This window comes from Homo sapiens, chromosome 13, assembly GCF_000001405.40.
Source record: "Homo sapiens chromosome 13, GRCh38.p14 Primary Assembly".
Classification (NCBI taxonomy): domain Eukaryota; kingdom Metazoa; phylum Chordata; class Mammalia; order Primates; family Hominidae; genus Homo; species Homo sapiens.
Genome location: NC_000013.11, coordinates 77,772,039 through 78,060,396, shown reverse-complemented (window position 1 = coordinate 78,060,396; position 288,358 = coordinate 77,772,039). Strand labels below are relative to the sequence as shown.

The 288,358-nt window shown below is 37.4% G+C and overlaps 1 protein-coding gene, 4 long non-coding RNA genes and 1 pseudogene across 8 annotated transcripts in view, besides 15 other annotated features; 3 read left to right on the top strand and 3 right to left on the bottom strand.

Annotated features, from left to right (window-relative positions):
• The window catches only part of OBI1-AS1 (OBI1 antisense RNA 1), a 562,471-nt gene extending 556,929 nt beyond the window's left edge, over nt 1-5,542 (bottom strand). Inside the window, exon 1 of the long non-coding RNA NR_047001.1 lies at nt 5,333-5,542. This is a non-coding gene — a long non-coding RNA (OBI1 antisense RNA 1). The remainder of the gene's footprint in view (nt 1-5,332) is intronic.
• A 1,259-nt stretch (nt 5,543-6,801) lies between these two features.
• Nucleotides 6,802-47,514, bottom strand: LINC00446 (long intergenic non-protein coding RNA 446). The gene is made up of 6 exons (NR_047028.1): nt 47,450-47,514; nt 46,634-46,722; nt 30,317-30,475; nt 28,413-28,534; nt 23,147-23,201; nt 6,802-6,919 (listed from the first exon to the last, which is right to left on the bottom strand). It is a non-coding gene; the product is annotated as a long intergenic non-protein coding RNA 446 (long non-coding RNA).
• An 18,109-nt stretch (nt 47,515-65,623) lies between these two features.
• Nucleotides 65,624-80,631, top strand: LINC01069 (long intergenic non-protein coding RNA 1069). Its single transcript, NR_108076.1, has 3 exons — nt 65,624-65,782; nt 70,789-71,025; nt 78,413-80,631. It is a non-coding gene; the product is annotated as a long intergenic non-protein coding RNA 1069 (long non-coding RNA).
• Nucleotides 84,323-84,784: an enhancer, noted in NCBI's record as "LTR-EBR". NCBI's record gives its function as "increases activity of native promoter in a reporter construct" and the evidence as "EXISTENCE:reporter gene assay evidence [ECO:0000049][PMID:11054415]".
• Nucleotides 84,323-84,784: a promoter, noted in NCBI's record as "LTR-EBR". NCBI's record gives its function as "promoter in placental JEG-3 cells" and the evidence as "EXISTENCE:reporter gene assay evidence [ECO:0000049][PMID:11054415]".
• Nucleotides 84,323-84,784: a mobile genetic element, named in NCBI's record as "EDNRB upstream promoter region".
• Nucleotides 84,433-84,444: a transcriptional cis regulatory region, noted in NCBI's record as "LPE (LTR placental enhancer 1)". NCBI's record gives its function as "important for promoter activity" and the evidence as "EXISTENCE:reporter gene assay evidence [ECO:0000049][PMID:12805445]".
• Nucleotides 84,870-164,910, top strand: EDNRB (endothelin receptor type B). Of its 4 annotated transcripts, none has more exons than NM_000115.5 (8): nt 84,870-85,050; nt 141,773-142,306; nt 156,790-156,902; nt 157,037-157,241; nt 159,190-159,339; nt 159,743-159,876; nt 160,430-160,538; nt 162,063-164,910. In NM_000115.5, the coding sequence occupies exons 2-8, from the start codon at nt 141,824-141,826 to the stop codon at nt 162,195-162,197; spliced, it is 1,329 nt and encodes a 442-aa protein (NP_000106.1). In that variant the 5' UTR covers nt 84,870-85,050; nt 141,773-141,823; the 3' UTR covers nt 162,198-164,910. The 4 variants fall into 4 exon arrangements, with proteins under 4 accessions (NP_000106.1, NP_001188326.1, NP_003982.1 ...); NM_001201397.2 differs by lacking the exon at nt 84,870-85,050 and adding an exon at nt 140,715-141,000; NM_003991.4 differs by lacking the exon at nt 84,870-85,050 and having other exon boundaries at nt 141,566-142,306; nt 163,839-164,910.
• Nucleotides 112,625-112,900, top strand: RN7SL810P (RNA, 7SL, cytoplasmic 810, pseudogene; annotated as a pseudogene).
• Nucleotides 140,565-141,637: a promoter, noted in NCBI's record as "-187 to -1259 relative to translation start codon; described in PMID:11054415". NCBI's record gives its function as "promoter induced by Jun and Cebpb in non-pigmented ciliary epithelial (HNPE) cells" and the evidence as "EXISTENCE:reporter gene assay evidence [ECO:0000049][PMID:11054415, PMID:24265756]".
• Nucleotides 141,200-141,209: a transcriptional cis regulatory region, noted in NCBI's record as "-615 to -624". NCBI's record gives its function as "responds to Jun to promote expression" and the evidence as "EXISTENCE:reporter gene assay evidence [ECO:0000049][PMID:24265756]".
• Nucleotides 141,461-141,575: a promoter, noted in NCBI's record as "-102 to -12 fragment". NCBI's record gives its function as "basal promoter in epidermal melanocytes" and the evidence as "EXISTENCE:reporter gene assay evidence [ECO:0000049][PMID:16623715]".
• Nucleotides 141,489-141,524: a protein binding site, noted in NCBI's record as "CA1". NCBI's record gives its function as "promotes gene expression" and the evidence as "EXISTENCE:protein binding evidence [ECO:0000024][PMID:16623715]".
• Nucleotides 141,507-141,551: a protein binding site, noted in NCBI's record as "GC1/CA2". NCBI's record gives its function as "synergizes with Sp1 to promote gene expression" and the evidence as "EXISTENCE:protein binding evidence [ECO:0000024][PMID:16623715]".
• Nucleotides 141,507-141,551: a protein binding site, noted in NCBI's record as "GC1/CA2". NCBI's record gives its function as "synergizes with Sox10 to promote gene expression" and the evidence as "EXISTENCE:protein binding evidence [ECO:0000024][PMID:16623715]".
• EDNRB-AS1 (EDNRB antisense RNA 1) lies at nt 151,955-241,460 on the bottom strand. Its single transcript, NR_103853.1, has 7 exons — nt 241,387-241,460; nt 231,982-232,154; nt 231,295-231,369; nt 229,794-229,844; nt 226,970-227,032; nt 225,407-226,664; nt 151,955-152,705 (listed from the first exon to the last, which is right to left on the bottom strand). It is a non-coding gene; the product is annotated as an EDNRB antisense RNA 1 (long non-coding RNA).
• Nucleotides 206,006-206,515: an enhancer, noted in NCBI's record as "OCT4-NANOG hESC enhancer chr13:78428017-78428526 (GRCh37/hg19 assembly coordinates)". NCBI's record gives its function as "activates a minimal SCP1, AML or CMV promoter by ChIP-STARR-seq in naive and primed H9 embryonic stem cells {active_cell/tissue: H9 hESC(naive and primed)}" and the evidence as "EXISTENCE:reporter gene assay evidence [ECO:0000049][PMID:30033119]".
• Nucleotides 206,516-207,025: an enhancer, noted in NCBI's record as "OCT4-NANOG hESC enhancer chr13:78427507-78428016 (GRCh37/hg19 assembly coordinates)". NCBI's record gives its function as "activates a minimal SCP1, AML or CMV promoter by ChIP-STARR-seq in naive and primed H9 embryonic stem cells {active_cell/tissue: H9 hESC(naive and primed)}" and the evidence as "EXISTENCE:reporter gene assay evidence [ECO:0000049][PMID:30033119]".
• Nucleotides 208,233-208,865: an enhancer, noted in NCBI's record as "H3K27ac-H3K4me1 hESC enhancer chr13:78425667-78426299 (GRCh37/hg19 assembly coordinates)". NCBI's record gives its function as "activates a minimal SCP1, AML or CMV promoter by ChIP-STARR-seq in naive H9 embryonic stem cells {active_cell/tissue: H9 hESC(naive)}" and the evidence as "EXISTENCE:reporter gene assay evidence [ECO:0000049][PMID:30033119]".
• Nucleotides 226,818-228,404: an enhancer, noted in NCBI's record as "VISTA enhancer hs1394". NCBI's record gives its function as "enhancer in: hindbrain (rhombencephalon)[6/9] | forebrain[4/9]" and the evidence as "EXISTENCE:transgenic organism evidence [ECO:0001131][PMID:17130149]".
• Nucleotides 275,498-276,070: an enhancer, noted in NCBI's record as "NANOG hESC enhancer chr13:78358462-78359034 (GRCh37/hg19 assembly coordinates)". NCBI's record gives its function as "activates a minimal SCP1, AML or CMV promoter by ChIP-STARR-seq in naive H9 embryonic stem cells {active_cell/tissue: H9 hESC(naive)}" and the evidence as "EXISTENCE:reporter gene assay evidence [ECO:0000049][PMID:30033119]".

Below are 288,358 nucleotides of genomic sequence, written 5' to 3'. Positions count from 1 at the left end.
AGCCCTGGTAATATGAAAAGCAAGTTTCTTCAACACCCCCCAAAAAATCACACTAGTTCACCAGCAATGGATCCAAACCAAGAAGAAATCCCTGATTTACCTGAAAAAAAAAAATTCAGGACGTTAGTTATTAAGCTAATCAGGGAGGGACCAGAGAAAGGTGAAGCCTAGTGCAAGGAAATCCAAAATACGATACAAGAAGTGAAGGAAGAAATATGCAAGGAAATAGATAGTTTAAAGAAAAAACAATAAAAAATTCAGGAAACTTTGGACACACTTTTAGAAATGCAAAATGCTCTGGAAATTCTCAGCAATAGAATTGAACAAGTGGAAGAAATTCTGACCTCGAAGACAAGGTCTTTGAATTAACCCAATCCAACAAACACAAAGAAAAAAGAATAAGAAAATATGAACAAATCCTCCAAGAGTCTGGGATTATGCTAAATGACAAAACCTAAAAATAATTGGTATTCTTGAGGAAGAAGAGAATTCTATGAGCTTAAAAAACATATTTGGGGGAAAAATGGAGGAAAACCTCTCCAGCCTTCCTAGATGTTACGGGGGACTTTGTGCTTATAGCTCCCAAGACAGTGGAGGGCCGCTCCCAAGATGGAGTGGGCCGCTCCCAAGAGGGCGGCAAGCCTTTTGTTCTCTGACCTGGGGTTCTTGGCCTCACAGATTCCAAAAAATAGAACCTTGGGCCATGCGGTGAGTGTTATAGCTCTATTAGAAGCCGTGGGTCACGGAAGAGAACTGTGGAACCCAGTGACTAGTGTTCAGCTCGATTAGAATGAACAAAGGCACTTAGCCTGTAGGAACAATGGCTAGCCTTTAGCCCAATCGGGAGCAGTAATGGGCTCCTTGATGAATCAGGAGCGCAGCCGACACCCTGCTGGATAGGGAGGGGTGGAAGTCAGCAGCGGGTCTGCGATGGCGGCAAACAGCAGTGGTGCATGGCGAGCGAAAGCTCAGCTCACCAGAAGAGTGTGCAGTTGCAAGATTTAATAGAGTGAAAAACAGAGCTTCCATACAATGGGAGTGGACCCAAAGGGGGTTGCCACTCCCTGCTCGAATGCCTAGGTTTATATCCTGATCATTATCCCTCACCCTGTGCTCTCAGGTGATAGATGATTTGATTATTTTTTACCTCCTGTTTTTAGCCTAATTGGTATTTTCGTGAGCCCTCTTTACTACCTGATTGGTCTGGTGTGAGCTGAGTTACAAGCTCTGTGTTTAAAGGTAGGTGCAGTCACCTTCCCCAGCTAGGCTTAGGAATTCTTAGTCAGCCTAGGAAATCCAGCTAGTCCTGTCTCTCATAGAGACCGAGACATCCAAATATAAGAAGCACAAAGAACACCCGAGAAATTCATTGCAAAAAGATCTTCGCCTAGGCATATTGAGTTCTTTCCCTTAAAATGAGAACACAAGGGCATTACCCACCATGAGGCCTCATATGATATTCCCCATTCTGAGCCCAGAACACCCAGAACTTTGGAAATTGGCTATTGCCATGGTTGGCCTGCAAGTATGGGAAGAGGAAATTTTCTGTCTGTTGTCCCCACTACTGCCCCTCACATCCGTGATTCTGAACCCCATGATAAATCCTCTTTGAACTCTCCTCCTCTTTTAGATGCTGATCCTCCTTTATGGGACTCTGATTGGCCTTATGATAATTCTTCTTCACCCAGGTATGCGCCTCCACCTCTTCGGCATTCCTGAGCACCTCGGATTGCTTCTTTACAGTAGAGAACATCGGGCGTTGCCACTGCCGCTTCTCTCCCTCAGTATCGATGTAGATTGAAACATTCCGCTTTGTTTACCTCCAACCTGACTATTCCTATACAGAGTTGTGTTAAGCCTTCTTACATGCTGTTAGTGGGAAATATCAAAATTTGGATGAACAATCAAACTGTCCAATGCATTAATTGTCATTTATACACTTGTGTTAACTCCCATTTTGACTTCAGGAAAAGTGTAATGTTGTGTGAGCTTGAGAAGTGAGAAGGAATCTGGATACTGGTAACTTTACCCAGACCTTGGGAATCTTCACCCTCAGTACATTTAATTAATGAAGTGTTACAACGAATTCTCAAAAGATCTAAGAGATTCGTTTTCACTTTAATCGCTGTGATCATGGGCCTAATTACAGTCACTGCACTGGCCACCACCGCCGGCGTGGCATTACACCAACCTATTCAAAGGGCTGATTTTGTTAATGATTGGCAAGCTAATTCCACCCAAATGTAGAATTCTCAACAGGGCATTGATCAAAAATTAGCTAATCAAATTAATGATTTAAGACAGTCTGTTATTTGGCTTGGAGATCAGCTAATAAGTCTCAAACATCGCATGCAAATGCAGTGCGATTGGAATACTTCTGATTTCTGTATCACACCATATTCCTACAAGAAGACTGATCATTCATGGGAAATGGTCAAAGGACACCTGCTGGGTAGGGAACATAATTTATCCTTGGACATAACTAAATTAAAGAAACAAATTTTTGAAGCCTCTCAAGCTCATTTATCCATTGTGCCTGGAACTGAGGCACTAGATCAGGTGGCAGAAAGTCTTTCTGGACCAAACCCCACGACTTGGATTAAGTCTGTTGGGGGCTCCACTGTAGTAAATTTTGGAATTATGTTTCTCTGTTTAATCAGCTTGTTTTTAGTGTGCTGGACCAGTCAAAGAATCCTGCGTCAAAACCGAGAGAATGAATAAGCCTTCATTGCCATGGCACATTTATATGAAAAGAAAGGGAAAGATGTTGCAGGAAGTCAGGGACCCCAAGTGGAGGGATGGCTGGAGCCGTGGCAGAGGAACATAAATTGTGAAGATTTCATGGACATTTATCAGTTCCCAAATAATACTTTTATAATTTCTTATGCCTGTCTTTACTTTAATCTTTTAATCCTGTTATCTTCATAAACTGAGGATGTATGTCACCTGAGGACCACTGTGATAATTATGTTAACTGTACAAATTGTTTGTAAAACGTGTGTTTGAACAATATGAAATCAGTGCACCTTGAAAATGAACAGAATAACAGTGATTTTTAGGGAAAAAGGGAAGATAAACATAAGGCCTGACTGCCTGCAGGGTCGGGCAAAAAAAGCCATACTTTTCTTCTTGCAGAGAGCCTATAAATGGACATGCAAGTAGGGAAGATGTTGCTAAATTCTTTTCCTAGCAAGGAATAATAATATTAATACCCTGGGGAAGGAATGCATTCCTGGGGGGAGGTCTATAAATGGCCACTCTGGGAATGTCTGCCTGATGTGGTTGAGATAAGGACTGAGATATGCCCTGGTCTCCTGCAGTACCCTCAGGCTTACTAGGGTGGATAAAAACTCCGCCCTGGTAAATCTGTGGTCAGACCAGTTCTCTGCTCTCGCACCTTGTTTTCTGTTGTTTAAAATGTTTATCAAGACAATACATGCACTGCTGAACATAGACCCTTATCAGTAATTCTGCTTTTGCCCTTTGCCTTGTGATCTTTGTTGGACCCTTATCAGTAGTTCTGCTTTTGCCCTTTGTCCTGTTCCCTCCGAAGCATGTGATCTTTGTTCTGCCTTTTGCCCTTTGAAGCATGTGATCTTTGTACCTACTGTCTGTTATTACACCCTCTCCCCTTTTGAAACCCTTAAGAAAAAACTTGCTGGTTTGAAACCCTTAATACAAAACTCAGGTGGGCATCATGGTCCTACCAATATGTGATGTCACCCCCAGCAGCCCAGCTGTAAAATTCCTCTCTTTATACTGTCTCTCTTTTTATTTCTCAGCTGGCCGACACTTATGGAAAATAGAAAAAACCTACGTTGAAATATTGGGGGCAGGTTCCCCCAATACCCATTTCTTCATTGTACAGTAAAATCCAACATGATACTTCCTTCTGGAACAGACATTGAAGTTTTGCTCTAATCTGTGGAAATTGTCCAAATGGCATACAGCAAATGAGGAAACATCTATTTAAGAAAATCTACTAAAATTCAGAACAATGAGAGTCTGTAACATTTGAGCCACCTTCTACACTCTCCCTCTTTACCCTAAGCTCAGCCTAACAGAAACTTCAATCCAAGTTGTCAAAAAGATGAGTTCCTTCTCTTTACAATTTCTGATCAAGAGTTGCCATATTTTATTGGGAGGGGGAAACCACTAACATTTTTCATCCTCTCCAACTCCATGAAGAGGATATATTCCAGGTGCATGTTGCCAAAGGGTTGGTGGCTATCTTCCTCCCACCAGCTCTCAGTCAGGATGGAGTGTCTACTCTGTGCATGGCTGGCAAGAAGATTGGGGTTCTGATTTTCCTGACATGAACTCAATCTTTGGGCAGCACCCCACGCCAGGAGAGTCAAGACAAAAAGTCTGGAGGACCAGAGGCTAACTCCTCTAGCCAGTGCCTGGAGTAGGGTTGAGACATCTTAACCAAATGAAAGGGGAATCCATAGGAAAAGGGACATCTGAATGCCCCCCAAAGGAATTGATTTTATTTTAAACAGAATATGGTGAAGTTCAAGTATAAGGGTACTAACAGTGGATCTCTCGGCAGAAACTCTACAAGCTAGAAGAGAGTGGGAGCCAATATTCAACATTCTTAAAGAAAAGAATTTTCAACCCAGAATTTCATATCCAGCGAAAACAAATAGCTCTTCTTAAGTGACAGCAAAAAGTTTAACCATAGGCCAGCTAGTTCACCAGACAGAAAAAGAGAAAGAAGTACATAAGAAGTGCCCTCCTGGGATCTCCATAAACCTCAAAAACTGTCTTTAAAAACTACTACTGCAGCTGGGTATGGTGGCTCATACCTGTAATCCCAGCACTTTGGGAGGCCAGGGCAGGTGGATCACCTGAGGTCAAGAATTAGAGACCAGCCTGGCCAACATGGTGAAACCCCATCTCTACTAAGAATACAAAAATTAGCCTAGCTGGTGATGGACACTTGTAATTCCAGCTACTCAGGAGGCTGAGGCAAGGGAATCGCTTGAACCCAGGAGGCAAAGGTTGCAGTGAGCCAAGATCACGCCACCACACTCCAGCCTGGGTGACAGAGCAGGACTCTATCTCAAAAAACCAAAACAAAAACCAAAAGAAAACAAAACAAGAAATAAAACTAATACTACATGGGTTTAATCAGATAATGCTACAGAGCAATTTATGAACAACTCCAGATACGCTGCCTTAAAAGCTGTAACACTCACCACGAAAGTCTGCAGCTTCACTCCTAAGCCAGCAAGACCACAAACCCACCAGAAAGAAGAAATTCCAAACACATCCAAACATCAGAAAGAACAAACTCCAGACGCGCCACCTTAAAAGCTGTAATACTCACCGCAAAAGTCCGCAACTTCATTCTTAAAGTCAGTAAGACCAAGAACCCACCAATTCCAGACACATTTTGGTATGCTTCAGGGCATTGTCCAAAACAATAGAGCAATCAGCTGATAATTTGGATGTGATATCAAATGAGCCAGGCAGCTTAACAGAGAGATCAGGAAAGGAGAAAGAGAGCCCTGCTAAAACTGTTGTCCCAAGTAACTATGAATGTCCAAAGCTGTGCCTTACTTAGGAGAGACACTGCAGGGAAATAGACTTCATTAAAATAGACTGGCCATGTCACCAATCAATAAACAAGCAAATGATAATGAAAACAGCCCACCTAACAGGGAAGGGGAATCATTAGTCCTTGCTTAGGAGTAGGCAAGGTGGGATGATTTGGGGGTACAGAGGATTTTTTTGGAGTAATGCAAATATTAGAAAATTGGTTGTGGTGATGATTACACAAGTCTGTAAATATATTAAAAGCAATGGAAAAATTGTATGGTATGTGAATTATATTTCAAGGAAGATGTTTTAAAAATACCTGAAATTACTATTTAAGCATAGAAACCAACAGTTCATCCTCAAACGCTCTGAAATGTATTTAGACTGCCAAGTGAAAGAAGTTTTTCAGCCAAAGCAGAAATTGTAAACTTGCCTAGGTTTATTCAAATAGTTTGGCAGGGAACCTGTGGGAATTGAGCTCTGGGCTGATGGTCAGCCAGCACTTCCAGTGACCAGCAGTGACGGAGGGTGGCACATCATTTATCATGTTTGTTACTGGCTAAAATAAATACTGCTGCCTCTGGGCCATGCACTGGACATGTAAAATCTTCCCAAGTCTGCAGTGCTATGAACTCTGCAGACCTACGTATGTTATCAAAAATATCACACTGACCTTATGTCTGTGAGCATCAGACTAGTAAGGAAAGTGAAAGATTTTAGAAAAGGGAATCTAATTAGAAACATCCCTTTATCCTCATATCGTTCTATTTGTTTAAAAAGTTTACCATTTTCAGGTGATGCTCCATTTTTTATTGCAATTTTTGAGTGTGTTAACAAGAATGTTTTCTGAACTCATCATTGGTTGGCTTCTTCTAAATGGAAACCTCTTGTCTGAACATTTATGTGTCTAAGACCAAATAGTGTTCATTCTAACTTGAATGGGAGGTGTTCGCTGTCAATTCCTGTAACTTATTTAGCCTTGACTGAGGAAAGCTATTCTTCTGCAATAATGATGTTCTGTGACTTTCAGTATAGCACGGGGGGAATATTTAGGGGGAAAAAATGACCTGCTTAAATAGTCAAATCAGTGGCAATTATTGAGATAACAGTCATTCAATCATCTAACGTCATTAATACAACATATGCTAGAGATGGTGCTAGGTCTTGAGGCTGTAGAAGTGAAATAGTAACACCTTTTGCCCACCCATTCCAAGGGTCTTGCCTGACACTCCTACAACAAAAGACAGGTTACAAGAGAAAAGCATAACAAATTTATTTAACAAAGTTTTACGTGACACAGGAGACTTCAGAAATGAAAGCCCAAAGATCCAGGGAAAACTTGACAGTTTTTTGCTTGCACTCAATGCAGGATCAGCTGTATAGAAATACGATTGGACAAAAAGGGTGTGTTGTAATGGTGATAAACTGAAGGAGCCCAGTAAGGCCTGTTTTTTCAGATTCTTCCGGGCCTCTCTATGCAGCATTCCTTCTTCCAGGTATAGGGTATGACACCTGTCACATAAGGACCCTCAAGGGAAAAGGGAGAAGACCAGAGAGTAAAGTTTATAGGTTTTATGGCCTGCTTTCAAGGAGAATAGTTTTAGTTTCTATGACCCACTTTTGGTAGAGAAATGGGGAAAGGAGAATAGGAGAAGGTCAGAGAGAAATTCTTGCTTCTGAGGCCCTTCCAATTTCCTTCCATTGAAAGTACTCAGCAGACCATGGTGTTATATTTTGGGATGACATGTTCTAAGCCCCAACCAGGGCCATGGCAGTGCCTAAGATATAGCACACACACTCAAGGAAAGCCCCAGTCAGTGGCATTGCCTTAAGGTGAACTCAAACTGCCGACCTGAAGGGATGTCTGTGATGCAAATTATTATTTCCATGTCTATTCAGTTTGCTTTTCTTTCTCTCAGTTAAAGGGAAAGAATATCCCAAGTCTTTGTATTCAGAGGAATGTTCATCCTCATTCTCTGAATATCCATCCAGAGGGGCTAGAGAAGTGAAGTGAGAAATTATAGGTGTTTACACAATCATGACAAATAGAAGACACTTGGATGCAACACTACCAACATCCCTTGCTGTCTTTTACCCTAAATTACTTGTGAAATTGAAATATAGTTACAAAAGCATCTTCCTCATTTCAAACAAAAATTGTAAAATGTATAAGTTACAATTAAGAGGTTATAATTCTTAAAAGAATTCCAAAAAGCAAAAGCTTCCAAGTAAGTGTGAATCACATCAGAAAAGTTGAGAAAATAATTTTTAAAAAGTAGAATGAGGGAGGCAATCCTGGATCTTATTGACAGGGCAATGAAAGTAATAGCACATGGACTTTTCATTACATTGTTTCTTAAGCTGGTATTATGTGAAATATAATAAAATGATTGGTATCACCCTAGAGACATCTGAACCATCAAAAACTGGAGAGCAAGAAAAAAATGACTAATGGAGAATCTCCATGCTGTTGCTGTAGTTTAAACTGACAGAAAGCTCCCCCTCTCCCTTTCACTCATTGTGGACTCACCCTTAGGACTAGCTCTGGTGATGGTCTCCAGGCTCAACTGACGTCACTTCAGGTCTTTTTGGAGTCTGTCTCTTTCTCTATTTTCTGCCCAGTCAGATACCACTGTAGCCTAGTGCACTTCATTTTAAATGAACTTAGGAAAATGTTTCTGAACATCTTTTAAAAAAAAGTACTGTTTTTCTATCTTTTTAATCCATGTAATACTTTCACTTGATTTTTTGGAAAAATTTACATGGTGCTGAAAAGCATATGTAACTCAACCCAAATCAATAGAAGCAAAGGTTTCTGTTTTCGTAGTTGCCTCTACATTTCCATAGTACTTGCTTATGTAGCTATTTCTTGATTGGTTAGTTTCAGACATCATGTATTGACTTACCTTTAGATGAGAAAAGGACTTACCCTCCTTGCACTATATCCTGCCTTCCCATTTTAGATATATCATCATATCTCATTAAACAGTTAAGCCTTACATTAATAAGTCTATGTAAATACAATAATTGATTAAACAGTCAGAAAGTTACTATGATTCTATTTGCTTTTGTGCTTCAGACTTTTTCTTGCTCTTGCCATATATATTAATCAAATACTGTTAGTTCTAAATCGTCCATCTACCATATCAAGTGCTCTTTTATTCTGTGGATCTTCCTTTCTGTCTACCTTCCTGCTCCAAACCAAACTGGCAAATCTCTAAACCTGTCTGTGTGTGACAGATACTTAATATATTATTGGGAAACTTCATGGCAGTATATAGAGATATTCCTCATTCCTTTATTTTACTTTTTAATTTTTTTCAGTTAACAATGGAGTCTCGTCCTGTCTCCCAGGTTGGAGTGCAGTGGCATGATCATAGCTCACTGTAACCTTGAACTCCTGGGTTCCAGCAATCCTCCCACCTCAGCCACCCAAGTAGCTAGATCTAGAGGTGCATGCAACCATGCCCATTTTTTTCATTTTAATACTTTTTTTATTGTAGACATAGAGCCTCACTTTGTTGCCCAGGCTGGTCTTGAACTCCTATCCTCAAGTGATCCTCCCACATCAGCCTTCTAAAATGCTCAGATTAGTGACATGAGCCATGGCACCTGGCCCCTCATTCCTTTTTATAGCCGCATGGTATTTCATTGCTTGGGTCCACTATATTTTATTCCAGCAGTCCCCTACATATAGAATTTTTTCTCTTTAGCTTTTTGCTTTTGAAATAGTGTTGTATCAAACAGCTTTGAGCATAAGCCTTTTATTTTTTATTGATTCCTAGAATTGGTATTACTTGGTCAGAGAATAAATTTATATGCAATTATTCTAGATATTGCTAAATTTCCTTCCATTGGGTTTTATATTTTTGCGCTCTCTTCAGTTATAAATATAATTGCATGTTCACTCATAATCTCTCAAACAGAGTACTTGTCAAATTTAGGGAAATCTTTCAAATTGATAAATCAGAAATTGGATCATAATTTTGAGTGCAGTGGCGCAATCTCGGCTCACTGCAACCTCCTCCACCTCCCTGGTTCCAGCAATTCCCCTGCCTCAGCCTCCCGAGTAGCTGGGCTTACAGGCACATGCCCGCAGGCCCGGCTAATTTTTAGTAGAGACAGGGTTTCACCATGTTGGCTAGACTGGAATAATCATGTTCTTAATCTGTATTTTGCTTATTGTGAGTGAGACTAAGCATTTTTTTCACATTATTCACAAATATTTAAACTTATCAATTCACTCTGCTCATATTCTATAGCTCATTTTAGAATTACAGAAAATCATTTTATTTTAATCTATTATTATTTTAATGACAAACTAGCTTAGAATCAGGTCATTTTCTATAGGATTACTGGCCTCTTCTGTATTTTAGAAGCTATTTATATAAAAAGACATTGACTTTTTATCTATGATATAAGTAAACACATATCTGGTCTTGTTATAAATTTTGCAAGAAATATTCCCCTGTGAAATAAAGTGATGGTTATTAGAATAGAAGTTATATAACATATACTGCTGAATTAAGGACTTAATCCATCAATTCCAACCTTATTCGATCCTTTTACTTTTTTAAAACATGATAGATTTTGAATTTTGTCAAATGCCTTTTCTGTGTCTATATAAGCAGATATAAGCATGAGGTGTTTTATCTTAACTCTAATGTGTTAGATTTCATTAATGGGACTTCCTGATATTTAACGACTCTTCAATTCCTAGAATAAAGCTTACTTGGTCATAATGTATAGAGTTTTTAAATAAATCTATTTGCTAGTAATTGATCTAAGATTTTAATGCAGATATTTATAAATGGGATCGGTCTGCAGTTTTCTTTTTTCATTGAATCTGTCAGGTTATAGAAGAAAATATTTTGCTGATTTTATAAAAATAAAAGTTTAACCTCTTTTCCCCTGGACTGGAAAGACTTAAGGTGCATTGAGATTATATGATGTTTAACGTGCACTTTAGAGAATGAAGTAAGAAGTTTGTGAAGCCATCAAAGTCTAAAGCTTTTATTGTGATGGAGCTTGTTAGCTGCTTCCCCTTTTCTTCTATGGCAATTGCTGTCTTTAGATATTCTCTCTACTGGGGCCAATTTGAGTAAGCAGTATTTTTATACAAAATTTTCTTGAAAACTGGCATAAGACAGGGATGCCCTCTCTCACCACTCCTATTCAACATAGTGTTGGAAGTTCTGGCCAGGGCAATCAGGAAAGAGAAAGAAATAAAGGGTATTCAATTAGGAAAAGAGAAAGTCAAATTGTCCCTGTTTGCAGATGACATAATTGTATATTTAGAAAACCCCATCATCTCAGCCCAAAATCTTCTTAAGCTGATAAGAAACTTCAGCAAAGTCTCAGGATACAAAATCAATGTGCAAAAATCACAAGCATTCCTATACACCAATAACAGACAAACAGAGAGCCAAATCATGAGTGAACTCCCATTCACAATTGCTTCAAAGAGAATAAAATACCTAGGAATCCAACTTACAAGGGATGTGAGGACCTCTTCAAGGAGAACTACAAACCACTGCTCAACGAAAGAAAAGAGGACACAAACAAATGGAAGAACATTCCATGTTCATGGATAGGAAGAATCAATATTGTGAAAATGGCCATAGTGCCCAAGGTAATTTATAGATTCAACACCATCCCCATCAACTTACCAATGACTTTCTTCACAGAATTGGAAAAAACTACTTTAAAGTTCAAATGGAACCAAAAAAGAGCCCGCATTGCCAAGAAAATCCTAAGCCAAAAGAACAAAGCTGGAAGCATCACGCTACCTGACTTCAAACTACACTACAAGTCTACAGTAACCAAAACAACGTGGTACTGGTACCAAAACAGACATGTAGACCAATGGAACAGAATAGAGCCCTCAGAAATGATACCACACATCTACAACCATCTGATCTTTGACAAACCTGACAAAAACAAGAAATGGGGAAAGGATTCCTTGTTTAATAAATGGTGCTGGGAAAACTGGCTAACCATATGTAGAAAGCTGAAACTGGATCTCTTCCTTACACCTTACACAAAAATTAATTCAAGATGGATTCAAGACTTAAATGTTAAACCTAAAACCATAAAAACCCTAGAAGAAAACCTAGGCAATACCATTCAGGCCATAGGCATGGGTAAGGACTTCATGACTAAAACACCAAAAGCAATGGCAACAAAAGCCAAAATTGACAAATGGGATCTAATTAAACTAAAGAGCTTCTGCACAGCAAAAGAAACTACCATCAGAGTGAATAGGCAAAGTACAGAATGGGTGAAAATTTTTACAATCTACCCATCTGACAAAGGGCTAATATCCAGAATCTACAAAGAACTTAAACAAATTTACAAGAAAAAATCAAACAAACCCATTAAAAAGTGGGTGAAGGATATGAACAGACACTTCTCAAAATAAGACATTTATGCAGCCAATAGACACATGAAAAATTGCTCATCATCACTGGCCATCAGAGAAATGCAAATCAAAACCACAATGAGATATCATCTCACACCAGTTAGAATGGCGATCAATAAAAAGTCAGGAAACAACTGGTGCTGGAGAGGATATGGAGAAATAGGAACACTTTTACACTGTTGGTGGGACTGTAAACTAGTTCAACCATTGTGGAAGACAGTGTGGCAATTCCTCAAGGATCTAGAACTAGAAATGCCATTTGACCCAGCCATCCCGTTACTGGGTATATACCCAAACGATTATAAATCATGCTGCTATAAAGACACATACAAACATATGTTTATTGCAGCACTATCCACAATAGCAAAGACTTGGAACCAACCCAAATGTCCATCAATGATAGATTGGATTAAGAAAATGTGGCACATATACACTGTGGAATATTATGCAGCCATTAAAAAGGATGAGTTCATGTCCTTTGTAGGGACATGGATGAAGCTAGAAACCATCATTCTGAGCCAACTATCACAAGGACAGAAAACCAAACACTGCATGTTCTCACTTATAGGTGGGAATTGAACAATGAGAACACCTGGACACAGGGTGGGGAACATCACACACCAGGGCCTGTCCTGGGGTTGGGGGAGGGGGGAGGGATAGCATTAGGAGATATACCTAATGTAAATGATGAGTTAATGGGTGCAGCACACCAACATGGCTCATGTATACATACATGACAAACCTGCACGTTGTGCACATGTACCCTAGAACTTAAAGGATAATAATAATAAAAAATATATGTATCTATTTTATCTATGTTTTAAAATTTAAGTTGCCTACAGGTTTTTTAGTTTTTTTGTTTTTAATAAAAATCCTACTGTATACAACATTAAACATGGACACACATCTTACTCTCAATATTTCAATAGTACCACCTGGGCTATGATAATCTCATCATAGCTACTATTAAACAATATATTAGTTTTATATTCTTAACTTGAATGTATTGTACTTTAAGTTGTACTCTTTTATATTTAGCTAAATTTACTTATAGACTTTCTACTAATTGGCAATTTGCCAGCTTACAGGTGGACATGTGTGCTACTTCTGTATATTTTTATTGCAAAGAAATCCTGTAGAAGACCTGCTAGAAAGGTCTCCCTTCTTTTCCAGTGAAGCGTACTTTGGCAGATGAAGCAAGAGAAGATTTAGGTAGTCAAGCAAAATTTAACATCTCTCTCTTCTATAGTTACACTGAAACATTTTCCAGACCTTGACAAGTCTTTGCGACAACGCCCTCATTCTTATACCATTTCCTCCTTTATGGTTCCCTAAGCCCTCATCTCTTTTTATCTCTTCTACCTGAAAATCACTTCTCTGACCTCCCTTTATCTACTAAGAAAATATTTTTAATATTTCTTCTCTCTTTCTCTCTCTCTTCCCCTCTCCTCTATATGCCTCATTTTGAAACATTTGTTCTTCCAAAGACACCATATTTATTAAAGTTACATTTTTTCACTCATGCTATCAGTGTTCCATGATTGCATATCAAAGCAAAGAATCCTTTAAGATTCTTAGCTATCCTTTAGGATCGCTTACAACACTTAATACATTTCTCTTTCATTTGCTGATATTTTTAAAAATGGTTCTTTATCCCTACTATATTTTGGGGATTCCCAGGTCTAGAGATTCTATTCTGGGGATGCACAATAATAAAATACTTCTTTTCCAAGTAGTCCCAACAAGAAGAACGTAGAAACTTGAAGAAGTTGAGTTTCAGTGTACATGGAAATAGTGTGTTTCATTATGCAAATAGATTTCCCCTGAACTGGCCTGCATTAAGAAAGAGCATCTGCTAATTATACCAGGGGGCAAGACTACAAAGGCCAATTTACATTCTATGTGTGGTGTCCTTGATTTGTTTCTGAGAACCAAAACAATATAAAGGGTTACAGATGGTTTAATTATTGACAGTCACTCCCTTACTTTCTCCCTGAGGGTGTCAGGGTCTGAGGCTCTGCTCACCTCACAGCAGTGGCTCAGCCACCCTGGCGAAGGCTTCCAGGATCCCCTTAGCATAGGCTCAAAGGTGGGGGTCTTTCTGGTAGCCTCTGAATGACACTATGCTCAATATAATGATAAATAAAATGAAACAAACTAGTGGACTCCTTCTATTTAATTGCTTCCTCCTTGTCTGCTGTTCGCCTTTGTCTATGTTGAAGTAACTGCTTCCTCTCACTAAAGTACATTCTTGGTGAGATCATTTTTCTTGTATCTTATCCAAAGTTCTGTTTTGCATGTGTGTGTGTATGTGTGTGTGTGTGAGACTTATCCACAGACCTGATTAAAATCCAATTATCAAGGGACAGTGCAACACAACGGGTTGCATCCTGGAGCAGCAGCTGTGAGACCTGCACTCTCCTTCCAAATTTGGCTCTTATTGGTGGAGTGGCCTTGAACAACCCCTTTTGCTCAGTTCCCATATGCGAAAAATAGGGTAACAATGAATATTTCACAGGAATTTTATAATTAATAGTATATATGAAAACATTCATTAAAAACTAAAAAACCATATATGAAGAGAAAAATGCAATTACTGTATGCTTTGTAGCACTTATTTATTTAAAGCTTATATCTGCCAGTCCTCTTACAGCTAATTTTAAGTCTATTTTTAAGTACATTAAAACTTTGAATATTAACAACAACTCTTTAAATAGGTACTGTTATCCTCATTTTACAGATGAAGAAACTGAGGTTCAGAGAGGTTAAGTACCTTGCTGAAGGTCACACAAGCAGAGTGGTTTGTCTATGGAGGCTAGGTTTTTGATCATGACATTGTACTCCTTTGTGTACAGTATCTTGGGCATAAGAGGCCCCCCAAAAGGAGAAAGAGGTAGTTAATTAAGCATAGTAAGTTATATATAGTAAAAGATATTTAAAAGTTTTTAATACTGTGCTTTGACATATTCAGCATCCTTGGCCTATTAAAATAAGCCCACCAACTTTCTAATTAACAGAGCCCAAACTGTAATTGTTATTTCATGTTTATTTTCAAAGCTACTTGTGAATGGCAGCATCTGTGAGCTTTTGGTGGACGCTTCTGTAGGTGCCTTCCAAGTAGTCATTCAAGTAGGACAAACAAAAATTTCATGCAAATATTCATGAATACTGACAGTTTTTAAAAATCTGTACTATTAGAAAGTGATTTTATTTGTTATCTAAGAGTTAACCTATGTCTAACAAAAATGTTTATTTTTTGAGTCACCAAATTTATTTGAAAACCTTTCCCATTCAGGTAGGAGAACACTGATTTTCATCTCATTTCAATTTAAACACTGTAATTCCTTCTCACCACACCCTTCAAGAAAAGTCTATTAGTTATTTTTCCTTCCACATTTTTGGTTGCGGTTGGTACAGGTGAATATACATAAAATGGACCTATTGATTTCAAGGCAAATATCATCAATTACAGCCACTTAAGACTAGGACATCCTCACCTCTGCTTGGTTTTTACTGGTGGTGACCCACATAGCCTGTGACTTGACATGGTCTATTTTAACCTTCTCAAGAACCTATTTCCAATGCCCTAAGTTGTAAATTTGTCTCTTATTTTATTTCATAGAATGGTCCTGAAGCACTGAACTTGTCAATGCAGGATTTTTGCATTTTTGTATTAATCAGTATGTAAAATGGAAGGGCAGCTTATAGGACACAAAGTACATAGGCTGTTTTGGGGACATTTGGATCTAGGAGCACCTGGTGGCATCAGACAGGGGAAAAGAGTAAGGAATTGGTCTGGCTATAATCTCCAACTTCTTCTCTCCCCAGAATTTTTGAGATATATGATTGATGTTTTCCTATATCATATGAAAAGCATTATACAAAAGTAGCTTTGAGAGTTGACAAAACTAAGCTATGTGGAAAGGACTCACAATTTCTTCAGAAATTGTGGAGCAGCCATGGTGTTTAGGAGATCTGAAATCCCAGGCTTCCTTCTTCTTCTTCTTTTATGCCTTGGTCTCACAATTCTCTCTTTAACATTACACGTCCAGTGCTACGGATGTTTTGAGACTGTCCTCATTTTTTTTTTTCTTTTTATAAGCATCTCAAGATTGGACTCATTGAATAAGATGAAAGTCTTCTAATCTAACTTAGTCTCAGTTTTGGTAAATTTTTTCTTCCTTACTTTATCCCCATGAATTACTTCTACCAATGATTTTGTTGGTAAAAATTTCTTACAACGACAGCTGTTTAACAACTTGAATTCTTGTTTGAAGAAAAGTTGGTTCACATGCTACATAAAATGTTAACTGTCAACTTCAGAAAAACAGGAGATATTTTTAAATAGTATATATGAAATTGTTCTGGGTGGAAGATGTTTGTTTTTGCCAAGTGCAATAAGAATTTATCAAATATTTTACCATTCAAGCCCCTTTGAAGATTATCTGAATCATGACCCTTCCATTTCCATTACAAGCATGTCGTCAAACATGATATTCTCATAACATCAAGAGCAAAATGGCAACTTCTCATGTTGTACTTATTGCGGTTGTATCCCATATATTCCTGTATATCTTTGTATACTATAAAAGCACAATAAACCTTACAATATATAAAACCCCAATAACTCTGAGACTAATGTATTATAATAATCATTTTCTGACAATAATGAACATTTTTCCCTAAGAAAAGAACATTCTGTACATTATCCAGGGTGGGGCATAGGAAATGAGTCTCAAGGTTATCTCTGGTTCCTGGACATCTATAATTCCTTTTCTGACAAGTTCATTTGTAACATACAATACACATTGATAAGTTATCAGTCATGTGAAAATTTGAAGGAAGAAAAAAAGTACCCATTGAATGAAAGTTCATTAATCTTTTATAACAAGGTTTCAAAGTATATTCAAAGTATATTTTGGTTCTGCTCGCTGAATGTTACATTGAGGACATCTGATCTTTGGCAGACAATGAGGTATCAAGCCCAGGTTTCCAAAAAATAAAATTAAATAAAATGTCATTAAATTCAGCAAACAAATATTTGGAATCGACAAGGTATATGTAACAAAGTTTGTATTTCAAAAAGTAACTTAGCTGTCTTACTTTCATTATACAGAGAAAATTGCACCAAATTCTTATTTCATTCCCCATCCAAGGGCCACTGAACCACTTGCCTAAGTAAGAGTAGCATGAGCATCACTACTAGCAACTGTGATATCCAGAATACTAAACTAGCTTAATGAAATATATCTGCCATTTCCACTTTATCAATAAATGAACAGTATCCAGTTCCTGTGTTATAAATTCACACCCATTTCCCATCAGAATTTTAATTGAAGCAAAATACAGGAAATCAGAAAGATAAAACCACTCTCAAAGACAAAATATCCATGTTCTTGATCAGAAATAGAAACGAAACACAAAGTAGATGGGGCTAGCTGGTTCCAGAAATGGAAGCAAGTAGAGCCTACTGGCAGTTTGGTTTCCAGTGCATGATAAAAACTGAAAGTGCCCCACTGGAGATAGGACTAAGTAAGAATTCACAACCTGAAATGAGGTGCTTCAGTGGGGCTCTCCCTGCCATGATGGAAGCTCAGAACAGTGGTGCTCACCACGTATGTGAATCAATGGTTAGAACTATTATACAATTGCATCACTAGGGGGACAAGAGGAAGTAGATAATGCCAAGAAATGAGGCGAAGACTACACCACCCAATAGCTTGGCATCTGGATTGCACTATTTACAATATTGATGTGAGATAGAGGCCCCCTAGCCACACTACAGACCATGACAGGCTTTCAGTCAAGATGGATCTGGAAACTGATATTCCAAAATTCATGAAGAATACCAATTTAGGAACAGCAGCCATGAGATAAATTCAGTCTAGATAAAATATGAAAATATGATAGAGAAATATGAAAATCAATTTGAAGCATATATGTTAAGGATCTTCAAAGAGATATAAAAAGTACAAGACCACTGGGGGGAAAAAAAGAAAATATAAAATAGCAAAAAAGAAAAGAAAAAAATAGTGAAGTAAAAATCTAACAAATAATACAGTAAATGAAATAAAAAACTAAAACAGAAAACCTCTCAATTGGTTTTAGTAATTGAGACAGCTAGTGAACATAGGAAAATCCTGAGGCATTCTGCCAGAATATTGCAGAAGGATAAAGAGACTAAAAATATTAAAAACTGGTTAATGGAGATGGAAAAGAGTTTGAGAAGACTCAACACATGCTAATTGGCACTCCAAAAAACAAAAAGAAAGAAAGAAAATAGAAAGAATGGCAGAAAAATGATATTTAGAAAGTGAATAGATAAGAACTTTTAGATTTGAAGAAAGATAAACTTAGACCATGAACATCAAGTACCAAGAGGGTTAAATAAAAATAAGCCTGTGTTTAAATAAACCACGTCAAAAAATAAAGGTTATTAAGGGTAAAGAGAAAAATCGTGTGAAGAGACACAGACATCATATTCAGAGACGCATGGAGATAAGGGTGCAGAATAGGAGGAAGGTTTAATGTAGTACCTTGTCTTGTTTAAGAATCAGCAGGAGGCTGGGTGCAGTGGCTCATGTCTGTAATCCCAGCATTTTGGGACACCGAGGCCGGCAGATCACCTGAGGTCAGGAGTTTGAGACCAGCCTGGCCAACATGGTGAAACCCTGTCTCTACTAAAAATATAAAAATTAGCCAGACTTGGTGGCGTGCACCTGTAGTCCCAGCTACTCGGGAGGCTGAGGCTGGAGAATCACTTGAACCCGGGAGGTGGAGGTTGCAGTGGGCTGAGATTACCCCACTGGACTCCAGCCTGGGTGACAGAGTCAGACTCTGTCAAAATAAATAAATAAATAAATAAATAAATAAATAAATAAATCAGCTGGAGATATAGAATAACTTCTGAGTTATAGAAAGTTAGAGTCAAATATGTATGTGATAATAAAATATAAATACAATGTATGGTTTCCAAACTAGTAGAGGGAATAAAGGAGAAAAATATTACCAATTCAATAGAAAGCAAGAAAGAAAGGAAAAATCAAATAAACCATCAAAATTAAGCAAATCAGAAACAAAGAGAAAACAGAAACATTAGTAGGTAGAATTCCAAACAAATGAGTAAGCACAATAAAACTTGGTGGATTAAATTTTCTGATTAAAAGGCAGATTATTGGATGAGACTGTTAAAAAGTAAATACATTTCTAAAATGAAATGACTCAAAAAGTTTAAAAAGAAGAGAAGGAAAACAACACGCCACATAAATAACAAGAAACAAAAATCGAATGATCAATATTAATGTTGGAGACAGAATCTAAGATATTTCTAACAGTGGAATACCATTTGTCTACATCCAAGTATAGAGACTGATTTCATGGTGTTTGCTTCGCCACCAATTCATAAGTACGGCTTTGAAATGAACAGTTAATTTCACAAGAAGTAAGGTTCAACTTTGTGTGTGTGTGTGTGTTTCAGGGGGCTTCTGAAAAAGGAAGGAGCAAAGGATGCTTATGATGACAAGCATATTTTAAAATATAACATTCAAAGCATTTTAAAATTTGACACAAAATGTACTTCATCTGAGCATTGGTTAGCTTTCTTCTCCTGGTGCCATCAAGCTTTTAAAAATAATACTGACTCAAGCTATCTATAGTTGTATTGTGTTTTCAATTAATTTCAGTAAAAGCTCTTGTTCTCCATCTACGCCTGTACCCATTCTCTGTGACAAGGGATGTTTGCAATCTGACTAAAGAGGATTATGTATTCCCACCCCCTAGACTTTGGTTTCTGTCTTGTGACTTGACTTGCGATGGAGTGTTATTGGGTGTCACATGACCAACAACATGAAAAGTGCTTGCATTATTGAGCTAGCTCTCATTCGCCTTTGCCATTGCCACAAGAAAAATATGCTTGTTTGGGCAAAAGAATTCAGCCATCCTAGCCACATAAAACCTACATCAACTCACCTCCAGCTGAACCCTAGACAAAAGACCAAACCCCCTTGAGATCAACAGAGCCATACAGCTGAGCCCATCAGTGAGCCCACAAATCTACGAGATTAATTATGGCTGTCTTAAGTCCCTGGCATTTGTGAGTAGCTGGTTATACAGCACTGTGATAGCAATAGCTAACTGACACACACTGCACTATATTCAACAATCTTTTATTCTACCAAAGATTTTCACTGACAAGTGCTAATTAGAGGCTTAGTATTTGGCTTCAACCATGACCTAATAGCCAAACAGAATTTTTAAAAATCAAAAACTGAATCACAGAACATAGAGTATATAATAACTACATTAAAAAAATGACACTTTAAATTTTCTCTTTCCATAGCATGTAACTCAAGAAACTAGAAAAAGAAGAACGAAGTAAACCTCAAAAAACTAGAAGGAAGGAAATTATAAAGAGTAAAAATCAAAAAAATAGAAAACAAAAAAGCAATTAAAATGTTAATGAAAACTAAAAGTCGCTTGTTTCAATAAAGTGATAAAATAAATACATCTAGCATCACCTATTGAGAAAAAAGAAATTAATTAAAAACACAGTAAAAATGGAGGAATATAAATGCAGAGACAGTAAAGAATAATAAATAACTGTAATGGGTGTAAAAATAATTGGTGAGCTAAGCATTTATGAAATAATATTTTCCACCTTCTCACCTTGACATATACACCCTCCCTAAGTAATCTTCCTTATCCACATAATTTCAATGACTGTATACATTCTAAAAGTTATAAAATATTTACTTCCAGAACATACTTCTAAGATTCAGAGCTACAATTCCGATTACTACTTATTGGACAACTAAAATTGGATGTAAAACAGGATATCAAAACCAACGTATTTTTCCATCTCTACTCTCCTTTCCCCTAATTATTTCTTGAATTTTTCAATCTGGGTTTCTGTCTGGGTTAATGCAATGACCACCTGTTTACACACCAATAGATAAAACCTTAATTAACTCCTCTCACCCTGACTTCATCAATTTGGTAATTTGGTTCTTTGGATTCTTTAATTAGCTTTTACCAAAAAAAATTCTCAATATTTAATAAACAATAGTGTGCAAAATATGTACTGACAATATGAAAAATGTTTTTGACGACAACCTATAATATCCTTATGTTTTATTTAGATAGTGTGTATTTAATATAGTTTTTGTTCTTTAAAAAGACATTTTGCTTTCAAAGAAGTGAATGGTATATTAAAAATGAAACAAAATTAAATCTATGCCTCACTGACCTAAGCTTAAATATTTGCAATGATCCCTTCATAGAGTATTCATAATGCTAAATATTCTTTCCATGTTGCCAAGATAAAGCAATTGAAAAATACTTTAAACCACTTTAAACAAATTTGGAGGAGCAGTGCATTTAGGTGGAAAAAATTGCCTGTTGTTCATTTATTAACATATTTTTCCATTCAAAGTCAGTGAATATTATATCCTAGGTATTGACTTAATGGAGATTACATCTTAGTGCTATGAGACAAACAAATATACAAATACATGTATACTATATCTGTTGGGGATATTGCAATGAAGGAAAATGAAACAGGGTAAGAGAGAAAGAGTTTTGTGGAAGAAGTGGTATACGTAGGGTGGTTTAGGAGGCCTTTCTGATCGAGCGATATTTTAAGCAAAGGCTCGAAGAAAATGAGGCAGCCAGCCATCTGGATAACTGAAGGAAAAGTGTCCCAATCATGAGGGCAGCAATTGCAAAGACCTTGAGTGCTTGGCATGTTTGAGGAAAAGGAAAGCAGTCAATATGGCCAGGAAGAGTAAGTGATGGGGGAGGGGGATGGAAAATGACGTTGGGTAGATAACAGGGGACAGGGGGATTGAAACAGCTGGATCAGTCATGAAAGACCCGACAGAACATGGTTAGAGCATTGCCTTTTTTACTGAGTTAGATGGGACTCTATTGATAATCCAGATACAATTATTTAGGGCATACTATAGTGAATTATCAGAAAGAAACCATATCATGAAATATTTGAACACTCTTGGGTATGTATTTAGTATTTTAGATGTAAATGTACCGGTATGTTTATTGACTATAAAAACCAGAAAAAAAGTCCTTCTACCATACAAATGTAGCTTTCTTTACAACAAACCGGTATTTTTCTTTTAATTATCACAAGACAGTGTTGAACAAAGGTTTTGATTTAAAATAATCAGCCTATTAAACCCACCAAATATTTCTTTCCTGAAAAAAACACATAAAGATATGACAAAGATAAAAGCTGAACAAAAAGCATGAATATTATATTTATGAAAAGAAAATTTGAGCAATATAGTGTGTCTGTATATTATCTCCTGTTGGACAAGCTCATAGAAATTTTATCCACGCAGCTGGCCGTTGTGATCTGCCTTGATTGTATAATAAGCCTTCGGCTAACCAGACAGCAAATAAGCTGAATTACTCACAATGTAGCCCCAGAGAATGGGCGAGGAGACTTGCACACAAATTGTATCATAATGTAGTAATCATACTTTTTAATTAAAAATATAAAATATTTCTCAGTATATTTTTCAGACAGTTCAAATGCTGATGGATCCAATTCAAAACAAGGTATTTGGACACTATACTCTTAAATAATTCTTAAGTTTATTTGTTTCTCATCAACCACTGTTCTACCTACTCTATTTCAATAGTCCCTTTGCCCATCCCCTATCCTCTGCACTACAGTAGAATGTACTCAGGCAGTGACATGTAGAAGTTAAGAGAGGGGGCTTCATTTAAACGGCCTGGTTTAAAATCCCAACACGCCATCACTTAATAGATGAATGATGTTGGACACATTCCTTAACTCCTTTATTTGTAAAATGTGAATAATAGTAGTATTTCATTCACAGTGTGTTTTTGAAGATTAACTATGATAATACATATAACAAGCATTCAACTGATAACTTGAGGATGATCATGATTGCCAAAACAATTTTTAAAATATAAATTCAGTCCAGCCATCTTTTGCTTAAAAAAAAAAAAATCCTTCAACGGCTTTCCATAACCAAGAGACAAATAACAAATCCCATGGCAGGTAGAGTCCCTCATGATTGACAGGTATCTTCCCTTTGAGCCCCTTCCCTCATTGTTCTCCCTATTAAGCACATGTCAGCCACACTGAATTACTATACTTGTACCCCATCACTCCATACATACTACGTTCGTACATACCATTCATTTTATTTGGAATGTCCTCTCTTCACTCTGCTTCTTCTGCCTGGAAAAACTAACATTACAAATTTAACTTAAACATACTTTCTCATTGAGGAGAGTTCCCTGAATTATTGGAATCCCTCCCTCTCTCTCTAGAGGACTCTATGTTTCTCATATCCACATTCTCATTGTTTGGTAGACTGCCAGACATATACTACACTCCTGATTATTGTCTATGGAATGAATTTAGGCTTCAAACATCAGTGAAATTTTTTTCCTAAAGAGAAATTTCTGTTATGAACAGCTATTAGATCTCAGAAAAATTTTAAAGATGTGTTGAGTTTCACTAACACCTCTGCTATCTAAACTGATAGAAATGATAAAACAATAACAACACAGATATGTTTTCTAAGAATGTTGAGAAATAATTTGCATAATAGGCATGTTTAAACACTATTGCTCAAGCTGAAGTTGACTAAAAATTCTTGAACATTGCTATTGTTTTGATGAGAATCATAAAAATAAAGCATAAATTGATTAAATGACAGAATAATAGACAATTAAATGATATAGCTATTCTATTCTTTTTTAAAATATTAGTTTTAGCAGCTATTTAAACTTTAAAGAACAAGCTTGATATATTGTTCCGTAGAAAGCACCAATTTATAGTCTCCAGAGATATTATGAAACTAAAAGTAGCATAAATCTTTAAAAATAGTATTTTTTTTTTTCTCTATAAAGAGTAGTGGGATTTGGGAGTCATCAGTTTTTGGGGGTTTTTTAAAGATATTATAAAGGAATTTGAAGAAAATAAATTCCACTTTAACTCTTTTTTTTTGGTAAATTTTAAAGTTTCCTAAAAGGATGCATGTTTTGAATAACTTCCTTAAAATTTTTAATATGCCAGCTTGATCTAGTCACATTAAAACTTTGGGCATATGATGACTGCAATTTTTAGATCCCTTAACTATGCAAAGGCTAAATAACAGGGTTCAATAGAAAAATAATGTCTAGTGTTTAAGTTATGGAATGCAAAAATATTAAGAATTTTTTGACCACACATAGGACAGGATAATGGGATTCTTGATCCTCAAAGCACACAAAATCATCCCACTATGAATGTCACTGCATGGAAAGACAATACACAAGCTCTTTGTCTCCATGACCTGCCTGAAAATGAGTTTACCCAGCCAAGGCTGTAATTATAGAGCAATTAACTTTCCTTCTTCAGGCCACTTAAAGTTTGAGAGGTGGGCTACTGATGTGGGAGCTAGCTCGTGGCACTGGCAGCTCCCTTTGCCCTCCTTAAATCTCGGGAAAAGTGAAGCGAGTGGTGTCCTGGCAGAGTGAACCTCAATCCCAACCTCATCCCTCAAACTTCCTCTGCACTTGCAATGCACATTGCTTTGTGTAAACTAGGGCAATGGGGAACCGGGATTCACTAAAATAGGAATTGCACCTTCTAGTCAATGAGAATGAGCATATCCTATTCAACATATTGAGAAATATCAGAGCTGTATGAAGATGCTTGTTGTTTAAGCAGACAAACAGGAAACTATGGTACTAAGTGTTCTTACAAGTTCTGGTTAATGCCTGTTCTCCATCTGAGATATGCCAATTATGTTGTGCCTGTGTTGACACTTCTGTTCTCTATGTGGTTTATATATGGGTCTTAAATTGAGTTAATTGTAGCCTGGTTAGTGATATTAGCCATACATATGTACATACACACATTATAATGGTTGGGAAAAAAAAGAACATCTTTGATGTTTGTAAATGATAATATTGAGCATAAAGAGGCTGTCTTTATTGAATGGGAAGCCAACCACAACAACCATCTACGCATAAACATCTGCCTAAGTACACAGTTTACAGAACAAAATCTATTCATAGTCCACACATAAACAAGATTTCTTCCTAAACAATTTTGTCAATATTTCTTGGTACTCACATCTGTAACCAACGAAATTCTCTATATGCTCAAACTGTCCTGTGAGTGTTCCCTTCACTTTCCTTATCTGAGGGAAACCTGTCTCTCCCCTGAAATTCTTTCCCTGGCAGCTCTCTCAAATGGAGCATTTTTTCCTCCCACAGTCACCTCGTCTTAAATCTGGTGATGAGGAGACGTTATTACTGATAATTACCATTTCCAAATGCTTACCTTCCTTACTCCCTAAAAAAGCCTCATTTTTGAAGCTCTTTCTATCCTAAGATTTGCCTCTGTGCATTTCCCTGGGCTATTCCTGTCATTTGTTAAAAGTTTCTTTTAGCAGAGTACTGTCACTCTATCCTATGTGATTGTCATCGTTCTTAGCAATTTCAGTATCTATGTGGACTGTTCTTCCAACATCTTGGCCTCTCAGTTCCTTGACTTCTCTACTCCAATGATCTTGCCCTCTATCCCACATTAGCTACCCACTCTCAGGCTAATATCCTAAATATTGATGTTTCCAATAACTGTACCCCTTCTATTATCTCAGGTGTAATCATCCTACTTTTTGACTAATTGTAATGCTTCCTATTTTCTAGCTCACTGTCTCTAGTACTCAAATTCCAATAATTCTTTGGCTATACTGGAATTTTCTACTTTGTCTTTGACCCTAATTCCATTCAAAATTTTTCTTTCCTGCTTTCAGCTTATATTCCTTCAACTCTGCTTATAACTTCCTATTATATATCCTCAGTCACTTGCTGCTTTGCTCTTAGACATACTCTCCTCACCAAACTCCAAACTTAGTTAGATCCAACTCTTTGCCTACTCCATGTATAACAATGCCCTAAACATTACTGGAAAAAAATACTCAACCATGCTGATCTTAATTTATATTCATTTCTTTTATTTATAGTATTTTTATTCCATCTTATTTCTTACTCTCCAATTTTGACATTCTATAATTATTTTTCTTGCTGTTGATGTTTTTTCATAAAGCCTATGATGACATAAATGAGCCCTCATGTTAACCAATATGTTTATATTAATAAAATCATACAGCACATTTTCTTTTTTGTCTGGCTTCCCCTACTTGGCATAATTATTTTAGATTCACTCATACTGTACCATGTATCAATTGTTTATTCATTTTGTTGGTGAGTAGTATTTTATTTTAACATAATTTGCTCCTCCATTCACCTGTTGATGGATATTTGGATTGTTTCCAATTTTTAAATATTTTAAATAAAGCTACTATGCACATTTATCTACAAGTTTTTTTGGGGCTCAGGCGATCCTTCTGCCTTGGCCTCCCAAAGTTCTGGGATTACAGGTGTGAGCCATGGCACCCAGCCAGATCACATCTTCTTATCACTAAGTAACTTGAAACCCATGAGTGGTAATTACTCAGTAAGATATGGATATACTGCAGTTTGTTTATCTATTCACGTATTGCAGGATATCTTGCTTCCTTCCAAGCTTTGGCAATTATGAATAAAGCTTCTGTAAATATTTATGTGCATATTTTTGTATGAATATAAGTTTTCAACTTATTTGGCTAAATACCTAGAAATGTGATTGCTGGATCTTACACTAAGACTATATTTAGTTTTGTAAGAAACCGACAAGCTGTCTTCCAAGGTGGCTGTACCATTTTGTATTCCCGCCAGCAATGAATGACAGTTTCTCTTGTGCCACATCTTCATCAGCATTTGATGTTAGCAGTGTTTGGATTTTCACCATTATAATATGCATGTAGTGGTGTTGCATCATTGTTTTACTTTGCAATTCCTTAATGACATAATATTCATCATATCTTAATAGCTTCTTTGCCATCGGTATATCTTCTTTGGCGAGGTGTCTATTCAGATTTTTTTTTGCCAATTTTTCAACTTATATAGTTTTTTAAAATTATTATTGAATTTTAGTAGTTATGTGTATGTTTTGAATACAAATCCTAATTTTTTATTGAGTTGATGCTTTATCTGTAGGGATACTGTGAGGTCTGGGGGAACATGTATCATCATTGACTAGAATTGGGCTTGCTTCTGTTATATTCCATGGAGGCAGAACAGATCCCTGATAACTTCAATTTCTTAACTAGATGTCATCTGGACATCTCTGTTGTAGTAAATTCAAATTCTATAGCTGAATGAGAGAAGATTGTAACTGCAAGTTCTTGGGAGGAACCTATTTTCCCATCCTTAGCTGGGGCTGAAACTGACAAAGGCCCCCAATGTATTAGACAGGGCCCACCGGAGAGACAGAACCAACAACAACAGCAAGAACACCACCAAATACATGTATACATATATATACACATATTTTTTTCCTTTTTTTTTTTTTTTTTTTTGAGACAAAATCTTGCTCTATCACCCAGGCCAGGCAGTGATATGATCTCGGCTCACTGCAACCTCCGCCTCCTAGGTTCAAGCGATTCTCCTGCCTCAGTCGCTCAAGTAGCTGGGATTACAGGCACCCACCACCATGCCCAGCTAAATTTTGTATTTTTAGTAGAGATGGGGTTTCACTATGGTTTCCAGACCAGTTCCAGGCTGGTCTGGAACTCCTGACCTCAGGTGATCCACCTGCCTTGGCCTCCCAAAGTGCTGGGATTACAGGCGTGAGCCACCGCGCCTGGCCTAAGTCTGATTTCTCTTATACTTTCACAGTCCTTACATAGTGTAGGCATTCAATAAAGGTTGTTTGAATTTTAAAAAGTCTAATATTGAATGACGAAATAAACGAATGATGAGGCTGACCCTTAATATAGCTAAGCCAAATAGATCTTTATAATAAAGTTTACTTTTAAGTTAAAAGCTTGCATTTTCACTAGTAATTGAAAATACAGCCTTCAAATACAGCTGGGCATTTCTATTTGGGGAATAGCTTGAGAAGCTCAGGAACAATGTTATATATTAATTCTCTGGGAATGCTTGGTATACAACCACCATACAGGTGTTTCCTGTTGAGACTCCAAGTTCCCATGCAAGAACTTAGAGGACAGCTGAGAACAAAACTTAGCCTGCTTAATTATATCTGCCCAGTGTGCTGCATAAAAAAGTCATTGACCAAAAATAACATGTTTAAGTAATGTTCAAGTTGAGATACAGACCAGCAGCAGTCAGGAAATTCAAAATTAAATCTGATCTCCACCCTTCACTTGCCTCATTGTGCCCAGGCAGCACCAAGGTCAGAAATTAATTGGAGAAACTGGAAAACACACAGCCTGCAATATTTCAGCACAGTAAGGTCAAGGGGAAAATTTAGTTAAAACCTTATTACAGTAGTTTACAGAAACATATTACTGTGAATGTGAAATTAGAGTCTTGGCTTGATGGATGTGTCACCTACCAGGGTAATTTGTTGGGAATAATTTGAAAATGTAAGTGAACATAATTAAGCTTCTGTTTTATGGTAGTCTGGTCATTTGTCTCCAGGTGCACTTGTCTCTGTAGATTTGACACTGCAGATGCCTAGAATATAATGAGACATGTTTCATTCACTCAGTTTTAAGTTAGTATTTGGGCATCTGTGGATTAAAAGAGGACCTTAGAGTTGACCATAAAGTTGCAGTTAACATTTTCACGCATAATTTTTTTTCTGTAGAATCCTAAGTATAAGATAAAATCTCAAGGGTAATATTACCTTGAAAACCAGTGGAATACTACAATACTACAGTGAAGCCCTTAGTCAGTCTTCCCTAAAATGAAGGAAGCCACACCCACCTGGAATTATAAATGACTACCTGATTATTCAGTATGTGGAGAAAAGTATTCTCTGAATTTTAGACCATCCTATAGGTATATTAATACTTTTCTTTTAGAAGTCTTTGTAATTCTGGCCAAATTTATCAATGTCTTCCTATTTATTTGAGACACTGCTGCTTAGTGTTAATTGCACTATTTTTTTTAAATACAGAAAACAACATATCTCTTCTTTAAGAAGCTTAAGGAAAAGAGTAAAAGGGAAACAGCTGTAGAAAATCAGAGAGTATCAGAATTTGATTTCTTTCATACAATGCTTAATCATCTATGATATATTAATTGAAGATTGTTATTTGATTTATACTAGAGACTCCAATTATGCCTACAAAGGTTGAAAGTGAAGATAAATATATGGTTAACTCAGAATAGCTGTTTCCTAAATCATCGTTATTTTTCTTTTCATTATAAAATTTAAACTAGAATAAATTATTTTGAGTTCAAATCACCTTTGTTTTTAATTATTCAAAATAAACATTTTCCCAAAAATAGATTTATATAACTTTTTTAAAGGCATATTAATTGATATTCATATTTGTAATGTGTCTTTCAAAGTGAGATTGAACATTTCTAGTACCTTGTGCTCCAATTAACAACTCTTCATGGATGTTGCAACTGCCTATATTACTTGGTATGGAAAAGATAAAATTAACCAGAAAAAAGTACCATAAATTAAATATTCCTTTAAAAGTCAGATTAAGAAAATATATTTCATTGCTCTACAATATTTTTTAAAATACAGATAAATCTAAACTTGTTTCAGAATTAGATCTGTTGTTTAATTTCTATATCACATGTATGAGTTTGACTTCCAGGGTTGCTGTGTTTATTCTTTTCTCAAGAGATCTGGGAGAAGGGCTCATTATGAGGTTGTGCCATGTTGCTAGGCAGACGGGTTCAGCATTCAGATATTCTAGCTGTTCTAGCGACTTTTCAGTTCTCTGACTTTCTCATTAAATTTTTGTCTACTCTCTTCTATACTTCTAAATAGCAGACACACACATAATGATAAATGTGTTATGGGAATGACTAGTTCCCTCACTACCAGGGAGTTACATAAGAACAATTCTGTATTCACCATTTTCAGGCACAAAAGAAGAATAAAAGCCTACCCCAATGTGACCTGCTGCACAAAATACCTTTTGTTATCAACTTAAGTGCTCTTCTGAATCCTCAAACCACCCACTGACAGATTTTCTTTTTCCCACATACATAATTTATAAGTCATCTAATTAATTTTTCATAAGTTAAACAACTGTTAATATTAGTTCCTGGACTTCACGAATGGCAAAAATTAATTTTTTCCCTAAATGCATTTGCAGCGTCTTCTACACTTTCTCCAATGCTATACAGAGCGTTGAATATTTGGAACTTTAAGTTGAGGAGTGGTTTTAGAATTCAGTCTCTGGGCAGACAAAAGCTTCCACACTGTGAGCAAGTCTTAGCGGAAGATTGCTTAAGGGAAAATCCTATACCACATGATATATCACTGACCTTTCTCCTCTGTCCTTGTTACACAGAGAACTGAACCCCTTCTCTGTCTCCATTTATGGAGTATTTGACAATGACTGATAGTTTTGTGTTTTCCATAGCTGCCATTGCATTAAAATGCAGTTGCTGTTACACGAAGTCTCGGAGGGCCACAGAGTAAATCTGAAGGGAGCAGGGAAAAAATAGCACAAAACCTTCATGTGTCAGAATACATCAAAACCCACCATCTCAAATTATGAGTAACTCCTAAGTTTCTGGTACATAGCAGGAATGAGGAACAAGCATTGACTGTAGAAAATAGAACTATTTGAAATACAAACTTGGGATGGTCTCCTGGCTCCTGGGTTGAAGGGGAGAGATTAGATGTTAGACCACATTGAGAGGCTTTGATGGCTTTTTGCTTCTCATTTGGGTCTGAGATAGGACTAAAATCCTCAATTTGAGATCACACGAGGGGCTAGTAACCTGACCTCAAAAGTTAAGTAGAAACCCACTCAAAAAGTGATTAGAAAGTAAAAGAAGCCCTCACCTCCTGCCTCTCCTCTCTAAAGTCACTAAATCCAATGGACACCCTTATGTGTCTCTTGAATCTGCTTCTTTCACACCCATGGCCACTACCCTAGTTTGGCCACCATAATCTCTTCCCTGGATTCGTTCCAACACTGGTAACCTGACAGCCCATCTCTTCTTTCCCGACTCTGTTACACAAGTAAACATCCTGCAGCACAATACTGTGTCTCTATCCTGCTTAAAACCCTTTATTAGCTTTCCAGTGCTCCTAAGATGAAGCTCAAAGCTCTTCAAATGACTTATAAGGCTGTGTGAACTAACATCCTGTTCACACCTTGTTCCAGCGGTGAGAAGGTCTACACAAACCTACCTCCAACAGCCTAGGATGCTGAGACACTGAAGAAAAGGGCTGACAGATACAGTTTCTTAGAAAGAAATATTTAATAGGGACATGTGAACAGAAGCCATGTCTGCATCTCAGTTGACCATGAGACAAGATGGTGGATCCTCTCACTGTTACCTCATATGCTCAGGGCTTATAAACCATAGGGAAGGAATGTGTAGGACAATTGAACTGGACCCCTCAATGAAAGGCAAGAATGCTATGTGAATCTGCCAAAGGTCAGGATGTATGGTCAAGGTTGTTTTGACCTCAGGGCAGAATTTACAGTGACAGTAGATGAAGTAGAAATCTGAGAGGCATTCTCAGAATCAAGGTTAATCAGAAGTCAACATGGCAGATTTGCATCCAAGATGGAATTGCTTTAGTCTTCATGCATTGTAGCTTGGATGTTCCACGTTGAAACATCCTAGAAAACTCCTTCCTTGACTCTGCACGTGGCCACCTTTTCATCAGCACCTGGGCTTTAATACAAACGTAGTTTCTGACCTCTCAGTCTGGGTTACTTGCTTCTTCCATTACATGCTTCCTTATCATTGTTTTTGCTCTCTATAGTGGGCTACATCATACTGCATTATAATTGCTACTTTAGTTGTTACTTGCCTGTTTTACCCTCTACATCACAAAGAATTTAGTTTTCAAACCATGTGAAAGCAATACCTCCCCTTCCAGACAAGGCTATAATGAATCAGGACATAAAACTCAAAGGCAAATTAAGTAACAGTAAAACATTGTTATTATCGGCTTTTATCCATTGACATTCTTATATAAGAAAATATATTTGAATTTATCAGACTATCCCACTTCAATTTTTCTGATTCTTAAACTTCTTTCACATTAATATGTAGTCTTATGAGTTCTCTGAAAAGTTTCTTATATCATTTCATATTTCTGAGTGGTATATGGTAAAGAAGTGGCCTTTAGTAAAGAAAACACAAACTATTTTGTTTTATATTCATTCATTAATAAAGATTAATTACAGGGCTTATTTTATAACTTTTGGACCTTTCAATACAGTTAAAGAAAATTCTTGACTTTTTCCATTTAAGCAATGCATGCTTATTGATTTTTTAAAAATTAATTAAGAAGGAAGCATTACTTGTTCACTACAAATTTTTGTTGAATTTTTTATTATATTATTTTTGTTTGGGGGACCAAATATTTATTAAAGAAGATTGAAATTTATGTGTTATGACATCAACAACAGATAAATTATGGAAGCAGAAATTCTTTACTAGAGCTAAAATAATTATCTGGTTATGTTTTTTAATGATAAAAGAATACATACAAGCAATGGTCTACACACTGCAACTAAAGATCTGCTTCATTTTTTCAAAATAAAAAGCAAAACTGAATATGACTTTCATTACACTTTCTGTTTATAACACGGGTTTAATATACTAGTGACATCTTGATGCCTGATAAGAGGATTTTAATCAGATGTATGAAATGTCCAGATTATAAAGATTATAAGCAATTGTTCAGAATGATTACATTTTATACTTTACACACACACACACACACACACACACGCACATCTCTTAGTTTAACACAATCAAATTTACTTGACCCTTTGTTATTGTCCAATGTATGTGTTCCTGGTCAGCCTACCATCTTCCATGGGGTTATTTTGGAACTCAGGCTAGAGCCTAAGAATCCTCTGCCTATGGCTAGCAGATGAAGAAAAGAAACTAGAGAACATACACTGCCTATAAGTGAGAACAAGGTACACAGCCACACTTGACTGTAAGGGTTGTTGGGAAATGCAGTCCTGGCCTAGGCAGCTGCCTCTCAGTGAAAGGTTTGAAAGGGGACGCACAAATATTTGGTAGATAGTTGCCATCTCTACTGCAAAGAGAGAAAGAGAGAGAGAGAAAGAGACAGAGAGAGAGGGGTAGAGAGAGAGAGACCACGAGCATATTTTTTTTATAATGTGTAGTTAAAGGATGTGACTTTACCAGTAACAAGTTTGTGTCACTTCTTGATGATCTGATAGTGCACTGCAAAGAATTTAGTTTTCAAAAAATCCTCCAGAAAGGGATGTTGAAAGTACTTAAACTCCCCACTCAAATGTGTTACACACCAAATTCTAACATATTAGAGACACCCAGTGGGTGAACATGCACTGCCAAATCTGCTTCTTTTGGAACATTCATTCCATAAAATTTATCCAATTACTATATAGTATATATTCCTTATCAAAATGATGTCATTGATTAGAATGTTCCTAGTTCTACACTGGCTTTTTAAAAAATAATTTAAAACCACACACATTCACTGACTTAAAACAGTGCTGCAAGAACTTTACCACAACCCAGGTGCACTATGATCAATTAAATACTAATTATAACCCAGGCAGGTATATCTTCTCAGCTCACACTTGTATTTGTGCATTAGGAGGAGGACACCAATATCTCATAACTGCATGATATTGTACTTATTTTGTGTTAATTGTAGATTTGGGATTTTTTTGTAATAATGAATTTGAGCAAATATTAGATATTATTCATTATATAACATTCCAGCTTAAGTCTTCAATGATTCTGTACTGATACAGACAACAAATTTACATGCTCTGTGTCAGTTAGTCATGTAGCTTCCCGGTGTGTGCTGTCTTATTACAGGGGAAGAGAAACAGTAGGAACTAGGGCTGAAGATGCTTGTTTTCACACAGAAGAAAAGATCTCGTTTAACTCTCAAGACAAGACAGTTCCACCTCTTGTCTTTACATGGATGAATAACTGAAAGCCAGGTTTTTGCATCATTATCTTTGTATACCTCCTAGCAGCCGGTCACAGTGTCTGGCATGTCATAGGCACATTAGTTTTCTAACAATGAGTTACAACTTACCACAGCGTATTGGCTCACACCACTACCCATTCATTATCTCATAGTTCTGTAGGTCAGAAGGAGGGAGAGATTTAACTGGGTTCTCTGCTTAGAGACTCACATGACCAAAATTAAGGTATCAGGCAAGCTGTCCTGTTATCTGGAAGCTCTGGAGAACAACACACTTCCAAACGCATTCAAGGTGTTCGACAAATTCAGTCCCTTGTGCTTGTAGGACTGACATCCCCATTTCCTTGCTGGCCTGTTTTCTTTGCCATGTGCCTCCCTCCATCTTCAAGCCAGCAATAGTGCATCAAATCCTCACATTTGGAATCTCTCTGACTTCCTCCTCTGCCACCAGGAGAAAACTCTCTGCTTTCAAAGAACTCATGTGATTAGGTTAGGCACACCCAGTAATCTCTTATTTTAATGTCAACAGACCAGTAACCTTACGTCTGCAAAATGCCTTTTGCCACATAGCATAACTTAATCACAGGAGTAACACCACGTGACAAGGGCCATGGGAGCCATGATAGAATTCCACTTAGCACAGTAGAGGTAGGGTTTGTAACTCCGCCCACTGTAGTGCTTTCTAGTGGATATCACCTTGAGGACAAGGGAGAAATTCTTCCTGATGCCCAAGGTACAGGGGTATGCCTTATGTAGATTAGCACTACTTGTCCGAAAGCAAGCATAGTGTTTCTCCTCTGTATCATACAGGGAAACTCCTACTCTTGGATTTATACTGTTGTACCTGGAGAAGCTTCCTGGGACAAGTTGACCTTTCTGTTCAATTCCTAGCATGGTTCTACTTAGGGATCAATTGGTCAAAATTCCTTATAAGTATTCAAAACTTCTTTTCTTCTCTTTCTAAACACCTCCTTCTAGGTAATCTCAACCTGACCCCCAGTTTTAAATACAAGTATATACTGTGACTATACTATATAGTTCTGATTCCTTTTCTGAATTCTATTCCACCTTCTTAAGATGTCCACCTGGATATTTATAAGGTATATAATCCTTCACTCTTATTTTCCACATACCCTAAAGCTGCTCTCAGCCTTCTCCAAACCAGTAATTGGCAATGCCATCAACCTAACTTTTTAAGCCAAAAGCATGAGTCATTCTCAATTTCTGTCTTTCTCTTCCTCTCATCAGAATTCCATCAGCAAGTCTTATCTATGCTATCTCTAAAATATGTTTCAAAACCATATTTCTACTTCTCAATAATAGAATTACATTATCACTATTTTGCAACTGCTAATTTAGAGATCTGAGTGATGATTATCAACAATTGTTAACATCCCAAAAAGAGACACTCAGATATTGTGTACCTCCTGATGGAAGGACATTTGGCAAAGAAAAGAAAAAAAAAATAAACCTGAAGCCAATTAAACGTTTAGCTCTAACTTGTTACAGAAGACACAGGGGATAGAGGAACACATGAAATGACACCCTTATGATGCAATTAGGTAAGTCCAAATTGACAAACACTCTTAATGAAGCCACACAAATTCTTTAATGAATAAGTTACAAGGAAAAGAAAATAACAAGAGAGACATAAATGTCACATCAACCAAATGCAATATATGAACATAAGGACCTTGACTCAAATAAATCATTAAAAAGTCATAAGACAAAGAAATTTGAACACTGACAGGATATTTGATAACACTAGGGGAGGGGGAATAGCAGATGAAGAGAGGATAGAACAATTCATATCTTACTAGCATAAATAAAAGATAAATATTTAAGGTGAGGTGCATTCCAATTACCGTGATTTGACCTTTAGACATAATATGAATGTATCAAAATATCACATTTACCCTTAAAATATGTACATCTATTATGTATCAATAAAAAAACATACATACATAAAATTAGACACATTAGCAGTAAAGTTGTACTTGATAAAAGTTGTTATGATTAAAATCTAACAGAAGGACTGAAAAAAAGGTAAGGATTATTGTCCATGTTTAGGCATAAATTAGTATTGTATTCAAAATATAAATCCTTGTCTATTAAACATTTATATTGTAATATTTATGGATGAAATGATATAACATTTTATATTTGCTGCAAAATAATCTGGAAAAGTTGGTGAGCTATATAAGAAACAAAACTGGCAACGAGTTGATAATGGTCAAATGTGGGTGATGGGTGTGTCAGAGTTTATTTTACGATTTTTTTCTAAATTTGTATGCATTTGACATTTTCTTTAATAAAAAGGTCTTTAAGACATTCACTTCTTGCCAGTTCCACTATTGCTGCCTCATCAGTGCCACCATCCTCTCTTACCTGTGAGGCATATGAGAGCGCCCCTCTGGGTACTCCCTTTACCCATGGTAGCCTCCTTTAATCCATCCTCTTCATAACAGTCAGAGTGATCATTTAAAACTCAAATCAGCCAGGTGTGGTGGCTCACGCCTGTAATCCCAGCATTTTGGGAGGCCAAGGTGGGTGGATCACCTGAGGTCAGGAGTTCGAGACCAGCCTGGCCAACATGGTGAAACTCTGTCTCTACTAAGAATACTAAAATTAGCTGGGCATGGTGGCGTGTGCTTGTAATCCCAGCTACCTAGGAGACTAAGGCAGGAGAATCGCTCGAACTCAGGAGGTGGAGGTTGCAGTGAGCCAAGATTGCACCACTGCACTCCAGCCTGGGCAACAAGAGAGAAACTCCGTCAAAAACAACAACAACAACAAACTTAAATCATATCCCATCTTCTTCACCTTGTCTCCTTTAATGACCTTCCCCACACTTCTCATTCAACTGAAATAAAATCTAAACCCCTGACCCACAAGGTCCTTTGTAATCTGGACCCTGAACGTCTCTTCAGACTCATCCTACGTGTCTCTTCCTGATACTCTTGCCACCCGGAGATTCTTTCTGTCTCTCAAACATGCAAGCTATTCCCTTCTCAGGGCCTTTGTCCAAGCAATTCCCTCTAGCTGAAAGACTCTTCCCTGAGCCCTCTGAAGGGCCTGCTTCTTCCTGTTCTGGTTTCAGGGAGGCCTTTCCTGGTACTGCTAAGAAAAATGAGCCATTCTGTCATTGTCCATCACACAAGTCTGTTTCTTTGCTATTCTTTTATCACTGATATTTAGGTAGCCAGTTTGTTCATCTATTTTTACCCACTAAAATATAAGTCTTATTTGCACAAAAAAGAGGGCCTTTTTCTATGATGTCCCCTGTACCTAGAGCTGCCACTCAACAAATATTATTTGAATAAATCAATGAATTAATTTATACAAGATCTAAGTTTCTGTTTCAGTTCTACATTTGTGTGAGTCTTGTTTTAGTTAGTATGTGACCAGGAAGACTATACAGAAGAGTTCAGCTCTCCTCTTGTAGGCCTGTGACTTTGGGAATTAGCTTCTCCACGCCTCTGCCTATTTCTCTGTAAAAGGAGACTTCTACTAGATTATGAACGTTAAATCAAATTTTATTCTTCATCTACCTATATTCCAAGTACCCCTTTCTATTGTCAATAGTACTTAACACATTTTAAATTACATGTGTATTTATATTTATTTAAGTTATATACATTATATAATTAATATCTACCTCATCCTAGCTGTGAGAGCAAGGACCATATTTGTTTTCACTTGCTGTTGTATCCTAGTCAGTATCACAGTAATTGGCACATTCTAAGCTCAGTACTCATATATAGAATAAGGGAATAAGTGAGTAAGTGTTTACCTATACTACGCCCACTATATAACAATTCCTCAATAAAGAGTACTTTTGTTATAATGGAAATGGTGGCAGTTCTCTTAGCATTCACCCAAAGGATCAGGTGAATTAGGCCATACAACCAGATCTTTGAAATGGTCATGAATCTCAAATGCCCTTGTTGCAGGCAAAGAATTGGATGATAGGTTTCCCACACACCCACTGTAATCTCTGGTGCCAACACTCTTGGTTTGACAGCTGAATTCTCACTTCCTTCGTCTCTGAGCCTGCCATGATCATCTAAGTCAGCTGGCCTGTGTGGCTCACTGCTTTCACTTCCTGTTTGCTTACTCATTATTAAACCATTTCCTGACTTCTATGTTTTACCTCAGCCTGGGAACCTAAAAATGACTTTTCTTTGATTATTACCTGGCTTTCTAGGGCTTAAAATCCTGCCCTAAACTCTTAAGTGCACTACAGCTTTCTGACAAGAATAAAATAATGAAATAGAGTAGTAGAAACGAATACAATCCTCTTCTTTTATAGAATAAAATAGTAAGGAATGCTTCCTGGTACCTAACATATTTGGTTAGATTACAATATCACATTGCTATATTTCATAAAAGCATTTTATTTATACTGCCTATTAAGTGCATTGGCATCAAAATGTATTTTTTATTGTACCTAACTGGATTTGTGTTTAAACTTTTTTTGCCCCCATCCACCTTAGATTGGCCCTTACTAAATATATTTTTTTAAATGAACCAATTTTCTCAAGCCCATTTTGTATTTTGTTTCTGATTTCTAGAATATTGGCACTGTCACTTAGCATATTTTCTCTCAATTATAATTTCTATTACTTTCATTCATTGAAATGACTATGAGTTTGACCAGTATGTCTGTCTAAATTTGGAGAAGATCAATTATGTTAAATATATCAAATATTTGAAAATGGGATTAAAGAATCTTTCAATAACAGTAAAATGTTCTCTCTCTTGAAATAGATCTGAATTTGCCTACTATCAGAGACTTAAATGTAGAATAGACAAAACATAAGAAAAATTATTTAAGGAATATTTATTTATTACCTACAAGGACTAGGTTAACTGATACAGGATATGCTTTTTTAGTTTTACTTTGTGATTTTATGATTCTTATTTATAGTGTCTCTAGGACTTTCTATCTGGATACAATTCATTTAATTGCATCCAAGTTATTATCCTATTTAACACACAGGAGTTTTCATACTAATGTAGCATACTGATTTAACATTCCTTTTAAATACCATTTCATAATCTTAACTTTATTTCTAGAAAGTTGATAAAATATCTTAAAGCTGGGTTATGTACATGTCCCACTCAAAATTTATATAGAAGGCACAAGAAATAGCTTCATTCACTGCAGAACAATTTTGACATCTTTGATAAGAAAGCAAGAAGCCAAACTGCACGCTGGGATCATCTATCTTGAAAACAGTCCATGTTTTCACCCAGAGTCATCTGCAAAGACGCACAGACAGCTGCAGACCCGTCCTGCCCAGAGACGAGCCTTCCACAGAATCCTGATGAGGCTGCTGCCTGTAGTCCGTGGGGTAATGGCTGACCTCTGACCCTGCCTGACAGCCAGCACTTTTGTCATCTTTCTGTGCAACAAGTCAAATTAGGCTATAATTGCTGCACAGACAATGGGCTGTAATTACACATTCACGTCCCAGAGTCTGGTAGGAGGGAGATGATTGCGGCTGGAAGTGGACAAGGAGAAGTCAAAAAGTCAAAAGACAAACCACTTTTTGATACTTTTCTCCAAAGTGTGGCTATACTGTGGACTCCTCAAAGAGGAGAAAGAATCAAACGACACCGGAGAGCAACCACTCTCATTCAAAATACCATAAAGACATTAATTTCATGGACTTTAGTAGGTGTGATACACCAAAGGTTATGTGACTAATAAATAAAAGCAAGGACAACTATGGTTCCCACGACTATGGTTCTCTGCAACAACTACTTTGTTTTTGCTATTCAATTTTTTAATTCTGGGAGTTATTCATTAGGGTGAGCCAAAGTTATTTTTAAAAAAATTTAAGCCCAATTTTTAAATATGCAAAACATTTACAGTAGCAAATTAAGTAGACTGAACAGCTTAAAAACACCCATAAAAGCAGATCTGCCTTTGCTGCCTTTGAGACCATCTGCAAAATTATTGGCACCTTTCACCATCCCTATCCAAAGTTGTGGATCTACCAGGAAAGTTATAGTTTTCTCAGGAATGAGATAACTTGTATTTGTTTCTGACATTTCTTTTCTGACATTTGCTTTTCCAGCATCTTCTTTTTTTTTTTTTTTTTTTTTTTTGAGACGGAGTCTTGCTCTGTCGCCCAGGCCGGACTGCGGACTGCAGTGGCGCAATCTCGGCTCACTGCAAGCTCCGCTTCCCGGGTTCACGCCATTCTCCTGCCTCAGCCTCCCGAGTAGCTGGGACTACAGGCGCCCGCCACCGCGCCCGGCTAATTTTTTGTATTTTTAGTAGAGACGGGGTTTCACCTTGTTAGCCAGGATGGTCTCGATCTCCTGACCTCATGATCCACCCGCCTCGGCCTCCCAAAGTGCTGGGATTACAGGCGTGAGCCACCGCGCCCGGCCTCCAGCATCTTCTTGAATGCCTTTAGAGCTAAACACTTGCCTCCTAATGAGGCAGCCCATGACATCTTGAAAGAGCGCTGTCTGTTAAAAATATCTTCCTCATGTTAAAAAAAATATGCTCTGGCTTAGTTATCATTCATTCACCCTAACCTTATATCTTGTATACCAGTCCTTGGTCACATTCCACTTGGAAAATCATTTAATATTTAAAGATAGCTATAATGCTACCCCACCCTCACCCCAGCAAACATTCTTTGTTTGTTTTCTCTATGACATGACTTCAACTCTTAGCAATCTAATATGAATATATATCCATATGCTTTAAGGCACCTAGAACTTAAAACAATATTCCAGAGGTGATCTGATCAATGCAAAGAGTCTGGCACTGTTTGCATCATTATTCTATTGTTCTGTTAATAAGCCTGTGATTACAGAGTTTCTCTGAGCACCCACGCCAAAGTGTTGTCTCTCTTGAAGCTTACCATAAGCCAAAGCCTCAGAGTGTTTGATCTATATGCTAAACCAAATGTATATCTTCTCTCACCTGTTTTTACTTTGCTTTGTTGGACCTAAGGGCCAGTTCTTACATTTATCTTCATTAAATTTCATATTGTTCACATCAACCTAATAATACCAACTTTCATTATCATCCTAGATCCTGATTCTACCATTCAAAGTATAAGTACCAATCAAATGTTATTAGTAGAATAAATTAAGCAAAACTGTCAGTAATACAAATGATCTATACTTTTGTACCAGTAACTTAAATAAAAATTATAGGATTATACAGTAAGTCATTGGGACTGCCTTCCATATTTCATTCAAGGAAACAGTTAACTGAAGTAATCAGAGCCAAAGTCAACACTAGACATCTTCTGCTAACATGATATTAATCCAGTGTTGGGGCATATGGCCTTGTAGTCAAACATTTTTTTTTTCACATTTCAAGAAGTAAAGTTCAATACTATCTTCCCACCCTGACCTTGTCTACCTCCCACCCTGACCTTGTCTACCTCCCACCCCTTCCTCGTGGCCACTGTTTCCTCCCCAAATTGCAGAAAAATCAGGAAAACATTATAGCATGATTGAATAAAGATGAAGATCAAAGTAAAGCCAGATGAATTGTCATGACCATGATTTATTCAACCAGGAAAAATGGCAGTGGGGGCAGTAATGTTGCAGAACCTTCAATTCTGGTTGTTACTGACTGAATACTCTATGGAAGATAATGACCTCTCACTCTAGGAAAAAGAAAAACCAGCCGGGCACAGTGGCTCACGCCTGTAATCCCTGTACTTTGGGAGGCCAGGGCAGGTGGATCACGAGGTCAGGAGTTCAAGAGCAGCCTAGCCAAGATGGTAAAATCCCGTCTCTACTAAAAGTACAAAAATTAGCCAGGCGTGGTGGCTGGTGCCTATAATCCCAGCTATTTGGGAGGCTGAGGCAGGAAAATCACTTGAATCCGGGAGGCAGAGGTTTCAGTGAGCCGAGATCATGCCACTGCACTCTAGCCTGGGTGACAGAGCAAGACTCCGTCTCAAAAAAAAAAAAAAAAATTACCAACCATAAAATGTCCAGGACAAGATGGATTCACAGCTGAATTCTATCAGACATTCAAAGAAGGATTGGTAACAATCCTATTGACACTATTCCACAAGATAGAGAAAGAGGGTATCCTCCCTAAATCATTATATGAAGCCAGTATAACCTTAATACCAAAACCAGGAAAGGACATAACAAAAAAAACAAAAAGAAAACTACAGACCAATATCCCTGGTGAATATAGAAGCAAAAATCCTTGACAAAATACTAGCTAACTGAATCCAACAGCATATCAAAAAGATAATCCACCATGATCAAGTGAGTTTCATAGCAGGGATGCAAGGATGGTTTAACATATACAAGTCAATAAATGTGATACACCACATAAAAAGAATTAAAAACAAAAATCACCTGATCATCTCAACAAATGCAGAAAAAAATCTAGCATCCTTTTATGATTAAAATCCTCAGCAAAAATGATAAACAAGGGACAAACCTCAGTGTAATAAAAGTCATCTATGACAAATCCACAGCCAGCATAACACTGAATAGGGAAAAGGTAAAAGCATTCCCTTTCAGAATTGGAACAATACAAGGATGCTCACTCTCACCACATCTATTCAACATAGTACTGGAAGTCCTTGTCAGAGCCATCAGGCAAGAGAAAGAAATAAAGGGCATCCAAATCAGTAAAGAGGATGTCAAATTGACTGTTTGCATATGATATGTTTGTATATCTAGAAAACCCTAAAGACTCCTCCAGAAAGCTCCTAAAACTGATAAATGAATTCAACAAAATTTCAGGATGCAAGATTAATGTATACAAATCAGTAGCTCTGCTATACACCAACACAAACCAAGCTGAGAATCAAATCAATAATTCAATTCTTTCTACAATAGCTGCAAAAAAATAAAATAAAATACTTAGGAATATACCTAACCAAGGAGGTGAAAGACCTCTACAAGGAACACTACAAAACACTGCTGAAAGAAATCATAGATGACACAAACAAATAGAAAAACATTCCATGCGCATGGATGGGTAGACTCAATATTGTGAAAATGACCATACTGCCAAAAAGGAATCTACAAATTCAATGCAATTCACATCAAAATACCACCAGCATTCTTCACAGAACTAGAAAAAACAATCCTAAAATGTATGTGGGACCAAGAAAGAGCCTGCATAGCCAAAGTAAGACTAAGTAAAAAGAACAAATCTGGAGGCATCACATTAACTGGCTTCAAAATATACTATAAGACCATCATCATCAAAACAGCATGGTACTGATATAAAAACTGGCACATAGACCAACAGAATATAATAGCGAACCCAGAAGTAAAGCCAAATATGTACAGTGAACTGATCTTCAACAAAGAAAACAAAAACATAAAAGTGGGGAAAGGATACCATATTCAACAAATGATGCTGGGATAATTGGCAAGCCACAAACTGAATCCTTATCTCTCACTTTATACAAAAATCAACCAAGATGGATCAAGGACTTAAATCTAAGACATGAAACTATAAAAATTCTAGAAGATAACATTGGAAAAACCCTTCTAGACATTGGCTTAGGCAAAGGCTTCATGACCAAGAACCCAAAAGCAAATGCAACAAAAACAAAGATAAACAGGTGGGACTTAATTAAACTAAAGAGCTTCTGAACAAAAAAAGGAAAAGTTAGCCAGCAGAGTAAAAGACGACCCACAGAGTGGGAGAAAGTCTTCACCATTTACGCATCTGACAAAGGACAAATATCTACAAGGAAGTCAAGCAAATTAACAAGAAAAAAACAATCCCATCAAAAAGTGGGCTAAGGACATGAATAGACAATTCTCAAAAGAAGATATACAAATAGCCAACAAACATATGAAAAAATGCTCAGCATCACTAATGATCAGGGAAATGCAAATCAAAACCACAATGTGATACCACCACCTTACTCCTGCAAGAATGGCCATAATCAAAAAATCAAAAAATGATAGATGTTGGTGTGGATGAGATGAAAAGGGAACACTTCTACACTGCTGGTGGGAATGTAAACTAGAACTGGTACAACCACTATGCAAAACAGTGTGGAGATTCCTTAAAGATCTAAAAATAGAACTGCCATTTGATTCAGCAATCCCACTGCTGGGTTTCTACCCATAGGAAAAGAAGTCATTATACGAAAAAGATACTTGCACACACATGTTTATAGCAGCAAAATTTGAAATTGCAAAAACATGAAACCAGCCCAAATGCCCATCAATCAATGAGTGGATAAAAAAATCGTGATATATATATATATATATATATATATATATATATATATATATATATATATATATATGCACACACACACACACACACTGGAATACTACTCAGCTGAATTAATGGCATTTGCAGCAACCTGGATGGAACTGGAGACTCTTATTCTAAGTGAAGTAACTCAGGAATAGAAAACTAAACATCACATGTTCTCACTCATAAGTGGGAGCTAAGCTATGAGGAAGTAAAGGCATAAGAATGATGCAATGGACTCAGGGGAATGCAAGGGACTTTGGGGACTCAGGGGAAAAGTGGGAGGGAGGTGAGGGATAAAAGACTACAAATCGGGTTCAGTGTATACTGCTTGGGTGATGGGTGCACCAAAATCTCGCAAATCATCACTAAAGAACTTACTCGTGTAACCAAATAACACCTGTTCCCAAAAACCTATGGAAATTTTTTAAAAAATTAAGGCCTTAAAGTCAGTACAGTCTGACTTTTCTTTACACATTTTTTCAGTGTAAAATATGTGTCTAATATCAAAATATGGAAATAACATGAAAAAATGGGAAAAAGAAAAATGCGTTATCTAACATCACTACTTGTTAATAACTATGGTTAATGTTTTTATGATATCTTTTCAATCTTTTTTCCTACCTAGTCTTTAGAAGAAGAAAAAAACTAACTTGGGGATCTTATGTAAAGCGTTCCATATCCTGCTTTCAAGTGTTACAGTGTTACACTTCTTTCACTTACCATAATGTCATGTGTTTTTCATGATATTTGTAAGCATTATTTTTAATGGCTATGTTATTCTTTAAGTGCAAAGACAAGAAATCCCTTTACTGGTTGATATGGTTTGGCTCTGTGTACCCACCCAAATCTTATCTTGAACTGTACTCTCATAATTTCCACATGTTGTGGGAGGGACCCTATGGGAGATAATCGAATCATGGGGGTGGTTCCCCCATATTGTTTTCATGGCAGTGAATAAGTCTCAGGAGATCTTATGGTTTTATCAGGAATTTCTGCTTTTGCATCTTCCTTCTTCTCTCTTTGCCTGCTGCCAACTATGTAAAGTGGGACTTGCTCCTTCTTGCCTTGCACCATGATAGTGAGGCTTCTTTGTAAGTCCAATTAAACCTTTTTCTTTTGTAAATTGCCCAGTCTGTCTTTATCAGCAGTGTGAAAACGGACTAATACACTGTTCCTCTATACTTTTACTTACAGTTTGTTTCCAATTGTTTGTTATAAATTATAGTATGGTGAACATATTGAGACACAATTTGTTCTCATTATTTCCTAATGATATATTCTCAAAAGTGGAATTACTGGGCCACAGTGATATATTAAGCAGCATAGCAAGGTTAACAGACAATTTAATTAAAACTCCAGATATATGACTTCTAATTCCAGCATTTTTTTTTTCTAAATTACTTTGTAACATTGGTTAAATGGGTTCATTGCTCTGGTCTTCAGTTTCTTCAGTTTCCTCACCTACAATATAAGAAGGCTAGACTAAATTATTCGTGTTTTAGGGTGTCTACCTTTGTTATCTATGAGTGCATAACAAATTAGCCACAAAATGTTGTGGCTAAACCAACAATTATTCTGTTATTTCTGAGGATTCTGTGGGTTGACTGTGTCTCAGCTGTATCTTCTCCTGCTGGTCTTGCTCATAGCTCCTTACACAATTGCAGTCAGATGGGAGCTCCATATTCAATATCCAAGATGGAATGTCCAAGATGGATGCACTCATGTACCTAGCACCTTGGCAGGGATAGCTGGGATCAGCTGGGATCCTAGGAAATCTGGGCTTCCCTTTCTCTCTCCCTACAGCCTCGGGGTGTCCCCTCTTCATATGACCTCTCTGTATAGTATTTCCATGTTGTCTCTCCATGTGGTCTCTCCTTCAGGGCAACAGAACTTCTTATGTGGAAGCTCAGGCTCTCAGAAGTTCAGATATATCATCACTTCTGCCACCTTCTCTTGAAACAGCAAGTCACAGGATCAGCCCAGCTTCAATATGAGAGGGACAATGCAAAAGCATGGATACTAGAGGCCATCTTTGGCAAATAGCTATCACATAGTATCTGACTGCAATAGGGTCCTTAGAACTCTAGGATTTTAATGATTTGAAAATGTGCAATCCATATGTGGCAAGTGCTATGATGGTCTATGTATCACATTAGGGACAGTGTAGTGAATCTCTCTTATCAAGGATGTTTATTTTACTAGAACACTCAATTTATCAGCTCTTCCGGGAAAGAAGTGAAAGTATTCACAGAAAGAATACTGGAAGCATTCTTTCACTTTTGGGAAAAAAAATAGAGAAGATTTACTCTACTTGTGTTAAAATAATTGCACTATCCTCTTTGTGCTGACAATCTCTACATTTACATGTTAGCTGTCTGCTGCACAGAAGGTATACATCAATTGAACCGCCAACACCCTACCCCAAGAAGAGTACCTGGTGGAAGATCCAACAGTATCTGGGAGTAATGGAGTTTTCTCGCATGGAGTTCAGAAGATGGTAATTCTGACTGGGTTTTACTGACACTCCACATGATTGGGGAAACCAAAACAAGATTAACCAGAAATGAGCCTTCGGAGTGATGAAAAATTAATCTCTTCTGCCCACCCTCACCTAATAAAAGATTCTGTTCCTTTCAATAGATTGATTTTATTATGCAATAGCTGAGTATATACACTAAGCCCCATAGAACTGAGATTTCCAGGCTGTGATAAAACCAAATAACCATTGTTACAGACAGATAACAAAGCCAGACTCAATAACATTTTATTAATCCTCAATGCCAAATTATAAATGCTTGAGAAAAATATCCTTTTTCTCTCATACTATGGGAAAATGGCAGCTTTTTATTAAGTCTATCTCTTAAAAGTTAAACATTTGCTCTTTTTGCTGCCTAGCAGTGAGAACTGAAGCTTCCAGAGTGTTTTATTTATTTATATGGCATTTGCCTTGACATTGCCCAAGTAATAATACATAGTAACAGGGACAGATGAGAGTTCTGTATCATCCCTTCCCTCAAGGCAAACCAGGCACAAATAGACCTCTAATGAAAAAATCCACACAGCAGAACAATAAGTAACAGGGAATAAAATGAGAAAAACAGTTTCTAAGCACAGCCTTTGAAAATTACAGAAGAGAAAAATCTACTCAAAGTGGAGTAAGGCCTCTTCAGCTTTCACACTATACGGTGGGTTTTAGTTTCATTACTTGATTCTTTAGCACTAACCAGTTTACCTCTAAATCTAATATCACCTTTTTTGGCTTCAAGGAATAGCAATGACTTCAATGGTGCTTTATTCATAAAATGGTACTTGCTCCTAAGTAGCAGCTGAAATAGAGAATTTTTTGTATAAATTTAGAGGGTACAAATGCCATTTTGATTCATGGGTATATTGCACAGTAATGAAGTCTGGACTTTTAGTGTAACCGTCATCCAAAGAGTGTATGTTGTAATTTCTCATCCTTCATCCCCCTTTCTCATCCTTCACCCCCCCAACACACACACAATTCCAAGTCTCCATTGTCTATTTTTACACACTGTGTATGCATGCATACACATGACTTAGTTCCCATGCATAACTGAGAATATGTGGAACTTGACTGGTTTTGAGTTGAAATATAGAGATTTTTAAACAAAATATAAATGTGATTACCCCAGATGTGCTTATTTCCTGCAAAGCAACTACCAAGTTATTCAACAAATACCCCGTGATTGCCAACTATGTGCCAGACACCATGCTAGATCCTAGGAATACATGAGAGAACAAGATATTGTTTTTGCCCTCAGGAAATGTTAGTCCAGAAGAAGCAATAGACCACTAAGCAGGCTGGAGCCCGGGAAAGTGATATCCAGCCAGTCTAGAGCTTCAGGGAAGGATACCCAGAACTAATAGCTTCTGAGATAGGAAAGATTCAGGAAAATTGGTCAAGGAAAGAGGAGTGAGGTGAGTGACCTGTAGGTGGCTGTATGGGTACTGGCCTTCAGGGAGGAAGTTTCAGGCAAAGGAACATGAAGTATAAAGGTGCTAAGAGCCAAAGATAGCTCTGGGGGACCTCTAGACTTCTTAGATTCAGAAGCTAACACCTACCAGCGTGTACTTCAAAATATTCCATTCTATTTTATGACTGAGAACAGAAATCACACATCCTTAAGGAGCCCTAAATGTTTCACCAATGGGTACATGCCATTAGTGTTTGTATCCTTATGTAAGTAAATCATGTTTCACCAGCTTGTCTCCTCACTGAGGACCTCTTGTTTTCCGCAAAGTCCACTCCCTTGACCTTGTGCCATTATTTCTGTAGATCATCAGAGGGAATTAAAACTGTCCTCATATATCACTGGTTCTCGACCAGGGATGTTTTGCTTCCCAGGGGACATTGGGTTATGCTGATGATAAAACATTTCTGGGTAGAAGCCGGGGATGCTGCTAAATATTCTTTAGTATGTAGGACAACTACTACCTCAAAGGAGTATCTGGCCCAAAATGTCAATAGACAAGTGCTGTGGGCCATCAAAAGTACTTCTGGAATGTTAGCCAAGTCTAAATGCAGGACCTCTTATCTGGTATTCCATCCATTGGGCTGTTTGGAGCTACTCCCCAGACCCTGGGGCTACAGGCCTCCCATCATCTGCTCTTGAGTTAGTGTCACTGATAGCTTATGCCATGTTGGGTTTCTTGCCTCTGATTCCTCCACGTGTCCTTAGCCTTTGCCTCCAGAGGAGTTGCTTGCCCAGTATCTGCAGTTCCCACAGGTAATATGGCTTAAGTGGGCTTCATGAAGACATACAATAATAATTAGGCTTTCCAGGGCGTGTATTCTTTACCATATTTTGTTCTAAGTGCTTTAAAGGCACAATTTCCTTTATCCCTAAAGCAAAACAATAATTTTTATTTATTTTACAAACAAAGCTGTCAACACTGATAGAAGTTAAGTAGTTTTCCCATCTTACACTGCTAATTTTAAAAACCTGAGGTTTTTACCTATCAAACCAGCTCTGTTTGACTCTTAACCTGTGCTCTCAATCAGTTCACTAAACTGCATGAATCCCAGACAGGTGTCCATCCTCCATGATTGGCTTTGGCTTAGCCAAAGTCCGTAAATAGACTCTTCTCACATTCCCTAAGGCTCATTCTAAAAGAGACCCAGCTTAACTAAATACTAGCAAATAATACAGTTTGTGGAAAAACGAAAATTTTTTTCACTGTGATATATGATTAATTTCCTTTAAACTGTATTTGCTTTTTCTGCAAGGCCCATTTTTAACCAAGTTTCTGTCCTCCTTAACTGCACTGATCTGTCCAGTACACACAATCTCTATAATCTCTTTTATTGTCCTAAGCAATTTAGCTTTGACTCTCAGCTTTGTTCTATTGTCCTGAGCAATTCAGCTTTGACTTTCAGCTTGCAAACCTCAAGTGAAAAAAATAAAGAAAATCAGAAGTAAGATGTTTCTTTCCACCTTAAAAAGCATACCATCCATTGTTTCTTAAGAGTGTTGAGGGTTTCTGTCTCAGACCTCATCAAAGTCTTCATTCAAAAAATTTTTTTTCTTTATAGTATTTAGGGAATAGGGAAAAGAGGGAGGTTCCATTGTTAATTTTTAAAAAATTCTTTTTATAATTTTTGCATATGTAATTTATCCGACCTCTGAATTAGCTTTTAAGATTTGCTCCACTGAGTGTAAGTTCCTTAAGGAATAATGGTAATCATATAAGTCACTACTCATGATGTTCTAGACACTGAACTAATTCATTTATGTAAGACAAAGGTCAGCGAACTACAGACCACAGGCCATATGTGATTCATTGCCTGTTTGTGTATGGCCCACAAGCCAAGATGACTTTTACATTTTTAAATACATAATACTTTAAACTAAAAAGTGTTTAAAAACAAATGAAAGTTTAGAAAGCATATTCTGAAAAGGATCAGCTATTATAATGATATGAAGATATGTGCCATACACTGTAATTTTCTATTTTTATAAATTTTAAAACAAGTTATATCTTGATGTGAGCTTGATAAGGATCTCTCCTCCTCTCTACTGCTTTTTTTTCCCAAATAGCTGTGAATTCCAACTTCTTTTTATGAAGTACAATTTAAAATGTCAAGCCATGTAACGTAATTAATAAAATTGACTTTCTTTGTATTCTCTAGACATTTGTTTAAAGAAGAAGAGTAAAGCAAGATAATTATCAGGGTAGAAGTGGAGTTGCTACTACATGGCCAAGAAAAGTGTGAATGTGCTGCAGTGATTGGTTGATCCCAAGGGCAACACATTCAGCCAGACTGAAAAAAAGCAGGAAAGGAAAAGAAAGAAGACAAGGGATTTTTTTTTGTCCTACTGAGTCTCTGTATGTTCTTTCTGGCTGCCTGTACCCCTTCTCAATGGCATATTATCTAGATCTTTTCCTTAATGCTTCAGTTCTATTTCTCTGCCTATGTAAAGTTTCTCTCTCACACACATTTTGGGACCTCAAGTTCTACTCTGACCAATAAAATTTTGCAAATGTAATTATTATAGGTCATTCTTGGAAATATAACACTATCTAAAGGAACCCATCTCTTATGGTGGAAATCTGGTACATGGTAGGCAATGAGAAAGCTTTTCCTAGGAAAGGGGTGCTGCTCAGATCACCCCTGAGGGCTTAATTGGTCATCTGTGCTGTTGAAGATGGAGCTGACTACATCACCTGGGTTACTGAGACTATAAAACAATAGGAGAGGGGAAAAAAGGAGAAGAAGAGAAATCTCCTTTTTGCTTACTACCTATAAAACATTTCTTTTGCCTCTAGTGGGAGGTGTGTGAAAAAAGGATATACTTCATATATACAATAATTGGGGATGGGCTGGAGTAGGAGAGGTTCCAATTATTATATGGCATATATTAAGTTTATTTTATTGTGAATAATTTTGCTTGTGAGGCACTAAAAAAGGGAGGGAGAAAATCACATCTATTATCTCTTTGCAGTTATAGTATAATAATAATGGTCATATAATTGGTAACTTAGCAATATATTACAGTGTTATCTTCAATTTGCCTTTCTAATTTATTTAATATGACCAGATTTTAAAAAAACAAAATCCATAACCCAACACATGCTCTTTCAAGGATTCTGCTTATGGAAAAATACAGAACCCTAATATATTTGTAGAACTTTCTAATACCCTGCCTCATCTATGTTAAATATAGATTTTTTTAAAAAAAGAATATAAATCTGAAAGTGTGCTTATGACTAGTAATGTTTTAGGATAAAAAATTTATTTAAAAGTCATTAAACTTTAAATGCTTTATTCTTGTAAACTCTTTATGTACTCAACATTTTCTCTTGAAAAGAAATGTGTGAAATAAGGACAGAATTCTTTTTAAAAACTGCTGACATGAACTGTGTCATGAAATACATGCCTTCAGAAAGCTCACTGCTTTAACTCATCAGAGAAAAACTAAGCTTTCACATAATTTCCATTTAATGTTATATTAATTGCATTTCCTTAAGTTATAAAAATATGTAGGATGCTGTAAAATATATCACATGCTCAATATGGCTCTGGAGGGATATTGCTTTAAGCCAAAGAAGCAACCCAGGGTGAAGCTACAGGACTAGCAACAATTGGCTACAGTTGAGGGATCCAGTCCTCAAAAAGTCAATACCAGGAAGACAATCATCAGCCATAGGGAGGTATTTACAAATGAGAGTCCCAGCCTGTGTGGTGGGATTTAGGCATGAGCCTCTAGGACATTTTAGTTGGAGATGAGCCTGACAACAGCAGGGGTGATCCTACAGGGAGAGATGGAAAATAGGACCCTGTGAAGTACTAACAAGTCTGAAGTCTAATTTCCATAAACAGAAATGAAGTTTCCCAGAATAAGGCTAAAACCTAGTTTCCAGTGCTGGGTCAAACACTGATATTGGATTACAACACGAGTGCCTGAGTTCCACAAGTGTAGATCAGATTCTGAAATTCTTTCTCAACAAGGCTAAGATAGGTCTTAGAAGCTTGGATGGAGTTGAGACTGCAAGGGACAATTAGGTAGTCCCAGCTGTGGGAAAAGGCAGATGCAATGTTCAAAGCTGCACAATCTCTGACAGCAGAAAATCAAATGCACATGTAATTATATTTCTTACTGGGGAATGGAAAAGATGGTATTGCATGGGAAACTTTTAAGGATGGGTGGAATTGAGATACACAAAGAAAAGAGGGAAGGGGCATTCCAGGTGGAATGACTAACATAAGCAATGAGATAAGGAGTTGTTGTCGAGAAATGACAAACTTTATTATGTGGTTGAGCGAAGGGTGATCAGAAATAGGATGGGCCCCTGTGGTGATAAGTGAGGGTTTGAGGAAGCTGCATTTGAGAAATTACAGGTTAATAAGGGGTGAAAGGAGGAATACATGGAAGCAGAATGGGCCCAAATAATGACATGCTTTGGATGACAGCTTCAGGAACTTAGGGTTTATCTAAAGGCACCAGTTGGCATTCAATATTTAGGGAGGGAATTAATTGAACTTAACTCTCTTTTGGGAGGGTAACTTTGGAGACAGTGTGATGCATTTGCATTCTAGTGGTAGCAAAACATAAGTCTCAAACTAGGAGAGAGCAGTAGCAGTACCACAAATCATTTGAAGAACTGTAGCTTCAGTAAAAAATGCATAATTAAGACAACTCAAAACAGTTAAAATTCAAGAAGAAAAACATCTGTTCCCAAATTCTATCACTTGATAAGACGTTCCAGAATTTCCCAGATGCTCCCAGACCCACCACCAAGATTCTGATTAGCAGCTCCTGGACGGGAGCTGGGAATCTCCATTTCGAACAATGATTTAGGAACAATAGCTGCATACAATGCTTAGTGTCCACCAGGTCAAGTGGATAGAAAAGACATAGGTGGCAATTGATTGACCTGGAAAAGTTCACACTGTTGTGTTCTATTTGTGATCACTCTTCAAATGTGTACTATTTACATACTTTTTTCTACATATTTTAAGTTTCAATCAAAGTTTATTAAAATACAGAAATTGAATAGAGTGTTTGAATAACAAAATGAGAATTTAAATTAGTACTTACTTTAGTTTTTATGTTCTAATTTAATATTTAATTCTGTTAATCAATAGAAACATAATGCGATGGCTAGTTTTCAACTTGACTGTGCTACGAGATGCCCAGATAGCTGGCAAAACAGCATTTCCAGCTGTAACTGTGAGGGTAATCACAATATGGGCAGGCATCACTAAATCTTTTGAGGGCCTGAGTAAAACAAAAAGTGGAGAAAGGGCAAATTTACTCTGTCTGAGCTAAGACATTTATCTTCTCCTGCTGTATGACATCAGCACTCCTGGTTATTGGACTTAGTACAGGTTTACACCACCATTGCCTCCCTTCTCCTCACCACCCATTCTCAGACCTTCAGAATATGACTGAATCACATGAGTGGCTTTCCTGGTTCTACAGCTTGCAGACAGCAGTCTGTGAGACCGCCCAGCTTTCATAACCACATTACCCAATTCTTATAATAAGTCGCCTCTTCTACATATATTTATATGTATTCTAATGATTCTGTTTTTCTTGAGAACTCTAACATACATACCTATGTGGAAAATTTGGATCTTCCAAATATTTAGAATTCACCATTTTTTGAGTATGATTTCGATATTGTCAAACATTATATTTATTAAGTTCACAATAAAACCATCAAGAAACTGCTTCTTTTTAAATTTTTTTTATATTACTTTAAGTTCGGGCATACATGTAGAGAAGGTGCAGATTTGTTACATAGGTACACATGTGCCATGGTGGTTGCTGCACCTATCAACCCATCATCTAGATTTTAAGCCCCACATGCATTAACTATTTGTCCTAATACTCTCCCTCCCCTTGCCCCCCAACCCCCTACAGGCCCCAGTGTGTGATGTTCCCTTCCCTGTGTCCATATGTTCTCACTGTTCAACTCCCACTTATGAGTGAGAACATGTGGTGTTTGGTTTTCTGCTCCTGTGTTAGTTTGCTGAGAATGATGGTTTCCAGCTTTATCCATGTCCCTGCAAAAGACACAAACTCATTCTTTTTTATGGCTGCATAGTATTCCTTGGTGTATATGTGCCACATTTTCTTCATCCAGTCTATCATTGATGGGCATTTGGGTTGTTTCCATGTCTTTGCTATTGTGAATAGTGCTGCAGTAAAGATGTGTGTGTGCATGTGTCTTTATAGTAGAATGATTTATAATCCTTGTTTTTAGGATAACTAGTTAATGTATCTTCTAAGTGTAAGGTGATGGCAATTCTTTAAAAGAAGAATTGATAGGACTTGGTGACAAATCATAGTACAAATTGATTATGGAAAAGAGAACAAAAAGATTTCTTGGCAGGTACATAAACATGGTGTCTATTTTAAATACTTTTGAAGTATTGATCCTCGTCTCACATGTAATAAGAGATGCCTCGCAAATATCTGTTGAACTGAAACGTCCATTAAGAAATTGTAGGACCAAAAGTTGGGAGAAAGAGACAGACAGCTTTGACCTATATTTTTAAGGATAATAACAATAAAAATGCAAGTTAATGTCATAAGAATTGATAAGCCTTCTGAGAGAGAGAGAGTAGCTTCAGAGAAGACAGTCTGCCTCACAAGATAGCACAATTCTCCTGAGTTTAAAACTCCTATGTGGGCCAGGCATGGTGGCTTCATGCCTGTAATCCCAGCACTTTGGGAGGCCAAGGTGGGTGGATCACCTGAGTTCAGGAGTTCAAGACCAGGCTGGCCAACATGGTGAAACCCCGTCTCTACCCAAAATGCAAAATTAGCTAGGCACGGTGGCAGGTGCCTGTAATCCTAACTAATTGGGAGGCTGAGGCAGGATAATCGCTTAAACCCGGGAGGCAGAGGTTGCAGTGAGCCGAGATTGCACCACTGCACTCCAGCCTGGGTGATAGAGTGAGACCCCATCTCAAAACAAAACAAAACAAAACAAAAAATCCCATAAAACTCCTGTGTGTTCCAGAGACCCCTATTAAAATGCAGAGCATCTAATGAGCTAACAGGGGTTTAAACAGTACCAGCCAACACCTCAGAGAGACTTTGCTTTTTACTGAAATAGGCCACCTAACAATGTCAAGGCAGAGAAAGAAGCTTTTGGGCAGTAAGTGTGTGAATGATGAAAGGAAGCTGCATTTGAATTGGTGAACTCAGTAAAACAAATGACCCTCCCCAATATGCACAGACACCACTAAATCTTTTGAGGGCCTCAGTAGAACGAACAGTGGAGAAATGGCAAATTTACAGTCTCTGTCTGAGCTGGGACATTTATCTTCTCCTGCTCTATGACATCAACACTACTGGTTCTTCGACTTGGTACAGGTTTACACCACCATTGCCTCCCTTCTCCTCACCCCCTAGTCTCAGACCTTCAGAATATGACTGAATTACATGATTGGCTTTCCTGGTTCTACAGCGTACAGACAGAAGTCTGTGGGACCTCCCAGCTTTCATAACCACATTACCCAATTCTTACAATAAGTCATCTCTTCTACATATATTTATATGTATTCTAATGATTCTGTTTTTCTTGAGAACTCTGATTAATAGACATACCTATGTGGAAAATTGGGTCTTACAAATATTTAGAATTCACTGTTTTTTGAGTATCATTTGAATATGGTCAAACATTATATTTATTAAGTTCACAATAAAACCATCAAGGAACTGCTTCTTTTTAAAATTTTTTATATTACTTTAAGTTCTGGGATACATGTGGAGAAGGTGCAGGTTTGTTACATAGGTACACATGTGCCATGGTGGTTGCTGCACCTATCAACCAATCATCTGGATTTTAAGCCCCGCATGCATTAGGTATTTGTCCTAATGCTCGCCCTCCCCTAGCACTCCACCCCTCAACAGGCCCCAGTGTGTGATGTTCCCCTCCCTGTGTCCATGTGTTCTCATTGTTCAACTCCCACTTATGAGTGAGAACATGCAGTTTTTGGTTTTCTATTCCTGTGTTAGTTTGCTGAGAATGATGGTTTCCAGCTTCATCCATGTCCCTGCAAAAGACATGAACTCATTACTTTTTATGGCTACATAGTATTCCATGGTGTATATGTTCCACATTTTCTTCATCCAGTCTATCATTGATAGGCATTAGGGTTGGTTCCAAATCTTTGCTATTGTAAATAGTACTGCAATAAACATATGTGTGCATGTGTCTTCATAGTAGAATGATTTATAATCCTTTGGGTATATAATCAGTAATGGGATTGCTGGGTCAAATGGTATTTCTGGTTCTAGATCCTTGAGGAATCGCCACACTGTCTTCCACAATGGTTGAACTAATTTACACTCCCAGCAACAATGTAAAAGCATTCCTATTTCTCCACATCCTCGCCAGCATCTGTTGTTTCCTGACTTTATAATGATCGCCATTCTAACTGGCATGAGATGGTATCTCATTGTGGTTTTGATTTGCATTTCTCTAATGACCAGTGATGATGAGCTTTTTTTCACGTGTTTGTTGGCCACATAAATGTCTTGTTTGAGAAGTGTCTGTTCATATGTTTCACCCACTTTTTGATGGAGTTGTTTGTTTTCTTCTTGTAAATTTGCTTAAGTTCCTTGTAGATTCTGCATGTTAGCCCTTTGTCAGATGGGTAGATTGCAAAAATTTTCTCCCATTCTGTAGGTTGCCTGTTCTCTATGATGATAGTTTATTTTGCTGTGCAGAAGCTCTTTAGTTTAATTAGATCCCATTTGTCAATTTTGGCTTTTGTTGCCATTGCTTTTGGTGTCTTAGTCATGAAGTCTTTGCCCATGCCTATTCCTGAATGGTATTGCCTAGGTTTTCTTCTAGCATTTTTATGGTTTTAGGTTTTACGTTTTAGTCTTTAATCTATCTTGAGTTAATTTTTGCATAAGGTGTAAGGAAGGGGGCCAGTTTCTGTTTTCTGCATACGGCTAGCCAGTTTTCACAGCACCATTTATTAGATAAGGAATCCTTTTCTCATTGCTTGTTTTTATCAGTTTTGTCAAACATCAGATGGTTGTAGACATGTGGTGTTATTTGTGAGGCCTCCGTTTTGTTCCATTGGTCTATATATCTGTTTTGGTGCCAGTACCATGCTGTTTTGGTTACTGTAGCCTTGTAGTATAGTTTGAAGTCAGGTAGCAGGATGACTCCAGCTTCATTCTTTTTGCTTAGGATTGTATTTGCTATATGGGCTCTTTTTTGATTCCACATAAAATTGAAAGTTTTTTCTAATTCTATGAAGAAAGTCAATGATAGCTTGATGGGAATAGCATTGAATCTATGAATTACTTTGGGCAATATGGCCATTTTGATGATATTGATTCTTCCTATCCATGAGTATGAAATGTTTTTCCATTTGTTTGTGTCCTCTCTTATTTCCTTGAGCAGTGGTTTGTAGTTCTCCTTAAATAGGTCCTTCACATCCCTTGTAAGTTGTATTCCTAGGTATTTTATTCTTTTTGTAGCAATTGTGAATGGGAGTTCATTCATAATTTGGATCTCTGCTTGTCTATTATTGGTGTCTAGGAATGCTTGTGATTTTTGCACATTATTTTGTATCCTGAGATTTTGCTGAAGTTGCTTATCAGCTTAAGGAGTTTTGGGGCTGAGATAATGGTGTTTTCTAAATATACAATTATGTCATTTGCAAACAGAGACAATTTGACTTCCTCTCTTCCTGTTTGAATACCCTTTATTTCTTTCTCTTGCCTGATTGCCCTGGCCAGAACTTCTAATACAATGTTGAATAGGAGTGGTGAGAAAGGGCATCCTTGTCTTCTGCTGGTTTTCAAAGGGAATGCTTCCAGCTTTTGCCCATTCAGTGATATTGGCTATGGGTTTGTCATAAATAGCTCTTATTATTTTGAGATATGTTCCATCAATACCTAGTTTATTGAGAGTTTTTAGCATGAAGGGGTGTTGAATTTTTCTGCATCTACTGAGATAATCATGTAGTTTTTGTCATTGGTTCTGTTTATGTGATGGATTACATTTATTGATTTGTGTATGTAGAATGAGCCCTGCATTCCAGGGATGAAACTGAATTGACCATGGTGGATAAACTTTTTGATGTGCTGCTTCAAAAAGTTCAGTTTGCCAGTATTTTATTGAGGATTTTCACATCGATGTTCTTAAGGGATATTGGACTGAAATTTTCTTTTTTGTTGTGTCTCTGCCAGGTTTTGGAATCAGGTTGATTATGGCCTCATAAAATGAGTTAGGGAGGAGTCCCTCTTTTTCTATTGTTTGGAATAGTTTCAGAAGGAATGGTAGCAGCTCCTCGTTGTTCAGGTATGAATTGTCTGGTCCTGGGCATTTTTTTGGTTGGTAGGCTGTTGATTACTGCCTCAATTTCAGACCTTGTTATTGGTCTATTCGGGTATTCGACTTCTTCCTGGTTTAGTCTTGGAAGGGTGTATGTGTCCAGGAATGTATCCATTTCTTCTAGATTTTCCAGTTGATTTGCATAGAGGTGTTTATATTATTCTTTGATGGCAATTTGTATTTCTCTGGGATCAGTGGTAATCTCCCCTTTATCATTTATCATTTTTTGTGTCTTTTTGATTCTTCTCTCTCTTCTTATTACTCTAGCTAGCAGTTTATCTATTTTGTTAATCTTTTCAAAAAACCAGCTCCTGGATTCACTGAACTTTTGAAGCATTTTTCATGTCTCTATCTCCTTCAGTTCTGCTCTGATCTTAGTTATTTCTTGTCTTCTGCTAGCTTTTGAATTTGTTTGCTCTTGCTTCTCTATTTCAATTGTGATGTTAGGGTGTCAATTTCAGATCTTTCCCACTTTGTGATGTGAACACCTAGTGCTATAAATTTCCCACTTAACATTGCTTTAACTGTGTCCCAGAGATTCTGGTACATTTTCTCCTTGTTCTCATTCGTTTTCAAATAACTTATTTCTGTCTGTCTTATATCATTATTTACCCAGCAGTCATTCAGGAGCAGGTTGTTCAGTTTCCATGTATTTGTGCAGTTTTGAGTGAGTTTCTTAATCCTAAGTTCTAATTTGATTTCACTGTGGTCTGAGAGACTGTTATGATTTCCGTTCTTTTGCATTTGCTCGGAAGTGTTTTACATCGAATTATGTGGTCAATTTTAGAATAAGTGCTATGTGGTGCTGAGAATAATAAATATTGTGTTGTTTTGGGGTGGAGAGTTCTGTAGATGTCTATCGGGTCTGCTTGGTCCAGAGCTGAGTTCAAGTCCTGAATGTCCTTGTTAATTTTCTGTCTGCTTGGTCTAATATTGACAGTGGGGTATTAAAGTCTCCCACTATTATTGTGTGGGGGTCGAAGTCTCTTTATAGGTCTCTAAGAACTTGTTTTATGAATCTGGGTGCTCCTGTATTGATTGCATATATATTTAGGATACTTAGCTCTTCTCGTTTCATTGATGCCTTTACCATTACATAATCTCCTACATTGTCTTTTTTGATCTTTGTTGCTTTAAAGTCTGTTTTATCAAAGAGTAGGATTGCAACCCCTGCTTTTTTTTTTTTTTTTTTTTTTTTTTTTGCTTTTCATTTGCTTGGTAAATATTCCTCCATCCCTTTATTTTGAGCCTTTTTGTGTCTTTGCACGTGATATGGGTCTCCTGAATACAGCACACTGATGGGTCTTGACTTTATCCAATTTGCCATTCTGCATCTTTTAATTGAGGCATTTAGCCTGTTTACATTTAAGGTTGATATTGTTACGTGTGAATTTGATCCTGTCATCATGATGCTAGCTGGTTATTTTGCACATTGGTTGTTGCAGTGAGAAACTGCTACTTTAACATCACGAACAAGAAAATATGATGTCTTCTTTCACCACAATGCAAAATAAAACTAAAAACTAATTAAATGTATAATTTTATATATTTTCATGATTAAAACTGAAAAGAAGTTAATAAGTATTTAATGCAAGAAGTCACAAAAGAAAAAAGGGATAGTAAGGCAAAGTAGGGGAAGATAATTATCAACAAGTTTGGAAACAGGAAGAAAAGAAGATTTATGTGAATAAAATAGTGCTTTTTGTCTTTGTAGTTATCTATCACTCCAGTATACAAAAATGGCTTGGCAGAGTTTAATCAAATTAAAAAGTATGTATTACATGGCACTTACAAAATTAAATGTATATGTGTCATATTAAGCATGTCATGAGTTAGGCATTCATTCCCCAGAACACTTGTAATAGAGGAAGGTACAAGAGGCCCACAAATTTGCAAAATGGGGAAGATATGCCATGAAAATTAATTTGCATTGGGAAGAGACAGCAGATAGTGGATCACATGCAAGTCATGAAATAGAAATCACATTAACTCATGACATTTTACTTGACAATGAGTTGCTTCTCAAATAGGTGATGTAAGTTGTATGCTTTAGGTGACAAATAGTTAGAATTTATGCTTGTTAATGGTTTTCCTAAGCAGTTAAGTAATTCTCATACAACATAACCCCAATTTTAAGGAAAAACAATCAAATCTGCACATGCACAGAGCAATATATATATATGTTTATATAAATATATTGTTCTATATATGTAACAAGAATTCTGTAGTGCTTTATTATGTATATGTTTATATATAATTATATGGGACATCAGCACTCCTTGTTCTTGGATTTAGTAATATATAAAATATATATATAAAATAATTTTTATATATGTATATTATATATATGTAAGCACATATATAAAAAATTATAAATATAAATTAAATATATTAAAAATATAAAATAATTGTAAACATATATAAAATAATTATGTACAAACATATACATAATAAAGTATTTGTATCTAATATATAAAAACCTTTAACACGTCAATGAGAAGAAACAACATAATCAAAAATCGTCAAAATTAAAAAGATCATGAATAACAAGATTTGGTGAGGTTATAAAACATGAGGAAGTCTCACACACTGTTGGTGGGAACAGTCTGGTTGTTTCTTATGGAGTTATAGCTACACTTAAAACACTGAGGAATCAACCTGCCTAGGTACACAAGATAAATGTAAAGATACAGCCACACAAAAACTTGTACCTGAATGTTCATAACATATTTATTAGCCAAAAACTAGAGGCAAGTTGACCTTTCTTCAAATAATTAATAGATAAACAACAAGGATGAATTTCCAAAATATTATGCCAAGTGAAAAAGCCCAGACACGAATTCATTTATCTGAAATTGAAGCCAATAAGTGCTCTGCTGACTGAATGCATGTCAGGGTTTTCCAGAGGCTGGGAAGGGCTAAAAGGAATTGACTGCAGAGGGATACAAGGACACTTTTTTGTGGCGATAGAAATGCTCTAATCTGGATGATGGTGGTAGTTACATGACAGCACATTTGTCAAAACCCCTCAAATTTACACTTAAAATAGATAACATTTCTTCTATATACATTATTCCACAATTAAACTGATTATTTTAAAGTCTGCTTAGATGGATAATCTCCATAACAATGGATATTTCCTAAATGCCAAATAGCTAAATGAATTATGAGTTATCTTTTAGTCACTGAAATTTTATCCGCCCAAACTGAGAATTCTTTTTGAAGACTTTTAATTGGAAAGGTTAAACAGACAAAATAATTCTCATACAACATAATCCCAATTTTAAGGAGACACAATCAAATCTGTACATGCACAGAGCAATATCTAGAAGAAAATATGAAAGCAGCATTAACAGTTATTTCTCAATGTGATAGTATTAGTGATGATTTTATTTTCTTCATTTGCTTTCCTATGTCTTTCTAACTTTACATAATATAGTTGTATTACTATTTTAAACAGAAATAAATGAACAAATTTTTAAAAAAATTTTTAAGAAACTCTAGCTTACAGAATGAAAATAAAATGTCTTAGAATGGCATCCAATGCCCTCTCACCTCTAGCTCTGGCCTCAGTCTCCCCCCTACCCCCACAGAAATTATACCCTTTCCCTGCCATCTGAATTCTGTCTAGGCTTCCAAGTCTTTGTATGTGCTATTTGCTCTTTGGGAAAATGCTTGTTCTCACACCTCATCCATCTCAAACCTTCTTGTTGTCCTTTAAGAATCAACTCAAGTACTCCCTCTGTTCTCATTTGGAACAGTTTTCTACCTCCAAATATTAGTATATGCTATCATGCTATGCCTATGATACAGGATCACAGATTTCCTTTTCGGTATTGGGTAGGATTGACTAGGGGGTAATAAATAACTCCTAAATTTCATGTGACTTGCCACAACAAAGCTTTTCTTCTTTCACGTTTCCATGTCCCACATGAATTTGCAAGAGGCTTTGTTGCACGTGGTCTCTCAGAACCTCAGGCTGTTGGAAGTTCCATCATCTTGTAGCTGCTCCCAGTGGCAAAGAGCAACCAAAGAACTACATGTAAGTGTTTCACTGCTTCATCCCAGAGAAGGCACAATATCAATATTGCCCACATTTCATGACCATATCATATCATATTAGCCTCCCTACTGGTAAGGAAGCTGGGAAATTTGAGGGAATATGAGCTTTACTGTCTCTACCACACTTCCACCACTTGATGAGTTCTCAAAAGATGAGGACTGTGCTATGCTCACTCAGCTTTGTATCTCCTGCACTGAATATAAGGCTTGGCTTTTAGCAGATGCTTGAGAACACGTTGGTGAATGAATGTATAAATGAAAGTATATTGTGTAACTTAAAAATAAACAAAAAGATATGTTCCTGAATGAGAGAAGCTGAAATTTAGTAAGAAATAGTAAACATTGGGAAAAAAGTGCATAACTAAGCATTGATCTATACTCCAACTTCAACAGATGGAGATCTACAGACTTAATGGTATGCCTCAAAGTGATTGAGTAGAATTTAGACCAAATAAAAAAGGAAAAATTTGAGGAAGGAGAATGTAAATTGGTAAAGGGTAAAAGGTAACCATGACCATAAGAAGTCTGTGGGAATTTCAGGCAACTGACTGTGGTATACTGAACCCAAAAGATGCCCATATCCTAATTCCACAACCTGTGAATTTTACCTTATATAGCAAAATAGACTTTATAGATGTGCTTAAGGATCATGAGATGGGTAAAGTAGCCTGGGTTATCCAGATGATCCTAATAATGTAATCACAAGAATCCTTTAAAAGGGAACAGGAGATCAGAGTGAGTAGTAGATGTGATGACAAAAGCTTAAGATTGGAGTATGGTGAGGAAGGGGCCACTAGCTGAGGAATGCAGGCAGCCCCTAGAAGCTAGAAAAGGCAAGGAAATGGGTTTCCCCTGAGCCTCCAGAAGAAACAGACACCTTGATGTTAGCCCAGTGAGACTGATTTTGAACTTCTGACTTTCAAAACTGTAAGAAAATACATTTGCATTGTTTTAAGCCATTAAGTTTGTGGTAATTTGTTATAGCAGCCACAGAAAATGCACTCACTCATCAATCTCCCTAGAAAATACAAAGTTTGTCCAAAAAAATAGAAATAAAATCCTACAGGTAAGATTAAGAAAGACTGGTAAAGACAAAAAACATTGAACCAATTAGAACACAAAGAAAAAACTAACATTATGGCATGCAAGTTGGCAGTAGGCACAGTCTTTGGTACTTCTATCAACGTTTTCTCCATCTAGTCCTTACATCAGGCTGCATGGAGGTTCATGTCTCCATTTCACAAATGAGAATGTAGTGGTTCTGAGAGTCTAAATAAGTAACCTAATGTTCACATGACTAATACGTGGAGGATTCAAGATTTGAACTATGTCTCATTCACGTCAAGATGAGGTAGAAAACAAGAATACTATTCCTAACAGTGTGATATAAATATTTACTATGTAAAATGATTTCCAACGCACCATTTTGACTGATCATTACAATAATCCTGCAAGAAAGGCAGGGCAGGTATTGTTCGTTATATTTTGTGGATAAATAAACCGATGCATTGTTCAAAGTCACAGAGCTATATAGTGGCAGAGCTCAGTGCTACTGAGGTGAAGTGAGGAGGTGAAGGGAAGGGAATCAGTTTGCACTTGCCATAGGGATCACATGGGAGCTGGAAGATTCTTGTATTTTTGTTTGTTTTTATTTATTATACTTTAAGTTCTGGGACACATGTGCCATGGTGGTTTGCTGCACCTATCAACCCATCATCTAGGTTTTAAGCCGCTCATGCATTAGGTATTTGTCCTAATACTCTCCCTCCCCTTGCTCCCCACTCCCTACAGGCCCCAGTGTGTGATGTTCCCGTCCCTGCGTCCAAGGGTTCTTATTGTTCAACTACCACTTATGAGTGAGAACATGTGGTGTTTGGTTTTCTGCTCCTGTGTTAGTTTGCTGAGAGTGATGGTTTCCAGCTTCATCCACGTCCCTGCAAAAGACATGAAGTCATTCTTTTTTATGGCTGCATAGTATTCCATGGTGTATATGTGCCACATTTTGTTTATCCAGTCTATCATTGATGAGCATTTGGGTTGGTTCCATGTCTTTGCTATAGTGAATAGTGCTGCAATAAAGATGTGTGTGTGCATGTGTCTTTATAGTAGAATGACTTATAATCCTTGTTTTTAAGATAACTAGTTAATGTATCTTCTAAGTGTAAGGTGATGGCAATTCTTTAAAAGAAGAATTGATAGGACTTGGTGACAAATCATAGTACAAATTGATTATGGAAAAGAGAACAAAAATATTTCTTCACAGGTACATAAACTTGGTGTCTATTTTAAATACATGTAAAGTATTGATCCTCGTCTCACATGTAATAAGAGATGCCTCACAAATATCTGTTGAACTGAAATGTCCATTAAGAAATTGCAGTACCAAAACTTGGGAGAAAGAGACAGATAGCTTTGACCTATATTTTTAAGGATAATAAAAATAAAAATGAAAGTTAATGTCATAAGAATCGATGAGCTTTCTGAGAGAGAGAGAGTAGCTACAGAGAAGACAGTCTGCCTAACATGACAGCACAATTCTCCTGGGTTTAAAACTCCTGTGTGCCTGGGTGTGTTGGCTCACGCTTGTAATCCCAGCACTTTGGGGGGCCAAGGTGGGCAGATCACCTGAGTTCAGGAGTTCAAGACCAGCCTGGCCAACATGGTGAAACCCCGTCTCTACCCGAAATACAAAATTAGCCAGGCATGGTGGCAGATGCCTGTAATCCCAGCTACTTGGGAGGCTAAGGCAGGAGAATCGCTTGAACCCAGGAGGCAGAGGTCGCAGTGAGCCGAGACTGCACCACTGCACTCCAGCCTGGGTGACAGAGTGAGACTCCGTCTCAAAAAAAAACAAAAAAAACAAAAAAACAAAACAAAAAAAAACCAGAAAAAAACAAAAATACATAAAACTCCTGTGTGTTCAAGAGACCCCTATTAAAATGCAGAGCATCAAGTGAGCTAACAGAGTTTTAAATAGTACCAGCCAACACTTCAGAGAGACTGCTTTTTACTGAAATAGGCCACCTAACAATGTCAAGGCAGAGAAAGAAGCTTCTGGGCAGTTAGTGTGTGAATTATGAAAGGAAGATGAATGGGAGGTACGAAGGTGGGAAAAACAGACTGAAGTAGCTTGTCACTTCTACCTAGGACCAGTCTTGCTTTTAAGTATAATGAATACCAGGTAATCTTATCAACATTTCTATGATAACTACTAGCCCAGTTTATTTTAGTCAACACTCAGCTCTGCTTAGAATGTCAACTATATTTTTAAGAAGCAATGAATTCTTTCACAATTCAAAATGTATAGATAGGTTAAAATGCTACTATTTTGGAATGTAGACATTGGCCTGGCCTTGAGAATAAGAGCATTTTCCATTTTTCGGATGTTTAGCCCATGTCCCCTACTGTATGTTGGCATGTGTCCAACCCTGCAGCATGTGAGTGAGTGGTGACCACACTCATTTACAGGAGCCCAGGCTCTGACTGGATGATGGTCTGAGGTTGCATGACTGGTAGTCACAGACTTGGGACAGATCTGTCTGATTCCAAAGTCTCCGTCATATTGTCTTCAACAGTGTGGCTATTTTTATTTTTGAAATAAGTCGAAATCCAAGACAGAAAGAAATAAGAGACGGCAATACATTTCTAAACCTTCCAGCAGCTGCTATCCAGCCTAGCATATCATAGGTACCTGTTTTGTTTTGTTGAATTGAATAGGTAAACTTCTGGCTGATTTTGAGCCTGTCCTGACTCTTTTGTGGTAACAAGCTCCCCAAAATAGTTAAATGAAGCTTTAGCACAAATCCTCATCTGGAAAAAATGTACAAAGTTAATGATTCAAGAGTAATCATTATTGAAGTAATTTATAAGAAAATATTGCCTGATAGGTTGTCTAGCAAGAGAGAGGCTCAACACCTCCTTGGTGGACTACATGCCAGGCGCGGTGGCTCACTCCTGTAATCCCAGCACCTTGGGAAGCCGAGGCAGGTGGATGCCCTGAGGTCGGGAGTTTGAGACCAGCCTGACCAACACGGAGAAACTCTGTCTCTGCTAAAAATACAAAATTAGCTAGGCATAGTGGCGCATGCCTGTAATCCCACTTACTCGGGAGGCTGAGGCAGGAGAATTGCTTGAACTCGGGAGGTGGAGGTTGCGATGAGCCGAGATTGTACCATTGCACTCCAGCCTGGGCAACAAGAGTGAAATTCCATCTCAAAAAAAAAGTATATGGTTATTCTTATTTAGTATTTGTACAGTCCAAAAATATATATGTATTTGGTAAGAACAAAGTATTTGCTCAATGCTCTACACAGTTCCAGCCTAAACTAGGAAAACAAAATATATTAGGACCAAGACACAATACCCAAGGGGGTGGTCAAATGTCAGAGGTGTAGGCCTAATTATTTATTTATTTTTCTGGCTCTGCTGTGGGAACCTTGGTCTTGACTCCTCCGAGTCCCAGAATCACAATCTTCAGGAAGAGATTCCAGCCACACCTCTTGTCCTAATCCCTAATCTTAGCTCAGGAAACCAATAAGCTTCAAATGTATATACCAGGATGTTTTCCTAACCCTCGGTAAGGACTCAACCATGAGAGTGTTGCTCACAAGGAGGGCCACATCCCTCCTATGTTCTTTTTCTGGTTTAATACATCTGCCAACATGCAATATATTCCCAGGATGAGCTTATTCTTGAGAACTAAATATGTTCTTCATTTTAATATAAAGTTAGAATTCTGTATTCATGAATCAAAAAAAGAGACGTGAAGTGATCAGCCATGCTCAGATGACCAAGGGAGTTGGGAAGGGTATTATAAACAAAACAAAAGGGAAGAAAACTATTTTAAGGAATCACAACAGTAGAAAAAGTGCCTTGCTTTTTTCTCAGAAGGTAACATTTCTCAAGCAGGAAAAAAAAAATTAATCCCTATGCCTCCCAAAAAGAACATTTAAAATCTTCCTAGCAATGAAAGAAGTCACTATGTCTCCCATTAGTTTATAAACCATAAAATAGACTTTATGTCTGAAGCCTTAAAAAGAGAATAAAAGCTATACTTCAATATTAATCATGCATTTGTTAAAAGGGGCAACACTTTTAAAATAATGAACCACTGGCATTTAAGTGTTGCTACAATGTTCTAAAAATGTACTCTGAATATTTTAGAGGAAGAGATGATTGGTACGGCTACACCTTCTAATGTAAAACATATGTGCTTTAAAAATAAACTTGGATTTTAAATGTTCAAAAATTTATTTCTATCTTGTCTAGATTTAGCTTTATGAGTAATTTCATGTTTGCAATATTAATTCTTCTTTTTGAAACCAGTTTGTCAACTGCTTTCAAGTTTTTAAAAATGCAACTAAAATTTTAAGCTTAAAACCTCAAATCTGTAAAATTTAGTGATTTTTTTTTTACAGCTCAAAAGATGTGGCCTAGTATGATATTCACCCTTTAAATTCCTAACTTTAGAAAAACATTCTGTAATGTAGTCCTATGTACCACCACACAAACAATCATATACACATGCATATATATCTCCAACTTCTATTTTATTATATGTGTATATGTGTATACATATATAAACACATATATAAATGTATTTTTTCTGACAAATCTCTTTAATAATGCCTTAGAAATAAAATCAAATAATAGATTTATTGAGCAGTGATACAAATAGTTCCAATCAAAATAAATTACCCCAAATAATTTTTTCCCATTTGCATTACTGATATGTAAATTTGATATCTACCTTTACATGAATAAGAAATCTAATTTTGGCCAGGTAATTATCAACCTGGTATTAAATCAAAATTACATGCATGGAAGAGGGAGAGATATTACAAATCATGTACAAAACCAATTATAGCATAATAAACCTTTCTATATATTGGCAACTAGCTTATATTTTGACTAAGATTTCACTTAACAGATCTTTTGAAATATCACTTTTCATTATGTTTTATTGTTCTCTCTCTGTGCATGTATGTGTGTGTATATATATATACACTATTATATATAGTATATAATAGTATATATATGTGTGTACGTGTATACATACATACATACACACACACACACACATATATACTCTTTTAACTAAGATCTCAGTGAATGAAGAAGTCAACAGCTAATTGTTAGTTAATTGTTTAGGGAAAGAGATGTAGAGAAGTAAACATAAACTTCTATTTTTTCAGTTATTAGGAGTCATGTCTGAAACAGACACAGAAATAAATATTTGATTTAAACATATTGATGTTATAGTCCCAAAATAAATAAAAAGGTTCAAGAGGCTCAGTTCATCATTTAAAGTGTATGATAATTTTTAGTAGAGACCCAAATGCTGTTGTGTATTTGATAAAGAAAGAGAAACATATGTTAATATAATAACAGCTTTTCATTTTTTCCTATGGTGACAGAAAAATCTAAAGTGACTTTTCCCTGTCACTTTGGGTAACAAACTAATCCTGGAATGTTGGAGGGAGAATTTAGCACAACATGTTAAGGAAATGCAGATGGAACTGATGTTTTATTAGATGTGCTAAAAATATCTTTATGCTAGGAACTCCTTTCTTATCAAACACCACGGGGGCCCAGTTTCGCATCCTATGAACACCAGTGTGCTTTGTGAGAAACAGCCTGTTCTCTTTATATTTAAAACTTGTATTGTGCTTTATCTGGAAACCCGAACAAAAAGTGCTGCTAAATTAAGAGATACATGGCATCTTCTCTCGTTGACATGGAGACCATGGCTGTGATAAATATGGGCTAATATGCTTTGAAGAAAAACAAATAATCACAAGGGAAAACTTTATACTCTCCTGGAGGAAAAAGGAAATAATTTCAAAACTTAAATATTTTGTAGGATAAACAATCACAAATCTTACCAAGGTGATCTAGTAAGAATACTCTTTTTTTTCCCCTTGCACAAAGAAGATTATAATCCTTATTTAACTTGAAAGGAAACCTTAGTTTTATCTTATAAAATAAGATAGAAATCTCTAGGGCGGGACACTGGCTGCCTCATCAGTTATTATAATTTTATAAGAAATGACCTTTAAACTGTAGAGCATGAAATTAAGCAAAAACATTCTGTGTATAAGAAGAGCATTCCTAGACCTTGCCCTCAACGCAGATCTGTTATCATTCTAGATTTATCAGTGATGAAATTGGACACACTCGATTTTCCTCCCACTGGTAATATTTGCAGTCAGCATGAATAGACTTTCTCAGTACAGTTTTCAACTCCTGGCACAACAGTATCCTTTTTCCAAACTATAGCATAAATCACAGAAAAGTATCTCCTCATTTGTTTGGGATGAGTTTTAATTCAGAAACAATTTATAGTAATATTCTAAGAGACTGACTGAATTTGCTTTCCCAACTGAAAAAGGAATCAACTATTTGTTATTATTTAATGAAGCTTTGAAGCATGAGGAAGTCAATTATTCTTCAGTGCAGGTCTGTATTTCTTTTGAAATATTAGAAATTGAAGAATAGTAACAATAACTTAATCTTACCAAACACCATTATTCTATGCTCTTTTCTATGTACTTCCCATTATTAACTCCTCAAAGTGTCATAATAACAAGATAAAGTAGGTACCATGAGTATCACCATTTAACAGATAAGGAAAATGAAGCAACCTGACCAATATTACATTAAGAACTCTGTGGAAAAGTCAGATTTTTAAACCAAACGGTTAGGCTCAAACATCTATTCTCACAACCACTGTGCTAGTAACCTATGGCCTTTTAAAAGGCAATTGCTCATTTTCCTACCTTGTTGATGAGATCATATTTTTGCTGTAAAGCATTGGTTGTTCATTTTATATTTCAAAATGTTTCAGTGCAGTGCAGAGCCTGTGTTCCTCTTCTTTTATTTTATGACTCTGTTTTTTTTTTATTGGATGTGATTTTTAAAATCATAAATGTTTTTTACACTCCAAAAAATTATGGAGTGAACTAGTGGGATCACACATAAATATTTGCATGATTTTCAGTTTTTATATGGCAGTTATCTTACTTTTATAATAGGATTTTGCAGGTTGTAAGCTCAGAATTTCATGCTGAAAAATAAGAAAAATCCAAGCTCTTGTCATTTCTAGTCACCATAATTTGCTTCTTTCTCTTTGTAACAGTCACTCCTGTAATGATATGAGTTTTGGATAATTTTTTTATTTATTTCAAGTGATGTACAAAGGGGACTCCTGCATTTTCCCTGTTCCCTGAAGAGATTAAGAACTTCTGAGTGGAGACAAACGGGAAAAAATATTGTTTGTGGAACCTTGCCTAGGCTTGATGAGAAGGAGGAAAGAGCTCTTACAGCTAAAACTAATCAGTAACTGTGGTTTCTCCAAACATGGAAGAATTTTCCATCAACAGTCACAATGGGGAGTGTCTAGTTGGACCATCATGGAAGATGGATGTGAGTAAAACCGGATTACTTATTTATTATTTAAATGTAGAGTCTTGACTTTAGTAGCATTTTGGGTGCTATAGGTATACATAATTCAGTGATCTAAATTAAAGTATAATCCAATAAAAGTTATACCTATTATTGTCGTTCCCTTCTACTGAAAATTCAAAAGAGAAAAAGAAAAGGAGAGGGGAATATGTTTGTGCTCTAATGTTATGAATGTAAGAAACTGTTACAAATATTTCCAATACATAGACCATTATTTAGTTTTTCTGATGTTTTTACTGCTTAAATTCAGCAGATAATAGCCTTTGCAAGTATATAGATAGACAATGACATTTCAGGCATAATAGGCAGACTAGTAGTGGCTTTTGTTTTGTTTTGTTTTTCTCTGAAAATAATCTTCTATAGTTACTTCATGTTGCTACCGTGAAACAAATGATCCTCCATTTACCCCACTGGATAAATTTGAAAAGATCCCATTCCACTATCCTCTTTCATCCCTACCTGTCCCAAACTGTAGATGGCAGTTTTGTTATCATGTCACCTGAATTAACCTATTAGAGAGAATAGAGACCCTTAAATGTACATGTTTTATCAGAGTTGTGTGCACCCATTGTTGTGATGTTCTGCTCATGTTCTTCTGAGTTTCCTTAGGGATCTGGGGAGTTTGGATGGTGTAGCTGCAATGACAGAAGAGGACACTGTCCATTGTGGCTTTGAACAGACATGATCCATTCCCGGTGGTAGAGCCTTATCATTCAGTCTGGGGAGTGGACTGGAATCCAGCTGGCATTCATCGTCCCCCTGTCCTGCCTTGGCAGGGGTTGCAGTACACTAGTGATGACACAGCAGCCACATTGAGGGGAGTAGTTCTAATTCTACTCTCAGGGACACCCATCTGTGGTGTATCATTGGTGTCTGGTGGCTTTTGGAAATTCCAATATATAGCACAGTCATTTCTGTTTCTAAGAGGAGAGGACTTTTCAACTTAGCAAGAGTATAATGAAAAAGTGGGAGTTAGCAACTATTAAAGTTTTGGTAGCTTCTATTGGGCACCTAGAAACAAAGCCTAAATATGAGAAAAGATCAATAAGCCCTGTGGTAGAATCACATGAAAACCTTACTTTGGGATATTTTTGTGCATTTTAATGATTTCTGACTTTTAAATTTACTTTTCCAAAGCTGCCATTCTTTCTCAGGCTCCAAACTAACACTGAGAAGCAAGATTTAGGGGCACTGACCATGCATCTGATAAGTCATTACTTCAGGAAATATGTACTAAGCCCTTTTATGTGACAGGCACTGGAGTAAGGAAAATGGGCAAACAGCACTTGCTTCAAGGAGAGAAGAGCAACATGTCAGAAAGCCAAACTGAATTAAGGAGAGAAAATTAAATTTCTCATTTAACAGCTGCAACAATAACATACAAATAAATTTACTGATCAATAAGGGATGTACTTTCACGTAAGTTTTCAAACTCAGCAAGCATTAGAACACTAACCAATACTGAAATAAAGCCAAAGGCTAACTGCAGAACCACCAACTTTATTTTCTAATCAGATAATATTTCAGGGTTGTAGCCTTCTCGAAAACCTTTAAACATTAGCCTAATCCTTAAATACATGCTTTGCCTGGGAGTTAATACTAGGCATGAATAAAGTTTTTTTTTATAGAAAAAAAGACAGGTAACAGACATATATATTTACGGTATATAATCTATATACACATATATTCTGAATATGTATATGATGTGTATGTGCATACATACACTTTCCTTAGAATTTCTTAGTAATTATGAATATGGTAAGTGTTAGGCTGATTCCAAATGAGTGTAACTACACTAAAATTTCTGGCGCTCTGGGAGATACTGTCTTTTAATCAAGCATTCTTTATGAATATGTAGATAGTTTCTGATGTTCAATAAAATAAAATTACCTTTAAGAGCTTTTAAAATATAAAAACATGTTTTACAATACTTAGACTTACACACTCGAGGTTAAAATGCTGCACACTTTCAGATAGTACCACAATCCCAATTTCCAAAGTTGGTCTGTGTCTGGGAGAACGCCACTCCTTTTCACACCATGTGCAGGGGGAGGAAGGCAAGGAGCAGGACACTGGTCAAAGTACAAGCCACGTACACTCATTTCCTTTTGGCCCAGCCTTGGGTACCTCTTTGGGATGTGCAGATCCAGGTGAGGCACCACTCCATCCCAGGTCTGATGGATGTCCAGCCCCCACGGCCACCACCTCCTGCCCACCTGTCCTGGGAATGCCCCAAAAGGGCTGTGAAAGCCTTCTAAAAATGGGTTGAGCAGGTGTCCTGAAGCAGTAGGAGGCAGGAAATTCCTTGCTACCACACTGGGATTTATGCGAATCGGATCCAAACCTCCCTGGATGAATACCCGAGGCTGAGGGTTTGTGCCCTGGAGCATCCCTGAGAGACTTGAACTCTAGCAGTAACCCGCACAGTGTATCAGTGTGCCAGCTGTCATTGTGTGGTCTCTCAGTGGCTTTTAGCACAATTTTCTCACAATAGCATAGAGACTGAAACTCATGACACTGGACAACAATTAAAGCTCACCCTGAAGAACTAAGGTGGCACAGGGGCCAGTGCCAGTGGCTGCACAGAGCGACATCTCTGTGTTCCTCTCTCAGCTCATCTTCCCAAGGAAGAGAGATCCTGGTATCTCTCCACAAAGAACAGTTTCCATTCCTATCTGATGTGGTAACATTTGTTCCACATTTAGCATTTCAAATCTAAATTGCTCAGTCCCATATAAGATATCCTTGATTGACAGGAAAACTCAGATATACTGTTAGCTGAAGCTCAGCCAGGAGCCACAGATTTTGAGGCCAGACTGCAGGAACTCAACCCCAGGACTCTCATGCACCGTCCCCAGAGGAACTCTGGAAGGACTTGGAGAACACAAATGACTTCTGCAGATGTACCACAACAATGCCTCTCACTTTATGTGTTAGCTCTTATCTCAGAGTCAAATTGATAACAATGGTAATAAAGGAAGCAAACACTTATCTGGTATTTACTAGGTGTCAGGCCATTGTAAAAGCTTATTTACTTTGGTTTATTGAATCCTCATGTACAAGATGATGAGGTACATTTTCTACTGTACCCACTTTACAAGTAAGAAAACTGAGGCCCATTTCTCAAAATGTTTTGGAGAAAACAGTGCTCAGAGAATATGCATTCCTCTAAGCAACTAAAGCAGATGCAGCCTCTTTTTAGAAGTTTTCTGAAGAGCCTTATTCACTGGGCAAGACATGTCATATCCTCTTGTGTAACACCCCAGATTTTAAGAGCTTTTTCCAAAGTCTATTTTTTCAGGTCACAATGTTCTTTATTGTCCCTAGAGCTTATATGACAGCAGCAGCAGTGAAAGGATTGTACTCTGGTTCATTCCCAAAATCCCAAACGAAAAGCACAACTTTTTTGTTCTGACATCATAAAGTGCCCCGGAAGGGTACTTTATGTGTCATAAATTGCCTCTGAAGTGCCCCAGGCTCTCATTTTCTTTATACCCCAACCCACGCCAGTCAAATTTAAACGGTTGTCTCAGCCTTATAATTTTATTTAACATTCTATTATAGTATTTTAATATTGCAACAGAGTGATTTATTTTATAAATAGTTATTAATAATCTATGCTGAGCCAGACAATTAGACAACACAATGAACGTGAATCAGACAGGTAAACATTCACATACTCACAAAGTTTTTTCATCTAGTGGGGGACTCAGACATTTAACAGATAATACAGCATACAAATGTGCTAGGAAAGGAGTAGTAGCAACCACGGGGAAAAGACATCTTTACAAAGATGATTTCTACATTGAAATAATACAGATGGCGAGAATATTGTCAGGTGAGGAGGCAAAGATGTGGAGGCTGGAGGTGAGAGCTGGGTGGAAGGAGGAAGCAATTAGGCAAGCAGAACATCATGTTCAGGGTCAGGAAAGTGGAGCATAAAGCCCAGGTGAGGAAAGCAGCACAGTCTGGCCGAAGACAGAATTTATTCAAGAAATGAGATTGGAAAGGAAAGCAGGAGTGTATAACAAGGATGGTAAACCACTTTAGGGAGTTGGCACTTTATCCTTGGGGCAATGTGGAATCATTGAATGATTTTAGGCAGAGAGTGATGGGATTTGAGTTATATTTTAGAAAGATCACTGTCTGAAATAATGCAATCAATTCAAAGAGAATATTCTAAAGTCAGAGACCAGTTTGAAAGGCTGCTAGAGTTGTGCAGGCCATTTTTGCAATGACTTAAACAAGGATTGTGGGAGTATGAACAGAGAGAGAAGTGGTTGCTTCCCAGAGCTATTTAGGACATAGCCCCTTTGGGAAATTGTGATCAATGGTATATTGGGCAAAGGGGTCCATTGCTGAATGCTGTTAACTAAACTAGGGGCACAGGAGGAGAGCAAGTTGGGAAGAAGATAAAAATCAATGAGTTCACATTAGGTATGTCAATTTTTAGCTGGAGTATCCAATTGCAGATGTCCAGTTAAAAGAAAATAGATATACATACCTAGAGTTCAAGGAATGATCTGAGATGGATTTATAATTTAGGAGTCAATAGCAGAAATAAAATGTAACCCATAGGAGAATATATGATTGTTTAAAGAAAATATAGAGAGTATTAAAACTAAGAAGACCCAATAAAGACCCTCTCCCACTGATTATCTCCTATATATTCATTCATGTATCTCATATTTATTGAGTGCAACTATTAGGTGAGTTGCTATGGAAGGAAAGCAATATATTCTATATGAGAAACTGAAAACCAGAGAGGCTAAATAGCTTTAAAATGTGTAAAAACTGAGACTCTTTCCTAGTTGAAAGATATTTCTACTACATCCATTTACTTCTAATTTAAATTAGACATGCTTTTCAGAACTAGTAGAAGTTCAAAATCCTCACTTCTCAATCCCTTGCACTTTCACTGCTGTATTTTCATCATTCTTACGTTTGCTTTAATATCGTGAATTTGCCACTGTCAATAGGCAGCATAACTCTCCTTAGATAATATATGTTATGGACACATATCCTAAATCAAACTATCCTTTATTCCTAACAGTCTACTTTGTTTACAAAAATTCAGTGGTATCCTTTATACAAATAAACAGAGAAGAAGTTTGTTTATAGTTCTTCTAGAAAACAAAAGGATCCATACTTCCTAAAGCAGCCTTGTAAATAAATAATGGAGCTGGTTTCGTCTCAGTTCCCATCCCACTGCTTCCAGATAAATTCCTCCTCCTGGTGACCTAAACAGGCCCTTTCTTCTGTGGCCCCAGCCTGGAGAAGATCACTTGTTGCATTTATGTTTATGGCTCCTACTCCTCAAAAACCCATTAAATCAAGACAACACAGATCACACTGTATTCCAAGGCTCCTACCTTCTTGCTTGAGTTTAATTTAGCACCAATTTGGTGTGATATGATTCTGTAAGAAGTTTTTATAGTTTCTCTTTATGTGCTACAAGTTTAAACAGAATATTAACAAATTATTTTCTTTCACACTAACCTTCATTTTGCTCAATTATTATTGTCCCTTGTGAAGTGATTGTGCTATTTCTGTTGCTACTCCTTAATATGACTTCTGTAATTATTCTGATTATTATTCAGCATCATTCTGGGTTTCCTAATTAGTCATACCTCTTCAATTTGTCATCCTGTATTGTTATTGTTTGTTTAACCATGAACTGTTACCTCCTTTAGAATAAAGACCACCTTATTTTGTGCGCCTAGCATCTAGCACTGTGCCCAGCCAGCATACAAGAGGCATGCAATAAATGATTATTTTGTGCCTTATTTTGTGTGCCTAGCATCTAGCACTGTGCCAAGCATACAAGAGGAATGCAATAAATGATTATTCAATAAAGAAATGTGCAAAGGAATGGGTGAAGATACTGCTTGATCATTATGATTTGGCTAGATTATCTTTGGATCAATATTATTCAAAATTTAAAAACTACTCATACTTAGAGGTTATGGATGGCAATAAAATCACTTGGCTAAATTACAATAACTTTAAAAATCATAAAATATGTAGGAATAAATCTAGTGAAAGATGTATGAGACAACTACATAGAAAACTACAAAATGTACTGACAGAAATTGAGAAAGATTTAAATAATGAGATATACCATGTTCATGAATTGGAAGGTTCAATATTTTAAAAATATCAGTTCTTCCTAAACTCACTTATAAATTTGATGTAATCCTCCCAACCAAAATTCCAGAAGGTGTTTCTGTGGAAATTAATAAGCTAATTTTAAAACGTGTTTGAAAATGCAAAAGGCCAAGAATAGCCCTGGACAAAGATTACTGTTAATACAAGAAGTCAAGCCAGTCACATATAAAGCTATTATATTTAAGAAAGTTTGCTATAGACTCAAGGATAAAAATATAGACCAGTGAAAAAGAAGAGCACATTCAGAAACTGACCGATTATTAGAACTGTCACCTGATTTATGACAAAGGTGACACTGCAGTGCAGCAAGGAAGGATGGGTTTTTTACATAAATGATTTGGGGTCTGCTGAATTGTACATGGAAAAAGTGAATCATGACCCCTTCCCAAGCCTCACACAATACACAAAAATCAGTTGTAGATGTACGGGAGATCTAAATGTAAAAGTAAAATAATAAAGCTGTTGTTAAAAAATAAAAAATCTTCGTAACTTAAAGCCAAGCAAAGATTACTTAAATAAGGTTAAAAATGTACTAGCCATAAAAGAAAAAGTTATAAATTAAACATCCCTGTTAAAATCACTTATATTAATCAGAACATGACTAAGGACTGAAAAGGAAATACATCAACTAGCAGAAGATATTGGCTAGGTATCTATTCAACAAAGAATATTTTACTTCCAGGATTATGAGAACTTCCACAAATCAATCAGAAAATGGCAGACAATTAAATTTTTTAAGTAGCCAAAAGTTTTGAACAGACATTTTACAAATGAGGATATCCAAGTGACTAACATATGAAAGATATTCAGTTTCAGTAATCATCAAGGAAATGCTAATTAAATCATAGTGATATGCCATGTACATACACACCAGAATGGATAAAATGAGAAAGGCAATGCCATATTTACCAATATTATGAAGTAACTGGAACCCTAGACAATGACAGTTTTCCAGATTGGTTGAACTGATTTGCATTTCCAACAACAATGCAAACCAGTTCAACCAATCTGGAAAACTCTCAGTGTCTATTAAACCTGAATGTACTCAAATGCAATGACCTAGCATTTATTACTTAAGAATATAACCCACATAAATGCCATTATAGACTGAATTGTGTCCTACCAAAATTCATATGTTGAAATCCTAACCACTAATATGACTGTATTTATTTGGTGGCAGGGGCCTCAAGAAGGTTAGCAGGATTAAATGAAGCAAAAAGGATGGAGCCCTAATTCAATAGGAATGATGTGATTATAAGAAGAGAAAGAGACACCAAAGCACAGAGGCAAGATGGTGTGAGGACACAATGGGAAGGTGGCATCTGCAACTAAGGAGAGAAGCTTCTGGATAAACCAAATTTGCTGACCTCTTAACCTTGGACATCCAGTCTCTAGAACAGTGAAAAAATTAATTTCTGTGGTTTAAACTACATAGTCTTTGCAACTTTGTTATGGCAGCCCTGGCAGACTATCAGAAATGCATTAAGATGTTCACAAAAAGAAATGTACAAAATGTTCTTAGCAACATTCTTGTATTTGGTTATTCTGAGAATAACCAAAGCCTAAAAACAGTCCAGATGTCCATCAAGTGTAATTTGTATAAATTATGTTTATTTATTCCAAACAATGTAATTTGGCAATGAAAACTAACAGATTACAGCTAGACACAGCAACAGGAATAAATCACAAACATAATGTTGAGCCAAAGAACTAAGTACAGATGAGTACGTCTTGAATGATTCTATTCATATAAAGTTATGATGAATCAGTCAAAATGAATCTGCTGTGTTAGAAATCAGGAATCAGGAGACTGGTTACCCTTGGGGGTCAGTAACAAAAAGGGAGTGAAAAGGGGCTTTCTGAGATGTTGCTAATATCCTGATCCTCAATTTCAGTGAATGCTGGTTACATGCATATGTGTCTTTTGTGAAAAGCCACAGCACCATCACTTATGCAGCTTTTTGTGTGTATATTATACTTCAATAACAACAAGCAAGTGATAGATCTGGGACTCAAACCCAGGCTTTGAGGCTCCAAATCTCTTGTCCTCTCATTATATTGTTTAAATGGTTTTATATTCCAATTATATCAGATAGTTTTAGATATCTGTATCTAATTCTTTCACATAATCGATACCAACAACTCTTGTCTTAAAGATCTAGAACTTTTGCCATGACTAAATAGCTCCCAGTAATAAGGTTCTCTTTACTGAGCTACCCCTTCCTTTTCTTTTCAGAACATTTTTTGTTCTCTTTAATTCAGAGAGCTGGTGGCTTCCATATTTATTGTTTTCTCCCATGAAGCTTAGAAGCTGGCAGGGCTTTTCTGCTCACAAAATGCCCTGCATGCTTACACTGAGTGGAAGTTTCCCATGCTGAGTCATGCTGGGAATATGGAAAAGCCCCTGGCTTTAAAAGTTCCCAGAAACTATTTAATCTTCAGTTCATCAAACGCACCCAGATTCTAATTATGGCAAGACGCAGTACATGGATTTTCACTTCTTACTTTCAACTCATAATTTTTCATTTAAATCTCCCAACTATTTACTCTTTCACCTAATTTTTTTTTAATCTAACCCATTTTTTTCCACATGATGAAATCAACTGAGACATGTTTCTGAAGTGTGGCACAAGCCAGAGGAAGGGCCCTCATGTCCACGGATTCTCTATTTACTAATTTAAAAATAATTAAACCTAAAAAGTGTTCATGTCAAAGCCTTTAATATATTTTCATTCCTTATCAACAGTTCTAATTGGCATTTACATCCATTTCTAGGTCTACATTATCTTATGATAAAATAACTTTATTTTACTATGAAATAAATATGATTAAAGAAAGAAACATAACCAAAATCCTTGGAGAGTAAAAAATATATACATAGGTCATTTTTTCCCCTTCTCTGCTATTATAACACCTCCCGTTATCAGTTCTCTAAAAGAACAATTCCAAACCTCAGAGTGTGCTGAGTCAGTTTATCAGCTTCTCTGCCACTTGCTTACTAGTATTTTTTGGACAACAATCATACCCACCTCTCTGCCACACTCGCAGGAAAGATATTTATTTCCACATATGCCCTCCTGGCTTCTGCACATCTAGATTCCTGTTCCCCTCTCCAAAAGCTGTTGCTAGCAGTCACATTTTTTTCTGCTGATCAAAGAAGAAAAGCAAAATCCATCTCTCCTTCTCTCCCTCCCTCCTTTTCTCTCTCCCTCCCTCCTTAAATCCCTTTTTCCCACTTAACTTTTGGAAAAACAATTGCGCAAGAAATTAGAAAACCCCAAAGATAGTATTTTCAAATTTCAACAAAATTATAAAAGATACACCTTTTTATTTGTGCCTCAGGATGCACAGAAAATAATGGATTTTCATATGGAAAAAAATAAATTTCAATGTTTCAAGAAAAAAAATGTAGCTGGACCAATCCTTATCAAGCCTTGAATGTGATCCCTTTACTCTTGACAATCAAGGACTCTAATCTACAGGTCTTTTACTTCTAACTCATTCTAAAATACATTTCAACTCACAGTTCCAAAATTCAGCCTCTTGAACCACTTTTCCTGTACTTAAACCTCATTACCTATCTCATTTTTCATGACTTTCTTTGCTATAAAGGTCATGGATTAAATTACCATATTTCTTCCCCTTATAAATCAGCAGGTATTAATTTTCTTAATGAATCATCAACTATTTATCAAGAGCCTATCATGTACCAGGCATTGTTTTAGGTGCTGGGCTACAGATATTAACAAGACAACTAATAAGAAGTTGCACTAATAAATACACAACACAATACCAAAAAGTAATGTAACTATCAACAATGACCTATATGAAAAGGAAATTAAGACAATCCCATTTGCAATATCATCAAACATAGTAAAATACTTTGGAATACATCTAACCATGGAGGTGAAAGATTTGTACACTGAAAACTATAAAACATTGATTAAAGAAGTTAAAGTAGGCACAAATAAATAGAAAGACATCCTGTGTTCATAGATTGGATGAATCAATATTGTTAAAACATCCATATGACTCAAAATAATCTATAGATTCAATGAAACCCCTGTCAAAATCTCAAAGATGTTTATTACAGAAGTAGAAAAAAAAAGCTCTAAAATTCATATGGAACTCCGAAAGACCCCAAACATCCAAAGAAATCTTGAGCAAAAAGAACAAAGCTGGAGGCATTGCACTTCCTGACTTCAATATGTATTACAAAGCTACTGTAACCAAAACAGTATGGCACGGGCATAAAAGCATAGAACAGTGAAACAAAATAGAGACCCCAGAAATAAGCCCACATATGTATGGTCAACTGATTTTCTACAGAGTGCCAAGAATACAAGGGGGAAGGGGTAGTCTTTCAATAAATAGGGTTGGCAAAACTGGATATCCATCTGCAGAAGAATGAAATGGGATGCTTATCTTTTACCAAACACAAAAATTAACCAAAATTGATTAAAGATTTGATGTAAAATTTGGCACCATACAACACCTAGAAGAAAATGTAAGGAAAAAATGTCTCAACATGGGTTTTGACAAAAATTGTTTCTTTGATAGGACACCAAAAGAACAGGCAACAATAGCAAAAATAGTAGTGAGACTATAACAAATTTTTTAAAACTTCTGCACAGCAAAGAAAATAATCAACAGAGTGAAAAGGCAAACTATGGAATGGGAAAAGATATTTGCAAACCATATATCTGATAAAGGGTTAATATCCAAACTATATAAAGGATTTCTGCAACTCGAGAGCAAAAAATAAGTAATTTGGTTAGAACATTGGAAAAGGAATCAAGTAGACATGTCCCCCAAAAGGACATACAAATGCCAACAGATAATATAAAAACATGCTCAATATCATTAATCACCAGGGAAATGCAAATTGAAACCACAAACAGGTATCAACTCACATTGGTTAGAATGGCTATTGTCCAGAAAACAAAAGATAACAAGTGTTGGTGAGGTTGTGGAGAAATTAGAATCCTCATATACTGTTAATAGGATGTAAAATTGTACTGCTGCTATGGAAAACAGTATGGCAGTTTCTCAAAAAACTAAAAATAGAATTACCATATGATACAGCAGTCCAACTTCTGGAGATAAAGATAGATAGATAGATAGATAGATAGATAGATAGATAGATAGATAGAGATATGTGTGTGTGTGTGTGTGTGTGTGTGTGTGTGTATCAACTGAAATCAGGATCTTGAAGACATATCTGCACTGTCATATTCACTGCAGCATTATTCACAATAACCAAGATATGGAAACAACCCAAATGTCCATCACAGATGAATGGGTAAAGAAAAGATGGCACATATATATATATATATATATATATATATATATATATATATATATGTATATATATATGTGTGTATTTTATGTATATATATATATATACACGTGTATATATATATATACACGTGTATATATATATATATATATACACGTGTATATATATATATATATATATATATATAATAGAATATCATTTAGCCCTTAAAAAGAAGGAGATCCCTTTGGGAGTCTGAGGCGGGCAGATGACCTAAGGTCAGGAGTTCGAGACCAGCCTGACCAACATGGTGAAACTCCATCTCCACTAAAAATACAAAAATTAGCCAGGCGTGATGGTGGGTGCCTGTAATCCCAGCTATTTGGGAGGCTGAGGCAGGAGAATCACTTGAACCTGGGAGCCGGAGGTTGCAGTGAGCTGAGATCATGCCATTGCACTCCAGCCTGGGTGACAAGAGTGAAACTCCATCTCAAAAAATAAAATTAAATTTAAAAATAAAATAAAATGAAGGAGATCTTACCATTTATGATAACATGGGTGGATCTGTAATACGTTATGGTAAGTGGGATAAGTCACAGAAGGACAAATACTGCATATTCCTCTTATACGTAAGAGATACCTAAAATAATCAAAGGTACTGAAGTAGACAATAGAATGATAGTTACCAAGGGATTGGTGGGAGGGGGAAATAGGAAGTTGTTGTTCAATGTGTATAAATTTACAGTTATACAACATGAGTGAGTTCCAGAAATCTGCTGAACAACCCAGTGACTATAGTTAACAATAAGATTTTGTGAACTTAAAAACTTAAAGAGAGTAGATCTCATGTGAAGCGTTGTTACCATAAAAACAAAACAATGGGACACAAGGAAAATTTGGAGGTAATGGATATGTTTATTACCTGGCTTGTAGTAATGATAACGTGAGTGTATGTATACACTTGTCCAAACCCACCAAACTGTGAACATTAATTACATGCAGCTTTTTGGATACTAGCTGTACCTCAATAAAGCTGAGGGGGAAAGTGATATTACTGTAAACAAATAATTTGGCCTCATGACGGGTGGAGAAACTATTTTAGAGAGTGTACTAGGGAAGACTTCTCCAAGGAGAAGACTTGAGAAGGAAGTGAGGACCCTAATAAAGTGAGAGATCAATACAGGCAGACAACTAGGATAGATCATTTCAGTCTGGGAGAGGTGGGAATGGGGGAAGAAGTTCAGCAAGAAGAAGTCCCTGAGAAAAGGTTCAGCATGGCATGTTTCAGGATCTGCAAAGAGGCTGGTATAGGTGGACATGAGTGGGGGCAGGGTAAGAAAGGAAGTTGGAGAGCTTACCAGAATGGATCATTTAGGGCCTTGTAGGCAATGGCAATGAGTTAGAAATGTATTTGGTGTTTATCTTCCAAATTATATTTGGAAATATATATGAACTTTATTCAGCTACTGGGAGACATTGGAAAGTCTTAAGCAGGGGAATGACTTGAATTGACTTAGACTTGCATTTGGTCTTGCTGGCTAGGGTGTGGAGAATTGACTATAGACATAGCAAGAGTGCAGGGAGACATCTCAGAACATCCTCTGTCTCTCCTGGTTATGCAGACTTGGACATTTCTCGGATAAGGCACGAACATTCCATCTTAGCAGTTCACTGTCTGCCTTTTCCTCATCTATCTTGCCTAACTCAAACCTAAGACTCTGCCACCTTTCTGCTGCATCAACCTAAGCTGCTCCCTGCTAATGGAGAGCAATCCATACACCCACAGCTGACTTACATTTATTGGAGTCCATTTAAGGGAGGATACCACCCCTCATATTGTCTTATGCCCAATTTCTGCCTCTGAAGAAAGAATAAGTAAAAACTAAAAGGCAGAAATGAAATCCACTGGCAGACAGTCTGGTGCCACACCCTGGGTCTGGTAGTTAAAGATCGACCCCTGACCTAACCGGTTATGTTATCTATAGATTCCAGACATTGTATGGAAAAGCACTGTGAAAATTCCTGTCCTGTTCTGTTCTGATCTGATTACCAGTGCATGCAGCCCCCAGTTATGTACCTGCTGCTTGCTCAATCAATCACAACCCTTTCACGCAGACCCCCTTAGAGCTGTGAGCCCTTAAAAGGGATAGGAATTGCTCACTCAGAGAGCTCAGCTCTTGAGACAGGAGTCTTGCCGATGCTTCTGGCCGAATAAACCTCTTCTTTCTTTAATTCGGTATCCGAGGAATTTTGTCTGCAGCTTGTCCTGCTACATTTCCTGGTTCCCTGACTGGGAAGTGAGGTGATTGGTGGATGGTCGAGGCAGCTCCTTAGGTGACTTAAGCCTGCCCTGTGGAACATTCCGGTGGGGGACTCTGGCCAGCCCGAGCAACGTGGATCCTGAGAGCACTCCCAGGTAGGCATTTGCCCCGGTGGGACGCCTTGCCAGAGCAGTGTGTGGCAGGCCCCCGTGGAGGATCAACACAGTGGCTGAACACTGGGAAGGAACTGGTACTTGGAGTCTGGACATCTGAAACTTGGTAAGACTAGTCTTTGGAACTTGCCCACTCCATTTGAGTAGAAGCGTGGCTTGCTCACCCACGGTGTGCCTTTATTGGCACTTTGGTTTTGGTTTTGGTTTTGACTTGGTTTGAATTGCTTGACAGGACTGGTCTTGGGAACTTGCCTACTCCATTTGAGTGGAAGCATGGCCTGATCACCGATGGTGTGCCTGTACCGGCACTTTGGTTTCTGTTTTTGATTTGACTTGGATTGCTTGATACTTTGGTTTTGTCTTTGACTTGGCTTGAATTTCTGGATACTCTGATTTTGGTTTTGATTTTTGTTTGGTGTAAACTGTAAAAGTGTGTGTGTGCCCTTTTTACCGGTTCTTTGTTTTGTGGTGTGCATGTGGTGTGAGCGTGGTGTTTTGCCTCAAAGAAGCATGGGTCAGGCACAAATAAGCCCACCCTACTAGGAACTATGTTGAAAAATTTCAAAAAGGGATTTAAGGGAGACTATGACACCAGGAAAACTTAGAACTTTATGTAAAATAGACTGGCCAGCATTAGAGGTAGGTTGGCCATCAGAAGGAAGCCTGGAAAGGTCCCTTGTTTCAAAGGTATGGCACAAGGTAACCTGTAAAGCCAGGGCACCCAGACCAGTTCCCGTACATAGATGCTTGGTTACTGCTGGTTTTAGATCCCTTCACAGTGGTTGAGAGAATTGCAGCATAAGTGGCTGGCAGAGGCAGAGAGAGAGAGAGAGAGAGGCAGAGAGGAGAGAGAGAGACAGAGAAGAGAAAGACAGAGATATACAAGTAGTTAAGAAAAAAAGTGTACCCTATTCCTTTAAAAGCCAAGGTAAATTTGAAACCTATAATTGATAATTGAAGGTATTCTCCATAATCCTGTAACACTCCAATACTACTTTGTTGTCAGTGTAAACAAGGGCGTATCCCAAAAGCACTGAGGCCTTCCTATCAAAAATCCTTAACCCAGTAGCCCGTGGATGGCCCAAATGCATTCAATCTGTAGCAGCAACTACTTTGCTAACAGAAAAAAAGTAAAATAATAATAATAACTTTTAGAGGAAACCTCATTGTGAGCACACCTCACTAGTTCAGTTCAGAAATATCCTAAATCAAAAAAGCAAAAAAGTAGCTTACTAACTCAAAAATATTAAAGCAAGGGGCTATTCTGTTAGGAAAAAAAAAGCCATCTATACCAATTCTAAGTTAATTTGGACAAAACAAGGTCTTATTAATAGCAAAAGATAATTAAAATCCCAAACTTGCAAGGTTTTCAACAAAAGTAAAGTTTGCTAAAAGTTAACAGTGTAACATGTTTTATACTAACTTCTATTCTTGCGGCCTTAGACAGTCTAGTCCACAGACACAAAAGAAGTTTGCTTTGGAAAAAAATGGTTATCATCTTCAAAAAAAAAAAAAGGAAAAAAGGGGGGGCAGAATTTATGTAAAAAGAGTATTATATGGTAAATTCTTGTCCTGAAATAAATTAGCTGGTTGTTTAAAGAAAGAAATATTTGTAATAAGTCAGAAAGTTGAAGCATGTTGAAGAACTGCCTGCGAAAGTCATGAAAAAAAAGGTTATAAAAGGAAATTCATGCAAGAAATGTTGTCTAGTTTAAAAGTAATTAGGCCTCCTAAATGTAAAACTATTAAAGAAACAGTTTATGTGCAAGGTATATAAAAAAAGTAAAATATACTTTTAATAGAAGAATTATAAGGAGGCATAAGAATGTAAAGTTTTACCTACATTAAAAGGTTAAAAATATGTGCGTTTTGTTTTAAAGGTTTAATCAAGTTTTAAAATGTTAATTGAAAAAAAAAATCTGTGTGTAAACATCGGCTAAAGTTAAAGAGGTATCATCCAGTTTTTCTGTAAACTGGACATTAAAATAAAAGCATAACAGGTTTTTCTTGAAGTACCAACCTGCTCTTTAGCAAAAATTATAAAATGTTAAAAAGAGTCTATAAAATCTTACCTTATAGTCAAATATTAAAAATTAGATAAATATGTCTGCAAGGTTTTATTAAAATTAGGTTTAACATTAATAACACATTAATATAAAGGTAAAATTTAACTTATCTGGTATAAAAATCATACAGGAAGCATTGTTAAATGTAATGGTATTTGGCTTTCTTTGATTTAAAAACTAATAAAAATAGGTGCTAAAGGAAATTTCTCAGTAACAAGGCACTAAGGACTATAAAGTCCACTGCCAAGGTCCCCACATTTAAAACAAATGGTCAATTTCTTAAAAATTATATACTTGGCTTATCTTCCACTTAAAAGTCTTTTAGTATGCATACCACCCCTAGAATTTCCAGTAAACCAGCACCAGCCTGAAGATCACGTTCTCATCAAAAGGTGGAAAGAAGAAAAACTCGAGCCAGCCTGGGAAGGACCCTACTTTGTGCTGCTAACCACCAAGGCTGCTGTTCATACAGCAAAAAAGGATGGACTCATCACACCTGAGTCAAGAAAGCGCCACCCCCTCCAGAGTCGTGGGCCATAGTCCCAGGGGAAAACCCTACCAAGCTAAAGCTAAGAAAAATTTAACTCTTTTCATCTATTCTATTACTCTTTCTTCTTTCCTCATTCTATTGCGGACCATCTAGTTATTAACATAACCAAGTCAATTTCACCTCAAACTGTTGCATTTAATGCTTGCCTTGTTATACCCTGTGGAGACTTGCCAAGTCAAAGACAGCTTTCTACTTCAGAAAAGTACTTCTATCCCTCTTGACTCTCTTTAGACTGGGCATTGGTAAACTAGGACCGTTTAATCGGGGGAGATTTCGATAAAGACCCCAGTGCCAACCAGGAGTCTTGCCCCCCAACATAGAGCTTTTATGCCATAGTTGGTCCAACATTCTGTGGACCACTAAAGAGCAAGGATGAACTGCCCCGACTGGTTTTTATAATTTCCTAAAATCATACATTCATTTTACTAGAGGATCATAGAAGTTAAAGACTTAAAACAAACTTTAGCAATTAAGACAGGATACCAAGATGCAAATGCCTGGTTAAAATGGATCAAATATTCCGCCTGCACGTTAAACAAAAGCAATTGTTATGCTTGTGCACATGGCAGGCCAGAGGCCCAGATTTTCCCCTTTCTATTAAGGTGGTCCTCCAGTTGACCAGGCGTAGGCTGCATGGTAGCTCTTTTCCAGTATTCTACAGCCTGAAGTAATAAGTCATGCCAAGCTCTCTCTGCTATATCCCAAAGTCTGGCACCCTGTGGGTCAGCCCCCAAGGGCCATCCAGCTTCCGCTTCCCAACATTAAGTTCACTTCATGTCTCTCACGACAGGGAGGCAACTTAGCATCCCTTGGAGACCTGAAGGGATGCGATGAGCTTAAGAATTTTCAAGAGCTTATCAATCAGTCAGCCCTTGTTCATCCCCAAGCAGATGTGTGGTGGTATTGTGGTGGATCTTTACTGGGCACTCTGCCGAATAACTAGAGTGACACTTGGGCTTTAGTCCATTTGGCTATCCCTTTCACTGGGGCATTTCATCAACAAGAAGGAGAAAAAATAAGACATCGTAAAGTGAGAGAAGTCCCTATGGATCTTTCAACTCTCACATCTATTTAGATGCAATTGGAGTCCTGCAAGGAATACCAGATCAATTTAAAGCTTGAAATCAAATAGCTATAGGATTTAAGTCAATATTTTAGTGGGTGACAGTTAATAAAAATGTAGATTAGATAAACTACACCTATTACAATCAACAGCAGCAAGCTTTCCATGAGTTAAAAAAAAAAAAAAAAAACTCATGTTGGCCCCAGCCCTGGAGCTACCTGACCTGACAAAACCCTTTACACCCTATGTGTCAGAAAGAAAAAAAAAATGGCAGTTGGAGTTTTAATCCAGTCTGTGGGGCCTTGGCCAAGGCCAGTGGCCTATCTCTCAAAACAACTAGATGGAGTTTCCAAAGGCTGGCCCCCATGTCTAAGGGCCCTGGCAGCAATGGCCCTGTTAGCACAAGAAGCAGATAAAGTAACTCTTGGGCAAAACCTAAACATAAAGTCCTCCCATGCTGTGGTGACTTTAATAAATACCGAAGGACATCATTAGTTAACAAATGCTAGACTAACTAGATAACCAAAGCTTGCTCTGTGAAAATCCCAACATCACCATTGAAGTTTACAACACCCTAAACCCCGCCACCTTGCTTCTGGTATCAGAGAGTCCAGTTAAACATAACTGTGTAGAGGTATTGGACTCAGTTTATTCTAGTGGGCCCAACCTCTGAGACCAACCTTAAACATCAGTAGACTGAGAGTTATACGTGGATGGGAGCAGCTTTGTCAGCCCCTGCAAAGTGACTCTGAAGAAGACAACAAGCCCTGCTCCAGTCACACTTGGAAGCTGACTGGTCCACACACAGCCAAAGCATGAAGAAACTCATCACAAGACTCATTTTCCTTAAAATTTGGACTTGTGCAGTAAGGACTTCAACTGACCTTCCTCAGACTGAGGGCTGTTCCCAGTGTATACATCAAGTCACTGAGGTAGGACAAAAAGTTGCTAAGGCCTTATTATTTTATAGTTATTATAAGTGTACTGGAACCCTAAAAAAAACTTGTTTGTATAATTTTATTCTATATAAGGTATGTAGCCCAGGAAATGACCAATCTGATGTGTGTTATGACCCATCTGAGCCTCCCATGACCACGGTTTTTAAAATAAAATTAAGAACTGAAGACTGGTGAGGGCTCATAAACAACACAAGTAAAGTGTTAGCCAAAATAATAATAATAATAAAAAAGATAATAAATAGCCCCCTGAGAGAATTATACAATATTATAGGCCTGCTACTTATGCACAAGACGGCTCATAAGGATACCAGACCCCCATTCACATGCTCAACCAAATCACACAGTTACAAACTATCCTAAAAAGGGACAGGAATTGCTCACTCAGAGAGCTTGGCTCTTGAGACAGGAGTCTTGCCGATTCTCCCAGCCGAATAAACCTCTTCCTTCTTTAACTCGGTGTCTGAGGAGTTTTGTCTGTGGCTCGTCCTGCTACACGTTCTATAGCTTCCCTTTGACTCAGAAAATACCACCAGGGGTCTGGAATATTCTAGAATCTTTGTTTCTTACATTTGACATTTCTTATGTTATACTGGGTCTAGAATTTAAGCTCTCTAAGTTGAAAATACCCAAGCTGAATAAGTATGGGTATAAATACAATTTTGTTCAGTATTGATTTTAGAAAAGTTTTAAATGAAGCAATTGTTCTTTCCAAAGCTTCTTCATCAAGTAGAAAATGCAGACACTGGTTCCTAAAAAATCTTGGAATTTTACATTAATCTGCAGCTTGAAAGGCAAGTGGGAATGTTAAAGAAACATTCCAACCAATTTTGCACAGGTCAAGGAAAACCAAGTTTTTTCAAACATCATGTCTCTTGTTTATTTACAAAATCAGATACATGCAGGCTTCTGGTGTTGGTGGAATGCAGCTGACCTCGTAGAAACATTTCTGGCTGCTCATTTACACTTTGAAGTTGTTAAAATTTTCCAGAGCAAATATCCTAATTTCTAGTAACACAAGGTATGTCATGTACAGCACAACTACTAGTTTAAAGGAGAGTCAAGCTAGAATACAGAATGGCTGTTCCCAGTCATAAGCACATTATCCCTACTGAATAAAATGAAAATGGTGCAGGCGGGTAATGTTTTGAAAGTAGGATAAGGGTTCCTCATGACTTTCCTTGTGAACAGGGGCCTCGGATCAGCCTGTAGTGGACATCAGAGAGATTCACGTTACCCCAGTGTGATAAATAATGAAGCACAATGCATAATTGTCACTAAGTTCTTAGAACTTTCTCAGACCCAAACTACCATGCAGAATGCATTACCTCAGGCTCTGCAGGGTCACGAGGGAGATAACCCAGTGTCAGGACAAGTAAATAGACATAATTGTACCACACTCCTGTCGTTATAACAGCCCTTTAGAAAAACTGGAATTCCATTTTGCTCAGCTGCTTTCCTTACTCTATTGGAAAAAACAAATGGTCTTTGCAAACAGCAATCCTGAGTGTGTAAATTAATTTCTAACTTTACAGTTCAACCATAGACCTGGTTACAGAATTAACTTTTAAAATGAACAATTTATTTTGTATTCTCACCTGAAAATATTACTGTTTATGAAAAATGCTTAATAAAATTTAATGTTTAAAAAATAGAGGCAATGACACAAAATATCCAATTATGTTATTGCTATATAACTAATAGGAACTCTGGTGCCACAAGGCTTAAACGAAACTCAGTGCTTTTTAAGAAGCCATTTTTCAGTGCTTCTTAGAAAACTGTTTTAAAACTCTCCTACTTTAAGACCAATGGATGTCATTTTACAATACCAAACGCTGAAGTAACTCTAAGTATCTCCTAAATTGTGGAAGGGTGACGAAAGTTAGTCTCTCATTACTCCTGAATATTTGTCCAACTTCAAGAACAATCTGAGACCTGAAAAAAATTGATGTTATTTCTCAAACGGCCTAACTTATTTTTAAGGAGCAGTACACAATTTTGCCTGTGTATCAGAATAAAGTAGTTGACACAGAACCAGCTCAGGAGGCAGAAGACGTGAGTATGATTTGAAATCACCAATGATCAGCTGACTCTGTGACTAAAGTCCTCAGCTAATTGCCTTATTTAAGAACATGTTGTTACCTACCCCTCATCCGTAGCACATGCTCTCTTTGTTTCCTTCATAGCACTTAATAAAACTTATAATTATTTTTATTTTCATGTTTATTTACTCACTCATCAACTCAAATATATATGAAGGCAGAAAACGTGTCTGTCTTGTTCAACTTAGTATTTCTTCCAATTCATAGTTGAAAAAAAATGAGCTCAAAGATTCATGCATTCATTTATCCATTCAACAGACATTTGCTAAATTTTTATTTTATGTAAGCACTAGGGCCTAGAAAAGAGAATCTACTTCACAATATTTTTAAATATTGAATGAGATCATATGCTTACTTTATGAAGTAAACATATAATTAAAGTGAACTGTTGTTATTATTTACTTAATATAAAAGGATTCTAATTCCAGAGAAAATAGCATCTCTTCCTCTACAACCAAGGAGCAAATATTCTCAATGTTGCTTAAGATAACAGAGTTGTCAAACATTGGTTTCTAACCTATGAACTAATCTTCACATTAAAAAAAAATGCATTATAGTATGTAAATATATGGGAGAAAATTCTATTTATATTTCATGATTTTCATTGATAAAAAATTGATTTCATATGGTGTAATATTACTGATAAGGAAATCTTTTGTCAGAGTTCAGTCATAATTCATGAACTTAGGGAATAAACTTAAACTGTTCATGGCACACAGTCTTTTCAGTTCACATTTATATGAACAATGCATTTGGATGCCTTTGTTGTTGGAGAATCTCAAGGAGAAGACCCAAGCAAGGCTGAGAAGAAGCATCAGAGGCAAGGCAGAGATGCAGGATGCCTTAAGGCATAGTAGCTCACTTAAAGGAAGACGTGGTTCAGACTGCAGTATCAAATGAACATCTACATAGCTCTTAGGAGGAGTAAATATCAAGGCATAATGGAAACCTGAGTGAGGACAGCAAAACAAAGTGTGTCAACTGATAATACTAAAAAACTAGCCTTTTAGAAGATAATTTAAAATACACATTTTAAAAACAGAACATTATCCATTATATTGTAACCATAATTCTCTACCAATGTAGGTTGCACTATTGAAATAGATGCATCAGTTAAGAGTGAGTTACCCTTTAAGAAACAGAGAACACAATTTGCAGTGGCTTTGCAATAAGGAAATACTATTGAGACAAGAAGTCTAGTGGTAATTGACTGTAGACAATAATGTAGTTGCTCAAAATAAACAGGCTGCTATCTGTGTGATTCTCTTGGCCTTTTATTCACTATTATAAGACAAATACTTCTTCGGGAAATTCAGGGTTTAAAGAAAGAAGGATGATGGTGCTAGAGAAAGTTCGCTGTAGGGTTTGGCTCACATCTCATTGGCCAACATTGAGTCATGTGGCACTCCTGGCTGCAAAAGATGTTTATTTAGCCTCTATAGAAGAGATTAAAGAAGACAAAAAAAGGTTGGGGATGTAGGGTTGAACAAATCAACCTACAGTATCTTCCACATTTCTTTTTCCTCTTAGTGTATGTATTTTTGCTTGTGTGTCAAACTCCAAAATTATATTAACAGATCCTGAAAAAGAAATATTATTATTCAGTCTTCTCTTAATTAATAGGGACTTTAGCAAATGTCATGATGATTGATTTCCACTTAGGTTACTTTGTATTTTATATGTTAAAACTTTCAGTACTTCTTTGGAAACAATTAAACTAGGATTTTTAAGCCATGGTTTTTAGTGAATGGGTTATTTAGAGGATTTCCTAAGGGTTTTGACTAATAAGACATGTCAGCCGAAAAAAATATTTGCTGTCCCTTTAGGGATTCAAACTATTTAGTGTTACATAACACTACTCCAATACATTTGTAGCTGACTGCTAATAAACTGCACAAATGTCATCATTTCACATAGTCAGTCTCAGAAGAAATCATAAATATAAGAGATAAAAAAATTTTTACTTCTGCAAAAACCCCATCCAGATCTCTGCTTATCTATGTTGAAAGAGTAACTGCGCAAAAGAAGTTCCAAATTTTATTTTTAGGAGACTGTGAAAAAGCATCCAAAAGGACATCCGTGGGATATTTCTCCCACGTTTTTATTTAAAATTGGTATTTCATAGCTTAAGAGTTTAATTATTTTGTGCATTCTGAACATCATTTTGAGAAATGCCTGTAAGAATTAAGCATGTTTTGTCATTAAAGTCAAATTCTGATCAATTCAAATTTATTCAACAGACACATTTATTTAGGATTTATTGTGTGTTAAAAACTATTGTAGACAGACAGTAGGAGGGAATACAAAGAAGTAGTGGGGGAGGAAGACATGTATTTGTTGTTAGGACAGTATAGTTTGTGTGCCACATATAAGAAGAAATAGAATGCTTTTGTGGGGGCACAGGTGAGGAGTACCACTTCAACACCACCCAAATGAGTAAGCCAAGGAATTCCTGTGGAAAAGTGTATGACCCTTGCTTCCTGAAGGGTGGATTATTACTGAGTCTTAGAAAGATAATTCTAACTGGGGCTGGGTGCTGTGGCTCACCCCTGTAATCCCAGCACTTTGGGAGGCCAAGGTATGAGGAGCACTTGAGCCCATGAATTCAAGACCAACCTGGGGAACATAGCAAGACTCTATCTCTTCAAAAAATAAAAAAATCAAAATCAAAATTAACTGGGCATGGTGACACACACCTGCAGTCTTAGCTACCTGAGGGGCTGAGGTGGAAGGATTGCTTGAGACCAAAAGGTTGAGGCTGCAGTGAGCTGTGATCACAACACTGCACTCCAGCCTGGGTGACAGAGCCAGACTCTGTCTCTAAACAACAAAATATATAAATAAGTAAATAAAATAAAAATTATAATTAAGAAACCCATTACTTTCTCTACTATAGGCTGCCTTACTTACATTTTAAGAACCCCTTTTCAATATCTAGAGCTTCCTATTTCCCCTTCTAGCATTTTCTTTACTTGTGTACTGATTTCAGGCCCAGTATTTTCAACACATGGAATCAATAATCTGACCACTCCTTATTGCTCTTGCATTTTACAAAAGGATCTGAAGAAACATAAGATGTTTGGGAAGGAAAACTTTAATTCCTCTTTGCTCTTCTGATTGTTACTTAAGTTTCTGGAACCTCCAAGACCAATTAAAATTATCAGAGAATCTCAGAGTTTTGAACAATAACAGAATTACATTTACTAATCCTTCATCCCATTCTTCAATAATTCCCATATCTTTCTGCTCTCCACACTTTACTGTTTTCTCTTCTTGTTCTAAGATTTGATCACTCTGCCTATACCAAAATGGCAGAATTCTTGGGCATTTCTTAAACTTCTCAAGTAATAATTGATTCAAATGAAGCATGAAAATAGTTTTTTAATCTAATGTTCACACTTATCCCTAATACTTAGCTCTCACAAAATGTAACATCAAAATTTTCTTGACTCTTGATATGTTGCACAGCTACAGCTAATAGTGGAGTAAGAATGAGAAGTAGGCAATGATTTGGGTTTGTGTAATACTGAGTTGTCTATTGATAATTCAATGAGGACTTTAAAAATATATATATGCAAACCTTTCTGTAAATGTGAACACGTGCATTTCTAGGACAGGTTCATAGCTTTTACCAGATTATCAGAAGAGGGCTAAGACAGGAGGAAAGAAATGATAAGAATATTTGACCAGTATAAATGATGCTTACATAACTAATGGTACTTACTTATGTATATGGTAATGATTTGGATCCATCTCTCATCAAGTGCTCCTTTTCCTCTCAATGCTTATTTTTCCTCACAAATGTTAGTCCTTTCTCTTCTACTATTCATGAGAGCAAATGCAGGAGCCAAAAATTTAGGAAATCCCCAGGCAGAGAGGATTAGCAAATCTGCTGACTTTTTTTTTTTATATAGTTTTCTACTTTATTCTTCTCTTTTATTATACTTTAAGTTCTAGGGTACATGTGCACAACGTGCAAGTTTGTTACATATGTATACATGTGCCGTGTTGGTGTGCTACACCCATTAACTCTTCATTTACATTAGGTATATCTCCTAATGCTATCCCTCCTTCTTCTCCGCACCCCATGACAGGCCCCGGTGTGTGATGTTCCCCTTCCTGTGTCCGAGTGTTCTCATTATTCAATTCCCACCTATGAGTGAGAACATGCGGTGTTTGGTTTTTTGTCCTTGTGATAGTTTGCTGAGTATGATGGTTTCCAGCTTCATCCATGTCTCAACAAAGGACATGAACTTATCGTTTTTTATGGCTGCATAATATTCCATGGTGTATATGTGCCACATTTTCTCAATCCAGTCTATCATTGATGGACATTTGGGTTGGTTCCAAGTGTTTGATATTCTGAATAGTACCACAATAAACATATGTGTCTTTATAGCATGTGTCTTTATAGCAGCATGATTTATAATCCTTTGGGTATATACCCAGTAATGGGATGGCTGGATCAAATGGTATTTCTAGTTCTAGATCCTTGAGGAGTGGCCACACTGTCTTCCACAATGGTTGAACTAGTTTACAGCCCCACCAACAATGTAAAAGTGTTCCTATTTCTCCACATCCTCTCCAGCACCTGTTGTTTCCTGACTTTTTAATGATTGCCATTGTAACTGGTGTGAGATGGTATCTCATTGTGGTTTTGATTTGCATTTCTCTGATGGCCAGTGATGAGGCACATTTTTTCATGTGTCTGTTGGCTGCATAAATGTCTTCTTCTGAGAAGTGTCTGTTCATATCCTTCACCCAGTTTTTGATGGGGTTGTTTGTTTTTTTCTTGTAAATTTGTTTGAGTTCATTGTGGATTCTGGATATTAGCCCTTTGTCAGATGAGTAGGTTGCAAAAATTTTCTCCCATTCTGTAGGTTGCCTGTTTACTCTGATGGTAGTTTCTTTTGCTGTGCAGAAGCTCTTTAGTTTAATTAGATCCCATTTGTCAACTTTGGCTTTTGTTGCCATTGCTTTTGGTGTTTTAGACATGAAATCCTTGCCCATGCCTCCGTCCTGAATGGTATTGCCTAGGATTTCTTCTAGGGTTTTTATGGTTTTAGGTCTAACATTTAAGTCTTTAATCCATCTTGAATTAATTTTTGTATAAGGTGTAAGGAAGGGATCCAGTTTCAGCTTTCTACATATGGCTAGCCAGTTTTCCCAGCACCATTTATTAAATAGGGAATCCTTTCCCCATTGCTTGTTTTTCTCAGGTTTATCAAAGATCAGATTGTTGTAGATATATGGTATTATTTCTGAGGGCTCTGTTCTGTTCCACTGGTCTATATCTCTGTTTTGGTACCAGTACCATGCTGTTTTGGTTACTGTAGCCTTGTAGTATACTTTGAAGTCAGGTAGCATAATGCCTCCAGCTTTGTTCTTTTGGCTTAGGACTGACTTGGCAATGTGAGCTCTTTTTTGGTTCCATATGAACTTTAAAGTAGTTTTTTCCAATTCTGTGAAGAAAGTCATTGGTAGGTTGATGGGGATGGCATTGACTCTATAAATTACTTGGGCAGTATGGACATTTTCACGATATTGATTATTCTTATCCATGAGCATGGAATGTTCTTCCATTTGTTTGTGTCCTCTTTTATTTCGTTGAGCAGTGGTTTGTAGTTCTCCTTGAAGAGGTCCTTCACATCCCTTGTAAGTTGGATTCCTAGGTATTTTATTCTCCTTGAAGCAATTGTGAATGGGAGTTCACTCATGATTTGGCTCTGTTTGTCTGTTATTGGTGTATAAGAATGCTTGTGATTTTTGCACATTGATTTTGTATCCTGAGACTTTGCTGAAGTTGTTTATCAGCTTAAGGAGATTTTGGGTTGAGACAATGGGGTTTTCTAAATATACAATCATGTCATCTGCAAACAGGGACAATTTGACTTCCTCTTTTCTTAATTGAATACCCTTTATTTCTTTCTCCTGCCTGATTGCCCTGGCCAGAACTTCCAACACTATGTTGAATAGGAGTGGTGAGAGAGGGCATCCCTTTCTTGTGCCAGTTTTCAAACGGAATGCTTCCAGTTTTTTGCCCATTCAGTATGATACTGGCTGTGAGTTTGTCATAAATAGCTCTTATGATTTTGAGATATGTCCCATCAATACCTAATTTGTTGAGAGTTTTTAGCATGAAGGGCTGTTGAATTTTGTCAAAGGCCTTTTCTGCATCTATTGTGATAATCATGTGGTTTTTGTCTTTGGTTCTGTTTATATGCTGGATTACATTTATTGATTTGTGTGTGTTGAACCAGCAGGATGAAGCCCACTTGATCATGGTCAATAAGGTTTTTCATGTGCTGCTGGATTCGCTTTGCCAGTATTTTATTGAGGATTTTTGCATCAAAGTTCATCAGGGATATTGGTCTACAATACTCTTTTTTTTGTTGTGTCTCTGCCAGGCTTTGGTATCAGGATGATGCTGGCCTTATAAAATGAGTTAGGGGGGATTCCGTCTTTTTCTATTGATTGGAATATTTTCAGAAGGAATGGTACCAGCTCCTCCTTGTACCTCTGGTAGAATTCGGCTGTGAATCCATTTGGTCCTGGACGTTTTTTGGTTGGTAGGCTATTAATTATTGCCTCAATTTCAGAGCCTGTTATTGGTCTATTCAGGGATTTAACTTCTTCCTGGTTTAGTCTTAGGAGGGTGTACGTGTCCAGGAATTTATCCATTTCTTCTAGATTTTCTAGTTTATTTGCGTAGAGGTGTTTATAGTATTCTCTGATGGTAGTTTGTATTTCTGTGGGATTGGTGGTGATATCCCCTTTATCATTTTTTATTGCATCTATTTGATTCTTCTCTCTTGTCTTCTTTATTAGTCTTGATAGCAGTCTTTCAATTTTGTTGACCTTTTCAAAAAACCAGCTCCTGGATTCATTGATTTTTTGAAGGGTTTTTCATGTCTCTATCTCCTTCAGTTCTGCACTGATCTTGTTATTTCTTGCCTTCTGCTAGCTTTTGAATGTGTTTGCTCTTGTTTCTCTAGTTCTTTTAATTGTGATGTTAGGGTGTCAATTTTAGATCTTTCCTGCTTTCTCCTGTGGGCATTTAGTGCTATAAATTTCCCTCTACACACTGCTTTAAATATGTCCCAGAGATTCTGGTATGTTGTGTCTTTGTTCTCATTGGTTTCAAAGAGCATCTTTATTTCTGCCTTCATTTCGTTATGTACCCAGTAGTCATTCAGGAGTGGGTTGTTCAGTTTCCATGTAGTTGAGTGGTTTTGAGTGAGTTTCTTAATCCTGAGTTCTAGTTTGATTGCACTGTAGTCTGAGAGACTGTTGGTTCTTATTTCTGTTCTTTTACATTTGCCGAGGAGTGCTTTACTTCCAACTATGTGCGACGTGGTGCTGAGAAGAAAGTATATTCTGTTGATTTGGGGTGGAGAGTTCTGTAGATGTCTATTAGGTCTGCTTGGTGCAGACCTAATAAGTTTGGAATAAGTGCGACGTGGTGCTGAGAAGAGAGTATATTCTCTTGATTTGGGGTGGAGAGTTCTGTAGATGTCTATTAGGTCTGCTTGGTGCAGAGCTGAGTTCAATTCCTGGGTATCCTTGTTAACTTTCTGTCTTGTTGATCTGTCTAATGTTGACAGTGGGGTGTTAAAGTCTCCCATTATTATTGTGTGGGAGTCTAAGTCTCTTTCTAGTCTCTAAGGACTTGCTTTATGTATCTGGGTGCTCCTGTACTGGGTGCATATATATTTAGGACAGTTAACTCTTCTTGTTGAATTGATCCCTTTACCATTATGTAATGGCCTTCTTTGTCTCTTTTGATCTTTGTTGGTTTAAAGTCTGTTTTATCAGAGACTAGGATTGCAACTCCTGCTTTTTTTTTTTTTTTTTTCCATTTGCTTGGTAGATTTTCCTCCATCCCTTTATTTTGAGCCTATGTGTGTCTCTGCACGTGAGATGGGTCTCCTGAATACAGCACACTGATGGTTCTTGACTCTTTATTGAATTTGCCAGTCTGTGTCTTTTAACTGGAGAATTTAGCCCATTTACATTTAAGGTTAATATTGTTATGTGCGAATTTGATCCTGCCAATTATGATGATAACTGGTTATTTTGCTCATTAGTTGATGCAGTTTCTTCCTAGCATCGATGGTCTTTACAATTTGGCATGTTTTTGCAGTGGCTGGTGCTGGCTGTTCCTTTCCATGTTCAGTGCTTCCTTCAGGAACTCTTGTAGGGCAGGCCTGGTGTGACAAAATCTCTCCGAATTTGCTTGTCTGTAAAGGATTTTATTTCTCCTTCACTTATGAAGCTTAGTTTGGCTGGATATGAAATTCTGGGGTTGAAAATTCTTTTCTTTAATAATGTTGAATATTGGCCCCCACTCTCTTCTGGCTTATAGAGTTTCTGCCGAGACATCTGCTGTTAGTCTGATGGGCTTTCCTTTGTGGGTAACCCGACCTTTCTCTCTGGCTGCCCTTAACATTTTTTCCTTCATTTCAACTTTGGTGAATCTGATAATTATGTGTCTTGGAGTTGCTCTTCTCGAGGAGTATCTTTGTGGCATTCTCGTATTTCCTGAATTTGAATGTTGGCCTGCCTTGCTAGGTTGGGGAAGTTCTCCTGGATAATATTCTGCAGAGTGTTTTCCAACTTGGTTCCTTTCTCCCCATCACTTTCAGGTACACCAATCAGATGTAAATTTGGTCTTTTCACACAGTCCCATATTTCTTGGAGGCTTTGTTCATTTCTTTTTACTCTTTTTTCTCTAAACTTATCTTCTCACTTCATTTCATTCATTTGATCTTCAATCACTGATACCCTTTCTTCCAGTTGATGGAATCAGCTACTGAAGCTTGTGCATTCATCACGTAGTTCTTGTGCCATGGTTTTTTGTGCCATCATGTCATTTAAGGACTTCTCTACACTGGTTATTCTAGTTAGCCATTTGTCTAATCTTTTTTCAAGGTTTTTAGCTTCTGTATGATGGGTTCGAACTTCCTCCTTTAGCTCGGAGAAGTTTGATCATCTGAAGCCTTCTCTCAATTCGTCAAAGTTATTCTCCATCCAGCTTTGTTCCATTGCTGGCGAAGAGCTGAGTTCCTTTAGAGGGTGAGAGGCATTCTAATTTTTAGAATTTTCAGCTTTTCTGTTCTGTTTCTCCCTCATCTTTGTGGTTTTATCTACCTTTGGTCTTTGATGATGGTGACGTACAGATGGGGTTTTGGTGTGGATGTCCTTTCTGTTTGTTAGTCTTCCTTCTAACAGTCAGGACCCTCAGCTGCAGGTCTGTTGGAGTTTGCTGGAAGTCCACTCCCGACCCTGTTTGCCTGGGTATCAGCAGTGGTGGCTGCAGAACAGCGAATATTGCTGAACAGCAAATGTTGCTGCCTGATCGTTCCTCTGGAAGCTTCGTCTCAGAGGGGAACCTGGCCATGTGAGGTGTCATTCTGCCCCTACTGAGGGGTGCCTCCCCATTAGGTTACTCGGGGGTCAGGGACCCGCTTGAGGAGGCAGTCTGTCCATTCTCAGACCTCAAACTCCGTGCTGGGAGAACCACTACTCTCTTCAAAGCTGTCAGACAGGGACATTTAAGTCTGCAGAGGTTCAAGTAATGATGAAGGATTGCATAAAAGATATTTGAGTATAGGAGAAAATGTAATATTAATGTTCTATTTTAATCGCCTATAATCTCTCAATAATTCAAGTACACTTATGAGAGATCATTCACCCCTCCTTGTCATCTCCACAATCCCTTCTCTCCCAACAACACCACCATGCCATTGTGGATATTGTCCTTCCATTGCAGGCAACAGACAACCATCTTGTAAATACATATTCCATACCACATTCCACTCAAGGTGCTCAGATCAGATAGAATGAAGTAAGAAGATGGTGATATCTTAGTAAATACACTTGAACATAAGCCTTCACATTTACATTAATTTCTTCCTTAACATCAGCCACCTGAGGCTGAGTCATTCCTCAAAATGTTAGCAGAACTTCTTTAGATCTTGTTTAGTCTCATTAATATAAAGCAAAGGTTCTCAATGCTGGCTGCACATTAAAATAACCTGGGGGCTGGGGGCAGTGGCTCACGCCTGTAATCCCAGCACTTTGGGAGGCTGAGGCAGGCGGGTTCCAAGGTCAGGAGATCGAGACCATCCTGGCTAACATGGTGAAACCCCATCTCTACTGAAAAAATACAAAAAATTGGCCAGGTGTGGTGGTGGGTGCCCATAGTCCCAGCTACTCTGGAGGCTGAGGCAGGAGAATGGCATGAACCCGGGAGGCGGAGCTTGCAGTGAGCTGATATTGCACCACTGCGCTCCAGCCTGGGAGACAGCGAGACTCCGTCTCAAAATAAATAAATAAATAAATAAATAAATAAATAAATAAATAAATAAAATAACCTGGGAAAATTTGAAATTACTGATGCCAATATTACAACCTGAAGATTCTGCTTTAAATATACTAAAGCCATGGTTCTTATTCCAGGCTATCCATCAGAATCACCTGTGGGTGTTTTTAATGATCTACATGCCTGTTCTCTATTTCCAGATAGCTGAATATGAATCTCTGACATGTGAACTCCCTATACAATTGTAGTTTCCAATACTTTGCAAGTGATTCTAATATAGAGTAATGGGTTGAGTCTCATTACTCCACATTCACACTTCCTCATTGGTCCAAAATAGGAAGCCCAGCTCTAGTCAATGGAATAACTTCCACATGGTGTTTAGTTTTTTGCAAAAATTAATCACTCAACATTTTAAAAAGAATTTGTCACAGACTCTAACATATAGCAAAAACAAAAACGTGGCCTTGGAGTAAATCAATTTATAATCCTTTTATGTGATTTCTTTTGAGTGGCCAACATTTTACTGTCTGCAAATAGATATTCCTAATCACTATGCCCTGGTCTGAAGTTTTCAAAATTACCCAAAGTCGTGAATGCTGTGAAATATATATGGTTTCCTTCACAAAATATATCATAGGATATGAGTGGACAAGAACAAAACCACATGAAAGTGTACGTGCAGGCAGTTCATCCAGGATTACTCACTAGCAAACAAAAATAAAAGCTGACATTTATTCAACAATTATTATCTGTTTAAAATTTTCTGACAACCTTGTAAGCATTATAAAATTTAATTCTTATGACTGCCTTCTAGGATAGGTATTATTGTTATTCCCAAATGACAGACTGGGAAAATAAAAATTAGGAAGCTTAAGTGATGCTTTTGCTTATCAGCTTCATAGAACTGTGATGCCTAAGTAAAATTACAAATTACTATATCGTAGTGATTTTCACAATAACATAAAAGTAGTCAAAATTATGACCTTTATGCCTGTAAATACCAAGATTTGCCTGCTTGCATTCTAATGAATATATTAAATGAAAGTCTGTTAACGCTATCACATAAATGCATTGCCTTCCAAGCCTAAAACCCCATGGTGTGAACTTTCCCTTCCAAAATACATTAACTTTTTTGGTTCTGTTAGTGCAGCTGGTGGATAATACTTAAAATGGAGTTCTAAGAAAACAGACAGTGACTCAATTTCTACAGAACAGTAGACTCATGTTTAAACAAATACACACAAATTTATTCTGCAGTGACATAATTTATTGTTCAATGATTTATCAATATTATATTATTACAACTGAATCCATATGGACCAGAAAAAGATTATTCACACAAATCACAAAGATACTGTGGTAGGTAGAATAATGGGCTCCTCCAAAATGCCCATGTCCTAGTCCTCAGTCCCTATGAATATGTTTTCTTACATGGCTAAAGGGACTTTATAAGGACCTTTTGAAGGCAGATTATACTGAATTATCTGGATAGGCCCCATCTAATTACTTAAGTCCTTAAGAGTAGAAGAAGATAGGCAGAAGACAATGTCATAGTGATGTGGCTTGGAAAGGCTTCAACCCACTTCTGTAGATTTTGAAGACAGAGAAAGAGGCCATGAGCCAAGGAATGTGGGTGGCCTCTAGAAGCTGCTAAAGGCAAGCAACTAATATTCTCTTATAGCCTCCAGAAAGGAACACAGCCTTGATTTTAGCCCAGTAAGACCTGTGTCAGAGTTCTGACCTACTGCACAATAATAAATTTGTGCTATTTTTAGCCACAAAATTAATGGCAATTTGTTACAGCAGTAATAAAAAGCTAATACAAGGCAAGGATGCCCACTTTTGCCACTTATGTTCCGTAAAGTTTTGGAACTCCAAATTAGGCAAGAAAAAGCATCCAAATTGGAAAGGAAGAAGTATAATTATCTGTGTTTGGGGATGACATGATCTTGTATGTACAAAGCTCCAAAGTATCTACAAAAAAAGCGATGGGATGCAAAAATAATTTCAGTACATTTGCAAGATACTACATTAACATAAAAAGTCAGTTCAGTTTTTGTACACTAAAAATGACACATCTGAAAATGAAACTCAGAAAACAATCCCATTTACAGTAACATCAAAAAAAAAGTTAGGAATAAATCTAACCAAGAGGGTGAACATATTCACTGAAAAGTGTAAGACACTGATAAAAGAAGTTAAAGCACACACAAATAAATGGAAAGACATCTCAGGTTTATGGATGAGAAGAATTAATATTGTTAAAACGTCCATACTATGCAAAGCAATCTTCAGATTCGATCCAATCTCTGTCAAAATCCCAATGGTATTCTTTACAGAAATAGAAAAAATCTTGAAATTCATTTGGAGCCACAAAAGACCCCAAATACACAAAACAATCTGAACAAGAAGAACAAAGCTGGAGATATCACACTCTCGATTTTAAAATATATTAAAAACTACTGTGATTAAAACAGTATGGTACTGGCATAAAAATAGATAGATAGATAGATAGATAGATAGATAGATAGATAGATAGATAGATACACACACACATACACACACCCCAATGGAACAGAATAGAGAGCCCAAAAGTAATTCCACACACCTAAATTTAACTAATATTTAACAAGGATGTCAAGAATGTACAATAGGGAAAGGGTAGTCTCTTTAATAAACAGTATTGGAAAAACTGGTTATTTACAAGCAAAAGAATGAAATTGAACCATTATCTTACATGGTACACAAAATTTAAATCAGGTTTAAGACTTAAATGTAAAACATGAAGCCATAAAACTCTTAGAAGAAAACATAGGGAAAAATATTCTTGATGATGGACAATTGACTTGGCAATGATTTCTTGAATATGACACCAAAAGCATAAGCAACAAAAGCCAAAATAGACAAGTGGGATTACATCAAACTAAATACTTTTGCATGGCAAAGGAAACAATTAAAAAATAAAATGGGAACCAACAGAATGGAAGAACATATTTGCAAATCATATATCTGATAAGGGATTACTATCCAAAGTATATAAGAAACTCCTAAGACTCAATAGCAAGAAAATGAACAATTTAATTTTTAAAAAGGCAAGGAACTGAATAGACATTTCTCCAAAGACATACAAATGTCAACAGGTATATGAAAAGATTCTCAACCTCACTAATCATTAGGGAAATGCAAATCAAAACCACAATGAGATATCATCATATATCTGTTAAAATGACTATTATCAAACAACAAATAAATAAAAGATAATGAGTATTAGAAAGGAGGTGGAGAAATTGGAACCTCTGTACATTGTAGGTGGGAATGTAAAATGGTGCAGTTGCTGTAGAAAACAGTATGGAGGTGTCTCAAAAAATTAAAAATAGAACTGCCATATGATTCAGCAATTTCACTTCTGAGTATGTATCTAAAAGAATTGGAATCAAGATTTTAGGCAGATAGCTACATTTTTATGTTCATTGCAGTGTTGTTTACAATAGCCAAGATATGGAAACAACAAATATGTCCATTACAAATGAAGGATACAGAAATTTGCTATATACCTAAAACAGAACCTTAAAAAAAGAAAATCCTGGCTGGGCATGTTGGCTCACACCTGTAATCCCAGCACTTTGGGAGGCCGAGGCAGGTGGACTACCTGAGGTCAGGAGTTCGAGGCCAGCCTGGCCAACATGGTGAAAACCCATCTCTACTAAAAATACAAAAATTAGCCATGTGTCGTGGCACATGCATGTAGTCCCAGCTACAGGTTGAGGCAGGAGAATCGCTTGAACCCAGGAGGTGAAGATGGCAGTGAGCCGAGATCGTGCCACTACACTCCAGCCTGGGTGACAGAGTGAGACTCTGTCTCAAAAATAAATAAATAAATAAATAAATAAATAAATAAATAAATAAATAAATACTTTCTTAAAAAAGAAAATCCTGCCTTTTGTGACAACTTGGATGAATCTGGAAGACATTATCCCAAGTGAGATAGGTCAATCACAGAAGGACAAACACTGCATGATTTTTCTTACACATAAGATACTTCTAAAATAGCCAATGGTATAGAAGTAGACAATAGAATGGTGTTACCAGAGAATGGGAGAAGGGGCATATAAGGAGTTTTTATAAATCTTGTATAAATTTACAGATATAGGAAATAAATGAGTTTCAGAGATCTTCTGTAAAACATAGTACCTATGACTAACAAAAGGTCTTATGTACTTAAAATTTTTTTTAACAGAGTAGAGCTCATGTTAAATGTCAACACAAGAAACAAAAGAAAAAAGGGATGCAATGTTGGAATTGCAAATTATAAATCAAAAGAAGGGGGAAGTAGATAAGGATATAGATAGGGCAGCATTGCCTGCAGGTTGGAGTTGAGTGATTGGGGTTCATCATAATATTGTATCTGTTTTTATGTACATATAAAATTCTCCAAAAAGTGAAGTTTTAAAAAATACTACAGGTTAGAAAGATTGGCCATATATTTTTTACTTGATGCCAAATTTAAAGGACAGTTGGAAACAACTAATTTTTCCCTATGAATTGATACTTCTATCTGTCCTGTCCATTTTATTTTCCCTGTCACAGCCATCCGAGTTCAGATATTCATTATATGGTCCCTGGGTTCCTGCAATCAACTCCTACCTAATGCCCTTTACTTCATTCAACATCTCCCCAAATCCATCTCTCTACCACAGTCACTCTAGCCTTTATTATTCCATTCAAACACACATATGCTATTCAAGGGTATTCTGTATGCAAATTGATTTGCTCTACTTTTAAGGTTTTCCATCGTTTAGTCCAGACTATTTATTTCACTACCCTCTAACCCAACAGATAGTAGAAAGCCCAATCTCTTTACTCGTCTAAAAAATGCCATGTTCATTCTGGTTGTAGGTGGCTAATCCTTCTCTCTTCATGCATTCCAATTCTACCAGCCTTTTAAGACTGATTCATTTCCCTGAATGATTGTTTTATTTTTCGATTTCAAATAAATGGAAAATAAAAGATATATATATATATTTATATTTTAATCTTTAAAAATACAAATACAGTATACATATGTAATATATATCTTCCACCTTAGTAACTCTATGGTATTTATTTAATTGGACCAACTTAATAATGTCAGTTACTCAGGAACTGGTCATTTGAATATTCATAATGAAAGGACAGCTCTTTGTCATCTCAAAACTAGTTTTTGGCATTAAATCTAAACCAAGTTTGGTAAATGCTACCTTTCTGAGGTGTTGTTTGGGGTAGTGGTTTGATTTTTGGTTGTTTCAAAGCATTTCTAAGGATGTACAACTAAAAGATAAAGACATTGGAAAATATAAGATGGTTGTTCTTTCTTTCTCTCACAGTTTGGAATCCAGTGTCTTGAGATGCATTTGGTTACTGTAGACTAAAGCTGCCTAGAAACTGGTGAGCTGGCTGGCTCCCTCAGCATTTACTCTGCAGTCATTGTCCCTTGTACAACGCTTTCCATAAAGCCCTGCTTGTGTTAACCTCAAAGGAATGCAGTTTGCCTGGGGTCAAGGCCTCCACAGCACATCCATGAAAATCAGCAATGTGATGGGGTATACAATATCAATCTACAGAGCAATACAAGGGCCCCTTGATAGGATAAACAACATCTTAGGTCCAGGGCATCATGAGATTCAGGGTAAAATTGATTTCTACTTAAAAACATATTCACATTATCTAATAGAGGGTCTCTGTTCCCATTAAATTTTTTCTTCAGCCACAGTATTTTTTACTTTAAAAACCCTAAATATTGTAGTACTTTAATTTTTCTTGGGTTAAATTAGCTTTCTATATATATGTCAGAGGCATTCAAACCAGAGCAACTCCATTTTGAATGAGGGCTAGGAAAATGAGGCTGGGACTTGCTGAGCTGCATTCTTAGAAAGTTAGGCATTCCTGGCCTCCAGATGTTTGCAGTTAAGGGAACAAACTAATAATGTTTATTAAACAGACTCAGACTTAGGAGTGTCCACATATCCCAATATCTGGAGAACAGAAGCATTCCTAATTTTGCTTTAAAGATAATAACACTGATTTTTTTGCAAAATATAGTAATGAAGAAACTTAATCCTTTATCACAAACCCTTGTAGCAGAGCACATCTCCCCCACATATATAAGCACTGTAGCCAGGGTGGATGCATTCCTTCTCCTACTTTCGGGAACGTCCTCCTCTTGTCTATGGAGTAGCTGTTCTTTCACCACTTTACTTTCTTAATAAACTTGCTTTTACTTTGCGCTCCCTAAATTCTTTCTTGCATGAGATCCAAGAGCCCTCTCTTGGGATCTGGATCGGGACCTCTTCCCTGCAACATTTCTGGTGACCATGAAGGGATTGCAGTGGGGAAACCCCCGACCCAAAGGCTAATTTTGGGTAAGTAGGGTTGTCCGGTAACATATTTCTGGCAAACCACCAAATGGATGATACTGAAGAGACCCCGAACCCAAAGGAAATAGACTGCAGCACTGATTGGACGACTTTGGGTAAGTGGGGTGCATACTTGAGTAAAGAATGGGATTGGGTTAGAGGCCCAATTTAGGGGAGTTACAGTCTCTCCTAAAGACTAAGAGGGTTAAAGCCTCCTCTCAATAAAAGGCACGGACACTTGACAGACCTTGGGTTAGAGGCCCAACTTGAGAGGTTAGAATCACTTCTAAAATTTAGGGGATTAGAAGCCCCTCTCAGTAAAGTCCCTTTTGGCTAAGAACGGGTTTGACACCACGGGCTATGCTGTTCGTATTCATCAGCCTTGTTCTCTTTGCTGCACCAATCAATTTCTTGGTTGCTGTCTCTGTTTCACTGTCATTTTCAGGAGACTTTACTTAACTGTATTTGAACTTATTCTTCTCCTGTGCCCCTCCCAATTTCTGTCCATTAGTTTGTGAAACATTGGGAACAAAAAGCATTGAAGGCTCCATCTCTAAAATTGCTGATTGAGATTTGATATTTAACAGCTACAGCCAATAAGATTAGATAGATGTGGTTATGTTTTGTTGTCACTATGCTGACTAGGTGTGATTGAGAAGCACTAAGATGGTAATCGGGGGACTTTTCTCCTTGCTGTTTTGTTTCATTTTGCAAACTGAAAAAACAAAACAAAACGACAACAAAAAAAACACTTCTTTCCTTCTTAGATTCAGGCAGACTGGCTTTGCTTATCCAATCCACCCTACTGCTATTGCCCAAAACCTGCTTGCTCTGGTCATTCCCATCTAAATCCTTCTCATTTCCCTTGCCTTATTAAGCATTTTTGTCAAAGTCCATGTTGTGGTTTATCTAAGATTCATGGCTCAGCTCACCTATATTATTTGGGTAATGTGAATAAGAGAATTCAATTTTCGACAGGGATCCCCTCATTAATGTAGCTGGCCTTAAAAACCTCTCTTATCCTTTTTAGTGGAACTTGGCCAGTGGCAATACAATCTCGCAGGTTTGGAACTTTTCTTTCAAAAATCACCTGCCTCCTTCATGGGAACCGTGGCATCAATTCCAAAGAACTCACCAGTAGGATGTATTCTTGAACACTGGGACCAGATTAAACTGAATGGGCTTAAGATGAGAAAACTGGTGTTTCTATGTAATACTATTTGGCCTTGTTATTATTTGTAAAAACAAGAGAAAGAGCCTCCTACTGGAACTACAGTCTTTAATACTGCACTTCAACTTGATTTGTTTTGTAAGCTGGAGGGAAACTGGGATGAAATACCATATGTTCGAGCATTTTTGCTGCTCAGTCAGGATAAAACCCTGCAGCAGGTGTGTGCATGCTTGATGAGAGGTAAAGAAGAAAAAGAGCTAGACATACTAGGTGATTCTTTAATGCAACCCCCTACTGCCCCAGTTTAGGGGCACTTTTGGGTGGAGCAGAGCCTCCTTCTGTCAGCTCTGAAGGTTCAGATGTGTTGGTCCTTTCTCCCTTCAGCCCACCTGAATGTTCTATTGGAAACCCATTGTCCCCTATTCCTTACCCATCTAGTCCCACACTATACCCACCACTCCCTGAGGAACTCAGCCCAGCAAGTACTACTTGTAGTGGAGCCTCCTATCAACCTCCAAAGGGAAACCTTTGTCCACTTAGAGAGGTGACAAATGGGGAAGAAGTCACTGTGAGAGTACATGTTCCCTTTTCTATGTCTGATTTGGCTGTATATAAAGAGGAGTTTGGTCATTTCTCTGAAGACCCGGGAAAATTCATAGATAAGTTTGAGAAATTAACTCTGACGTATAGTTTAACTTGGCAGGATCTGCATGTTTTATTGTCTCTGTGTTGTACAGTGGAAGAGAAACAACACATTTTGGGGGCAGCTAGGACCCATGCACACGAGGTATTGGCTTGCAACCCAAACCATGATATATATCAGGCAGGAGGTATAGCAGTTCCAGATCAAGATCCAGAGTAGAACTATCAAAGGGACAGTGAGGACTTGGGGAGGAGAGGTTATATGGTCACTCTTTGGTTGGAAGGGATGAGAAATGTATGAAAAATCCTGTTAACTATGGGAAGGTTAAGGAAGTTTCTCAGGGCAAAGAGGAAAATCTAGTTTTGTTTCAAGGGCATTTAGTTGAGGCAATCCTGTGCTTTGTGGGATTACTCACAGATCCTGTGCTCTGTATCTGCCCCTTTAACATGCTGGTCCAATTGTCTGGAACACTGTCTCCTGCCTACCTGCCAGGTAGGTTCATATTTGGCCTTCAAGACTTCAAGCATTATTTCAGTAGCTTTTTTTCTTTCATCCCCAAGCGGACTTAGATACCTTGGTTTCCGTGTTCCCACAGAACTCAGTGTGTCAATTAAGGTCTAAGGCTGAGTTGAAGTGGAAGAGATTTACTGGGGTAAAAGTTTTTGGAAGACAAAGGGCAAAAGGTGCAGGAGAAAGCAAGTAGAGGCTACAGACTGTGATGCATGTCTAAAACCTATAAGAAGATAGAGTAAAGGTGGACAAGTCTCAAACTGCAGTGCGAAGTCTTGGCCAGACAACAGGGAACCCTCATCTCAGACTGCCGTAGAAGAACTTAGCATTGGGCAGTACCAAGCTCTATCCATTCTGCTATGTTCAGTCATTAACAAGGGCTGTCCAGAAAGAGTGTAGCATCAGCACAAATGAATGCTACAAGAGATCCTGAATTTGCTGCAACTGGAATCTGTCACCTAAATTCCCTCCTTGTTGTAGATTTTCTCTTGAAGAGAAATCTAAGTGACATACCTGTGTGGCTGCATATTCTGTAATATCATAGACTGTATATTGTCACTCATTGTTTACTTATCTTTCTTAATCCTGAAGTGCCTTAAAAATAAACTAAATTTTAAAAATCAGTGATCAATTTAAAAGTATTTGTTAATTTTTGAGATGTGTAGACATTATCTTACAAATCTTCATATTTGCAGATAAATGTTAAGTAAGCGTTTTCCAAATAAATGTGTGAATAAATTAACACAAGAAAAAGCAGTGCAGCAATCTTTTATGTTTTACTTCCCAAGGTATTTTCTTTAGCTTTGTGAGAACATCATAAACCATTAAGAAAGTATATTTTCTACTATGACTTCCCTTTGTATTAATTTCATCTCACCAACTAATAGCTGTGGAATTTTTTGCAGTAAATGGTAGAGAAGGGACGCTACAAGTCTTGAGTTGGAATAAAAGAAACAGAATATCAATATTCTTATAATAAGGATATCAAACTCATGTGCATGTGAGTACAATAGCTATTCTAAACCTTCATCTCATTCTTCACTCCATTCGACAGCCTTGATAAGCTCCCATTTCACTGAGAAACTAAAGCCATCTATCAGGTGTGAATTTCAGGTCTCCTCAATGTCCATCATCCATTTGCAAAGCCTCTTAAAGACCACTAGTATATGAAAACATGGAGAATTGTAGACGTATCAGATATTAAGCACCTTACCATGTGCCAGTATGGTATCAAATGTAGTACCAAGCACTGCACTGTGCAATTCTCCCCAAGCTCAAATAAAGACATGGATCTCAGGGAGGTTATGTGTTAATCCAAAGCCAGATTCTATTTTTAGAGCAAAGATTTGAAGCTGACTTTATTTTACTATCAAACTCATGCACGTTAACCCATAACATCATTAACTCTAGCTTTAAAATTCCTCTTTGAAAAAAAAATTCCTATTTGATCCCCAAGGAAATCTAGTTCAATCAAAAGTAAATCTATCTTCAACCTTCCTAGAAGACTTTTGTCTAGCACATCAGAGACTTTTGGGAGAATTGGACTGAATATACTTCAGAGGTCACTCTGAAGGCAAAATTGTTTGAATATGACTTGTAAGGCACCATTAAGTAATCTAATTAAGGCTTAGATATTTTAAGAATAAAAGCAGGTAACTATTTTCTCACAATAATTACCCACTCCCTTCTAATTGCTATTGAGAGAGTTAAAAGTTCACCATATATATTTGATTGAGATCTATTTAGAAAGTTTCATAGAGCACAGGGCACGGTGGTTGGCACCTGTAGTCCCAGCTACTTGGGAGGCTGAGGCAGGAGGATTGCTTGAGGCCAGGAGGTTGAGACCAGCCTGAGCAACATATTGAGACCCTGTCTCTACAAAAAAAAAAAAAAAAATTAATTAGCTGGGTGTGGTGGTACGCACATATAGTCCCAGTTGCTCAGAAGGCTGAGGCAGGAGGATTGCTTGAGCCCAGGAGCTCTGCGCTGTAACATACTATGGTCATCGGGTGTCTACACTAAGTTTGGCATCAATATGGTGAGCCCCCAGGAGATTGCCTAAGGAGAGGTGAACCAGCCCAGGTTGGAAACGGAGCAGGTCAAAACTCCCGTCTTGATCGGTAGTGGGATTGTGCCTGTAAATAGCTATTGCACTCATCTCTAAAAAAAATAAAAATAAAAATAAAAAGACAAAGTTTCAGAGAGCTAAAATGAATTTGATTTATCTTTTAAGATGTTGAGGCCAGGCACGGTGGCTCATGCCTGTAATCCCAGCACTTTGGGAGGCCGAGGAAGGTGGATCACCTGGGGTTGGGAGTTCAAGACCAGCCTGCCCAACATGGCAAAACCATGTCTCTACTAAAAATAGAAAAAAAAAAAAAACAGATGTTGAGGTGGTCATCCAATAGGAAATCTAATAAAAACCAACCTCTTTATGTTTAGATGATTGCAAAAACAGTGCCAATAAAATGATAATTAGTATTTTAGTGATAATGATTAGTGATCATTATTACTTTATATGTGGTCATTATAATAAAGGGCTCAAATAAGTCCCCAGTTTAAATATACATTCTTCAATCTGTTACACTTAGTGTTATGAGCAATGTCAACATTAACAGTAACTTGCTGTTTAGAAAAGCTTATTTAATTAGGCTAAGGCTTTTGAAAAACAGTCATAGATTTCATTCTTAATCCTGTACCCCCATAGGACTTGTTTGAAATTTTTCTCAAGTAAATACTTGCTTTAAAGAACCATTTCTCACCCTTGCCCCTTGGAAGTGTGGAAATAAATCATTTGTATAAACTTGAAACTGTCTAGGGTGATTTTTATGGAAATAACAATGGCAGTTCAACAATGGAAGTGAGGGTGGGAGTACAAACTGTTATAAATACATCACTAATAACGTCAGTGTATTTCCCTTGTCTTCCACAACTATCTCTGGGGAAATAAAAACACTGTTACATGCTCACTTGAATTCCTGTCATTGTGCTTTGTGGATCAGTCTCTCTAGTCTCAAACTTGCAGCCTGTGGCTGAGGTTATCATCTAGCCTGTCACATGGAGCCACCAACATAGAGTTGAAATCACTGGAAATGGGTTTTTTTTTCTCTTATAATAGAAAAGGCAAATGATTCATGAGCTCAGCCACAAATCAGAGTGAACGAAAAACAACTGGGTAGTAAGGCAAATCTTAGCTGCAAAACTAGAGATTTCCAAAGGAAACTATATTAAATATAAACCTTCTGTATAATTGTATTTGTTTCAAGCTTCTAAACCATTGAAAGTAATGACATAGCTAGCTTTACACCATGCCAAATGCATCCATTCCTTCCGTATCTCCTCTGTACCCTTTTCCCCCCTTCCCTCTCATCCTCTAACATTCAAGAGAAAAGCTGAAGACAGCAAACCCCAGAATGGGATTCTATACTATAGAATATAGGTGTAGCTTATCCTAGGAGATTTTTGGCTTTTTCTTTAGATAACTGTTCTATAGAGAAACAGGTGTGCAATTTATCTACACTTCTGAATTTACTTTCTGTGGTTTTTCTACACGTATATCACAGTTCGGATACTTGTGACTTTTAAGGGAATCTTATTTTGTAATTATTCATGCCTCAGACATGAGACAGGATTCACGGCATGGTAAATTTTTCAAGGAATACTGAACAATGCCAAACGGTGGCAAAGCCTGACTATCTTTGTGTGATAATACCCACATCTGTGTCACATCTGAGTCTGATTCAGATACCTGCTTTGTCTCTTCGGATTGTGTGTTTTTTTTGTTTTTTTTTTTTTTTTTGGTTTTTTGCATGGCTTAGAGTATTTTCTTGAAAGCTGGATATAATGTATCAGATAATAGGAACTAAGGGAAATAGGCCTTTAGTGTGAGGTTTTATATTAATCTGTTTAGGAATTTAGCTGGGCTTAATATTTGCTATAGCTGTAGGTGCCAGAGGCTTCCAATTTTTCTAGTGTCCTTATTTTTATGTCTTTTGTTGATTTAAGCCTTCCGTAAGTACAATTCCTCAGAGAGACTCTCAGTCCTGCAGCCCTCTCAGCTACAAGTCATTGTGAAACTGGAATACAGTTTATGTGGCTTCTGCTCCAGGTAAGCAGATATTGGCCAGGACCCTGGATTTGCCTTTCGCTCCAGATTTTGTTGTGACCATTTTTCCCTGTGATCTCAGTTCTCTGATAGGTCCAAGAAAAGTTGTTAATTTTCAGTTTGTCTCACATTTTCTTGTTGTAAGAATGGGAATGACGACTTCCAGGCCATTTACAAAATATTGGTGCACACACCAGAAGTCCACATCACTGTCTTGGGAATCAGTGAACAGGTTCACTTATTTGTTCAATCAAAAAGAATCTAAGTGATTGCCCAAAATCTTCCTAGAGTTTTAGTTTAGTAATTGTCTTGGATTTTTTTTAGCAATAGCAAGAAAGTTCTGTATATTTTCACAACTAAAAATAAAATCAGCAGTACCAAAACATAAAATGTACACATGTACACCTCAGTGAAGCCATGCAACCCTGAGACTGAAATTGTCAACATAGGACACTAGTACCGCTGCCACCTGTCATAATCCAACATCTTTGTAACATAAAGGGCATTGAGTTCACAGTAACTCTAAGGTATTTACACAGTCATTCAACAGCTACACCCCCTCCAAGATTTCACACTTGGAAATTTCCCTAAAAAAACACAATTACCTACCAACTCTTCCATTTCTTTACCCCAGGCATCCATAACAAAAGTGTTTTACTACTAACTTTAAAACTTTTCTCCCATGTCTATTTGTTAGGTGAAATTCATCTTAGCTTCTGGGATTGGCTCCTACTCAACATGCAAGCACTAATCCTCTAACATGCAGGTAAACTGGACAACTTGCTGTTCACTGAAATATGCCTTGGAAGCTTTATTCATGCAGCTTCCACTGCCTGGAAACACTACTCCCTCCATTCTGCCTTTAGAAATCCTGTTCATTTTTTTTAAATTAATGATAAGAACTTCACAAATTATACCTAACTCTATGTGAGAGTTTCTATCTTTGAACTATACAGCTCTTTATGTACGCCTCTATTATGCATTTACTATATTCTGACTTCCGTTGGAATTTATGTGCACCTATTTATCTCCTCTAGTAAATGATTTCTAATTTCTTTTAGGCTGTAGCTTATACATGATGCCTATACATGGTTAAAAAAAAAACTTGTAAATATAATGCATGAAGGGAGGAGATCAAGTTTGTTTTGGGAGCAGTGAGTTACTAAAGTTCATTCAATTATATAAACTCAGAGTTTATAGGAATCACACACATTCAAGACAACATATTAGATAGATGCATTCAGGGTATAAATGTTACTTATAACCAGGCCCTTATGTTAGATTGGTTCAATATTCAAGACCAAGAATCTTCTAATGCACTTTGAGCAATATTCCCCATAGAGCATTATTGCTTACACTGAGCCTCATTGGCCATCTTTATGTCTGGTCATACAACCTGGTAAAGCTTCCATGAAATCTGTATTTTATCATCCAGAAAAAAACATGGAGTTTGAGATTTTAATGATTTTACTTTGCAATTTGTCCTCCAGAATGTTTAAAGGTGAAACAAGACTTAGCACCCCCATGAACTTCTCTATGTAGATTCTGTTAAGTGGTCATTTCGCTTGACTATAACTACCTCAAGTATTGAGGCTTTACTTTCCTGGGTTTTCTGAAATTTCCTTTATCTCTCCCAAATTTATTTCAATATGAAAGAAAAGGACTATATTATAGAAAGTTAGCAAAGTGCTGGTATCTGAATTTGTAGGTTAAAATTTTCTAGAAAAATCTATTTACTTATTTAAAAAAAAGAATATGGCACCTGAACTCAGAAGTGTGGGTATATTTCTGATTGCTGAAGTCAGTAAACAAAAAATGAAGGTGAAAAAGCCAATAGAAGAGAAACTAAGATAATGAAGAGGAAGTTGAAGTTTCCATGAGGAAAGGCCAAAAACAATTAGATTTCATAAGTCAAGAATGCTAAAGGCTGAAATGAGGATGACATAAAAACATATAAAACCATTAAGTTATTGAGTACAGCATACCTAGCTGAATGATTAGATTTTAAAACAATAAAACTAGGGAATATCTTTCGAAGTTTAGTTGAAATCAGAAGCAGTAGTACTTACGGGATGCTTAAACAGGCAGTTACTTCAGTTTGTAAGGCTACATGACATTTAATAGGCTAAAGCAGAGTTTCAGTAAAGCAATAGCTAAGTTCTAAGGATTATAAAGAGAGAGATGAAATGCATGAGTATATGAGAAACCTCCATCATTAATAGAGATTATCCATAACATTTAGACTTCTTTAATGTCATGGGTTTCAACAAGAGTTGAGACTCTACGTGAGCATTTAACAGGATGAGATACATAAATTCTAATAGATTCAAGTCTGTCTGTGTACCAGAGATAATTTAGGTAAGTCAATTACTATATCCACACAGCACATATTGCTCTACAGGAAAGGGTTTTATACATTTTCAGGCAATTTAAATCAAAGAATAGCTTTTATGGAAGGAGACAATAGACTCTGACTGGAATGTAATGACTACAATATGGAGAATAACTTAAGTCAGGAATTGATTTCTATTTTAGACTGATATTGCCTTAAATGGCAGGCTAAACGTTTCTGTCAAAAAGAGAAATTTTATTCTAGTAAAAACAATTTATGATGTATTAGGCAGATCTTTGCAAATACATAATATTCCCTGAACTAATATTATCCATTACTATAAGTAGAGGGAAGTACTTTAAGAATAATTGAATCTGTTAAGAAAAAGCCTATATAATTTAGAAAACAAATAATAATCGCTTAAGAACAATGTTCTTGAAAATGCTTCTTTTCTCTATTTCATTTTTTTCATTGATTTGAATCAGCAGCTTATGAGTCATATAGATATTTTTAATTAATAGAAAAATTATAAATTATGTAGTTTTATCTAGATGTTAGATATGGGTAAATACAGTTATTTCTAAGGTTGAATAAATTATTGTTTGCATATTGCCAATTGGCCTTTATTTGGTGTAAATATTGCTATAAATGATTCAAATCGTCTCCCTTATTAATTGGGTGCAATGTGATGCAATCTAAGAAAAGACGAAATATTATGAAAAGTCTGTTTGGCATATCTGAGAAGTATGTATAATCTAGTGGCTAATGTGTGGGCTCTGGATTTAGGTTTCTTGGCTTCATCTCTGCACAGCTTCATTTCTGTGCAGGCTTAGGCAACATATTTAACCTCTTTCCCTCTAAAATGTTTCATCTGGAACTAACCATCTTTCAGCGTTGTTGTGAAGATTAAATGAGGTAATACAGAACACCAGAAACAAGGCTTGTTTGTAAACACTTTATAAATGTAAGATATTATTTTTCAAGTTTTTTCCTCTTCATAATATAATACCAAACAGTAAGGAAGCACTTTATGAAATAATGTTTAAATTTTTTTTTCCCAGACAAGGCTTTTATTTCAGGGATTGTGCTCAAGTGCAAGGGAGACAGCAGAGGGAAGGCACAAAGATTCAATAGCTGGTTCCCTGAAAAAGGTGGTAGGGATTTTATTTTTGTTTAGACAAAGCACAAGAATTGACATCAGAGGTAAGCACATGACAGGCAGAACATTTGCAGGTCAGCATAGCTGGTTGCAGTGGTTAATAATGTTTAAATTTTATCAGACTGCTTCATAATACTGACAAAGCCTTCTATTCTTCCATCTCTCTGCACTGATGTTTATGAATAGTAACAAAATACTAAACATCTCCTATAACTCCTTACTCAAAATGGTACTGTATATAACTCAGTATTCTCGACAAGGCTTTTGCTTTATTTAAGCATTAGTTCAACAAATGTTGAGTGAATATTTATTATGTGCCAAACAGATTCCAAAATATAAAACAACTGTCCCTGTCCTACTGTCCAACTTAGAAAACTTCCATCACCACCACTCCTCATCCTTTTGAAAAAGTGTTAAACCATCGTTCTGTTCCACCTTTCCAATGGCCTGTGCCCCCTCATTTAACCTGTTAAGAGAAACTGCCTCATCTGTAAAATAGATATGAAGCTGCTGTGAGGAAAATGAGCTAGCTAATAGAGAAGAACCTTGTGAACTTATGAAAGTGTTAGTTATTTGATAAATCACTAGAAGAATCTGGTCATTATGTAAGTTAAAGAGTAGATGATAGTGCAATACAAGTAACTGTGGCTCCTTGTGAACTCTGGTCATTTACATTTATTTCCTCAGAACAGAGAATAGACAAACCAACCATACCATCCCTTCCCTTCTAGTAAGACTTTTAGAAATAATTATGAGTGCCTATTGGTAGTTAAAAAAAATTATCCAATGACTTTCTTAATTCTTATCACACTGAACCTCTGGACTACTTCTTGAATCTCTTCCCTCCCTTGGCTTCTCTGATTCTTCTCTTTTTTATTTGATTCTTCCTTCTCAGTCTTTTAACGGGATAGTTTCTTTACTCACTCCCTGTACAAATTAATTGTGGATAATTCCCAAATATGCATCTGTGTCTAAGAACTATATTATGAGCTTCAGGCTCACATTTCCAGGTTTCAACCAGATATCACACCTAGGTATCTCCCAGGCATCATAAATTAAACTAGACCAAAACTGAAATCATTGTAGCTTTCCAAAAATTTCTAGGATTCCTGTCTTAATCAATAGTATAAAACATGGATCCATGCCAGAATGGCATCTAGGATCCTGTTCCCATCCCTTTCAACTCGCACACAGAGACCACATCTTGTGAATTCTGAATCATAAATTATACGCTTAACCTCCTTCCATCTCCCCTTCAAATATTCCAAGCCAAAGTCTCTTTATCTTGCTCATAGACTGTGGCAATTTTAACCCAACTGCTCTTTGTGCATCATGACCTACACACACACACACACACACACACACACACACACACACACCCAATTCATCTTTTCCTTGGCTTTGAATGAGATTTTCTGACAAACTAATCTGTTCATAACACGCAGTGTGAGTATACATGCTTCTCATGCCTAAGAGGTAAACCACAGTCATCTTAAGTTGGTGTATTAGAGCTTCCTGTTTCTCCACGTCTACTTTGCCAGACTTATTGCACTAAAACTCCATCTTCTAGTTGCCATTCCAGGCATTCTGAGATTAAATTTCCCAGGAAGATGAGAGGGTTTTATGTATTTCAAAATTTTATGAAGGTATTCCATTTTTCTGAAATCCCCTATCTCCATTTTTACCTGGAGAACATCTACTCATATTTTATAGCTGAGCCCCATTATCACCTTCTCTATGAAAAAAAAAAATTAAACTCTTCTCTAGGTTAAATTTAACCATTTCCTCTTTTATGTCTTCCCTCTGTCCTTTTCATATCTTTACCACACACCTCCAATGAATCTCTTATAGTGAAGCTCATATGTCATTCCTCTTTGTTCATTCAACCCCCAGTGCCTAGAATAGCACCTGGAATACAGTGGTTAATTAATATTCTTCGCTTGCACAAATGTCTGAATAACTTAACAAATGAATAACTGTATTAATAGTGAATACAACCATGACATGAATTTTATAAGAACATGGGTCTGTACATAAGAATTTTTATTTTTATTTTATTTATTTATTTATTTATTTATTTATTTAGAGACAGAGTCTCACTCTGTTGCCAGGCTGGAGTGCAATGATGCCATCTCGACTCGCCGCAACCTCCACCTCCCGGGTTCCAGTGATTTTCCTGCATCAGCCTCCCAAGTAGCTGGGACTACAGGCACGTGCCACCACGCCCAGCTAATTTTTGTATTTTTAGTGGGGACAGAGTTTCACCATGTTGGCCAAGATGGTCTTGATCTCTTGACCTTGTGATCCACCCACCTCAGCTTCCCAAAGTGCTGGGATTACAGGCATGAGCCACTGCGCCCAGCCCATACATAAGAATTTTAAGTCCAGCATGCTACCATAATATAAAAAACATCTAGGAAAGAGAATCAGATATTTTCGTTGAGTGCTTACAATGTATGAATCCTTTAGCATCATTATCTCATTTAATTTGCAAGCAATTTTTAAGATAGGCATCATGGAACACCTACAACATGCAAAGCAGTTTTCATTCATGACTTCATTTAATCTTCCCAATGAATTTATGAAGAAAGTATTATTTTGGCAAATACACACATGACAACACTAAAACTCAAATTAGAGAATTTTCTAAAGATCAAACAAGTTTAAAGTGCCAAATTTAGGATTCCAACTATTTCTCTGTGTCAGGCCTTTGAGCCCAAGCTAAGCCATCATATCCCCTGTGACCTGCACGTACACATCCAGATGGCCAGTTCCTGCCTTAACTGATGACATTCCACCACAAAAGAAATGAAAATGGCCTGTTCCTGCCTTAACTGATGACATTATCTTGTGAAATTCCTTCTCCTGGCTCAAAAGCTCCCCTACTGAGCACCTTGTGACCCCCACTCCTGCCTGCCAGAGGACAACCCCCCTTTGACTGTAATTTTCCTTTACCTACCCAAATCTTATAAAATGGCCCCACCCCTATCTCCCTTTACTGACTCTCTTTCTGGACTCAGCCCACCTGCACCCAGGTGATTAAAAGCTTTATTGCTCACACAAACCCTGTTTGGTGGTCTCTTCACACTGACGTGCATGAAATTTGGTGCTGTGACTCAGATAGGGGGACCTCCCTTGGGAGATCAATCCCCTGTCCTCCTGCTCTTTGCTCTGTGAAAAAGATCCACCTATGACCTCGGGTCCTCAGAACCACCAGCCCAAGGAACATCTCACCAATTTTAAATCGGGTAAGTGGCCTCTTCTTACTGTCTTCTCCAACCTCTCTCACTATCCCTCAACCACTTTCTCCTTTCAATCTTGGTGCCACCCTTCAATCTCTCCCTTCTCTTAATTTCAATTCCTTTTATTTTCTGTTAGAGACAAAGGAGACACGTTTTATCTGTGGATCCAAAACTCCAGCGCTGGTCATGGACTTGGGAAGGCAGCCTTCCCTTGGTGTTTAATCATTGCAGGGATGCCTCTCTGATTATTCACCCATGTTTCAGAGGTGTCTGACCACGCGGGGACGCCTGCCTTGGTCATTCACCCTTAGCGGCAAGTACCACTTTTCTGGGGGGTAAGAACCCCCCAACCCCTTCTCCTTCACCCTTAGCAGCAAGTACCACTTTTCTAGGGGACAAGAACCCCCCAACCCCTTCTTTCTGTGTCTCTACCCCTTCTCTGCTTTTCTGGGGGCAAGAACCCCCCAATCCCTAATTTCCATACCCCGACCTCTTATCTCTGTGCCCCATCCCTTATTTCTCTGCTGTGACCTCTAATCTCTGCGCCCCAACCCCTTATTTCTGTGCCCTGACTCCTTTCCCGCTTTTCTGGAGGGTAAGAACCCCCGGACCCTTTCCCTCTGTGTCTCTACTCTCTCTTTTCTCTGGGCTTGCCTCCTTCACTATGGGCAACCTTCCACCCTCCATTCCTCCTGCTTCTCCCTTAGCCTGTGTTCTCAAGAAATTAAAACCTCTTCAACTCACACCTGACCTAAAACCTAAATGCCTTATTTTCTTCTGCAATGCCGCTTGACCCCAAACAAACTTGACAGTTGTTCCAAATAGCCAGAAAATGGCACTTTCAATTTTTCCATCCTACAAGATCTAAATAATTCTTGTCGTAAAATGTGCAAACAGTCGAAATGCCTGACATCCAGGCATTCTTTTACACAACAGTCCCTCCCTAGTCTCTGTTCCCGATGCAGCTCATCCCAAATCTTCCTTCTTTCCCTCCTGCCTGTCCCCTCAGTCCCAACCTCAAGCGTCACTGAGTCTTTCTAATCTTCCTTTTCTACAGACCCATCTGACCTCTCCCCTCATCGCCAGGCTAAGGTAGGTCCCAATTCTTCCTCAGCTTCTGCTCCTCCACCCTATAATCCTTTTATCACCTCCCCTCCTCACATTTGGTCCGGCTTACAGTTTAGTCCCACGACTAGCTCTTCCCCCACCTGCCCAACAATTTCCTCTTAGAGAGGTGGCTGGAGCTGAAGGCATAGTCAAAGTACAAGTACCTTTTTCTCTATCAGACCTCTCTCAGATCAGTCAGCATTTAGGCTCTTTCTCATCAGACCCCATTAAATATATACAGGAATTCCAATATCTAACTCTGTCCTACAGTTTAACCTGGAGTGACTTAAATGTCATCCTGACTTCTACCCTCTCCCCAGATGAAAGAGAAAGAGTTTTTTCTCTAGCCCAATCTCACGCTGATAACCGCTGGCTTCACGAGTCAGACCTCCAGGAAGGCATTAGAGCAGTTCCCTGAGAGGATCCCCAATGGAACTATCAGGCAAATTCCCCAGGTATAGCTAGACAAGATTACATGATTTCCTGCCTAGTTTGAGGGCTTAAAAAGGCAGCTTACAAACCTGTTAATTCTGACAAGCTTAAAGAAACTACCCAAGGTAAAGACGAAAACCCAGCCCAGTTCAGGGCCCACTTAGCAGCAACCCTTAGACGCTTTACCGCCCTAGACCCAGAAAGGCCAGAAGGCCGCCTTATTCTTAATATGCATTTTATCACCCAATCCACTCCTGACATTAGGAAAAAACTTCAAAAATTAGAATCTGGCCCTCAAACCCCACAACAGGAATTAATCAACCTCGCCTTCAAGGTGTACAATAATAGGAAGCAGCCAAACGGCAATGCATTTCTGAGTTACAATTACTTGCCTCTGCTGTGAGACAAAACCCAGCCACACCTCCAGCATACAAGAACTTCAAAATGCCTAAGCTGCACACGCCTAAGCCGCAGCAGTCAAGCATTCCTACAAGACTTCCTCCATCAGGATCTTGCTTCAAGTGCCAGAAATCTGGCCACTGGGCCAAGGAATGCCCACAGCCTGGGATTCCTCCTAAGCCATGTCCCATCTGTGCAGGACCCCACTGAAAATCAGACTGTTCAACTCACCTGGCAGCCACTTCCACAGCCCCTGGAACTCTGGCCCAAGGCTCTCTGACTCCTTCCCAGATCTTCTCGGCTTAGCAGCTGAAGACTGACACTGCCTGATTGCCTCGGAAGCCTACAAGACCATCACAGATGCTCTAAGTAATTCTCACAGTGGAAGATAAGTCCGCCCCCTTCTTAATTAATATGGAGGCTACCCACTCCACATTACCTTCTTTTCAAGGGCCTGTTTCCCTTGCCTCCATAACTGTTGTGGGTATTGATGGCCAGGCTTCTAAACCTCTTAAAACTCCCCAACTCTGGTGCCAACTTAGACAATACTCTTTTAAGCACTCCTTTTTAGTTATCCCCACCTGCCCAGTTCCCTTATTAGGCCGAGACACTTTAATTAAATTATCTGCTTCCCTGACTATTCCTGGGCTACAGCCACACCTCATTGCCGCCTTTTCCCCCAGTTCAAAGCCTCCTTCACATCCTCCCCTTGTATCTCCCCACCTTAACCCACAAGTATAAGACACCTCTACTCCCTCCTTAGCGACTGATCATGCACCCCTTATCATCCCATTAAAACCTAATCACTCTTATCCCGCTCAATGCCAATATCCCATCCCACAGCATGCTTTAAAAGGATGAAAGCCTGTTATCACTCACCTGTTATAGCATGGCCTTTTAAAGCCTATAAACTCTCCTTACAATTCCCCCATTTTACCTGTCCTAAAACCAGACAAGCCTTACAGGTTAGTTCAGGATCTGTGCCTTATCAATCAAATTGTTTTGCCTATCCACCCCATGGTGCCAAACCCATATACTCTCCTATTCTCAATACCTCCCTCCACAATCCATTATTCTGTTCTGGATCTCTAACATGCTTTCTTTACTATTCCTTTGCATCCTTCATCCCAGCCTTTCTTTGCTTTCACCTGGACTGACCCTGACACCCAACAGGCTCAGCAAATTACCTGGGCTGTACTGCCGCAAGGCTTCACAGACAGCCCCCATTACTTCAATCAAGCCCAAATTTCTTCCTCATCTGTTACCTGTTTTGGCGTAATTCTCATAAACACACACATGCTCTCCCTGCCTATTGTGTCTGACTGATCTCTCAAACCCCAACACCTTCTACAAAACAACTCCTTTCCTTCCTAGGCATGGTTAGATACTTTCGACTTTAGATACCTGGTTTTGCCATCCTAACAAAACCATTATATAAACTCACAAAAAGAAACCTAGCTGACCCCATAGATCCTAAATCCTTTCCCCACTCTTTTTCATTCCTTGAAGACAGCTTTAGAGACTGCCCCCACCCTAGCTCTCCCTGACTCATCTGAACCCTTTTCATTACCCACAGCCAAAGTGCAGGGCTGTGCAGTTGGAATTCTTACACAAGAACTGGGACTGCGCCCTGTAGCCTTTTTATCCAAACAACTTGACCTTACTGTTTTGCTTAGCCCTCAAGTTTGCGTGTGGCGGCCGCCGCCGCCCTAATACTTTTAAAGGCCCTTAAAATCACAAACTATGCTCAACTCACTCTCTACAGTTCTCATAACTTCCAAAATCTATTTTCTTCCTCACACCTGACACATATACTTTCTGCTCCCCGGCTCCTTCAGCTGTACTCACTCTTTGTTGAGTCCCACAATTACCATTGTTTCTGGCCCAGACTTCAATCCAGCTTCCCACATTATTCCTGATACCACACCTGACCCCCATGACTGTATCTCTCTGATCCACCTGACATTCACCCCATTTCCCCATATTTCCTTCTTTCCTGTTCCTCAACCTGATCACGCTTGATTTATTGATGGCAGTTCCACCAGGCATAATCACCACACACCAGCAAAGCCAGGCTATGCTATAGTACAAGCCACCAGCCTGCCTCTTAGAACCTCTCATTTCCTTTCCATCATGGAAATCTATCTCAAGGAAATAACTTCTCAGTGTTCCATCTGCTATTCTGCTACTCCTCAGGGACTATTCAGGCCCCCCCCCCCCTTTCCTACACATCAAGCTCAGGGATTTGCCCCTGCCCAGAACTGGCAAATTGACTTTACTAACATGCCCCAAGTCAGATAACTAAAATACCTCTTAGTCTGAGTAGACACTTTCACTAGATGGGTAGAGGCCTTTCCACAGGGTCTGAGAAGGTCACCGTGGTCATTTCTTCCCTTCTGTCAGACATAATTCCTCAGTTTGGCCTTCCCACCTCTATACAGTCTAATAGCAGACCGGCTTTTATTAGTCAAATCAGCCAAGCAGTTTTTCAGGCTCGTAGTATCCAGTGAAACGTTTATATCCCTTACGGTCCTCAGTCTTCAGGAAAAGTAGAACGGACTAAAGGTCTTTTAAAAACACACTTCACCAAGTTCAGCCACCAACTTAAAAAGGACTGCACAATACTTTTACCACTTTCCCTTCTCAGAATTCAGGCCTGTCCTCGGAATGCTACAAGGTACAGCCCATTTAAGCTCCTGTATGGACACTCCTTATTCTCTCTAGTCATACTCCTATTGACCGTTCTCAACTACGCATACATGCCCTGCTCTTGATTACACTGATGGTTTACGCTGCTTCTCCAAGCCATCACAGCTGATATCTCTTGGTGCTAACCCCAAACCGCCACTCTTAACTCTTAAAGTAAATAAATAATCTTTGCTGGCAAGGCTATGCTGAACCTCCTTAGGCACTCTCTAATCAGATGTCCTGGGTCCTCCCAATTCTTAGACCTTTAATACCTGTTTTTCTCCTTCTTTTATTCTGTTTAGTTTTTCAATTCATACAAAACCGTACCCAGGCCATCACCAATAATTCTAAATGACAAATGTTTCTTCTAACAGTCCCACAATATCACTCCTTACCACAAAATCTTCCTTCAGCTTAATCTCTCCCACTCTAGGTTCCCACGCTACCCCTAATCCCGCTCGAAGCAGCCCTGAGAAACATCGCCCATTATCTCTCCATACCATCTCCCAAAATTTTTGCCATCCTCACACTTTACCACTATTTCATTTTATTTTTCTTATTAATATAAGAAGACAGGAATGTCAGGCCTCTGAGCCCAAGCTAAGCTATCATATCCCCTGTGACCTGCACGTACACATCCAGATGGCCAGTTCCTGCCTTAACTGATGACATTCCACCACAAAAGAAATGAAAATGGCCTGTTCCTGCCTTAACTGATGACATTATCTTGTGAAATTCCTTCTCCTGGCTCATCCTGGCTCAAAAGCTCCCCTACTGAGCACCTTGTGACCCCTACTCCTGCCCGCCAGAGAACAACCCCCCTTTGACTGTAATTTTCCTTTACCTACCCAAATCTTATAAAACGGCCCCACCCCTGTCTCCCTTCGCTGACTCTCTTTTCGGACTCAGCCTGCCTGCACCCAGGTGATTAAAAGCTTTATTGCTCACACAAAGCCTGTTTGGTGGTCTCTTCACACGGACGCGCATGAAACTCTGCTCACCAGAATAAAAGTTCCACAAGTTAAATTTTGAAGTGTAACCTATATGTGATATTCACAGGTGTTTTGAAATGGGCATATGAGTTGCTAGTATCTTAGAATTGCTACAGAAACAAATATTTCCTAAAAAGGATATTTGCAGAGATTTCAAAATAGCCCATGTCATCAACATATCTTAAACATATATAACACAGCACGAGGGAAATTTGCATATTTTAATGCTTGGCAAAATAGCAAAGTTTGCTTTTTTAATGTTATGTGTTCTTTAGTTGGTCATAACAGATTTATTATAAATGGACATTCTCCAAAAGTCATTATGCTTCCTGATTTATTCATTTGTTTTAATCTTAGAGAGATTTGAATTGAACTAGAAATGCATGTAATTAAAACATTAAAGTTGAGCTCTGTTTAAAATGGGATTGAAAGAAAAACGGCTTTGGCAAACACCAATTATTGAACAGATTCACTTAGTATTTTTGGTCTTGATTATTTATAGTCCTTTTCAAAAAGTATGTCAAGGAAAAGCAGGCAAAGAAGCTATGACTGGACATACACATGCAATTTCAATGTCCAAAATATATGGTTACAAGTGTGAGACTGGAGTTAGATGGACTTGGTCTAAGGTCCCAGATCTGTCTGTCTTACGCTGTAGCCATAGGCACAGGCTTCTCTGAGCCTCAGTATTATTACCATGTTTAACACTGTAGAAATAATACCTATTTCACAGGGATTTTGTAAGACTTTAATAAAGTAGACATAAATAAATAAAGGGAGTGACACATCATTGAGATCTCAATAGATGGAAGCCACTTCTACCATTATTGTTTTAAATAATAAATCGTGTTAAATTAGCCATAAAGATGGGTATTTCCCATATCTTTTCAACATGTCCCTACATAGATATGTTCTGATAAATTTGATCCAGGGAGAGACACTGAAAAGATTGAAAAAGACATAAAGCTGTCTTTGATGTCCACTTTACTCCAGAGACTTTCAGCATCTTTGGTCCCCAGTCCTGGTTTCACCCCCTCATATGTGTGCCCTCTTTCATCTTCCTCTTCCGAGGCAGCCAGTGTCTAAAAGACAAGACTTCTCTCTTCTCCAGTTTTGGGTCTATTCCTAACCTAGTCTCAACTGGCTCTTTCTTCACTTTTTTTTTTTTTTTAATAATTCACCAACATAATTAAGTCTATGTTGTAAAACCAGATTCAAATATTACTTTATCTTTTCTTTGTATTGTAGAAAATAGAATTAAATCTTACAGAAACAGTTGTATAAAAACTAACTTGTGAGCTACTATCTCTTGCTAAAGAAAGCTGTAGCTAATTCGTGCAGTTCTTATTCATGATTTTTGCACAAATCATAACTATTTTCATTGCTATGCCTATTGAAAAATGCCCTACTGAAAATAATTTGATAAAAAGAGGAGGTTTTTTTTGTTTTTTTTTTTTTGTTTTTTTTTTTTTTTTGCTACTACAGTATTTCAATGCTAAGGAAAAATAGAGCTGTAGCTGAGACTCAAAAAAGGCTGGAAGAAGGAACTCAAATTCAGCAAGAGTGCTTCTCTCCCTCTCTTGGTTAGTTGATTACATTATTCTAATTGTGCACTGACACAATTAGACGCCCTGGCGTTTGTTAGAGGCCACTGATGTCTCCTATAAAAAAGTGTTTCTCTGATCTACTTTGAAAACAAACAAACAACAACAAAACCACCTCAGAGAAGGTCCTTGAGAGGAAAGCTTGGATCAGGTAATTCCCCCACCGATCAGCTACAGCCAGTAAGGCTGGATTATATCATACAAAAATAGTCTTTGGGAGACTATTTCCAAAGTTTTTCCAAGAATGTCATTTATAAGCAGGTTTATTCAAACTTTAAAAAAAAATACTTGACTTCTTATAGAAAACTTGTGAAATTTTTCAACAATGCAAGGAAAGGCAGATTTGGGAGTGTGACTTTAAATACAAACTCTAATAAAACTCAGCCTTTCCATTAATGTCTTTATTTTTATTTTAGTCTCAACTACACATGTAACTGTTTTAGATGTATTATTAAAAAAATAGAAATCTGGCCTTACACGATGGCTTTAGTAAAACAGGCTGAAATTATCTTAGTAAACAACATGATCATGACATTGGGCAGCAACTATTTAGATGCCGCTTTTCAAAAACAGCATCTGGAGACCGAATTCCTGTTTCTCTTTGGCTTGCAAAAATCATTATTTTGCTGTTAAATATAGGCCTATGGATAATACACATTTAGAGTTTGGGTCTTTACCTTATAAGGTAAAAGTAGGTGTGGAAGTGTCATAAAATAGATAGTGCTACAAATTCCACTGGCACCATTAACGAGACCCAGCTGTGCGTGTTAAACTCCTCAAAGACCAAACTTCAGGCACTGCATGCATTTAGCCAAAACTCATTATTTCTGAGAACATTTCAGAGTTGCCAGAAGTTCTATTTTGGCATATTGCAGATATATCAATAAATGCTGAGCTTTACAAATAGCTTGTTGTATGTACTTTTCAAAAGTTAATAAGTTACAAACTCAACATTTCTGACATGATTTCAGTTTCAGCTCTGCACTAATGTGCATGGTTTATGTCTACTGTTGTGGAAGTTCCTACCTGAAACCATCTCTCCATCACAACACTATTGTCTTCTTGAGAACAAACATCCAAATAATTAAGAAATCAGACATGCTAATTTTTGGTTCCATATCATAAATGTTTATTAATATTAAATATAAATTAAGAAGAGGTGTTCTGAAGTAATAATTAAAACTGATACTATCACAGACCACTTATCCATATAACCCTCTCTGAAAGTAGCTTCTTGGGAACATACTTCATGCATGTAAGTACATTTTAAGAACTTCTTGAAATAAACAAGTCATCTGAATCTATGTAGCTCTGTATGTGATGCAGAATCTTCTGTCTACTAAACTATTTTTTACTGCTTTCAGTTTTCTTGGTTTATTTTCAAGTGCTTATTGTTGAATTGTCATAAAGACCTGAACCATGTTTTTGCAGACCAGTAAACCAACAACTGAGGCAGTCAGTCCTGCCCATTTCCTGCTCCTCGTATAGTTGATCATCAAAAAAAAAGGCAATCCAACATAACCACCAATGCCAATAATTGCATAAACTTAGCTTTCAATCAATCCATAACTACGAGAATTCCATTCCAAGCCTGCACCTTTGCTAAGAAAGTTTATCACGAGGTCTGATGGTGTTCTCTTCTTATTATCTTCCAGAAACCAGAACATATATTAGTAAAAATGATCTCTGACATTTCCTAGACAATCACTGTATTCCACGCACTATACTGAATGATTTGCAAACATAATAGAATTTAAATCTCACAATGGAGACACTATTCTTACTCTTTCTTTTACCCAGAGGATATATCGAGGTAAAATGATTTGCATAAGGCTTCTCAGGTAGGTAAATGGCCAGGAGTCAGCGTTCCTGAAGTCCATGCTCTCCTCTTTCCCAGACTCCTTTCCTTGCAAAAGGGCATGATTCTTTCCTGTTTCTTGACCAGAGGTTTAAGTGGAAGGCTGTTAGCATGAAAGTGTTGGAATAGTCACCCGCCTTGTACAAATGGGTTTTCAGGGCATGAACCAGCATCTAAACTTCAGAAGAACTAAGATAGCTGATATTTCATTGCTCTAACATAGACAGATCTTAGTCCCCAAATCTTAATGGCAACTATTAGTTACAGAAGGGGAAATCTATGATAATGTTCTCTTAGGAAAATAAAGGCCACCTAAAGAGGACATACGTTACATTATGAGATCAAGCTGATGCCAACAAAATATTGGAAATATCAAAGAATATTCTCACATATGTATAGATGGATAGGTGCATCTACCATGACCAGACCTTATACATTTATCTTTCCTTCTTCTCCCTATGTCCTATAGATGACTGTTTGGGAAGATAAGGCCCTGTATATTTTGGTCCTCTTATTTGTATGCTATGAGGATTTCTAATAATCAAAACAATTCATGGTTTGGAGCCTAAAATATATTTGCTCATGTCACACAATTGAGACCTTTGAGTGATTATTTCTGTTGTCAGTCACTTCCAGAAATGTGTCATAACAAGCAGCAGAGTGACAAGTACAGGAAATGAATCACTAACCTTTTGACCTTCATCAACGTCTGAACCTAAAATTTATAGCTGATGAACGTTTAAATAGGACTGAGTTTCTCAACTGAAAATGCCTACTTTGGATGCCACTTCATCTTTTGTTAATGGCCTAGAACTTAAGTAAATTTAATCACTATAAAAAATGATTTAAAAGTGAGAGGTTGGAAGATGTTTTTTGTTATTTTTAAATTAAGCATTTGACATATTTTGGGAAATACTTTGGAAGTTCTTCTTAAATGATTTGGTGAAAACGTCACTAAGACAATGGCATTTTGTCTTTGCTTCTTATCCCTAGAGCAAATTCAGCTTTTCCCTAGAGTAAAGGTAAGAATAGCATTGTTCTCAGACTTGATCTTCTCTTGACTTCAGAGAAGCTGTGTTATGTCTGGAATTCTGAAGGAAAAAGGCCAGTTGTATTTTTCTGGCAAATTCATTGGCATTTATATATTTTAGATTAAAAAACTTAAATGTGTTGTTAGGGCTAATTTTAAGCCAAACACATTGTTGATCCCTCCAGTGGTAAACATTTTCAGGAAAGACATTCCTCTTGAAAACGAAACTCCTTAAAATATCATATTCTTTAGCTAATTTTACACCAAAAAAATAGTATCATGAAAAAATATGTACAAAATATTTGGTAACAATACTGAAACCACCCTGTGATAAATAAAGGGAATGAAATATTTCCTAAGTGTACCTCTTAGTGGAAAATCAAAATCACCAAATATCAGGTTACTTGCTTCTTGATATAAGACAGTGGTTAACAGTACAGCTTTAAAATATGATGATAGTATAATAAAATATGAAGTAAGCCCCCACTCATATATATAATAAAAGTGATGTCTTATTCCTCCAAATTTTTATAAAACATTAATTACTTGTCTAATTTGCTTGCATACAAATGATTAAATGTACCTGTATTAGTCTGTTCTCACACTGCTAATAAAGACATATGTGAGACTGGGTAATTTATAAAGTAAAGAGGTTTAATTGATTCACAGATCCACATGGCTGGGGAAGCCTCACAATCATGGCAGAAGGCAAAGGAGGAGCAAAGTCACTTCTTACTTGGCAGCAGGCAAGAGAGCTTGTGTAGGTGAACTCTCATTTATAAAACCATCAGATCTCATGAGACTTATTCATTATCATGAGAACAGCATGGGAAAAACTCACCCCCATGATTCAATTACCTCACACCAGGTCCCTCTCATGCACATGGGAATTATTATAATTCATGGTGAGATTTGGCTGGGGACACAGCCAGACCTTATCAATACCTGAGTAATAAGAACACTTTTCTTACAAATATTTGACTCTATCATAAGCTATGGATTATTCCTTGTGAATATCTAGATTAATGAATGGATAAAGATACTGGAAGAACAGAAATTGTGACAGTCTAAATATGTTACAGCTCTTGCTGTGGACGAATTTCATGCAAAGCATCCCAGTAATGATAATCATTCACTGACTTTTCCAACTAATTTGGAATTGGAAAAATATGAATACACCTATATCAGGTTCCTGATTGTCAAATTCACCTAAATATCAGGTCTACTTTCTTGCCAAATTGTCAAAAAGCGGAAATTTGTCTTAAATTTATCATGAGTACCCAACTTTGTTCTAGTTCCTAGACACAGACTTCCTCAACCTCACACCCCCAGATGGGTCAACTTGTACTCTTCTTATATAATTTCAGGCAAGCCCAGTCACTGTGTTAATCTAGAACAAGACAGGATAAAGTTCAATAGTCCAGCCCTCAACCTACCTCAGCTTTGGATTCTCTGAACTTACTCAAGCATCTAGATCTAGGACCTGAGGGCTCAATGATCCCACAGTGATGCTTGAATCTCAGGCGTCTACTATGAGAAGTAGATAACTAGGTAATCAACAACAACCTCTCCAGAGAAGATAAATAGATAGGGATGTACTTATCTTATATACTGATATGGTTTGCCTCTGTGTCCCCACCCAAATCTCATCTTGAATTGTACTCCCACAATTCTCACATGTTGTTGGAGATACCTGGCGGGAAATAATTTGAATCATGGGGGCAGTTTCCCCCATACTGTTCTCATGGTACTGAGTAAGTCTCACAAGATCTGATGGTTTTATCACAGGTTTCTGCTTTTGCATATTCCTCATTTTCTCTTGCTGCCACCATGTAAGAAGTGTCTTTCGCCTCCTGCCCTGATTCTGAGGCTTCCCCAGCCATGTAGAACTTTAAGTCCAATTAAACCTCTTTTCCTTCCCAGTCTCAGTATATCTTTATCAGCAGCATGAAAACGGACTAATACAGTAAATTGGTAACAGCAGAGTGGGGCATTGCTGAAAAAATACCCAAAAATGTGAAGTAACTTTGGAACTGGATAACACGCAGAGGTGGAAGAGTTTAGAGGGCTCAGAAGAAGACAGGAAAATGTGGGAAAGTTTGGAACTTCCTAGAGACTTGTCGAATGGCTTTGACAAAAATGCTGATAGTGATATGAATAATAAGGTCCAGGCTGAGGTGGTCTCAGATGGAGATGAGGAACTTGTTGGGAACTGGAGCAAAGGTGACTCTCATTATATTTTAGCAAAGAGACTGGCAGCATTTTGCCCTGCCCTAGAGATATGTGGAACTTGAACTTGAGAGAGGTGATTTAGGGTATCTGGTGGAAGAAATTTCTAAGCAGCAAAGCATTCAAAAGTGACTTAGGTGCTGTTAAAAGCATTCCATTTTAAAAGTGAAACAGAGCATAAGAGTTTAGAAAATTTGCAGCCTGACGATGCAATAGAAAAGAAAAACCCATTTTCTTTCTCCTCCATTTTTTGAGGATACATTCAAGCCGGCTACAGAAATTGACATAAGTAGCAAGGATCCTAATGTTAATCCCAAAGACCATGGGGAAAATGTCCCAGGGTCCCCATGCTGTGTGCAGCAAGCTAGTTATTTCCCAGATACAATGTGGGTAAAGGCATTGGGTAAATACAGCCATTCCAAATGGGAGAAATTGACCAAAACAAAGGGGCTTCCGGCCCCATGCAAGTCTGAAATCCAAAAGGGCAGTCAAATCTTAAAGCTCCAAAATGATCTCTTTTGATGCCATATCTCGCATCTGGGTCATGCTGAGGCAAGAGGTGGGTTCCCATGGTCTTGGGCAGCTCTGCCCCTGTGGCTTTGCAGGGTACAGCCTCGCCTCTGGCTGCTTTCGTGGGCCGGCATTGATTGTCTGCGTCTTTTCCAGGCGCACGGTGCAAGATGTCGGTAAATCTACCACTCTGGGGTCTGGAGGACGGTGGCCCTCTTCTGACAGCTCCAGTAGGCGGTGCCCCAGTAGGGACTCTGTGTGGGGGCTCCGACCCTACATTTCCCTTCTACACTGCCTTAGCCGAGGTTCTCCATGAGGGCATTTCCCCTGCAGCAAACTTTTGCCTGGGCATCCAGGCGTTTCCACACGTCTTCTGAAATCTAGGCAGAGATTTCCCAAGCCTCAATTCTTGACTTCTGTGCACCTGCAGGCTCAATACCACATGGAAGGTGCCAAGGCTTAGGGCTTCCACCCTCTGAAGGCACAGCCTGAGCTGCATGTTGGCCCCTTTTAGCCATTTATTTGTGCATTCATCCATGCATAAAGTTTGGGCTGTTTCCACCTATTGGTTGTTGTGAATGGTGCTGCCATGATCATGAGTCTGCAAATACCTCTATTAAAAAATAGAACTGCCATATGATTCAGCAATCCCACTTCTGGATCTACGGAGAAAAGAATTAAAAGAGGTATTTGCAGACTTATGATAAATGTGGCATATACAAACAGTGGGATATTATTTAGCCTTAAAAATAATATAATTTAGCCTGTCATATGCTACACCATTGATGAACCTTGAGGACATTAAGCTAAATAAAACAAGCCAGTCCCAGAAAGTCAAGTACAGTATGACTTCATTTGTATGAGATTTCTAAAGTAGTCAAATTCATAGAAGCAGAAATTAAAATGGTGGTTGCTAGGGATTGGGTGGAGGAAGAAATGGGGAGTTGTTCTTTGTGTTAGTCCGTTTTCAGGCTGCTGATAAACATATATCTGGGATAGGGTAATTTACAAAAGAAAGAAGTTTATTGGACTTACAGCTCCACATAGCTGGGGAGACCTCACAATCATGGTGGAAGGCAAGAAGGAGCAAGTCACATCTTAGGTGGATGGCAGCAGGCAAAAAGGAGCTTGTACAGGACAACTCCCGTTTTTAAAACCATCAGATCTCGTGAGACCCATTCACTATCACGAGAACAGCACAGGAAAGACCTGCCCCCATAATTCAATCATCTCTCACTGGGTCCCTCCCACAATACATGGGAATTATGGGAGATGAGATTTGAGTGGGGACACAGAACCAAACCATATCATTCTTTAATAGCAAATTTCAAATTTGCAAGATGAAAAAGTTACAGAGATCTGTTACATAACAATATAGATGTATTTAACACAATTGAAGTGTACACTTAAAAAATGGTTAAGATGTTAAATTTTATATTATGTGTTTTTTTACCACATTAAAAGATACTCAAGGAATTAACCGCTTCTTGGATTTCCCATTTCTATATTCTGCCTACCTCTCTGCAGGGTACTTGGCACCTGTTACCTTGGCCATGTCCCCCTCAAATGCCAGCTTTGCATTATCTGCTGCCCTCATAAGAAGTAAGTCGCCTGTGCATTTCCCATGAGATTCTGTGAGTAATTTTCTTTGGATAATTCACAGCTGGTAAAGCCATTTCAGAATCACTTTCTTCACGGATAGCAATAATTGTTCTCTCTAGCAGGGCCCAAAAGAGAAGAAGCAATTTGCTATACATGCATCACTAAAAGAGATAAGCAAAAATCGCCTTATGAAATTGGCATGGCTTTGCAAGCCCCAGATGATCCCTCGCTTTGACAAAAGCATGCCATGACTCTTGGCCTGAAAGTTAAATTGTTCATCTAATGTATAGTAAATAAACACTCAGTAAAATCATTGTTTCCCTTTAAATTTTCATACAAATAGTTCTATTCCCCTACAATTAAATCTCAAAGCATAATCGGAAACTTTTTACAGATTTTGGCAGATTTTGATTAAAAGGTATTTCCATTACCAGAGCTTAATAATTAGCAGAAATGAAATTTAAAGTATCTCATTGATTAAGTACAGTTGTTAAAAACAAAAGAAGAAGAAAAAAAGCCTGCTGTGGGAATTCTCCTTTTTGGACTCTCCTAGCACATTCTATTCTGTACTACAAATAACTTTTACTTTCTTTAAAAAAAAAAAAAAAGTACCTCTCTTTTATTTACCAGTAAATAGCTAAAGATCCAAGTTTCTCTTTCTTTTTGCTTTCTAACCTATTTTGACTATTTCACATCTCTTTGGACACTTCATTCAGGTATCAAAAGAATGGAAACAAGGAAAGGTAAAAATTAAAGAAAACAATTAGAGTCACAGAAAATACATAAACTCATTATAAATTATATTCCATATGAAATAACAACTCCCCAAAGAGTGCATTACACATGATAAGACTGTGCTGACATACAGTAATGATAGTGTTTTCTCCATTACTGAGTGGCCTAAGAATAATTTAATAAATACAGTGTGCATTGACAAACCAAGACGGCACAGGTCCGACTGCCTTCTTAGACTGGAATTTCTAATATCTTTTCAAAGTTGTTACAAAAGTTCTGTGAACAGTTTTAAGAAGTTTGTAGACCAGGTTACACTCATTTTTTGTTTTACTGAGATTGGTGAAAAAAAATATGTCAAAGAAAGGAATATAAAAATTACTTAAGTTATAAGTAGGAAAGCAAATTATTGTCTAATTTTAATTAAAGTAGACCATAGCCTAAAATAGCTGAACTATGTTGCTTTTCTCAGAAAAAAAGAATGTATCCTGTCTGTTTCTCATATTTTCTATAGGCAGAAAAGAATTAATGAAGTCTTATTTCTAGTTACATTAAACCTATCAAATTTTAATTACATCAGGGAATGAAGTGTAATTTGGTACCATCAAGCAATCATTGATAACGTTTCAAATGTCAGATTCTCTCATTTAATCACACCTCTAATTTATGAGTGACATTTTAGTTATAGAAGCTGATAAGATGTATCAGATAAGTTGATAAAGCAGAAATAGTGTCTTAATGAGCGTTTTAACAGGAATAGCGTCCAAATCTAAAATATTCAAATTTTACCACTTTTAAAGAATAAATGAATTTTCAAAGAGCCCCTTAGGTATGGGTCACAGGATTGCAAACATTTGGCAAAACTCTTCAAGCTGCAGTTAAGCCCTGTCCATTTCACTGTACATACATTATACTTAATTAAAAAAGATTCTTTATCATGGATCCAGATAGCTACAGTCACTTAATAGAAAAGAAAACTCAAGAAATAGAAATTCTCATGCTGTTTGCTATTGACTTTTGCAGTCACTTTAAAACTTTTTTATTCTCTTACTTCAACCACTATTTGATCATTGAATCTGGTCCCAGAGGAATATGTGGAGAACCAGTTGAACCAACTCTTTCTGTGTTTTTCGCACACCTTGTCTCTCAGCATTCATGATTTAGAGAGTTCAACATAGGTTTTGAGGGCACATTCATTTCAAGAGGATTACATGAAAGTACTAACTTTTTTGTGTGGCTAAAAGGGCTTTTCTTTGTTCTGTCACCAGGCGAAAAGGTTTATTTTGGGAATGCTCCCCATGGCAAACCTCTTTGAGAAATGAATTCCGAATTGCATTAAACCCTGTCTTCAGGAACTTCTAGATAAAGCATTTAAAGGAAATACTGGGACATTGTCTATCTTCAACTTTCTAACTTTGAGAAGTGATCTTAGCCAATCTGGAATTTTGATAGATTTCCTAGACACTTCATAAACGTTTAAAATAAGCAACTTTGTAAAAGACTCCACATTTACCTAGCCAAAAAAAAAAAATCCTCTCATAAATGCAAAATTAGTTCACAAGTTTGCAGGTAGGAATTCTTAAAATTTGATACAACTTTTTGCTCATATATAGAAGTGAAATTTACATAGTAGTTAGTTGCTAGTGAATTCATAAATAAAATTTATCGATAACAGATTTTAAGTAATAAGATGAAAAAAAAACTATATCCATAGCAGTACTGCTCAAGGCATGAGTAATGAAAGTAACATTAAAAAAAAATATTGGCCTAGAATCTGTTTCCACTTTTCTGCACTTTAAGACACTCCTACAGAGGCAGTTTGTCAGTCGGACTGATTTATTGGAGCAAGAAGTAACTTTAATCCTTTTCTTCCATTTTACAAAAGGGGAAACTGACACCCAGTCATTCATGAAGATCAATGAACAATTCTTTACATTTCACATGGTTGTCTTTACATGTTAAGGTGAAATATTTAAGGTTAAACTTCAATTGCATATTACTGATGTCTAGAACACTGTTTCCCCAAAATAAGAAAAAAATTTGCTTAGGCTTTCTGCAATTACAATAATAAAAAGCATAGTCTGTGTAACCATTTAGACATGCATTCAAATCCTAGCTCCAAATCCTGGTCCCACAACTAACTAGCCACATGACCTTAAGTGAATTACTGAGACTCAGTTTCACTGCCTATAACATCATAGAAAATAATACAGAGCTGGAAGACAAACATCAGAGAATCAATGAGGTACTGTGAAAAGGTGTCTAATGCAGGTGGTAGACCCTGTAAGGAGTAGCTGATACTGTGTTTTAAATTCCAAATGAGGAATGTGTATATTTACCTTAAAATTGTTTGGCCTTATTCTTGAGCCCAATGACCAGTTAATAAAGTATAACTGAATACTTTAAAATATCATTATCAATTTATAAAAAATATTTCTTAAGCTCATTTTGTGGCAGGTAGTGGGATGGTGCAGAAAGAACATATAACTCATTCAAGTCCCTGTCCTGTAAAAGAAATTAAGTCACACGAAATCAATAGTGACCCATAGATGTCTCTTATGTGATCAAGTGCTTGCTAAGTTGTGGTTAACAGTCCAAAAGTGCTCCAAGAAAAGTAAAGAGATAGACCTCAGTGAGGATTAGAGCAGACTTCCAGGACTCAGTGGAGGAAATTTGAATGGAGATGGAGATGATGAGAAGGCCAGTGGGGAGAGAGAAAAGTCACCCCACAGGAGCCATAGGCATGAACCCAACAAAGCTTGTATAGGAAGGGCAGATCCAACACTGGGTGGAGTCAACTAAGCAAAATATTCATATTCCAAAGCTTCCATATAATTCCTTATTCAGACAACATTGTATATTGTTACTTGGCTCAGCAATTGAATGTTGACCTCGTTCTTACGAGACAGGGAGGATAAGGACTGCAATTCAAAATAGCCAGATTTGGAATTAGCACTCACAACCCTAGACCATATTTCTCATTCCTTTAGCCTTACTCCGTAACCATGTTCCTAACCACATTTCACACTTAAAGTTCACCTTTTTAAATAGAAATTGATTTTCTACTTCCACTGTCCCAGAAAGCATTGCCTAAGAGCCAAAAATCCAAGGTTCTTGTCCCATCTATTCCATTAACTAACATGAAGCAAAAAACGAGCCTCCTGTCTCTGGGTGAAACTGCTACATGGAATGGGTGCTTCTGGGTTTGAAGTTCCACAGATCCAGTAGGGATTTTGCTGATTGGAGGACGGCACAGTACTCTCCAGTGCATCTCCAAGCCTGACTTCCTGACCTCTTTTATACAATCTCTGGGCAAAACTACCAGTCGCTGTTATTTTCCTCTCTGCGGTAAACATGGAGCTCAAGAATGGATAGAAAGACCTTATTGTATTGCTCTACCTGGTAAATAAATATCATGTTGAATTTGCATGGCAGCTTTCTGATTATTTTCATGTCTCCGATAAGCATCAAGTCTGTCATAGGTACAGTATAAAAATGCCTGAGATTGCCTAACACCGATACTGTGGCAGGAAGAGAGGAGAAGAGCTGTACTGGGGAAAATGAGGAGTACTTGTAATCCTCTCTCGGGGCAGTGAGAGGGCCTGGGAAGAAAAGATCGAGCTGTTCCGTGTTGGGGTTAATGTTGGCTTGAAATGAAACTTCAGGGCAAAATGAAGCAGAGCAAAGAGCAGCGCCCACAAACCAACCTTAAATATCACAGCGGCGGAACATTTACCTGAAAGAAAAGTGACACTTGGCATTAAAAGTTCAATTATCACGTTCAGTGCAGAGCCTTGTTCTAGTCTGGAGCTGCCGGGTGTCACATGGTGCGTGATAACTTGCCCTTGATTTGGGTTCATTTGAAGAGCGTAGAACTCTAACAAATAAACAGCCTTTTGGGACCTGTCCCCGGACGAGGACTGCCCCCCTCCCTCGGGCAACTACTACTGATGCTGTCCAGGCATCGCCCAAGGGGAAAGGTTGCAGCGGGGTCGGAAGGCGCGGGAGGAGTCTGGCGGTGATTGATGGGAAGGGATGAATGAATAAAAGTACTTGTCTGATGGCAGCAGAGACCCCGAGCAAACGGTGGAGGCTACACTGTCTGGCATTCTCGCAGCGTTTCGTCAGAGCCGGACCCGCCTGCAGCTCAAGGGAGGCGTGCTCCTCTCCCAGAGCAGGCTGGAACCCAGCTGGGTTCCGCCTCCCGGGAAGGTGGTCTCCATTCGTCGCTCTGCATCTGGTTTGTCAGATCCGAGAGGTAAACATTCGGGCTTGGTGTTGAATTAAAATCATTGATTGAACCTTATTCTGGGGCTTCGGTTTGGCTTACTAGTTTGGGATTTTAAAAAAATAAAAATTAAGCCTATAGAGAGGGCAAATTAAAATTAGGTTGGGTAAAGGAAGGAGCGCGAGTGTTTGAAGCCGTTTGGAGGGAACAGCGGTTTCCAAGTTCCTGCTGACTTGAGAAGTCTCTGCGGGTTTCCGAATCTCCGGCGCACTCCTGGGCGCGCTGCGGGAGCTGTAGCTCAGCCAGCCAGGGAGTAGCGGCTTTCATCCGCCGGGAGGAGTCTTTCGAGTTCAATCGCGGGGTATAGAGGTTCCCCTGCGGGGCAAAATGCAGAGCTTGACACAAGCCCTTGGCCTCTAGGTGCCTTAATTCCGCGGTTCCCACGCACGCTTAACTAAGACGTGTCTGTATTCCTCCCGTTACGTGAAAGAGTTCGGAGCTTTGCCTGGGACCCCCATCATTCCCTCCCTGGCACACCCCTTCCAGAACGCCCCGCCCCACTGCATATTATTTACCCCTCCTGGCCACGCGGGGGAAGAAAAACAGCTGAGAGGGCATCAGGAAGGAGTTTCGACCCGCGCTGGCGAGTCATGAGCGCCAAGTTTCCCACTGGCGCGCAAACTTGAGTTACTTTTGAGCGTGGATACTGGCGAAGAGGCTGCGGGCGGTATTAGCGTTTGCAGCGACTTGGCTCGGGCAGCTGACCCAAGTGTCCTGTCTTCCTTCCTCTGCTTGTCTCTAGGCTCTGAAACTGCGGAGCGGCCACCGGACGCCTTCTGGAGCAGGTAGCAGCATGCAGCCGCCTCCAAGTCTGTGCGGACGCGCCCTGGTTGCGCTGGTTCTTGCCTGCGGCCTGTCGCGGATCTGGGGAGAGGAGAGAGGCTTCCCGCCTGACAGGGCCACTCCGCTTTTGCAAACCGCAGAGATAATGACGCCACCCACTAAGACCTTATGGCCCAAGGGTTCCAACGCCAGTCTGGCGCGGTCGTTGGCACCTGCGGAGGTGCCTAAAGGAGACAGGACGGCAGGATCTCCGCCACGCACCATCTCCCCTCCCCCGTGCCAAGGACCCATCGAGATCAAGGAGACTTTCAAATACATCAACACGGTTGTGTCCTGCCTTGTGTTCGTGCTGGGGATCATCGGGAACTCCACACTTCTGAGAATTATCTACAAGAACAAGTGCATGCGAAACGGTCCCAATATCTTGATCGCCAGCTTGGCTCTGGGAGACCTGCTGCACATCGTCATTGACATCCCTATCAATGTCTACAAGGTAAAGGGCGCCTGCTGAAATCATGGTGGGCTTGAGGAAGGGGGCCTGGTTGGAGACGGGGAGATGAGAAAGCTTGTAGAGGGAGCTTCCCTTTAGCTCCCTCTTAAGGTTCTGCCCCTCCTAAAAGTCAGTAATCTTTGGAACCAAATTCCATTTGGTTCTGTCCACTCATAAAAGTCAGTAACCATTGGAATAAAATTCCATTCAGGTCTTCAGTAGACCTCTGCTAAGCTTAGGACAAGCGTAGTCCCCAGTCTAGCAATGTTAGTATCACTTTGGGAACTTGGTGCACATGAAGATTTTTCTGGCCTCACCCCAGACCTACTGAATCAGAAACTCTGGAGTGGAGCACAGTAATTTGTATTTTAACAAGCCCTTTATGTGATTATGATGAACTGTAAAGTTTGAGAACCACTAGTCCTGAAGGATCTAGTCCCTAAGTGCACCTAATGGGGTACATCCTCTAGTCAAAAGTGTGTGGTCCATGGACAGTCAGCATCAATATTACCTGAGAGTTTGTTAGGAATGCAAGGCTACCTCAGACTTACTAAGTTAGAATCTGCATCTTAAGATCTTCATGTGATTGATATGCCCACTAACTTTGGGAAGGACTGTTTTGGAAGACTTTGAAAGTAGCAGGTACAAAGTAGGTATTTAGGAAATAAATGGCCTGGAAAAAAGAGATCCAGACTGGTGAGTAGGAAAAACACAGTTCACCTGCTGTGACGGACTGTAGCTACTTTGTATTAAATATCTACAGTGGGCCAAGGACTGGGTGAGATGTGTTACTTCCATTATTCCTTCCAGCAGCCCACAAGTAGATATTACAATTAGTTTACAGATGACTGGTAGGATGATCAAAGTAAATGAATTAGAGGTGGAGCTGGGGATCAGACCCAATCTGTCAGGTTCCAAAGTGCAAGCTATATGATGGCACCCCATCAATTATTTCATGGACAAGACCAAGGAGCACTCAAAATCTGTAAGGGTTTCGGTAGTTAACATTATTGTGTGATTACCATGGGCGTCAGTAGAAACACACAAAGAGCCAGGTTGCTCCAGGTTGCTTTGGAACTCCAGACACATCCCAGCACCTCTGGGCCTCAGTTTCCTCAATTCCACAATAAGGCTGCCAGTGCCCACTTACTGAGGCTTTATGGTGTTAAAAAAAAAAAAGCAGTCTAAATAAAACAGTTGGAAAATTTCAAAGACATATGAAAATATTTAAAACTTTCCCAGCAGCAGCAGCAGCAGCAGCAATAGAAAGTTGCACATAAAAACACAATCACAGTGTAAGGAAATGGAATTGTGCTTTGCAGATTTGCCTATAGCTAGCCCTGACTTCAGTACTTCAGTACAAGGGGAAAAAAATGGAATGTAAAGTTGGGAAATGTTGTAGGGAATGCTTTGACCTATTGGCAGGAGTAGTTACCATAAGGCATGCCTGTAAATTTCCCTTCATAAATCTCTAAAAATCCTAACCCAATAGCTATATTTTAAGGGGAATTCCGAACATTTCTGAGGTTTAGCGGTGAGAGTGGATTAGGATATAGTTTTCTCTAAAGGGAATCACCCCCGGAAATGGGGGAATCGATTGAAGAAATCCTAAAATCCTGTATGGCAATTGATTCTGATGAACTGTGAGGATTTACTTGGTAAGAGCTGAAATTGAATCTCTAAATGCAGCCACAACTCCATGAGGGCCAGAAGTGACCCTTTTACTTCTTAAGGCGTCCCACAAACTAAATCTTCCCATTCTAATTTGGCAAAGGAATTTCAATTCAATTCATCAAAACCGAATTGAGAACTTTTCAGTACAAGGTGTTGTGATAAATTTAAAATAAATCTAACAAGATCTCTTCCCAAAGGGAGATTAAAATCTAGTTTTGCTAGGTTGGCACAGGATTTTATGAAAGTTCTGTTTAGGGGGTCAGGAAACCCCACATGTCCAGCCCAGTTAGAAACCTTTCTAAATCAGACAGTAGCTGAAGTGCTGTGTAGAAGGTGGGATTGAGAACATTTTTTTAGTTCTGGTGTGCTGCCTCCAGGACAGATATAAATCAGCTCTTCCAGAACCATCTTATTTCCTCTGTCTGGTTAAATGAGTATTTGTAATAAACTAGAGAATTTCTGACTCCCCAAGAGGTCATACAGTTTCCCTTTCATTTCAAACTCCCATATGATTTCCCTAGGAAGTTACATCCTTTTCCCTGAAGCCATCCAGTCTTAACATGACTGTGTTTTTACTTCTGAAATAAGCCAATGAGTCATTATAAATCTGTCCATCCATTAATCTACATGGGTCACAAACACATTCATCACATTACGTCCCATCACTAAGGTCATCATTATTGAATCCTACCTTGTGGCCTTAGGTTTAGCTTGAGACACAATATCATAATAATGGCTACCAGTTAATGATGCACTAGGCACTTGGTTTATTTCATTAAGTCACTATAACAACCCTGTAGAGGAGGTATCGTTATCATTCCTGCTTTAGATCTAGGCAAACTACTTGTCAGAGAGGTGAAGAAGTAACTTGCCTAATGTCATACCACTACAAAGTAATGAAACTGGGGCTTGAAAGCAGATCATCCAGCCCAAGACCCTGTGGTCCACCCCATCCCACTGCACAAAGCATGCTCAGGCACTGCATGGTCATCTCCAACCTTGAGTATTGTTTTAGGATCTCATTTGGGAGCATTTGGTGGAATTATGGCAAATAATATGCTATCCCACAGTAGAATACTTGGTAAACATTTTCAGAAATTAATTTGAGTCAGGATTTCGGTCTCTTGAAACCCCCTTCAGCTGGTCTGTAGTGTGTAATATCAGTGGAAGTTATTCTAATGGCTTAATTTACCAAAATATCAAATCCAGGACCAGTTAAAAGCCATTTATTCTCCTAAATAATTGTGGCAACGTAGTTTTTTTAATGCATTTAGAATTTCAGAGTAGTCAGGTATGATCATTCAGAAAAAAGTAATTTAAATGAGTTATGAAGGCTATATTTAATATATCCTAATATGAGAGGCTTAAATCTAAACCAGTGATTTCTAATTTTTTTGGTGGGGTTTTATAATTCTCTTTGAGAATTCAATATACACAATTTCTGGGGGTTTGTGAAATTCTCCTACTCTCTTGTTGGCACACTAAGGGCCCAGAGGCCCAGAAATGTCAATGTGAATCTATTCCATTAATCTAGAGTTTAATGAATATAGAGTTCAGTAAAGTTGACAAATCACAAAATGTCATAGCTCTTATTGGAAGCTACAGTCTTCAGGCTGTGGAATTGGTGGGACTTTATCTGGAGTTGCTGCAGTGGGAAGCTGAAAAGCATTGGGAAACATGTCTGATCTGCCTGGACTTCCTCAAGGAGCTGGGTCCCTGGAAACTTTTAGGAAGAATCATACCACTCTCACAGGTCTCCTGTGTTGTGGGTGAAATCCTGTGTTGAAGGCTAGGGAAGTGTCTGAGGACACTTAGCAAGTTGAGGCTGCTGAAGAACTTTAAACTCATGTAAACATGCAGAAAATAATAAGCGTTGCTTACGCTTCTCATAGGCACACACTAGGGCTATGCCTACATTACACAACACCAACCAGAAGAACAATGAAAACTTCAGGCATCCAAAGGAGATATTTATTTAAATATATATGCACGTGTACATGTACATACATTAAAATGTTAAGTTTTATAAGAATATATAAGTAAAAAGATGACTATCATTTGGCACAGGGCATGGCATATAGCAAGAAATGATAAATGTTATTAAAATGTGTGTATGTGTGTGTATGTGCGTTTTGAGTATTCTTTGTTTTCCAGCTTTTGTCGTGACAAACATGACTACAAACGACATGTTTGTACATATGGCTTTGCACACATGTGTGACTACATCTGAAGGGTAAATTTTTATAACTGGAATTATTAAATCAAAATGTGTGTGCATTGTAATTTTGAAAGATATTGCCATATTGTGCTAGAAAGTTATTCTTGTACTCTTGGTATTAATCACTATTTTATATAATATCTCAATATGGATGTAAATGCATATTAATGTTTATCTGTAATATGTATATGGGCCACCATGCTTAATATTTACATAGTCTACATATACATCAGAACCAAAAGCCAGTGCTTGACTACCTGACGTTAGGATGAATTTCTCCTTATTCACAAGCTACTTATTTTGCCCTTCCTATATATCCTAAAATAAATGGGGTAATCTAGATATTTGTTCACATGAGAGCCTGGTGTTCCACTACTAAGTTGTAGAAGCATAGATATCAAAGCTGGATAAAAAGCAAGACAGCCGGGTATACTTGGGGATGCTATCAATGTGTTTATGTTGTTGTTTGGTTGGTTAGTTGATTTGGCTTGGTTTGCTTTGGCAATGATATTTAACAAAACTTGGTTGTAGGTTGGGAGAAGTTAAAAATTCTTGAGCAAATAGTGAGTTCTTAAATTACTTCTGAATTTTATTAACTCTCTTTATGTTATATTTACATGGATAACTGAGTTAAAGAAGTTAGCTCTCAAATATAGCTTCCTTTATGTGTAAAGAAATTGCATTTAAAAACAAATCTACTTGCAAACTGATAAGACAAATACCAATATCCACATTAACTAGTTTGGTAAGGATCCAAAGGTAATCAGGTGTCCAGTGGTGATGGAGAGCTAGAAATTAGGCTGGTGACCCACTGGAGTGCTTCTAGATGGTTTTACAGTTAAGAACTGTAGGCTACTATTAGAGGCAAAGAGGCTGCATTCATAGTTCTGAAAGGCAAAACTGCTGATCTTTAACGTTTAACTAGTTAAGGGTGGGAACATATAACATTAAAATGCTGGTATGTCAAAATGCGGAATTGCTTCACTGAACCCACAAATGAGTTTCGAGTGAAGTGACCTTGGCAGGTAATCAGACATTTTCTGCTTGTGACACAATCAGGATTATCTTTCTGAACAAATTTACCTTTTGCACTATCCTCTTAGACTACTTCTGGTACTTAACAAGTTTATGTATAATTAACTAGTTTTGTAGTTAAAAGTAAAAGTTGATGGAACACCACCAACTTTTGAAGTTATAATTTTCCAGTCAGTAAACTGAAGTATATTCACATATTCCAATCAGTAAACTGAAGCATATGCATATATAGCAACACAAGAAGTAAGGGTATCATTGGGAGAGGAGTCTAATTTATCCCAGTTTAATAACAATGTTCTCATTTCCAGTCAAGTAACTGAAATATTTTAGTAATATTTAAAGATATTTTACCAGCATAAGCATTCTGAACCAAAAGTGGAACCTGTATGATTTATGTAAAGCAAAATAATTTTTAAGGAGCACCAATTAAGTGCATTTAAAGTATTAACTTTTAAAACGTGTTAATTAAAAGCCAGGCTTTTAGCTTGAATGACCTGGAATCAGTTAACAATACAGCAAATACCCTGACACCCATCTATCATAGTGGCTGCAACTGTCAATACTACACAAATGCTTCAGACAAATGATGTTATACAGAAGACATAAGAGTAGTGGGCTTTTTCCACTCATATTTTTACTGATGTCCAAATGAAAAAGAAAAAGAAAGCTTGATTCCTTCTGTATTAAAGTATTGTCATAGTCAGATAACAGGTTGATAGCAGAATTCAAATCAACCAGAAACTCAGACTTCATATTCCCAATTCACTGTTTCACATGTTGGTCATAGATTTCTGTGACAAAATGGTCAGTAAGCACTTGGCCTTGGGCAATGCAAGGTTCCCTAGGTTCAATTTGATGGTATTTCTTGTGTGTGCCTTTGATCTGCCACTTGGTCACTCCGTAAATCCAAGCCTCTACAAATGTCAAGGTAAGGTTTTCTTTCAATATGGTAAGGCTTATCTATCAAAAGGTTTACATTTCTCAGTTTGCTCATTTAAAATGAGTCTTTCAAGATTGAAGATATTTCCATAGTTGTACAAAAGGATAACGTAGCCAAGACCCTGTTGTCTCCAGGCCAGGGAGCCATGTTCTTCAATTCACAAAGAAAACCATATAAGGGTATCTCTGTGTAGCTAATATGCTATAGTTGATTATTTTTAGAGAAACATGCCAAATGCTAATAAATGATTAAGTTCTTTAAAGGGTGTTGACAGATAAAGCCTGAGCTGAAATAAGATTCAAGATGTAATTTATGATGTGAAACATTCTCTTTCAGGACTTTGCACAGTTAAAAAGAAGTTGGTTATGTTTGGGAGATAGCTGAATGTGGTGTGTGGGTATACCTTAGCCAACAACTTCTCTAATTTTAGACTTTTTATTATTTCCAAGGCTTTTATTTTAGAGAGTTATTTATCCTTCCCTGTAGGGCCTCTGGTGAAAATGTAAAGGAACAAGAAAATGGCCAAAATGTGGTGGTGGATGGGAGAGAGGGAGAGAGAGAGGAGAAGGCGTGAAGGGAGAAGATAGAAGAGGATCATTCTTGAATCAGAAATTTATTAGCAAAATTGATTGAAGCATTTCTCAAGCAAGTCTCCCCTTTTGAGGCTCAAAACTGCACTCATGCCTGCTGACCTGTGTCTTTTCCCCACTTCTGTCTTCTTCAGTTTCATTGTAGTTTCCAGAAAGGAGGAAAACTATCCTCAGAATGTTTACACTGTACGCTGTCTTCTTCCCACTCACTCAGTGTGTTCAGCCTATTTTAATGAGCTTTCAGATTCCATAGTAATCAGACATTTTCTGATCACAGCTTATTAGTCTCCCATAAGATATTCCACAGATAGAATTAGGCTTAGGTATGGCATGAAGTTACTTAATAAGGTTTGTTGAATTCATGTAGTTTGCAAGTCTCGTTCTGAGCCAGGAGGCCCTCAGGTTCTCATTCTTCTGTGTCTTCAGATATCACCAGTGATCTTAGAAGATCCAGCTCAGATAAGTGAACTAATAATAGGCCAGGTTTGTGAATGGGGTTTGTTATTTCCCTTAGTTGGATCTTTTCAAAATATGTAATATGTCGGTGATAGTTTTAAAGCTCAAACTATGGATATATTTTTAAATTTAGATAATAAAAGAGTACAATCAATTTCTTTCCTGGCCTGTTACAGACTCAGAAATAAATTTCTGGTAGGAAAATATATTTGAGGTAAACTTCAATTTCTCTTAAGAAATATTTTTAAAAAATTGTTTTCTATCTCTATGTTTCTCTTAGAGATTTTGTTTCAAGAACTTTAATTCATTTTCATAAGCCATTGTTCTATTTCAGCAAGTTAGAGGAATCTTTCCAGAGCTGTGAAAAGGCCTCTGTTTTGTGGATGTGTGTGAAATAGATTCCCATGGACAGAACCGCTGCCTTGCACAACTCTAGGGGGCACTGTACTTATTGTAATCTATTGAGATGGCACCCCTGGGGGATAAGCTAACATTATTTCTGACCCACATATTTCTAACTCACATAGGCTAATCTTTAAGTGATTAAGGGCATTCTGATGGATGCAGGGTAGAACTTGTAATTTATATTTGTCCTTCAGGGCACGGTGCACTGTATGTCAAGAAGAAAATATTTCCATGCACTTGATCAGCATATTGACTCCAAATTCAAAGCTTACTTTGAACTATTTCTTTGTGTATTAATACAGAAAGAGTTCTGGCATGGAAGTCCTTTAGTGAAGGTGCCCTATCTCATTAAAACTCTAGTTCAAACACAGAAAAACTCTTAACTACTACAGGAAACAGAGACAAAAACAGAATACACCCTTTCCTAAAGTTGTGAAATGCAGCCATTCCATTATTTTCCTTTTTTGACTCTTACTGTGAAAACATTTATATAATGCCAGTCGTTTAAAGAAACGTTCACAACTTATCACAGGATGGAATAGACTGCAGTCTGGCAAAGTAATCTTGGTTGTCCTCTTAATTACACCACTCACTCATCCTCTAAAACAATCATCTCTTACAATGCTCCTATGTTTACTGCATCTACTTCCACGAAACTTAACAATCCTCTCCACAGCTGAAGCTCTTCATAGACTCCCATTACATAGTGAGAAACAGTAGGTTCTGTTTTGTATCAGTCATTGCCTTGACAAGTTTGAGTAGGAGAGAGAGGGTGGGAGAGGAATTTTTGTCGTTACCTTTTCCGCCCTGCATGGAAGAGCAGAACTCCAACAAGAGTCCAGCCCACTCTCAAGCCTCAATTCTAGAGTTTCTGACTCTATGTGCCAAGAAGACCTGATCATCAGTACTAGAAAATATAAATAGTAAATATACAGTCATGTCAATTATCTAAAGAATATATGTAGAGTATGAGAACTGAAAAGCTCATGACAAATGTTTTGTCATAGATGATTTCTGCCGTGTGATCAAATTCATTCATCCACTCATCCGTTCATCGTTACTTAACAAACATTGAATGAGTGACCACTGTGTGCCAATCACTGTACTAGGCATTATAAATGTTGTAGAATATTCTGAAACAAATAAACAGTTAAAGCTCAATGTACATTTGTAATTTAATAAAGTAGAAAAAGAAAATGCTATCTATGTTTAATGAGGTGAGTGAACATTTGCTTGTACAAGATGGTTAACTTTGACATTTCCTGACTTTATGGGGCTTGACTCCTTTTGGCATTAACAGGGGTGTGTGTTAACAGGATTTTTTTTCTTCATTTATTATCTCAAGTATGTGATTTTTAATTAAAAAGAGAAATGAAACATGTAAATCCCCTGGTTAGAGAGATTTTGTAGGATTCACTTCACAAAACCCTCAAATAAGTAAAGAATATTTGTTTCTTATTCATGCTATTTATCCTTTTAGAAAAATTTTAAACTATAATATCAAAATGACTTTATAATGTAATAGAATAATTTATTTGGATTCTCTTGCCTTGTTTCTTTCTCAAGCAGCTGTTCCAAGGTAAAGTTATAAAATCACGGTCTTTCTTGAGTAGAAATCTTTTAGCCAGTATGGCCACACCTTTTTTCAATCTAGTGTTTATTTATTTGTGTTTATCATCCAAAAGAAATGTTCTAGAGAAGCAGTATAAGCCTTAGGGTAAAATGGGTCAGCACAAACATAGGCTATCATTTTGTCAAATGGATACCATATTGCCAGCAGGACTTAACACTAACAACAGCTATTCAGTTAGATGAGACATCATGATATGAAAACCAGTGCCAGTTATGTGAGTATTGCCAACTGGCTCATATTTGATCAATGTTAGGTAACATATATTCAACTGAATTTTAAACAGGATTTAAAATTTTAATTTATGTGGAAGCGACATAGTGTCAATATTAAACTCTAAACACCCTTTTTGCGATCAGAGAGACAGCCTTTTGATTACATGTTTGAATTGTCTTCACTGTTCAGACCTTGCCCTTAAGTTATCTAATTTAATGGGGTAAAGTCCAAAGAAAAAACTAAAAATAGGGAATAAGGAATGTGTTATTGCTGGGTTTAAAGTTAGAGTTGCTTCCTCTTGCAATAAAGTGAATCCATTTCCTCTTCAGTGGGGAAAGCTGTATCCTTAGACTTCAAATTATTGATGTTAGATGTTGTTATTTTTCCCAAAGAATGATGAAGAAATGAATGTCTAAGAATCATACCCATCTATAAGAACAATCTCTCACCAAATTTTAAAGATGGCATCTTGGTTGAGAGTGAATTTTTTTTTTTTTTTTTTTGGCAAAACTTCATAGTTTTTCCCCACCAGGGATACCTTTATATTTTAGGTAAGCTTCAAGCACTAGCTTGCCTAAAGACTTTCTTGCTAGAGGCCATTAAGATGACAGAGATGAGCATCAATAGTGGGCATGGTTTCTGTCACAGAGTATCAGGCTTTGCTGGGTCTCCACAAAGCCTTCTGATCAGTGAGGCAGAGGTTAAGATTTTTAAAGGAAGAGCGTTTAGAGTCTCGCCAAAGCCATCCTTCTCACTACAAAATAATGGAAGCAACAGTGCATGCTCTTCCCACATCTTCTATGGCCTTCCAGAGCCAATAGCATCCAGTTCTAAATTGAAAGCATGAAATGCTGAAAGCTGATAAAGGTTAATGCTCTCTCTCTCTTTTTTTTTTTTTTTTTTTTTTTGCAGTCTCTTTCCCTTCAAAAGTGTAGACTAGAAAACTGTAATCTCTCCGTGGTGATTACGTGTCTGACTATCTCTCTGTTGAGCTTGAAGAGCATTGTTATAATTTTCAGTTTGTGTTTCCCTGTTTTCTGTGATAGCTTGGGTCAGAGGTTGGGCTGCAGGCCTCCAGTGGTATGAAGAGCAATAATCCAATTTCTAGGCTGAGCCAAAAACAATGGAAACCTCAAAACATGGCCTGGATTCAGTGCAGAGCTCATTTTCATCAGCCAGACTTCTTTCCCTTCAATGGTCTGGACGCTCATTCATCTTGATTCTTCTGATAGCCATACCTACAGGATAACAATATTAACATATTTGGAAATAATTTAAGACAGAATAAAATATTTTAAAATATCCAAATGTTTGTACATTATTTGAATAAAATAACTAGGGGGATTAGTCAGGGTTCTCCAGAGAAACAGAACCAGTGGGATAGATAGATGGATGGATAGGTAGATAGGTAGTTAGTAGACAGACAGATAAATAGATAATGAGGAATTGGTTTATGAGATTATAGAGGCTAAGAAGTCCCATAATTGGCCATTTGCAAGCTGCAAATATAGGAAAGCCAGTGGTGTAATTCAGTCCAAGTCCAAAGGCCTGAGAAACCAGTCTGAGGGCCAGGGGAGATGAAATGAGACATTCCAGATAGGAAGAAAAAGGGGCAAATTCCTTCTGCCTCTGCCTTTTGTTCTATTCAGGCCCTCAAGAGATTGGATAATGGCCACCCACCTAGGGTAAGGCAATCTGCTGTTCTGAGTCCACAAATTCATATACTAATTTCTTCCAGACACATCCTCACAGACACACTCAGAAATAGAGAATGTTTAATTGAGCAACCAGTGGCTGGTCAAGTTAACACATAAAGTTAACCATCGCACTAGGTGAGCAGAAGATTTTGCTCTGCATCTAGATATTTTACTATTATTTGACACATAGCTATAGGTTTAAAAAAAATTTGATTTAATTCTAAACATTTTGTTTTGTACAATCACCTCCTTCAAACCACTGTCGGGCAGGTATTATAGTGGTTGTAAGCATAGGCTCTAGACCATCTGGGTTCAAATGTGGATCTATTACTCACTTAAGTGAGCAAACAAATGCAAGCAGGCATGTGGGTTTCCTAATGAATAACAAATTACCCTACAATTTAGTGGCTTAAAACAGTAAATATTTTTTAAATCACATTGTGTCTTTGGTTTGGCAATTAAGGAGTGGCTTAGTTGGGTGGCCCTGGCTTAGGGTCTCTCAAGAAGGTACATTTAAAATACTGGCTGGGGATGCAGTTGTCCAAACGTTTGTCTAAAGCTGGAGGATCCTCTTATTCACAGACGTGGCAAATTAGTGCTTGATGTTTTCAAGAGGCCTCAGTTCTTTGCCATCTGGTTTCTCCACAGAGGTGCTTGAGTGTCCTCATGACATGGCAGCTGGCCTCCCCCAGAATAAGTGTTCCAAGAGAGAGGAAGCCAGTTCTTTAGGAACTAGTGTCAGACATCACACATCATCACTTTTGTCACATTGTATTCATTGAAAACAAATCACTAAGTCCAATCCACATTCAAAGGCAGGGAAATTAGGCTTCATGTTTTGAAGGGAGGAGTAATCAATAGCAGAATATTGTCTGAATAAGTTGTACCAGGCTGGGTCTAGCATAATCCTTGAAACCAGTTGGATAATTTTTATTCTTATTTCTAAGGGTAATTGGCAGTTCTTTTAAAGCTACATGGGTTCAAAGCTGGTTCAGACCTGTGGTGCACTGAGTCTCCCCCATTTCAGTAAATGGCTTCACCATGCACATGGTAAACCTCTGTGAGTGTCCTGACTTCCAACATCATGTGTCCAACCCATCAGCAAGTCCTGCTAGCTACCTCTACCCTTAAAATATATACAGCCTATAACCCGCTCTTCACAGCCTCAGGGCGCACAGGATCCAGCTCACCACTAGTTCTCATCAGTGCTTCCTTTCTTGGCCCTACATTCTATTCTACACTGGGCAGCAACAGTGATCTCTTGAAAAATATGTTAGATCATGCCATTTCCCTTCTTCAAACCTTGCAATGAACTCCCTCAAAAAAAGCATTCAAATTCTTCCCTCTACAACTTCATTTTCCATGCATTTGGGCTGGGTCAGTCTTCTCCAGCTTTAGTAGCTAGTAGCCTCATTGCTGTACCTCCAGTTCACCAGGCTTGTTTTGACCTCAGGGCGTTTGCACATGCTCTTGCCTCTGCCTAGAATGCTCTTCGCATGGCTTACTGTCTTATTTCAGTCAAGTCTCTCCTCAAATGCTGTCTCTTCAGGGTGACCTTACTGAGAAGCTTATCAAGAAAACACCTCAAATCCCACCCTCACTCAATATGATCACAGCCTCTGTTTAACACCATTTTAAGTATGTATGTGTTTTTTGTCTGCCTCCCTCACTATAGTGTAAACTCCATGAGAGCAGGAGTGCTCAGAATGGTGTCTGGCACATAGTGAATGCTCAATAAATATTCATTGAATGAATGAATGAACAAGCAGAATTAATGAGTCAGTTGATTAACCCAGAAGTCACAAGATAGAGGCTATGATGGCTCACAGATGTATTTTGATAATACAATGTTATATGAGAGTTTTTTAAAAATATATATGAATTGGACTTTAATAAATTGTGAGATTCATATAAAAATTCCAATCTGGGTTCTTTAGAAAAATCAAGAGATTTTTGTATTTGGAGCCCCTTAGCAAAAAGTATGTGATGTCTACTAGCAGCTGCTCCTTTCAGACAAAGTTTACCCCAGACCCCACCCCACTCCCTGTCATCTTCCTGACACCAATGACTTTCTGAGACCTGGCACCCTCCACTTCTCTGTGTTACCTGCCTGGCCCTGTAGGTCTTCAGGATCCTACATTAAGCATATATATGATAAGTCTGCCAACTTTTGTCCTACATGTCTGTGTAAGTTTTGATATCTAACTTAGAAATGAAGTTGGTCCTATGTTGAATCTCCAAGTCAAATTCATTATGAGACAAACATTTTAGCCTTTGACGTCATTCTAGTTATAGAACAATCAACTCAGCTTGACAAACTCGGTAGAGTCTTCACTACTAGTGAAAGGATGGAAAGACTCCATTGTGTCTCAAAATAATTTTCACTTTTGCAAGGTTGTTTTTCAAACTATTTTTAAGACCCATGGATTTGAAATACTTTTATTTTCAAAACCTCATGAACATTTGATCCAGATGTTCACCTAAAATGATTCATTTACCAGTGTGGGACACACCATATTGTCCTAAGAAAGAAAATAACCACATTTAATAATAGATGGTTTCATAGTCTGCAGTCAGATAAAGAGAAATATATACGTGTACATATATACACACTATATATATATAACATACTATGTGTGTGTATAAATATATATCTATAATAGCAATAACTATGTCTTCTTGCTCCTTATACAGCCAGTCACTGTTATATTTTAGAGTCTATGAATCAAGCACTGTTAATATTAAACATCTGCTATGTGTCAGGCACTGTTCTAGGCAGTTGTGGAGCTCATAGTCTGTCTTACACTCCAGGGATCCAGACAGAAAAAAATCTAAGCAAACAAATAAGTTAATGTGTTATGCCACAGGAATTGATAGACTATGGATAAAAAGGAAAAGAGAGTAGGGAGATAGGGATGTCTGACCGGTTACGGTATCTAATAGTGTGATCAAGGTAAGTCATGTTGAAAAGATGAAATTTGAGTAAGACCTGAAGGAGATAAGCGAGTTAACCAGGTGAATCTGTGGGGAAAGAGCCTTCTAGGATAAGGAAGGACCTACAGCGAAAGCCCTAAGTAGGAATGTGCCTGGTGTGTTTGAGCAACTGTGTAGCTACTCCTACTGAATGATTGTTCAGTTAGGTAAACTGACTGCAATGAAGAACAAGTGCCTGAATGCACATGCTGTTCTGCATGGAGTACTACTTCAGTAGGGAAGTCTGGTCTCCTCAGCTAAGGACTGTTTATCATTCAATTTTAATTAACCCATATTTTGCTTTGGCCATGATCTGGGCATTTCAGACTCCATGACAGTATACAGGTTCAATTTTCAGGAGGAACTTAAGCGACTGGCTCAAGTTTGCTCTGATGAGGTGAGCTGAACTCTAAGCTACTGTATACGCATGATGACTTCTTATAAGCTGGCTGCATTTTCATCAATCCCAACACACTTTCCTGTCCCATACATATATCAAACAATGGTGCTTTTCAAAGAAGTAGTCCATGAGAAAAAGAATGACAACCAGAGTTTATCCTACTCTGCATGTTAATTACTCTTCACTAAGTGATACAATTCAGAGGGCATCTTATGAAACCCCCTAACAGAGCTTCGTGTCTTCTCAATGCAGCTGCTGGCAGAGGACTGGCCATTTGGAGCTGAGATGTGTAAGCTGGTGCCTTTCATACAGAAAGCCTCTGTGGGAATCACTGTGCTGAGTCTATGTGCTCTGAGTATTGACAGGTAGAAGCTTCTATTTAATCCAAGTATATTCTGAATATATACTATTGTTTTCCATGTTACTTAGAAAATAAACTGTGCAATTCAATAAAACTAAGGTATGCCAGCTTAAAATACAATTCTATTTTTATCTTCAGATATCGAGCTGTTGCTTCTTGGAGTAGAATTAAAGGAATTGGGGTTCCAAAATGGACAGCAGTAGAAATTGTTTTGATTTGGGTGGTCTCTGTGGTTCTGGCTGTCCCTGAAGCCATAGGTTTTGATATAATTACGATGGACTACAAAGGAAGTTATCTGCGAATCTGCTTGCTTCATCCCGTTCAGAAGACAGCTTTCATGCAGGTAAATTTCACTTTTTTTATTTTCCTTTCTGCTCTTGCCTTATAAATATTTAGCTATTTTTCCCCTGTTCCCCACTCCTTGGGAAACTGTTGATTTATGACTGTCCTTGGCATAAATTAAGAGTATAGATCCAAGGACTGTGGAGTTAATGGTGATCAATGACTCAAGCTGCAAGAAGCTAGATCACTACTTCTCTAAGAATCCCCTTGATCTCAGTGGCATAGATAAACCAGGTCCACATGAAAGAATTGATGTGAATTTATAGCTTTCTACCTAAAGCCATGTTAGAAGTAAAATGTTTGGTGCCACAAAGTGAAAATAGCACTCAGGCAAAAGTTTTCTCAGCAAGGCAATTTACTTCTATAGAAGGTTGTGTCTCACAATGGAGCAATGGCGAGAGCACACCAGACAAGGGAGGGGAAGGGGGTGTTATCCCTGATGTAGCTAGTTCCCACTGCTGCATCTTTCCCCTATTGGGTAGGGTTGGACCGCACAGTCTAAGTTAATTCCAATTGGCTATTTTAAAAAGAGCAGGGGTACGAGCTGGAGTGGTGGGGTGAGTAGTTTCAGCGGGAAGGACAGTTACAGAGCAGGTGGCTAAGGATGACTAAGGTCAGAGCAGGTGGCTAAGGATGACTAAGGACAGAGCAGGTGACTAAGGATGACTAAGGACAGAGCAGGTGATGAAGGATAACTAAGGAAAGAGCAGGTGATAGAGGCTAGGAGGGGGTTGTTTACTGAAACTAGGGGCAAGGAGATGTAAAGAATGAGGGAGTTAAACTTTAAAATGGAGAACAAAGAACAGGGAAGCTGAACACACTGACATATTGGTTCTTTGAAGAGGAATTTACTGTATCCTACAGCCCCATAAGGACTGACAACTACTACGTAATCTGCACAAGATAGCCCAGTAGTTGTCAGAGGAATGGATGGTCCAGCAAATATTCAGATAGAAGTCACCCTGATATGGATGGAGTCTGAATGGCAAGACTCCCCTCTCTCTGTCTTTGATGCCAAAAAGAAAGCTGCCATTGCAAGAAACTTTTCATCCTGGTCATTTATTAAAGAACATTTGATTAGGGAATAGAAAAAGAATGATGATACTCGTTTCCAGAAGATAGATCCTGAGTGTAAAAGGCTCTTCCCAACAGAATGAGTTAAGAGACATTAATGCAAAGGGGGCTGGCTTAACTATTCCCAATGATTATTTTCTATTGAATATATAAGGAGACTAAATAAAACTTTATGAACTGTATATATCATGATAAGTAAAAGAATCAAGGACATAATGTGAAATTGAAAATGAAATTGCTATTTCCTTGTTTCCTATTAGTAAAAAGAAAAAAAAAGTGCTGCCTAGGTTACATAATTTCCTCTCCAACACAGATATATCTAAAGCAATATGAAAAAGATAACAGAGAAGAAAAAGAATAAGAGATACGACATAAGTCAAAAGCAGATTTTGTCTTTTTGCGAGGTTAGATTTATATGTTACTGAGCTAAATGGTTAACCTAGACCTTTTCGTATCTGTTGTTCCCATTAAACAAACTTGCTAAAAAATGAGAACTTCATCTAAACACTAAGTTATCTTTACATATTTAGGTGTTATATTTCACACAAAAAATACTCTAAGGATAAGTTTCTTATGTGAAGACAAAGCATTGAATTACCAAATATTTCAAATTTTGCCTAACTACTTAAGTTTTTGTGCATGCTTATAACACATTGTCTTAGAGAACTGAAATATTTTTGGGAAAATTTGTTTTATTTAACATGACTATTTATTTGTTCAGTAAGTGTGGCCTGAAAGATTCTGTATGATATATACAAACTGGATCTAATTTAGAAGATAATCATTCCCTGATGAATTTTTTTAAGTTTAACATTTGTTATATAAGATTTTCTTACAGAGGAGTATTAATCGTAAAAATTCTCTCATCCCTATAGTTTTACAAGACAGCAAAAGATTGGTGGCTATTCAGTTTCTATTTCTGCTTGCCATTGGCCATCACTGCATTTTTTTATACACTAATGACCTGTGAAATGTTGAGAAAGAAAAGTGGCATGCAGATTGCTTTAAATGATCACCTAAAGCAGGTAAGAAAATACAAATATTTGATAACTCGTGGTTGAATTTATAATTATGAATATGAAAATTATGATGATGATGATGATAAACTAACATTATTATATACCAGAGCATATTTCCTTTTTCTTGTTTCTGGTAGTTTTAAATAGATAAAGAATATTTTTATATTATTTATTTGGAGATATTCTATATAATCTAAAAGGATCTAGGGAGAATCAGAACTTTTTAAAGATGAATCTCTAGTCACTTCGGTTCCACTTCACATTAACTATTCCATATAAAGCTCAGTGTCCTGAGTTTTTACATATGCCACTGACTTTTTGTAGACAATATTAAATGTCGTTTTAGAAGATAGAATGCTATGAGTAAAATGAGCCATCTTTTAAGGGTCAAACTATGGATTTATTTCAGAGACGGGAAGTGGCCAAAACCGTCTTTTGCCTGGTCCTTGTCTTTGCCCTCTGCTGGCTTCCCCTTCACCTCAGCAGGATTCTGAAGCTCACTCTTTATAATCAGAATGATCCCAATAGATGTGAACTTTTGAGGTAAGAAAGGCAAACTAGAAATGGTTTTGTAAATAAATGCCACTCAGAAGTGTTTCCATCGATCTTTTTTATAGGCAGAAAGACAGACTACCATTTTTCTAACCCTTAGGAAGTCATGGAGACTCCCAATTTTTATCTGAGGTCCTGTTGAGAGGGACAGGGAAGGGGGGGTATGAAGAACACTGGGTACAGAGAGTCAGAGTTGTCAAGATGATGAGTGAGTGCCAAGGCGGAAAATGTCAGGTCCGATTCTCCAACGCGTTTTCTAAATTTCTTCTTTTCAGCCAGCTTCAGTACTTCCAAATGAGATTTTATTTTAAAAGAGAAGAATTGGGCCTGGGAAGGGGAAATGGAGGAAAGTCAGTAGAAATGCTAGAGTTAGAGGGGGACACAGACAGAGACAGGCAGAGAATCATTGTTAGCAAAGACGAGTGATAAATTTAGAACCATTGTATATTGGCATTTTTTTTCCTTACAAAAGCACAGAAGCTACAATGACTACATGTTCAGAATAGCATATTTTTCAGACACATTTTGGGTTATTTTGTTGCAGCTTTCTGTTGGTATTGGACTATATTGGTATCAACATGGCTTCACTGAATTCCTGCATTAACCCAATTGCTCTGTATTTGGTGAGCAAAAGATTCAAAAACTGCTTTAAGGTAAGAGACTATCCCAAAATAAAAAGCTCTTTGTAATATGGCTCAAATATAAGCTTTCAAAACTGCTAATATATCTATCCAGACAGATTTAGTAAATTATCTTATAGTTTCCCTTTTATTACATCATGGATGATTTTTTTAAATACAACTTTTGCTTGTAAATCACTATAATTGTTTTTTCCTATAAATCCTAGTCAGCCACTCCCTACTGCCTCAGCCAATCAGTTACACTCATGGAATTGTTGACCAAAAAGTAATAAAAATTACATGCATTGATGTCTGATAGGCATCACATAATAAAATAAGGGCTAAACATGAATTAAAGGCCCTGTTCCCTGTTTTTGGTAGATTCTGAACTTCGCAGCTGCAATTATTATTATAACTAAATTAGTTCCTTTTTCACATGGACTGTGAGAATAGCAAGGTAAACAAAAAAAAAATAGTTTAGGTTTTACCTCTTTCTTCCTTTTTTGTATAACAGTGATGTGCTGTTCAATGTGAAATACATATAATTCCTTCTTCAGCTGCTTGCATTTTATCATCCTTCTATTCATTCACTCCTTCAACAATCTAACATGAAATAAAATATCCCCTCCCCTAATGTGAAAATCATCCATTTGTCCATGGTATTTCACTACTGGAAAGCTAAGAACGTAGCTCCCGCGTAAACACTAAGGCAGCCTATAACATTCTTCGCCCACTCATAACTCAAATTTTAGAGTTGGAAGAGAACTTCCATCAGGATCAACACCCTCATTTTATAAGACATAAAACAGTGGACTTCTCATTTTCTTTTACAAATAGAATGAACAGAAGACAAGCAGAATGAAAAAATTTTTATATTTAAAAAAACTTCAAGAAAAAAATTGAAGAAAACTGAGATGCTTTTGTACTATATAACCTTATTGTTTACCAATATTGAAAAGAGATATGAGAATACATGGCTGAAAAAATAGGAAAGCAGTATTAAATTCATTGACATGAGAAGATATTTATGTCACTGTCAAGTGAGAAAAAGCAGGTTAAATCTTCTCAGCAAAGTGGCTTAGAATAACTTGGGATGAGGTGTTTGTGAAAGTATCTACAAGGTTATGGAGTATACATACAGTACAGTCTCAGTAAAATAATTATACTCACATTCTCCAGCACATGCACATATACATGTGTATAATTTATTTATTTCATGTATGTGCAAATATTTCTGTTTTCATGGGGAAAAGTCTTGAATTATATGTTTATCAAATATTATCAAATAACCAAGAGTAAATATCAATTAAAAGTGGCTTTCTCTTGTTGAGAAATTTTAACTATGTAGGTTTTTTTCTTCTCTGCATTTTTTTAGTTAAAAAATTATCATATGCTACTACTGTGATTATATTCTTTTAAGAGGGAAAATAAAAGAGCACTGAAAGAAAGGGCCCAAGAACTCCTAATCATACAAAGAAAGTCAGAACCCTGGAGAGGAGGAAGAGTTGGGAAAGGTGACTGATGTTAACATATAATGAGTTACTTTGTTTTGTACAGTCATGCTTATGCTGCTGGTGCCAGTCATTTGAAGAAAAACAGTCCTTGGAGGAAAAGCAGTCGTGCTTAAAGTTCAAAGCTAATGATCACGGATATGACAACTTCCGTTCCAGTAATAAATACAGCTCATCTTGAAAGAAGAACTATTCACTGTATTTCATTTTCTTTATATTGGACCGAAGTCATTAAAACAAAATGAAACATTTGCCAAAACAAAACAAAAAACTATGTATTTGCACAGCACACTATTAAAATATTAAGTGTAATTATTTTAACACTCACAGCTACATATGACATTTTATGAGCTGTTTACGGCATGGAAAGAAAATCAGTGGGAATTAAGAAAGCCTCGTCGTGAAAGCACTTAATTTTTTACAGTTAGCACTTCAACATAGCTCTTAACAACTTCCAGGATATTCACACAACACTTAGGCTTAAAAATGAGCTCACTCAGAATTTCTATTCTTTCTAAAAAGAGATTTATTTTTAAATCAATGGGACTCTGATATAAAGGAAGAATAAGTCACTGTAAAACAGAACTTTTAAATGAAGCTTAAATTACTCAATTTAAAATTTTAAAATCCTTTAAAACAACTTTTCAATTAATATTATCACACTATTATCAGATTGTAATTAGATGCAAATGAGAGAGCAGTTTAGTTGTTGCATTTTTCGGACACTGGAAACATTTAAATGATCAGGAGGGAGTAACAGAAAGAGCAAGGCTGTTTTTGAAAATCATTACACTTTCACTAGAAGCCCAAACCTCAGCATTCTGCAATATGTAACCAACATGTCACAAACAAGCAGCATGTAACAGACTGGCACATGTGCCAGCTGAATTTAAAATATAATACTTTTAAAAAGAAAATTATTACATCCTTTACATTCAGTTAAGATCAAACCTCACAAAGAGAAATAGAATGTTTGAAAGGCTATCCCAAAAGACTTTTTTGAATCTGTCATTCACATACCCTGTGAAGACAATACTATCTACAATTTTTTCAGGATTATTAAAATCTTCTTCTTTCACTATCGTAGCTTAAACTCTGTTTGGTTTTGTCATCTGTAAATACTTACCTACATACACTGCATGTAGATGATTAAATGAGGGCAGGCCCTGTGCTCATAGCTTTACGATGGAGAGATGCCAGTGACCTCATAATAAAGACTGTGAACTGCCTGGTGCAGTGTCCACATGACAAAGGGGCAGGTAGCACCCTCTCTCACCCATGCTGTGGTTAAAATGGTTTCTAGCATATGTATAATGCTATAGTTAAAATACTATTTTTCAAAATCATACAGATTAGTACATTTAACAGCTACCTGTAAAGCTTATTACTAATTTTTGTATTATTTTTGTAAATAGCCAATAGAAAAGTTTGCTTGACATGGTGCTTTTCTTTCATCTAGAGGCAAAACTGCTTTTTGAGACCGTAAGAACCTCTTAGCTTTGTGCGTTCCTGCCTAATTTTTATATCTTCTAAGCAAAGTGCCTTAGGATAGCTTGGGATGAGATGTGTGTGAAAGTATGTACAAGAGAAAACGGAAGAGAGAGGAAATGAGGTGGGGTTGGAGGAAACCCATGGGGACAGATTCCCATTCTTAGCCTAACGTTCGTCATTGCCTCGTCACATCAATGCAAAAGGTCCTGATTTTGTTCCAGCAAAACACAGTGCAATGTTCTCAGAGTGACTTTCGAAATAAATTGGGCCCAAGAGCTTTAACTCGGTCTTAAAATATGCCCAAATTTTTACTTTGTTTTTCTTTTAATAGGCTGGGCCACATGTTGGAAATAAGCTAGTAATGTTGTTTTCTGTCAATATTGAATGTGATGGTACAGTAAACCAAAACCCAACAATGTGGCCAGAAAGAAAGAGCAATAATAATTAATTCACACACCATATGGATTCTATTTATAAATCACCCACAAACTTGTTCTTTAATTTCATCCCAATCACTTTTTCAGAGGCCTGTTATCATAGAAGTCATTTTAGACTCTCAATTTTAAATTAATTTTGAATCACTAATATTTTCACAGTTTATTAATATATTTAATTTCTATTTAAATTTTAGATTATTTTTATTACCATGTACTGAATTTTTACATCCTGATACCTTTTCCTTCTCCATGTCAGTATCATGTTCTCTAATTATCTTGCCAAATTTTGAAACTACACACAAAAAGCATACTTGCATTATTTATAATAAAATTGCATTCAGTGGCTTTTTAAAAAAATGTTTGATTCAAAACTTTAACATACTGATAAGTAAGAAACAATTATAATTTCTTTACATACTCAAAACCAAGATAGAAAAAGGTGCTATCGTTCAACTTCAAAACATGTTTCCTAGTATTAAGGACTTTAATATAGCAACAGACAAAATTATTGTTAACATGGATGTTACAGCTCAAAAGATTTATAAAAGATTTTAACCTATTTTCTCCCTTATTATCCACTGCTAATGTGGATGTATGTTCAAACACCTTTTAGTATTGATAGCTTACATATGGCCAAAGGAATACAGTTTATAGCAAAACATGGGTATGCTGTAGCTAACTTTATAAAAGTGTAATATAACAATGTAAAAAATTATATATCTGGGAGGATTTTTTGGTTGCCTAAAGTGGCTATAGTTACTGATTTTTTATTATGTAAGCAAAACCAATAAAAATTTAAGTTTTTTTAACAACTACCTTATTTTTCACTGTACAGACACTAATTCATTAAATACTAATTGATTGTTTAAAAGAAATATAAATGTGACAAGTGGACATTATTTATGTTAAATATACAATTATCAAGCAAGTATGAAGTTATTCAATTAAAATGCCACATTTCTGGTCTCTGGGCTGGACTGTGTGTTTCATTGTTGTGAAGAAACAGATATACAGACATGCAACTTCCCAAGGTTGATTTTCCGGGTAATAGTTTCCAATGGCCTCTTTGGTCTTCCTTTCTTTGGTTCCCTGCCTTTGGAGCACTTCATTGTTTCATCATTATTGTACCTTAGCAAAGGTGAAAGTTTGAAATGAGGTTTAGGGATTGCTCATTGCATTTCACAAGCTTTTTTTGAGTGTTTTCTATGTGAAAGATGAGATGAAATTCACAAAATGCAAGGTCCCTACTTGATAAGAGACAGTGATGATAAACTTTAATATGAGGCAAAATGAAATGAGCACTAAATAACTGCATACTGATTGCTGCAGAAGTTCACCTGTCTGTGTCTCTCAGCATGTAATCCCTTTCTTCACCCAACAAAAATAATCCAGAATTAGCAATTGCTTTTTTCCCAGACAGTAAGGTCAAACCCAGCCGAGTATTCCAGAGGTTGCTATCATTTACCCCTGACCTTTCCTGGATTTCAGCTGCCTAATTTTAGCTGGCACTTCAAAATACAAGTGTTCTGAATCCCAAGGGCCATATGAGAAGTACAGAAAAGGATAACATAGGAAATACTCTCGTAGAGCAGTTGCCAAAAAGAGCCTTTGTTTTCTTGAACAGTTAGTTGTTAAGCAATAATAATAATAATGCCATCACAATTTATTATAGTAAAAGTATGCAGAAAAAATATAATTTACATAAGCCGAAGAAAACCAAGAGATGTGCAGCTCAAAGATGTAGAGGTCCAGAAATTCAAAAATTGTACAGGCCAAGCTTATAGAAAGCAGTGACTCTGGCATGACTGACTGACTAGCAAACATTATTAGTCAGCCTTTGAAATGACACACATTTAAAAATCAAAAGATTGAATAAGTATAATCAAATTTAGAAGTCCTGTTGAACACTTCCCGGATTCAAGACTCACTTGAGCAGAGGGAATAACCCTATCATGTTAGAAAGGAAGTATGTATGATCAGAAAAACAACGAAAGTCCAAAAAGTGTGATATCCTTGATTGTGTCTGCAATTTAGTTGACCTCAAACAAGTCAGTTAACATATCAGAGCTTCAGTTTAATTATCTATAAAATATAAATATTAATATATTTACTAATTCTTACATCCAATCAATACATGTTAGTATATGTACTATATAAAATACCACCAATGTATAAGTATACAAAAATGCAAAAGGCATAGCTACTGCCCTCTGGAAACTCACAATCTAATAGAGAACACAGACACATAAACAAATAAAGGCAGTTAATACATTTTAGGTACCCAAATATAGATATGTGCATAGTAAGAATCCCGGAGTTTAGGAGAACTCATCCAAGAAGATGGTACTCAAGTTGAGCCTTAAAGGAAGTTTGCTAAGCTAAGAAGGGTTTAATGGCATTACTGGAAAAATTACTATCATCCAAGAAATGTGAAAGGGGTAAAGGAACATGGCCAGTTCAGGTGAAGGGTTGACCCGTAACATGCTGGAGAGGGGTTGTGAGAGGCAGGGCTGGAGATGCAGGCAGGTCAGGAAGAACTCACATTCTTGGATGAGTTCTCCTCAACTCCAGGATTCTTACCATCTACATATCTATATTTGAATATCTAAAACACATTAACTCCCTTTATTTGTTTATGTGTCTATCTTCTCTATTAGATTGTGAGTTCCCAGATGGCAAGAGCTATGCTTTTTACATTTTTGTATGCTTACACATTGGTGGGTAAACTATAATCATATAGCTGTTTGCTCTTTACCATGGGCTAGTGTTTCTCAAGTATCTGAAGACCATATATCACAGAGTCATTTTGGATGATTTATTAAAAATGCGAATTCCTGGCTCCCAACTCTGAACTATACAATCAGAACTCCCAGGATGGGACCCAGAAATATTTACTTTAATGAATACTTCAAGTAGCCCTTACGCACCTAAAATTGGAGAAGCGCTACCATATAGATATTTGCAAAACATTGAGTATTTTCAACAAACAGTCACAGGATTAAGTTCTGCTTGCCTAAGACTGCTTTGAAAACAGCGTAGAACATGGGCTAAAGGACTACAAGACAGAAAGCGGACAGACTGGATAAACAGCTACCACAATTAACAGGTGAAAAGATGCAGCTCTGAGAGAGGAAAGTGTGCAGGCCGGGCTGTAGAAACAGGGCAGATCTGGAAGGGCGGAGTCAGCAGGGCATACTGGCCAGATGTGAGAGAGGAAGCTCAGTTAAGAGGTTTCTGGTTAGCATGGCCATTAACCTAGACCAGGGGTCAACAAACTATGGCCAGAGGGCCAAATCCAGCCTGCTGGTCTGTTTTTGTAAATAAAATCCTATTGGAATGCAGTCAGACCCATTTGCTTATGTATCGATTAAGCTTGCCTTCCACCGTAACAGCATAGTTGAATAGTTAACAGAAACATACAAATGGCCTAAAATATTTACTATCTGGCCTTTCCAGAAAAATATTTCTGACCCCTGATTTAAATAAGAAATATTAAAGAAAAAGAGAGGCAGCAATTGAGTTGAAAGAGAAAAGAGTTCTGGGGATGTAATGAATTCCATTTGGAAAATAATGACTTAAGGTATCATAGAGCATTCACAGAGAAAATTAGGAGGCATCTCTGGGTTAAAGACACAAACTTGTTTATTATGGTTTCAAGATGCTAATTAAAGAAGGGGGTGAATAGCAATACTAGAGGAGAAGTCAAAGAGTAGAAAAAAAGGAAACAAGAGATGGAGAGTAAACTGGCAGAGGTCCCAAATGCAAGAAGACTGGGCAGAGAAGAGAAATTCAGAACAGACTGCAAGGAACAAAGAAAACTGGTGTCATGAAAGTCTAGAGGAAGGGGATGCCAAGGCAAAGGAGTAGGCTGAGAATCTGAGCAAAATGAACAGAAAAGAGATCTTTGTAACTGACAATCTGAAAAACATCAGAGACCTCATCTAAAGCAGTTTGTGTGTATGCATGTTGTGTGTGTGTGTGTGTGTGTGTTTGCGTGTGAAAGAGAGAGACAGAGGACAATATATCTCTGTTTTCTTATTTCCTGTACATATATATATATATACATACACATATATATATTTTACACATATATGTATCATATATAATGTAACTTTAGTAGTAGAGAAGGATTAATGGTTAAATATAGTGGATTAAACATATATGTGTTTTTCCTCATCCTTCTTCTAAAATTCCACTAAAATGACAAAAAAAAATAAATATATAAACCCACAAGGACAGAGATGAAAGAGATGACACCAGCCAACTAGAAATGTTAACAAAATTGTGTAAGATGGAAACCAGGTAGATGGACAACTTATTCAGATTTTTGCTTTCTCTACTAAATGTCTATCCAAGAAGCAAGGAGGCTGACATGGTTCACAACCCAGACCTGCCTCAGGAAGGGAGGCAGCAGCTTCCTTGGAAGGGAAGACAAGGGACTGAAGTAAGGCCAAAAATGAAAGAATTGATTCTAAGTCTAACAGATCCTGGCGTCCATAATTTCCCTATATAATCAGTATTGTTGAAAGTCAGATGACTTATTTTCTGAAGAGGTTGTGCCAGATTTTCTCTGGACTTTGGACTTCATCACAGCAAGAACAGCTGAAGGTAGAAATGTGGCCCCTGTCTGCAATAAAAAAGATTTAGCAAAGACTTGCCCCATAAACAGTGAGATCTTTAGCCCACATCCCTTTTAGCAGTGACTAGCAGCCTTATATGTCCCAGCAAGAGAATGGAGATTCTGTTCTGAAAAAATAACCTGCCCCAGGGAAAAAAATACCCACAAATATCAACATCAGAGTGAGAAGGGTTCTCACTGAAATGGGCTATGTTCTTGCTCCTTTCTGCCCACGTACATAGAATTTCCCAGTGGCCTCTTTGTGCCACATTTTGAAACGTGAATGAGTAGGCAAAAGCCAGTAGACCTTTTAGGAAACACAGAGCAATAAGAAACAAGAAGCAAAGCCAGTGTGATATATGAGAAAAAGGAACATTCAGAGATCGAGAAAGTGCTCTTGGAAACTGAAAATATGCTAGGAGAAATAAAACACAGTAAAAGAGTTTCAACAGTCAAAGTTGAGAAAAGTAGAATATGAAGTTACTCTGCCAAAGTGTGTTTCCACAAAACTAAGGAAGAAAATGAAGGAATCCAGGAAACAGGTGACTCCAACACAGGAAATACTCAAAAGCTATTCCCAAGATGATAGAGGGGAAAAAAAACCTAGCCTGTCTATGAAGCAATCAGTCAATCTGTCTTGTTAAAAGCAGAAGAGCAGAGGAAGAGTATCTCCAAGGAAACATACAACATATGGGAGTTTGTAGTCCCATGAGAGCATCCGAGGATAAATGAATGACAGCTACATAGAACAGCAAGCAAACAAGAAGAAATTAGACAATTGTTAGTCTCCCCCAAAATTCTTGCTTATATAGAAAAAATATATATAATCATAGCTATATAGCTTGGATATGAGCAAATTCACCTTGTCTAAATAAACACTAAAATTGTTTTAAACAAAACTGTGACATGAATAAATTGAAAGAAAAAGTAGAAGGAAAGTGTGCTTGATAGTTATGGCTTAAGAAAGTCACATCTTAATTTTCAATAGTAAAAATCCAACATTCACTTTGGGAAACAATTGAGGAGCATCTAGGAAAGTTGAAGATGCTAATCCTATGATTAAAAACATTCCACTTATAGAGAAACCACTTGTATGAACAGGATATAGACACCAAAATATTCACAGAAGCATTGTTTCATCCAAAAATGAAAACAATTCAAGCTCCATCAGCTATAGTTTAAATAACTAAATTTTGTGGTATATCCATACAATGGAACCCTCTTCAACAGGTTTCTTGACCTCAGCACTATTGACATTTTGGCCCAGAAAACTGCTTGTTATGGGGGTTATCCTGTATTTGGTAGGATGCTAGGAACATCCCTAGCCCCAACCAGTAGACACCAGTATTGTTCCCCCCTCCCCAGGTGTGACAACCACAATGTTTCCAGACATTGTCAAATGTCTCCTAGGGGAGAGCTGCTCCCATGGAGAACTGCAGCACTACTGTATGAGCCCATTAATATAAAGTTCAAAATCTGGGAAAACCAAGCTCTATTTTACAGAGATGCATACATAGTTGATTTAAAAAATAAGCAAAGGAAGGCAAGGAAATGTATTATACAAATAAGGACAATTGCTATTCTTGAGAGACAGAGGACAGTTGTGATTTGGAAGAGATGTATGGGGATCTTTTGGCCTTGGAGCAGTAATTATGATGATGATGATGATGTTATTAATTTATAAGTTTATTCTTCATGTAAATGTACTTGTTAATGTGTAATACAGTTATATGTGTAATGTGTAATTCAGTTATAATATGTGTAATGTTATATGTGTAATGTGTAATAATATACGTATAATATGTGTAATGTTATCTGTGTAATGTGTAATATAGTTATATGTGTAATGTTAATGTGTAATACAGTTATAATACGTGTTTTATAAATAATAAAATTTTATAATTATTTTTAAGTATACATGTCTTATGTCCTTTTCTGTATGTTACGTTTAAAAAATTTGAAAGTAAAAAAATAAGCATATAAGTAAGATCTAATTGAAAAACAAAAAGTAGCAGTATAAACATATTATTTAGAAATGTGATGAGATATGCCTGCAAAAGCTGGGGGGAAGAAGAAGAAGAAAGTATTGTTTTAGGAGTTTAGAATTCACAAGAGCTAAAGGGGAGGTACAGTGAGCTGTTATTATTCCATACGAGCATTGTTGCAGTCCATGTAGTACATATATTAGTTTAATAAATGAAATAAATTATTTTTTAAAATGGAATAGTGGTCGAGTGGGGTATGTGGACACATTTCATGGATCATGAGCTCTGTGGCTATTTAAGCTAGATAGTTTATGTGCTTATCAATCACAATGGTGTTGATTATATTCTGCATGTCTGGATTCTTTTGGGTTGGCAAAAGTATCCATAGGTTATTTTACTAAATGACCAATATAGAAGCATGTTGCAGTGATTACTAAAGACATTGTGCAAACAAATCTCAAAAAGGATTTTAAAACTATATTACTTTCAATATAATAGGCAAATTTAAATGCCTCACTAAATTAATTATTGAAAGCTTAAACTTTTGGCAAAATCAAAAGAAACAGAGAAAAAGAAAACACTGATGGGTAATTGAAAGTGAGTTTAATTTCATCACATAGCAGGTGGTACTAGAAAAATTATTTTTTCTAAAAGGGTGAAACATAAGTGTAATCAATAATAATTAGGCATCGTCATCCTAGTACACTTTCAGGCCAGGATATTTTTAATTATTCCAGTTGCTTAACCTGACATTTTGGTCATGTTTGGAAACTCATTGTATAAGTATATATTAAAAGATGGTAGAGAAAACCAAGTTACAAATCTGGGATTAAGTAACACTTCATTTTTTTCCTTTCAGCAGATCCAAAATAATCACTCACACAACATGGAGTTTGGTGAACCATGATAGGAAAAGCACAGAGTCACTTGGAATCTGTGGCACTTAAGAAAGTCTTCTTAGGGTAAGTGACATTTCAACTGGAGTCTAGAGTGAGTAAGTTGGCCAGTGGGGAGCACAAGAACAGAGAAATATTTCCCAGGAGAGGGGACAGCATGCACATAACCCAGAGATGAGAAAGAACATGACTTCTGAAAGGTGTGTGTGTGTGTGTGTGTGTGTGTGTGTGTGTGTGTGTGTGTTCAACATAAGCAAAGTCAGAAAGGGTCTTATATACTGAGGTAAGAGGTTCAGATTTGACCCAGGTAGTGATGGGGAGACACTAAAGTCTTTTAATCTAGGGATGTGCATTTAGAAAGATCATCATGCATGCACTGGAGAAAATGGAGGAGAACAAATTCCAAGGAGTTCTAGAAATCCATTAAAAGGCCATAGGCGATTTAGGTGAGAGACACTGTCCAATAGATTAGGGTAATATCCTAGTCATGGAAAGATGTAGCTGGATTAAAAAGATGTTAGAAGGTAAATCAATAGGACCTAGTGATAAATTAAAAGTGGGGGTAAAACAAAGGAAAGAGTCAACGATGTATTCGAGGTTTCTAGCACGGGTGATGCTATTCACTGAAGGGGAAAATCACAAGGAAAAGCCAACCTATAATTACTGTGAAAGGTATGTGTGTCAGGGGTGAGGGAAAAACATGTATTTCACTTGGCATATCTTATACTTCTGGGACTTGGAAAACATTTGTCTTTTTTTAATACATATGAATCTTGAGAGAGTTTATCTACTGATGGAGATAAACTACCAGAAAGAGAGGTTGAACATGCAAAAGAAAGGAGACATTTGAGAGATATTTCAGAGAAGGAAGCCCTGACAAAGTTTGAGGAAGTGGGATTGTAGTCATAGAAGGAGAGATTGGGTTTAAATAGGAGGGGAGACAGAGATAACTCTATCCTCATATAAACAACTGCCTAGATTAATCTTGGTTTTAGACTCCATTTTCTAGCTTGCAGCTTCTAAAAATTTATTGATACAAGTAATCATATATTTCCAAAATACATTTTGAAGTACTAAAATAAATAATATTTAAGTTGTTAATTTTATATAATGGCTTTCTTACACATAATAAATTATATTACGAACAACAAGGACTATACTGAGATTATTGTAAAAGAAAGTTACTTAATTGCTTTCTATACACATTGGTTGGCAGCTTGAGTTTAGATTGTAAATTCCCTGGAAGTTTGAGATTATGCTTCTACCTCTTTTGTAACTCTCAGTGGTACCTTACCATGATATTTTGCACAGCTGTTGTTGACCTTCAGCATATGGTCATTTAAATGCAGATTTTTTTAATTATGGCTTGAGTAAGCAGGAAAATTTAAAAATTAGTGACTGATGACAAATATTAAATTCTAGGTCAGATAGCATAATAAATATTGATAGCTAAGCAATCCATTCAGCATTCCAGATATATCAGGAGCTGTGTAGCTTTAAAAGGTTTTCAGAGAGTGAGACTACATTTCATTTAAAAAGGAAATTGATTTTGGCTGTCATAAAATTATTCCTAGATTGTCAGTATTAGATATGTGGTCTAGCCTTGAGAGTACAGGACTGAAGCTTCTCCTTCATGTCCTTCCTTCACATGTAATTTTTCAACCTAATACAAATAGTCTTTCAGCCCTACTGTTTCACTAAAACAACTGTGTCAAGATCACCCAAAGCTCAGTGTTGTCAAAGTCACTAGGTGTTACTCTGTCCTTGAGACCTCTAAAAAACAATCAACACAGTTTATCACAATCTCCTGCTTAAAGTGCTCTTATCATGATTCCATAACATGTGTCTGGTTTTCCTCTTGCTTCATTGCCCAACCCTCAGTAGACTCCTCTGTTTCCTTTCACAGCCTCTATCATCCTCATGGAGGCTTGGTCCTGGACGGGTTCTTTTCTCTCTCTACCCTCTCTTCATAGCTGGTCACATCCATTCCATTGAATCACATCCATTCCATTGAATTCCATTGAATCCACAGCATTGAATTATCTGCTGACCTCCTCCACATTTATATCACTAACCCAACCCTCTCCTGGAGCTCCAGATTCATCTTCACAACAGCCTATTTGGCATCTCCACTTGGGTGTTTCATGGATATATTATAACTACATATCTAAAATATAACTCTGATTTTCTGACTAAACTTGTTTTCCACCTCACCATTCTCAGTGTATCCCTATTCAGCAAAGGATGCATATTCTAGTTCTCTATGTTGAATCACTGGGGTCCTACCAGCCACTCAGTGATTCAACATAGAAAACTAGAATATTGCCTTTGATTCCTTCCTTTTTCCTCATTTTTTTCTTACAAAGCAATGGAAGTTCTACTTCTCAATTCTATTCCAATATGTCTCTCAAATCCATGCACTTCTTGCCTTCTCTCCTCCGCCTACGTGGATAAAGCCATCATCATTTTGATATTGCGACTGTCTACTGATTTATCTCTCTATTTCCACATGTATAAAATAGTAACATCTTAAAGTGTGTTTTGGATCATGTCACTATCCTCAGTTAAACCCCTTAATAAACTCTTATTGTAATTGGAATAAAATCCCAAATCTTTAACATAACCTATAAAGTCTGCAGATGTGGACTTTTTCTATCTCTTCAACAACATCTTGAGTCACTTTCCTTTTTTCTTCCCATTATATAGGCACAGTGGTCTTCTTGTGGATCCTCAAAGCCAACCACTTTCCTGCCTCAGGGCTTTTGCACATACAGAATGTTTAGGACACTCTCTCTCTTTCCACTGCTCGCATGGCTAGATACTGTTGTTTGTTTTTACTTTCATGTCTCAGCTTAAATGCCATGTCCTCTAAAGGTGACTCCTCCTCTAAAGGGGACATTTAAGCTAAGAGTCAAAGAAAAAACCCTCCTACTGAAAGATTTTTATTTTTTCTGTCTGAGCCTTTAGCAGGTTTCCTTCGTAACTCTTACCACAATTTGTGATTTCTTTATTCTTTGTTTGCTTACTTGATTTGGAGGATGGAGGTCATGTTCTCCTGGGCAAAACATTTTAAAGGCAGGGACCATGGCTACCTTGTTGACCATTACACACTTGGTACAAGTGCTCAAAAAAAATTATTGACTGAATGAAACACTCCATAGAAAAATTACTCTCTGAAATAATTGCAAGACAATTGTTTATTCAACCTTAAACTTTCTCTTGTTCTGTATAAACAATTCAGCTACTTAAAAACTTCCAAAAAAATTTTTTTCCCTCTAAATTGCTTGGCTTTGTATTCCTTCCTTGACTTGCTTGAACTGCTTTATTTTATTCATTTACTCTAGTCAATGAGAGAGCAGTGAGCAGAGATAATCCAGTACTGTGCTTTTTCACCTTTCCTCAAGCCTAGAGCCCATTCTAGACACAGTACGGAATATTCTAGGAAAATACCACATTTTACCTGCCATAAATATAATGACACTAATTCAAATCACCTGCAAGAGCAAATAGCCTTTATTTTATGGAAAAGAATGATGATGGATGTTATAGTAAAATGAGATTTATTTTTCAACTGTCTTCTGTAAAACAATTGCTTGCCTAAATTCATACATACACACCCACAAGATACCTAATATAACCAACACTCTGTCTAACAAAACGTTTTAAGTTTACCATTACCAAGAAAAGTAGGAACCGGGAAAACATCTTAGATAATAGAATTAGATAATTTGTTTCCAGGACTCTTGCTTGAGAAATTATTTTTTGAATGTCAACTTTAAGTTTTCAGTCAGAGTTAAACCAATGTCCATAGGTCAAGGCACAACAAATAGAATAATAAATTGAGATAAACTCCAACATATCAATAACAAATTATAGGCCATTCAGCACACAACAGCAAATGGGAAGAAATAAATCAGGGCAGTGTCAGTCCAGAGAACCCAGCCACTGTGTGTTCACAATAAGCTCCCTCTAATACAAATGACCAATTAGGGGTAGCAAGGGGAATAGCCTGCTTTTCTTATCTCTAATGTTCACCCCCAAAATGTAGCATCTCTTAAAAAATACTTCCACAAAATTATCTAGATACAACCTTTAGCTCTGTTACTGAGGAAAAGGAGGAATTGGTCAAAATGATTTCTAGTGTGTCATTTTCCAAATATTGTGTTTCCTAAGACATAGACTGTACCAAAAGTGGGAGAAGGCAATAAGACCACATGTAGCATAAAATCAAAAGGAGAAAACAAAATCCGTATATTGTGTGTTTTTTTTGCCTATGCAGAGATTTCTAATCATTATGTGGTGTGAAAATGTAGATGAGAAAAAGTGATGTGAAGAAATCTGTCCCTTTTGTCCCACGTGCAAATATTAATAAGCTGACCTCATGTTGCTATTAACTACTACTTACAACCAGAGTCTACACATAATCATGCCTTTTAAATTGTGGTATTTATAAGTTTAGCAATGAGAGAAATTCTTCTAACTACCAACCCACCCCACCTCTACGTCAACACATGCATTTAACTATAAACAGACTCCCCACCTCAAACTTGGTGAAGTGTTTTTAAAGCCCAACACTAGATTAGGAAATAAAGCCCGTTTCTTTCTCTGAGCAGCAGCCTCCTTTATCTAACAAGTTGTAGCATGATTTTCAATCTGGTTTTCTCAAATAAAAATACCTCCCTGAAAGTCCTGTAAAACCCCTAAGATGTAAGTAGCAAATTTTCCCTTCTTTCCATTCATTCAAATGGAAGCCTTTCCTTTTGAGATAATCTATGAAATTTTAGAATCATACTTGCATAAGAACATATGTGCATCCAAATCCCATAAACAATATCACAATAACCTGAAAGTGTATGATTTAAAATTTTTGTTCTTATTGGCCACACTGGAAGTGTTGTCTCATTTGGCATGCCAAACAGTGCTGAATGCCCAAGTGTCCTCAAATCACCTAAGTCTTACAATTGTCTGTGGATACCAGGGCACACAGCACTGTTTGGCATGACAAATGAGACAATTCTCCCAGTGTGGCCATCTACTTAAAAGTCAACTCTTCCAGACTACCCTATATGAAATAGCAACCACTCCCTGCTTGGTATTTTCTACCTGCCTTTCCTGGTTTTATTTTTCTCTGTAACAATGTTTATCAGATCTGCCACATAATTGATTTGCTTATTTTGTTGTCTATCTTCTTCAGCTAGAATCTCAGCTTTATGAAGGCAAGGACTATGAATCTTTGGTTCACTGCTCTAACCCTAGAACCTGGAACAGTGCCTGAAACAGAGTAGATACACAATAAATATTGATTGAGTTAATCCATTCATTCACCAAGTGTTTATTATGTACTTATTGTGTTCCAGGCCAAGAGTTGTTGAGTGTTGTTACCCAAGATTACATGAGCGATTGGCCACAGAGCCAGAATGAGTGCACAGGTCTCTCCAATGCCTCTCCTATGTTCTCTCCAGTAGGTTCTACTGTCTCCTGCTTGGGAACTACTATTTCTGGTAATTTCCTAGATGAATAAACAGATTTTTTCACAACCTATTTAACTGAAAAGTTGCAACGTGACACCCACATGGCATATCATATTATTCTACATTCTTTAAATCAAAAAGTAAGAAGACAATAGACTACATAGTGAAAAAAAAATCTGCATTTTCAAGTGCATCAAAGAAATGTAAAATGATGAAACTAAATTTTCCTGTTTCTTTGCATTTTGACATTGGAATATGGATAAGTGTCCTGGTCCCTTTGAAAGGTATGAGACAGCAAAGACTCGGAAACAGGAAAAGTTATTTTATTTTTTCCTGGTAATGTTTTTCAACTGAACAAGTAAACATGAGTATATCTGCTTCCTGAACATTGCATAATAACAACTTTAAAACTGCCAACTGAAAAAAAAAAAAAAAACCATTGATCCCTGAACAACATGGGTTTGAACTGCACAGGTCTACTTGTATGCAGATTAATTTTTGTCCTCTGTCATCCCAGAAACAGTAAGACCAAGCCCCCTCTTCCTCCTCTCTTAAGCCTATTCTATATGAAGATGATGAGAATGAAGATCTTTATGATGATCCACTTCCACTTATTGAATAGTAAATATATTTTCTCTTTCTTATGATTTTCTTAATAACATTTTCTTTTTTCTAGCTTACTTTATTGTAAGAATACAGTATATAATACATATAACATACAAAACATGGTTTCAACAACTGTTTATCAGTAAGGCTTCTAATCAACAGTGGGCTATTATTGGTTAAGTTTTGGAGAAGTCAAAAGTTACATGTGGATTTTCAACTGAGCGAGAGGTCTGTGCCTCTAACCCAGGGTTGTTCAAGGATAAACTCTCTATCCTTTTATTGCTATTTTAAGCCTCTGAATAACTTCAGATCTAAGAAGTAAGTTGTCTCAGTAATAAACAACATCATTTAAAAACAATTTATATAACATTAAGCTCTACTTAAATCAATCTTTTCTGTAATTCAAAGAATTAATGGCATCTTCATAAGGTATGTGAGGTATAAAAAATTTATTACAAATTTATAAGACAGAAACAGAGACACACACTTTTTTTATATATCATTGGACACAATGTACATTTTGAATGCAATTTGAATTCTCTACTTCTTTTAGGTACCTGCCAAAATCCTAGGAATATAAGAGTAAAAATATAAGAAAGAGTAAAAAAGTATTATATCTCTTCTCTAGAATTTACTTCTCTCCATTTTTCTTTAAAAGAAAATAGAAATGTATGTTTAGGGTAAAAATGCCATTCTACCATTCTTTAGAGTTTAACTGGTGTTCTATAGATAATCAAAGTGTACTAATAGGCAGGAAGGTTAAATTTCAACTTTTGAGACTACAAAAGTTACTTCAAGTAATTTCTGGGCTAATTTCTCAACACTTATAAAATCCTTTGATCATATTCTGCTTGTTCACCTTTTATCCTAATCCTAACAGCTTTTTGTTTATTTATACCAATTTCCCTATGGGAAAGCATGGATACCTTTACATTCTTATTTTACCCATGATATTATCAGATGCTCTAGGTTATTCAAAGTATGTCCCAGGGTAAATGACTGTTAACAGACAGAGCTCATTTCATCACAAAAAATAAAGAAGAATCATCAGAGTTCTGAAAAATCTCACCTTGACATCTATTGAGTCTTTCCCAGCTAATCTCACTAGAGTATTGTAAGACAATTATTCCTATATATAAAAAAAAATATGTATTTGACAGACTCCACAGTATCTGGTTCAGTGATAGGTATATACTATATGTCGCAAAGGTTGGTGAATATATAAAAGAAGTCCACTCATAATGAGAATATGATAAGAATGGCTCCTCCTGAAAGATTTTATTATAAAACCTATAGGCATTTTTATCTTAAATTGAGTTTAAAAAAAAAAAAGAAAAAATCTCAATTCTGGCCGGGCGCAGTGGCTCATGCCTGTAATCCCAGCACTTTGGAAGGCCGAGGCGGGTGGATCATGAGGTCAGGAGATCAAGACCATCCTGGCTAACACGGTGAAACCCCATCTCTACTAAAAATACAAAAAATTAGCTGGGTGTGGTGGCGGGTGCCTATAATCCCAGCTACTTGGGAGGCTGAGGCAGGATAATGGCATGAACCCAGAAGGCAGAGCTTGCAGTGAGCGAGATCAGGCCATTGCACTCCAGCCTGGGCGACAGAGCAAGACTCTGCCTCAAAGAAATAAACACACAAACAAAAAAACTCTCAATTCTTTATGGTATAATCTCTGACTTACAAAAATCCTTGGATTATTAGTAACACTTAGGTTCTTTATAAATTTTATTTAAAATACTATTCATTTGTTTTGAGTTTTCCTAATGCCAACTATTTAATAACAATGGCAAAATCCATGCAATGAAAAAGAAGAAAACCTTCCTAGTTTGAACAAAACTATTTACTGGCTAGCCATATGTAGAAAGCTGAAACTGGATCCCTTCCTTACACCTTATACAAAAATTAATTCAAGATGGATTAAAGACTTAAACGTTAGACCTAAAACCATAAAAACCCTAGAAGAAAACTTAGGCATTACCATTCAGGACATAGGAATGGGCAAGGACTTCATGTCTAAAACACCAAAAGCAATGGCAACAAAAGCCAAAATTGACAAATGGGATCTAATTAAACTAAAGAGCTTCTGCACAGCAAAAGAAACTACCATCAGAGTGAACAGGCAACCTACAACATGGGAGAAAATTTTCGCAACCTACTCATCTGACAAAGGGCTAATATCCAGAATCTACAATGAACTCAAACAAATTTACAAGAAAAAAACAAACAACCTCATCAAAAAGTGGGTGAAGGACATGAACAGACACTTCTCAAAAGAAGACATTTATGCAGCCAAAAAACACATGAAAAAATGCTCACCATCACTGGCCATCAGAGAAATGCAAATCAAAACCACAATGAGATACCATCTCACACCAGTTAGAATGGCAATCATTAAAAAGTCAGGAAACAACAGGTGCTGGAGAGGATGTGGAGAAATTGGAACACTTTTACACTGTTGGTCGTACTGTAAACTAGTTCAACCATTGTGGAAGTCAGTGTGGCAATTCCTCAGGGATCTAGAACTAGAAATACCATTTGACCCAGCCATCCCATTACTGGGTATATACCCAAAGGACTATAAATCATGCTGCTATAAAGACACATGCACACGTATGTTTATTGCGGCACTATTCACAATAGCAAAGACTTGGAACCAACCCAAATGTCCAACAATGATAGACTGGATTAAGAAAATGTGGCACATATACACCATGGAATACTATGCAGCCATAAAAAATGATGAGTTCATGTCTTTGTAGGGACATGGATGAAATTGGAAGTCATCATTCTCAGTAAACTGTCGCAAGAACAAAAAACCAAACACTGCATATTCTCACTCATAGGTGGGAATTGAACAATGAGAACACATGGACACAGGAAGGGGAACATCACACTCTGTGGACTGTTGTGGGGTGAGGGGAGCGGGGAGGGACAGCATTAGGAGATATACCTAATGCTAAATGACGAGTTAATGGGTGTAGCACACCAGCATGGCACATGTATACATATGTAACTAACCTGCACATTGTGCACATGTACCCTAAAACTTAAAGTATAATAATAATAAAATAAAAAAAAAATAAATAAATAAAAATTAAAAAAACTATTTACTGATAGATTCTCTGTTGCTGAATGGGGATTTTGGAGGTAATACAGTCAGTGATTTCCTTAATACAGATTCTGAGGAATGTGTAACTGTATTAACCACAAAAGAGGGAAATCACCATCAGGAGAAAACAAAACCTTAGGAGCTTGGCTTCCATCCCATTTCAATCAGAGCATATCCTCTTATTTCTGATCATTTTATTGGGGTTCTAGGTAAAATATTTCTTCTACTAAACAAAGTATGAAATTATTCGGTTATTTTACCATTCCCATTTTATTCTATGGATAAGGCAACTAAGTCCCAGACCTGGTCAAGATCTTGCGATTAGTGATTGAATATGCACAATAACCCAAGCATTCTGACTTCCAACCCCAAATTCATTTCATTACAACAACCTGCTTTCCCATTTAAAAAAAATTCATTTGAAACACAAACAATATGGACTAGGTGTACCATCGACCTTTCCAAAGTATTTTGGCTATGTACTGACAACTAAGGGCAGCAGGGCAAACATGACCAACTCTCAGTTAGTTATCACCATGGAATCATTTACCAAAGATGAAGCTTGAAAAAAGCACCCACTTTCCCTCTATCATATGACCTATTGATGACCTTCTAGCTAGACCCAAGGAATCAATAGGAAAATGCCCCTCAGTTGTCCTGGGACACTAAATGGAAAGAGCATAGGCACAATCTCATTTCCCAGATCCCTGAATCCTAAGGGACAAAATGGCTTCTTGTGAGGTTGGGAAACAAGATAAGTGGTAATATTTTTATTTCAGGAAATAGAAAAGACTTCTGGAGTAAAGATACATTGCAAACACACTCTCAAGTTAATACTTGTGAGTAAATGCTCATGCACACCCACTAGAATGGCTATAATAAAAAATTAGACAATAACAAATGTGGATGAAGATGTGAAGTTAGAACCTTCATATATTGCTGGTGGGAGTGTAAAATGGTGTAAACACTTGGGAAAAGAGTTTGACAGTTTCTTTAAAAGTTGCACATAAATGTATATCATGACCAAGTAATTCTACTCCTAGGTTTCTACTCAAGAGAAATGAATACATATGCTCACATAAATAATTGTACACAAGCTTTGTTTATGGCAACCTTGCTCATAATACCCCAAAACTAGAAACACCCCATATTTCTACCAGTTGGTGAATGGATAAACAAAATATGATATATCCATACAACAAAATTTTATTCATCAACAGAAGAGAATAAGTTACTGATAAATCGAATACCATAAATGAAGCTCAAAAACATTATGCTACATCAAAGCCAGATACAAAATTCAGATACAAAGCCAGATATGAAATCTACAAAAGGCAAATCAGTTCAGACAATGAGTGAGTCAGTGGTTGGTCACCTAAGGTTGATGTCAAATGGACACAGAATTCTTTCTGGGGTGATGAGAATGTTCTAAAAATGGATCATGACAATGATTGCAAAATTTTGTAAATTTACTAAAAGTAATTAAATTGTATATTTAAGTCAGATAAATTTTATGCTATGTAAATTAGACCACAATAAACCTGCTTTTAAACAAAGAAGTAAACATTGACAAAGAATGAGTAAAGTCTGCAGATAGGTACAGCATGCAGAAACTCCAGAATGTCACCAGTGATCCAAGTCAGGCTTAAATCAACTTTAAGGTAACAGGCTAGAAAAAGCAAATATTTTGCTATCAAAAGATTCTTCATGCAGAATTTTTCATGCAGAGTCCAAGGTAAGATCAATACCTTACTTTCTCTTTATTGAGCACCCTGCATAACGGTTGTGTGTAAATGGGAATTTTGTCCTGCCAGAAATCAGACCTGTTCTGAAGCTTCTTGAATAGTAGTGAGTCTTCTCACACATCTATACACCATAAACTCTGCCAAGCCCCATCACAATGCTGGGCACAGTGTAAAACTGCATTTTTGTTTGTTTGTTCATTCTGTGTTGGCCTAGTTTTCCGGCCCTAAGTAAAAGCCAATTAAGTCCATACCCCAACCACGTCCCTTGTCCAGCTGTCACACAAGAGCCCTAATCACCCCAGGGCCAAGTACCACACAATTAGGAATGGTCCCTATGTATTAGTCTGTTCTCAGGCTGCTAATAAAGGCATACCCGAGACTGGGTAATTTATTAAGGAAAGAGGTTTAATTGACTCACAGTTGGGGAGGCATCACAGTCATGGCTGAAGGTGAATGAGGAGCAAAGTCATGTCTTTGGTGGCAGGCAAAAGAGCTTGTGCAGGGAAACTCCCCTTTACAAAACCATTAGATCTCGTGAGACTTGCTCACAACCACAAGAACAGTATGGGGGAAACTGCCCCCATGATTCAAATATCTCCACCTGGCCCTGCTCTTCACATGTGGGGATAATTACAATCCAAGGTGAGATTCAAGTGGGGACACAGCCAAACCATATCACCCTATATGCCTCACAGCCTAAAATTACTCAAATTAGCCAAACCACAGGGAGCCCAGAAACCTAGATAATCCCACCCCTTTGCCATACATAAGCTGTCCCCAACAGCTCCAGCTTGCCTGTCCCCTAGAGCAATACACGTATGGCCCCATCTAGCAGCCTTCTCTCCTTCAGAGTTGTATGTAGCAAAAAGTTCTGCTTTTTATCTATCTACATGTCATTATGTTATGTTCTGCCATCAAAAGTTTCTCTAAATCATATAAAACAACAGAGCCGATGCCTTATGACTAAGGAAGGAGATATCTACATAGACCCTTTTATCATCAGGACTTTGGAATACACTTTTTCCAAAACTTTTCATGTGCTAAGGACTTTCATTAAGTCAGTCTAACTGGTCTGGAAGTATCTGCCCTGAATTTTCTCTCCAATATCTTATCTAACAACTCTCTCTAAAATATTTTTAATTATTTATTCTCAAACAAAAGGGCAAGTAATCAGAACTGATTTTGACAAAGAGCCTATTAATATGCTTTTATTCTTTTTTATTTTTCTTTAAACACAGTAACTATTTTCCCAGGATTTTTCTTTTATCCTAGGAGACTTTTGACAAAAATGAGAAATCTCTAATATTGAGGCAGTCCACCTAACCTCTTTTCTAATACAACTAGACACATGGCATTTTCGTGCTTATAAAATTTGAAACTCAGTTTTTAAAACCTGAGTTATACACTTACAAACTGACAAAAAATCATTCATTTCCTTCAGGACTGACTGGTGTACCTGCTCTTTAGAGAGACTTTGGAAAATTTAAAGTATTTGTATCCTGGCTTCTGTCTTTCTTCCAAAAAGCTGAATGTTATGGTTACAAGGTATTGGTTGAGTAAGTAGCCTTTAGTGGCTCCAGATTTTCTTTCGTAAACTCTTACATGCAAAAAGTCAGCAGTGTGACGTACTTTAATGAAGAGGAATGTGCTGTTTATTCTCTTTTCAAGTTTGCCTGGCAGATAGTATCACTCTCCTCTCTCACAAGGCTGACTTTTCAGATTGTTCACTTTTACAGGAGATTCAACAAACAAAGCATATAGGCAATAAGATGTCTATCAGAAGAAGTTTGTCTGATCCTCCATCTGCTCCAATCTCTACTTGTTGATTTACAATTGTTCTCAACTACTTTCAGACTAGCTTTCCAAACATTCACAGTAATTCTAGGAGCTAGGGGTTGAGATTGAATGTGAGGTATCTCACATAGCAAAGAATACCCAGTAGGAGTTAAAGATGTTAAAACCCATTCAAATAAGAATTAGACTTACAGAGATTTATTCTTTCCACCAGACAAAATTCATTTGCATTGTCATAAACAGGAATCATCTGCATTGCTATGGACCTCCGAAGACTCATTTAATTAAGTCATCAAATAAACTATCTGAGAGAAAACTGCTGATAGAGATAACTTTAGACTTAAGGCCCCATAAGTCCTAAAATATCCCATTTACTAGTCTGCAAAGTGCTAGAGATTTTTATACTGAGATTATGTTTTTTAATATAGTTATTATTAATATCTCCAGAATGTTCTTGCTAAAAAGCACCACTGTCAGGAAGAATAGAATATATTATTAGCATAGATGAGTTTATGGAATTTTTATAGAGAATAAATTCTGACAGAGCGTGACCTGGCCAGCCTAATTATCCAAAAAACTTTTTTGACAAGAGCAAATATTAAAAAGCCTTATTCCTGTCTATACTCATTTATTTGCACAAACACTAGAGCTTTACTGTGACTAGCACAGCTATAGTCAAAAATTTGGTATAAACCAGCCACGCCTGGCATAGACCCTGAAATAGTTATGGATATTATACTTAGACCAACTTTATTTCCACATGAGATTTGAGGTAGTCCACACACACACACACACACATACACACACAAATGTAAGCTAAAGAAGTCCATAATTTAGAAATAAAAAACTATCAAAAACCTTAAGAAAATAAAAAAATCCAGAGCTATATCTTTTCTATGAATGATGTAATTGGTTACAAGCTGCCTAACTTATATGTTGTTGGTATGTCATTTTTTAGTACTAAAAAAACAAACAAAATCTTAAGATTTCATCAGGAAAGAAAGTCTTCATGGGTTCTATGTTATGGAAAATTTTTCAAACGGAATATACTCAGGAGACATTGACTAATATAAGGGCCAAATCCTAAACAAGCTAAAAGCAACTGCAGAATGATAGCTTATATGACGGCATTATATATAGATCCCTGAAATTATGTTTTTCCAATATTTGTAAAAGAACAATTCCCACGAACAACTATCAACATTCTGAATGAAGAGATAAATTGGATAACCATATACATGTACCTACTCCACCCCCTAAAAAAAGATAAGTGTGTACACTCTCATGGAAATTTTTTAAATCATACTTTTAAAATGAAAAACATTTTGAAGTACATTTTGAGTAAGTGCAAATTTTATCTGAGTCCTCTTTTGCAACAGCTTGACTTCAAGTTCATCCTCCACTCCGTAATCAATGTATGTTTTTCGACTTGGTATATGCAATGATAAATATCAATGTCATTGGTTTAAGAATTCATATCCTATTACTTAGCATGACTAAGTTGTCAGAACAGCTTTCATTTAAAGAAAGAAAACTGTAATCTGTTTGACTAGCCTGCATTAAATATAAAATATAAAAAGAAGAATGATACCAGAGGAAAGAGTTGGCAGGCTGCTCATGGCAGTGACTCACTAGGCAATGCTGCTGAAAACGAGGTAAACACACATTTCCTTGCAATATCCACTTCACAATAAAATGATATTTGCTCTTTTCCTCTCAAGTTCGTATGTATTCTGATTTTGGATAAAATTATTAGATTTATGTATTTCATATTAGGAGACTCACACTTTCGGCTTTAGGCTACAGAGGTTCATATTTTGTCCAGTCACCTTAAGTAGACTTGAACCAACGTCATTTACCTATCTCCTTATAGACATTCATTGCAATCCTTGGTTATAACAGGATATTATTCAAATTCTTTTGAGCTAAAACAGAAAAGTTCAATGAAAATCAGAATTTGTCTTCATGGTATTTTATGGACTTTAATTTCCTTTCAATTCAGGTTTTAAAAAATCATAAAACTTTAATCCAGTTCATGTAACTGTGTTCATTGCTATAAAACATGGTTTTAGCCTCTTCATTACTAGACTCTTTATTGCAAATATAAGTGGAAAAATGCAACTTAAATGCTTATATATGTTCATATAACAGGTATTCATATAATTCATATAATCATGCCCTTGAACAACTAAAATGTAAACTGGTTAAAATCATAGGGTTCAAAGAGGGGACACAAGTCCTATGGGCAGATGTCTGCTACTTCAGTGCTTCAAAAGACTATATCAAACGTGAGTTAGTGCCTGAGAAGTGCAAACCTCTGAGGAAAATCCTGGCTCCACCTGTAGGCTCCACTTCTACTCAAGCACAGCAGAAATTGATTCTCCGGTGGATCACAACTAAAAGTTTAAATTTGGCATCCACTCAATACGGCTGTCCTTGAAATCAACACAAAATACCTGCTCTGCCAAAATCAGAAAAAGACTTCAATTCCATCTAGCATTAGGTAAAGGTTCCAAATACTTGAGTTGAGAGTTGAGAAAGAATCTAGGAGACACCTAAGTCTGGCATGTTCTTCCTTAGGAGCCCTCTTGCCTTCAACACCAACACTCTGGTTGCCTACTTACTGCTGGGTCTCTTTAATTTGATTCAAGCATCCACCCTAAATTCCAGGCATCCAGTCCCACTGGAATGCACCACAAGCAATGTCAGTCTCTGTCCTCAGTGTTGATGAAGGAAAAACATCACTTCCCACAAATCCCGATCTGATTTTAAATTTTCCCTAGTCCCCTGTTTTGAACATGCGTGCGCGTGCACACATACACACACACACACACATACTCATTTCTTCCTTCAGGTGACTCATACTGAGGCAATAGAGAGGTGTGGAGAACCCTGGAAGGACCATCTCTCAGCATTAACCCCATCGGCAGGATTAACCCCATCATGCTTCCACTGGCAGCTCTGGTCAGCAGGTCGGCAGTAGCAGCCCTTGAGGTTAGCACCAGGGCTTGGTGGTTTCTTCCAGCTGTTCTGAGGAAGAGTGTCAGCAGTCGTCTCGCTGCAGCAGTTCTTGTTAATACACAGGGTTTTCCATGCGTGCCCTGGTTCCTCAGCTGTCTCCTCAAGTACTACATCAACATCATTATTACTGAGAACTCACAGTGCAGTATCTGTCCCAGTGGGAATTACAGTGGTGCATGTCTCTTCTGGTGAAAGAATCTATTTAAGATGCAATTTATACTCGGGTTGCTGTATCAGGACACTTCCCAAAATTTCCAGAAAAATTCCACTGATGGCAGAGGAAAGAGGATGTGTGACCTCCAAGGATTTGAGGTTTAACGTGAAGTTGCATAGATTTAGGAAATTTTGCAAGCACAATTTTTTTGATGTCTCATATTTCAGCTTAAAAATCCAAGTAATTTTTGAAATTTATTTTCTAATATATTTATATTTATCTTAGTAAAAAATGCTTTTCTCCTCAACCCAACCCTTCAATCTTTTAGTCCAAAAATAGGTGTCCTATTTATCTTTTGTCTTGCCTACCCATTGTTGTATTTCACTCCAGGATGATGATGATGATGATGATATGATGGCAGTGATGAAGACAATTATCATGATCACAAAATATTTAATAGCCAGTTTTTATTGAGTGATTACTTCATGTCAGGAATTATGCAAAGCCCTTGGCAAGCATTATCTCATTTAATTTTTAAAACAAACTTATCAGCTTTTACAAGTATTATTCTCACTTTGTAGATGAGCTAAATGAGGCACAAAGGAGTTAAGTAACTTGCCATTGACAAACTTTTAACTAAAAATCTGAGGATTCACAATACCAACCCCCACAGAAAAGGAAATCATTGATTAATTTTTCTAATTTTTCATTAAGAGGATCTAACAGTTTCTTACCATAAATTTCAGTGGGACAAGGTACTCAGAAATTTAGAAGGGCTCTTGAACCAATTAACAGAGACACAACAGTAACTAGGTAACCAGAGTTACACCAAGAAAACTATGTAAAGACAGAATTTGAGGAATTAAATAATGCCAAAGTAAATTTGTTTGATAAATTCTTTCTCAACCCTCAGATATTTGGTATCCTTATCACATGCGGATGGAAGTTATTCCATGAATGAATTCTCTTTCTGGTACCTATAGAGCAGATACTCTATATTGGTTACAACGAGAGCCATATGTCCTGAGGCACATGTCTCCCAGTATGTATCACACTTGTGGAAGTCCATTCAGCTCCTTTTTCTTTATGTCCTAAAGCAGGACTCAGGTCCTTATTTCTTTTGTCTCAGAGGTAGCCTTTTCCCTTAAAGTTGCTTGCTCCACTTTCAACAGCATTCCCCAGGCAGTGGATGAATTTCAAGTAATTGAGAAACTTGGCCAAAGTTCAGATAGATCTTTATAATGATCTCTTCATGGAACACTGGAGTACCTGTGCAAATCAGGTCTCAGGAGTATACTTGGCCACTTTGTTACATGAGCTGGACATGGAAACTAATTCTACTGGGGTAACTGAGTTATACCTAAAATTGGTTAATAATAAAAGATCTTCTCTCAGGTCTCTTCATTTCTTTAGCTGACTAAAAATGTCTTCTCTGACCCATTTTAAGTATATAGCCTCTGTCTTCATAATAGGTCTCTACAAGAAGTATTCATTTGAATAGTGTGCTGGAGTCTTTTGCAAGGCTTTGGCTAAAGCCACGAGTCACTACTCATGCCCTTACATTACTGTCAACCTAGAAAAGTTTCATTGAAAATTTCATTCCAGAAATACATAATCTCTAAAGAAGAGCTTGGTATGCTTCTTCATTCATCAATTGGAAGCTATGTAACTTTTTTTTCTTTTCTTTTTGCATTAGTGGCCAGGAATTTTGAACTCAATTTAACGTCCTAATGAGGTAATACATTTATTTCAGGTGCTTGCTAGCATCTATTTCAATACCGCAGCTTGCTTCAACAGTTATAACCCTAGCTGCAAGTTAGAAACTTCTGTTTAAAAATACCTGATGTCTGAGATAGTGTCCAGCCCAGATCTAAGGGTGGGGCCAAGGAACTGGAATATTTCAAATGATCTCCAAGGTGATGCAAATGTAGAGGGAGATTTCAGAACCATTTCTATGGATGTTGTAAATTTGTTTTGTTTTAATTTTAGTTGTTTTATTTGTACACTAATTTATTTACATGAACTCAAGTTCTTTTGAAAGAAAAGAATCGTAATATACAAATGCATAAACCATCAATCTTATACTATTGAACAGATCTACATCTCACCAGTATGTGTCAATTTTGGCTGTCCATCAGCATCACTTGGTGAGCTGATAAAATCCTAATGCCTAGACCATATCCAAACCAATTAAATCATAGTCTCTGAAGGTGAGACTGAGGCACTGATCATTTTTAAATCTCCTCAGATGATTTTACATGCAGCCGAGGCTGAAAACTAATGATCCATATTCTCTCCCCACTTCTTAGCAATGTCTTGAAATAAGCATGTTCATAGGAAAAAATGTTAAACAAGTCAAGTTTATATTTTGTTTTAACCTAATCTTTTTATGGCACTTTTCTTCCTCAGCTGCTTAGCATCTACATCTTGTTTCAAGCCAAGGGGCACTTACCCATCTTACTTCCCTTCTCACGGAATATGTTGCAAACCCACAGAAACTGCTTATTATTCCAGTCTCTCAAAGTCTGACTGGCTAAGTCCAAGGACATTCACATGCAGAAAAAGCCTGCTTGTTCTCATAAATTTTCTAAATGGTAATACAATCTTCATTCATTTTTTCCATATTTGTTACCCCTCCTGATACCTTCTGGAGTAGGTTCTTGAATATCTAATCTAGCCGACTAAGCTTTAACTGGCTGATCAGTTTTGCTATTCGGTTCATTTGTTGACTTCTTTATCAGTTGTTTGCTCAAAATTTCTAATTTCCTCATAGCTGAATATCAATATTATTGACATTCTAATACTAGTATTGATCCAATTACATAAGACTTCTTTGAATTTCCTAACTACAGCAATACATCTACCATGAACAATTAATTGCTCTTCAAATTATACCATTTCACCATGCAATGACTTGCCTTTGCTTTTATAGAAATAGAGCATAAATTGGTGTTTGCCTGGGGGTAAGAAAGAGATGGGAGCAAGAAAAAAGTGGGTGTGGCTATAAAAGGGCAACATGAGGAATCTTTCTGGTGACAAAAATGTTCTGTATCTTTTTGTTTTCTTTTTTTGAGTTGGGGTCTCATTCTGTCATCTAAACTGGAGTGCAGTGGTGCAATCATAACTCACTTTAGCCTCAAACTCATGAGGTCAACCAATCACCCCTCCTCAGCCTCCTGAGTCTCTGGGACTACACGTGAGAGCAACCACACTCACCTAATTTTTAAAAATTTTTTGTAGAGAGGGAATTTCACAATGTTGCCCATGTTGGTCTCGAACTCCTGCCCTTAAGTGATCTTCCCCCAGTCAGGCTCCCAAAGCGTTGGGATTACAGTTATGAGCCACCATGACTGGCCAAAAATGTTCTTTATCTTGAATAAATCAATGTTAATATCTGATTGCAAAATTGTAGTTTTGCAAGATGTTACCATTGGGGTAAACTGGGAAAAGGATACATAGCTTCTCTCTGTATTGTTTCTCACAAATGCACGTGAATCTACAATTATCTCAAAGTGAAAAGGCTTTGTAAAATTTATTTTTATTTTTATTTTTTTGAGACAAGATCTCACTCTGTCACTCAGACTGGAGTGCAACAGTGTGACCACAGCTCACTGCAACCTCAACCTCCCAGGCTCAGGTGATCCTCCCACCCCAGCCTCCCAAGTAGCTGGGACCACAGGCATGACCCACCAAGCCCAACTAATTTTTGTATTTTTTGTTGAGACAAGGTTTCGCCGTATTGCCCAGGCTGGTCTCAAACACCTGGGTTCAAGTGGTCCACCCACCTTGGCCTCCAAAAGTGTTGGGATTATAGGCATGAGCCACTGCATCTGGCCTCAAAATGAAAAGTTTTTCAAAGTAAGTCCCATGGCTTACAATGCCAGCATGGAGTCACCCCAGCTTAACCCCTGCCTCACTTGGTTCTCTCTCGCCCTTTACTTTCTACACTTAAGCAATGCACCATTTTGTCTCAAATAAATTATACACATTCTCTCTGTCCTTAATGGAGGCACAAATGCACCAGCCTTCCCCACTTTCTTCCCCACTTCCCCACAACCATTCACCTCTCTTTTTCATGTCATTTCTCTAGAAGTGAGTCAGTCACTTCTAGGAAGTGAGTCAGTCACTTCTAGGAAGTGAGTCAGTCACTACCATTGGTAGCTAAGTCAGAAGGATTGCCTGCATCAATTACACTGGACCTAGGGCTAGTCTTCCCAAGACAACACAGGGCTTGGTTTTGAGTTCAGAATGTCAGTCCAGGTCTGTGACTCCCTCATGGTAACTTTTCCCTCAGGAGTCCATGTGTTCACTCCTTACATTTCAGCCATTATTTCTTTTTGACTTTTTTCTGCTTTTTCTGTCCATTATTTCTATTACATGTGTGTTGGTGTGCTTAACAGTGCCTCACATTTCTCTGAGACTCTGTTCATATTTCTTATTATTTTTATCTGTTATTTAGATTAAATAATTTCGATTGATCTGTCTTCAAGGTAGATGATTCTTTCTTTCGCCAGTTCAAATCTACCATGAAGCCACTCTAATGACGTTTTCATTTTAGTTATTGTACTTTTCAACTCCAAAGTTTCCATTTGGTTCTTTAAAAAAATTTCCTTTTATTGATATTCTCCATTTGATGAGACATTGCCACCATATCTTCCTTTACATTTTTAAGCATGATTTCCTTTAGTTTTTGACCATTTTTATAATAACTGCTTTGAAGTTTTTGTCTGTTAAGTTCAACATCTGAACCTTCTCACAGACAGTTGCTGTTGCTTACTTTTTTCCTATGTATGGGTATTTCAGGTAATACAGTATAGCAAATCTGGGTCCTGATCTCCCCAGGGCTTATTATTGTTGTTGTTGTTTGCTTATTTATTTGCTTATTAATGTGACTATACTATTTTAGTGAAGTCTATTTTCCCTACAACATGAAGCCTCAGACACTGATCCTCGGAGGGCAGTGCCTTGGGCATGGCACAGTCACCTTGAGATGACAGTAGTTTTAGCCAGTCTCTTTTTGACTGTCTTTCCCTCTGATTCCTTTGTTAAGATGTTTGCCTCTGTTGGTATCAAACTCAACTGTTAGGCTCCACTAAGTGCTGACTGTTGCTTTGTTGTTTAGACTACATGCTGGGGCATACATGTCTCCACAGTCTGATCCAATTAAATTCAAGCCGTTTTGTAAAGTCAGTATTGAGGCCAGACTTTGAGGTTTGTTCTCACCTCAGGAAAGCTCTTCTTATTTGTCTTTTTCTCTGATTCCTTCTGATAAAGTAGCTAACCTATAGTTTATCTTGTTGCTTTCATAAAGCTATCAGCTTCTTCTTAATTGCTTACTACCAAAATCTTCATTGTTTTTAAGAACTCCTGTAGGCCTGAACTTTCTCATACTCTGTCATAAATAAATCAGTTCCATTGGGAAGATTGTTAGTGCTCTCAGTTCCTATAACCTGCTTCTCTACCTAGGCAAAATCTCTGAACCACCAGAGCTGAAGGTAGGGTTAGTGCCTGCTGCTCCAAAATGATACCCATGCTTTGTGATTAGGGAATTAAGCAAGGACTGTAGTCTCTGGTCTTTTCAGCTTGACTCTCCTCTCTCCTAGTGTAGATCCTCTACCCTATGAATAAGCTGAGCCAAGGACAAAGGAGCCCCACCTTGCCATGCCTGGTTTAGAACTTCCACCCCATGAGCTGGATTGGGGAATGTTAGCCTCCAACCTCTCAGCCACATGAAAATGCTGATGGCCTGACCCTCCTGGAGAAGATACTAAGTCCTTGACTGGGAGCTGGGGGAGGAGAGACATCAAGAAAGTCTTGTCTTTTTGACTACACTCACCACACTCACCCAGAGGGGACCTTCTGACACAATGAGCTGGGGGAGAGGAAGAAAAGGGAACAGGTCATATCTCAAGTGCCACAGACTCTCACTGTGCCTTCTAAGATAGTAAATTTTCTTGAACAAATGTATCTTCATTTTCTGTATGAAGACACATTTGTATCTTCTTTATACCATCTCCAGTTACTTTAATTATTTTTGCAATTATTTTGACCAGTTGTAGTTGTATCCCAGGGGAGCAGGACTGTGGTTCTCCCAACACTGCTGTTACACAAGCCATTCAAGTTAGAGCTATCTTGATTCCTTTGAGAGGCTCCAGGATTGTGATTCTCAGAAGAGAAAGCCTGTGGTTCCTGATTCTTTTCCTTCCCTGAAGCTTCTTAGACCTGTATGCAAATTCCCAGTAACTTTGGTACTATATACCAAGATATGAGAGATGGCCTTTCAAACCAAAAGTGAGTATATTTTTCTACCTTTCTCACAGAATGATAAGTATCTACTCTCATTATTTTTTTATAACCAAAAATTTACATTTTCTCCATAACAAAAACCTTGGGAAGGAACTTGAGATTGCCACTGCTAGATGTAAACTGGCAGGCAACCATCAAACTGCAGTCTTTCTTGCTAATTTTTTTCAGATTCCACATTATCAGTTGTGGAAGCATGTCAGCCCTATTACATGAGTTCAGTATCATTTTTCCCATCAAGAATATAACACCATGGGGTTAAGAATCATTTTGTCCCTAGCACCTGATACATGATGTGTGCCCGATAAATACTAGCTGAATGAACAGACATTGATTATAAGAATTCATGTCAGGACACTGCTACACTTGATACTTGGGGAAAAATTGACAATCCTGTTGGTGAACATCTGATTTGAAAGTAGCTTAAAGACTAGGCCATTCCTAGAAATGAATGCCATCTAAAATAGCTGTTGGGAGTCTGATATGTTATGTCCCTATGTTTTCCCCCCAGTGCATTCTCCATCACTCTCTCCCTCTTTTCCCCTCCAAGTGAAATCATACTACCTTGATATAAGGTTAATTCAAAGGTTAGCCTTGAAAAGAAAAACATTGCCTTATAACAAAAGCCTGGAAAGAACACGGAAAAACGCACCCATTTGCCTTGGTGATAGAATGGCCCTTATGGATTGATCATGCCTTTGGCAAATTCAAACCATGTGATGGCTGAATCCATTTCTTTGCATAGTGAGCTCCCTTCTTGACCCATATCCCACGACCCTGGACTTTAGGTTGATCTGAGGTTCCAGGGCCAAGATTATTACTAGATTTGCTGCATCTGAATTCTGCAGGCAGTTCATTCCCAGAGCTATCTATGTACTTTAGATTTTATTGCACCTGATTGCTTTGGGAACAAATAGTCCCATCCTGAGGTGACTGACACATAAGGTTATCAACACCCAGCCGAGGTTTCATAATCATTGCACTGTGTCTTCAGAGAATGTAACATGGAATTTTGCTTAGGAATTATTCCACTGCTTTCTCAACACTGAGACTCAGCTCAAGTCCCCAGAAAGCTTCTGATATACACCCGAAACAATATATATAATCCCTAGGGTTATTTTTATGCCATTATAATTCCTAGCATCTGAAAGGTAGAAATAGGAAACCATAAAAGAAAGTAGTGAATATTAAAATATTAAACAAGCAGCATAACATGCAGTATATATTTTTATTATTAAATTTGGTCACCTCTAAAAATGTCAATTTTTCCCACTTAAAATAGAAAGAAAGTGCAGTGAAGATCTAGGTTCTTGTGCTGCCCACTAAATAAAATGAGAGGAAAGGAACGAGAACTTTCATGTCAAATTGTAAAAAGAAATTCTTGTCTTTTTGGCTACAAGAGACAGTGAACACATGCCAGACACAACTACTGTGAAATTCCTAGTGTAATGCTCAAAATAATGCTAAAGTTATTCTATTGGCAAATCTTTCCCAAAGGATCACAAATTCCGTTTCATTTATCTCAGATATGTAATGTTTTTTAATTTCTACTCTTATGCCAAAGCTACCTAAATGATGCTGAAATAGTAAGTTATTGTAATAATTTTAGAGAAATTAATCAATGGGTATTATGGAACTAGCTGATGCATTTCCAAAAACAAATGGCTTGCCAAAATGCTAATTCTGAATTTACAGAAGCACTAATAATGTCACCAGTTAATGTTAACTTCTAATAATAAAACTAAAAAAAAAAAAAAAAAAAAAAACCATGAATTAAGTTTACTGCCTATAAAGATTTTAGCTATTGAGGGAGTTACAATAAAAGTGACTTACCTTTTCTGGAAACATCACAAACCATAGACTGAACTACAAATTACTTCAAAGTAAAATAACTAGCAAAATAATTCTGTTTTTCTAAAAATAAACTCTATTTCATCTTTTTAGGATTATTCTGGCTTATTTAATAAGTTCAATTTTTTCATTACTTCCATTTATTTCAGCCATGAAATTTGAACAATATTTTCTAAGTTGACCCTCCCTTATAAATGTTGGTTATTTATATCTTGAAAAGCCAACAAATGACCCCAAAATATTAAATGTTACTGAAAATTACATTGAAAAAACTTGCTATACAGAACCTAAATTATCTGCCATTACATAGCACATTGTTTACATTAAAATGACTTTACAATTCAACTGCCTGCACTAACAAGACTACTAGTTGAGTAAACTCTTGCCCAGGAAGACAGTGCAAATAACTTCATTGCTTTTTAAAGAAAGTTTCCAAAAATTCATTTGCTCCAATAATAGACTACTCAACAATCCCTTGTCAGAGTAAATACCCATCTCAGGACATTGGATTGCTTGACTAGGCTCATCAATCTACTCTTCAAGACTACTTCGCAAACCCCACCTCACTATGTCCACCAATTTGAAACTATTTTGTTACAAATTTTCCTCAGTCCTAATTAGCTCTCTACCCTGTATTGAAAGATGCATCCTAAATCAGAACCCTCAAATCTCAGAAACATTCTACCTTATTCTGAGAAATAAGGTAGAAAGAGAAGCTTCTCAGAAGCTTCTGAGAAGCTACAAAGACTCCCAAAGACAGATCATCCCTTACTGAGGTAATAAATAACTCTGCTTTGCTTTGTCAATAGGTTATTTTGGTAGTCTTTTCGGAGATTCATGGAATCAATAATTAACACTGCAAATTTTCAAATAAATTTACTTTGTTACAAAATCAGTGATATTAAGTACATCCAATATTCTTATTTATGCAGTAGTTTTAAATATAACAACTCCCTACTAAACGTTTTATTGAACTAAGTAGGCAAGTCTCACATAAAATCTTAAAAAAAAAAACTACATGAAAAAAATCATCTAATTACTTTTTACAAGTTGTACTGTCATAAAACCGTTGGAACATCTTCATGGCTTCAGTCTTGGGTTTTTTTAATCTTCTTCTATTACAACTACATTAAAAAAACCTGCAACTTTCCTAATTTTATTAACTTATAAAGTGAGCCAAAGTCTCTTTGCTTACAGAAGGTACACAAGGACATTGGATTCACCCATAACATAATTCACAGACTAGTAAAAACTTAGAAATGTCTGATGTAATATAAATTTAAAATCCTTTTTGCTTCTAAAATTGAATGCTGAAAGAGTTAGCCAGATATTTCTATTCCACAAGTTTGCTCTGTCCTGTAACTTTATTCTAAAATCATTTCAATTTCTACTAAGGCATTTCCGGAACATATCTCATTAATTAGTGTTAAAGTATTCAAAGTGTAATTTAAGTATTCATGTATGGAAGATTGATGGAGTAGTTCCTTTTCTTGGGTTTGAGGGACTAATAAATAACTTCCCCTTTTCTTGCCCAACTTCCAAACCATTTGATAAATAGATGCAACAATGGAACTCAAAAATATCAGCTCTGTGACTCATAAAGCTCTCGGAGGACAGGGCTTGGGGTCTGTTAGTGCAGTGAACTTTGCTGACAGTGCAGATAAATGTAAACCCCTCCGTTTTAGGTTTCAAGATGAAAGTAACTGATTCTAAAGAGCACCAGGATAAAGAGATTGCTCTACCTTCCTTCTGAATTTTGCCGATTTTCTCCCAATATCCTCAATCAGATAAGTTATTTTATCTCCCTTAGTGAAGACTGAGTGAGGGAATGGAGAAGACAGTTTACCCACAGAAAACCTCTATATGTAAATACAAAGCCAAGGGAAAGGAGCTTGTCCCTAAACACACAATACCTATATAATATGATTTGAGGAGTGGCGATAGGTAACTACCACTTGTTGTTCTACAAACTATTTCCTCTGCTGTTTGGGGTAGATGTCTAAAATATTCATCATAATAGATAGATTTTAAAATCAGTTAATAAATCTCCAGAAATTTCCCATTCACTTAAAAAATAACAGACATTACAAGATAATTTTTAAGGGTAAAATCATTAATCTTAGACTAATATAAAATTAGCATGTGCCAACAAATTTATTTAACTCATTAATTAATGAGAGAACCAGTAAGATGTTACAACCGGTTCAAAAAACATTTCAAAAAGCTCACACATATAGGCAATCAAAAAAACTGAAATGAATGTATGAATAGATTCAAAATTGGTTCATATTGACAGAACAATAAAAACTGATCAAAGCAGCCAGGCACGGTGGCTCACGCCTGTAATCCCAGCACTTTGGGAGGCTGAGGCAGGCGGATCACCTGAGGTCAGGAGTTTGAGACCAGCCTGGCCAACATGTCAAAACCCATCTTTACTAAAAAAAGTAAAAATATTAGCCGGGTGTGGTGGTGCGCACCTGTAATCCCAGCTACTCAAGAGGCTGAGGCAGGAGAATTGCTTGAACCTGGGAGATGGAGGTTGCAGTGAGCCGAGATCACGCCACTGCACTCCAGCCTGGGCAACAAGAGCAAGATTGAGTCTCAAAAAAAAAAAAATTGATCAAAGCTATGTGCATTTCTACAGACAAAAGTCACTTACATTAATATCATTTTTCTATAACTTTCAGTTGTAAATGCACTTAAAGACAAGGAAAACAGATAATCTAGAAGGATACACTAGACAGGATATCCAGCAATTTTGGGTACCTTTCAAAGCAAAGTCTTCCACAGTATTTCCTGACATCCTATTAATGAGAAAAACTAGTAAACAGTTATCTCTACATATACATTAACACATTAGCGTACACTATTTCACCATCAAAAATATGAGATGTGAAAAAAACTTTCATAATTTTTTTATAAACCACCATGATTTCCACATTTCCTCTGCATTCAGGTTGTCACTGTCAGTTAGCCTACTAGCATCAGCTGACGTTTATCATCTGGCCAAGGGGAAAGGAAAAGGGCAAGGGCTGAATGTGGGATTCCTTCCGAGTTCTTATCTTCCTATAAGCAATCCTAGGAAGAATTATCTGGCTCCTCATCTTCTCTCTTCCAAAAATATTCCTGAACCTATTGATTTTATTTCCTGATTCCTCCAGGGATTTTCTCTTGACACTGGAAAACAAACTTTTACTGCTGAGAGACCTCATGTCTATCAAAAAGCCTACTTCTTACAAATCAAGTGTCTTGGGATTCAAGATTGTTTTCTTTGTTTTCAGTTCAAATCACTGTTTTAAAACTGAAGTTATGAGCCTATCACTTCTTCTTGTCATCTCTGCTACAATATTTGTAATACCCCCAAAGCAATGAATACTTCTGTCAGAAAAGGAAGAGGTTTATTTACAAGGAGGTATAAGACCTGTCCTAAGTGCAAGATTCGATTTAAATTATATATCACACTTCTAAATTTTCAAAAAATTACATTTTACGACTTTTTAACTCTAAGCCAAAAATATTTAGCACACGACCAGACCAATAAGTATATAAAACATTGAAACGACTACAAGGAGAATAAATACTACGCTAACAATTTTTAAAAACTGAAATAAAGTCTATGCAATTGTTAACTCTTAAGATGACACAAATTAGGTCTGCTAACATAAAAGGGAAATTTTATCGATTCAGATCCATGCCAGCTATCTTAATCTGCTGCATTGCCCGCAGAACAGAAAATCCTTGGATTTCTCCCTGAAAATCATGATTTCCAGGCTAGGCTCATTTTCCTTTTTCTAAATGTTTCATGTTTGGAAACACCACCTGAACTAACTGCACTGATGTTAGCAGACCCAGCTTTGATTCCTAATATCATCTAGCAGTTATTACTGACAATAACTGCTATGACTTACAAAAACTTCTGATTTTCAACTGCCATTATGTCTAAGGCAGTTTGGGCAAAACAGCTGAGGTAAAACAGGAAGATGAAGTTTACAGCTTGAGGGAAGCAACAGCTGTTGGCTGTCTTGAGAAAGGAATTGAGTACAAAACACAAACTTCTGTTGATTATGCATGCAAGCATAAAAGATAAATGACTCAGTGAAATGACTCACTTCATTTTCAAGTAAACTTTGTAGTTGTTACTCCTCTTCTACTATGTTAAATATTTAAGTTTACCTTTAATTATAGGCTAAGTCTGGACATCAAAACTTAAATTCTTTCAGCCTGCTACAAGAAGATATTAAATGCTTACTTCCAAAAATAACTTTGTTAATTGCTGTAGTAAGACATAAATCTGGCAGCGAATCCTTTGAAAATGAATACCACATGGATCAAATCATCTAATTAGTTTAGACAAGCCATAAATATGTTTTAATGGGCCAAAACTGTAAAATTGTTGGAGGCACTGCATAATTTCTTGGGGGGATTAAGTTGCTTTGCTTATTATTTTTGCTATTAATAATAGTATTTATTTGTACTCAGATAAGACTTGGAACTGTACACAATATATAGTCAAGAAACCCTCCATTTTAATTTGAAAAGAGAAGTAGTTGTGATTAAATACGCTTAAAATATTTTCATTTTTCCATTTTTTTAACTTTTTAATTTTTCTTTCATTATTAAAAGCCTCCAAAAAAGAGGAAGAAAAACATGAGAATAGTAAGAAAGGGGGAGGAAAGGCTGATAGAGAAGGAAAAAGGAAGAGAAGTAAAACAGGAAGGAAGGAGATGAGAAGTTGACCAGTTGGGGTCATTGACTGGAAGAAATAGTAACTGACTCCAACTAGCTTAGGCAAAAAGGCAACTTATTGGAAGCATATAGGTAGTTCGTAGATTAGTGAGGAAAGCTTAGAATCTTGACACACAAAACCAAACTTTTACTGCTCAAAGACCTTGTGTGTATCAAAAAGCCTAGCACTTTTTGAGAATTACTCACAGATTAGCGAGTAAAGCTTAGAATCCAAGGTTTGAAAAAAAACAGGAATGAGGGCAAAAACTAACAGATGCCTTCTTCCAGGTGGGATAAATCAGTTCCAGTGATTTTCTATTTATCCATCACTGTGTCTGGATACAAACGTTAAAAGAGAATTTTAGACAAATTAAATTTAACAGAGTTTAATTGAGCAAGGAAAAAAATGATTCACAAATCGGGCAGCCTCCAGAATCACAGCAGATTGAGCAAGACTCCAGGGATGCCTCACGGTCAGAGCAAATTTGTAGACAAACAAAATAAGTGACGTGCAGAAAAACGGAAGTGAGGTACAGAAACAGCTGGATTGGTTACAGGTTGGCATTTGCCTTCTTTGAACACAGTTTGAACAGTCAGCAGTGTACACGTGGTTGAAGTATGGCTGCTGGGATTGGCTGAGACTCAGCTATTGTTACAGAAGCATACGCCTAAGTTAGGTTTTCAGTCTTGTCTACCTATTAACTTAGGTTACGGTTCGTCCAAAAGGACTCAAATATGGAAGTACAGAGGCTTTTTCAGGCCATATTTAGTTCACTTTAACATAAATACTAAAGATAGAGAGTAGCACTGACCTAATTTGATTTAATGCTTACCCCTTAACTAAAGGGGATCCAGGGATGCTACACCCATGGGGAGACTGGAGAAATGGAAGAAGGCAAAACTAGCAAAGACATGAGAGTGAGGAACATGCAAAGAAGGAGAGGAAAAATCTGAGCAAAAGCAATGTGAATGCTTTGAACACATTCTTTGTACACATTCAATGAATTCAAGCATGCTTTTTGAGACTTTCATTTGCTTTGGGGCGGTGAGAAGGGGAGGGAGTTGATGAGGATGACTGAAGGATAAGTAGAGGCTGATGTTTTTAAGGAAACAGATCAGTAAATGATTTTTTTCAGAATAATTTCTGAATAGTGACCTGAATAAAAGATGCACTTCGACATTTAAAACTCCATCTTGAAATTGATTTATATATGACTAATTCAGAACATTGTGTATAGAAAATCAATCTGAATTATAAATTATGTTTCAAAAATGCCCTTCTGTTTTGTTCATTTAAACACAGTAATTGAATTAAATGTTAACAAATTTGCAGTTTATAGAACTCTGCCAGGAATAATTTTATTAATAGGTCATTTAATAACATACAAATAAATTACATTGAATATATAGAGTTTAATCTAAAATAGTTTAATCCTAAAATAGTTTAATATCTTTAAAAGAGTCTATTAGCATTTTTCATTGCATTACTTATTTATTCATTTTTTTAGGTATTATGCAAAGGTAAACTCCAATACAACCTGGATAAAATTTTCATGCAATCAGAATTAGTAGAATCCTCCAAATTAAAAAGGTTTTACATTATTTTAATATATTAAAAATTCTACTGAAAGATGATAGTAACATAAGCAAACTCTACTAAAATTACATTGAAACCTTTGTTTTAATATGTTTAAAACATTCTAGAAGCAATTCCAAATACTTGTTTCTTTTCTAAAATTCAGCTTCAAGCATTTGAATCTTAGAAAAGAAAGTATAAGGAAGACAGGACAAGGATAATAGTAAGACAAGAATGAAAGAGAAAATTATTTTCTCCTTTGAAGGAGCTCAAATAATCAACATTACTCAGGAGTTACTTCAGCGAAAGATGTATGGGAATTATAGGCAAGCCAAAGAAATAGAAATTGCAGATCTATAGTCTGAACAAGAAGAACAGAAAAGAAACATCATAAATAAAAAGTAAAGGTATTTTAAACTGTACAATTTGCTTCTTATGACTAGTTAATTAATATGTGTCACCAAGCTTTTTTAAAATACAGCCTAAGCACACCAAAGCATCAGTGTAAACTTCTCATCCACTTCTCCTAATCTTGAACCTAGCAGATGGTGCTAAAATAAACAATGATGCAGGGACAGGCCTTTCACTGTACAGCCTAACTATTTTCATTTAATCATCCAAATGTGGTTAGGTGACTTACTTTCTGATGGGAACCAAAAACCCCTGGATCTCCTTCCTGTTCATTCTATCCATGCTCTGAAAATGCTGTTCTCTGACAGTGAAATCTGTTTTCATTCTCATTCCTAATTGCTCCCTTTGAAAACTTTCAGCCTCAGAGGCACTGCAGTGAGAAGCCTACACCAAATGCTTTACTCAAAAGCAGTAACCCCCCATGAATTCTGTGCCTTGGTGGGCAGCTATTTGGCTACTTGGATGTTAGCTATTTGTTGAGCCCTACACTGCAGGCCTGTTCTACTCATTAAGCATCTTGGGCTCAATGCCTAGTGGCAATGAACATTTCAAGGGCCTACAAAAGAGTTTGAGACCTGAAAAAAAATTATAAACTCCAAAATACAAAAAGAAAAACAATAGTTGAAGTAATAAGTAAATGCCTACACAACCTATTCAATTTAGTCAATCATTCAAGTAAATTGATATGCATAAAATTTTTACCACATTTGCAAAAACTTGCAGATTAGATTTTGGGGCTTTCCCTGGTCATACCACTTCCTGACAATGCACACTGATTGGTCAAGAAATATTGGCCAATTATCAAGTAAATGTGTTATGTATAGCCAAGTAATTTTAAGCTCTTTAAAATTTTTTACAACAAAAATAATTAATTTGGTATGAGTACACTGAAATGCATTTGCAATAATATGACAAGGTGACTCCAAAAGTACAATGCTTATGAATCACTCAAGCCTGTTCAATCAGAGCTGGAGACTTTGGAAGTAAAAGATGAAGGAGACATCTCCCAGCCTCCCAAGCTACTACCAAGCCTAAGAAGATACCGACAAAAAAACAAAAAAAAAACAAAAAAAAAAACAGCAAAAAGGATTCACAGGTGAGAGAGGAGAGAGAGGATCAGGAAAAATAATAATGGGTACTAGTCTTAATATCTGGGTAGTGAAATAATCTGTACAGCAAACCCCCATGACACAAGTTTACCTATATAAAAAACCTGCATGTGTATCCCTGAACTTAAAATAAAAGATAAATTTTTAAAAAACGATTCACAATGCAGAGGTAGGCACAGATCCTGTGGCTGTGCATAAGAACCACCCCCCACCCCACCACCACCCCTGAACATCACACTGGGGTTGATGGGGACAGGAGACATTATCCTCCTCAAAGAACATCTGCCCTGAACTATCAATCCCACTTTTAAAAATCTATTTTGGAACTTTAATCTAGCTTTGAAAATATTAAATTGATATTAATATGAATATGAGTCAAGTATGATCATAAAACTTGCAGGATACAGTAGCGGTTCTTCATGTTTGTTTCATGCCCCAAAACACATGAATGATGACTTCTTGTATTTCATTCTTTCATCAATTCATGTGTATTGACCACTTACTATGTTAAGTAAACCTATTCTGGAAACCCTTTTTGACACTCTCCTGTGATTTTGAGGATGTTCCTGAAAATATTGAAGAATAAAGCTAACAGACCTGCAGATTTCTTTTTTAAATATGATATTCACAAAGCAATATTGCTCTTTAAAGGATCCAAACATAGGTAAAACCAATGGAATTATTTTGAAGCTCTAGTTCTTTCTCCCCATTCAGAAAAAGAAGGAAAGCAAGTGACTGACATCACATTCATAATTCTTTAATTTAAATAATTTCCAAACATGTGTATTCAATTTTTATTAGCAACATATCACTTAACACTTTTTCCTGCTGCTCTCAATTCCAAGAATGATTAGCTGTTAGGTCAGAAGGTGAGGTTGACAGTTTATTAGACTGAGAGGAAGGAGGGCAAGAATCTGTCTAGTCCCTATGACCAGTAGCAGGCTGAGCCTTAAGTGTTCCTAAGAACTAAGCCATACTCACTACTCACAGGCAACCTGGGAGGCAGGGAGAGTCCCATTGAAAAGAAAAGAAATGAGGGTCAGGCATGGTGGCTCACAACTGTAATCCCAGCACTTTGGGAGTCCAAGGCAGAAGATCACTTGAGTCCAACAATTCAAGAGCAGTTCGGGCAATATAGCGAGACTCTGTCTCTACAAAAACTAAAAAAAAAAAAAAAAAAAAAAAATTAGCTGGGCACTGTGGTGCGTATCTGTACTCCCAGCTATTATGGAGGCTTGGGCAAGAGGATTGCTTGAGCCCAGGAGGCCCAGTCTGCACTGAGCTATGATCATGCACTGCACTCCAGCCCTGGCAACAGAAGGAGACCCCACTCAAAGAAAAATAAAGAAAGAAAGGAAGTGGGAAAGCCAGAAAGGAATAGAATAAATGAAATAGGGAAAATAAGAATATTCGTTGCTTTGTGAATATCATATTTTAAAAAGAAGTCTGCAGGTCTATTAGCTTTACTTTTCAATTTTTTTCAGGAAAATCCTCCAAATCGCAAGATACCATCAAATAGAGGTAGGAGAATAAAAGAGAAGGAGAGAAATGAAAGGAGACAAAGAAAGAGATGCAGATTATTTGAACATTTCCAGGAACTCCATGGTTCTGGAGTTTTCCATTCTCCACTATCCCCCACCTTTTCCCTCCACTGCTAATGCATTTTGTAACCAAAGGCAAGAGGTAATAAATGCTACCTCTCCCCTCCAAATTCTTGCAGATAGTGTGAGAATAAACAAGGTAATAGATATCTAAGTGCACTGAATCCCTTGCCTGAGGTAAATCTAAAGCCTTTCTCCCCATCACCCTTCCTTTTCAATTTATTTAGAAGAGGGATAAAACTACTTATCGTCTTTGATTTTGGGGAGTGAGTGCTATCTGATATGGTGATTCCTATTTTTGAGCCCAGCAACTATCATGAATAATCCGGTTAGTGTGGTTTTTTAGAGCAATGCTTGGCGGTCATAAAGCAAATGCATTAAGTCAGAACAATAGGTACATTGATCCCCTGAATATATTAGTTTTAGATTCAGTATTCTAGATGGTGTTGGGGCTCAGAAAATGATACCCCAAAACAAAGGCCTCAGAAACAAAAGTCTCTCTCTGACCTCCTGCCCTCTTGTCCCTTGCCCCTTATTCTCCCTCAAGGCAAGCCATAGAAATTAGAATCCCTTTTCCCCAAGGTGGGAAATATTTTAGGCCATAAGGCCTAAAAATATTACTCACTTCCCCTCCTCCCCTACCCACCACCTTTGTATGTAATAGCTGGCCATAAAGAAGTTGAGACCCTCCTTCCAGAGGAGTCCTACTCCATAGATGGAATCTCCACAGAGAGTCCAAGATGAGTCTGAACAGAGACTTTGCCCAATTTCCCCCTTCAGTCTATAAGCATTAGATCATACCACTTGCCCAATCGTGTCTCTACACAACTGTCCATTCTTCATTGAACCTAGGCATAAAAATGAATAATTTCCCCTGTATCTTTGAGTCTTCAAAGGTTCCATGTTACCTAAAACTACAATCAAATATCAAATTTCAAAAATCAAATTTCTTATGCTCTTCTCTTGTTAACATGTCTTTGTTATTAGAGTGTCTGCCTTGATTCTTATGATAGGGAGGAAAGAGATCACCCACTTTCCAGTCCTACAATGAGGAGGAAATAGCGGGATATTTACTGTATTGAGCTTGAAAAAAAGTGATTGAAAATGAACCTTCAACTGGCAAGAGAAAGAGAGATTCTATCTGGCTTTCTTTTACAATGTTCCAATATCATTTTGAGATTATAACAAGACATGTTTGTCATCGTGACTTTATTAGCCTTCCAAAAGAAGTTCAAGATTAACCAGAAAATACATTACTTAAAATAAGACATTAATAATATATTCTACAAAGAAACAGATGCAAAATATGCTAATAAATCTGGCCAAAACTAATTATCAAAACTGAGTCACAAGATGTGTACCACACATACATTTGCATTTGTGCCTGAGCACTGCAGCCCGAAAGGCTCATCCCATGGCTCTACTGGCAGATGTAACTGAAGAACTGGAAATGTTGAGTCTTGTCATGACAATGCTTCTTTCTGTTAAACGGTTTAAAATGTTTGACAAATGCATTGCAAAGCTATGCAAGGAAATGCTTCCCTTCCAGGGATTAGATTCTTGAAGCAGACCATTGACACTGGTCTTTGTCAGTAATTCAGCCCACATTAGCAAAAGAAAAGCTTCTTACAGACAGACTAGGCTCTTAAGGATCCTCTAAAGGGAACACTGAGGGCTTTGTTTTTGCTTCTTCACACGCTGTTAATGAGGGTTTAACTGAGGGAAAGAGCAGAGCGTAGTTCTTTGTCCTCAGAGATTTGGCTTTCTTTTTCTTTCCTTCTTCTTTTAAATAACAATTATTTCCAATCTTTACCATGTTAAGACTGTAGTCTAATCAGATCACAAGGAGACTAATGACTTGATTTCTAATTAAATGGAAATAAATCATCTAAGAGAATGGTCTTTTTCTCAAGTGTGTACAGCTACCAAGAAGCCTTTGGTCAAATTACTGCCAGAAAAAAAACAAAAACAAAAACAAAAAAAACTCAAAGCTACAGAAATTGGGAATTTGGCTACAGATGAATATTTTTCCACATAATAGGACAATGCTACAGAATGAATTCTTAGACCAATTTTTCCTTTATTTGAGTATATTTATTACCATGAGGTAGCTTGACTCTTTCATTTGGTTTCCCATTTACTTTTATGAAGTCTTGTTTCTAATTAAAAACTAACCTTACCTCTCATTATTTGTTTACACTCTCAAATGTCTTCATTTTCTTATTTTATTCTTTATTTCACTTGCCAGAAACCATTGACTGCACAAAGTAAGTTGAATAACTCATCATGGTGCTCAAAAACTCTTCCCTCTTGAGAGGGACAAAGTTGCATCTAAGCCAAAAGTTGATTATGTGTCCTAACATATTTTTCCTCACATTCAAATATGGAAGCAGAGTAAAATAGCACAGTTTACTCTCTCTGAATCCCATGTCTTATTATTTCCCCTCATTCTAATATGAAGGCATATTATGTACTTAATATGATACAAGACGTGAAATGATTAAATACCCCCAACCTCCAAACCACGGGGATTTGGGGATGTTTAGTACAAGACCTCTTATCTGACACAATGACACAATCAGGATTTATATATGGTTATTAATTGTAAAAGTCATTTAGTGTAGGAAATATATATGTACATACACACAAACACATTGTATTTTAACTTACCATTGTTGAATAATCATTTTCCAGTCTTCTGACATAGAACAAGTCTTTTGAATTTTTGAATTTGGGTTTGTTGGTTGAACCTATTACCACCTACCTAGATTACCAAAGTAAATCTCTTTCTTTACACATTTAATCAGCTTGAATATTTAATTGTTACCTGCAGTGGGCCATTCTTGCACTGCTACAAAGAAATACCTGAGACTGAGTAATTTATAAAGAAAAGAGTGGCCAGGCATGGTGGCTCACGCCTGTAATCCCAGCACTTTGGGAGGCAGAGGCGGGCGGATCACAAGGTCAGGAGATCGAGACCATCCTGGCTAACACGGTGAAAGCCCGTCTCTACTAAAAATACAAAAAATTAGCCGGGCTTTGTGGTGGGCGCCTACAGTCCCAGCTACTTGGGAGGCTGAGGCAGGAGAATGGCATGAACCTGGGAGGCGGAGCTTGCAGTGAGCCGAGATGTCGCCACTGCACTCCAGCCTGGGCGACAAACAGAGCGAGACTCCGTCTCAAAAAACAAACAAACAAACAAACAAACAAACAAAATTAGCTGGGCGTGGTGGCGGGCACCTGTAGTCCCAGCTACTCGGGAGGCTGAGGCAGGAGAATGGCGTAAACCTTGGGGGTGGAGCTTGCAGTGAGCCGAGATCGCGCCACTGCACTCCAGCCTGGGAGACAGAGCAAGACTCCGTTTCAAAAAAAAAAAAAAAAAAAAAAAAAACAGAAAAGAGGTTTAGTTGGCTTAGTTCTGCAGGCTTTACAGGAAGCATGGTGCTGACATCCACTTGGCCTCCAGGGAGCCTCAGGAAGCTTACAATCATGGCAGAAGGCAAAGGAGGAGCAGGCAAGTCACATGGTGAAAACAGAAGTAAGTTACATAGAGTGGGGTGGGGAGGTGCCACAGTCTTTTAAATGACCAGATCTCATGAGAAATCACTGTCATGAAGACAGCACCAAGCCATGAGGAATCTGCCTCCATGATCCAAACACCTACCACCAGGCCCCACCTCCAGCATTAGGGTTTACAATTCAGCATGAGATTTGGGTGGGGACAACTATCCAAACTACATTATTATCGAATTATAATAACAAGTACATCTGGAATAAACAGTTTAAGCAACTTGCACAACTTACTCTTGCTAGCTTGTAATTCAACTGGTGAGAACAGAAATATGTGAGTATACCAGAGATAGCCTATTCACTCAGGTGCTGAAGATGCCATGAGTACTAGTCAGCATGTTTGCAAAGGTAATGGAGAGTGCAGCTAAACTACAAAGTCATATAAGTGGAAATCAGTTAAGCAGTTATGACATTTTTAATATATTACACAAAACATTGGGGTTAAAACTGCTAATAGAAAGGTTTTTGGTGTTTTGTTTTGTTTTGTTTTGGAGAAGAATGCTTAAAATTCCCTTCTGCTTCTACCATATGCAGAAGAATCTTCACTGAGAAATAGGTAAGAACAGATAACTACAGAGCAAAGACATTTGGGTTTGAGGGGGGCACAGGGCATTACATCAGTGAGCAGTCATTCCTGGTACTCAAAAATCTTCCAACTAAAATGATTTAGAATATGCTGGATATAAGTAATCATTCACAGGAACCAATTATTAAATATTCTACTTACTTAGAAGGGATTTTGCACAATTATGATTCCAAAGCATAAAAATAAGCAGCAACATATATTTAAAAAAAAAAAAAAGAAAGAAAACTCTACAACATGACCAACTAGATTTATCCCAGGTATGCAAGCCTTAAAATCTGAAAGTCAATTAATATACACAATTTTAATAGTATAAAGGAAAAAACCACATGATTCTCTTCTCAATAGATATAAGCAGCATGTAACAAATTTCAGTATCTATTCATGATAAAATCTCTCAACAAGCTAGAAGAAAATAGAAAGGAACTTGATAAAGGGCATCTGCCAAATACTTACAGTTATCATCAAACTTACTGGTAGAAGATAAAAGCTTTCCCCCTAAGATTGGAAATAAAGCTAAGATGTTCCCTCACCATTTCTATTCAACATTGTACTGGTGGCTCTAACTACAGCAATGAGGCAAGAAGAAAACCTTAAAGGTGTATATACTAGAAAAATAAATAATCTGTCTTTATTTGAGGATGACATCATCCTTTACATACAAAATTCTAATACATTTATATTTTTTAAAAAAACTACTGGTTTATATTTATAAACAAGTTTAGGAAAATCACAAGCTACAATGTCAACATACAAAAATCACTTGCATTCTTTAAACATTAGCAACAAGCAATCCAGAAATAAAATTAAGAAAATAGCTTCATTGGCAGGAGAATCAAAAAGAATAAACTAGGAATAAATCTAAAAGGTATTAGAGTTGTATACTAAACTACAAAACATTACTGAAATGAATTTTAAAATATCCAATCAAAAAGACATTTCATGTTCAATGATGGAATAACTCAATATTGTTTAAATGACATTTTTTCCCAAATTAATATATAAGTTCAAGGTAATCCTGATCAAAATTTCAGCAGAATTTTTTATAAGTTGTTAAACTGATCAAAAATACATATGACAATGCAAAGGAACAAAATAGCCAAAACAACTTTGAAAATTGGAGAAAATTAGAATTACCTAATTTCAAAACTTGCTAGAATGCTACTGTAATAAGGCAGGATTGTATTGGTATAAGGAAAGACATATAAATCAAGGGAATAAAATACAAAGTCCAGAAATAGGCCAGGCACGGTGGCTTATGCCTGTAATCCCAGCACTTTGGGAGGCCAAGGTGGGCAGATCATGAGGTCAGGAGATCAAGACCATCCTGGCTAACATGGTGAATCCCCATCTCTACTAAAAATACAAAAAAATTAGCCAGGCATGGTGGTAGGCACCTATAGTCTCAGCTACTCAGGAGGCTGAGGTGGAGAATGGCATGAACCTGGGAGGCAGAGCTTGCAGTGAGCCAAGATCACACCACTGCACTCCAGCCTGGGTGACAGAGTAAGACTCTGTCTCAAAAAAAAAAAAAAAAAAAAGAAAGTCCAGAAATAAACATTTATATTTATGGTCAACTTATTTTCAACAAAGATGTCAAAGCAGCTCAATGGGAGGAAGGATAGTATTTTCCAGAAATGTTGCTGAGACAACAGACTGTCCATAAGTTAAAAAAAAAAAAAGAAAGAAAAAGAGAAAAAGCATTTAGATCCTTACCTCACACCATACACAAAAATTAACTCAGACTATAGATCTAAATGTAAGAACTAAAACTATATAGCCTCTAGAAAAATAGAGAAACTTTTTTTTTCTTTTGAGACAGAGTCTCACTCTGCCACCCAGGCTGGAGTCCAGTGGCGCGATCTCAGCTCACTGCAACCTCCACCTCCCATATTAAAGCAATTCTCCTGCCTCAGCCTCCCAAGTAGCTGGGATTACAGGCACACACCACCACACCTGGCTTATTTTTGTATTTTTAATCGAGACGGGGTTTCACCATGTTGGCCAGGCTGGTCGTGAATTCCTGACCTCGTGATCCACCCACCTCAGCCTCCCAAAGTGCTGGGATTACAGGCACGAGCCACCGCACCCAGCCAAAATTTTCTAAAGGAAAATTCTTTGTGACTTTAGACAAAAACTTCTTAGATGTGACAACAAAAGTACAATCCATTAAAAAGCTGATTAATTTAATTTCATCTAAATTAAAATATTTTGCTCATCAAACCATATAAATAAAAAGACAAGCCACACACTGGGAGAAAATATTTACAAACCATGCATTTCACAATGGACTTGTATCCAAAATATATAAAGATCACTTATAACTTAACAAAAACAAAGGCAAATTTAAAAATGGGCAACCTTTGTGAATTGATGTTTTACAAAAAAAAGAAAAAAGGCATATGGTTAATAAGCATGTGAAAAAAATAGTGAACATCATTAATCTTTAAAGAAATTTAAGTTAAAACTACAATGCAATACCATTTTACACAAGATGGCTATAATTAAAAAGACTGACAATAGTAAGTGGTGGTGAGGATGTGGAGAAATTGCAGCCCTTATACATTGCTGATGGGAACATAAAATGATGCACCACTTTGGAAAATAATTTGGCAGTTTCTTAAAAAGTTAAACATAAACTTACCATTCAACCTAGCAATTCCCGAGGAACACATATGTCTATGTAAAATTTGTAATCATTTATAGCAGCCTTATTTATAATATTTCCAAATGGGAAATAACCCAAATGTGCAAATGTCAACTAGTGAATAGAATTTCAAAATGCAGTATGTAATACAATGTAATAAAAAGGGACTACTTATTGATACATTTTATAACAATGTTGAACTTCAAAAATATTAAGCCAAGTAAAAGGAGCCAGAAACAAAAGACCACATATTGTTTGATTCAAGTTATATGCATTTTTGAGAAAAATGCAAATCTGTAAAGACATAAAGCAGATCAGAGTTTGTCTGGGACTGAGAATGGAAGTGGAAATTAACTGCAAACAAGCAAAATGAACATATTCTAATACTAAATTATGGTGATTATTTAATTTATTTATTTATTTATTTATTTATTTATTTATTTATTTATTTATTTATTTTTTGGGATGGAGTCTCGCTCAGTCACCAGGCTAGAGTGCAATGGCGTGATCTCGGCTCACTGCAAGCTCTGCCTCCAGGGTTCATGCCATTCTCCTGCCTCAGCCTCCCTAGTAGCTGGGACTACAGGTGCCCACCACCACGCCTGGCTAAATTTTTTTGTATTTTTAGTAGAGACGGGCTTTCACCATGTTAGCCAGGATGGTCTCGATTTCCTGACCTCATGATCCGCCCATCTCCGCCTCCCAAAGTGCTGGGATTACAGGCGTGAGCCACCACGCCCAGCCTGGTGATTATTGACAACTCTTTAAATTTATGAAAAATTATTGAATTGTACACCTACAATGGAAAAATTTTATGGCATAAATTATACTTCAATAAAACTGTTTAGTTTTTAAAAACCGACATTTACTGAGCACTTACTAAGTGCCAGGCACTTTCTTAATCATTCTGCATAAATTATCTCATATAATCTTCCTCAAAATACTATGAATGATGTTCATTCTGATATAGAGCCAAGGCCTTTTGAATTTTTGAATTTAGATTTCCTAATGAGACCCATTGTTTGCACAACTCCCATAAAAGTGTATCTATAATTTGAAGGTTATTTTCCTCAAATTTCTTTACCAAAACATTATGAACGGTGTTCACTCATAATTTTAGGGGGAAGATTAAATAAGATCATTTATTAATACCTCCATTTTATGGACAAAATCCCACTTTATAGAAGATTAAATAATCCTATTCTATGGAATTAAGTAATCTCATTTTAAAATCCCATTTTATGAAAGATTTTTAAATCCCATTTTTGAAAGATTAAGATAATTTATTAATATCTCTATTTTGTGAATAAATAAATTGAATCTGATAAACGTTAAATGATTTGCCCAACAGCATGTGACAAATAACTAGGGAGCCAGGACCCTGGCAACCTGACTTCAAATTTTCGGTTCTAAAGCAATGCCCAGATTGTGTCCCAGTAAAATAGCCATCCTGATAGCTCCATCAGAATTGTTTGGATTAATGAGATTTGAAGCATTTTCTAAATTTTCCTGTATTCATAATAACATAGTGTTTTCAACACCTGATACTTTTAAGCCTATATGAAATTGCTGATCTTGAGCCATTTGTGATCTCAAAAGTGGTAATTTCACAATTCAATCCAAAATAACTTTATTAAATTAAAGTTCCTGAAACTAGAGCCCATAGTCAGATATGTGCTATTCTAGATTCTAAAGCTTTCCCATAAACAAATTCAGGCATTATCTCTCTGTTGGTAACAATTCATAAAGCCTTCAGGGTTTTAAACAATAACTGCAAATGATCAGTCTATTCGAATCTATTACCTTCACTATTGCTACCTGCGTGAACTGCTATTTTTCACGTATTGGCAAGTTTCTCTTTTCAGATATCTTCACTAGTATTTCTGAAGACATCTGCTTTGCCTTTCATCCTTTTTAACAGAAGCAGATGAGTAATTACCAACTAGATGGTAATAAAGACCATGGTAGTCCCTCTTATCCACAGAGGACACATTCCAAGACCCCAGTGGGTGACTGAAACGTTGGAGAGTACCAAACCCTATATAAATATACTATGTTTTTTTCCTATACATACATAAATACTTATGATAAAGTTTAATTTATAAACTAGGCACTGTAAGAGATTCACAACAGTAACATAATAAAATAGAACAGTTACATCAATACTCAGAATGGCACATAATTTAAAACTTATGAATTGTTTATTTTTAAAATTTCATCTAATATTTTCAGACTGCAGTTGACAATGGGTAACTAAAACCACAGAAAGTGAAACTGCAGATAAGGGGAAGCTACTGCACAACATGAAGAGTCTTCACTTCTGATGACTTTAGATGGCATATTTGATCACCATTGTTTCTTGAAAACATTGAATGTTACTTTCTTTATAGCATAGAGCTATACATTTATTCTCTTAGTTCTGGACTTGTTTTTGTGAACTTCTGGACCCACCGTAAGTAAACAAGCCTTCTATTTTGCTATGCTTCTCCACAGATATACAGAGAAGTATTGTCCTGTATTCTATTATTAATAAACAGTTCAATCTCCTTCCCTAAATAAACAAAAAAGAAGGTGAGTTTTTCTCTCAAATACCCTCACGTTTTTGGAACAAGCTTTTCAAACTTTTCATTTTATATTCCCGTGACACTGAAAAACCATCTGAGTATATACAAAATAAAAAGACCACCTTAAAAATATGCTAGCTTTTTTCTTCTAGTTGTAAATGTTCTGTTATTTGTTCACTCCAGGATTATGCAATATAAAGGAAGATTAAATATCATTGTCTAAACTGGACCAGCACCCTGTTAGCACCACTACTCACTGAGAGCTTAAGATGTAGACTCTGAAAGAAGGTCTAGTTTTAGATTGCCTCTCTGAGCAACTCTCAAATTCACCCTCTATTTGCCCTATGGAACAGCTGGTTTTATCTTGTGGAATTTTTCTCTGGCCTAGCCTACCTTTTCCTCCCTGCTGTTCTAAGATTGGAGGCTTTCTCTAAATCTGTGCTGTGCAATACCATAGCCACCAACCACCTGAAGCTACTGAGCACTCATAATGTGGTTGATCCCGGTTGATCCATGCTGTATGTGTACAATGTTCACGCCATTTCAAATATTAGTAGAAAAAATGTAAAATATTCCGTTCATAATTTATATAAGGATAACTTTTTGAAAATATTTGGGATAGGTTGGGTTAAATGAAATATATTATTAGAATAATTTAACCTTTTTTATCTTGTTTGTCTACTAGAAAGTTGTTCAAAATTACACATGTACTTTTGTATGATGTACTTTTTATTATATTTCTATTGAACAGCACTGCACTATACTGTCTGTTCATTTTCACGTCTCCCTCTCCCCTTGCTCTGCAGTGGTGGGGAGGTTCCTAATATGCCCTTGTCCAGTCCCTGCTCCCAACATCCCAGGCTGAGCCAGCCCTACTGCACTCATCCAGAAGAAAATTTTGGCAATATTTGTAAAAATATTAAGTGATTTTTTTATATTTAAGGAAAAAATACAGAACTTCTCAAAATAATTCTAGAGTTCATCTGAGGGGCAGGAATACCTAAGGATAATTTGTAAAAGAAGAGTAATGAAGAAGAACCTCTTAGAAATTCATAAGTTTTTGACAAGCTTAAAAATTATAATAAATGGAAATTATTTAGGGCAATGTCTGGTGCATAGTAAGCAAGCACTCAATATGTGATAGCTATTACTATTGTCACTTCTTATCAAAGTATATACAAATAAAACAATTAAAACCTTATAGAATGGGAAAGAAGGATACATTTGTAGATGGTTGGTATAGATCTATGAACAACCATTTTTACGTATATAAAATATTTAATATATTGTGTTTTAGATCTTATTATAGATCAATAGGTGAGAGAAGAGATTAATCAATAATTAGTTTTCAGAATGGCTAATTATTTTGGAGAAAATGAATCCCACATTGATGACAGATGAAATTTTTTAAATATTTATTTTAAGAAAGGTAAAATATAGGTGAATATCTGATATTTATCATAGAAGGATATTCTAAGCTTAATAGTAATTGGGGGGGAAAGGAAGACTAATATATTTAGTAGCATTAAAATATAAATCTTTGTTATATAAAAAAGTAACCAAAAGCTAAAGCAAACTATAAAACAAAGGGAAAAAAATAACACAAATATTATAAAAAGTTAATTGTATTTTAAAAACGTATATACATCAATAAGAAGTGCATTAGCAATCAAATGATAGAAAAATAGACACAAGATAAACATGAGAGGAAATTTTGAACTCTACTAGTACAAATGATCAAAATATTTTAAACTATTAATAATCAGTGCTAGAAATGGTGCAATGAAACAGTGTGTTTGGACAGTACAGATGGGATTCCAGGGGCTACAACCTTCCTAAAAACAATTTGGCAATATATATCAAAAGCTTTCCACCCGTTGATTTTAAGATTCTGTCTTAAAAAAATTATCTAAATTTACCTTACTAGCGGAAAAGTTAAATAAAGTTTTAATATAGCTATATGATGAAATATTACATGGTCATTAAAAGTAATGTGCATGAAGGGCACTTAAAACATAAAGATGGCTTATAATGTTATAATATAATAATATTAGAATAAAATAGCAGGCTCCACCTTGTCTTCTGTAACAATCATTAACATACCAAAATTTTTCTGTGTTATTTGACACATCACAAGTGAGAGAAGCCCAATTGAAATGGAACATGCTACCAAGAGAATTTCATGGAGGTGTCAAGTAGCCAAATGAAGGACAGAGTACAGCTTGGTCAAAGAAGTGGCTAGAACCAGAGACCAAATGGTATCAGAACATCCTGGCCCCACTCTCTGTAATTCTGAAGTCGTGTTCAGATTGACTTGTTTTACACTGCAGGGAATATGGTCATCTTGTGTCCTGGGGTCTAATAACTCACAGCTTTGCCTGCAGGAACTGACTCAAGTTAACATTCTAAGAAAAACAACTCACTGGTCTACTTTGGGTTAGCTATTTCCACCCATGGACAAATCACTGTGGCCAAGAAGGCAGGTTTCTGTGATTGACAGATACAACTTGAAACACATAATTGACAAAGCAAGATAGCTGTTCTGCAAAGGAATAGAGGCACTGGGCAGGGAGGTTAGTAGGTGTTCGTAGCAATTTAAATCTTCATTAAACAGAAAAATTTCAGAAATCTCTGATAGTCCTCAATAAAACAAAAGCAACACATAAAAATGGAAACATACCACTATGTTTTAAACTCTATTAAAATACAAGTCCAATGGTGAAAACACAAGTCCAAGGGTGAAAATCATAACAAAATGGCTACTCCTTAAAGAAGTAAACATTTCATTTAGTCTCCACAACTCCTTGGGGTGATACTACTCTTTTTTTTTTTAAGATGGAGTTTAGCTGTGTCATCAGGCTGGAGTGCAGTGGTGCCATCTCAGCTCACTGCAACCTCCACCTCCCGGGTTCAAGCGATTCTCCTGCCTCAGCCTCCTAAGTAGCTGGGATTACAGGCACATGCCACCATGTCCGGCTAATTTTTTTTTGTATTTTTCATAGAGACAGGGTTTCACCATGTTGGCCAGGATGGTCTCCATCTCCTGACCTTGTGATCTGCCCGCCTCGGCCTCCCAAAGTGCTGGATTACAGGTGTGAGCCATCGCGCCTGGCCTATTTTTAATTTACAGATAAACAAACTGAGTCATAGTTTACTAAGTTACTTGGTTACTAGTTGGTATTCCAGAGAAGATGAGTACTTAGGAAGTTTGATTCCAATGCCTGTAGTTCAAACATGTAATATAAATACAACAAGAATTAATCAAGATAGACATTCAAAGATTTGCAGGAGAAGAGAAAGGACTTTTGGTAAGCATGCACAGGAACCCAGCTCTATTCCAGGTGTTTTCCATTCATTGGATCCTCTAATACTAATAATAAAGACTCCATGAAGAAGACGTTATTACTTCCATTTTACAGACAAGCAAATGGAGGCTTAGAGAGGTTGAATGACTAATAAAGTGTATTAGTCCATTCTCAAGCTGCTATAAAAACACTCCCCAAGAACTAGGTAATTTATAAAAGAAAGAAGTTCAGTTGAGTCACATTTGCATACGGCTGTGGAGGCCTCAGGAAGCTTAGAATCACGGCAGAAGGCGAAGGGGGAACAAGGACCTTCTTCACATGCTGCAAGAGAGAGAAGTGTGAGCGCAGGAAAAAGTACCATTTATAAAACCATGAGATCTCATGAGAATTCACTTACTATCACGAGAACAGCATGAGGGAAACCACCCCCATAATCCAATCACTTCCCTCCCTTGACATGTGGGGATTACACTTCTAGGTCAGATTTGGGTGCGGACACAGAGCAAAACCATATCATGAAGTGTAGTGATAGAATAAATTCTGAATCAGCTCTGTCTAGCTCCCAGCTTATTAGAGTGAACTTTGAAGTACTATTGCCAAAGAACTCTTTCCCTAAAGGGTGGGGGCATGTGTGGGGGGAGGGGTAGTTAGGACTGCAAATAAGAGGTGAGCATGAAGCAGGCACCTTATCTCTTTATCTCTGATTTAGCTGAATCTTAAATAGCAGAATGTATTTTATGATAAAAGAAGATGAAAAGAAGTAAGTCACTTCTAATGTTTGCATCTGATAAAGGGTAACTTCCAAATATATAAGGAACTCCTTCCTGCAAGTCGATAGCAAAACAACTAATAACCTTATATAAAAAATGGGCTAACGACTTACACATTTCTCCAAAGAGGACATGCAAATGGTCAAAACGTATATGAAAGGATACTCAATGTGACTAATCATCAGGGAAATACAAATCAGAAACTCAATGAGATATTACCTCACACCTGTTATGATGGCTATCATAAAAAAAAAATAAAAAGCAAGTATTAGTGAGAATGGGGAGAAATTGGAATTCTTGTGGTGAGGATGCAAAATGATGTAGCTGCTATGGAAAACAGTATGCAGCTTCCTCAAAAAAATGCAAAATAGAACTACCATATGATCCAGCAATCCCACTTCTTTTTTTATTTTATTTTATTTTATTTTTTATTATACTTTAAGTTCTGGGGTACATGTGCAGAATGTGCAGGTTTGTTACATAGGTATACACGTGCCATGGTGGTTTGCTGCACCCATCAGCCCGTCACCTACATTAGGTATTTCTCCTAATGCTATCCCTCCCCTAGCCCCCCATCCCCTGACAGGCCCTGGTGTGTGATGTTCCCTTCCCTATGCCCACGTGTTCTCACTGTTCGTCTCCCACTTATGAGTGAGAACATGCAGTGTTTGGTTTCCTGTTCTTGTGATAGTTTGCTGAGAATGATGGTTTCCAGCTTCATCCATGTCCCTGAAAAGGACATGAACTCATCCTTTTTTATGGCTGCATAGTATTCCATGGTGTATATGTGTCACATTTTCTTTATCCAGTCTATTATTGATGGACTTTTGGGTTGGTTCCAAGTCTTTGCTATTGTGAATAGTGCCACAGTACACATATGTGTGCTTGCGTCTTTATAGTAGAATGATTTATAATCCTTTGGGTATATACCCAGTAGTGGGATCAGCAATCCCTCTTCTATACATGTCCAAAAGAATTAAAATCAAGATTTTAAAGTAACACTTGCATTCCATGTTTATTGCAGCACTATTCACAATACCTGAAATGTGGAAACAACCTACATGTCCACCAGTACATGAATGGATTTTAAAATGCAGTATAAACATACAATGAATTATTATTCGACTTTTAAAAAGAAGGAAATCCTGCAATATGTGACGACATAGTTAAACCTTGAGGACATTATGCTAAGTGAAATAAGCCAGGCACAGAAGGACAAATACTGCATGCTTTCACTTATATGGGGTATCTAAAGTAGTCAAACCCTTACAAGCAAAGAATAGAAGGGTGGTTGAAAGAAGCTGGAGCAATGGGAAAATGGGAAATAGTTAATCAACAAGTACAAAATTTCACCTATATAAGATTGATGAGTCCTAGAGATCTGCTGTACAACATTGTGCCTATAGATAATAATACCATATTATACACCTAATATCTTACCACAATAAAATAAAAGTCAGAAGTCAAATTAATATTGTCTTTCTAAACAGATCAGAGTAGAGCAACCCAAGCCAAACTGCGTAGTGCTGGTCAATAGCCAGTAGGTTAGTCTGTTCTCACACTGCTAATAAAGACATATCTGAGACCGGGTAATTTATAAAGGAAAGAGGTTTAATGGACTCACACTTCCACATGGCTGGGGAGGCCTCACAATCATGGCAGGAGAGCAAGGGACATCTTACATGGCGTCAGGCAAGAGAGAGTTTCTGCAGGGGAACTCCCCTTTATAAAACCATCAGATCTCATGAGACTTATTCACTATCATGAGAACAGCATGGGAAAAACCTGCCCCCATGTTCCAATTACCTCACACCAGTTCCCTCCCCACATGTGGGAATTGTGGGAGCTACAACTCAAGATGAGATTTGGGTGGGGACACAGCCAAACCATATCAGCCAGTAAAATTTCAAAAATAGGTGAAATGTGGTCCCCGCCTTCTTAGATCTCAAAATCAAGGAGCTAAGCAAAGAATAAGTGCAGTGTGATAAGTGTAATCTTAAAAGGTATGTATAATGTGATGGTAGCACATACACACATGTTTTGTGTATTAGGGTTAAAGGCAGGCACAGAAAGCTCCTAAAAGGATGAGAGAGGTAAGTTCGGTACTCCACCAACAGAAGCATCCACACTGTATGAAAAAGTGTAGGGAAGGAGTGAACTGCTAGCCAGCTGGGGGCCTATGAATAGCAACTAAAGGGGCTTTAATAGGATGAGAAGGGATGTGAGGCCTTTTATTTCATGCAAAAAATTTTAAAGTTTTAAATTTATTCCGACAGTGATTTAAGTATGAAATTTTAAGCAGAAGATTAACACACCCAATCAAATTTACATTGACATTGCATATATGCCCTGAAAAATGTGATCATAAGAAAAAGTCATGGTAAGTTTTCTGCTTAGATTTGGTGATGAGAAGAAAGAAATTGATAATAACTGAACTTTACACAAGGGCACTTGCTTCTACTTGGTGTTTAAGTTTATTTGAATACTAACTACAGTGTTTCTATGTTTAAATATATACACAGACATCAGTGATAACTAATTAGTCAATTATTGTCCTTTGAAGATTTATTAAGAATCTTATTTTATTGGGTATCTTCTTTCTCAGTTGTCCACACATAGGATGATTATACAAGGCTGGTGCCTAATTGAAGGAAGCACACTAGTTCTATAGACAGACAAGTCTGAGTGGCTTCAGATGTCAAATCCTGAAACAAATTTTCAATCTGATATAATCAAACTGATGACTTTTAGTAGCAAAAATGAAAAGCTGAAAATGTCTGATTTTCCTCTTCCTTATGTCTCCATATAATAGGTGTTCACTAAATATTTATTAAATAAATAAATGAAACTCAATTCAGGTCTTCTCAAAGACTTATATTGAGAAATTTTAGGGCATTGGAAACTGTCACCGGCAGTATAAAGACTTATAAGACAAAGTTATGGTCCTATTTTTCAAACTATTATTAAACACAAACATCTATTGTAACGCTAATGTAATCAATGCAATAACAAGGTGCTGTGGAGCATAGAGTTTGGCTGCCTAGCCTGGAGCATGAAGAGATCAGAAAAGTTTCCTGGAGAAATTGAGGCATTGGCTGAGTCTTAAAAAGGGGTTGGCGGCTGCAGCATGAGGGTTTATGAGTGACCCTTATCCATTTTGCTCAATATACCAGGGACAAAGATTTATAATATAATTTTGCCTTGCAAAATGGTACACATTTCACCTGCCAGTGCCTGGAAATCATCTTATTCACTCCTAAGTCATCTCCATTCCATCTCTACCATACCACAACAATCACAGGGAGTTTTAATTAACCATAAAGAAATTGCTGAAGTGGATGAGATTTAGTATGAAAGTTAAACTCATATAAAACAAGCAAGGCCACTGGCCTGGAAAAGGCCTTTCTTCTGTGTGTACTCCTCCTCCACGTCTCCTACAGACAACAGAGTTCTTTGGATCAAAGAATCAAAGAATCCTGGAGCAACCAAGAAAAGAGTTCCTTTTGTTTTTGTTCAAAACAGTTCCGGTAAACCAGCCCCAGGCTGCAAATCTCCAAATCATAAATAATTGCTATGGTGTGCAGTGAAATGCTAGTGCCTAGGGCAGTCACTAATGTCAGAGTAAGGCAGGACTGACATCTGCAAAAGTGTAATAATAAACTTATCTAAGGATCCAAAATGTTTGTTGTGGATACCTTACTGAGAGAGGAGGATTAGCCTAGGGAAAAAGATAAGAGCTTTGGGATCAGACACAAATGAATAGAATGCTGCCTCTCCTGAAAATAATTATGTGGCCTTGAGCAAATCACTCAACCTCCTTGAATTTTAGGCTCTACATATGCAAAATGGGAATAATGAAATCTTTCTTGCAGAATTATTCTGAAATTCAGTGATTTTAAGCCTCTAACACAGGTAGCACAGAGTAGGCACTTAATCATTGGTATTGTTACTTTCATTTTCTCACCATCCTAACACCTAAGGAATTCTAATTGTTCAATACATGTTGTTTTAGAGAGGAAGGTAGCAGCCCCAAAATCTTCCCTGATCACTGTTATATACTTAGGCTCGCTGTACGAGGCCAAATCTATGCCTTCTTGCTAATTGGAAATCAATAAAACATCCAGCTAAATCAGATCTATTTATAGGACTGACAGCAATTCAGTTTACTAAAAGAACAAAAATTTCGTTTTTAAAAAAGAGAAAGAAAAAGACAATTGCAATTGCAATCAAAAGTTAGTTTTAGGCAGCTTGCAATGGCTCACACTTGTAATCCCTGCACTTTGGGAGGCCAAGGCCAGTGGATCACTTGAGACCAGGAGTTTGAGACCAACCTGGCAACATGGTGAAACCCAGTCTCTACTAAAAAATATAAACATTAGCTGGGTGTGGTGGCCTGTGCCTGTAGTCCCAGCTACTCGGGAGGCTGAGGCAGGAGAATCACTTGAACCCGGGAGGCAGAGGTTGCAGTGAGCTGAGATTGCACCACTGCAATCCAGCCTGGGCAACAGAGTGAGATCCTGTCTCAAAAAAAAAATTAATTTAAAATAATTTGTTTGGTTTTGTGTTTGCTTTTCATTTCACTGAATATAGAATTAATAAAGGTAAAGCATCTCCAAGGAAAAACATCATTAACAAGAAGACTAGACCTACATTAGATTACATATTAAAACAGAATTCAGGCTCTTTTATGGACAAGTAGCTTGAATATTTACTTTAGTCCATCTTTTGCCCATTAAATATTTCTATATTTCTAAAGTACTGTGTGCTAAGAAATATGTATTTATCTTTGGGTGATATTTTCTGTAATCTGATATATCACAGAGAATCTCTTTCCAATTCATTGACTATTTCCATGAACAGATATCAAAACTGTAAAATAGATGTTTGAGTTTTCTTTATTTCACATACAGAAAAATACTTTTTTTCCTTCCAATCAATTAGGAACAGTTTTGAAAAGAATAAAATGCACAATTTATATTATATTTATGACTATAAAACAAACAAAGAGTTTGTTTTATTTATCTATTTAATATTAATAGTAAACCAAGTTACATAACTTAGATGACAAATCTATGATAGGTCTAGATGAGTCAGTTGTCTATAGCAATGAAATTAAGTAGGTAATTGTCAGGATTCACCATCACTTTGTATATTGAATGTAATCTAAATGCTGTACTTTATAATTTAAACTTTCACTGTTAATATAAGATGCATGCCTTGTTCTTAAAGATAAAACATTGCAGCAAAAGTTTGCTTTGCAAACTGAAAGATTTAAAATGATTACTTTAACATTCTTCTTGTCCGTAGGAACATTTCACAATATTATGGGTTACGGCAGAGAGGGCTCAGCAGTTAGTTCTTCAGAGCTTCACTTCTCCTTCCTTATTGTGGAGTAATTGCTGGGAACTGGCTGCTCTATGAGAGATTACATTTCCTAATCCCCTCCTCCTTTCATCTACATATGGGCATATAGCTGACTTGTCCCAGTGGAACCGAAGCAGGAAAGATATATGTCACTTCCCTTTCAACATGGTTAAAAAGTGAGTATGCCTTTCTTACCCACACCAACTCCTTTTGCCTGTAAGATGTCAACACCCAAGGCAACCTGAGGAGCCAGGTGTTGAAGATGATAGACCACCCCACCAGCAATCTGGACCCTACATTGCACAGGGCAAAGCCCCCCCCTACTCCCCCACTAGGAACATCTGTATTAGAGTGTTAATAAACAAGAATAAATAGTTTATCTTGTTATGTGGCTAAAGTTTTGAGATTTGTATTTTACAGCAGCTAGTATTACTATAACTAATATGTGGAAGCTAAAAACATGTCACAGCAGCCAGCTGGGGCCTCAGACAGAGCTTCTTATTGTGTGGTGTCTTAGTAGATTCATCATAATATAGGTTTTAGCTCTCTATATCATGGGTCCAAAGTTGACTTTGCTCCGGTGACCTAAAACTTACATTAACCAAAATCACAGGAAATGAATTTGTAAACCTAAATGGCAATATGTTAATTTACCAAGACTTCTATACTTATCATGCTGTCTAGAGGACCCAGGACAACTATTCCTAGAGACATATTCACCGATCTTAGCTTTTGACCTTCTCCTTTTTCTCCTAGATTGTATATACAGCACAATCCTTATGTTAATATACTCATTTTAAATAGTCAAGTTATAGCACAAATGAGTAGATAAATAGTATACCATTATCTCCTTGCAAATATACCTCACTCAGTAGAGATTCTGAAATATTTTATTTTTGTACCATTTCTTAAGATGATTTACTTCACAAATGACTATATGAATTCACTTTAGGTAAATATTTGCTAATTTCCCACTAAAGGAGTGACCTTTTCCACCATACAGGGGCCACCTTGACTGTGACGAAGATAGATACATATGACCTAAGGGGTAGAAGAAAAGGAGTAGGAATGAAAAAAAAAAAAAAACAAGGTAGAACAATTAGGTATTAAAGGATAAAGAGCCCTGAAGAAAGATGCATACATCAAACTAAAAGGATATTTCCCATGATGTCAGCATCTAGATTTCTGGCCAAGACAAGTTAGGTTGTTGGATTATTTACAGAATCACTGCACTTATGTTTGTGATCCATAAACATTTTGCTATGTCATCCTGCATGCCTGAAGTAAATGAACTTCTAGAATGTACTTATGAAACACCTGCCTCCTAGGCTATCCTTCCCTCAGAGTCAAAACCTAGGTCAAAAGTGTCCTATCAAAAAGTAAAATTTCCTCTGCCGGGGATTAGAAGGACAGTTTTAAGTGGTCAGGTTTTTCAGGATATAAGAAAAAGAGAAACATTGAAGTAAAGAAAAATTGTTCTTAATATTAAATCTGTATGATTCCAAGAGAACAGAATGTATCTATTGCAAAGTTTGGAGTGTGCTTAAACTCAATTCAACATAAGAAGTATCTTACTACAAATCAAAGGTGGCAGACTGAAATATGTTTTAAATTTTATGTTTTTAGCAAAATTCTGTACAGGGACTCTCTTCTAGTCCACCATGATATGAAATACCTTGTTTACCGTTGTGTTGTCCTTCATTGTGTTTATCTGGTATACCAGATAAGATGTAAGCTCCCCAAGGCAAAAACTGCATTCTTCTTCCTTTATGCTTTCAACAGCCAAGGTTCTCCAGAATACAGTGTACAAGGAAGGTTAGCAAGACAGTCCATGAAAATGGAGAAATAATTATTAGAATTGTTATTAACAATCTCATTCTTCTGATTAACTATATTTTATAAAGCAACAGAATATCTTATTTGTAAAATATGTATTTAGAGACTACATGCACAAAACTTAATTAATAGGAGTGCATGACTAAAAATTATATAGACCACTACCTTACGGAAAATAGCATAAGAAATTTAAAACAATCATGAAAAGAATGTGCTGTCGGGGCAGTTGCCATGCTGATGGTGTGGCTGCAGAGAAAATGAAATGGATGCCCTGGCAATAGAATTCATTCTTTCATCAGCAATTATGCATTGGGTGCCTACCAAATGCCAAAGGCCTTTGCCACTGGAGAAGTGATTGGGTTGTTAGAAATAGAGTAAATAAAACAAATAGTAAAAATAGGTAAATCCATGACCATCCCCTCCCACACTTCAGGATTATCCTCCCTTTCCTTAATAGTGCTCTGATCCTTATCTTCAAGTAAGGATCCCTGAAAGAACCCAACCATTTCTGTGCAACTGAGAAACTACAAACTACACTATGATTATTTAGTGAATATGTATTAATATACTGAGCGTGAGATTGCCAATTGTGAAAAAAAAAGATGAATTAATTCAAATGATTCCAGTTTTGCTCAGGATCGTCAAGTACATATACTTTTCAAATACATGGACTAGGATCCCAAGAAACTAAATGTATATCCATATACATTTGTTGTGAGTGCCAAAAAATAATTTCTCACTATGCCCTAACAACCATCCTAACAGATACCTAATGAGCCCTGGATGCTAATCTCCTAAATAGATATAGACAAACAGCAAATTTGTTAACAAGATTAAAATTATAGTGATCCTTAAGTTTAATATACATGAGGGGAAATTCATAATTGGCAAGTTATAAACATAAGGCATCCATATGATTGGGAATAATGTGATGCAAAAAGGAAATATCTGATGCATGTTTGGTTTTTCTTTTCTATTTCTCCCCCTTTAAGAACATTCACATGCCTTGCTCAGTCACGTGATTTTCTGTCTTGCAGACATCTGGCTGAATACATCATGATGTTGTAATTCATGTTGTGTCTCTCAAGGCAATGTTTCTGTAAAATGCAATCCCTGTTTAAACAAAAATGACCTTCTCTCTCCCTAGTCAAATTAAGATCCAGAAAAATAGTTTGGAGTGTTATGGCTACCAGCATTTTCTATGTCTGTAAGAAAGAAACTTCAACAAGATTCAATCCTTCTTCGAAAGACCAACAATAGCCAAGGGAAGTCTATTTATATAAAGTTGACAATGAGAAAACATGTGGTTGAACTGATTCCTTAGAAAGTGGGGGAACAGGAATCAGCCAACCAGTCAAGCTCTTCTCCATGCACTCCAGATAGCCAATGAATAAGAACTCACCCCAGAAGAATATTGCCTTTCTTGGTTCACCAAGCTGCCAGAAACAGTTCCTGCTGTGAAGCACTAGACAAAGAGAAAATTTTGAATGTCACTGGCTTCCCTCCATCATTGTTTACTCAGTTTAACAGCAATTTTCAATACATTTTTCATTGCCCAATAATCTTCTGTTTAATTGCTAGACATAGGATCTCATCTGATTCAGATTTCTGTATTAAAATGTAAAGAGATTATAGTAATCCTATTAGGTGAAATAATTAAGAATTAAGCTATTGAATGTAAAGGAATGCACTAGTAAAAACATAAACCCATTTTTCAAAAATGATAAAATTTCAACATACCTCAGTGTATGTACATTGTATAAAACATTGAATGTATGTGATGAAAATAATATGATATAGAGTATATCCAAATTATTTAGTCTTAAACTTTCAGTGACAAATAAAAATCTCTAGTAGTCTAGCCACATAGTCTTGAAGAAAGGAAAAGAGGAAGCCTGCCAACTTAGGAACTGATTAAGTATTCAGCAGAGAATTTTCTGTGGCTCTGTCTAAAAGCCCTGTCAGTGCATTTAACTCTGGACAAAAGGTTGTTGAAATCACACAAAGGAGTTTCTCAATTCAAAGGCTATAGATGAAATAATATTCACATAGAAGCATGCCAGATCTTCAAAGTTTAATAATGGCCATGTCTATGCATTTTATAACTTTAATGTGTAAGCAGAGTAAGAACTTGATATAAAACAAGCATAAAGAAATCTCTTTAGGAATGAAATTTTTAGTGTTAATTTACACATTTATTTCAAGGCACACATTCAGGAAGAAGGCAAGCTTTAGTTCAGACACAAAGAAGAAATGTGATCAGGTTATTTTGCCCCAGTATAAAAATAGCGTCATTTGTATGAGGCCTAAAAAGTCTCATTGTGTGAAAAGTGACCAAAGACTCTTGTATCAGAACATTTGTATAATGAGATTGGAAGTTTAGTAGAACGGTCTGAAATCTTGCATTCAAAGTCACCATATATTAAAATTTGGATAAGGCCTAAGAAGTAAGCAAAATGACTCCATGTTCTTAATAGCTCTTTGATAAAACTTCTTTACGTTCATGGGCCAATGGGTACAATGGCTTCAGTCAATATTAACTCAACAATAGAGGGAAAAACAACAGGTCAGTTTGCCTCCTCTCGGCGGATGTAAATGCTGTGATCTTCTTGTTATGACTCTGTGCTCAATCTGTGGTAGAATCATAGAAGGTTCTCATTTAAAAGAACTCAGTGACATTTAAGACAGAGTTTGTCAAACTATGTTCTACACATTCCTCAGCTCCACAGGGAGGAGAGGGTTAAAATGAGAAGGAAGCCAGAAAAGCAGAACTTCAACCTCGTCTCTGGAAGACCAGACCGTCTCTTCTCCTATGGGTCTAAATATGGGGCTCCACGTAATAAGCCATTAAAATGAAGAAAAAGGGAAAGAAGGAGATGGAGGAGGGAGTGTCCAACTAATTGTTTTAATTGAAAATTATCTCATTGTTAGAGAAAATAAAACTAGAAACTTGGGGAAGCTAATTTCTCAAAATCACAATGCTAGGTCGAGGCAGAACCAAACCATGGATACGGGTCCTTTGCTCAAATTCTTCTCAATGAAGACTCTGTGATGAAGAGGCCACTTCCATTTAAAGGCAGCGACACTTAGAAAATCACAGGCATTAAAACTTAGAAGAGGTCACCTTATCCAACGTCCCAGCCAGCACAGCCATCCTTTCACAGCATCCATGACATTCAGCCTCCTCTCAGACATGGGAAGATCACCTCTTCATGAAACAGCAGATTCTTCAAGGGTAAGGACACTGCTAATCTAAAAGCATTTTTTGATACTGGAAAAAGTACTGAGACTTTTCTCCTTTAGCCTGAAACTTGATTTTACGGGTGGGCCAAGCAAAGAGATAAACAATCCAAAATCATCACAAATGTGATTTTCCAGTACTCATATTTAATAGTACTTTTCCAGTATTTGTATCAACTTAGGCAGAGCCTGCTGTACTCCAACAAGTTCAATGTATCATTAATGCTTTCAGTTGCTAGTCACAAAACAATTTGACTAATAGTGATGTAAACCATAAATATATATATTTGAGCTTTTTTTTTTAATTAAGTAGTTTGGAGATAGGCAGTATCAATATAAGGTCAGTGGGCCTGGTGCAGTGGCTCACACCTGTAATGCCAGCACTTTGGGAGGCCGAGGCTGGTGGATCACTTGAGGTCAGGAGTTTGAAACCGGCCTGGCTAACATGGTGAAACCCCATCTCTATTAAAAATACAGAAATTAGCCAGGCATGCTGGTGGGTGCCTGTAATCCCAGCTACTTGGGAGGCTGAGGCAGGAGAATTGTGTGAACCCGGGGAGGCAGAGGTTGCAGTGAGTAGAGATCGTGCCACTGCACTCTAGCCTCGGCAGCAGAGCAAGACTCCATCTCAAAAAAAAAAAAAAAAAAAAAAAGTAAATAAGGTCAGTGGCTCCATTATGCTTTTAAGGACCCAGGCTCCTTGGCTCCTTTGATCTGCCATTTTCGGCATGTCAACAATGTCTTTTCTCATCTGGTTAGTAATACTGTGTCCTATCTGAAGGACAACAGGTTTAGAAAAAGGGAGAGCCCAAAGAGAAAAAAATTATTCTAATATCTCAAATACTGCACATCTGAAAGGGTACTCTGACTTATAAAATTAAACACAGGATTCCTTTGGTTGCTATATCCCTAGATAAAATAAAATAATCCGGCTAAACTGGTCAATTACAGCAGTCCTGTGTTATATCATTCAGCTCATCTCTTACTTTGATTTTCAAATACTTCCAGTTACAGTACAGTTTTCCATGAAGAATTTCCTATTAAAAAAAGGCAATTAGTAGACCAGAAGACTATATATTTCAATGTAGTAAAAATAAAATAAATAAAACAGTAGTAGCTTTGAAGCTATACGGATCTCAATTCTTATTGGTGTTCTGCTATATATGAGCTTTGTGAACATGAATGGGTTATTGAACATTTTGGAATTTTAATTTCTTCATCATTAACATGGGAGCATTCACAAATAGGAGAAACTATATAAAAGTTCAAGCAAAGAGGAGGAATTTACTAAACCACTTAAGGAAAGAGGGAAGGAAGAAAGGAAGAAAGGGAAGGAGGGAAGAAGGGAGGGAGGGGAGGGAAGAAGGGGGGGAGGGAGGGAAGAAGGGAGGGAGGGGAGGGAAGAAGGGGGGGAGGAAGGAAGGAAGGAAGGAAGGGCAGGAAGGCAGGAGGGAAGGAAGGTAGAGATTGAAGAAAGAAAGAGGTAAATATGTATATTTTCATTATTAAGTTTATATTCTGACTTATATGTGAGTGTCATCTGAGATAGGTTAGGGTAAGTCCATCAAAAATTATCTCTGAAATCAGGCAAATTTTGGTTTATGGTCCAGGGGCTAGACTTAAGCTCCAGTATTCCAATCAATAAACTACCCATACATTATCAGCTCCAGCAGCCATAACAATCTCAAATGACAGCTTCAGATTATAAATTCTGGGCATCACATCCAATAGCTTTAGCAAGTTCTTCATTGTTCTTGGGTCTGTGTACAAAGAATGACATAAACCAGGTCCCTGCCTTCTAGCAGTCATCCTCTGAGATAGTCAATACAGACACATCCATAAGAGGCATGGAGACAGCAGGCTGGTCGTGGTGGCTCACACCTGTAATCTCAGCACTTTGGGAGGCTGAGGCAGGTGGATCACGAGGTCAGGAGATCGAGACCATCCTGGCTAACATGGTGAAACCCCGTCTCTACTAAAAATACAAAAACAAAATTAGCTGGGCATGGTGGCTGGCGCCTGTAGTCCCAGCTAGTCAGGAGGCTGAGACGGGAGAATGGCATGAACCCTGGAGGCAGAGCTTGCAGTGAGCTGAGATCGTGCCACTGCACTCTGGCCTGGGTGACAGAGCAAGACTCTGTCTCAGAAAAACAAAACAAAACAAAAAAAGGCATGGAGACAGCAAAATAAAACCAAAATGCAAGGAGCCAGGCTACAACATGATGTAAATTCAGGTAGAATATTCTTCCTCCACCATTAGAGTCTTATTTTGCCTTCCAACAGCAGAATTCAAGTTAAGAGTCTTGTTTTCTGCCTGCATCTTGTTACTGACTACGGTCACAGAAAAACAAACTCTTCTGAAAATCCCTGAATGTGATCGACATGACTCAAGCATGTGGGAGTTATTATTAAGTGTGACAGAGCACAAAATATTTTTCCTTAAGCTAAAGAACTTTACCAAACATCATCCAGTTTAAAACAACATACATTTTGATTGAAACTGCAAAGAGCATATTATGTTTGCAATGCAGCTGGCAGGAGGCAGATACAGACTGTCCATCACTGGGAAGAATGTGAGGGAAAATACATCATTCAGACTGGATCACTCCTGCAAACAGCTATCAACTATAGGCATCACAATTACCTATGCAAAGAAGAGCTTAATTTCAATGTGATAAATGACATTTGGGCATGTATCCAATACTACAATAGTTCAAACATTTATCAAGCTAGCATTTTTCTCCAAATGCTTTCTCTCCATAAGTGGAGCAGTAAAAGATTGCCTTACAAACAAAGAGTGAAAAGATTCTCAAAGGATCTACACCTTCTGAAATAGCACTATGATTCAGGTACTTCTTGACCAACAAATTGTTTTTGGTATTCAGGTTTGTTTTGTTTTGAATTTGAACAATTCAAGTTCTTCTAATCCTTTTTTTCTGTAGCATCAATAGATCTGCTTGATTTTTAGATCTGCTTGATTTTTTTTTCTGACAATTTGTTAACCAAGTTTTCTGAGTGTGAATATGCCATTGTCCCAGGCCATGTGTCTGCACTGAATTCTTTCTTTGGGAAAGATGCCGTGATTCATAGCTTAACACCATATCTCTTCTGCTTCTGCCACCTTCCCCTAGTCCCTCATCAGAGAGTTGTCCATAATAAATAAAGAGCACCTACTTAGAAATGTGTCCCAGGAGGATGCTGTTGCAATACTGGCAGCGCATCACTAACTTCGTATGAAGAACACTGGCACCAAATTTTTCTAGATTTCAGATGTTGAGCTCTGTTTTTAAGTCTCACCCTCACCACACACATTTGGGTACTTAGCCAGCTGGTCAGCTGGTCAATTCCTATGGATCAAGATGAGAGCAAGTAGTTATTCTTCTGAGAGCTTCCGATGCCTAAAAAAGTAGGAAAATAAAGCCAAAATGAGGAAACCAATGTATAATAAACCTAAAGAGATTGTCAAATTGCAGGAGCCAGAAGTAGATATTAAATGAAATCTGCAGCATAGCACCTGGGCCCCTGACTGATCTCCCCTTCACTCCAGGCACATCATATGCTTCTGTACCTAAAATCTCCAGGGCTGCAAATGTGGAACTCTACCCAGCCAGAGGACCTGAACATGCGCCATCATTCTCTCGCTGGAATATCCTCTCCCACTTCCCTTCTTCTCATCAGCCACTGTGCCTAAATGATTTCAACAAATCCGTCAGGTGCCAACTCAAGTGTCAGTTTCTCAGAGATTTTCCCAAACTTTATATGTGCTCATTGCACCCTCCGCTTATCTCAGGGTATGATTTCCACCTGCTTTTTCTCTGAGACTGTAAGTTCCATGTGGCCATGAACCACATCGGTTTATACAATAGTATATGCCCATCCACTAACTCAGCATATGGCACTTAGTAAATGCTAATAAATATTTATTGAATGAATGAAACGTGTAAGGACTCAGTGAAGTTATGTGTGTCGAATACTTCATATAAAACTTGGCATATGAAAGTCTCTCGGTTCCTTTTTGATATATTCAGTATTAACAATTATGAGCACTTGGCAGCAGGCCTGGAAAGCAACCAGTCCAGATTGCTTCAGAATCTTCAGGAAGAATTTATTCAGAAGAGAAGCAAAGCGACTCTTTGATAGTTTTGACTATGTGCAAAATTGAATTGAGAGGCATTGCACAGAGTTATCGGAGTACAGAAGACTTAGGCTTAGATTAAAAGATTAAGAAAAATTTAAAAAGCAAACAGGCTACAGCAATAGTTGAAAAGACATAAAATGAAGGAAATATAATTTATATATATTACATGGCTTAAAAATGAACATGATCACATTTAAAAAAACTACTAGGTAAAAAGTTAACCTAAGATTGTAATATAACTATATTTTGAGAATTAAAGGAGGATTAGGAAAAAGAAACTGGGAGATTAAAATCCTAACTCATCATAATTGAAGTCAGTTGACCAATTAAATCTAAAATTAAATAGTGGGCTGGGCGTTATGGCTCATGCCTATATCCCAAGACTTTGGGAGGTCAAGGCAGGAGGATCATTTGAGGTCAGGAGTTCAAAACTAGCCTGGACAACATAGGGAGACTCTGTCTCTACAAACAACAACAGCAAAACAGATTAGCTGAATATTGTGGTACAAACCTACAGTGTCAGCTACTTGGGTGGCTTATCTGAGGCCAGGAGGTTGAGGTTAAGTGAACTGCGATCGCACCACTGCACTCCTGTCTGGGTGGTGGAATGAGACTTTGTCTCTAACAAAAATAAAAAGTAAGTAAAAAATAAAATAAAACAGAAGAATCAAATCAGTATATGCACACTATTTTGAAAATGGACACAAATAGCAGAATACATTGCTAAAAGGTGAGCACAGCAGTAGGTGGGGAGCATAAAGCTCTTTTGCACTGTCTTTTAGTAATAATACAATTAGTGTGTTTTATTTTGACTAAAATAAAAATTAATTTAATATATGCTTTAAAATATTTAAAATTACTTTATTGAAACATTTAAGTAGAAAGTCATAACATCTATTTACCATGTTTTAAAATACTTCAATATGCATAAAGATTTAAAGAAATAGCACATAAAGTAGGATTTGTATTTCATTCACTAATCCCACTCTATTTCAATTATGGCTGAATTTCACCACACGTCTGTATGACTGACAGAAATCCAGCTTTCATCAAACTAACATCAGTCTAGAAGCCATGGTGTTGTTAGTGATCATACATTTCTAATTAACTTTTCTTAAAATAAAAACTTCTGGAATAGACATTTGTGACACTTTGTGGTTATCCAGTGTTTTGAATACCTTCCTTTGTTGGGGAACTTCCCACACTAGGAGGACTTTCTCCCCGTGGGAGCAGTCAGATATTCACTTTCCTGGCCTTCCTATAGCTGAGGTCGAGGAATGTGACTTGGGCTTTGCCAACGCTCTCAAGATGGAGACTCAGGAAAGAGCACCGTGAGGGTGCAGACACTGCAATGTACAGAGGCTGTTCCTGGACAGGCGGTAGCAAGGAAGGTGAGGTCTGAACTCTAATACTAGGACCAGGTACCATTGTCAACTTTCCTCAGTGGTGGGAACAGTGAGATCTTGCAGGAGTCACCACAGAGGTATTTTCTTTTTTAAACAGGATCCAAATCTAGTTCATCCATCGTGATTGGTTCATATGTATCATGTATCTCATCTAATCCACAGGGTCATTCTTTGTCCATTTTTATTTCTTTGCAACTTAAGTTGAAAAACAATGTTTACCACATAGAGTTTCTCAAAGTTTGGATTTTACTGAATGCATCCCCATGGTGTAGTTTAAATGCCTCTCTATCTTCTTCAATAATTACAAATAAGTAGATGCTTTAAAGATTAAGTAGTTTCATGCTAAAAATTTTTAATGGCAAAACTGCTTCATGGATGCTATTGTATTCTTCCACCAGGAGGTTCATAATTTCTGATTGTCTTATTTTTGTTTTGTTAGCAGCTACTGATGACCAATGCCTAGATCTGTTAGTTCCTTAGTGCTTACAAAATAAGGATCTTCTAATTATCATTCCTTTTTTATGTATTAGTTGGAATTCTTCCATAAAGAGAAACTTCCTCTTACATACTATTTGGTTACAATTCACATGAGAAAGGCAGAATAAATGCCTGATTATTTCCCTTTATTTGCCAGTTTGCCAGTAATTAATTGGTTCTCTAGTACCCTTTAATACTAGATGGTGACCAATTAGGAACTTAAATTTTAAATGTAAATGGTGACCAATTAGGAATATTAAATTTTAGCATTATTGTGAACTCATGGATTTAAGCACATTTCATGTGTTTCAGTCAGTTATGCTCATTATTCTTACTGATATTTAAACTGTCCCATTTTTGGCCAATGAGAGTCTATTCAATTGGCTCTTGAGAATGTTGAACATGGATTTTGTTTTTATTTATGATTGCTAATATCTTCTGTAGTAGTTTTTCCTCCATGCCATGTCACCAACAAATATAAGTGGTTTTGTCTCTTTCTTTCACTTCTAATTACTTTCATTTTTCTAATTTTCTTGGCTGATACTATCAACACAATGTGAAATAATAGTGAAAATAATGGGCAATCTTAAATCTTATTCTATTCCCAACTTTAATGGGAAAGCCTCTAATGTTTCCCCATTAAGTAAGATGCTGGCTTTTGGTCTAAAGTGTATGTTTTATCATTTTAAAGAAATAGAGATCCATTCCTATTTTACTGAGTGTTTTCAACACACACAAATGGATTTTGCCAATTTTGCTGCCTATTTTCAGTCACTGATAGCTCTAATGAGAATCCTGAATTGCCTATTCCAACTATATTAGGGAAATGCCATTGGTTTGCCTTTTCTGCATGCTGAATTAATTCTGTGTATTAAAAAAAGTATTTTCTCTACACTACCTAACACACTGTATAAAAAGACTACTTCTATGATGTCATTTCTTTATTCTAAAAACCCCATGATCATTTTTAACTGATCAACAATTCAGGGCCAGCTAGCTTCTATGATTCTAACCCTGCCATTCATCAAGTATCTAGTTGATCTTTTTCTTTTTTATACAGAGTCTCCCTCTTGTTGCCCAGGCTGGAGTGGAGTGCAATGGTGTGATCTCGGCTCACTGCAACCTCCGCCTCCCGGGTTCCAGAGATTCTCCTGCCTCAACCTGCCGAGTAGCTGAGATTACAGGCATGTGCCATCACACTCAGCTAATTTTTGTATTTTTAGTGGATACAGGGTTTCACCATGTTGGCCAGGCTGGTCTCAAACTCCTGACCTCAGGTGATCCACTAGCCTCAGCCTCCCAAAGTGCTGGGATTACAAGCACGAGCCACTGTGCCCAGCCAAGCTGATCTTGACTGATTATTTCATATCCATAAGCAATTATCACACAGAATCAAATACCTCTCTTCTTTGATAAAGACTTAATTTTGAAGAAATATATTGGACTTGACCAGAAGTTATATCTTAAAATTCCAAGTAAAATATTATAAAAGATTTAAAAATGTAATTCTTTATATACATACTGAAAGTTAGAAAATTACAGAAACAAACTACTTTGGTAGAAGGTCTTATAAGGAAGAAATTAAAAAATAATGTCAAGGGAAAAATGTGTGAACAAAGAAAAGATACAGTAGTTTCAGTGAGATGTATTTGAATAGAGAATAATCATTTCCTGTGTTTCAAATAGTCTCCTTTTACATTGCTGTGCACAGTAAAAGTTTATTATGCCTAAAGAAAATTATTATTTGTAAATTATGATCAGGAGTAAAGTGTCATAACGTCACCAACAAATTCTCTATTTAGGTTAGTGTCATGTTAATGTAACTATACCTGGGCCTGTTGGCTATATACAGAAATGGCTAGTCCATTTTTTCTTAGAATTAACATTCAGCAAATATTGATGGATCAATCAGGCTCTCCGGATTTCACTTTCTTCATCCACCTCACAGAAAATGTCAATGCCATTCATTCTCAGAACTCAAACTTACAGTTAACAAGGCTAAAAAGAGATGCTAAACAAATTCTCAAATAAAATTGGGAGGTTTTAGGTAATTATACAAGAGTTTTTCTTTGCCTTGTACATCATAAACCATTGTTATACATTTCTAAAAACATTTTCTGCCTTTTGGCATATTTAATCAAAATATTGAGGTGTCTTTAAATACAGCTAGAGCCAGAGGCTTCTCTTATTTAGAAAATTGCCACTCGATTATGCATGTTCATTTAAATATTGGATTTATCTCTACTGATTCATTGGATTTATCTCTACTCACATTCCTGAAGCACTACGTGTTGGGTAGGTGATTTTTAAAATTTTTAGTGAAATAAGAGAATGGGCTTGCCACACGTCTCCTCTTGTTTTCATTTATGAGATGTGCTTGCTTAATAAAGTAGAAATGCTGGAGGAGATGGTAAGTGCAAACTGTGTGGCAATTTGGCCAAATCTGAACTGCAGGGGGAAGGTGTGAAAAGGTGGATGAATGAATAAACTGGATGGGCAATTTGGGGTGAGTGCATTTGGGACACCACCTGCTAAACACTGAAGCCTATAGAAACATTGCTCGTGTGGAGAATGAAGAAGGGTAACCATGGAGCAGAATTAAGAATTGTAGATGAGTCCACTGGTTGGAGATAGTTAACACAGGGAATATACTGAAGTTACCAAAGTGAGGACAACTGTCTTGTTAGCACTTAATTAGGATGATAGGTATATCCCTGGTACCCTATCAGGCCTCTTTCTTACTTTTAAATTGTAAGAGTTGGGTTATTAGGCATGGTCTCTTTAATTACCTTTATATTCACTTGTCCAATAAAACTGATAACAGTCATAGTGTCCTTCAGACTCAAAACATTAACTCTACCAGCGGTGCAAATGAGTACGAGGGAGAGGACCCTGTTCACCTCTAATAGGGCTTTTCAACCAGCCTCCTCATCAACTCCACAGCCTGCTTATTGCTATGAGCCCTGAAGATCGGTAACAATTACATGAATACTGGGAAGGAAGACTTTACTTTTTGCCTCTTGTGCCCATTAAAAAGACCAATCTCACCCAAAACACATGTAAATGACTCAGGAGACATCTGAGAAAAGAATGCCTGTTCATACCATGAGGCAGTATCCAACATAAGGTCTACTCCTTAGCATATACCTTAAGTCAAAGTAATCAATTCTTTTGGCAATCAGCATTCTGAGGCTTCATTAATTGGCACTTAATTCTGGAATCCTAGAACCAGAAGGAATCTTATTGAATAATCTAATTTAAACCTCATCTCAAAGCAAATACTCTCTTCCTCAATCACATGAAATGGAAAATGAGATATGCTCAAAAAAAGAAAGGATTTCATTCATTTCTGTCAGCATTAGTGCTTATAGGTTAACCTTGACTTGGCTATAAGTCAATGATGAATAATACAGGTGCCAAGCTCCCTATGAGATGCTGTGGGGAATTGAAATGAATACACAATTCCTGGCCTCCAGAAATTTACTACGGAATGACAGAGACAGAGCAAACATAGGACATTAGGCATAACTAATTGTAAAAAGAACTTGCTACCCTCAGCACTGAACCCTCTGGCTCTAATGAGGTATTCCAGCGCCTACCCTGTGGCCAGGTTGCTGGATGTAGCTTCTTCGCTCAGCCACTATTGAGTCTTAGTTGAATAATCTGTCATGTTTATCCTTCAAGATGAGTTCTGTCACACCATGTAGTTAAGCCTGGCCCAGAAGAATTGTTGAGACAAAGGTAAAAAAGACACCTCAGATATGAGAAATTCCAGCCAAGGGATCAGAGAGGAGCTGAAAGAACAAGGGTTTTTAACCTTATGTTATTTCCCCAGTGGGGATGAATAAGCAGTACCCATCACACCATAAAGTACTTATTAATTGATCCTTCAATCTTTTATTTTTATTTAACACTATCCTATTTTTAAGGACCCCAGAAAGTTCTCCTACTTATTTTAGTCATTTTTATATATTTCTTTAATACTTTTAAAAGTCCTCCTCACAACTCTAAATATGAAACAATACATTTTAATAGCAGGAAAATAAAGTCCCAGTTCTTATGTGTGCAATAATTATGATTCTCATTGTAATTATGTAATTATGATTACTCATTGAGTTAGATAAGCCCAATGTAAGTACCTACCTGCAAATGAAGGAAATAGCACATTCATCAATGAGGCTCCTGCCTATAATTATGTGAGGGTGGAAGAGTATCATTTTATCACATCAAATAAGATGAAAACCTTGTTTCCAATAACTATTATGGAAAAAAATGTTGGGTACGCCTATGCTTAGTTGAAAACCTGAAACTTTAGTTCAAACAAAGTGTTAGCACATCATTAAAAGTAAAATATATTAATAATTTGTTCCTGTTCAAGTCACTAAACAGTATGTCACTGAAAAGATCTTTCAGATCCTTAACTATCCTTTCTGATATCTGTAGAGTGGCTGCTTTATCTACTAAACCTCATCTTGTTATAATCATGAGTGGTATAATTAACATTCATCTTGGAACACAAAGAATATTTAGGGATCCTTTTAGTCTACAAGTAGGAAATATAATAGGAGATCCTGGTACGCTAAATGACCTAAATTATCAAATTGTGGAACCCCTAGTGGCAGGGGGTGGCCTTGCTTTGAAATCCTGGTCTCCTCTAGGCTATAAGATCTCACTTGGAGCTAAGGATGTACTGGGACCTGTGTCCCTCTTCAGGACTCATAAATCAGGATCTCAAGAAGAAATAGAAGTCACCACACCTCCTCCAAAATTATTCAAATGAAGAGACTATAATAAAGGGAATAATTACAGAGCTCGGGGAAAGGTTAAAGGAACCAACAAAGTATGTTGAGGCACTGATAAGCCACAGAAGGAAGTCATTACTATGTATTTGGTTAAAGAAGAAAAGGGAGGAAATAGTGTTATCAAGATACAATGAAAACTGGAGCCACGAAGAAGGTTCTGACAGGCAAGGGCTGTATTTCAGCAACTGCCAAAGATGCGGTACCAAAGAGGGGAGGAGGTGGAGATGAAATACCCTGATTATCTCTCCTTCTGTCCTTTGATCTCCTGCCAGGGTTTCTCATTGGCTGAACCCAATCAGAATCTAGAAAGGGAGCAGTTTTCAGGGATCAGCCTCCTGGGTAAAAAGCAGTAAAAGAATAGATTGGGAGAAAAACAAACACAGAAGAACTAGCATGACCACTGAAGAGCAGGAAAACCAAGAGAAGGCAAAAACTGCATGGCCTTCCAGGCTGCTTTCTCCAAACTGCTAGACACTTCTGAGTGAATTCTTGAAAGAACTATATACTCGTATAGTTTTCTCTAGAAAACTGATGAAGCCATTCCAAATAATTCTGGCCTACACATGCAGGGAGTACTTGGAGATTTTAATCAGGACTTACAGAATCAGAAACAGCCAACAAATATAGTCCACTGGAGGCTGAATCGGGAGCCCAGAGTTTTGGGAAACACTGATCAACCAAGGACCTGGATGAAGGTGTATCTGACAGCATATTTCAGTGACCTACTGAAACTCAGAACAACTTTATATCTTTCCCCAGCTTCCAGACACCTCCATGGAATAAACTACCAGCATTTCAAACTAAATATGTACCAAAAGCAAACTTACCATTTCCCTTTCTGCCTAGACTCTCCCGTATCATCCTCACCCTGAGCCTTCCCCTCAACTGACACATACACACTCCCCAACAACCAAGAGTCTATTCTTCTTTCTGTCTTCCTTATTTGTAATAATGGACATTATAAAACTATCACCTAAGGAATTTATTGTCATGTCATTATTTTTTATTCCTCCCTGTGTACTGACATCTGGAGACTGATGCCTGTAAGAGCCAACCTCCCCCAACATGGCACCTGCCAAGAGTGACCACCAGTCACTGTGCTTAGCTCACCCCATTGTCTTGAAGCATTTTGGCCCTTCTCATTTTAAAATTTCCTTTCTCACTTCTGGATCCCAAGGACTGTGTTATATCTGTTAATTCAAGACCCGGCTTCAAGACACCTTGATTCAACTGAGGGCATCATTTACACCTGCCATCTGCACTACTCTTGGTTTTCGGCATCTCCATGGTAATAAATACCCTGTCTGGACTGACCCAGAAACTTCCCTCATATATCTGATTTCTCCTTCCAAGTTTGCTCCAGCCTAGATAAGCAGAACTGAACAATTGCCTCCTAAAACCAACCAGCTCCCAAATCCCATAGATTCTACATAAGCAAATTTCTAATTTAAAATAGTTTTTTTAAAAAAATGTTGTGAGTTCTTTTTCTCTTCTATTATCATGTGAATGGTAGCATCTACACAAAGTTGCCATTTAAATCAAACTAAGGAGTTTGCTCTCAAACTTCCCTGTGTGAGGTCACTACAGCAGGGATAAGAGACTTTCTTGGTCAGTAGTTCTCAACTTGGGCTGAACTTTGGCACCACCTGAGGATTATGGGGAAAAAATATCAAAGCTTGGGTCACAGCACCCTGGTTTCTAATTCCACTGTGCTGAGTATGGTCTAGGTAAAGGGATTTTTAAAAGCTCTTCCCACCGTTTGATTCTGATGGAACAGTCAAAGTTAAGAACTACTACTATAGGCTCAGCAAGTGTCTCCATCCCTTCTGCAATGGGTGTGATTAATTACATAAATGCATGGGGTTATTATGACATCAAATACATCACATATATGAAACTGACTTTCACAGTGCCTGGCATATGGTAGGTGCTCAATGAATGTGTTTTCCTATTCTCCTGCATCCTTCCAGACTCCTCCCTAAAAATGCCTCTGCAGTTTTAAGCCTCTCTGGAAGAGACCACATTCTTTTTAGGTGACAGCTATGTTATCAAATAATGTTCAGGCAGAAACAAACCACTGAAAAGGAAAATTACTTAGAGATTAGAGAAGAGTGACAGCAAGAATGAGAAAAGTGTTGTTCTCAGGAAAAATGGATGAATACCAAAAATTAGGTTTACCTGATTCAGACTCCTAACTGATTGTCAATCTCTTCAAAAAAAGCCAAAACTGTTTGTAGTGCATGGAGATTTTTCCTTGGCAGTCAGTTTGCTTCTCAAAAGTTCTACCATTATGGACTCAGAATTGTCAATTAATGCAAGCATCTTTAAAGTGCCACTTAATGATGAGAACACATGGACATATAGAGGGGAACAACACACACTGGGGCCTGTCAGAGGGTGGGAAGAGGGAGAGAAACAGAAAAAAAAAATAACTACAATAAAGGGCCATTTAAGATGCATCAGAAAACCCTTCTTTCTATCTCATTCCCTCATACCTACTAAAGGCACCTCTCATTCCTCAGTGTGCTGGTCAAACCCTATGTCTTCCAGGAAACTCTCCTAGATCCTCTGGGGTAGAATTATTCTCTCCCTCCACCTTACCATTGTGACTCTTCATTTATGAGCACATAATAACTTATCATTAGAGACATTTGTGTGTGTGACAATCTCTGACAAACTATGATGCTAGAAGGCAGGGACCAGAACTGTTCATCTTTGTATCCCCCACCATGTACAAAATAGTGTCTGAAACATAACAAGTGCTAGATCATTGTTTGTGGAGTTTAAGAGTGTGATGATCTATATATAATGCGATATACACATTCCTAAAAATCACTGCCCTATGCAATATCTTGTAATATAAACCACAGGGCATCTGAGAAAATATGGGATTAGGTGCCATGCATGTCAGTGACACATAAAAACAAGACAAGAACCTGGAAAAAAGAGTAGCACACATTAAGTGGTTAAGAAATACACAAATACTGCAGTAACTATTGCACTTTACTTGAACAAAATCCGAAGTTTGCTTGCAGAAGTGGGTGTCTGGAAGGGTTGTAGCTTGTGAGTCATTGTAAAGTGTTGAAAGAGGATTTTCCAAAATCAGAAAAACAAAAATGTTGTTAACAGTAGATGTGAAGGGGAGTGAGGGCAGTGGATCATAATACACCCAAAGACTTTAGTTAACCGGGAGACATTTGAGGTGCACAGGGTGGGCTTTGTGTATTCCTTTGATGTAAGGGCCAGCTGCAAGGGCTGTAGTTTTCTGTGTTTACCTAGTGCTTCTGAGGATGAAATTGTACATTTATGAACATGAACTTCATATCATGTTCAAATTCTTTCTTTATATATTAATCGTGTTGAAGCCAATTCACATTTTCAAAGTGTAGCAGAATCGACTTACCATATTTTATATACAGTGTGAAATGTTATTGATTTTGAATTGAAAATCGTCAGAAAGCTTTACATCAAAACACATTCTCAAGGTTACAAATCAAAAATGAGGGCTATGATCTCTTTTCAAGATGTAATTAATGTAGGTAAATCACTTAGACTCACCCCATTCTTCTTTTTCATTCTCTAAAATGGAGATAATATGTTGTCTTCTTACCAGACAGGTGCAGTGTGAAGACTGGGTAATATTCCACAGACCACTGAAGATGAAAGTCATTTAGATAAACTCTGAGGAATGAGCTTTTATAAGCTTCATAACAAAGTCATATTCTTTGCATATCAAAGACTGAGTTTTGTCAACAGATATGTTTGTAATGTCTATAAAAAGTTTAGTAGTTGAATGAAAGTCAACATTTTCATATAAAGTATACAGGTCCAGTGGTGCATTGCTTAAAGAGAAATCACTTCCAATTACTTTGTTCATGTCTAGCAATAGCCAGCTGTTCATGCAAAATAATCCCCAACTTGTTCCTATGGCCCTATTAAACGAGTGAGAACGTGACATCATACTGCAGATTCTCATTTACAAGTGAGAGCTAAATGATGTGTACACATGGACATGGAGTGTGGAATAATAGACATTGGATACTTGGAAGAGTGGGAGGATGGGAGGGGAGTAAGAAATTAGACAGTACTTAATGGGTACAATGTATATTTTTTGTATGACAGTTGCACTAAAAGCCCAGACTTCACTGCTATGCAATGTATCCATGTAACAGAGCTAAACTTATACCCCTTACATTTATACAAATAAGAAGATGGGAAAAAAAGGAAATGGCATTATATATTCTTGGCAATATGGTTATGCAACAGCTTCTTCTGCCTTAAGTTTCTACTCCATTTAACACTGTTTTTAAAGGATATTTTAAATGATCACCCTTGACAGAAAAAGACATAATAAAGGTGTTTTAAAGTGGAGATATCAAGTAGGTGATTTGAGGAGAAATATAAAATCTAACTCTGAAAACATCTATCTCTGAGAAAACTAATAAGCAAATGAACTGAATTGTACATCAGGTAAGACATCCACTCTCCACCTTCTTCTTTGAACTGAAATCTGGCTTACTGCCTGCAAATTCACTTTTCCTGCAGCCCGACCATGAGACTGATTTTTCTCCTGGTGCCCCATTCTGCACTATCTGTATGTCCAAGAGGCATCTCCACTCCCCACGCAGTAGAAGGTATTTCTTCCACCTCACGTAACTATCCCTCTTCTTTGACATTAATGAAACTTGGTTCCAGCCTCTTTTACTCCACATCCCTTGTCTTCCACTGAACCTTCTGACACTAATTCCACATTGAATTCAAGACTTTGGTGCCCAGTCCCAAAATACATCTCTGTACTCCTGCTTTTGTGTTGTCCCAGGGAACCTGAACAAACAAGTGGACAATCCGTTTGTACCTTTGCCTCAGAGCCCCAACCTCTGATTTCAATGAAATTCAGCTGAACTTCTATGCTCAATTCCAAACCTGAATGGCATTTCCTAACCCAGAACCACACCACTTCCACAAGATTCAACTCTTCAGTAGTTTCCCATGGCTGCTGTAACAAATTAATACACATGAACTTGGTGGCTTAAAACAGCAAAACCTTTTTTGTCTTGCAGTTCTGGAGGCTAGAAATCAAAATCAGTTTCACTTGCCTTTTTCAGCATCTTGTTGCCTATGTAGATGTGTATGTACGTGTACATATCCGTATACAGGCTTACCTCAGAGATACGGTGGGTTTTGCTCTAGATCACGGCAATAAGGCAAGTATTGCAATAAAGTGAGTCACATGAATATTTTGGCTTCCTGGTACATATGAAAGTTATGTTTACACTATACTGTAGTCTATTAATTGTGCAATAGTATTATATCTGAAACACAATGTACATACCTTCATTTTAAAATACTTTATTGCTAAAAATTGCCAACGGTCATCCAGGCCTTCAGTGACTCATAATCTTTTTGCTGCTGGAGGGTCTTGTCTCAATGCTGATGGCTGCTGATTGATCAGGGTGGTGGTTGCTGAAGGTTGGGGTGGCTGTGGCAATTTCTTAAGATAACACAACAATGAATAACACACAATGCCTCTTCCTTTCATGAAAGATTTCTCTGTAGCATGAGATGTTGGTGGATAGCATTTACCCACAGTAGGAATTCCTTCAAAATCGGAGTCAGTTCTCTCAAACCCTGCTGCTGCTTTATCAACTAAGCTTATGTAATCTTCTAATCCTTTGTTGTGATTTCAGCAATGTTCACAGCATCTTCACCAGGAGTAGATTTCTTCTCAAGAAACTACATTCTTTCTTCACCCATAAGAAGCCACTCCTCATCCATTAGTTTTATCATGAGATTGCAGGAATTCAGTCACATCTTCAGGCTCCACTTCTAATTCTAGTTCTCTTGCTATTTCTACAATATCTGCAGGTACTTCCTCCACTGAAGTCTCAAACCCCTCAAAGTCATCCAGGAGGGTTGAAATAAACCTCTTCCAAATTCCTTTTAATGTTGATATTTTGAGCTCCTCCAATGAATCATGAATTTTCTTAGTGACATCTAGAATGGTGAATCCTTTCCAGAAGGTTTTCAATTTTCCTTTCCCAGACTTATCAAGGGAATCACTGTCTATGGCATATAAGAAATGTGTTTCATATATATATGTATGTGTATATATATATGTAATTCATACATATAAGAAATGTATTTCTTATATTTCATAAGGTTATAGTATTTCTTACCATATCATAATCCTTTGACCCATGGACTGCAATATGAATGTTGTGTTAGCAGGGATGAAAACAATATTAATATCCTTGTAAATCTCCATCAGAGCTATTGGGTGACCAAGAGCCTAATCAGTGAGCATTGTCAGTGAGCAGTAATATTTTAAAAGGCATCTTTTTTTTGAGCAGTAAATCTCAACAGTGGGTTTACGATATTCAGTAATCCATGCTATAAACAGATGTGTTGTCATCCAGGCTTTGTTGCTCCATTTATAAAAGTACAGGCAGAGTAGATTAAGCATAATTCCTAAGGGCCCCATGATTTTTTAAATGGTAAATGAGTATCGATTGTCTTCAACTTAAAAGTCACCAGGTGCATTAACCCCTGGAAATGTTGTGGCTGGTTTCATCTTCTATCCAGGCAACTGAAACTCCTTCTCATCTGTCAAGTCTCCATATAGTGCTTAATTTCTCCAGAAACCTCACCCCACCCCCAGAATGCACTTGCACACATACATCCATTTCTGTATCTTAGGCCAAGCTACATGGGGCATGTGTTTATCTTGGTTCTTGTTATATTCATTGCCTTTTTTAGTTTTTTAAAAAAATTTGATACATGTTTCTGTTCAAGCAAATACAAAGAGAAAGAGAATAAATTTTTTAAAATCTCCCAAATTTTCATAAGTAGAAATTATCGTAGTAATCCAAATTATGGAAGGAGTAAGTGGAGGGTGAATGTGGATGAGATTCATGTACTGGGTTGGAGTATGCACTGACGAGACAACTTCTGAGGTCCTGCCCATAAAATATTCTATAATTCTAAAATAAATACTACATTTTAGTCTGCTTGATGGTTTATAATTCGGTTCTTTTTGTAAACTATTTCCTTAAAAACAAAAGTCTTGGCACACACCAGAACCATTGTCTCACCTCCTTGTGGAATTTTCTCACAGCGATTGGAAAAGCCCAATCCTGTATGCTGCATCTATGAGGATATTTGCTTTGAATATCTATCAAGCTATTCTGAGACATTGCTCAGGATAAGCTAGGATATGCTCAAGTATACACAAGCAGACCTTGAAATCTTGGTGAGTTAATATACAACCCAATGCAAGTCCAGAGGCTTTCTTGGGCAGCTCCCCTCAAAGCCATGACTCCAGGACTCTTACATTGTTTTTGTTTGTTTGTTTGTTTGTTTTTCATGGATTCTCACTCTGTCGCCCAGGCTGGTTCCCAGGCTGGAGTGCAGTGGCACAATCTCGGCTCACTGCAACCTCTACCTCCTGGGTTCAAGCGATTCTTCTGCCTCAGCCTCCCACGTAGCTGGGACTACAGGTGTGCAGCACCACAGCCAGCTAATTTTTGTATTTTTTTTTATACTAGAGACAGGGTTTTACCATGTTGGTCAGGCTGGTCTCAAACTCCTGACCTCATGATCCGCCTGCCTCGGCCTCCCAAAGTGCTGGGATTACAGGCGTGAGCCACTGCGCCCGGCCGACTCTTACATTCTTAACAAATGGTCTCTGTAGTCAGCACAAGAAGAGGAAATGAGAACATGGAGGATATGGAGGGAGGTTTATGAAAAGGCCCAGAGTGAAGACGTGTCACATGTGATCACCAAGTGACCATAATATAGTCACACGGTCCAGCCTAGCTACCACAAGGGCTGGGAAACAGTCTTCCTACCAGCCCAAGAAGAGGGAATGAGATTGGGAAACATCTAACCATCTGTTGTATATTTTTGGTCCATTTAATTTCCCCTATACATTGTAGCATTATGAAAATCAATTCCTGATTTCTCATTTTATAAGGAGCATTGTGTGAACTTCATGGGGCCACTGAGACTAAAATGACCCAAAGCTCAAGCTTAATAAACATCAGTTATTAATTGGTTCACTCTTTATTCCATGTATAATTTTGTAGGGCTTGGTAACAAGTACCAAAATAACTATAACAGCTTAGTAAAATAAGAAAGTATTCAAATTTTTAATTATAATTGTATTGTATTAATAGTCTCCTTCAATTAATTGTATTAATGGCTACCTTGAAGTTATGTGTAATTAACAAAATGGAAAGCATTCTTTGAGATAATGACACTTCACACAATGTATCTCTTTAGTGTGTCTGTTATACATTTCCTCTTATTATAACTTTGTAACATTCATTGCTTCATGCCAATAGCCAAGCATTTAGAAGTCAGTGTTGCTTGTGTTATCCATACTGGTCAATGAAGTGCACTAAGGCAGTTTGCTTCTTCAGCAAGAAAAAACTTAAAGATTTGGACTACAATTTAATATTAGGTTTGCCTTTTAAGACAAGTGTCAAGGAGCCAACTTCATTTTCTTTTCCTATACTAAGGAAATGAACTTATTCTCCTCAAAAATGACTTGAGGCAAAAGACATTAATGGTTCTTCTATTCTCAGATTAGAAGAAAGTAGAAGACCACATGAGTACCACATGAGATCAACTAGTCATTTCCTGAGACTCTGGTTTGGATTCACAAATAATAAAATGGGAAATAACTGTATTTTTTCATTTATTGGTTATGATAAAGATATTTGCATAATAAGATATTTTATATGTATGTACCATCTACTAGGAGGTTATTTCTTAGTGAAAGATGTGAAGGTTATCATTGTCCTGCATTTCACTCATTGAAAATTGACTGTTTCATTTGCTATATGTTCATTCATTCCATATTTCTGAGATATACATCCTGTTCCTAAACAAAATTGAAAATTTTATATCAGTTCTTAAAGTGTTATATTGATATTCCTTTCAAAAGTTATTAATTCTGATATTTTACTATATAGAATCAATATGTTTACAGTCTATTTTTCATGTGATCCCTTACAGATTTTATAGAGTACTATAATAACAATAATATATAATGTACATATAATTATATAATGCTTTCTAAGTGTTAGAACTACTCTTCTCAACAGCCCTATGGGTTATGTAATTATTCCTGTTTTACAGATAAGGAAATGGAGGAACAAAGCAGTGAAGTAATCTGTCCAAAGCCCAAAAGTTGAATTGTTGAAACTGACATCTGAAAGCAAGTAGCCTGGCTTCAGAGTATATGCTTTTAATCGCTGTGTTATATACTGCCTCTTTATATGTGATAATATAGTATATTTATTAAGTTATTAAAAGAAACATAAGTTTCTTTGTTGCCAATTCAGAGTCCCAAACATAGTTCCAAATGAGCTCGAATTGCCTTTGTGTCAAAAACTACCTATCCTCAACCTGTCTTGCAAACGCTCTAATTTTACAGCTCTTGTTTTCTCCACACTTTAGTTGATTTTGGTGATTAAAGAGAACTGTTCACCTACAACAAAAACAAAAACATTTCTGCCGATAGCAAGAAGTGACAGCTGAAACAGCATTTAAAGTACATCTTGAATAAATGTTCAAAAGCGTAGCCTTAGGGCAATTTCCTGTTTTACTGGAAAATCTACTTTGCTAGTGTCTGATAAAATTGTATGAACAGTAGAAGCTTAATTCTCCAAGGCATGTTCTATGAAGCATCTGACAGCTTATCTGATGAAATCTAGTCTACTACCAGTTCAGAGAGATCACGTGCCCCTCACAGAGGAAGCCCCATTGGAATGGCTCTTGTAGCCTTGGGGCTGATGTTATTAGTTCCTAAATGAAGTGATTAGTGTTTCTTTGACTTATTTTCCAGCAACTGTACATATGCTTGACAAGCCAAAGGTTTTCCATCTTGTACAATCAATCTACTGTTGAAAATGACTTGCTTGTGTGAGGAAATATTATTAGGGCCATTTAATACTTTAAGCCATCCAGGTGATTCAATAAATTTAGACAAAATTAAGTCATTACTTACATGAGATTGAATGAAGTGTTACAATTAAATGTCTCACTTTCTGTAAACTATGGCAGGAATAAGCCACCATTCGTAAATGGAAAGCCAAGGGGACAGCTCAATGCCTCAAGTCTGCCACGAGGTGGTAGAAGAGAGTATGATTTTAAAAAAATGTGTCCTATCTAAAGTATGATCTATGCCAAGTATACTAGCTTATTCTGAGCTTCACTGTCAAAGCTTATGGTGACATATATAACCACTATTGGAGTCTTTGCACTCTAGGTAGTTGCTCAAGTTTCTCTCTCTCTCTCTCTCTCTCTCTCTGTGTGTGTGTGTGTGTGTGTGTGTGTGTGTGTGTGTGTGTGTGTACTTTTTCACATCAAATCCTGATCAGTACTGATCAGCCTGGTTAAAGAAAATATTTATGACCTGATATAAATGTGATCCTTCAAAAAATGATTTGAAATATAGCCTTTGGGCTAAGGCATCCCAGCACCAAGCTAGACAACAAAACAGCATCATTTTGGGGTCCTTGTAGAATTGTTCTTGGTGGTTCTCATAACATTATTTTTAGGGTCCCTATAAGTTTATGTTTTACCCACTCTGGCTTATATGTGCTATAACATTATAAGGGAAAACATGAAAATTTTGATGATATTTACCATATAGATGCTGTAGAGGATATTATTCCTCACATCACACAGTTTCTTCCTTCTGAGAAAAGCCAAGAATACTTCTCTGGGGTCCCAACATTATTCTGCTTTTGAATCTCTGGTTAGTTCTTGTCTTGTGAATACTGTGAACGTTGTAATTATTCTTCCTCTTCCAGACAATGGAATGCCAAAATTGCAGCTCACCCCTAGAAAATGCAACAAAGATTCCCATAGGCATTTTGTATAATCTGATCTCGTGCCTGGCTTCATACAACATTTTTAATCTGATCTACTCTTGGGATGTTTCTACTCTTCCACTTATTCAACCAAGAATGGTATCCATTAAATTTCTATAGAGCATGTCAGGGTATAAATAAATGAATGGCTAAATGTCCTAGGGTTAAGCCTATCTGTCAGTCACACTCCAAGGTGATTCTCATGAAGGCATGACTAAGATGAGGATGAAAATGAAGACACAGATTCTGAGCCTTATGAAGACCTGATAAAGCCAATGACACAAAATTCCTTCATTTACTGGCTCTGCAATGACAAGGAAATTACTTAACTTTCCTGAGTTTTCCCATTTCCACATTTTTAAGTGAGAAAAAATATATTTTTTGTAAATATTAGATGAGATAATTCATTCATTTATCCTACCAGTAGAGTAGCTACTACACTATGTATAACAAACTATTCCACATGCTGAACATAGGACAGAAGACAAGACAGGAAAGGGCCCTACTCCTCTCAATGAACATTCTTATGGGGGGAGACAGAAAATAAACAAGTAACCAATAAACAAACAAGATAATTTCAAACAGTAGTAAATGCTATGAAGGCTGTGATAGATAAATTGGTTGCATGAGTCTTGTTGAGAAGGTAACATTGAGCTAAGACCTAAGTGATGAGTAGCATCAGTTATATGAAGGAGAGGGAAGCGTGGTTTAGGTAAAGGCATTAGCAAATACAATGGTTATGAGATGGAAACACACTTGTTACCATCAAACAACAGAAAGAAGGCCACTGAGGCTGATTATGTTGAGTGGGGACAGAAGGCTTGAGAAAGAGAGAAGATATATATGTCACTTGCTCTGTATTCAGCATATAGTCAGTTGTCATATGTGGTAAATGTCAATTGTTGTGTTGTACTATTTTTAAGTAAAGATTGGAAAAGAGATTGCGTACGGTTATGTTTACCACTCTTAGAAGGGAAAAAAAAAACCTTAAAATTCCTAAGTTCTGCCATGAACCAACATATGAAGCAGAAAGCAAGAAAGTGGGGCAATGTTAACTCCCTAAAGAGGCAGCCAGGATTTGTTCTCTGAGCATGAGCATAAAGCAGGGGCTGTGATCAAAGTACCTAAAGGTGTCATCAATACACCTCCAGAGCCCACTCCAAAGCCCTGATATTCCAAAGAGCCAGACTCTTAATCGGGATACAAAACTAGGACTGAAGTGGGTTCTTCCTCAGTCCACTCATTCAGTAGAAGCTGCTTCATCAACATGGAGTCAACTGAACTCAATTTCCCCTTCTCAAAAAAGCAATAGAAAATAACTATAATACAGCTTCTCCTTTTCAGGTATTTGATAACTACTAAGGAGACAAGAACATATGCACAAGAAAAAATGAAAAATTACTACTGTGCAATGGGAAAGCTCACTACCCTCTGCAAAGGCTGAACATATTATTATATGTTGCATCATGCCATGGTGTACTACCCCCTCACTAACTCTGTATATAATCATCCTTTAGAAAGGCAATAGCTATTTATTACATTAATTACCACAATCATAAGGGAACTTTTAGAGAATACGTAGTCTTTTGGTCATTTCTAACCATTTCAACTACAGCCATCATCCTAAATAGCCTCAAATTCTCAAGCAGCATTTGTTTGCTCAATGAGAAAAGTACAGTGACCAAATCTATGTGGCTGAACTGTCAGCAACAACTAGAATTTGGTCAGATTCTTCCTTTCTGATATCTAGAGGGTAGGTTTTTCCCAAGGGTGAATAAGCTCTGTGCTGAAAGACTTCTGATCTCTACCCAGAAAAGCAAAGCAACAATTAAAGTGTCACTGCTCACATATGGTTACACTTCAAGCTACAGAAGCTTGTAGCTCCCAGATAGCCCCAGGAACTTCAGAGCAGAGTGTTTTCCCAACACTCTTCCCTCAACAGTGTTTCGAGAGCCCCGAAAGCATGTCTTGCTGATGTTTAGTGGAATCTGATGCTCTGCAGCTGAGTTCTTTTTACCAGCCATTATGCTTCACAAGCTCATCAGAAAATACAGCAGGATTCCCCTCAATTCCTAGAGTAGATACAAATGTGGAAAAAAGAATTTTATTTATTTTCCACTCTAAGGAAAATTTAGAGAAAAGATAAGTAGTAGAGACAGGACAAAAAAACAAAACCAACAGGCCTCTCTGCTTATGTGACTTCCTGATATCTACGTGACTTTTTATGTGATAAGAACCATCTGGCATTTGTCGGACAGTTGGGCTTGGCATTTGGGTTTTGTTTCTCTGTTGTTGTTATTGTTGTTCATTTTATGTAGCATAAACGCAGTTAGAGTGGCCCTTGATATCTTGCTTTTAACATTCTCCTCTAAAACCTTAGAACTTTCACATGGAGGACATAAAACTGATTTATCGTGAGTTTCTGAAAACAAACTTTTGTTGATTAGCATTCTGTAGAGAGTTTGGTGAATTTGCTTTGGTCATTTAAAGCTGAAGAGCAAATGAAATGAAGACCAAAACTAGACTTTAAAAATTTCATGTGATCATTGATTCACCTACAACAACAAATACATTTAGTTGAGTCTTACAAGAAAATGTCAAGAAGCTAACACCAGCACATTAATATTTGTAAAAGCCTGCAAATTTTTAGAAATTCCAAATATTTCCTTTAGTTATAATTTGCCATGGGAATAAAAAAAGAGTTTTTCTTCCAAACACACAATATGTGATTTTCTTCCAAACACACAATATACTTTGTAAAGATGAGTCCTTTGAATAGGACTTGATTGATATCAAGACTTAGCATTTGCCACTGGATTTGCCCCTGCACCTCAATGTGATCAGAGCTCCAGGATTTAGTAACATGGTGGACTTGCATAGTTTATATGATGAATAACTTCTTTTCAAAGCACAGACAAAAAATGAAAAGTGGGTAGACAGGCTTTTTCAGAGTTCACAAGTTTTTTCCATCCCTCTCTGCTCCTTAGCCAAGAACGTCAATACAGGCTCTGAACATGTGTTTCTAGAACTTCATATTTTCTTCATGTAAAAACAACTTAGAGCAATTGCATGTGAATTTACATCACCTGGTTTTCAAGTAGTCTTCTCATCATAAGCTCAAAATCTTCCTCACAGACTAAACCAAAACTTTGCTTCACAAACTTGGGCAGGATTCAAAACATAAATCACAGGTGCCTGTCAAGTTCATGTAAGCAGTTGAAGGCTCCCCAGGAGCTCATGCACAGAAAACCTGCCTAATTCCAGGAGCAGAAAGAGAGCCCAGCTCCATTCAGTGTGTAGGTTTGCTTTCCTTCTGCACAACTCAGACAATCCTAAGCAAAGCCTGCCTCCTTCCTCTTCACAGAGAGTCAGCTGAATGTAACAAACACAATTTAGGCAAAAATGGGTTGTAACCTTGTTCAAGGGATGCCTTGGAGCACATCTTGTGTCTACAGATTCATGTACCTCCATGAAACAAGAAGCAAAAGAAGCAGCCCAACCAACAACTCTTTCAGGAGAGAAATTGCTTCCACAAGAGCTCAGGGAAGTAGCTTCCTAAAAGGTCATTGTTTGCCACTGGGAACAGAAGTCCTCCTGAGCAATGGCCCTGGAGGAACAGTACTCCACAACAGGACAGGCTGCTGGAAAGAGTCTCAGAGCTGGTTGTGGAGAACAGTGAGGGCTCAATCACATCCTGGTCAATCAGGCAAAAGGGGTAGGAGCTCAGCCACTCCAAAAGTTGTTAAGGACTTGAATTCGCCAGCTAAAAATATACTATGCAGAAAGAAAAGAGCAATGGGGAAAATGGAGAAGCTCGAAAGAGATCTCAAAGTTAAGATCCATAGCAGCCCCCACAGAGGTCTTTCACTTTGTTTACACACTGGTAAATGAGAATAAGAATGAGTTCTCCCTTCCCTCAACCAAATGGAAGCTACAGCACCCAGAAGTGAGTCAAGAAGTTATCTAGTAGGAAATTCTCTTTGAGAATTAAAAGTGTCCTCCTTCTCCTTTCCCTCTAAAATAAAGAAGTATTATTTGTAAAATCAGAAAATAAAAGGAAAGAGGAAGAAGAAAGAAGAAAAGAGAGATATACAGAAGGATTAAGAGAAAGATGAATATCATTCTTCACAGAACTAGGAAAAACAGTCCTAAAATTTATGTGGAACCAAAAAAGAGCCCACATAGCCAAAGCAAGACTAAGCAAAAAGAACAAATCTGGAGGCACCACATTATTCGACTTCAAACTATACTACCAGGTTATAGTTAACAAAACAGCATAGTACTGGTATAAAAATAGGCACGTAGACCAAAGGAATAGAATAAAGAACCCAGAAATAAAGCCAAATACTTATGGCCAACTGATCTTTGACAAAGCAAACAAAAACATAAAGTGAAGAAAGGACACCCTATTCAACAAATGGTGCTGGAATAATTGGCAAGCCACACGTAGGAGAATGCAACTAGATCCTGATCTTTCACCTTATACAAAAGTAACTCAAGATAGATCAAAGATTTAAATCTAAGATCTGCAACCACAAAAACTCTAGAAGATAACATTGAAAAAACTTTTCTAGACATTGGCTTAAGCAAGGAGTTCATGACCAAGAACCCAAAGGCAAATGTAACAAAAACGAAGATAAATAGATGGGACTTAAACTAAAAAGGTTCTGCACAGCAAAATAAATAGTCAGCAGAGTAAACAGACAACCCACAGCATGAGAGGAAATATTCGCAAACTATGCATCTGACATAGGACTAATATCCAGAATCTACAAGGAACTCAAATCAGCAAGAAAAGAAATCAAAGAATCCCATCAAAAAGTAGGCAAAGAACATGAATAGACAATTCTCAAAAGAAGATATACAAATGGCCAACAGACATATGAAAAAAGTGGTCAACATCACTAATCATTGGGAAAATGCAAATTAAAACCACACTGAGATACCACCTTACTCCTGCAAGAATGGCCATCATTTTAAAAAATTAAATAAATAAATAAATAAATGCTGGCATGGATATGGTAAAAAGGGAACACTTTTATACTGCCAGTGGGAATGTAAACTAGTATAACCTCTATGGAAAACAATATGGAGATTCCTTAAAGAACTAAAAGCAGAACTACAATTTGATCCAGCAATCCCACTACTGGGTATCTACCCAAAGGAAAATAAATCTTTATATGAAAAAGACACTTGCACACATATGTTTGTAGCAGCACAATTCGTAACTGCAAAAAATGGAACCAGTCTGAATGCCAACCAACCAACGAGTGGATAAATAAAATGTGGTATATATACACCATGGGATACTACTCAGCCTGGAAAAGGAATGAATTAATGGCATTTGCAGCAACCTAGATGGAGTTGGATACTATTATTATAAGTGAAGTAAGTCAGGAATAGAAAACCAAATATCATATGTCTCACTCGTAAGTGGGAGCTAAACAATGAGGATGCAAAGGCATAAGAATGAGATAGTGGACTTTGGGGACCCAAGAGTAGGGTGGGAGGGGGATGAGGGATAAAAGACTACACATTGGGTACTGTGTACATGCTTCAGTTGATGGGTACACCAAAATCTCGGAAATCACAACTAAGCAACTTATCCATGTAACCAAAACCAGCTGTTCCTCAAAAACTATTGAAATAAAATTTAAAAAGAGAAAGATGAGCAGAGTAAAAGAGAGGGAGAGAGAGAGAAAATAGAAACAGAGAGAGAGAGAGAGAGAGAGAGAGATTGCATCACTTTAAAAAGAAAACAATCAAATAATTTCTTCCAGGAAAAGAATTCTGAGCACAGTGGCTGTTAACCTCACTCAACTTGGATGAAGCAGAAGCCAACATTTTAAAATTGAGCTACTTTTTATTTCTCCAGGATAAAAGAAATCCAAGGAGATAGAAGTCCATCCCTTTGGCATGAGCTTCAGTGTTCAATGACATATGTGTCCACACAACTTTCTGATAACACTTTAGAGAAGGAAGACAAGTGACAATACTATTTATCGGTCCGTTTGCATATGCAATTTCAGTAAATTCTAGCAGCAATTTCTTGACACAGTCATTAATATTTCTACTTCATATACAAAGAAACCAAAATTCAAAAGGTTGATTTAGTGAAGGTAGTACAGCTGGAAGAGCAAGGATTTGGACTCAGACCATATAGACTTGGAAACTGGGTAATCTCTTTATCCCCTTGCTACCTGTGGGCCTGACCATCTTATTCAAGAACCATCTCCAGGATTCATTTATTTTATGAATTCAAGCTTCATGCAACCTAACCGAGACCTTAAAGGCTGGCAACTCAGCTATTTTAATATTAACATTAGTACGTTGTTAACCTTAAGAAGAATATTATTGGGTTTTTGTTTTTGTGATTTTTTGAATCAATGCATTTTTTAACTTTTAAGTTCAGCAGTACAAGTGCGGGTTTGTTACATAGGTAAACTTGTGTCATGGGGTTTGGCATCAGTGTATTTGTTAGCCAGCTGCTAAGTTGCTAAAAAATATGTTTTCTCAATTCATCCCCACCACTATACTTCAGTCACACTTGCCCAGGTGGCCAGTGGTTCCATCTTGCCAAATCCAGTTATTAAGGGAGTTCTTATCCCATTTAACATGCTTGATAACATTTGATAAACTGTTGGTTATTTCTTCCATTTTGAAAGTCTTTATTCACTTGGTTTCCAGAACACTATATGGCATGGTTTTCCTTCTGCCTTAGCAAATGTTCCTCTGCAGTCTCATATGTGGGCAATTTCTCTTCCTGACCTCTAAACATTGTAGCACTCCAGGGCTCAGCTCCCTGCCTGTTTCTTTATCCATATCAACTCCCTAATTGATTTTATCTGCTGCCTCAGCATCAAATATCATCCATATGCACCAGTTGCTAGCTCTCCCATGAGCTCCAGATTTATATTTTGAACTTCCTAGACATCTTCCAATAGGTGTCTAATCGGCAGCTCAAAGTCCACATATCCAAAACAAAACCTTTGATCTCCCCTCAATTTCTAATCCTCCTTCAATCTTTACGATTTTTGTCAATGGGACCAGAATTTATTCACGTGCATCACCTAAAATTTCAGGAGTCATCTTTAAGTTCTTTTTTTCTGACACACCATATTGAATTCAATTATATTACTTCAGCTCAACCTTAAAAATTATTTCTAGAATCCAAATATGTCTCCAGCCTCTACTGCCATTGTCTTAATCTCAGATACCATCATCTCTCACATATTCGACTGCAGCAATGCCCATGCTCACTTCCAGCTTCCTCTCTTACAGCTTTAGAGTCTATTCCAATTACACTATGAATAAAATCCAACCCCTTGCCATGGCCTACAAGCTCCTACATGATCTTGCCCGGCCCATCTCTATAATCTCGTGAACCTCCTCCCATTCTTCCCTCCCTCAAATCCTTCCAGTAACAACCTCTTCCCGTTTTCTATTAAACTCACAAACTCATTTCTTCCTCAGGGCCTTTGCACTTGCTATTCTCTCTGCCTTGACTTCTCTTCCACCAAATTTCATAAATTTATTCTCTCTGTTTTTGTATGTGAGAGACAGACTCTCACTCTGTTGCCCAAGCTGGAGTGCAGTGGCACAATCTCAGCTCACCACAACCTCCACCTCCCAGGTTCAAGCAATTCACCTGCCTCAGCCTCCCAAGTAGCCGGGATTACAGGTGTGAGCCACCACCTGGTTAATTTTTGTATATTTTAAGTTGAGACAGAGTTTCACCATGTTGGTCAGACTGGTCTCAAACTCCTGTCCTCAAGTGATCCACGCGCCTCTGTCTCCCAAATTTGGTGGGATTACAGGTATGAGCTACCATGCCTAGCCAATCTTCTCATTTCATCCACACCTTTCAAAGATATTTCCCTTCATCTTTCCCCTGCACTGCATGCTGTATGAGGGTTCACTGCATCTATCACTAATGTATTACATATTGTTTAGTTTATTACCTGTGCTCCAGTAGGATGTAAGCTCCGCAAGGTCAAGCACTTTGCTGCCTTTGCTTCTAGTGGTATTTACAGTGTACAGAACAGTGCCTGATACCTATTAAGTCCCCAAAAAGTATTTGTCAAGGGAATAGATGAATCAATGAGTTAGTGTAGGAGAATATAGATAGCAAGAGGAAACTGGTGAGAGAGAAGATCACAGAAGTGGCCCAGACCAAACGACATTGGCCCTTATATGTTATGATAAGTGGTTTGGATTCTACTCTAAACATAAGACAGCTACACAGAGTCTTAAGAAAAGATGACTATCTGCTTTGTGGAGAATGATATGTATGATTTTAGGTAATTTCTTGAAAGCCTATGTGCAAATCAGATTTTTGGTATATCAAATAATATTCTTAAGGCATTATAGTGACCTTCAATTTTATAAAATTAAGAAATCATAGCTTTCTATTTTATGAAGACAGATTTTCCTTTTAAGGTGGAATAATAGCTGATAGCTATGAACTAAATAGATTTATTTTATTTTATTTTTAAGAAACATCCTTTAATAGCATGTTCCTAACACTTATTTACAGAGTTCTCTCTTTAACAGTTCCATTCGCTTAAAGAAAATAGCACGTAATGCATCTCTAAAGAAGTATACTTAGATTTAGCTCTTAAACATGTATATGTAAACCTGTTATAATAAGGTTTTGTGGAAAAAGGACAAGAAACATCACTAAGTAGATTTAAAAGAAAAAAAAATCTTAATGTAGAAGAATAAATGTTGCCCCTTATTTTCATCTCCTGTAAATTTATAGAACTTTATCTTTTTTATTGTTGGTTTGAACAAGCAGAAAAACTTAACCTTACTGTCAGACTTTTAAAAGTTACTTTCCCCTTAAGCAGATAGAAAACAATATACGGATATAGGAGCAAGGCATAGTGTGAAAAGGCCCCGAAAGGGAGTTATAAGCCAAAGGAAGTTACCTTCACAAGTTGAATTCATTTAAGTCTTGTTATCTCATCAGAACAATATAACCTTCCCCTTTCCAGAGTAAAAATGAAATCATGTAACTGACTAATAAATCCAAAACAGACAGTGAAGTTCACTAAAGAAATATAAAACATTGCTTGTTTTTGTCAGTATCATGGCAATGGGAAGTCATATTTTGTGATATTCCACAATCTTAAAGTGTTTTAAGCAATAATGGTAACATTACATGCCCTTTTTTATGTGGCTCTTTTCTTATTTACAACATCTATAAAATAAACAGAGCCAATGTTCTAGAGGAATTCCCGGGACTGGGAAACTGAGGCAAAAACATGCCTGAGTATCATGGGCTGTCCAGCCAATTAATAATAAAAAGAGGTCTCAAACCCAAGGTCTTTGCCTACGCTTGCACAATTCACATTTCCTTTAACAACATTCACATGTAGAAGATGGATTCAATTAAGATAATAGAAGAAACCAACTCTAACCCCATGAATCACGTATATAGAAACACAAAACAGATGAGTTCATTTGCAGTCAGTTGTATTTCAAGGCAAAGGTTGTGCGGGTTTATGCAGACTTCCTAATTAAAGGCTAACAAACCCAAACTAAAGATGACACATCCCTCTGTGAGGAAAAAAAAAAGGGAGTTTAGCAGTGTGGGTGGTATGTGAGTTATAAAAAATGATGAATTTGGATGATGATAATGTTTCTGCTCAAAGACAAAGCAGACTAGAGAATAGAGAATGTGATTTTAAATAAAAAGGAAAATGAAAAATGAAAATTATGTTCTTTTTGAAATATCCCTCCTCTTCTTAACTGAACAACAATCTCAATGTTAAAAGTTATTGCATTGACTATAAGTGTCTTGAAGATGAGAACTGTGTCTTATCACCTTTAAAAAAAGTTCTAATACCAGAAATTCAATGAATATTGCATAATACAGAGGAGAAGCATAGAAGGAGGCAGAAACAAAAAGAGAGGGAAGAAAAAGAGCAAGTGTTATTATACAAGGCCTTATTTCTGATCTTGCAAAAGGAGTAAATGGGCAAAAATGAGGGTCCACAGAACTTGGGGACTCTCTTTAAGTATTTGACCTTAATCCTAAGTCAAAATCACTCTCTCTGTAGTGAAGACGGCTGTCTAAATCAGAGCAGAGGTTTTAAAGTATACATTTTGAGTGCAGCTTTGCACATTGGCACAGAGTCACAGTTCCTACTCAAGATAATTTGGATTATGTTCAGAGCTTGCAGACCTAAGTAAAGGTAGGAGGTTGAAGCCCTATTCCCCTGGACCCTGCTAAACTTCCCAAAGTCCCTACCAATGCCCTGACTCCCACTTTTCCTGGCCTTCTCTGTTCACCGAATTTCTGTAAAGTGAACAGAAGGGCTGTGATCATCACCTCTGGATGCCTTTCACTCTTCCAAATATGCTTTGCTCCCTACTTACAAAATGATCCAAAGGAACTTTTGACCTCCGTAAGAAGAAGAAAATCCTCTTTCTCTGGATCCGCGAATGAAAACAGCTGAAATCACTGTTGCTGATCTGTTGTTTAAAGAAGATTTGGCATTGTAATCTTCCAGAAAGTAGGCACAGTTTGGGTTCTGTTTTTAAACACAGATAAGTGCACTCTTCCCCAGTGTGTTTGGGTGCTTTTGATGGTAATAATTATTCTGAGTGATTTGGTTAAGCTAGAATAATAATTATATTCAATAAAGCAATACCCGTGTCAGGAGACACAGGGCTGATCAAAAGATTCTAAAAGTAGGAATCTGTTTCAGCAGAAGAGCCTGACAGATCTTGTAAGTCCAGGGGGGCATGGATTGAGATATATTGCCAATTAATATATGAGGAAGAAAGGAAACATCATAGATCCATGTAAGACACCTGAAATGAGTTCTATGAAAACAAGGGGATAAATAAACTGGTTTGACACACTCAAGCAGGGATTTCAAGCTAAAGGGGCTGGATTAAACAAATGCATTTATCTCTAGCACTCCTCAAGCTCTAAAATTTAGAATGAAGGATAAAAATGATACAAATTAATAAGAACAAAAAGAATTGTAGATGAGACTAAAGGAAACAGTATATGTCAGTAGCATTTTGGAAGATGGAAATTCCAATCAAAGAGGAGTTACAACTGATTTAATGGAGTCCATAAAACAGTGTCCTACCTGCCTGACATCAGTTCCCACCTCAGCTCAGATATGGACTGGGGCTGATACAACAGAACTCATTCAAATCTTTATAAGAAGCAGACTTCCAAAGCCACTCATCTGCCCTTACAGCTGGGTGACTATCCCCTCCAGTACAGACACAAAACAGGAGGTTTATTCTCTGGTGAAGGTGGACCAGAAAGTATCTGCTGGGGGCAACAGTGAACTTCTCTGGAAACAGGGGGATTGAATTGTATTTTGCATATTGAATGTTTTAGTGTTTTAGTTTTATTAAACTCATGGACTCTGTGGCTCAGGAATTCAGACAGAGCACATGGGGATGACATGTCTCCCCTCCACAATGTCTGGTCTTCAGCTGGGAAGGCTGCAACAGCTGAGGTAACCCAATGACTGTGACTGGAATTGTTGAGTGGCATCTTCACTGACATGTTTGGCACCTGGGCTTAGATGACCACAGGCTCAGTTCATTGGGATCATTGAACAGAACATCTACAGACTAGAGAATAGAGAAGCTACATGGCTTCTCCGTGTAGCCAGAGATTTCTCACAGTATAGAGGCTTCAAGGTAGATAAACTTTTCTATGGTCTCTCTGGGCTACAAACATGAATGTCCCCTCTAAATATTGGTAAAGATGTGAACTGAATGAAGTTCATTGCTGATGGAACAACTGCTGTGTAAAACTGTCCAGTAGTTTCTAATAAAATTATACATATATACAGCAATATGGATAAATTTCAAAAACATTATATTAAATGAAAGAAGACAAAGACAAAATAATATATATACACATAATTTCATTTATATGAATAGACAAAAACTAATCTAGAGTAACGGAAATCAAAACACCAGTACCTACGTTACGCCTCAAAGAGGGCACAAGAGAACTTTCAATATTATTAAGTAAATAGAAATTATTGTAGGGGTGATGATAGTATTGTGCTTATGTAGTCAAATCTCTGATGGTAGAAATATGCATACAGCAAGTGTCATTATATCTGTACATTACTTTCAAATTGCTCGGCAAACAATCAAATCGCTCTATGTAAAGAGAGAAAGAGAGGCAGAGAGTGATATCCAGCTAAAGAGAGAAGGAAAGATAAGAGATGCATAGATAGATATAGAGAACAAGGGAAAGCAAGCACAGCAAAATGTTAATAATTAGTCTTGCCGAAGTATATATGAATTTTTTTTATAACTTAAACTTTCGTTTTAGATTCAGAGGGGAAAGATGCAGGTTTGTTTACTGGGTATATTGGGTGATGCTGAGATTTGGGGTATGACTGATCCCATCACCCAGGTATGGGGCATAGTACCCAATAGTTAATTTTTCAGCCCCTATTCTCCTCCCTCCTTCCAACCTCTAGTAGTCCCCCGTATCTATTGTTGCCATATTTATGTCCACGATTACCTGATGTTTAGCTCCCACTTATATGTGACAACATGCAGTATTTGGTTTCTGTTCTTGCATTAATTCACCTAGTATGATGGCCTTCATCTGCATCCATGTTGCTGCAAGAGACATGATTTTATTCATTTCAATGGCTGTGTAGTATTCCATGGTTTATATGTACCAGATTTTCTTTATCCAGTCCATCATTGATGGGCACCCAGGATCATTGCATGTCTTTGCTATTGTGAATAGTGCTGCAATGAACATAATTCGTGCATGTGTCTTTTTGGTAAAATAATTAATTTTCTTTTGGATATATACCCAGTAATGAGATTGCTACTATCGAATGGTAGTTCTAAGTTCTTTGAAAAATCTCCAAACTGCTTTTCACAGTGGCTGAACTAATTTACATTCTCACCAGCAATATATATGCATTCCTTTTTCTTCACAGCCTAGCCTGTATCTGTTACTTTTGACATTTTAATAATAGCCATTCTGACTGGTGTGAGATTGTATCTCATTGTGGTTTTGATTTGCATTTCTCTAATGATTAGTAATGTTGAACATTTTTCTTATGTTTGTTGGCTGCTTATATGTCTTCTTTTGAGAAGTGTCTGTTCATGTATTTGGCCCATTTTTTCATGGGGTTGTCTTTTGTTTGATGAGTTGTTTAAGTTCTTTATAGATTCTGGATATCAGACCTTTCTCAAATACATAGGTGTTCAAGTATTTTCTCCCATTCTGTAGGTTGTCTATTTACTCTCTTGATATAATAGTTTCTTTAGCTATGCAGAAGCTCTTTAGTTTAATTAGGTCCCATGTGCCAGTCTTTTTTAACGTTGTTGCAATTGCATTTGAGGACCTAGTCATAAATTCTTTCCTAAGACTTATGTCCCAAATACTGTTTCTGAGGTTTTATTCTAGGATTTATATAATTTGAGGTCTTGCATTTAAGTCTTTAATTCATTTTGAGTTAATTTTTGTATATGGTGAAATGTAGGGGTCCAGTTTCATTCTTCTGCATACCCAGCTATCCCAGCACCATTTATTAAATAGGGAGTGCTTTCCCATTGCTTATTTTTGTCACCTCTGTCAAAGATCAGATGGGTAGATGTGTGACTTTATTTGTGGGTTCTCTAGTCTGTTCTATTGGTCTGTGTGCCTGTTTTTATACCAGTACCAAGCTGTTTTGGTTACTGCAGCCCTACAGTATAGTTTGAAGTTGTGTAATGTGATGCCTCTGGCTTTGTTCTTTTTCCTTAGAATTGCTTTGGCTATTCAGGCTCTCTCTCTTCTCTCTCTCTCTCTCACTCTCTCTCTCTATATATATATACACATATGTGTATATATATGTGTATATATATAAAATACATATATATAATATATGTAAACTTTAGAAGAGTTTTTTTAGTTTTTTTTTTTTTAGTTTTTCATTGGTGAAAAAATGAAGTTTGTAGCTTGATAGGAATAGCACTGAATCTGTAGATTGCTTTGGGCAGTATGGCCATTTTAACAATATTAATTCTTCCAATCCATGAGCATGGAATTTTTCTCCATTTGCTTGTGTCATCTATGATTTCTTTCAGCAGTGTTTTATAATTCTTGTAGAGATCTGTCACCTCCTTGATTAGATGTATTTCTAGGTTGTTTTTTCTTTTTGCAGCCATTGTAAATTGGATAATGTTCCTGATTTGCATCTCAGCTTGAACATTATTGGTGTATAGAAATGCTGCTAATTTTGTATTCTGAAACTTTACTGAAGTTATTTGTCAGTTCCAGGAGTCTTTTGGTGGAGTCTTTAGGGTTTTCTAGGTATAGAATCAAATTGCTAGTGAATAAGAGACACTTTAACTTCTTCTTTTCCTATCTGGATGCTTTTTATTTCTTCCTCTTGCCCTGATTACTTTGGCTAGGACTTCCAATACTGTATTGAATAGTAGTGGTGAGAGTGAACATCCTTGTCTTGTTCCAGTTCTCAAGGTGAATTATTTCAGATATTGCCCATTCAGTATGATGTTGGCTGTGGGACTGTCATAGATAACTCTTACTACTTTGAAACATGTTCCTTCTATGCCTAGTTTCTTGAGGGTTTTTCTTAATCATGGAGACATGTTGGATTTTATCAAAAGCTTTTTTCTGCATCTATTGAGATGATCATATGGTTTTTGTCATTAACTTTGTTTATGTGGTGAATCACCTTTATTGATTTGCCTATATTGAACCAACCTTGAATCCCAGGAATGAAGCCTAATTCATCATGGTGAATTAACTTGGTGATGTGCTGCTGGATTTGCTAGTATTTTGTTGAGGATTTTTGCCTCTAAGTTCACCAGGGATATTGACCTGTAGTTTCCTTTTTTTATTTTGTCTTTGCCAGGTTTTAGTACCAAGGCAATACTGGCTTCATAGAATGAGTCGGGGAGGAGTCCCTCCTCCTTGATATTTTGGAAAAGTTTCAGTAGAATTGACACTAGTTCTTTGTATGTCTGGTAGAAACTGACTGAATCCATCTAGTCTGGGGTTTTGTTGTTTGGGTTTTGGTTGGTAGGTTTTTTATTACTAATTCAATTTCAGAACTCAGTACTGGTCTGTTCAGGGTTTCCATTTCTTCCTGACTCATTCTTAGAAGATTTTGTGCTTCCAGGAATTTATCCATTTCCTCGAGATTTTCTAGTTCGTGTGCATCAAAGTTCTTCATAAGGTTCTCTAAGGATCTTTTGTATTTCTGTGGGATTATTTGTAATATCATCTTTATCATTTCTGATTTTGCTTATTTGTATCTTCTATCTTTGTTAATCTAGTGAGTAGTCTATTGATTTTCTTTATCCTTTCAGAAAAAAACAACCAACTTTTGGCTTGGTTGATTACTTATATAGATATTTTGGTCTCAGTGTCATTCAGTCCTTCTCTCATTTTAATTATTCCTTTTCTTCTGCTAGCTTTGAAGTCAGTTTGTTCATGTTTTTCTAGTTCATCTAGGTGTGATGTTGATTATTGATTTGAGATCTTTCTAACATTTCGAGGTAAGTGTTAGCACCATAAACACCACTCTTAACAATGTTTTTGCCACTTTCCAGAGATTTGGGTATATTATTCCTCTGTTTTCATTTATTTCAAATAATTTTTTATTTCTCCCTTAATTTGTTGTTTACCCAAAAGTCATGCAGCAGCAAGTTGTTCAATTTTCCATGTAATCATGTGGTTTTGAGGGATCTTGGTATTGATTTCTATTTTTAGTCCACTGCAGTCTGAGAGTATAGTTGGTTTGATTTCAATTATTTTGAATTTATTGAGACTTACTTTATGACCAAGTATGTGATTAATCTTGGAGTATGTTCCATGTACAGATAAGAAGAATGTATATTCTATAGTAGATAAGTGGAATATTCTGTAGATGTCTATTGGATCCAGTTGGTCAAGGGTTAAACTTAAGTCTATAATGTTTTTGTTTATTTTCTGCCTCAATGATCCATCTAATGCCAGCGGGGGGTGGGGGTGTTGAAGTCCCCCACTATTACTGTTTGGCTATGTAAGTCTTTTCATAGGCCTAGAGTACCTGTTTATGAATCTGTGTGCTCAAATGTTGGAGACATATATATTTAGGATAGTTAGGTCTTCTTATTGAATTAAATGCTTTATCATTATGTTATCCCCTTCTTTGTATGTTCTCACTGCTGTTGGTTTAAAGTCTGTTTGATCTGATATAAGAATAGTGACCTCTGCTCTTTTTTGTTTTCTGTTTGCATGATCTTTCTCCAACCCTTTTCTTTAAGCCTATAGGTGTCATTATGTGTGAGATAGGGTTTCTTGAAAACAACAGACAAATAGGTCTTGTTTTTTTTTCTTAATTTTTTTAAATCAATCTTGCCACTCTGTGTGTTTTAAGTCTAAATGGCATTTAGACCATTTGCTTTTAATATTAATATTGATATAATATGAGGTTTTGATCCTCTAATGAAGTTATTAGCTGGTTGCTTTGTAGTTACTATTGTGTGGTTGCTTTACAGAGTCTACAAGCTATGTACTTAAGTGGTTTTTCTGTTTGTTTGTTTGTTTGTTTGTTTGTCTTTTTTTGTAGCAGCCGGTATTGTTCTTTCATTTCCATGTTTAGAGTTCTCCTAAGGATCTCTTGAAAGGCCAGTCTAGTGGTAAGGAATTCCCTTAGCATTTGTTTGTCTGGAAAAGATTTTATTTACTCTTAGCTCATTAAGCTTAGTTTAGCAGGATATAAAATTCTTGGTTGGAATTTCCTTTCTTTAAGAATACTGAAAATAAACCCCCACTCTCTCCTGGATTATTACCTTTCTGCCAAGAAGTCTGCTGATAGCCTAATGGGGGTTCTCTTTGTATGTAATCTGACTGCTTTCTTGATACTACCTTTAAGATTTTTTCTTTAGCATTGACCTTGGACAGTCTGGTGATATATGCCATGGTGATATTCATTTTGTATAGTATCTTGCAGTTGTTCTCTGGATTTCTTGTATCTAGATGTCTATGTCTCCAGATCAGACATGGTGCTAGGTCTAACCTTGTCTAGCAGAATTAGGAAAATTTTCTGGAATTATTCCCTCAAATTTATTTTGCAGGTTGTTTACTTTTTCTCTTTTTTTCTCTTTCAGGACTGTCCATAATTCATAGTTTTGGTCACTTAACATAACCCTATATTTCTCAAAGGCTTTGTTCATTTTTTAAAATTCTCTTTTCTTAATTTTTGTCTGGCTGGGTTAATTTGAAAGACCAATCATCAAGCTCTAAAATTCTTTCTTCTGCTTACTCCAATCTATTGATAAAGCTTTGCATTGTATTTTGAAATTCTTTTTTTTTTTCAGTCAGAGTTTCACTCGTCACTCAGGCTAGAGTGTAGTGGCACAATCTCAGCTCACTGCAACCTCCACAGGTTCAAGTGATTCTCCTGCCTCAGCCTCCCAAGTAGCTGGGACTACAGGCATGTGCCACCATGCCCGGCTAAATTTTGTATTTTTAGTAGAGATGGGGTTTCACCATGTTGGCCAGGCTGGTCTCAAACTCCTGACCTCAAGTGATCCACCCACCTCGGCCTCCCAAAGTGCTGTGACTATTGGCGTGAGCCACCACGCCCAGCCTTGAAATTCGTTAAGTGAGTTTTTCAATTCAAGAAGCTCTGATTTATTTATTTTTAAAATGCTTCTCTCTTCCTTCTTTTCCTGGATTGCTTTAGAAGTTTCTTTGCGTTAATTTTCAACTTTCTCTTGAATCTCATTGAGCTTCTTTTCAATCCATGTTTCGAATTCTTTATCTGTCATTGCTGAGTTTCCAGTCTGGTTAGGGACCATTGCTGAAGAGCTAGTATGATCGTTTGGTGGTGTCACCACATTCAGATTTTTCATGGTGCCAGAATTCTTGCACTGGTTCCTTCTCATCTGAAGGTGCTGGCACTTATAATTTTTGTAATTATTTTCATGCAAGTGGATTGTTTTTCTTTTTATTTGTTTCCCTATAATATTACTGGGGTTTTTTATTTCCCTTTCCCTATCCCCCCTGCCTAGGGAAAGTGACGGTAGAGAATCCTGGGTGGGGTCTTTTGGCTTTGCTTCTATAGCCCTACGCACTTTTGTCAGCAGGCTTTTATATTGGGCTGTCCAGTTCAACCTACAAGCCAATTGATGGTGCTTATGGGTAAGAGCCAGCTGCAGCCAGTGTGGCTCTGTATATTAATTGATCCTTGTTTACTGGCAGAAGCTCTCTGTTGCCTCAGGCAATGGGCTGATTCATGGAGTGCACAGTGCTCTGAGCTCCCTGCTCAGCCCCAGGCTGGCAGGGAATCAGATGGGCAGGGTCACACTGGGCAGGTCTGCCTGCAGGTCCTCCAATGGCAGGCACAAGCACCAGTGCCAAAGGAGAATCCAGTGGGCAGCCACCAAGCACTAGCGGTTTGTCTAGGTGTGGAGATGGGAAACTTAGTTGGCCCCAGTGCCCCATCTGGACTGGGATGGAGGGCAGCCTAAATTCTTAATCCAAGTGAGTGAGTGTTCCAGATACCTGGAGATCTGCCTGGGTTTGGAGTAAAGAGGGCCCCCCTGCTGCAAGATCTCTGCACAGAAAGGGTGTGGCAGCTCAGGCTGTTGTTTCAAGGAAGCTGGAACTCAGAATGCCTGGAGATCTGCCTGGTCATGTAGCAGAGAGGTCTTCCTTGCACCACAGTCTCTGCACAGGGAAGGTGTGATGGCTCAGAGTGCCACGGGAGAGTGAGTCCTTGAGATGTCTGGAGATCTGCTAGAGCATACAGCAGAGAGGTCACACCTGCACCAAGATCTCTGCACAGGAAGGACAGGGTGTCTCAGGCTGCTGATCCAGGTAAGGGAGTGCTCTAAGTACCTGTAGATCTGCCTGGGCATGGAGTGGAGAGGGCCCTACTGCACCATGATCTATATCCATGAAGGGTGAGGTGGCTCAGGCTGTTGATTCAGGCAAGTTGTTGCTCCAAATACCTGAATTTCTGCATGGGGGTGGTACAGAGAGAGCCCTACTGCACCGTGATCTCAGGATAGCAGGCTGGGGCACCCACCAATGACACACATAGACCAGTTCCAGGTCATCAAGCTGGCCCCAGCTATAAGTCTCATCACCCAGGAGAAACTGCAGCTGTGGCAGCTCTCCTCCCACCCCAAGCTTGCAACAGGGGAAAGCACAATTCTAGCACCTACTGCTAAGGAGCTTTCCACAGTTCTGGCTATGGAGGCTCCTACTACACTCCAGAGAAAGTGCTCCCATCCCCGAACTGAGACTAAAATGCCCACATGGCTACCCTGTTGGGTTGCTAAAGAATGGCTGACTTTGTATGCACCCGGATTAAAAGTGGCGTCCTACTCTTGGTCCCAGGGCTGGGAAAATGCCTGCAGCTTTTTCCTGTGTCTTTCCCCTACAGCAGCTCCAAGCCTCTCCCCAAGCTAGATCCGAGGATTGGGAGAAACAAAGTGCTCTCCCTCCGCCTGAGTTCCTTAAATCTCCAGTGGAAAGGTGAGTCACAAAGGGAGGCTCTCTGCCTCTCTCATGTACTGAGGCTTCACTCACTTTTATCAGCAAGGCACTGTCACAGAGGCTGTTTTCCTGCATTCTCCTCCCTGAGATCTGGGGTGTGCTTCACAATTTCAGTAGATTCTCATTTTCCTTCTTGAATTAAAGGTCACAGAATTGATCTTTATGCACTATCTTGTTGTTTCCAAGTGACTGAGTCATGCTAAAAGCCTTGAATCCACTATCTTGGGGGGAAAAACTTTTTATTTTGAAGCAAACCTCCACACATTGCATCATTTTATCTAGAGTTCAGTGTATATCTCTAAAATAAGTATTTCCAAACTGAGATTTAGAACCAACATATAGATTTAAGTATTTATCAAAGATCATGCTAATAGGTTGAGTTTGAGTTTTCTTTACACTTTTTGTTTAAATATTTTTTTAAAATGAGAGGATAAATATTGCAGCCAGGACCTGATGGCATTGAAAAGCCACTTAAAGATATCATCTAAATGCCTTTAGTTAATCAATGTAATGTCTTAAAGTTAGGGTATTTAAGAGACTTTCTAAAGGTAGAGTTGTGGTTGGAGATAGTTTAGACTAGTACTCAAGTCTACTGACTCCTAGAATCAATTAGTTTCAAAGAAATTTATATATTTATGGCTGTATAAACTGTAAACTGTAGTAGTATATGCCATCTACTTTGATGACTTAGTGTTGTGTAAAGTCAGCTAAACTGGAACTATACTTCCCAAAATATCCTTCCCTGCATGGTTTAAGTTAGAATTAACCACAAGAGGAACTTGTGTGAGATTTATATGGTAGAAGAAAAGCAGCAGTCATGCTCACACTGGGAAGATCAGTTGAGAGTCAGGTACTGTTGTAGTTCACATCATGCAGATTGTCCCAGATCAGCTGAGTCACCTTGTTGGCATGGGGCAGTATCCAGGCCTCAGCATCCAGCTCCTCCTAGATCTTCTTTAGCTTCTCAGCGGTGCAGGTACCAGCTCTTTTGCAGTCACTCACATCATCCAAGCAGGAAACTTAGAAGCAGTCAGAGCTCACCATGAGTCCCAATGAGAGATAAACACAGGTTCTAATTTATCCTCATGGGTTGCAGTTTGTTCTTGATCTCCTGTGCTTCATGCCCTTCTTCGCTTTACAACTTCTCACCCAACTGACTTAGACCAGCACTAGGAGTAACAAACTTACATAATAACCTATCCAGTTCCTGGAATTGCAGAAAGTAAGTCCCTATAATAAATCTCCTTTATTACTCAGTGTGGTTCTGCTTCTATGATTGAATCCTTGCTGATAAACCTGCATGACAAATTGTACTGAAATCAGTTACAAACATGGCTTAGAAACATTTCAAAATATTGGCTGCCATTTTCTATCAAAATAGTTTCTGTTAAGAGCATGAATTTCTGAAAATCCATAAGTGATGTCACTGAAATGCACATGTAACCTCAATTTGTACATTTTAAGCTTTTCATAGCCTGCTCATCTCCATTATTTAATTTCATAAACTTGTAGAAATACATAAGCGTTTAGCAGAGAATGTTGTGAGGAACAAATTTTTTAGCATTCTATAATAGTACAGATGTTCAATTGAGTTTCCTATTTGTCCATCAAGACATGGCAGGCCCTTTTCAATATTAATTTAGGGGTTTTCTGGAAAGTACATATGAAATATGAGTTCTGATGGACAGTGTGTGCCTGAAGATCTAATAGAGATGAGACACTTTCTGAAAGATGAATGAGCGATGAAAGCAGAAGTAGAGAAAACTAGGCACCGCTTCATTAATTCATTCAATCTTTTGTCCAACAATATTTATTGACAGCATACTACTATTCTCTGAAAATAAAGTAGTGAACAAGACAAATGAAATTCTGCCTCCATTGGAAGTATTCTCATTGGGATGTAGACATAAATAAATGAATGAATGGATGAACAGATAAAATAAATAATATAAATACACATAAATCTATAGAGTCATAAGTACTAATGAAAACAATAAACAGAGTAGTGGAGTAGAGAGTGAGTGGGCCTTGGGGTGCCTAGTTTAACTAGAATGGTCAGAAAGATTTCTCTGAGGAGGTAACATTTGTGCTAAGATGTGGATGATAAGATTGAGCTTGGCCACACAAAGACCTTGGGGAAGAGAATTCCAGGCAGAGGGACGAGCAAATGCAGAATGCAAAATGCACACCAATGTGGCAAAAACATGGGGAGAGTGAAGAGTGTGGAGAGGCAGGCAGAGGCCAGATTGTATGGGGCCTCATGGGCCCTAAGAATTGCTATGGTTACAAGACATTTTAATCAGGAAAGAGGCCCAGCACAGTGGCTCAAGGCTGTGATCCAGCCCATTGGGAGGTCAAGGCAGGAGACTGCCTGAGGCCAGGAGTTGGAGACCGGCCTGGGTAACATAGTAAGACCCCATCTGTACACCCTCTAGCCCCCCAAAACAGAAAGAAAGAAAATTAGCCAGGTATTGTAAGTGCCTATAGTCCAGCTGCTAGGGAGGTTGAGGCATGAGGATTACTTGAGCCAAGGAGTTCAAGGCTGCAGTGAGCTATAGTAGTGTCACTGTACTCCAGCCTGGGTGACAAAGCAAGATCCTGTCTCTTTAAAAAAAAAAAAAAAAAAGGAAAATTAAAAAATTAATTAATCAGGGAAGAAATATAATCTGACTTATGTGTTGAAGGATCAGTGTGGGTTAGAGGGTCAAGAGTGGGAAGAGTAAGACCACCCACAAAATTAGCCTTCTTGAAGGCATCTTCCTTGAAGGATGAATCTTTACAGACATTATAAATGACTAGGTCTCGGAGGACTTTGGGGAATGGTTACCTTTCTCTTGGGGTTATCTAAACAAAAAGTAAGGTAACTATATGCAGACATCTGACTAAGTAGTGGCTGCTGGATTGGCCCTACCCTCACATAATGCTGGGTAATAATGGGGCATCAATGCTGGTTTTTGATAAATGAATTGGGCAGTGTAAGTGGGCATTCCCTGTGACAGGTGCTTACCTGAGTCAAAGACAGTGTCACAGGACTCTGGTGAGCACCTGTGAGGTCTGGAATGGTATTTCAAGGCCACAGGCTCCAGTGAGTACAGGAGTCACTGCTGGAGGGAATTATTAGTCCCCCCATTACTCCATGATAGTAGGATTCAGACTTCTTATACCAATTCCTGTTCCCTGAAGGGAGTTGAGAAAGCTGTCTGAAATGCACATGAGGAACTGAGCTCACAGGCAAGATGCTTAATCATTAGATAAATATCTTAGCTTGACTGGTTTATCTCTTAACAGACTTGTTCAGTTACACTGTTTATTTCAAATATTTGAAGCTCATATTTCATAGCTTAGGAAGACTGTGGACAAAATCCTTATGTTTTTATTTGAAAGGCTTCCCCGGCCTTCAACAATAAGCTGTCAGAGAAAGAGAAGCAAGCATGGAATTTTAGAGAATGAGCCAGAGAGGCTAACTCAGCTGCAAGGTAGGGTTTTGCTGGAATGGCCAGAAGCTTAAAGCACAGTGTCTGACAACAGATCCAGGATGGTTTAACTGCTGATGAGTTTGTCTGAGCGCAAATGTAAATCCAGCTAGGATCCAGGCTGCTTTAACTACTAAGAGGTCTGAGTTGTCTCAAATCCTTACATGGTAGAATCATGGTCCTGGAGAGCTTTGACTAAGGAAGGGAGGAAAAGTATACAGTTGGGACAGGGTATTAGCAGGTATAAGAGCAGGTAGGGAATAAAAAGTGGTCACAGTCCTAGGTATGTAGATCATGCTTTAGATGAGGCTTTATCCCCATAGGCAGAGTAGAGAACAATCAGGACCTCAGGCCAACCAAATTCTAGCATCACTTCAGGAACCACCTGTTAAAGGGAATGAAGCCGAGTTGGTCAGGATTGACTAAGGAGCCAAGTAAGACTCAGCTGACAGCTGAAATTCTGAAATCCCTGAAGCTGAATAACATATGCCCAAGAGCAACATCTCCAGCAGGTAGATTGACACTGGTTTTTCTAGAAAGTATCTGTTTATTCATTATCATGTATTTCCCTTTAGCTTTTCTATGCAAACTCTTGCCTGCTCATCATGACCTATTTGACAGAATAGGCTGATAAGATGCAGGACTTTAGGTAATGAGATATCAAGTACTGACTAAAAAGTTGACATGATCATTGAGATGAGACTTTGGGTTCTATCCATTTCTATTAGGCTCCACTTAGCTTCCAGACAGAATAGTGATTAAATATCAATTTATGTTTATAGTCAAAGCATTTGTTTCAAAACTTATATTGTGTACTTCAGGGGTTGGCAAACTTTTTCTATAAAAAGCTACATGGAAAATATTTTAGGCTTTGTGGTCTATATGGTCTCTGTTGCAACTACTCTTCTCAGCTGTAGACAACATATGAATGGATGAGCGTGGCTATGTTGCCTTAAAACTTTATTTACAAAGTCAGGTAATGGGCTGGATTTGGTCCATGGGCTGTAATTTGCTGATAATTCCTCATGTCATAATTTGCTACCTACAATCAACAAAGAGGTTGATTGATGTCTTTAATTTCTCTGCATTCTTTTTTTTTCTACTTACAATGCTATTTTGTATTTTTCCTAATTATAAGATCCATTTTCTGTTATCTAAATTTTTTAATTGATATATAATACATATACATATTTGGGGGAACATGTGATAATTTGATACATTCATATAATGTGGAATTGAGGTAATTAGATCAAACTGAGGTAATTAGGATATTCATCCCCTTAAATATTTATATTTTCTTTATGCTAAAAACATTTGAATTATTCTCTTCTAGCTCTTTTGAAATGTACAAAAGATTATTGTTAACTATAGCCATGCTACTGATCTGTCCAACACTATTTCTTACTTTTTCTAACTGTATATATGTCCATTAATCAACCTCTCTTCTCTGTATTCTTTAGAATTGTTTTTTTGTTGAGATTGCTAGGCCTAGCATGAAACATCCACTTCACCACCACTCAGCAACCTGAGAAAGCTGTAAAATTAGTTATATCCAGGGCTTTTTCTTTATGTTTTGGAAACAATCAAACTATTTGCTGTGAATCATAAGATGATAGTTATTTACTTTCTTATCCTAATTTACTAAATAGGAGGTGAATGGCAGAAAGATCTCTGCAGAGTGAAAAAACAATCAGCACATTCAGGTGCTCTCTGGCTCTCTACTTTAGTAGCTAACCTGTGGTATGAATGATCAACCCTTTTGGAACAGAGCTTAGCATGTGTACTTCTCTTCTCTCACCTAGAGAGGATGACTAACTTGGACCCATGAGCACAGATATACAGAAGAACGAAAGGAAAACCTCTAGTGTTCCTGAATCACCTTGGCATAACTCTCACTACATCTTTCCCACAGAGAACCCTCAAAACACTAGTTTATAGACAGACACTGTGCAAACCCTCAGAAATGTTATGGTAGGCACTGAGAGAAAATGTGCTCAGGCTCTTGTCACAATCAGGAGTATTGAATGCAAGCTCCTTTCAATAAAATCCAGCAGATAACACACTGTCATTGTTCTCGACGTTTATCAATCCAGTAATGAGCCTGATGCAATCCAGACTCATCTATCTCAGCAGGATTTCCTAGGTCATCTTTCTTAGAACAAAGCACTTCTGCTTCCACACTGAAAAGGATGAGACCATTGCGATAAGGCAGAGTGGCGCTGGTAACATGATCTGAATGGGATTCTCAGGACCCCAGTGAGGCAACAGGAGGGAATCCATGTGAACCTGCTTTGAGCTGTTCATAAGAACAGCTCAACGTTTTGTTATTGATATTTTTAGCTGTCTTTGTGTTCCTAGGACTTGGCTGGATTCACTGGATTGGTACAAGAAGATCAAAGACAATCCTTTCCTTCAAAGAGCTCCCATTTGGGAGAAAATAAAAACCTCCTGGTAGCCAAAGACTTGTATTTGTTTGCATTTCTTCTCCATCCCGCAGCTTCTCCTTTCCTCCAATGATTTCACAGAGGAATGGCTTTGGTTGGCACAATTTAATAAAATAGGGTTTCTGTTTGAAAAGGCTAAGAATGGATGAGCTGAATCTTTTGACAACCACTCTTATGTGACACATAATTTTTAGATGCTTACATTTACGTCTCCTTCATTTTATTTTTATGTCTCAAAACCACCAAAAACACAAAATATAATAAAACAGACTTCTGTGTACTATTGAAAAAATTCAATAAACTTTAATAACATCTTTCTCTATTGACTCCAGAATTTTTAAAAACAAAGATGATATTATAGTTGCAACTACAAGCCCAATCCCTCATCTTCCCCCCAACTCTCTGAAAAATCATTATTTGAAATTTGAGGTTTAGTTTTCTTGGAATTTTCAGTTGTATTATAATTGCATACAGTTTATATGATTTTTTAATTTTGTTTCAATATTAACATTTGCATAAGTGCTATCATTTTGAACATATCCTTTTTCACTTGTTTTCTTCATTTAGAATTATGTTTTCAAGATTTTTCTATGCTGTTCCACATAACTTAGCTCATTCAGTTTAATTACCACATGGTCTTCCACTAGGTACCGTGGTTTCTTTACCCGTATTCCTTTTGATTCTCATTTGATTTATTTTGATAATTTTGAGAATCATTTTGATTCTCATCTGGTTTATTTCCTATTTTTTGCTATTATGAAAAATACCTCTTGTATCTTTTCATACATCATACATACGTTTTGAGTTTTAGGTACTTATTTTGATACTCTCTTCTTTTGGGGAATATTAATGAAAAACAAAATTTTTAAATTATTTTTATTGTTTTATTTTTCAACTTTTGTTTTAGGATCAGGGAGTATATGTGCCGGTCTATAACATGGGTATATTGAATGAAGGTAAGGTTTGGGGTATGAATGAACCCATCACCCTGGTAATGAGCACAGTACACAAGAGGTAGATTTTTCAGCCCTTGCCCTCCTCCCTCTCCTTCTCCTCTAATGCTCCTCAGTGTCCTTTGCTGCCATCTTTATGTCCGTGAGTATCCAGTGTTAAACTCCCACTTTTAAGCAAGACCATGCGATATTTTATTTTCTGTTTCGGCATCAGTTCACTTAGAATAATGGTGTCTAGCTGCAACCATGTTTCACGAAAGACATGATTTTATCGTTTTTTATGGCTGCATAGTATTCTACGGTGTATATGCTTTCTTTCTTCAGTCCACCATTGATGGGCACTTGGGTTGATTCCATGTTTTCACTATTGTGAATAGCACTGTGATGAACATACGGGTGTATGTGTCCTTTTGGTAGAGCAATTTATTTTCCTTTGGATATATACCCAGTAATGGGATTGCTGGGTCAAATGGTAGTTCAACTCTTATTTTGAGAAATCCCTAGATCACTGTCCACAGCAGCTAAACTAATTTACATTCCCACCAGCAGTGTTATAAGCATTCCCTTTTCTCTGCAGCCTCTTCGGCCAGCATCTATTATTTTGTGACTTTTAAATAACAGCTATTCTTACTGGCATGAGATGTATCTCGTGGTTTCGATTTGCCTTTCTCTGAGGACTAGCGATGATGAGCACTTTTTCATGTTTGTTGACCACTTACACATCTTTTTTTGAGAAGTCTCTGTTCATGTTCTTTGCCCAATTTTTAATGGGATTACTTGGTTTTTGCTTCCTGATTTGTTTAAGTTCCTTATAGATTCTGGATATTAGACCTTAGTTGGATGCATAGTTTGTGAATATTTTCTCCCAATCTTTAGGTTGTCTGTTTACATCTTTGATAGCTCTCTTTCTCTATAGAAGCTCTTCAGCTTGATTAGGGTCCACTTATCAATTTAAAAAAAATGTTTAAAGGAGAAACGCTCAACTCACCCCTTGTGCTCATGTGTACCTACGCACCCAAAATGAACCACCTTCCTCAAACACTTGTTCTGAATTACAAAAACTTTGTATTTTCATCAACTGCAGTATACTCTATAATATCAGGAAAGCAACTCAGCTTTCATCTGTTAGCTATCTGAGTTTTCTTATTCTCTAAGGGTTTGCTATTCCATAACCAAAGGGAGAATATCTGCATTCACAGGAGAGAAGCTATCCAAGTTCTAAAATGTGCTCATTTCTGGTATTTAGAAATAAGAGAGGTTTTGAAGTTATCTCCAAACTGTGATTTAAAATGGTTGATTCTGGGATTTTAAAATATAGAAACTTGCCATGCTATGTTTCTGGTCTGTGAAATCCTAAACTGCTTTTCTCTACACATAGGCCTATTTCCTTTTCAAGCACTGAAATGACAGTCTTGCTTCTGGAGTTGCTGAGGCACTCAAGCACAGCAACCCTGTTGGCAGGGGTCACTTCTGGGAAAGAAGTGATAATGAGCTTGGTCCAGCTGGGCTGCTGGAAGCCAGTCCCTGAGCAGTGGGGGAGATGAGTGTTTGGGGTTGCCTCTTAAGGTTAAGGGACCTGAGAGCATGTGTGAGAAGGGAGGGGTGTGGTGCTGAATGGTTATAATAACTTTCTAAGAGGATTTGGGGTTTTTATAATGAGATTTAAAAAAAAAAAAAAAAAAAAAAGAAGAAGGAAAAAAGGAGCATGCATTTTGGAGTAAAGCCCAAACCAGGAGTAAAGAGCTCTAGCAAACTTATATTTGGGTCTTTGTCCACCAGGCAGTGTGTTAATCCTCCTTTCCTTCAGAATATAAGGCTCCTTCTCTTCAAATTTCACTCAGGGTTCAAGTCAAGCCCATGCTACAGAGTGCATGTTCTCTCTCGTTTCCCAGTGCCATTCTACTGAGTTCACACTTCCTCCCATACTTAAGTAGCCAACAGGGCTATTGTCCCTTCCTGGTAGTCCCAGAAACCAGAAAAAAATCACGCCAAGCTGAAGGCCTGTCACCTGTCCCTCCCGGAACCAAAGCATTGGGCTGTATTTGCAACCCACACCCCTCTAGACCTCTTCAGATTCTACATGTGTCTATCATCACCACCATACTGGCCTCTTTCTACCTATATTGGTCCCATATTAGACCTATATTGTTGACCGACAGCTTATCTATTATATCAAGTACCTTGTCGATCAACTCAAGGTCAAAAACAGCCTCAGCAGTTACTTGTGATTTAATTCATACACAAAGTTTTGTTGCATGTCAACTAGGTGTCAGTTGCCATGACAGATTCTAGAAAGAGGACATAGCCCTGGTCTTGAAGGGGCACAGTCTGTTGAGGGAGACAGACAAATCTATCAGCATCTACCATGTCAAGGTGCTATAAGACATAGTAGTCACAGCCAAGATATACCCGAAGAGGTATCAGGTGACTCTGGAAGTAGGGAATGGAGACAAGAAAAGGGTTGTGGGAAGAGCATTTTGAGCAGAGCAAGCAACAAATGCAGAGGACCAAAGGCAAGAGAAGGCAGATCAAGTGTCAACACTCTATAAGTAGCACATGGGTAAAAAGAAAAAATATGAAATTCACATAGGCAGCTCTACTCAACAGACTTCAGGCCCTTAAAAAATGGAGAAACATGGCCGGGTGCAGTGGCTCATGCCTGTAATCCTAGCACTTTGGGAGGCCAAGGCAGGTGGATCGCCTGAGGTCAGGAGTTTGAGACCAGCCTGGCCAACATGATGAAACCCCGTTTCTACTGGAAATACAAAAATTGGCCAGGCGTGGTGGCGGGCGCCTATGATCCCAGCTACTCGGGAGGCTGAGGTATGAGAATCGCCTGAACCTTGGGGGGCAGAAGTTGCAGTGAGCTGAGATCGTGCCACTGCACTCCAGCCTGGGCAAAAGAGTGAAACTCCGTCTCAAAAAAAAAAATGTGTAGGAACATGATACAGTCAACCCAATGTCTCCCAAAATATAATTATTTGAAGCAAATACACACTTAGGGCCAGTATTATAACCTGTGACAATAGGGACGTAAGTAAAACAAAGGGCAGGAAATTTGCTCTATGTCTAACTAGAGTATGTGGGACCCTCCTGACAATTTTCTGTTGATTAGTGACAGAGTGATGTCAACCCAGACCATGATTTTAGGGTGAGACTATGGTGGGTCCAGAACAGAGGTGGGAAGAACAGATTCAATATACTATATTTCCTTCTATAGTCACACTTAGATTTAAGCCTAGAAAGGCTTAACTGTCTAAGAACATCAGATTAGACAGCTTGATTTTGTTGTGTTTGTGGGTCAGCAAAAGCCTCTCTCAAGCACCTGAGAGTTTGAAGATAAGAGAACATGGTGAGTCATCTGCAGGGCAGCACTTCCTCTTGTGCACTGGTTAAGAGAGTCCTGTCTGTTCACAAAAGAGGCACTGAGGGAGCCACCAGTTGGCATATGCAGCAGGAAGTCAGGAAGTCAACATAGTGTGGAAATTAAGAGAGGGACTTTACAACAACTCTGAATTAGCAGAAAATATTTATGATTGTCATGTCCTCAGCCGCCATGGTTATTGGGCCCTACTTGGACCACCTATGCAAGACTATAAGCCAGAGAGGGACAGACAGGACAAAGGAAAAATGCAAGCAGAAAGAAGCAAGGAATAAAAGAATTCAACTAATTCTCTTGGGTCAGACAAAAAAAAATCATAGCACTTACGGTTTTGACAGGACTGATTCTCAATTGCCAAGCATAAACCAATGTTTGCTTAGATTAATACACTCTAAGTAATTTACTTACCGGAATTCCTAGTCACTAGAAAACTTCTGAGCACACTTAAGTTTCAAATATACCTAGAGCAGATGCTGCCCTCCTGAGGACTGTAGTGATATTGCTGATTGTCTTGTAATAATTTTAAATAAATTTTGAAGATTACCCAGGTGTGTACCCATTTGCATCTATAAGTTAGTCCATATTGATTTATTCAGAAAAAACTTTTTTGCATAAATATATTTTAGTGTTTTTTCTGTAAAGAAAAATGTTTCCAGATTACTAATTGAAACCTGTCTCCATTAAGACTGTTTTTCCTGTCATGAATCATAAAATCCATTTTGTGAAATCTATTTCGTGAGTCATAACCAGATTTTTTTAAAAAAAGATATAAAATAAAACAGAAAAGAAGAAGTAGAAAACATTAGAAGGGGTCCCACAGACCCTTAACATGACCTGTGTGTACCAGGATATGGTCATCGTGAAGTATAAGAAATGTAAGACTTGACTGATGGGATCATGTGAATGCATGCCTTAGCTAGGAAGTGGCATGTGATCCTTTCCTCACTAGTATCTCGTTTGATTTGCTGGCCTGTGATAGTTAATTCAACCATCAACATAATGGAACAGTGTGGTAGGCAGGATTCTAAGGTGGCTCCCAAGATCACTGCCTCTTAGTGTGCACGCTTTGTGTAACTCCCTCCTAAGTGCAGGCTGAACGGGTGCATGTGATAGAATTTGACTCCCATGATTGGGTTACTAATCTGCTGACTTTTTGATCAACCAAAATGGAGAGTATCCCGGTGGGCCAAATCTAAACGAGTCAGATTTATTTTATTTTATTTTATTTTATTATTATTATTTTATTTATTTATTTATTTTTTGAGACGGAGTCTCACTCTCGCCCAGGCTGGAGTGCAGTGGGACGATCTCGGCTCACTGCACCCTCCACCTCCTGGGTTCAAGCGATTCTCCTGCCTCAGCCTCCTGAGTAGATGGGACTACATGTGCACGCCACCACGCCTGGCTAATTTTTGTATTTTTTTAGTAGAGACGGAGTTTCACCACGTTGGCCAGGATGGTCTCAATCTCTTGATCTCGTGATCCATCCGCCTCAGCCTCCCAAAGTGCTGAGATTACAGGCGTGAGCCACTGAGCCTGGCCACAAGTCAGATTTCTAAAAGGCCTGGGTCTCTCCAGAAAGTTGTGAAGCGTTAAGAGGGCACGAGGGCCCGGCGCGGGGGCTCACGCCTGGAATCCCAGCACTTTGGGAGGCCGAGGCGGGCGGATCACGAGGTCAGGAGATCAAGACCACGGTGAAAACCCGTCTCTACTAAAAATACAAAAAATTAGCCGGGCGTGGTGGGGGGCGCCTGTAGTCCCAGCTACTCGGGAGGCTGAGGCAGGAGAATGGCGTCAACCTGGGAGGCAGAGCTTGCAGTGAGCTGAGATCGCGCCACTGCACTCCAGCCTGGGGGACAGAGTGAGACTCCGTCTCAAAAAAAAAAAAAAAAAAAAAAAGAGGGCATTAGGAGAGGCCACGGGAAAAAGTACCGTTGGTGATTGTTAGGACCTGAGCTGGACGCTGGGCTGACCCCCCACAGAACAAGGGCCTCAGCCCCACAGGTCAAGGAACTGAATTCTGCCAACAATAGGAATGAACTTGGAAGACGACCCCCAGCTTCAAAAAGGAAGGCAGCTCATCTGACATTTTGATTTCAGCCTTGTGACTCAAAGTAGAAAACCCTGTCCAGCCCAAACTGGACTTTTGGCCCACAGACACTGTAAGATCATAAATTTGTTGTTCTAAGCCCCTAAATTTGTGGTAACTTGTTATGCAGCCATAGAAAACGAATGCAATTAATGTTCCACAATGTAATTTTGTATTTTACAATTAACCGTGAAACAAAATGCAGCATAACTTTATCCTCTGCAAAAACGCTGAGACTTTCCACTAGTTTGAGTGATGAACTTTCAATATTTCTGCAGGATGCCTCTTTCAACATTTGCTAAGTTCTTGACAACTGTTACTTTTTCATTATAATAGTTCAATTATCTTTCAAAATGACTTTGTTATTAGAAGGAAAAAGAAAAATGACATGCAAAATACAAAGGCATGATCAAGTTCAAGTTTAACTGCTGGATCTAAAAGAGCAAATAGTATATTAAGAAAAGTGTTGACTCTACTCATGAAACTTTTAATTCATTTGAGCACCATCCCTAAAAAGGGCAAGATTTTATAATATTATATAATATTTGTTTTATTGATTATGCAATGTAATGACAGACCTAGGCATAATACTTTTTAAACTGTTCTTCAAATTAAAGCTTACACACTTCAAAATTGAGATATCTGAAAGTACAAAATATTGAACTTATTAATAAGTCCCTTGAATATTATTTAAAAAGAAAAATAGTGAAGCTTGGCACTGTTTCGTAGCTATTCTACAACAATTAGAAAGTCTCATATTAAAATAGGATTGACAGATTGATTATCTGATAAGCTTGACTACGTGGAAGAGAAGTGTTTTACAGAGTCATGCAGAATGTAAAAACCATACCTGCAAGCTCAAAGAAATCTAAGACTTTTTTGTTAAATGAAGCAGTTATTAACTCCAGGAAAATATGTGAAATCAATGAATGATGTTTTCACCAAAATCTTGTTTATATTGGGAAAGTGAAGGGAACTTCATACAAGAGAGCTATAGTAGACATGAGTACTGGCCACCAGTATTTCCAGGTCTCTCCTCCTTGCTGGACATAGGAGATTATGTTTCCTTGCTTCCTTTGCAGTCATGTGACTGGTGGTGGTAATAGACAGTTATAGGAGATGACACGTGTCCCTTTCAGTCTGAAGCACGAGGGACCTAGTTGGTGCTCTATTTTACATATTCTCTCTCCCTGCTGTTATAAACCCTGGTGCCTTGTGTTGCTACCAGAAGGATTTACTATAGGGAAGCGTTATAAGGTAGAGTGACTACATGAAGCAAGCCCACTTCTGCCCTCTATCAGACATAGACCACAACGGAGAAATAGTTGTTTTTAACCTGAGATTTGGAGATTATTTCTTACTGCAAGACCATGTACACCAAGAAATTGGCAAACTCTTTCTGAAAACCATAAGTGAATATTTTAGGCTTTGCAGGCCACAGTCTCTGTTACATATGATTTTTTTCAACAACTCTATAAAAATATAAAAATCACCCTTAGCTTGTAACAAAAGAGTAGGCTGTGGGTGGAATCTGGCTCATGGACCATAGTTTGTGACCAAGTTCTAGACAACTATGGAGGGGATTATCAGGGGGCTGACAGCTTTCTCAAAAGCTGAGATGGCAGCTTCAACACAGGAGGGGTGGAAATTCACACCCCTCAGGAACATCCTCAACCTTGACTGATGGGAGGAGGTATATATATACCTCAGCTCCTGAGCAGACTAGCCCTGAGGTGTGCATTTATATCTCAGAATTTTCTTGTAGAATTTTCCAGTTGCCCACAGTGCTAACGTGCTTAATAAGTCTTCTTTATTGCCAGTTTTCCCAGTTCTTCCTCAATTCGCCACCCACCTATGATATTTCCTGCACCTTCCAATGAAGCTACTTACCCTTGTCTCAGGATCTGCCTTGGGGCAAACCAAACTAACATACCTATACTTAGGAATAGAATCATTAGTGCAGGAAATTGAGTGTTTCTATGACTAAAATGTAAAATGTGCGCTACTTAGCAGTTAAGCAGGGCAGGGGGGCATTAGGAAAATGGTATCAAAAGCAGAAAGCAGTGACTCATGTTCTGCCATGGTAAGCATCTGGTAAAGCCGTTGCCTGTAACATCTTAGTCTGCGAGACTGTGGGAGAGTGGACCACAGCCCTCACTCACTCTAACCCTTGGATGTGATGTGCACTAAACAGAATCTGCCAAGCACAAACCACCAAATTGGCTTAGCTCTGTTAAAACCAAGTCTTTCATCTATATTCCTGTCTTCGTGCCCCTCCTATATTTTCCTTCCAGTCTATCCACTGTTTATTAGGTGAATACAATCGTCTCCATGGTGGATATGGTACTTCTCTGAGCATGTCTCTCTGCATAGCACAGGGACAAAGCTAAAAATCACATCTATCAAACTTCCTTTCTGCAAGGATTCCAGATGTGACTTAGGGCACACCCATCACTATTGCAGGAAAGGTGACAGTTCCGCAGTTTATGGTGTTTCTGTTGCAAGCACAGCCATGAAGACATTGCCTTTACTGTGTGGCAGCCTTCGCAGAGGTCCCCACATATGGTCCATGACTTTCCTGGGTGGGACAGGTGGGACATGTGACCTATCCACTTTCTGTTGGTGCAAATGTGGCAGGCATGATGATGCAGCCACGATGCTGCTTCCTGATCCCCGGACCACAGTTAGTGCAGTGTGTTAGTGGAGCCAACGGTTCCAGTGGCAGCTTCAGATTCCCCACGTCCCTGTCTCTGGCCATGTTAGCAGATCCCCTGGCAGGCCAGATCTGTGCTGCTATGCTACGGGCTGTTCTCAGAGGCCCACCCTAATTGGGCCCACCAGTCCTCCCAGTGATCTTGCAGACACTGAATTCCTCTACCAAATTCTACTTATGTTAAAGGATGCAAAATTACAGCTAGATAGAAGGAATCAGTTCTGGTGTTCTGTAACACTGTAGGATAACTATAGTTAACAATAATATATTTTTATATAGTTTCAAACAGAAGGAGGATAGTGAATGTTTTGCAACACAAAGAAATGATAAATGTTTGAGATGATGAATATGCTAATTACCCTGATCTGATTGATAGGTACTGAAACACCACCATGTACCCCCTGAATATGTACATTTATTTATCACTTACAAAAATAAAATTAGGGCAGGCAAGGTCACTCATGCCTGTAATCTCAGCACTTTGGGAGGTGGAGGTGGTAGGATCACTTGAGGTCAGGAGTTCAAGACCAACCTGGATAACATAGCCAGACATTGTCTCTACAAAAAAAAAAGGTTAAAATTAAATGGGTATGGTGGAGTGTGCCTTTAGTCCCAGCCACTCAAAAGGCTGAGGTGGGAGGATCACTTGAGCCCAGGAGGTTGAGGTTGCAGTGAGCCACAGTTGTACCACTGCACTCCAGCCTGGGGTGACAGAGCAAGATCCTCTCTCTAAAACATAATAACATAAATGAAAAAAATTAATTTAAAAAATTCTCCCTTAAAAAAGCTAATTAGTGCTACCTGCACTGAGCCTGGCTAACATAGAATTAGGTATCATTCTTGCCTTCACATCTTCCCTCAGAGAGATCTAGCTCCCCACTCCTACTTTGCATGAGCTACGAGGCCCTCCCCAAATTGGCTCCTGCCCAGCCTTTGGCTTTGTTTCTTACAGCACTTCCTTATACCCTACAATGCAGCTAAATTAAACCAATCCCTGATTGACTTAGCAATGTAACTTCAGGTCCTTGCACACACCATTCCTTTGTACATACTGCTGTCTCTGCAAGGAATGTCCACTGGCCTTGTGCCTGCTTCCACTCTTGGCTCTCTTTAATTTATTCTCATATAAAGGTAGAGTAAGTTTTTAATTTGCTCAACTCACTCCTTTTGAACTGCATTCAAATCCAACTTCTGCCTCTTAAGAGCTCTGCGTCCTGGCATAAGTTAACCTTTCTGCACCTGGGTCTCCCCATCTTTGAAATGGAGATAATAATAGTATTTACTTCCATAAGGCTGTGTGAGGATCACATAAGTAAAACGTTCTAAAGAGCTACACAGAGTATCTGGCACATAGGAAAAGCATTATGAGTGCTGGTATTATTAAGAAATCATTTCCCATTGAATTTGAAATAAAGCTCAAAGTGCTTCATGTAGCCTTGAGGTTCCACAAGATTTTCCCTCTGCTTCTTCCTCCAACTCAGCTCTTACCTCTTTCCTCTTAGCCGGGGCTGGCTTCACTGGTGTGCCACCTACACAGTATGCAGGGACCCATGATTAGGAGAGTCCCAGACTTGGTTTAATACTCCACTGTCACCATCCTGAAATTCTTAATATGTTTTCAACAAAGGGCCCTGCCTTTTCATTTTGTGCTAGCTCCCACAAATGATGTAGCCAATCCTGACACCAGCACACTGAGGTCCTGCCATCCCAATCTTCTGTTGATCCTTCAAACACCCCAAAATCTTCCCTATCTGTGCCTGGAAAAATCTTTCTCCTTCTCTTCACTTGATTAACTCCTGTACATTTTCAGCTTAAATATCCTTTTCCCAGAAGAGGAGGTCCCAAGGATGATTATTTAAATGGGATACCTTCAGAGAACCCCTATTGAAATAATCCTTTTTCTCTTCCTCTCATTCCCTACCATTCTATATCTCAGCTCCTACTTTTTCCTTTGCAGAAAAGAAATAGTATTTTGCTTATTTGATTTGAACCTTTCTCACTAGAATCAGGAATGTAATTTCCACGATGATAGGAATCATGCCTGACTAATTGGCTATTACATCCTCTGCATCTAGCACAAAACCTAACAAATAGTAGACCCTCAATAATATTTGTTGAATGGATAAACTCAGAGCCTAGTTTAAAATAAAATAATAACACTTAAGCTACCTGGAAAACCTTCCGATCCCATCAAAGTTGATCATTCCCTCTGTCCTAAAACCACTCTGTGTATCTTTTTCTATCTTTTGTCGACACAGTGCTGCATTGTTTATATGACTGTTTTCTCTGAATTTCAGAGAGCCTAAAAGTCTGTATATGATTTCTTCTCCCCAGTCCCAGGCTGACACTTCAATTGCACATACATAGATTAGGTATAACACTAAGGGTCCTTATACTCCCTAGAAGAATGGTAAAGACAAAGATTAATGCAGATGCAAATTGTAATTTCTTGGGTGACCACTAAAAGAATAGCAAAAGACAATTAGGCTATAATTTTCAAACTAGTAGGAAATTAAAACAGAATGATAAAGCAAACTAAAGTAAGACTAAAATGGAAACCAAAGGAACAGACACAACAAACAGAAAGCTCATAAAAAGGTGATAGATTGAAATCTAAATATATCAGTGATTATTTTAAATACTAATGGTTTAAATGCTGAAGTTGAGTCAACAATGTTCATACTAGATTTTTAAAAAAATCAACAAACTATATGATGCTTAACATAAGACTTCTAAAAGTTTGAAAGTAAAAGGTTTAAAAATATACATTATATAAGCACTAAAAGAAATCTGATGTGTTTAAAATTTAACATAGCCTTGATATCAGAAAAGTAGGTTTCAAGACATTAAAAAAAGATAAAGAATAGTTCCATTGATAACAGGTCTACTTTGCTAGGAAGATAAAACTTGTTAAATATGTATACACCAAAGTTACATGGTGTATGTCAAAAAACATAAAGCAAATTTGATAGAACTGTAAGGGGGAACATTTACACTCACCATTATAGAGGGAGGTTTTATCACAACTCTTGGAAATAGAGTAAGTATAAACAACATCAGATTGTAAAACATGACTTGATCTGAACTCTAATTCCTGAAGGCTTCACTAGAGATTTATCACATATTTAAGGGAAAAATAATTCCAATATTACACAAATTCTTCCAGATAGAAAAAGACAAAATATCCCCAACTCACTCTGTGAGATTAATGCTATCATCATTCCAAAGCTTAATAGAGACAGTTTTTTAAAAAATTATGGACCAATTTTATTCAT

Coding starts and splice junctions, on each gene's coding strand:
- EDNRB (NM_001201397.2), top strand. CDS start 140,782: ATGAATAAAAGTACTTGTCTGATGGCAGCAGAGACCCCGAGCAAACGG. Junction 142,307..156,789: donor TCCCTATCAATGTCTACAAG/GTAAAGGGCGCC, acceptor TTCTCAATGCAG/CTGCTGGCAGAGGACTGGCC. Junction 159,877..160,429: donor AATAGATGTGAACTTTTGAG/GTAAGAAAGGCA, acceptor ATTTTGTTGCAG/CTTTCTGTTGGTATTGGACT.